The sequence below is a fragment of the Gossypium raimondii genome, chromosome 7 (genome assembly GCF_025698545.1).
Source record: "Gossypium raimondii isolate GPD5lz chromosome 7, ASM2569854v1, whole genome shotgun sequence".
Taxonomy (NCBI): Eukaryota; Viridiplantae; Streptophyta; class Magnoliopsida; order Malvales; family Malvaceae; genus Gossypium; species Gossypium raimondii.
The window spans coordinates 34,161,190-34,449,547 of record NC_068571.1 but is presented as its reverse complement, the minus strand read 5'-3'; the positions used below and the strand labels follow the sequence as shown (position 1 = coordinate 34,449,547).

Below are 288,358 nucleotides of genomic sequence, written 5' to 3'. Positions count from 1 at the left end.
TAAGGCAAGCTTAGTACTTGAAATAATGATATAATTTATGCATGTTATAAAATGTGATTTATATGTACATGTGATTATTCATATCCGACCAAGTGATATTATGTTGCTAATGTTTATATGATGATATATTTGCTTATAACTTACTAAGCTTTCTAAGCTTACTTTGTGTGTTCATTTGGTGTTTTATAGATTTTGGAAGCTAGTTACAAGCTCGGGGATCGTCAAGGAAATTCGCCACACTATCGAACGTTATTTTGGTATTTTAAAAGCTTGAATTATGAACTTATGCCATGTATAGTCTAGCATTTGTTTTGGTTGGTTTTGAAGTGTATATATGTACAAGCTAGTCTTAATATGTTTGAGTTGGAATTTGTGTGTATATCAATAGCCATGCGAAAATGGCTTGATTATAATATTATGGCTTGTGTGTATTCGATCATGGTCTAAGATTATTTTAGAAGTGTGTTTTATGCTATAAACTATGTGGTGGATGGATATTTGTTTCGGCAATGTGAAGTATTATGTATGATTTTATAATGTGGATTGACTTGAGCTGATATGATGAGTATGTATTGAATGTGAGTTGGCTATATAGGTTTGGTTGTTAAATGACATTCGAGGAAGTGTTTCAAGTTAATTTTGCTAGCCGAATTGATAAGAAGCAAGTGGGTCTTGTGTGATATTTTGGTACAATTCATAATATGTGTAATAAACATGATTTGATTCGGCATTAATACTTATGAATTAGGACGAATTGGTTTGATTTCATGATTATATTATAAATATGTTGTATTGATTATTTGATTAGTTAATAAATTAATTAAATGCATGTTTGTATTCGGCTAGTAATAGGTATAATTAATAATTTATGCGTATGAAGTCATTGGTTGTGAAATGATCAACTTTGTTATGATTAGGAAAATGGCATATTTTAACTTATGATTGAATAGCATAATTTGTACTATCTATGTAGTTAACCTTGATAGTGAATAAGCAATGAATGAATTTGCTAGGTGTGTATAAATTTTGACATAATGATTAGCCTATAATGTTAGTTAAGGTTTTATATAAGTTAATAATTATATAACCATGTGATACGGATTGGTATGGTTATTTATGTGCTTATGTATTCGGCTAGTGATGACTTAAATAAATACTTGTGCTTATGACATGGTTGTTTGTGGTTTGGTATTTAATTATTAAGTTGATGGTTTCATGCTTGGTACGAAATGTGTTGTATATATATATGGTCGTATATTCGACTATGATATTTAATTCAATATGATTTTGGTTATGTATTTATAAAGTATATGTATTGTATGACTAAGAGGTATGTTAATTGGTTTGAAAATTTGACTATATACGATATAAAATAGGTTGATATTCAGCTAATGGAATAGTTGTTTTGTTATATGTTCTGTGTATGATATGTTTTGATATATGTCAAAATATGTTTTAATTATGCAATGTTAAGATTGTTATGATTTTAAGTCTCGATATTTGATTAAGTTATGACCAATTGATGTGATTGAAATTTTGAGTTGTGAAAGGAAATAACTATCTGTATGAATAGTAATATGACCGGTAATGCCTCGTAACCCTCATCCGATAACGGATACGGGTTAGGGGTGTTACAAAATCGGTTCTTAACAAGATTACCTATCAATCTCACTTGCCTAGATTTTCCCTTAGAGGTGTCAATCCTAAGTTTTTAGGTGTATTCAATTTAGCCCAATTTATTGCAACTTAGTCCCTCATCCAAAAATCATCTTACCCACATCTCCATCAACCAACCCCTTTTAAAGTTTAGTTACCTATATTAAAAACTAAGCTAAGAAACATAAAATAAGAAACCATTGCAGCCATTAACATAAAACTTGAGAAAAAGATTAAATGTTGGATTTTTAATCTAGAAAACTAAAAGGAAAGTAACGATGAGCATTCAACAGTCAAATGAAGAACAAGAAACACAAAAGTGAGAGTCTGTAACCAATTAAACTAAAAGAAACTGAAATAACATTAAGCTAAAGATTAAACTGTGATTACAAGAAAAGAAAATAGACTAAAAGTGCAAATAAACCCTAGATACTGTGTTAACTAACTTAACTAACTTGAAGATTAACAAGAACAAGAAGAAAATTGTAGAAAGATTAAATATACATCTAAGGAAAAGGCTAAAAATATGAAACCCTAGAAAAGATGAAGATAAAACTAAAGAGAAAATTTAAAGAAAACTATCTAAACTAAGCCTAAGTGTTATGTCCTCCTCTCCTCAGCCAAAATTAGTTGTTTTTAGAAACGAAATCTGACCCATTTGTTGACCAAAATGCCATTGAACGGGCCTTACCTGATTGGTGCCTCAGTTGGACAAACACTACCACTAACGTCATTTTTTGTCCCATTTACGACGTTGATATTGAGATACCTGGAAACACGAAAGTATACACACTTTTTCATGCCCTTTTCAACTCAAATTCATGCAATTTCGATAAAATTCCTGTCGAAAAATATATAATTATTATAAAATAATTATTTTGTACTTAAATTATTAACATGTTGAATTTTACTTAATTTTATAATTAATTTTTATTAATTTTGATTATTTTCAACCGATTTGCACAAAGGGCAAAAACCGGCCCGACAGACACTACTAGAAGCACAAAACTGAGTAGCAATTTTGAAGCATCAAGGCAAAATAATTTTTCAACATAAGACAGTCCAAAATATGTGTATTAATTCATAATATAATTAATTTTAATTTTAATCCAATTTAATTTGGGTTAAATAAATTATTAATTAATTATGAAAAGGGGTCCAGTTGAGCTGAACTGAAAAAATCAAACCAACCGAGCAATGGGCAGCCCAAAACCGTCCCACATGCTAACCCAATAAGCTTGCTTGGCTGCTTATTTGGCCCTTGAAGACTTCTTCAAATTTCATTCAAACCCCTCCACTATTTATGCCTTTCTAGATTTGCCCCTACCTTAATATAGCAAGTTTGAATTCTTCAAACTTGCCACATGTGTGGCCAGCCATGGGGGGACTCTATGGTTTCTGATTTTTGCTAATTTTAGCAGTCACCTTAACCTATAAATACCCTCCTTGGCTGCTCACTTCAAACACATCTCAAATCTTATCATCTATTCACTTCTCTCTCATTTTTCTCTCTTTATTTCTCTTCCATTATTCTTCATTCCCTTGCCGACTTCACCTCTTGAAAAAGAGTCATTCATCCACCATTTAGAGGAGCATTCAAGTGTTCGTAGAAGCCTCAGTTCGACAAGAGCAAGCGGAGAAGGAGGAGTGGAGCAAACTAGTCAAGCCATGGAGAGAACACCAGATTTGATTCTTGTTCCCTATCCTTTTTAATTCTATTGTTGTATGATGAACATGTCTATGAATATTTATGATGTTGAAATGTTTAATTTAATTCATATGGCTTAAATTTAATTAGTGTTAGGTTGATTGTATTTCGTGTACTTAATTTATTAAAATTGTGCTTGTGTTGTTATAGGCCTCGGTAAGATGTTTGATTAAGTAAAATCATGACTAAGTTATTATTGCATTACAATTGTAAGGTGACTAATGAATTAATTATTTAAAAGGATTGAAATTGTAATTCATTGACATAGTACTTAATCCATGCATGTTTAATCATCTAAGGTAGCTGTGGATTAAATTAGCAACGATATCTAACGATACATTAGAGTTGCATAACTTGCAAAATTATTGTGATTAAACTGTTTCAAGGAAGAAATACATTGTTACCTCACGTAATCTTTTATGTGCTTATGAGATTGAATTAATTGTTTGAATTGGCATAGAGATATGTACAAGAGATTATTTTAATTTCATAAGTATGTGTGTGCATTAACACATTTGCTTATTAAAATTGCTTAATCTATTGAATTGATATAGAGATATAGTCAATAGATAAATGGATTTTTGTAGGTAAGTATGTCATAAGTTAGCAAATTACCGAGTTGCCTTGAATTTTTTGTAACAACATAAACATGAGTTTAATAATTCTAAGTCAAGAAATGTAATGAATCTAACACAATTATGTCATCTTGATTAAAATCATCTTTTGAGATCATGCATTGGAACTTTTATTTTATCTTTATTTATTTTACTTAGTTAAAAATCATAATTTTTAATCACCTCCTCAAATCAAAATATTTTTCTTCACCAAAGTGTTTTAAATTGTATTCATAAATAATTCTTTTCACAGTCCCTATGGGTACGATAACTCGACTTTTACTTTTCACTTTATTACTTGTTGCAATTGTGTACACTTGCACATTTCTGTTGTTCCAAGTTTTTGGCGCCTTTTCCGGGGACTGTTTTAAAAAGTCATTATTTGTGAATTTGTTAGTTTTGCATTTTTTTATTTTTCTGTTCAATTTTAACTTAATTAATTTTTCTGTGATTATTTTAGGTGTTTATGAGTATTGACCGAATTATCGATTTACTCCCTGTAGACCCTGAGATTGAATGAACTTTTCAATAGCGAAGAAGACAAGCAAGTCAAAGAATGACTGATGAGATAAACCTCAAAATTTTGAAACAAGGAAATGGAGCAAACCATTCTCAAAATCCTATCCGTATTTTTGATGATAAGGATAGAGCTCTAAGATTCATGATCTTAATCCGGGTATTAGGAGACCCGAAATTGAGGCACAATAGTTCGAGTTGATGTCAGACATGTTCTAGATGCTTTATACAGTGGGCCAATTCAGTGGAATGCCTATCGAAGATCCTCATCTTCACTTAAGACTATTTATGGAGGTGAGTGATTCTTTCAAGTTAGTCGGAGTACCCGAAGATGCATTACAATTGAAGTTGTTCCCATATTCGCTAAGGGACAGAGCTCTAGCCTGGTTGAACTCATTGCCACCAAATTCAATTACCACATGACAAGAGTTAGTAGAAAGATTCCTCATGAAGTATTTCCCACCTAGCAAGAATGCTAAGTTGAGGAGCGAGATAACTTCTTTCTAACAAATGGATGATGAGTCCTTGTATGAGGCATGGGAAAGGTACAAAGAATTATTACGGAAGTGCCCTCATCACGGAATCCCACATTGCATCCAACTTGAGACGTTTTATAATGGTCTCAATGCACACACGAGGATGGTAGTGGATGCTTCTGCTAAAGGTGCTCTCCTTTCTAAGTCTTATAATGAGGCTTATAAAATCATTAAGAGTACTGCCAGCAATAATTATCAATGCTTAAAAGTTTACCACTAATGGGTTTAATAGTTTTGCAGCACAGCTACTAAATCAATTTGAAAGTAACATGTGTCTACTGTGGGGAAGGACATTTGTTTGAAGAATGTCCATTAGACCCAAAATTCGTGTATTACATGGGTAACCAAAACCAAAATCGAGGAAGGTAAGGACTGCAATCCAATTTCTATAACCCATCGTGGCGAAACCACCCGAATTTTTCCTGGAATAACCAAGGGGCTGGAACCAGTAACACTTACGCCCAACCTAGACTGACCCGACCACCTGGTTTCCCCCAACAAGTTCAAAAACCAACCCAATCTGAAAGTATCCAATAGCTTAGAGAACCTATTGAAGGCATACATGGCAAAAAATGACGCCACTCTAAGGAATTTGGAGAATCAAATGGGCCATCTTGCAACTAAACTCAGAAACCGGCCACAAGGTGCTTTACTTAGTGATACGAAAAATTTGAGGAATCTTGGGAAAGAGCATTGTAAAGCGTTGACATTGAGGAGCGGAAAGACATTAGAGCCCAACACCGTTGAAGTTGAAAAGGAGCCAGCCGATGCTCAAGACTCAGATGAAGTTCAATCGAGTGTTAAAATTCTAGTTTCACCGGAACCAGAATCTACAAAATCTGACAAGGTAACTTCAGAACCAGCTAATTCTGATCAACTAACAACTTCATTAGATGCAGAATTGCCACAGAAGACAAATCAACCAGTTCTAGTAAAAAAGCCTCCACCACCCTACCCTCAAAGACTTCAGAAGCAAAAGTAGGAAATTCGATTCAAGAAGCTCCTAGACGTACTCAAGCAACTTCATATCAACATTTCGTTGGTTGAAGCACTTTAACAAATGCTGAACTATGTCAAATTCATGAAGGATATCCTGTAAAAAAATGAAGGAATGCAGTGCGTATCTTCAAGACAAACTACCCTCAAAGTTGAAGGATCTTGGATGTTTTACCATACCTTGCAATATTGGAGCAACATATAATGGTAAGGCACTATGTGATTTGGGTGCGAGTATCAACTTGATGCCCAAGTCAATATTTAGGAAGTTGGGGATAGGTGAAGTTAAACTTACTACGGTTACACTTTAATTAGTAGATCAATCCTTAGCCATCCAGAATGAAAAAATCAATGACATATTGGTACGTATAAACAAATTTATTTTCCCTACTGACTTTGTGGTTCTAGATTTTGAAGCAGACAAAAAAGTGTCAATCATCTTAGGAAGGCCTTTTCTAGCAACTGGAAGGACTTTTATTAATATGCAAAAGGGCAAGCTTACAATGCCTGTTCAGGATGATCAGGTAACATTTAATGTTTTTAAGTCTATGCGATTTCCTGGCACAATTGATGATTGTTCTATAGTGTTCGATTTAGAGGAATTAATCATGGAAAAGGAACTCAACTATGTTGAGCACCAATTGGAACAAATTTTGACATGAGACCCTCCAAATGATAAAGAGGATGATGAATACTTAGCTTTGCTAAAAGCTAATCAAAGGGGATTTAATCCGCAATCCCATTTTGAATCTTTGCAGTTAAAGAATAGAGATTATGTCCAACCAAAAGCGTCAATCGAAAAGCCAACTAAATTAGAACTGAAGGTACTTCCCTCACATTTAAAATATATTTATTTAGGTAACGCTTCTACTTTGCCTGTGATTGTTTCAGCAAAATTAACCATTGAGTAAGAAGAAAAACTCATCCTAGTATTGAAGCAATTCAAGAAGGCTTTCGGATGGACCATAGCCGATATTTGCGGCATTAGTCCGTCTATATGCATGCATAAGATCATCCTGGAAGATGGTGAGAAAGGGACGATTGATGGACAACGAAGACTAAACCCCATCATGAAGCACGTAGTCAAGAAAGAAATCATCAAGTAGTTAGATGCGGGTATAATTTATCTCATCTCAAACAGTTCATAGGTAAGTCCGGTCCAATGTATGCCAAAGAAAGGAGGTTTTATGGTCATCGAAAATGAGAATAACGAGTTGATACCGACTAGAATAGTTACAGGATGGAGAATTTGCATCGATTATCAGAAGCTGAACAAGGAGACTAGGAAAGATCATTTTCCTTTGCTGTTCTTGAACCAGATGCTGGATAAACTCGCGGGGTGAGACTATTACTGTTTTCTCAATGGATACTCGGGGTATAATTAGATTACAGTAGCACCGGAAGATCAACACAAGACAACATTCACCTGCTCATACAGTACATTCACATTTAGACGCATGCCATTTGGTTTATGTAATGCACCTGCTACATTTCCAAGATGTATGATGTCTATTTTTATTGATATGGTTGAGAAATGCTTGGAAGCCTTTATGGATGATTTTTCAGTATTTTGAGATACATATGATGATTGCCTAGCCAATCTAGCCAAGGTACTAAGGTAATGCGAAGAAACAAACCTTGTACTCAATTGGGAAAAGTGACATTTAATGGTACAATGAGGTATTGTTCTAAGGCATCGGATAACGAGACATGGAATCGAGGTAGATAAAGCAAAGGTAGATGTTATTGAGAAACTTCCACCTCTAACATCTGTAAAGAGTGTTAGGAGCTCTTTGGGCCACGCCAGTTTCTATTGAAGATTTATTAAGGACTTCTCCAAAATTGCTAAACTCTTATACAAACTATTGGAAAATGACACGGCGCTAAAATTTGATGAAGAGTGATTAAGAGCTTTCAAATATTTGAAAAGTGGATTAGTTTTGGCACCCATAACCATCACACCAGACTGGGATTTGCCATTTGAATTGATGTGTGACGCAGTGACTTCGTGATAGGAGATGTCATGGGCCAGCGAAGGAACAAAGTTGTTCATCCTATCTATTATGCAAGTCAGACTCTGGCAGGAGTTCAACTGAATTACACGGTAACAAAGAAAGAGTTACTTGCTATTGTGTTTGCTTTTGACAAGTTTCGATCCGATCTTGTAGGTACTAAAGTGACTATCTATATGGACCATTCGGCAATTAAGTATTTACTTGCCGAGAAAGACGCTAAGTCGAGACTGATTGGATGGGTACTTCTACTTCAAGAGTTCGATCTAGAAATTCAAGATCGAAAGGGAGTAGAAAACCAAGTAGCAGACCACTTGTCCATATTGAAGCAGCAAGAAGGGAATTACACACTTATACCAATTTAGGAGACATTTCCAGATGAACACATACTGAAGGTAAATCATGTCCATAATACCCATTAGTTTACTGATATTGCTAATTATTTATCTTGTGGTTTGATGCCGATTAATAAGACGTATCAACAAAAGAAAAGGTGTCTTCACAATGTGAAGTACTATTTCTGGGAAGAGCCATACTTGTTTAAAATGTGTGCAGATAAAATGATCAGGAGATGTGTGGTAGAAGATGAAGTACATAAGATTCTATATCATTGCCACTCAGCTCCAAGTGGGGGACACTTCGAAGGTATACGTACTGCGGCCAAGTATTGCAAGCTGAATTCTTTTAGCCAGTACTATTTAAAGAGACAAATGCTTCGTAAGGAGCTATGATCGATGTCAAAGGGTTGGAAACGTCACCAACAGAAATGAGATGCCCCGAAAAAAAACATTAAGGTAAAATTATTCAATGTTTAGGGTATTGACTTTCTCGATCCTTTTCCTCTGTCTTTTGGTCGCAAGTACATATTGGTAGCAATAGATATGTGTCTAAGTGGGTTGAGGCTGAGGCATATCCGACAAACGATGCTAAGGTTGTGATGAAGTTTTTGAAGAAGCATGTGTTCACAATGTTTGGAACCCCAAGAGCCATCATCAGTAATGAAGGGTCCTATTTTGTGAACAAGTGGTTGAAATAGTTACTCGACAAACATAGAGTGAAGCACAAGCTTGCCACAGCTTACCATCCGCAGACGAATAGGCAAACTGAACTGGCGAACAAAGAGATCAAAGGCATACTCGAGAAGGTAGTTTGTCCGAACCGAAGAGATTGGTCCAAAAGACTAGATGATGCTTTATGGGCCTACAGGACAGCATACAAGACACCTTTAGGGATGTCACCCTATAAGTTGGTCTTTGGGAAAGCCTATCATCTGCCCTTAGAGTTAGAGCACAAAGCTTACTGGGCTCTCTAACAACTCAAATTGGATTTTAAGCTTGGTAAAGTGAAATGGATGCTCCAACTCAACGAGTTAGAAGAATTTCAAATGGTCTCATACGAGAATGTCAAATTACTTAAGGAAAGTCTTAAGAGATGGCATGACAAGCACATTCGGGTTCGAGAATTTGAAGCAGGTCAGGAAGTCTTGTTTTTCAATTCCAGATTAAGGTTCTTTCCAGGTAAGTTAAAATCACGTTGGTCCAGTCCATTTACGATTCACTGAGTTTATCCATACGGAGTTGTCGAATTTCAAAGTAAGGGAGGTAATTTTCGAGTCAATGCTCAGTGCTTAAAACATTACTGGGGGGATAAAATTGAACGGGATCAAATCTCGCTCATTTTATCAGATATTTAATTTTTCTTGTTTTTATTTTTAAATAAATGATTTAGGGTATATTTTCGGGATTAGTATGTTTAAATAAATTCTGTTTAGAAGATTGAAACTTAAGTGGGATCGTTTGTGACCCATCCAATCTTTCCTGGGAATTGATTTTAACATAATCTTTCGAGAAATTATTCCCTAAATGGCAAAATAAATTTTTAGTTTTCAAATAAAAAGGTCAATTTTGATCCAAGTTTTAAATTGCAACTCAATTTCAAATTTTCTTTAAGACTAGGTACTTAATTGAATTATTTTCAAAATTTGGGTGCTCTTTTGTAAATATTAAAATTAGATGCCTCTTTTGTAAATATTTTCAAAAGCCATCTAGAATAAATGTTTTAATTTAATAAATAAGATGATAATCAGTAATATATAATTATATCCATTATAATATATATTAATTATTATCAACTTTTCATAAATTAGGATTAGTTTAAATTTGATCATATTTTAATTAATAAGTTTTTATTTCAATGACTTAATAGAATGATAATTTAATATACATTATATTAATTATTAACTATTTTTAACTTTATGTAGAATTAGAACTTAGAATATTTTAATTATTAATTTATTCTAAGAATTCTAATTAAACTCCTACTCCTTCCACTATATATTTCACCACCTTTTTTCACTTTTTTCACTCATCCCTCAATTAAATCCTAGCATCCACAACCCACCAAGCACCAAATCACCTAGTGCCAAACTCTCTAGCCGCAACACCGCTCAGCACTACTCGGCACCTTCACCCATTCGCCAAGACCACGACGCACCTAATAAATTTCACGCGTGGCGCGCGCCAACTACTACTCAGTGTCATTTGCACTCGCCAATTCCTAGCTCTAGCAGCTCACTAGGCCTACTCGACGCACCTACTTGCTGACCATTTCCTTGCATCCACGCGGCACACGCATGCTCTGCTGCTCCTTAACGTGTTGCTATCACCTTGCTACTCACACCACACCATCAAGACGCCTTACAACCGTCCCTAAACCAACATCTTTTGCTTTAGATTTATTTTCTTTGAGTTCTTAACTTTTTTAAAAAGGTGGTAAGACAAATTTTTCTCCTAAAATTTCATTTTTATTTAATTATTAATTTTTCAAATTATTTAATTATTAATATTTTATACTAATTAAATTTTTGAGAAAATATTTGTTCTATCTTATGATCAGGTTAATCATGCCTCACAAAAGAACTTGTGTCTCTACCCAAATTGATGAATCACAAAGAAAATTCCACTGTGAAGAAGCCAAAGCAAGATACGAAAGTATTTTCAAGAATCAACAGTTGCATCCAGAGAAAGGCTTTACACTGAAAGAAAGAAATTATATTTATTTCATGGCGCGCATTCGTCAGGTTGTTGAAGCTCTCAATTGGGAGTTGTTTTGCGAGAAAATACTTAATGTGGATGAAAAGTTAGCTCGTGAATTTTATGCAAATTTAATCTCAAGCGAGTTGACGAAAGTTTCTGTTCGCGGAATCAAGGTACCAATAACCTCAAACGCTATTAATGAATTCTTTGAATTACCTGATTTCAAAAATGACAAATATTATACCTATTTCATTCGATTCAGCCTTATACCTATTTCACATGGGACTACAATTTCATTAGAGCGAATGGTCTTATTAAACTCGATTTTAACTGGAAAGACCATTGATATGGGAAAAATTATCCTGAGAGAAATGCGGAATTGTACTGCTAGATGTTCTGGCCCAGCTTACTTTCCTTTTATGATAACAATTTTGTGCTTAAAAGCTAAAATTCTTGCAAACGTAAAAAAGACAGGTTATAGCTAGAGACTCTGTTCTACAACAACGAGTTGAAGAAAGCAAGGATCCTAAAGAAGAAGAAGATCCCACAGAGATCGAACCATACAATCAGCTGAAATCTCTAATAAGGCAGAACCAATGGAACCAAAAACCGAACCTGATGTCGCAAATTAAATGTTCAGAACTCAATCGCCTCGCCCAGATCTTCAAAAATATACATAATGCAGCATATGTAGTGGCGGTAACAAGCTTACTGAAGATATTCAAAAACATAGGATGACTCAATGAGAAATGCTCTTACGAAAATATTCAATAACCCGTTTATTTTTCTGCCTAAGTTTCTAGATTTCATATTTGAACCATGGAGTTCACTATCAAATAAGGGGCAAAGTGATTCATGCAAAAACAAAGATGATGGAGTAAAAGATGAGTCGAATTCGAAAGGATCTGCAAATAAATAAAAATGGAGGATCTTGACTTTATTTTAATTTCATTCTTAGGTTATTTAATATTTTAGGATTAGGATTTATTAGAAATTTTTATTTTCGCACAATAAAGCAAGAGGTGGAAATCATAAATAAAAAAGAACAAGTTGCAAAGTACAAAGTGTGGCAATAGGTATATACATGTCTAGGATTGAATCTACAAAAAGCTTGGTACTTAAGCAGTCAAATTGACTCACCTCCTCTTTTCTAGAATCCTACCTAGTGTATAGTATCTATTCACTTTTAACAATGAGGACATTGTTCATCTTAAGTAGGGGGACAAAGAATTGAAATTATTTCCACTCGTAATAAAATTTTCTTTTAATTATGATTAGGTTATATTTTAAAATTTTTAAATTTTGTTAAGTATGCTAAACTTCAATATAAATAAAGTTCGACTATTTCAATAATTTTTATGTTAGTTGAATTATGACATAAATGTATTTTTAATAAAGCATGCAAATTATAGTATAAAATTTTTAGTTCCTTAGGAATGTTAGGCATGCATGAAGGTTTAAGTTTCTAGAATTGACTTAGTAGTTTCTTGAGGCAAAATCCTAGGAAGTATGGAATATTGAAAATGATTTAGGCAACTTTTGCTCAGACCATTTGAGCCTTTCAAGCCAACCTTGATGAAATTTTATCCTTTGAAACCCAACTTTGAGATTATATGGCCTAATTTTTGAACCCTTGCAATATTTAGCCATCACTTTTCTCTTAATTATCTTTAAATTGTCCCAAACACTAGACTCAGTACTATTTAGAATGTTCTTTGAAAATAAGTTTGGGGGGAGTTGAAAAGAAATATCAAATGCTCAAAAATTTTGTAGTACATAAGAAAAATGCTCGTGAAAACAAAAAGAGCATATGTACTCGAAAGAAATAGATGTACAAAAGAGCATGTGAAAGCAAAATAAGTTGGTATATTGAAGGTAATTATTTCGAAGGTCCGATTCAAGCTGAGTCTAGGGTTCTTAGCCTAAATTTATCTATCTTTTACATACCCCTAACCTAACCACGTTACAACCTTGTTAAAGACCTATTGATTCAAGTTTCTATGCTACCTAAATTAGTGGAGAGAAATTACTATGTTCAACATATGAAGGCATAAGTTAAACTTAATGATTGCAGCTTAATCTTGAATAAGGGAATAAAATCAAATTGGTAGGGATTTAACATGTCTTTATTAGGAAGCATTTAGTCTATTTTTGCTATCATAAGAATGATTGAGATTAATTTGAATGATATGTATACATAAGTAGTATAAATATCAATTTTCTCATTTTTGAGCATAAGTATACTAAAATCATAATTTTGGAAGAATGTTGTTCTGAAAGAATTTTTCAAAGGTGTTTCTAAGAAATTCTTTTCAAATTTGTGCATTACTCAGGACGAGCATTGAATTAAGTTTAGGGGTGTGGAAACACGAAAATATATACACTTTTTTATGCCCTTATAACTCAAATTCATGCAGTTTCGGTAAAATTCTTGTCGAAAAATATATAATTATTAAAAAATAATTATTTTGTACTTAAATTATTCACATGTTGAATTTTAATTAATTTTTATTATTCTCGACAGGTTTACACAAAGGGCGAGACACTACTAGAAGCACAAAATCAAGTAGCAATTTTGAAGCATCAAGGAGAAATAATTTTTCAGCATAAGACAGTCCAAATTATGTGTATTAATTCATAATATAATTAATTTAAATTTTAGTCCAATTTAGTTTGGGTTAAATAAATTATTATTAATTAATTATGAAAAAAGGTCTAGTTGAGCTGAACCAAGAAAACCAAACCAACTGAGCACTGGGTAGCCCAAAGCCGTCCCACATGCTGACCCAATCAGCTTGCTTGCTGATTATTTGGCTTGCAAAATGGCCCTTGAAGACTTCTTCAAATTGCATTCAAACCCCTCCACTATTTGTGCCATTCTAGATTTGCCCCTACCTTAATATAGCAAGTTTGAATTCTTCAAACTTGCCACATGTGTGACCGGCCATGGGGGGACTCTATGGCTACTGAGTTTTGCTAATTTTAACAGTCATCTCAACCTATAAATACCCCCGTTGTCTGATCACTTCAAACACATCTCAACCCTTTTCATCTATTCACTTCTCTCTTATTTTTCTCTCTTTATTTCCCTTCCATTATTCTTCATTCCGTTGCCGATTTCACCTCTTTAAAAATAGTCATTCATCCATCATTTGGAGCAACATTCAAATGTTCGTAGAAGCCTCAGTTCGAAAAGAGCAAGCAGAGAAGGAGGAGTGCAGCAAACTAGTCAAGCCACGGAGAGAACACCGGATTTGATTCTTGTTCTCTATCCTTTTAATTTTGTTGTTATGATGAACATGTATTTATGATGTGGAAATATTTAATTTAATTAATATGGCTTAAATTTAGATAGTGTTAGGTTGATTGCATTTCGTCTACTTAATTTATTAAAATTATGCTTATGTTGTTATAGGCCTTGGTAAGATGTTTGATTAAGTAAAACCATGACTAAGTTATTCTTGCATTACAATTGTAAGGTAACTAATAAATTAATTATTTAAATGGATTAAAATTGTAATTAATTGACACAAGATTTAATCAAGACATGTTTAATCATTTAAGGTAGTTGAGGATTAAATTAGCAACGGTATCTAACGATACATTAGCCTTGCATAACTTACAAGATTATTGTGATTAAACTGTTTCAAGGTAGAAATACATTGTTACCTCATGTAATCTTTTATGTGCTTAGGAGATTGAATTATTTGTTTGAATTGGCATAGAGATTTGTACAAGAGATTATTTCAATTTTATAAGTATGTATGTGCGTTAACACATTTGCTTATTAAATTTCATTTAATCTGTGGAATTGACATAGAGATACAGATCAAGAGATAAATGGATTTTGTAGGTAAGTATGTCATAAGTTAGCAAATTCTCGAGTTGTTGTGAATTTGTTCGTAACAAAATAAACATGAGTTTAATAATTCTAGGTCAAGAAATTTAATTAATCTAACACAATTATGTTATCTTGATTAAAATCATCTTTTGAAATCGTGCATTGAAACTTTTATTTTATCTTTATTTATTTTACTTAGTTAAAAATCCTAGTTTTTAATCACCTCCTCAAATCAAAATATTTTTCTTCACCAAAGTGTTTTAAATTGCATTCATAAATAATTCTTTTCACAGTCCTTGTGGGTATGATAACTTGACATTTACTTGTCACTTTATTACTTGTTGCGATTGTGTACACTTGCACATTTCCGTCGTTCCAATACCTAGGGTAGGATATCGCGACATCGAAATCAATCTTGAAATGAGGTGCCCCTTAAAAGGTGGATATCACGATATCCAAAGTGGTTATCGTGATACCACTGGAGGTGGTCTTTATCTTAAGCTTGTGGGAGGTGTCGCTATATTTATGCCTCAATGTCGTGATACCCCTTTTTTCAGTGATGTTTCCACATAATTTTGAGCCACCGTCAAGTACCTACATCACTCAATCAGACGTTAAGGTCCACAATGGAACAATTGGCCAATTTGGGTCTTAAAATGAGTAAAAAAAGGCATTTACACTTATTTAATCGAAAATCTAAAAACTATGCTAAAATACAAAAAAGAAGCTAATTTTCTTGAAAACAAGCTCTTTAAGTATAACGGGAAAGCCTAAATTGACATATCAAATTACGAAGATCATTATGATATGTGATATTGAACATATACGGATTGATTCATTGATTACCCTTGGAGTCAGATATAGTTGGCATGTCATAGGATTGTTTGTGTATGGGTTATACTTCGGTTATCTATCGACAAGTGCTAGGTGCAAATTACTTCAGATGTTCCGATGAGTGCCAGACGCACATTTTACTTCAGTTATATCAATGATCGTTGGGCAATAATTATACTTTGAAGGATCTGATGAGTCGCTGAGTGCTAGATTGGTGCTATGGTCGGATGATTCGTGTATCAGCTCTGAGTCCGTGTTTGGTTAATAGAGATTATAAAACACGAACTTGATAAATAATATTTGAATTGAAATGATGATATGAAATGGTACTACATGTGCATATATGTGAAAGGTGACCAAAGACAAAATTTAAAAGACCATGCGAACCGATTTATACAAGCCTGGAGGGTTGATATGGAAATAAAACAAATCAATAGATTTGATATGGAAATGGGATAATGATATAATTAAATGGTATGAGTTGAAATGGAGATGAATGTATTATTGTTAGTAGAAAGTAAAACATGATATGTTATATTGATTTGCCAATTATGATAGTGTGTAAATTGCTATATATAACATGAATAGTTGAAATTGAAATGGTAAATAACTGGTCATGTAAAGTGCTCCATTCCTATGGGTGGGCATCGAACCCCCACCACATGATTAAGAAATGAGGTGAGAAACTACCACACCACATCTTATGATTTTTAAAAAAAAATCAAACCAACTTACTAGGATTAAAACTAATATCCAATATTATAAAGAGTAGCTCAAATGCAATTGCAGTTACGGTTCTCTTCTCCTTCCTATTCCTAAAAAAAAATCTACCCAAAAATTCTAGCAACCTAAAGAATTGAAGCATGGATTAAGCTTAAGTCTAATATTTTATGTATATTCAATTTTCTTTGATATGGAAAGAGGCGGAAGCGGATCGAATTCATGTTGTTTGACTCAAGGAGGAAAGATTTGGATTTGATCTGAAAAGTAGAAATAAATTAATTTAGTAATAAAGAAGTCGAAAACAGTAAAAGAAGAAATTTGACAACAAATAAAAAATAAAAATATATAAATAAATAAATAAATAGACGAAATTTAAAAGTGGAGGATGGATTGAATAAATCAATGGTTATGATGGATAAAAGATAAATGTCCAATTAAACCCTTTGAGATATAAATCCTAACAAACTCAATTAATGGCTCTAATAAACCCTCCAAGAAATAATCCTTGGCAAATTGAAGGGTGAAGAATGAATTCCCACGACTTCTTGAAGAAAATCGAGAAGAAAACTAAGAAAATCGAGAAGAAAACTACTTCTAAAAATCACAAGAAAGAAATCTTACACAAGAAATAAACTCCCAGAGTTGAAAACTTCATTAATGAAAACAATTGTCTCCTTAATGAACATTGAAGAAACATTTATATAGGCTAGCTAATTAAATCTAAATAAAACTCTTAAGTATACTAGGACTTTAATTAACCTAAACAAGAAGTAGTTTTAAACTAAACTTTCTTGTTTACATAAAACTCCTAAATAACTTAAAATACTTAATAATAATAATTATAATTATAATTATAATAATTTGGAATAATAAAATAATAAGAGCTGATAAATACAATATTGGGCTCATATATAATAAAAATTAAGCCTAAAACCCAAACCCAATATGATTTAAACTCGAATTAAAAGCCCGAAATTCATTATTCTTGTCATAATCCCGTCTAGATATTCTACTCGCGTAGTCTTCACCAAAACTATCATAACTTGAGCTCCCAAACTTAAAATCGAGTGATTCAAAGAACATTTTGAAGCTAAGAGATAAATCTTTAAACGCCATGAAGACATCTTAACTAATAAATACTTGGATCTCATCCAAAAAGTTGTCGCAAGTCTGATGATTTCCCAAATTTGAAAATTGGCAGCTTCGTTGAATGAAATTTAATAAATTTCACCCCATTTGTGCATGTATCATTCTTATTTTTCATTCTACTATTTTTTTTATGTTCAATATTTGATGCTTATAGCTGGAGGAAGGATATTGTTTATTGTCAAGATATATACTCTAAAGGTCTATGAATAATATTGAAAGGGATTACCCTATTCTTGTCATGGTATCAAGAGCTTAGGTTCCCCTTTTATTTATTTTTTTCTTCTTCAAGTCGTTTGCTTATTATCTTTTGTTTTGCTCGGCGGCGCAGCAGTGTCAACCTTTAGGTTGGCTATCGCTTGCCTTTTTGTCCCTCCCACCAACCTTTTCTTTCTTTATTCTTCTCATTCACTGTTTTCTGATGTCCTCTTCTCGATTTAATAATTCCTTTTGAGGGCCTTGTCTAAGCTTGCTGTTTTAACATACATTTTTTTTCATCGTTCTCAATGGTTGGCGACGATTCTTCTTTTCCACCACCACTACGAGTCAGTCAAGGGACATGGTGATGGCTTTAGAAGAACGAATGGTCAATCTCGAGGGGTCCATGGGGGACGTGAGAGAGATGCTCAAAGAGGTCAAGGGACGCACCGATGAGTTTGATTCAATGAGGGATCAACTCAGGGACTTTGTGTTGGAGTCTCACAAGACCAATGTGGAAAGAATGGAAGGGGCACTCAATTCCACTAGGAATAAGCTGACAGAGAGGAACGATGCTCTCGAGGCCATAGTCAATTTGCGTTGCATATTGCAATTGAAGTGGATTGTCACTTTGTTAGGGATGCAATCTAGGATGGGTTGATTGCACCTTTTTATGTTCCAACCTCCGTTCAGTTGGCTAACATTTTTATAAAGGCGCTTAGCAAGCCAAAATTTGAATACCTTCTGAGCAAGTTGGGCATTTATGATCTGTATGCTACAACTTGAGGGGTCTAAGGATATTATTATGAGATATTATCTTTTAGGAATATCTAAATATATTACATATCTTTTAGGCATATATTTAGGAATTATTATATATGTTTTCATATATTTAGGAACATATTATATATTTTTCCTATTCTGCATGACTACTGCAGATAAATATTATGTATACTCTTGAGGTCTATGAATAAGATTGAAAAGGATTACCCTATTCTTGTCATTTATTTATTATTTAGAATTTTTATGCTTCTTTTGATTATTTTAAATTTTTATGTAGTTTTAATATTTTATAATCTTGAAAATTTTGTTTTTTAATGATTTTATGTTGTTTTTATTTTTAAATTTATTATGTATTTTTTAGAATAAATACCAAATGAGTTAATTCACCAAACGTCTCTAAATTATGACATTGATTCTAAATTGGTCCTTAAACTTGTAAGCGTTTTAATTATATCCACAAACTATCAAGATTACATCAATTAGGTCTCATGGTTACTAAAAGCATTAATTTGACTTAAGTAACATGTTAGATCTTATATGGATAATTTAAAATAAAAATTTTAAAGAAAAATAAAACATTAAAATAAAAAGTAAGTGAAAACAATTTAAAAGAAAATTGAAATGTTGTAGCATAACTTTTAAAGTAAAACTAGTATTGTTAAAAACAATAAAAACTATAAGCAAAGTTATGCAACAACGTTTTAGTTTTTTATTTTCATTTTAACTTCTCTTTTTCATTTTAACATTTTAGTTTTCTTTATATTTTCATTTTAAATTAAGAAATATAAAATCTAATGTGTCATTTAATGTTAAAATAGCGGTTTTAGTAATAGAAAGACTTGATTGATATAACCTTAATAGTTTGGGAATATATTTAGAATATTTTAAAGTTTGAAGACTAATTTATAATTAGGTTCGTATTGGAACATTTGGAGCAAATAACTCATATCAAATTGACAATATATGTAAATATTTAAGACTAAACTTTTAGAATTTAAATTAAATTAAAAATGTCTAAACAATAAGAATTAAATTTACCATTATATTAATTTTAAAAAGATGTATTATCTTTTGGTTAACTATATAACTGAAGCATAATTGAGATACTTAATATTATTCACGAGGAACATGTGATCTATTAATTATATTAATTTACAATTAAATTTACCATTATATTAATTCACAATGTTAATAAAAAATTAAAAAATTTATAATTGAGAAACCAAAATAGAAACGATATAGTTTAGTTTCCATATATGCAAACTATTATTTGATAAAAATAAGAAATTTGATTTAATTTTAAATTTAAAATACATGCTTTACAATATTAAGATACTTAACATTATTCACGAGGGAACATGTGATCTCCTTCAATAATTACTAAGTATTGTCAAAGCACAAATAGTGATGGTTTGACAAAGATTCTATAACAAACCAACACACATTTACGCCACCGTTTAATGTTTGGCTGCCTCTTTATGTTTACAGCTAGCTCTCTCTCTCTCTCTCTTTAATGATTTGGCACGTGTGATTTGGAGTGAAGAAAAGAAAGCCCAAAAAGAAAATGTATAATACCATATTTAGTCCCTATATTTTATTATAACTTTTGATATGGTATATCTACTTTGAAAATGTCTATTTGGGTACTTTAAAGTTTAAATATTACTTTGTTTATAAATGTGGTAGCCAATTGTAGGATGTCATATGTCAATTTCTTTATTAGAAATTTTAATTTCAAATAATAGAAGGAACCTCAAATTAAATAACTTGAAAATTATTTTAACCAAAAATAAAACAAATAGAGGATGAGAAGAAAATAGATTCGCAAAGTTGAAGGGATCTGTAAAAGAAATAGTGCCAAATTGTGTTTAACTCCATGATTTTTTTTTAAGTTCATTACTTTTTAACTTATACTATATATTTTCTCTTCAATATTTAATTTTAATTTACAAAAGAAATTCCGTCCTACAAATTTTACTGATTCTTCATTAGAAAATTTAACCCCAGTCAAACACCAAAAGTTCAACACCAATTACAACGATAATATCTCAGTCTTGGAATGGATTCATCTCCAATTAGGGATATTATTTGGTATAATATTGGTAAAAAGAAAAAATGTTTAATTAAAGTATACAATACTTAAAATTAGGTATAGTCTCTTAATCCATAAATAAGAAAATAATGCAATCTAGCGCACTCGAATCAATATCCTAATAATGTTTAAGTATTTATATCTAAACAAAAAAATATTTATTTTAAATAATGCATTTAAAATTACTGTTGTAGTTAAATTAATTTAAACGTTGGCAATTAAGCCTTCAAAAACGCATGGATGGCATAGAATTATGGTACCAAAACTCAAAAACTAGAGAAAGCGAAAAAAGGCATAATTCTTATTGTAATCCCTTCAAATTTTTAGATTTAATTTTTATACTTTAATGGAATTATTTCTACAACATAATATACTCTTACCATTGGATTAAGAGGTTGTTGGTAGGAAAATCAATCTTAAACAATTGTTAATTATTAAATGAATATGTTTAAATTCTAACTAAATTTTCTAGCTGCCTTAAGTGTGTACCAATAACCATAAAAGAACAATTAATAACGTCATCAAGTTGGATCTACCAGTAGAGAACAAGATTAAATTTCAAATTCAACATAGTAAAGGACTAAAACCATAATTAGACCCAAAAAATCCAGACTTTTAAGCGAAGGCAGTTGAAATAAATGGAAGGATTTCACTTAAGATCACGGAGATTCTCCTTTACTTTGCTTTGTGATTCTCTTTCACTGTAAAACTAGAAATGCCGATTCTGTCTCTGTGTCTGACTCAGTCGACAAACCAAACCCCCTTGGAAAATGACTTATTACCCGTGATAAGTCTCTGACTCTTCCCCCTATAAAATATCTTTGTTTTTCAATGATTTTTTATCCAATTTTAAAGCATTAAAAAAGATAAAAACATTTCTTACCTTTCACGAGATGTCTTTCTAACCTTGTTTGAATGCTTGGGGTTCTCTGCTCTGTTTCGTTTTTTTTGTATAAATGAAGAGAATCGGGAGTCACATGTTGCGCTATGCTTTAAACTATTCCTACTACAATTCTTTTCTTCGATCCTTCTTAGCTTGAAGTTGGGGTCTTAGCTGCTTCTTTTTAGGTTTCTGGGTAATTTGTTAATAAAGTTGCAACCTATATAATATTATTATTATTCTAATGGGGTCTTAATGATTTTTACTGTGTTGGGAATATTCAATTCAATACATTTTTTTGGTTGTCCTTTCTGGGTTTTGGATAATGTTCATTGGTATTCTTGGAGAACGTCTTTGATCCTTGTCTCAGTTTCGCTACCATCTTTAATTTAATTCTACAGAAATATTTGGTTTTTTTTTTTTTTTTTGAAGTTTTCATTGAAAGAAAAATGAAGGGTTCTACTCTGTTTCAAGTATTAGCTATTTTATCCGTAATTGGGAGTGTTTTGAGCAAGGAGTGTACCAACACTCCAACTCAACTTTCATCGCATACTTTTCGTTACCAACTGTTGAAATCACAAAACGAGACATGGAAACAAGAGATGTTTGCTCATTACCACTTGATCCCAACTGATGACTCCGCTTGGTCTGATTTATTACCAAGGAAAATCTTAAGACAAGAGGCTGATGAACTGAGTTGGTCAATGATGTATAAGAAAATGAAGAATCCTGGTAGTTTCAAGGTGGGTGGAGATTTCTTGAAGGAGATATCACTGCATGACGTTAGATTGGATTCAGATTCGATTCAAGGAAGAGCACAAGAGACCAACTTGAAGTATTTATTGATGCTGGATGTGGATAATTTGGTTTGGAGTTTTAGGAAAACTGCAAATTTGCCAACGCCTGGGAAGCCATATGGAGGGTGGGAAGCCCCGGATGTTGAGCTCCGTGGTCATTTTGTAGGTAATCATTGCTTTGCTTCCATTTCCATGCTGTCAAAAAAGCTATTAATTTACTGCCTTTTTGCATGCCACTGTAATTTATTATTAAATTATGTTATTCTGATGCGGAAACATTTAATTCAACTACTTTTTGCTCATTTAGAAGGGGATTCTCTATAACCTTTAAAAAGTAAATGAATGAATGGGAAATGGAACAGTAATCATGCCATTCTTCTTTTTTGTTTTTGAAGTCTACTCTTCTGCTAGTTTCCATGCAGCAACTTTTGCAGTTAGGTTTTGATAGTAAACTTGGGAGATTGGCGGTTTGAATTAGGGACATCCTTTTTGGAATAAAGTTTTGGCTTGTTAGGGTTCTCTTTTGTTTTATTTCTCTTCTCTCTTGTCTAAAGGAGCTCCTTAATCTTGACTGGTATAGTCGAATGCGAATGTTTGATACGGCTATAAGTCCAACACGGGTATGGTCAGACATTTTTGAGTTTTTTCATGTATGAATTCTCGGAGATCACATCACCATTCCCATGTGTTGGACACGAGTACTTAAACAAAAATGAAGTCGGAGCAACATAGCATCTAATCCATATACATCACTTGCTCCTTTTCTAGCCTTTGAGCATACTTAGTAAAAGCATTAATTCTACTCTATTCATACCTTTAGGTATCCATTGCAGCCAAAGAAATTCATGATACTACAATCCAATATGTTAGTTTCAAATTTCACTTGGCAGTCTGATAATCTCTCCATTGATCCATTTATTTATATAGTTCACTAGTCTACCACCCCTGCTAAATCGCAAGTACAAACTTTGTTGGGACCTTAAAAGTTAATTCAGGTTATATAACCATTTATAAGCCGTTCAAGATCAAACATTAATTGACATGATCTATGAAGCGTTGCTTTATTGGTCAAGTAAAGACTTCTTTTCTTTTTAATATATCTGCTATGGCATTTTGAGAGGACTTTGAAATATTTTAATTCTCAGTTCTATCTGAAGTTAGATTTCTTCCATTTTGTAGCTATTGTGGATAGATTCTATTCAAGTTCCCTGCCATGTTAGTTGCAAAAATGTTTAGATTCTCCTGCTACCTTGCTTTTGTTTTATACATGGGTGTCGATGAAACTTTATTGTGCTTGATGCAAGTTACACCTCTCAACTTTTATTTTTGCTTTCTGATCATTGATTGTAAATTTATAATGTAAAATTACCTTTCGTATCTTGAAGGGCATTACTTGAGTGCAACAGCTCAGATGTGGGCTAGCACTCACAATGACACTCTCAAAGAGAAGATGTCAGCCGTTGTGTCTGCGCTATCTTCCTGTCAGAAGAAAATGGGCACAGGATATCTTTCTGCATTTCCATCGGAACTTTTTGATCGCTTCGAAGCAATAAAACCTGTCTGGGCTCCATACTACACAATTCACAAGGTAGATTCGAGTTCTGCAGTTTGATGTTAAGGATATGTATGATAACTTCTAACTTGGTCATTTTCACAGATCTTGGCAGGTCTCTTAGATCAATATACATTTGCTAATGATGCCCAAGCTTTAGATATGACAACATGGATGGTCGAATACTTCTATAATCGTGTTCAGAATGTGATAAGAACGCACACTGTGGAGAGACATTGGTTGTCACTTAATGAAGAAACTGGTGGTATGAATGATGTCCTCTACAGGTTGTTTGCCATAACGGTGGGTAAACCATTTTGTTTAAGTTCGTCAGCTTTTATCTGAATTCTTTACTTCAACAATGTGGCTTAAATTGTCAGTCTTGGCTTGCTTGTTTTGAGTGCTCACTGGCATATGTAAGAAATTTGAAATTTCCATTTAGCACAGTATTCAGAACATATGTGTTTAATCGTGCATGGCATTTCACGTATTTTAGTGATGTTTGACAAATTACTCACTATCTCAGATAGTTAAAAAATATTGGAAAGGTTACTGGGCTTTCAATGCTTGATGAGAAGCAAGCCTTTGAATGTTCTTAGTATGACATAAGCATTCATTTTGTCAGCTATATGTGTGTCCAACAAACTAATCTAAGCTTATGACTAGATAATCAATTATGAATAAAATATGACTTTGAAAGAAGCAGCACCATGATGGCCTGATATTTTCCTAATATGATGAGGGTGTGCTTTGTGCAAACTGTGATTCTAAAGGCCTTAAAATTTATTCACAAGGAGAAAAAAAAGGTCCGAGGTCTTGAATTTTCTAAGCTGTAAAACTTGTTATCTAGCATTTTGACTTGATAAAGCTGGCATAATTCTTATCACTGTCTCTCTGAGTGTAGTTGCAGAGTTCTTAGATTAACTTTATGAATTTTATTTGATTGAGTTTTTCATTTTACTTTGTGCAGGGGAATCCAAAGCATTTGTTGTTGGCTCACCTTTTCGACAAACCCTGTTTTCTAGGATTGCTTGCAGTTCAGGTAACTTTCGAGATTTCTTTTGTTTAAAAAAACCGTTGATTCATATATCAATCTACTGTTTCGTATGTATCCTACTGATAAAAATTAGCCCAAAAAAAATCGAAAGTGTTATGCTATTTGTATCTAAACCATTGACAAATCAAATCTTATGGAGCTTCAGGTTCTGAAGTGTTGGGGCCAGAAAATGAGAATGTTCAGAAATTTGAGATGAAAAGTTTCACAAGAAAAATTGCTCTGAAGTTGAGTACTGAAGTTCCTTCTAGATGGAACATATTAAGTTCTAATGTTGCAGAAGCAATATGTTCAAGATGACCCAAGACTTTGAATAATGAATTTATGCGAGATTTAGTTTCGTTTAGGGGTTTCTGGTTGATCAAAGTACACTCTTATAGTATGCAGGAGGCAGAAATACGACAATGAAGCAAATAGTTATTTTAATACCATGTACTATTATTAACTCCTCGTTTTATAGGCTGATGATATATCGGGGTTCCATGCCAATACACACATTCCTATTGTTATTGGATCTCAAATGCGGTATGAAGTGACCGGTGATCCACTTTACAAGGTAAATAGCTTGATATGCTTTTATTCCTAAACTGGGATTGATTGAAAACAAACGTGATTTCAATACTGTGTTCAGACATCCAATGTAGAATAAATTCCTTAAACATGGTAATGGGGATATAACACCATTTTTGCCCATTGCGCTACTGATTTCTGGATGCTGCTGCTGCTGCATATGTAATTTTCTTGTTGTGCTATGAGAGGCTTGCATAATTATTCTTGGCATTTCTTTTTATTTGGTTTAGGGGTTCTCAATTTAATGCCGTCACTACCTTGTCTTTTCTCTAATGATTTAAATTGTACTGAAGGTGGTTTTGAATACTTCTTTAAACATTCTAATTGCTTCTTTTTTTTTCTTATTTTGTGATGCCAGACAATATCAACATTCTTTATGGACATTGTTAATTCTTCTCATAGCTATGCAACAGGAGGAACATCAGTCAGCGAGTTCTGGTACTAACTTGTCATTTTCAAGATCGCATTTTCTGTTTTTCTATCAAATAATCTTGTCCTTTTACTTGGTGCCAATTTGCTCTCCTAATTTTTAGTTTAGAACAATAGTTGAAGCTTTATCTAATTACTTTTGTTCCTTCCATTGCTGGCCTATTCTGTTGTGATTCTGTATTTCCCTATGAGAAGGTCAGATCCAAAACGACTGGCAAGCACATTACAGACTGAGAATGAAGAATCATGCACAACTTATAACATGCTCAAGGTTTGTCCATTGCTCTTTCAATCTATGAATTTCATGCTGGATCTTAGTTATTTTGGATCCTGAAAGATTTTGATCAATCGCAATATCAAAACAATTTTATGCGGGGATATAGAAATGAAAACTTTTTTTTGGCGGTTTCAGGTCTCTCGCCACCTATTTAGATGGACAAAAGAAGTGGCATATGCAGATTACTATGAACGGGCCCTCACAAATGGTGTACTAGGCATCCAAAGGGGCACAGAGCCTGGAGTGATGATTTACATGCTACCACAAGGTCGTGGAGTCTCAAAGGCTGTAAGCTACCACAAGTGGGGAACACCATTTAATTCATTTTGGTGCTGCTATGGTACAGGTTAGGGTTCATTGCCCATATTTAACTATACCTTCCATGATAAATGAACTGCAGTGAACTTTTCTCCGACCATTATGGCCATAGATGCATATTCTGCAGTTCTTCCCATCATGTAATAGTTTTCCTTCTTGGTCCCTCGGCAGGAATTGAATCGTTTTCCAAGTTAGGAGATTCTATATATTTCGAAGAGGAAGGGAGCATCCCTAGTCTTTACATTATCCAATATGTATCAAGTACTTTAGATTGGAAATCCGGAAAAATTGTGCTCAACCAGAAAGTTATTCCTGTTGTTTCTTCAGATCCATACCTTCGTGTGACGTTGACTGCCTCTTCAAAAGAGGTACTTTAAACAACAAATTCATTTCATGGTCCAAGCATGTCTTCATTGCATGTATGTTCCCTTTTAAATTATTTTATATGGATACAAGAAACTTGCGAAATGCAATGATCAAACATGGCTCCTGTCTTCTGGTTGGACTTAATGTTTATATTATTAGCTTCTGTACATATTTTATTAAGGCTTCACATCATAGAGAAAAAGCTAGACTTTTCAGTTTCATCAAGTGTGTGACTAATTGCGACACTTAACTCCTTATGTGGAATGGAAACACGGAAAGATCATTCAGAACCTGATTTGTGCAGGGATCGGAGCAATTATCTACTTTGAATTTGAGGATACCAATCTGGACCTCGTCAAAAGGTGCCAAGGCAACACTAAATGCTCAGAATCTCGACCTACCAGCTCCTGGTGCGGAATATAATCATAATTTGCTGCTCTCTTTTTTTATAAGAAGATCTTCAGTTTGTCTAATATGTTAATTCTTTCTTATGTGCATTGCATTTCAATTCAGGTAGCTTCTTACAGGTGAAATGGAGTGGTGGGGATAAACTGACACTTAATTTGCCAATTAGTATAAGAACTGAGCAAATTAAAGGTATATTCATTAGATGATGAATTCCTAGTTCCCTGTATATGCAAAATGATGTGTTTCGCTTATGTTTGTATAATCTGCAAAATAACCATCAATAACATGAAGGTTGAACTCTTTTCTTTACATAAAATTTCAGATGACCGACCTGAGTATGCATCTGTGCGGGCAATACTTTATGGCCCATACCTGCTCAGCGGTTATAGCAATGGTGACTGGAACATAAAAACCGGCTCAACAGGTTCAGATGCGGACTGGATTTCTCCAGTTCCTGCTGCTTATAACAATCATCTTGTTACTTTTTCCCAAGAGTCTGGTGAATCAACTTTTGTCTTAACAAACATGAACCAAACTATCCGAATGGAGAAGTTCCCTAAAGCTGGAACTGATGCTGCTATTCGTGCCACATTCAGGCTCATCTTTGATGACACCTTGGAAAAAATTTCAAGCATTGAAGAAGCCATTGGTAAAACGGTCATGCTTGAGTCGTTTGACTATCCAGGAATGGTTTTAGTGCAGCAAGGAACGGAAAATAATCTTGTGGTAACTGATCCTCCCAAGGATACTGCAACTTCTAGTTTTGGCATAGTTCATGGATTGGATGGAAAGGACAATAGTGTGTCATTGGAGTCGGTAACCCAAAAGGGATGCTACATTTATAGCGGTGTAAACTATAGTTCTAGTGTTGGCATGAAGCTCAGCTGCAATTCATCCTCATCATCATCTGAGGCCGGATTCAGTCAGGCAACCAGCTTTACAATGAACAACGGATTAAGTGCATACCATCCAATCAGCTTTGTTGCAAAAGGGGGAAGTAGGAATTACCTTATGGTACCATTGCAGAGCGTCAGAGATGAATCTTACAGCGTATATTACAATATGCAACCATAGGTGTAATCAGGTTCAGGTGCAGATGCGGTAATGTTGATTTTGATTAGAGGCTTTGAACCTGGTACTGGTCTTACCAGTCAGTGTATGCTGTTGGTTGGGATTGTATTTGTATTGATTTAGATTACTTGGGAGTTACGAGGTGATTGTCTTACAAATAAATTCAAACATAAAAAATATTATTTGTTTGCATGGAATGAAGATATTCTAAATCTTTGAAACAAAATAGAAACACTGATACAGGTACTCGAAAAGAGTCCACAAGTAACAAGCCTCCTCTTTTTGTCTTTATCATTAAATAAATATTCCAGTTCCAATTATCAAAATCATTTTATAATATGGAGAATATGCAAGTTTTATTGCCAGGACGTTCGAGATTAAAATTAATCATATCTAAATTAACTCTTCTTCTATTTATTAGGTTTATACTTGTTAAAAATAATTAGAATATTACCAACCTCTGATTAAAAATAATTAAAGATAATTCAAATACCCATTTTTATTTCAAGTAATATTTTAAAATTTCTATTATTATAAAGATATAATATAATTTTATTTATGCAATATTTTTACACGTGTCATCAAAGCTAAATTAGAGAATACATATGGTTTTTCATTGAAATTCTTTGAATCATTCTTTAGGGATACATAACATACCTATAATCTTTTTAAGGGACAGTGGTATAGATGACTTCTATACTTTGAAATTTATTCTAATCCTATACTTTATTTCCATTAATCATTACACTTTTTAATGCGTGGCATGTTGACCAATCAAGAAATACCGTGTATCTATTTATCAACCTTTGACCAGCTAATTCAAGCCCTTATAAGTAATTATTCCTTTTTTTTTCTGCAATGGAAAATCAAACCTCTATTTACGTTATATAATTGTACTTATATTTTAAACACCATCGCTATCATTCCACCTTTGCCACATGAACTCCCTTTTTGGGGGGGTTTTTTTATTTATTTTAAATTTGGCTTGTTTTAATTCTCAACCTGTATAATTCATCAAAAAGCCTGAATAAAATCCCTAGGTAACCTCACAACCATTAGTACCATATAGAGACATCAGAAAACCAATAAAAAAAATTGGCATTCGAAACAAAAAAAAAAAAAACATTGCAGGAGGGAGAACCAGATATACAAATTATTCACCCACCAAACCTTGAACATGTGGACTCTATCCATACCCACATTAGATATCAGCTCATCAATCCAAATTAAAACTCCTTCATGCTAGGAAGTTAATGCCCAAATTCAAAGCTTTCGTGTAACGAGGATAGCGGGGCCAACATAGAAAATTATTTTTTTTAGGGTCGAAATTAAATTATATATTTTTACAATAATAAAAATGTAATTTTACTGTTTTAGTTCATCAAATTTCATCATTTTTATAAAATTAAATTATATATTTTTACGATAATAAAAATATAAATTCTTTTAATATCTATATTTTAGGATTAAATTAATTTTTATCATTTTTAGGGGGTCAAAGTGTAATTTTATATTTACTAATTTAAATTTTTATAAATTTTAAAGAGGCTTAAATGGAAAATTTTCCATTTTAGGAGGCCCGGGGCCCTTGCCAGCCCCCTGGCTACGCCCCTGGAGGATAGTGCAACGACATCTGAAACCTCGAACCCGGATGCACTTTCGCTCTTGTAACAACCCAAAAGTCAATGGAGTCGGAAACGGTGGTTTGGAATGTTGTTTTCTGATTATAGAATTTGTGAATATTATTTATTAATATTTACGAGAGGATTACAGTTTTATATTGAGGTTTGGTCTAATAATTTTAATTATTTAGAAAGTTAGACAAGGTACAAGTGTATCGGTTCTAAAGTTGGTGGTTTTTAAAAATTGAGGTATCGAGACCTCGTTTCCATAAAATAGACTCGTAAATATTTTTATTAAATATTTATGGAGTTATATTAGAGGCAAATTGAATTTCGGTTCAGTAATTTCATCGAATTAGTGTTTAATTTAAGTACACAGACTAAATCGTATAAGCGGTAAAAGTGTGATTTCCCAAGGGATTATAATTTAAAGTTAATTAAGGGGATTAAAGTAACAATTGTTCCATAAAATAAAAACATGTGGCCGGTTAACAGTATATATTATATTTTATAAGTTAAATTAAAATTTAAGTTATAAAAATGGATTATTTTAATAAAAACAAAATACTAGTAGTGGATTGAAAGAGAAAGTGATAATTCTCTTTTCAATTGCTTCATTTTCGAAACAAGAAAGACTAGGGAAAAGAAGAGAAACGAGGGTTTGCTAGGGTTTAAGCTTAATTTGGTTAGTGCAATTTTTATCTGTTCCCTATAATTTTTATATTTTTAGAATTTTGGTGCCTCGAATTAGCTTCCATATTCTATTTTTCAGTACTATTTAAGATTGAAGATGTTACCATTGTTGGTTAGTTAAAGTTTTAGGGACTAATTTGATAGTTTTTTAGGTTAGAAGTGAAAATGACTAAATTATGAAAATTTTAAAATTTAGAGGTAGAAATGAAAAATAGGAAGTTAAATTTAGCTTAGAGTGAAATTGGTATAAAAATTCGGGATTAAATGTGAAAGTTATGTTAGTCCCGGTTTTAGGGACTAAATTGATTAAAATGTAAAAGTTGCATTAATTAGTAATTGTATGTGAAATTGTATGTATATTGATGAAATATGTTGTTTATTTTTATTCCGTAGCTAACGTCGACCCAGATTCCTTGAAAAAGAAGAGAAAAGACAAGTTCGTTGACGAATAGCTCAGAGTTTACGGTTTGTATTTCTATAACCCGAATAACTTCAATTGCTGCATTTATGAACTGTATTGCATGGGAAGATCATAAGGTAAGCTATAAATGATAAAAAAAAAAGAGTTGAATTGATCTGATTCAAATTTATCATTTGCAATGAGGATTAAAGTGAATAGTTTTGGAAATATTGTATAATAATATAAATATGAAATTGAATCTATTTTGAGATGTGATAGATATAAATATAATTGCATAATGTAAATAACTATGATTGGACGAAATAACGATATGGATTTGGGACATTGATTATAAATGAAATTGAATAGAGGATACTTGGAGTTAAGTCGGAATGTGTATATAATATTAATGTGAAAAATTATTTGATATTTATAGGAGAAATGTATATGTGTTACAATTATGTTAGATTGAATTATTATAAGTAAATCAATTGTAATATTAAATTATGCATTATGAGATGTAGCTTTCCAATAATAATTTGTATTTGATGTTGATGTTAAGTCATGCATTACATAATTTATATTATAATTTAATATTAGATATAGAAATACCATTGAGTTATACTTGGTGTATGTTATCGTTGTTCATGCACAGGTTAGGTATTATTCAGTTCGTACGTCGACTCAGCATCCAACGATAATCTCGAATTCAAGTGTTGGTGATATTCTTATTTTGGTTTTGACATGTACCTAGGAAGTCTTTTGAGTTATAAAGTTAATTTTGTATTTTAATGGTCATTTTGTACCTTGTTGGTATTTGGGTTTCTATGTTATTAGTATTACATATGTGTATGTGTGTGGTTGGTAGGATTGGTCATATTGAATATGTCTTGTTAACGTAGTTTTATTATATGCATATTGATTAAATGGTTGAAAAGTTAATATGCTAGGTGAGTTTTTGGTTAATGCATAGTTATGAGAATGATGGGTGATTGATGATTTGAACTTGCAATGGATGATAATGCCTTGGTGTAGGTTTACAAACGAAATTGGAAGCTTAGTTATTCATGTTGAAGTACTTTAATGGTTGATTGTTTAGGTGTGTTGAACTTAAGTAAATGTATTTGGCTTAGATATTGATGTATTGAATTGAGTTGTACATGAATGGAATGCTTGGATGTTGATTTACATGTCTTTATTATGCTCAGGTAAATTTTGAGCATAAGTGGAACTTCTAAATATAAGTTTTTACCATTTTTGAACCGAAGTATCGATATTTTTGCATCTGGTATTGATACTTAACCAAATGAACAGTTTTAAAATAAATAGAATGCAGAAATGATATCGATATTTTATGAGATGAAATAAATATTGATACCATGAAATAAATATCCATGCCCTTATTTTGCAAAGAAAACATAATTGAATTTTGGTATCGATTTTCAATAAGGTATCGATTCGGTATCAATATTAACTGTGAATTTTCAATATTGATTTTAAACCTTAAAATTTTACAATTTAATCCTACCATATGCCTGAATTTCACAAGTAGGTCCATATAGATTACAAATTTTCAATATGCTTGACTATATGTGATTTGATGTTAAGTATTTGAAATTTTGTTTAGTAAAGTATATGTTGATTGTTGAATTTTATCGTAGCATCTTATTATTCGGATCTGACAACTGAGCCGGATAAAGGATGATACAACTTTTACAGATTTCGACTCACCATTGAAGGACACATTTGAGCTCTAAGTCACTCCTCCACTTTGTTCAGAATTCAACTTTATCTCAAGCAAAAATTAATTCACCCATATATATATATATATAAAAGACAAAACGTCATGCATCAATCAAGAAAAACGAAGTATCCCATACGATATATATTTCAAATTAAAAAATTATGACATTTTGAAGTATTGAGGTCAATTTACAATAAAGATTATAGTTTGGGGATATCTAGTGTAATTAACTCATAATAATAAACTGCACGTTTTGACAATTAAACCCCTCTAATTCTATTCTATTAAAATCTGAAATTGTAAATAATATATTTTATTCAAATCTATTATAATCAATCGTAGTCTTTGTTTATTTCAATTACTCTATTCTCCCATTCTTTCTCCACAGCCCCCCTCAAATTAACCTCTCTCTTTCAAGAATTTTCTCTACTTTTTCTCTGAAAAAGAAATAGAAGAGAAAACTCCACAAGTTTTTTCAGTTTGAACCAGGAAACGGAAATGCCCATGGACCGAACCCTACAATCAGAGAGCATGAGATCGCCGACTGTACTATCAATAGAATGTATAAAAGGGAGCTCCAAAGCTGACGAATGGACCGCAGACATGCTCCAGACGGGGGATATTGTGGAGGAGATTCGAATTGGATCCGGCTCTGCTCTCTCCTATAAGGCACCTTTTAAAGGCGGCAAGAGCGGAGTCCAGAAGATCCTTCACACCTCCTATAGGAACAAGGAGACCTCGATCCTCGTCCGGATCAGGCGAGCCAGCGACGAGTTCGCTCAGTTACAGGCATGTATCGTGCCTAACGAGACTGGCGGGAAAAAGCAATATATGTTAAGGTCTATAGCGGATCCCAATTACACTGTCGGGTTCTCGGATCGCTCCGAGTCCGAGTGCTTCGAGTTGCAAGGTGAGTTTCTTTTATCAGATTTGGTCTTTCTTTCAGAGATTGAATGCATGCATTTCGTAATAACTAGTCCTCTGCTCACACTTAATTTGTTAGAAATATTATTAAATAAATATCTATATAATTATAAATAAAGTAAAATAAATATAACAGAGTAAGCCAATCAGAAAAAGTACACCAATAGAATATATAGTTTTTAAAAAATATATATCTAATTAATAAATATTACAAAAGTATATTATTTATTTTGGCTCATCTATACTTTATATATATACTTATACTATATATTTAATTTTTATTGAGTTCCGATTCTCAATTTAGTTATAAAATTATCAAAATTAATTTTTTATAAAACAATAAATATAATTCTAAATTTTTTTATATTTTTATATTTTCATAAAATTAAAAAATATATAAATACACGATTACAAGAATTTTTAAGGACATAAATTATATCATTTGAAACCAAAACATTTAACATTTATTATTTCAAATTTACCAATTTTACATAAATTTGATATGTGATTCATAAATGTCATGTGCCATAATTTAATACATTTTATTAGATTAATGTGATTTAACTCGTGGCATTAAATTTAGTAAAAATTTAATATAAAGATTTATATAAATTTAGTTTCACATAATCGTTAAATAAATCTTAATGTAAATTTTCTTTAGATATTCATAAATTATGAAAATACAATTAAATATAATGTAAGGTCTATATAATTGAATTACGACATAATAATTAATTATAGCATAATATATATTTAAAAATTTATTCATTATAATTTAAATAAAGAAGTTAATTACACTTAAATAAAAATGATTCCTAATTATTACTAAATAATATCAATTAGATATAACTCACTGTTTTAGCTTCAAAATAAATTTGCATTTTTCTTTAAATTTTCATTTATCGCTTCCCTCTTCAATATTTTCTATTAATTTTTATAAATATATATTTTTAAAAATTATTTGATACATATTAACTTAGGATTATCAAATTCTGTTTGGTTTGCTCTTGAATGGAATAAATAGGATTTTTAATGTTTTTGAATTCCAGTTATTTAACACTATTAACATTTAATCTAAAACTTTCTCACTCTCTTTTTAAAATATCTGAATTGAATATAACTTTCTTCTAGATAAATACATTGAATAATCAAATAAATATGATAAAAGAAATGTAATTGTTTGTACATTCTTAAATGAATATTCAATTTGATTGTTATAACAATATACATTATCAACTTATATTTATAGATTTCTATAGTAAAAAATTGAAATTTTAAATAAAGATTAGAGGTTACATTTTTAGATGCCATAATTAAGCAATAATGTGATTAAAGCAATATATTTAGGTTACAATAAAAAATTCATCATCCAAAATGATAAGGAAAATATCAATACTTAAAATATAATTTCCAAACATTAATGATCTCAAATAACAACAACAAAAAAGATTAACACAGCTTAAGGTCAAATAACTAACAGATAAAAATTACTAAAAAAAACATGAAAAAACGTAAAATGTAAATAATATTTGTGAAAAAATTAAAAATTAAATATTTTGGAACATGAAAATAATGAAAAAAAAGTTTATGACCATATATACATATTTATTCAAATAAAAGATAAAACTATTTATACATCACATAATAGTAACTAAAAGGAGTCCATAAATATTAAGAAAATAAAACTGAAATTTCTAATAAATCAAAGGAATGTTATAAATCATTTAAGGAGGAAGCCAAACTATAATAGTAACGAATATAAATAAATCATCAGTTTCTCGAGATATTTTCAGCTTTCTCCTTTTCTCTATCAAATGTATTTTATACATAAATTAGACTTTTGAATATTAATGTACTAGTTATAAATAATTAATATTTCAATAGATGTATTAGCACTATTACATCCATCTTTTAATTGTATTTGTCGTATTAAAACTATCAATATGTTAGAATCTCTTTAATAAATTAATACACTTTTCAATAAAATAAATAATATGCTTGCATGTTTGATAAATTATTTGCATGTAAATTTCTTAAGGATATAATTTTCACCCAAAACATTTTCTTTATAGAGTTTATGAAATTAATTTCATGCTTGTAAACTAATTTATATATTAAAGATGATGAGTTTGAATTACTATTTTAACCTTATTAACTCTCATGGACCAAAGAGGAGTTAAAATATATTTTAAATATAGACGTTTCAAAATTACTGATTTGATCATAAAAGACTTAACAACTTAAAATAAAAATAAGTCAATGACTATATTACCCTATTAACTCCTAATGACCCTCAAAAGAGTTGATTTTATATAATATATAGATTATCTAAGCCCATTAAGACTTAACCGAATTATTAACTTATATCACTATTTAAAAATATTTATGTTTATATTAATGTATTTTATAATTATATTTAAATAAAATAGTTATTTTATTATTAAAATTTTAATTTAATTCCTAAATAATAGGCGAATAATTTAACCCTTAACAAGTTTTATTTTTATTTTGTCTTTCCATCAAAGTTAACTATCTACATTTAGTAGAAATTATAAGAAATATTATACACTGATAATATATAAATATGTGTATTATTAGTACTTCAAAATATATATTAAAAAAAGGTTTGGTTTAAACATGGCAGCATTGTTGATATTTTATTTATGTATCTATCTTTGTTAATTCAAGTTTTAAGTCAATAATAAAAATATATATTAAATTATAAAAGGCATAAAATATCTGATATTTTAAAATTTTTAATTCAGTCCATCCATAAAAGATTTTATCGCAACTTGCGTTCTAGTTTAGCCGTCGAATTTGGCCGTGGAGTTTGTCCTAATTTCTGCTTTTGGCCAATGGAAAAAACAGAATGGGAATATTTTTGGTTTGACCTAAAGGCTTTTAGATGTTGTGCAGGTTGATTCCCATCTGTCGGAACTTTTTACATGATTTTTGGGGTGATTACGCTTTCCCGCTTGGAATTGCCAAGCAATTTCTCTAATAATCATAACTTCACGATTTTTATTAAAAAGCGTTTTGTCCCCACGTATGTTGAAATTCCAAGCCAACAAACTTCAAACTTTTGTTCTAAACCATCAATAAATACCAAAACTATATTTATCAACTTTGATTTAACATGTAATACTATAAATGAGTTCTGATTTTGTATAATTTTATATATCAAATTTTTATTTGATTTAATTTTAATAAATTATTAATAATATTATTGAATTAGTACTATTTTATATTGAAATATTATATATACAAACAATTATATTAACTCAATATATATAAAAAAAGAAAAAGAAATGCATGTATTTACTGTATAAAATTGAATCAAAACCAAAATTTAAATGAAAGTTTATATATTAATTTAATAATTTATTTTATTTAAACTTATATTTTCTAATAATAATGATGTAGATTGAATTAAGATTCCATGAAAAATTCTTTTTTTTAAATGTTGATTAATCCTGTTCCCAAGTTTCGGTTTAACGTTTTTTGTTTTTTTTTTTAAAAGTATTTCTTTTATCAAAAGCTTTTGTATCGAGGCGGAACTTTCCAAGGTTGTATTCAAACTACTAATTGCTTAAACTCTATAAAGTCTAAACAATTTCATATTACTATCTTTATAAAATTCAAAAACAATATCTATGACTAATTCCAATCTTTTTAAGTATTATATTATTCCGTTTTATTGACTCCAACAAAATGTAAATTTCACTAACAAATACCTTACCCCGCGGTTGTTTGAGAATCATAAAACAAAATTGTTATCATAAATAGAATATTCACTCTTCATAAAATTCTAAAATAAATACTGTAAATAAAAACTTATTTTTATATAAGGCATTCGAAAAGAAAATTCCCAGTTTTTATGGAAACTTGACCTTTTGTGGGGGCTTATGATGGTCAACTTAGTTTCGCTTTTTGTATATATGAAGAAATGATGTTTCTTAATTTGTAGTGTTAATCGACCTGACAAGATGCTTTTGCATTGAGTACAGCCATGATAGTTTAACTACCTTGGATAGCAGCTCTTCTTTTCACACCTGATCCCCTTAAGAGTAGAGAGTTCAGACTAGAAAAGCTGAGTTAGATCTTTGCTGGCTTCCACTATAACATCAATATTCAAAACCCAACATTATCTATTTCTTTTCTTGGCTTAGACTATTTCATAACTTGAAATGATGAATATAAATTGTTTGTAATTAGTCCATACAGAAAATGAATGATGTTGCTTCTCTGGCTATTTGAATATCCTATAATTGTATCTTCCTTATCGTTATATATTAATATGGATGTAACCTACAAAAGCTTGGATAAGTTTTATAAGCATGCGTGCATAAATGCTACTAAAAGGTCACTGTTCTCAATTTATATAGTAATATGGTTTTCTTGATTTATACTGTGGAGTAGAATAATTGAATATGTAGAGGAATAGGGTTTTGATAATCATTTCACTTTTTACCCTTTTTTTAAATTCTGGCTAACAGGTCAGGTAGTCTTTTGCATAGAAATTCTATAGCTGCTAATAAATGTTTTGCATCAACCCATAACATGTGGAAAATACTATGGAAAGTTGCTGGATTTGATTTCAGGTTTTTTTATTAAAATATTATGAAAAATAAAATTAATTTAGAAAATGATATAAGTTAGAAACCACTTACCAAAGTTGTATGAAAGCTACAGTAATTTTGGGTATACATTTTAAAAAAAATGGTGTTGCATAAACAAGAACCACACCTAATTCACGTGGGTAGGGAGGGTTTAGGCTATATTACATTTTGGGATATTTTTATTTAGGTCCCTCAATTTTAGATTTTGATTTAATTCCAATCTTAATTTGCAGTTTTAACATTTTTAATTTAATTTACATCTTATATGGTTTTGTTAATTATTAATGCATATCGTAAAGATTCAATTTATCGTATAATAAATTTATTTGAGGCTATTTACATGTCTCTTTTAATATATATATTAATTGTACAATAATTTTAGTTTCAGTTTAATTTCCAATTTATATGTTAATATGACTTTTAATTATAGAAGATGGAGTTTTAGAAAATTAATTTGAAATTATTGTACAATTAATCGAAATGATAAGACAAGAAAGCACCAAATGCGTCTAAAAAGCTTGAATCATGTTATTCACTTTGATAATTTGTGATGCAACGTTAAACAATGAAATTGCAGTTTCAAGGAACACAAGGATTGTGAGTGAACTATCGAGGACAAGGCTCCAGGATGGATATGTATGGTATCCGTGGCAGAGGAGGATGCAAGAGGTGCTATCAGTTCCAAATTCATGCTGTTTTCTTTCTATTTTGCTCCTTCCAAAAGCTTCAGATCGAGTGGCCTCCCGATACAATGACTTGGAGGATACCCTTGCTCGTGCTGATGCTTGGCTCCTTGCATCTCAGGCCTCCGGGGTTCCCATTCTTTTCATCAATATTCAGACTGAATCCCTGCTTACTAAGGTACAATGCTTTACAATCCCACTTGCAACAATGTTTTAAGAATTGTTTCTGTTACTTGAATGTTCTTATTGAATTTAAGCATCCATACCCACTCTTCTCTTTGTTTTACCTTCCATCACATGACGTTTAGGATTGATCTTTAATATTTGGAGCAGATCTCTGGAGAGACAGCCTCGGCCACTGTAAATGCGGGGTCCTTATCTGATTTAGCAAACCTAGGCAATGCAACCCTATACGGTTTTGAGGACTACCATGGGGTGGACATTGGAGTTGTTCGAGCAGTTCGCCTATGGTACACCCCGCTTGCAAGAGAAATCGCAGTTGAGATCAAACTAAAAGAAGATGACACGAAACTTGGATTCGCCATTAGCCGCACTGAAGAGGTGCACCATTTCATTCTCCATCAGTTTGACCTTACTCATCTAATCATATGATGGAATAGAGAAACAACACAGAGTATTTGCTTATAGTTTTGTGTGTGATAACAGGGATTCATCTATATATCATCTGTGATTGATGATGAAGATTTGCCTTCAACGAGATCAGGACTCAGCACTCTGTACAAAGAATCAATGTGTGCATCTAGGCTGCTGGTTGTCTCAAGATTATCAAATCAAAAGGTTCTTCCATGGATGGTTTCATCGACTGGAGCGGTTCGATGCTTTGATACAGTTTCCCTAAGTCAGAAACTGTCACTACACCGGCATGCCAAGGTGCCAATTCTTATGCATGTCTTCTCCTGGGATCCATCATTAGTTTCCCGTGGCTTTGGTAGTGCCAGGCTTCGTGTTCCTTCTACCTCAGTGCTGCCATTGACAAGTGAAGTTAGATTAGCCCACCATCCTAATAGTAATCAAATACTGCCTCTACCTCCTGATGAACCGAGTGAAAGCGTAGTCACAAGAGAGCAGCAGCAGCAACCTGATCGCAGGCTACAGCGAGACACTGCTGGGGAGACCTCCTTTAGATTTCATGATTTTTCCCTTCCAAACAACTGGGTATGATTTTTGCACCTCCTATCACAATTCTCTGCTTCATTGTGGATAAGATTTTGGATGTGCTCATAAATTGGAGTTTGCAATAACCACCTATTGTGCTGCTTTCTTAACATTGTATACCTATTTAATTTCTTTATTAAAAAAATTCATCTTCTTTAAGCTTGGTTATTAACTTCCAAAAGAAACACAAAAACACATACAGAGTGGGCAACCTCAAAAACAGGGTTAGCGTTTTAATTTGTCTATTTATATCGTAACAGTAGATTAACAAAAACTTGGACGGAATCCCAAATCTTAAAATCCAAGCCAACATATGATGGCTTAAGCTCTTCCTCCTCTAATCCTTCTAGCAAGCTGAATACCTTTGGGCATAATTGCAACTCTTTCCGCATGCATAGCACAGAGATTAATACCCTCGAAGAACCCCACTAGATACGCCTCGGCCACTTCCTGAAGAGCAGCCACGGCACTGCTTTGGAACCTCAAATCCTGAGCGATTTCCCTCACCAACCTCTAAAATGGAAGCTTTCAAATCAGCAGCTCCATGCTCTTCTGATACATTCTGATTTCTATCAAGGCCATGGTTCCTGGCCTGAAACGATGAGGCTTCTTCAAATTCCGAAGTTAGCATAATGAAGGACTAAAATCATAATTAGATTGATTTATTCATATATTAAGGATTAATTTCAAATGACATCCACAAACTATTACCTAAATTCAAATTGGTCTCTAAACTTCAAAATATTCTAAGTCACTCCGCATACTATTTGCATCCCTCCAATTAAATCCTTTCATCAGCTATTCTGTTAGCTTTTCCGTTGGATATTAGTTGATGACATGTCGCCAACTAATTGCACAGAGTTTAGTGTTTCTTTGATTTTGTTTTCCTTTTTCTTTTATACTTTTTTCTCTGTATTCTTTTCTTTCAATTATTCTTCTATTCATTTTTTATAAATAAATACAATTAATAATTTATGTTATAATCAAAGTATTTCTATTTTTTTTATAAAAATGCTTTATTAATTTTCCTTTTCTTTATATAAATATACACTACACCAAAACAGGCTTTTAGCGGCGCTTTTTTTAGGCCTTTAGCGTCATTTTTTAGCGCCGCAAAAACGCCGCTAATGACAGCGTCGCTAAACACCGCTAAATACCAAGACCTTTAGCGGCGCTTTTCTCACAAACGCCGCTAAAGACCATAACCTTTAGCGGCGCTTTTACCGCTAACGCCACTAAAGACCATGACCTTTAGCGGCGCTTTTCACACAAACGCCGCTATAGAATTGACCTTTAGCGGCGCTTTTCACACAAACTCCGCTAAAAATATATCTTTTAAAAAAATATTTTTTTTCAAATAATATTTATTTCATGTTTTAAGGATAAATAAAAAATATTATTTAAATTAAATTTTCTACTAAAATTTTAACTTTAAAACTAAATATAAATATAAAAATTAATGAATTTAAATTTAGAATTTAAAATAATAAATTAAATACACAATTAAAATCCAAAAGTTAGAACACTTAAGTAAAAATACAAATTTAGAATCAAAACTAAAATAAATAATACATATGCAAGGTAATAAAATATACAATGCATTTTCTTAATCAAGTAAATCTTGGTAATAAAAGATATAATACATTTACTTAATCAAGGAAATCTTGTAATGAACTCAAAGCAATGAGCCTTAGAGAAAAACTTTTGACCATGGCTTCGAATTTGAACCGCAAATTTGGCTCCTACATGCTCTGCATGAAAATAAGAGTAACTTAATCTGTTCAAACCATAGTGAACATGGCAAAGATAAGTAAATCGGTTCAACTTTTAAGATTGTTTTATAATGTTATAGTAAATTATTAAAAATACATCTAAAAAAATAATATCTCAACTTTTAAGATTGTTTGTGGAATAAAAAATGTACACTCTTGATATATCTACTCACTTAAGTCAATATAGGTGGAAAGTATTCATCAATATAAATTTAAAATATTAGAACATATCATGCTTAAATTCCAATTAAACCCTTAAGCCTATATTCTTAAATTCCAATTACCATCAACAATTGCGAAATCTCCTAATTAGCTTCTTTGTAGAATATTTGAACATGATATTCCATAGTCGAATACATACATCAACACTTAAATCAAAGTATTAGAACATATCATGCTTAAAGAAATAATTAGATTTATCTAAAATCAAGCCCGATTTAACTAGTACTAAGTAAACCTATTTCAAGTTCTTTTTTTCTGGGCAGCCCAATTTTTGGAAAAATTTAGAACAAACCTGAGATAAGCATAAGTGAACGTTATGGGATCCTTTACGCCATGCGAAAACATAAAACATTAGTTCGGAGAAGATATATACAATTAAAAATACAATAAATAATAAAATGAAGAGTAATTTTACTATTAGTTCGGAGAAGTTATGTATTATGTAAGATATGTAAGTTGTATTTTTTGTAAGTTCAGTATTATGTATGTTATGTAAGTTGTGTAGAATGTAAGCTATGTAAGTTATATAAGTTATGTAAGTTATTATGTAAGTTATGCAAGCTTATATATATATATATATATATATATATATATATATATATATATAAGTTATGTATTATGTTATTATGTTATTATGTATTATGTAATTTATTATGTTATTATGTAAGTTATGCAAGTTTATATATAAGTCTATATAAGTTATGTAAGTTATTATGTAAGTTTATAATTTTATAGAGGTTTAAAATTTAATATATGAATATTTGTTGAAACCTAACCAAATCATGATGGAGAATTCACATTTTCTTCTAATTTAAACCTAAAAAGAAGTATGTTAACTGTCTGTTTGTTTCAGTAATGGACCCATCAAGAATATATAATATTGCAATTGAATACAAGAAATACTCCATTTCCCCTAAACTGGATGCTCGAATAACTCCAGCGGCAAGGAAATTAAAGAAATCATGATTAAACCAAAACCAAAACCATAATTTTAATAATGATTTCTCAAAAGAAATCATGATTAACTATATTTAATATTGAATTTTGTATTTAAACGCAGCACATATAAATTTGAATTGTACGATTCAATCAATTGAAGTGAAGAAATCAGAAGTTGTTCCAAGGTTAATGTCTCAACTCTCGAGTAACTAACAAACACATAAAATTGACAATTTCCTATTAACACTGCAAGTAATATTTTTTCTGCAAAAAAAAATTTCTTCAAAAATATTAACACTGCAAGTAACTAACAAACAAATATATATTCAATTTAACTTCAAAAATAATTTCTTCGACTACTTCAATCAACTATTTGTTCTGCAAGTAATAGCTATAATAAAATATATTTATTAAGAAGTTTTTCGAAGATCACCATTCTAAAAACTTATAACTGATTTCAACTATTTGACTCAAGTCAGTCGCTAATCGTTTAATCGGATTGGATTGGGGTTTAAGGAAGGAAATGAAACTGCAGCAACAAGGTATCAAGGCAACACAGAAACAAACCCTAAAAATTTATTTCGGTTTTATCTAATGCTTTAGTACATTGTTGAAGTAGTTTAATCGAAATCCTAAACCCCAAATAGCTAGGATTGAAACAAAACCCTAAAAATTCCACGATAAATAACAGAAACGACTTACCTAATTAATCGACAAATCTCGCAGCTTTGCCCACCTTGTTTGAAGATCGACTCCAACCTATGTTTTTCCTTCGTATTTTTCTTTGAAATTTTCTTCCCTTCCGACACTTTTTTCTCTGCTAACCTCTCTTCAATTTCCCTCTTTCTGAATTTGGAGGACGACACCAGAGTATTAAGTTAAATGTCCTCTTAAGAAACGGTAATTTTAAGTCAGATTTGTGGCGTTTTTCAAACTAACGCCGCTACTGCATCGACATTTGCGGCGTTTTAATTAAAAATGCCACTAAAATTTATTCCCTAAGCCGAAACGACGCCGTATCTGTAAATGCAATAAATATTTGTGGCGATTTTTATCAAAACGTCGGTAATGTCACTAAAATTTCAAGTACAGAGAGAAACAGTGTCGTTTTATAAAAATATAAGGCATCATTCTGGCGTTTTCCCAAAAATGCCACAACTAATATATTATCGAACCGGCGACGTTTTCAGAAAATTTTATACATCCTTGCGGCATTTTTAACAAAATGCCACTAAAATATTCCATCCTTCAACTGAAACGGCACCGTTTTGGCAAAGTTTAAATATTATTTACGGCGCTTTTCGAAAAAACGCCACAACTAAAACTTATTCCCTAAGCTGAAACGACGCCGTATCGGTAAATGCAATAAATTTTTGTGGCGTTTTTTCTAAAAACGCCGCTAAATCGTACATATTTTATTTATTTATTTATTTTTGTATCTTTCATTTAAATAATTAATTACCTGTCTATTTAAATAATTAATTACCTAAAAATTAATTTAAATAATTAATTACCTATTTATTTATTTGTTTATTTATGTTTTTCTTATATTTTGGTCCTATATATACAAATTAAATAATTAATTAACTATATATATATTATATGATCCATATCAAAATATCAAATGGTACTTAGGGTTAAATGTTTTAAATATACAAGTATTAATTAATTGTATCATTTAACAAGTCTCAAATTATAAACCTTAAACCCTAAATTAACCAATCAATCTACATGCATAAAGTGATCATCTATCTATTATATATCTCTTAAATAATATAAACTATACTCATAATTTCAATATATTAAATTTATTATTATCTATTTTACAAATATATAGGAACATATTTACCATAAAAATTAATCAAACCAATTAATCTAAACTTAAACCCTAACATGACCGTTGAAACCTAAACCCCAAATCCCTAACCCCTAAATCCCCCTAACCCTTAACCCTAATCATAACCCCTAAATCCCCCTATAACCCGTAAAGCATAACCCTTAACCCCTAAACCTTAAATCCCAAATTAACCTTAAATCCATACCCCGTACTCCTTAAAATACCATCCAAAAAATTCCCTAAATCTTTAATAATCATAAAATATAGTTAAAATCGGTTAAACAATAATTAATAGTTAAAAATATTTTGTATAAATTGGTGTTTTATATTACTTTCTTTGATTTATTTAGTTGAACTATCAAAATTTATTATTCTTATAAAAATTTATTCTATTTTTAATTTATTCTTTACAACACAACAATTTAAGTTTTATTATATTTTATTTTACTCATAATTTAATATATTTTTCTAGTAAAGTAGTTTAAATAAACTGTGATTGAAAAATAGTAATAAATAGTTACGAGTTAGGACTTCTCTTTAATAAAAACATTTTGTATTAAACATATTATTTGTTATCATTTAAATGTAAATTTGACCACTATATAATAAATACAACAAAATATTAATTTTTCAACTTATAAGAAAAAAATATAATTGAAATATTAGTTGAGAATATATCAAAGAATGAGATAATTGAAATGGTTATTTGTAGATAATGTGTCTCGTTAAAACCTTACTAAGATAAGACCCTATGAGAAAAAAATTTTCTAGTGAAGGAAAAAGAGTACACATATCTATAATATGCATATATAATATGTTGCCTCATTAAAAACCTTACCAAGAAAACCCAATGGGACAAAACCTCGGTTAAGGAAAAAAGAGTACAGCGTGTATTTACTCTCTCTGATGCAAACATCACATAATATCTCATATTCTGCGTATTCAATCTTGAATGCTAGCTTTTCAAATGACTATTTGAATGTATTACTAAGCATTTATATCTCCATTCTTTTGAAAGTCATGAGTGAGGGAAATTTTGGGGGAAATATATTTTGATCTATTCAGGAGTTTCTACAATAATCATAGCAAGCTTTAATCATGATTCTTCTTTAAAAACACAAATAGGTATTTTGGATCATTTTATAATCCTCCTTTAACTACTATTCACTAAGTGAAATTTACCACATATGTTCAAATTATTTAAGTTCATATAAATGAACAATTTCCTAAGAATTTTAATATAAACTTTACTATATAGTGATTCATAAAAGGTTGCAACAACAATCATTAGACGCAAGTTAAATCTTTTATGAACTGCCAGTTTAATAATATATCTAAAGGTTATTTCATTAACCACAAAAGAATATTATATCTTTTCATAATCAATGCCAAGACTTAGCGAAAAACTTCATATTTTTATTCCACTTTTGCAAAATTAATTCATTTGTACCCTCACTGGCTTTATACCTTTAGATATTTGGAGTACTGGTCCAGAAACTCCACAAATTTAATTGTACTTGAGTTGTGTCTTTCTATTTTGAACAATCTATATTTCTTAATAAATTTGTTCAAGATTCTCCTTTTATTTCATTATTTCAACAATAATATTGCATGCAAAACCATTATCGACCAACTTTATTATTGGTTCCACAATTTTCTCAAATTGACATAACTTATCGAGATCTCTTATTTTCATTATTTTAATCTTTAGTTTCAGGTACCTAAATCTCATCTGGAATTTTAGTTATTAGTTATGTCTTGAGTCTCTTCTGAAGCACATGCCTCTACTATATGACCATCTAGAAGAATTTTCATCTTTGGAACCGATCAATCTATTTTTTATTCTAACTAATTGTCCTACTGGGACTTTGATTCAAAATATTAGATAGTATATAACTCTTAGTTATTCTCATTAAGTTTGTAAAAACATCTGACAGTTAACTTGTAATAAAGTGAGTTATCCTTTTTGAACTTCTGGTTCAAATTACTCTGTATAAGGATCTTGATAATGATAACTCATTACAAGCAATGATTTCATCCAGCTATTATTTCTCTTCCCCTAATATAGGGAAAACTATCAAATCAAAATAGTAATCACAAATCATGCCATAATTGAATCTCCAAAACATCTAATAATACAAGGAGACTTGTAATTAATATATATTCTCAACTTTCTTTGAGGATTCACTCATTTTTGTGCGCTGTGATGGAGCAATTGGAACATATACGCACATACAAAAATTCAAAAATGAGAAATATTTAGCTATTGACTAAAAATCAATTGTAATGGGGAGTATTTATAACTTATTGGCTTGATGCGCACAACACGTAAATCAACATAATCTCATGTTGAAATAGGAAGTTTAGTTCTCATAAGCAATGATTTAGATATTAATCAGATGCGTTCAATCAATAATTTCTCTAAACCATTATGCGAATAAGTAACAAGCTTTTACGAAAGTTTTTCAAACTCAATTAATAAAAGACTGAGATATAAACTCATCAGCTTTAGCAATATGAATTGTCTTAATTGCATAATATGAAATTAATTATTTAAACAAGCAATCTTACAAACGACATGTTGCAATTTGATAACACATATGTGATCATTTTGTAGATGCATCTACCAGGAATCATATAATATCAAAATCATCCACATGGTGGATGAGTGGGCCTATGTTCATTTCAGAAATGCAAGACATTAAATCTCAACTTTAGCTAATGAGTTTCTAATAAGCAATTTTCATTGAGAACAAGCAACAAATGAGAATTCTTTAAATTAAAAAAATCTTCTGGTTCTTTAATGAATGTCCATATGAATTCTCAATTAATTTTCGTATCATATATGATTCAAAATGGTCTAACTGGTCACGCCAAGTAGTAAATGCATTTGTATTAGTAAACTTTTGGTTTACTTTAATATGCATTTCAATTGAACTAATAATGTCAATAAAAATTGTGACAAATAGATAATTTTACTGTCATTCCTTCTACTTTGTATCCACATATAAGTACTATTGTGACATTTATTACTGGAAATGTCTAAATCACTATTTTCTAGGTGTACAACAGTACATAACCAATGACTTTTCATACATAAGTTTTCTCTCTTATAAGTTATCATCAATAATATTTTGCCACATAATTTTAATTGAGAACTTATTCGAATATTGTAGAGTTATACTCACAATTTTAAAAAACTTACAACTTCAGTGCATCCAACCATAACGAGCTTTAGATAGAATTACAATATTGTATTGCACATAAGTAGATCTTTTACAATCAAATATGTTGCTTTCAATCCCTTAATGGAGATGGCGACAAAAGAAGAAAAAAAGATAGTAACAATCAATTCAATTTATAATAAGAGTAATAAATATAAATCAATAACTCAACCCTCTTTTGGATTCATATGAAATATAATCTTTTCCTCATTTACAATCTCAATATGAGATCCATTAAAATATTTTAAAATAAAAATTCAAAAGAAAACATAAAGTATAGGAGGATTGTCATGCAAGTCATCATATTTAAAAACTTAACGTTTTAATCGTAATTTCCATTCAAAAGTAATTTAACTAATCTTTTGAACTGTTGATTAAATTCGACTCTTGTTTAAAAGGTTGAGTGTTAAATTTAGCTTAAAAAAGGGCCAAATTGACAAAAGATGTAAATATTAATGACAAAATTTATAATTATATATCTAAAATAAGGAACATGAGCATTTTAAAATTTTGAGCTCTAAATTAGTTATTTGAGTTATAAAATACTTCCCTAATTATTACCTTATATTTTTATCCTTAATTAATAATCAATAATTTATCCTATTTTTATCCCTAATACAAAATAAGAAACACGAGTATTTTAGGAACCTTTGAGTTTTAGGTTAATTCTTTTAAGTTCCAAAATATTTCCTTACTTATTAACATATAATTTTTATCCTTAATTAGTAATCAATAATCTATCCTAATTTTTATCATTAACTAGTAATTTAATATATTTTAATGATATATATATACCATAAGTAATATTTTCATCCTTAATTTTTACACTTCTTTAATATTCCTTAATTAATAAATATATCTAATTTTTATCCTAAATTAATAACTTAATATATACTTTAATGATATATGTATAATTTAATATATCTCATATATAATATAAAACAAGTTATTGGGACAGATTAAGTAAGTTTGAGTTATATATAATATATACATTTACATGATGAATTTATATGTATTCAATTAAGTTAATCTCTTTTAATCTAAATATATTTAATATATATAACTTATTTTTATAATGCTCCTATGACATGAAGAGAGTTGCACGCGTAAAGTCAGTAAATTTTAATTACTCACTAATTATTATTCATAAAATCTTGAAATTATTTAATTTTATAAATATAAATTATAATCATGAGTTTAAACTAACTTTTCAAAATAATAGATTTTTCAACAAAACTTCAATCAAAATGCCACGTCATGAAATTATTAAAAAAACAAAATATCCTAATAAATAAATATTTTTTAAAATAATAATTTAAAAAATATCATCTAAGTTGAACTTTGTAGTGCCCCAAACCCGACCGGGACAGTTCCACCCGAATTCGGAACATCATATTAGTCACTTACGTGACCACACCTCAAACCACCATTCACATCATAGCATAATTGAGCATAATTATCAATTAACAATTAAGTATAACATACAAATCCTATTCTCATGCTTATCTAGCAAAAATCATCAAAATAACAATCAAGGATAAAATCGTCATTTAACATGCAACATGTGAATCATTCATAATTCAAAAATTAATCATACATTTAGCTTTTAGAGTAACATATAAAACAATATTTGGAAGAATGAACCAAATCTGATAAGTAAAACTCATTTAATTTTTAAAATAAAGGTTTAGGGACTAAATCATAAATTTAGAAAAATACCCAAAAAATATTTTTGCAAAATTAAAAGTAAATTTATGAAATTAAACATATACCACTTAATCATGCAAAATTTCAAGGTATTTCATAGCATTTAAGGACTTCAATTGCATTGCATAAAAATCAGGACTAGAATGTAAGGCTAGTAAAACTTCCCAAAAACCAACAATTTTTCACGTTGTGACCACGCGAAACCCTCATCACGATGTGATCTGAAGACATGTAAAAGGGTGTCTTGACGTTGATCCCTTATCATGACATCATACAAACGTCGTCGCGACATCACTTCCAATTTCTGTAGAAACAACACAAAACCTGCAATTGACACTTTGACTCAATTCTAGACATACCATTTCGTGCATTTAGGCCAATTTCTCAATTTAAACAAGTCATATAGAATTTATAGATCTTATAATACATGCTCAATTACACTAAGACATACATTATCCAAATTTGACACTCTAACCAATTAGCTATGCTAGCAAGCATTTTAAAATTCACCATTCAAAATACTCAACATACCAATTTTACGTCTCATGCATTTGTAAGTGCATTATAGGTCCATTTCATACCATTTGGTCATTTTTAAACTTACCTCACTGTCCAACATGCCATTCCACCTACATACCACATGTTAACCAAAAGACTTGCATGCAAATTATCACAAAATTCAACAATTACCATGCATGCTCAAATTGACCATCACTAGCATCTTTCCAAAAGCAAATCCAAAGTTCCAAAAACCTTTTAAACTGTCCATAATGTCCATTTACAACCTAGGAACATATCAAAGGTTAAATCCCTCTAGAATAGTCCTACATTGCCTTGCTTTTTATAATTGAAAACACGATACATACTCAAATAGGATGCTTTGGATGGATCACTTGCTTGCTCACTTCTCCCACCTTTATTAACTATTTCTCTACAAAAATAATAATTTAAGAGTGTAAGCTTAATCAAGCTCAGTGAGTGCTCAAAGAGTGCTCAAAGAGTGCTACAAAGAATCCACAACATCAAGGTTAATAGAAAGCATTATATAACATCTATTCATGTCATTGCATCAAGCATATCTCATAGCATTTCATGTTAATATATTGGCATATTGTGACAATGAAACATGTATAAAACATATGCATTGGATAAGCGGATCTCCAAACACTCCAAATGACTCAAAGAGTCTATATCAGTCTCATATAAGTGTAGCATGAAGCTAACACTCTCCAAACACACCAATCAGTCCCATTGAATGGATCTAAGCTCAACATTCCCTTATCTCTCCAAACCAATCCCGGGGCCTAAACACCCAACCATAAGCAAATAATAGTGAGTACTCACAATCCTATGGCATGCCAATGATATTCAATGATTCCAAGAGATCACAATGCCGACATATCCACTCATACACACAATTACTTATTGTTTTATGCACACTTTCACTTATTAAAAACACTTATACACATCACTTTTAATGTACTCACAAGTGCTATCTCAATTGCTAAAAGAGCCACACTCACTTAAAATCACATGAGTGTGCATAAATCCAGCAAGTCGCTTATCATTCATTGTCATATACACATAGCATATATCATGATAACACATCCTATACATCAATCACAACATTGAGCATTTATTAAAAAAATATCATAAGCTTGAACAGGATCACTTACAGTTGGAACTTAAGATAGGTGATTAGGCATAAATGCATAAATGCAACACACTAGATCACTCACCTAGTCGGTTCCACTCACACACCGAAAGCTCAAACAAACTTGTTTTCCCTTTCACCTTGCTTGTAAAGGCTTCCGATGATTCTGACACTTTTCATACATATTAAACACAATGTAAACACATTATGAAAAGCTACAAATGTATTCAAATCACATTAAAAACGTAGATCTAAACTCTTCTTTCTCAATACCAAAATCTAGTTAGTTTTATCGAAATAAGAGATTTCCTTGCTCAATTTTTGTTCCTAATCCCCAAACATGTTTTTAAACATCCTAAATATCATATTATTATAGATCTAATCCATCAATTTCATCTAATTTCTCATTTAACTTTTTCAAAAAATTGATCACTCATGAACATTAAAAGAGGAAAACTCTCAATTCATAAAAATTTGTTAACGATATGTTAAATTAAACTTTATTTGAAAATGTATTTTGATATAACAAATTGAAGGGTTTTTTTGAATAAAAGTTAAAATTAAACAAAATTGACTAAATGATTTCACAAATGAAGTTTATGAGATAAAATTTTTCATCCTTAGATTTTTTTTAATCTCAAAATCAAGTTAAAATGATTTTAATTAAGGACTTTTTCAACTAGTCAAACTAATTTTTAAACAAGTCAGAATTGCTCCAGGCCAAAAGGTATTGTAAAACCCATAACCCTTATCTGTCGTCGGAACAGGATTATGAAGCATTATCGAACTTTACAGAATAAATACGAACATTTTATAACACTTAATAAACATATCTGAAATCAATCATAAAAATACTCATATTGTCCTTTGAATGAGCCATTGAGGCCCAATATACACCTTAAAAGTGAATTGGGACTAAACTGGGTACTCAGGAAAATTTTCCCAAAATCTCAAAAATTTTCTTAAGAGTAGGGGATAGACGCCCGTGTGGCCGACCGTGTGGGCATTTGATGTGAGACACTCGACCGTGTCCCAGCCCGTGTCCGTACTCGTGTAACTGTTTGACTTGGGTCAAACGACCAACCACACGCCCGTGTGCTAGACTGTGTGAAAGGTGCAGGTGTCACACGGCCAAGCCACACGCTTGTGTGCAAACACCTGGGCATTCTGTTTCAAAATTTTAAGATACATTGGACACACGGCCAAACCACATGCCCAGGTGCTAGGCCGTGGGTCACATACGGCTGAGACACACACTTGTGTCTCTGCCCGTGTGGATGAAAATAGGTCATTTTATGGCCTCTTTTCTCACCCACTCTTGACTTCAACATACACACCTCAAATTTCATACATATAGGCCATAACAAGATCTCTAAAGCAACCAATTCCTAACTTTAATATGATCATATTATCACATATATTCTATCATTCTAATTAGAACATAAAACAATTCACACATGCAACTACTTATATCAACATGTTTTACCAATTTATTCATCACTAAGCCTAGGAACTAACCATTCATTAACCACACTAATACTATGCCAAACATGATAAAACCATACATATATAAGTTAACTTGAAACATAAACAAAATGTAATTCTTGATGTTTACTCAACCATTTCAATGCTTATACAAGCCAAATAAACCATAAAATGTATTTCAAAATCTACCGGAACAAGTTGGATAGTGTGGCTTGACGTGTTGATCCGACCTCCCGACTTCTCGAAAATCTACAAAGAACATTAAACAACACAAGTAAGCTTAATGAAGCTTACTAAGTACGTTGGCTTTTAAACATAAATCTTATCGAATATACTATAACAATTCATTTAAGTATATCATTCAATATATTATTCCTACCAAACACAACTTCAATCAATGAATTCACTTATTTCGGATCAATATCAACAATAACTATAAATCTTCAGACATTAATTCCCTATGTCACTTACCAACCCTTGTCAAATCGGAGAACGTTTTACAAATATGAGTACATCATATACAGAAGCCCGAAAGCTGCACAAAAGTACATAAGTGCTAAACAGAAACCCATAATGATTGAACGGAAGCTCATAAGAGCTGAACGAAAAACCCATAAGGGTTAAACTGAAGCTCAAAAGAGCTAAACGGAAACTAATTAGGGTTAAACAGAAACTCATATGAGTTAACTGAAGCTCATGAGAACTAAACGGAAAGTAAACACAAAAGTTAGAAACAAATACTGAACCTCGGTTTACTTGGGTAATTTTTCGTCAATTCCACCTTTGCACTGAACGACTGTACTTAATCTCGCGTTCCGTTTGTTTCGAACATTTAATTCAATTTCATAACTTTAACAATAATTTTATTTTCAACAAATGGTATGAATAAATACTTAATACCATTTATCAAATTAACATTTAACATTAAATTTTAACCATACAAACTTACCTGGGTTAAATTGTGAAATTTGTAGTAGTTCAGGGACTATTCTGCTAATTTCCCTTTTCCATGATTATCTACGAGCTCTTGATCTAAAATATAAAATTATTCATTCATTAGCATATATTTAAATTCTAATTCACTTCACAATTAATTCCTTCATTTTAAAATTACACAATTACCCCAACTTTTACAGCTTTTTACAATTTAGTCCTCACCAATTAGCCTATCAAATGAGCTAATTTTTCTTAATTGACAATTTATCTAAATATTCTAAACTATCATACAATCTTTGATCAACATAATTTTAGTATCAAACCCTAATATTTAATCTTTTCACAATTTGGTCCTAAAATCAATTTCTATTCAAAGCACTTGATAAAATCATCATATAACAAAATTAAAACTCTAAATCCATGTTAATTCATCACAAACATCTAGCACTCATCAATGGTAACTTTAAAAATTACCCATAAAATCAAAAACTAATGAAATAGATAATTGGACCTAATCGTAAAAGTCTCAAAAACATAAAAATTTCAAGAAAAAGGCAAGAATTGAACTCACATGAAGTAAAAATATAAAAAACCAGCTGTTTTTGGCTGAGGATTAATGAATAAATGTCCAAAAATTCAATTTGGTCTTTCTTTTAATTTTCACTTTAATTTCCCAAATAACCATTTTTCCCCTAAATCACCTAATTTCAAGATTTTTCTCTGCTTATGCCGCCCAAGCCTTCTTATAGGTTTCTAATTGCCTTATTGGTCCTCCCTTATTTAACACTTAAGGTATTTAATCACTATTTCTTGAATTAGTAAGTTTTGTACATTTTTTTAATTTAGTCCTTTTTACTTAATTAACTATCAAAACGTTAAAATTTTCTAACGAAACTTTATACTAAATTAATGACACTTCATGAATATTTATAAAAATATTTACGGCTCGGTTTATGAAATTAAGGTCTCGATACCTCGTTTTCGAAACCACTTAACTTAATACTTTCTTCTAAAACACAAATCACTATTTCAAAAGTCTTCTTAAATCACATTTAACTCGTAAATACTAAACAATAAAATTTTTGAATTCACTCGTCGGAATTAGTGGTCTCAAACCATTGGTTCTGACACCATTGAAAATTGGGTTGTTACAACTCTCCCATCTTTAGGAAATTTCGTCCTCAAAATTTGTTACCTGAAAATAGATTCGAATATTGTGATCTCATCAATTCCTCTGTTTCCCAAGTAGCCTTCTCCGAACCATGACGATGCCACAATACTTTTACTAATGGTACTCGTTTATTTCGCAATTCCTTAACCTCTCGAGCCAAAATCTTCACTGGTTCTTTCGAGTACGTCATATCCAGTTGTAACTCCATTCATGATGAGAAATTACATGCAAAGGATGAGATCTGTACCGTCTCAACATTGATACATGGAACACATTATAAATCTTCTCAAGTTTAGGAGGCAAAGCTAATCTATAAGCTACCAGGTCGATTCTTTCCATAATTTCATACGGTCCAATAAATCTTGGGCTTAACTTTCCTTTCCTACCAAACTGTGACACATTCTTCCATGGAGAGGCTTTTAAGAACACTCGATCACCAACCGCAATTTCTATATCTCTTCTTTTCAAATATGCATATGATTTCTGACGGTCAGAAGCAGCTTTCAAACTGTCCCGAATGATTCAAACTTTATCTTCAGTTTCTCGAATCAAGTCGACTCCCACTAGCTTGGATTCACTCAATTCAGACCAATACAATGGATTTTTACATTTCCTTCCGTAAATAGCTTCAAATGGTGTCATTTTTATACTAGATTGATAATTTTTGTTATATGCAAATTCAGCTAAAGATAAATACTTTTCCCAGCTGCCGCCAAACTCGAGTATACAGCATCTCAACATATCTTCCAGAATCTGAATTACTCGTTCTGATTGCCCGTCAATCTGAGGATGAAACGCTATATTGATATTTAGCTTTGTACGTAGAGCCTCTTACAATTTACTCCAAAATCTCGACGTGAATCTCAGATCTCGATCAGAAATAATGGATATTGGAACCCCATGTAACCTCACAATCTCTGCTATATACAATTCCGCTAACTTCTCAAGTAAAAAGTCTGTTCTGACTGGGATAAAATGTTCCGACTTAGTCAATCTATCAACAATCATCCAAATCGAATCTTTCTTTCTCGGAGTCACAGGTAGTCCGGATACAAAATCCATCATGACATGCTCCCATTTCCACTCAAGAATCATGACAGGTTGTAACAAACCCATTGGTACCTCTGATGTTCTGCTTTAACTTGTTGACAAATCAGACATTTTGCTACAAACTCACAAATTTCTCTTTTCATACTTAGCCACCAATACCTCCGTTTCAAATCACAATACATCTTCGTACTTCCTGGATGAATGGAATACATGCTACTATGAGCTTCAGAAAGAATATCATTTTTCAAATCCGGATTATGCAGAACACAAGTTTTACTGCGATAATGCAACGTACCATTATCATCAATGCTATACTCCGAATTTAGATTATCCTAAACCATCTGTCTTTTCGACACCAATTTTGGATCCTCATCTTGCAATTCCAGAATCCCTTGAAAGAACAAAGGTTTTGTTCTCAATTCTGCTAACACAGAACCATCTTCATTAATAGACAAATGAGCATTCATCGCTCGAAGTGCAAACAAGGACGACTTTTGACTAAGTGCATCCACAACCACATTAGCCTTCCCCGGATGATAGTCAATAACCAAATCATAATCTTTAAGTAACTCTAGCCACCATCTTTATCTCAAATTCAGCCCTTTCTGAGTCATCAAATATTTCAAACTCTTGTGATCCGTAAACACATAACATTTCTCGCCATATAAGTAATGTCTCCAGATCTTCAAAGTGAATACAATTGCAGCCAATTCAAGATCATGTGTAGGATAATTCTTTTCATGCGGCTTTAACTGTCGAGAAGCATAGGACACTACTTTTCCTGACTGTATCAATACACAACCCAATCTATTTAGAGACACATCACTATATACAACATACGGTACACCCGATTTTGGCTAGGTTAAACCGGAGCTTCTGTCAACAATTTCTTCAACTGATCAAAACTCTGCTGACACTCCTCAGACCAAACAAATTCAACATTTTTCTATAGTAATCTGGTCATCAGCGAAGAAATCATCGAAAAGTTCTTGACAAAACGGCGGTAATATCCGCCTATACCGAGAAAACTTCGTACTTCAGAAACATTCCTTAGAGTTTTCAAATTTATCACTGCTGATATTTTACTCGGGTCTACTCGAATCCCTTCTGCTGATATAATATGACCCATAAATCCAACTTCATGAAGCCAAAATTCACATTTGCGAAACTTTACATACATCTGTTTTTCTCTCAAAGTCCGTAGCACAATTCTCAAGTGTTGCGCATGGTCGGATTCTGTCTTTGAATAGATCAGTATATCATCGATAAACACAACCACAAATCTATCCAAGTAAGGTTGAAAAATCTGATTCATTAAATCCATGAAAGCAACAGGGGCATTGGTCAAACCAAATGGCATTACCAAAAATTTGTAGTGACCGTATCGAGTTCTGAAAGCAGTCTTTGGCACATCACACTCTTTGACCTTCAACTGATAATACCTTGATATAAGGTCTATCTTCAAAAACACTGCAACATCTTTCAATTGATCAAACAAGTCGTCAATACGAGACAAAGGATATTTATTTTTAATTGTGACCTTATTCAACTGTCTGTAATTTATACACAGTCTCAAGGAACCATATTTCTTTTTCACAAATAAGATAGGTGCACCCAAGAAGACATACTCGGCCTGATGAACCCTTTGTCTAATAACTCTTGCAACTGTGCCTTTAACTCCTTTAACTCAACTGGTTCTATACAGTATGGTATTACTGATATTAAAGATGTTCCCAGAACCACATCAATTACAAACTCAACTTCACGATCAGATGGTAAACTCAGCAATTCCTCAAGAAACACATCAGCAAACTCATTAACAACTGATAACTGTTCTATCTTTGATTCAGAATCCCGAGTATCAAGAATGTAGGCTAAAAATGCTTCATTACCTTTACGCAACAATCTTTGAGCAGAAAAAGTTCAAATAATTCTAATAGTACCATTTGGATTCTCTGACTCAACCGAAATTACCTCCCCTATCTGATCTTTCAGATCAATATGTTTCTCTCGACAATTTATTACAACATCATGCTTCGTTAACCAATCCATTCCCAGAATAACATCAAATCCCCGAAAGGGTAGCAACATTAAATCAATAGGGAATTCACAGCCTTTTACTTTTAGTGCACAATTTCAACATACTAAATTAACTATCACACTTTGGCCTAATGGATTAGTGACTTGAATATCATAATCAGTAGACTCAACAGAAAATTTCTTTTTTGTTACTAATGCAGTGCAAACATAAGAATGCGTGGACTCAGGGTCAATCAATGCATATCCAATAACATCAAAAAGATAGAATGTACCAGCAATCACGTTTGGAGCTATAGCTTTTTCTCTTACTCGGATGACATAAGTACGTGCAGGTGCTCTAGCCTCTGACCGGGCAGCAGAATCTTTCATACCCGAATGAGCTGTTCCAGTAGCACTGTTTTGGCCTAAACGTCTACTTTGTTGAGAAGTTGCCAACTGTTTCTCTTTTTGCTCTTGCTCATCTCTTTATAATTGAGGACAGTTTCGAATAAAATGGTTTGTCGCTTTGCACTTGTAACAAGCACCCGTTTTGCCTCTACATTCACCAGGATGATATTTTCTATAATATTTACATTTGGGCCTAGGATTCTGTACACTGCCCACACTAGCAGTAGGTCTAATAGATACCTCGAAATCAGGTTGAGTCGCCTTATTCTTATTTGATCATTCCGGCGTTAAGGTGGCCCGACTGAAATCATTTTTAGACTTTTTCTCTGAAAATGACTTGGAGGAACGTCTTTTGTAGGATTATTTATTCCTTCTATCCTGTTGCATTTTTCTATTGTACACCTCTTTCATTTTCTGAGCACGACCTGCACAAAACGACAAATTCTTGTAATTCTGTGCCTCCAATCCTCATTCTGATTTCATCATTTAACCCTTCTTCAAACCGAATACACATTTCTTCTTCGGTTGGTACAATTTTCTGAGCATATTTTTTGATGCATACAAATTCCCTCTCGTATTCAACTACTGACTGATTTCCTTGTCGCAAATCAAGAAATTCCCTCTTCTTTTTATCCAAGTATCTCTTACCGACATATTTATTTTTAAATTCACTCTGAAATAATTCCCAAGTGATTTTCTCTTTTGGGACTACAGCCACAATAGTAGACCACTAATTATAAGCTTCTTCTTTCAGTAATGACACAACACATCTCAGATAATCTTCGAGAGAACAAGTTATTTCCTTAAAAACTCTTATTGTGTTCTGAAGCAAATATTCAGCTTTCACAATATCATCATTTGATCTGCCCTGAAACTCTTCGGCCCTACACTTTCTAAGTTTTTTATCGAAGTACGTTTACTGGATTCAGTCATCAGAGGAGGTGGAGGTGCAACCGGAGGCTCTACAAGTGGTACAGTAGAGGGAAAAGGTTGTTGAGCCTGATGTCTCTCTTATATAAATTTGTTAAACCATTGATTCATAAACCCAAAGAACATGTTTTTAAATTCTTGTTCTTGAGCAAGAGGAATTGGGACATTACTACTTGTCCCATGTCCAGATTTCTGTACTCTACTATTGACCTCACCATGATCAACATGTTTAGATCTATCTAACATCCTTACAATCTATAAGAAAAACAAGGGTTAGATCAGATCATACACATCACACTATCACATATTTATATGGCATGTATTTCTATACACTTTACACACTATATTCGTTCCAAGAATCGGCTAAACCGAAGCTCTGATACCAATAAATACAACACCTATAACCTTTATTTGTCGTCGAAAAAATGTTATAAAATATTACCAAACTTTACAGAATAAATACGAACATTTTATAACATTTAATAAACATATTAGAAACTGATCATAAAATATTCATATTGTCCTTTGAATGACCCCACGAGGCCCAATATACACCTTAGAAGTATCAGGACTAAACCGAGTACCTAGGAAATTTTTCCCAAAATCTCAAAAATTTTCTTAGGAGTAGGGGACACACAGCCATGTGGCTCACACGGCCAGGAGACACGCCCATGTCTTAGGCCGTGTGGGCATTCGATGTGAGGCACACGGTCGTGTCCCAGCCCATGTCTATACCCGTGTAACTCTTTGACTTGGGTCAAACGGCCAACCACACGCCCGTATGCTAGGCCATGAGAAAGGTACAAGGGTCACACGGCCAAGCCACACGCCTGTGTACTAAGCCGTGTGCAAAAACCTGGGCATTCTGTTTCGCAATTTGAAGATACATTGAACACACGACCAGACCACATGCCCATGTGCTAGGTTATGTGTGACATACGACTAAGACACACACTTGTGTCTCTGCCTGTGTGGACGAAAATAGGTCATTTTATGGCCTCTTTTCTCACCCATTCTTGACTTCAACATACACACATCAAATTTAATACATATAAGCCATAACAAGATCTCTAAAGCAACCAATTCCTAACTTTAATATGATCATATTATCACATATATTCTAACATTCTAATTAGAACATAAAATAATTCACACATGCAACTACTTATATCAACATGTTTTACCAATTTATTCATCACTAAGCCTAGGAACTAACCATTCATTAACCACACTAATACTATACCAAACATGATAAAACCATACATATATAAGTTAACTTGAAACATAAACAAAATGTAATTCTTGACGTTTACTCAACCATTTCAATCCCTATACATGCCATATAAACCATAAAATGTATTGCAAAATCTACCGGAACAAGTTAGATAGTGTGGCTCGATGTGTTGATCCGGCCTCTCGACTTCTCGAAAATCTACAAGAACATTAAACAACACAAGTAAGCTTAATGAAGCTTAATAAGTTCGTTGGCTTTTAAACATAAATCTTATCGAATATACTATAACAATTCATTTAAGTAAATCATTCAATATATTATTCCTGCCAAACACAACTTCAATTGATGAATTCACTTATTTCGTATCAATATCAATAATAACTATAAATCTTCAGACATTAATTCCCTATGTGACTTACCAACCCTTGTCAAATCAGAGACCGTCTTACGGATATAAGTAAATCATATACAGAAGCCTGAAGGCTACACAGAAGCACATAAGTGCTAAACAAAAACCCATAAGGGTTGAACGAAAGCTCATAAGAGCTAAATGGAAACCCATAAGGGTTAAATTAAAGCTTAAAAGAACTAAACGGAAACCCATTAGGGTTAAAGGGAAACTCATATGAGTTAACTGAAGCTCATGAGAGTTAAACAGAAAGTAAACACGAAAGTTCACAACAACTGCTGAACCTTGGTTTACTTGGGTATTTTGCCGCTAATTCCTCCTTTGCACTGAATGACTGTACTCAATCCCACGTTCCGTTTGTTTCGAATAGTTAATTCAATTTCATAAATTTAAGAATAATTTTATTTTCAACAAATGATATGAATAAATACTTAATACCATTTATCAAATTAACATATAACATTAAAATTTAACCATCCGAACTTATTTGGGTTAAATTATGGAATTTGTAGTAGTTCAGGGACTATTTTGCTAATTTCCCTTTTTCTCGATTATCTATGGGCTCTTGATTTAAAATATAAAATTATTCATTCATTAGCATATATTTAAATTCTAATTCACTTCACAATTAATTCCTTAATTTTTAAATTACACAATTACCCCAACTTTTACTATTTTTGCAACTTAGTCCCTCACCAATTAGCCTATCAAATGAGCTAATTTTTCTTAACTAAAATTTATCTAAATATTCTAAACTATCATACAATCTTTGATTAATAGAATTTTAGTATCAAACCCTAATATTTAATCTTTTCATAATTTGGTCCTAAAATCAATTTCTATTCAAATCACTTGATAAAATCATCATATAACAAAATTAAAGCTCTAAATCCATGTTAATTCATCAAAAAATCCATCACTCATCAGTGGTAACTTTCAAAATTACCCATAAAATCAAAAACTAATGAAATAGATAACTGGACCTAATCGTAAAAGTCTCAAAAACATAAAAATTTCAAGAAAAAGGAAACAATTGAACTCACATGAAGTAAAATTATGAAAAACCAGCCTTAGGAGCTGTCCTATGGCTGTTTGCTGAAGATTGATGAAGAAATGTCTAGAAATTCAATTTGGTCTTTGTTTTAATTTTCACCTTAATTTCCCAAATGACCTTTGCCCCTAAATCACCTTTCAAGATTTTTCTCTGCTTATGCCGCCCAAGCCTCTAATAGGTGTCTAATTGCCTTTATGGTCCTCCCTTATTTACCATTTAAGCTATTTAATCACTAGTTCTTGAATTAACAAGTTTTGCACCTTTTTCAATTTAGTTTTTTTTACTTAATTAACTATTAAAACGTTAAAATTTTCTAACAAAACTTTAATACTAACTTAATGACACTTCATCAATATTTATAAAAAATATGTATAGCTCGGTTTATGAAATCGAGGTCTCGAACCTCGTTTTCAAAACCACTTAACTTAATACTTTCTTCTAAAACACAAATCACTATTTCAAAAGTCTTCCTAAAATCACATTTAACTCGTAAATACTAAATAATAAAATTTTCAAATTCACTCATCGGATTTAGTAGTCTTGAACTACTGTTTTCGACACCACTGAAAATTGGGTTGTTACAGGTATCAATACCTTTTTAGCCAAGTATCGATATTTTCAAAATACCGATACCACTTGAAAAATAGTACCTATGTTTTTCACAAAACTAGCTAAGTATCGGTCCGGTATAAATACCTTTTACATGGTACCAATATTTTCTGTAAGGTATCGATATTTTAGCTCCAACGATCACTGAATTTAGCATTTATTGCAAAAATGATCGATACTTTTTTATCTGGTATTGATACTCATTGTTGCAGGTGAATTAAATGTTCTGGTTTTCACATCCTCAACGGGTCTATTCATCTCTCCAAGAACCACAATGGTTGGAATTCAATTTAGGGGTATAAATACCAGCTTCCAAATATCCTACAACAACAAGAAGTATACCCAAGCAAAAATCATCAATCAAACAACATTTGTGTCCAATACTTCTAAAATTTTCTTTTACACACTTGTGAGCTTTTATTGTAATTCTTTAGCTCAAGTGTATTCTTATCTATTTGTGCTTAATTGACAAACATTCTGATCCTGTAAGGATTACTCCTTTGTATGCTTCTTTGTAATTCCTTGAGAGGGTTTATGTCTTAAGATTTGGGTAGAAATCTTAAGGGAGTTGTAAGGCTAAACCTTCTCCTCAAAGGTTGAAACAAATTAGTGAATTTGGAAAAATCCTTAGTTGTTGAAAACCAAGATAGTGGAGTAGGCATTTGGGGTCGAACCACTCTAAATCATTATGTTCATTGTTCTATCTTTTTTTTTCTAGCTTTCCTAAATTTAAAAAAAATCCAATTCACCCCCTCTTAGCGATTTTGGTTTGATCAATCTAGCTAACACGATCTATCAAATCAAATTCAAAAACCTTCTATTTAGTTTAAAATAAGTTGAAAATCAATTTAAAATAGCAAGTTAACTTTATATTTTGGATTTCACCATTTTCAAACCAAAAATTAGTTTAAAAGCTTTAAATATTTTAAAATCTCGTAATAGTTTATCAAATCTCAAATTATAAAAACAACAAGCTTAGAATTATCAATAGGAATTTGTAACACCCTATATCCGACCTGACCATCGAGTTCGGATACCGAGTGCCATAATCACCCAAATTTCTTAATAAGTTCCTAGCCGAATATTTACACCCCTAGCCAAATTATATACCTTTACCCGTTACTCAATTTCATAAGAAATAATGCTTTCTCATTTTAATCGTTGAAATAATTATTATTCCATACATGTACTAAGCTCGTGTTGCCATTCCATCTTGAGAAACTCGAATGTTATTATAGCTTAATAAGACTTATGACTTTGCTACTATTATATCCAATAATTTCCTTAAGGCATGACCTCGAAGGGTGCCTCTCTATATGTAAGAAACAACTACCATATTTCACATGGACGTGGCTATCTCTGGCTTGAACCTCTATCACGTCCTTGAGTCAACCCTTGACCCTGCAACCATATATTTCTAACATAAGTTCAAATGAACTTAGTAAGATCCCATTCAATGGTGTCATATAGATTCTCTAGTTCAGAAGACATTAAATGAAACGCTAAATCTAAAACTCCCTGTGTATCGTTGAGAGCACCACATATTTCTTGGCTTAGCCAGCGCTTAGCATTCCTCGTTCTATAGTAGTGGATTATTGGGTGATCCATCCCAATTGGCAGATCCTTACCGCATTACCCTTATTATGTCCTCGCAATTTGACACGGGTTAGAACCTTCTTTGGAATAACACCCCCTTTTCAGTCATTCTCATCGGCCATCTTTCTGGGGGGATTAAGCGTATATACAAACTTCCTTTTTATTGCAATTTCGTACTTGCATAGTGACCCTATAAGATTTTACCCACTTTTGGTTATCCTTCCATGTCATCCTCGATGTGTCAGACAGTATCTGACGACTAACTCTTCCTCAAGTTTTTCCTTCGCGAACTTATTTGACATGCTCATGGCACTATTCCATCTCACCTTTGGTGGGTTCCCTTATTGTCTCGGAGGTCTATGCCTTTCGGGCACCCATTGCTTGTCTATACTTTGTGATTTATCGCGCCAGTCACGTTGCCCTTATGGTTTCAGTTCTTGGCGTACCTACTGGATGACAAGCTCCCCCTATGGGATTCCCATGACTTACATCTTGGCGGACTTCTCCACTTTTACCGTCTATGTAGACTACCCAACCTAACCCCATGTTTAATGTCCTAGCGGACTACCTATTCTTATGTCTCGGTGGACTCCTTTGGTTGCCTTAGCCAAGTTAAGGTCTTACACCCTTCTTATCACGTATTCCCTTGGTCATGGTGAATCACCCCGTGTTTATATCCCGACGGACTATCTATTCTGTGTTTACTGTCCCAGCAGACTATCTATTTTGTGTTTACTATCCCAATGAACTATTTTTGTAGATGTCATGGAGTCTTTTATCCATGGTCTTACTCATTATACGTGGCTACCATAGCATCTTTCATCTATGGTCTTACAGTGTATACCTTATACCTTGTACCATACTATCATGTCATCTTTCATCCATGGTCTTATGCTATGTACCTCATACTAGACTGTCATAGCGTCTTTCATCTATGATCTTACACTATATACCATCATCCCGGTGTCACCTCAAAAGACCAATCGATATCGTCATCACGGTAAATACCTTTCCATAATACAGATTTCTGAAATCCTCATCCCATTACCTTCTTTACACCACCTAACCTTGATGATCGAACACCATAATGTTCCCTCCACAAAGCCCGGAGCTTTGCTTTAGGCAATAACTAACAGGATCACTCCCATTTTTCCCTTCCTAACTTCGTCTATCCCCTCAACAGTTTTCTCCACAGTTATCATGCAGTATATGCAAAATATTGACATACAACATAATAGCATGGAGTACATTGAATCCCCTAAATCATACCATGATCATTTTATGCATACTGACATGCATTGACGAATACTCATGTTACCATGCATACATGTCATACTAACCCAATATAGAGATCATACCAGCCGTGTTGGAGTATAGAATCTCACCTTGTTTCCTTATCCTTAGTAGCTCAGCTCGTCAAATTTACTAGATCCTCCCTTGTCCTGGTAGTAGTTCCTTTTTCTCTACTATTAGACCTGGCTTCTTATGATGGTAACAACATGCAAAGCCTTCTACAACTATATCCCCCTCTTCTTCAGATTGTTTGAAGATGATACTTGGTTTAGAGAAGGAGAATATGGGTGAACAGAATTATGGAGAATTTTGTTTCCAACTCGTCCTATTTATACTCCCTTAGCACGATCTCCACAGGCCATTGCTATCACTCAGCCCTAATTATTGTGTCTTCCACTATAGAATCAGCCTGTTCTAATCTAACCAAACTAGTTTTGAGATTTAACTTTCCCTAACTAGCTACTTAAGTTTCTAAGTGCCTTATTAGTGCCCATGAATTTCTATTCCTATTCAATTAGATCCCGACTCTTCTTTGAGTTCTGGTATTTGGGATAATTGGGTGTGACAGAATCAAAATGTTACCTCAATTTCAAAAGAACGACGGGTTTTAGATCTAATTCGGTGAAAAATGTTTGAAGAACAATAACGAAATTGATGAAGAATACAGGAATTTTCTTTAAAATTAAAGGAAGAATTGGTGTTTGGAATATTAGAAAATCGGTAGGGATGAGTTAATTTGAGAGAAAACTCAGTTTTTTTTTATTTTAGAAAAAATTTCAAATGGAAAGATAAATGGAGGGAAAGAGACATAGGTGGTTTAAATAGGCAAACCAATTTTTAGAAATTGGGAATTACTCTTTTGTCCCCTTTCAGTCTCCACCCTTTTTCAAATTAGTCCTTTAATTCAAATTAAAACTCATTTATTTAATTATTTTCAAATATGGTTTCTTTTTTAAAATTCATTTTAAGAAAATTAATAATCGAACACTAAATTTTAAATTTTCTAACCTAAATTTTAGTCTTAATTATTATTTTATGATTTTTTATTTAGTTAATCACTAATCCTTATTCCGAAATCCGGATCGGATATCCGGTTCACTAACCAGGATTCACTAACCCGGTTCTACTAACATGATTTTTGGGATGTGACAAACTTGGACAAGTGTTATCCAAATTCATTTGAACTTGGACAACCATTTGTCCGAGTTCATCTTAGATGTGATTTTAAATAAATATTTGAAAAATTACGAAAAGTTAAATAATTATTCAAAACTTTTAAAATTATAAGAAATTATAAAATTTATTTAAAAGTAAAAATATTTAAAAATTATTAAAAAAAATTCTTGGAATGAACCTAGACAAGTGATTGTCTTGGTGCATTTGGACATGGACAACCATTTAATATTTTTAAATATCTTTTATTTTTACTAAAATTAATAATTTTTTATAATTCCTAATAATTTTATATTATTTTATTATTTTAAATAATTATTTAAAATTCACATTTTTCTAAGTTCATGCTAAAGGTGATTTTTAAAAAATTATTTATTTTAGGGTTTTTATTTTTAAAATATGTGCATATGGATGCCATGTGTCATCGTCTAATTGGTTTGTCAACCATGATAGTAAAATTTAACAATCAAACTTGGTCAACATTAACAGTGAGACTTCATTGATTAACTTTTTATATTTAAGGGCTCAGGTGCATAATTTTTATGAAGACTTAATTGATTTTTTGCTGAGGACTTTTTTGCTTTTAAGACTTTTATATTTAATACATTGTCAAATTTACCATTAAAAGAATCTATTACTTAACTTTTTTTTTCAAATTTTAAATATATATTTACAAAATAATTTTGGAATTTAAATTTATAAAAAAAGCGAAAAAAATTCAACAATGTTTTCACAATTTTATATATTTGAGCTAAGTATGTGCAAAATTTACAATTTATTTATTTAAAGATTATAAAAATATTCATTCTTTTAATTATCACTAAACCAGAACAGGTTTTTAGCGGCGTTTTTTTAGGCCTTTAGCGGCGCAAAAAATGCCACTAACGACAACGTTGCTAACTTTTGCAGCGTTTACTTAAAAAAAAGACGCCGCTAAAGATAATGTTCTTCAGCGGCGCTTAAATAAAAACGCCGCTAAAGATCATGTTCTTTAGCGACGCTTGGTAAAAAAACGCCGCTATAGATCATGTTCTTTAGCGGCGCTTTCATCACGAACGCCGCGAAAAGTAATGTTCTTTAGCTGCGCTTTTATAAAAAACGCCACTAATTTTGAGATTTTTGTAAAATAAAATTTTCCATTTTAGCAGCCCTCCTGTAACAACAAATCAAAAGCAACCAGATCTAAACCAGCCAAAAACAATAAAATTATATAATATTTCAAATTAAACGAATAAAATAATATTATTATCAATAAATAAAAGTGAATTCATACTTTTCTTTACAAAAATGTTAAAAGTTAAAATGATAAAATATTTATGCAATGCACTATGACGACGGAAGTTGCGAATCTTTGAAACATCTTCATCATAATGAAGTCTGCTTGAAGTTCGTCGATTTTTTGCTCGCTTCTCGCTTCTCTCGATGCCGCATATGCTTTAAGTTGTAGCTGGAGTTCTTCATATTTCTTTTGAACCTCTCGCTTCTCTTGCTTCTCATGCTATGACCTCTCGCTTCTCTCATTGCAGCCTCTGCTTCTCAGCAGACCTCTGCTTCCCTCGTTGCCGCCTCTACTTTAAGTTGTAGCTGGAGTTCTTCATATTTCCTTTGAACCTCAAATGTGGTCGCTTGCATCTGAGCCATCTGGTCTTTTAACCTCTGAACTTCAGCTTGAGCCTGACTCCCCGAAGCCATGTATTGCTGCGAGCTGAATCCAAAATGTTGGGTTGGACTAACAAAAGATCCTTGAAATCGAACCCGACCATACCTTTCAGGACCCAAAACTTCAATAATAATCCGGTTATCAATGTCTTCTAGATGAACAGAACTATCACTAGAAGCAATCGCTTCGTACTCCGCCTTTTTATCCTTTAGTTTTTCCTAATAAATAAATCACATAGTTAGGAACGCAATATATATTAAAAAAACAAATGCAACATAACAATAGTCGCATTACAAGTAATGAATTAAACCATTAGAAAATAAACACTATAAATAACTAAAACAAGTCAAATCGTATTAAGTAAACGTACCATAATTTCACCAGCTTCAGGAGTCATAGTAGATCCATCTTTCTTCCTATGTGTAATTTCAAAAAGTTGAAGGCGTCCAACTTTTTGACCGGACGACTATTCCTACAATATAGTAGTAAAAATATTATTAATCGAAAGTTATACATATTTGTCAATATTAAAAAATTAAAAATACCTCCGCCTCAGCTACACATGCAAAACTTCTCGACCCGGCTGTGTGAGTCAATTTATTTCTACGTGTCATTATTTCAAATTAATCCATTTTTAACAAATATTCATTTAAAATTAAATTGAATTTTAATTAATGAAAATAAACAAATTAAATAGTAATTAATTCAATATTTTAAAATTAATACTATCTCTTTTACGATTATATAAGAAATTATTTAATATATAAACTAAAAAAATCAGTAATGTATCCAAAAAACTTTAAATTATTTTAAATAATAGTATTTTAATTTATCCATTTTTAACAAATATTTAAATTATTTTAAATCCCTGAGTATTAGCGGCGCTTACTTAAAAACGCCACTAAATCCCCGAAAGCTCAGAAAACGGTGTCGTTGGGATTAAGTATTTTTGTGGCGCTTTCCCAAAAACGGCGCTAAAGCCCTGAGCTTTAGCGGCGCTTACTTAAAAACGCCACTAAATCCCCGAAAGCTCAGAAAACGGCGTCGTTGGGCTTAGGTATTTTTGCGGCGCTTTACCAAAAACGTCGCTAAAACCCTAAGCATTAGCGGCGCTTACATAAAAACGCCACTAAATCCCCGAAAGCTCAGAAAACGGCGTCGTTGGGCTTAGGTATTTTTGCGGCGCTTTCCCAAAAACGCCGCTATAGCCCTAAGCATTAGCGGCGCTTACTTAAAAACGCCACTAAATCCCCGAAAGCTCAGAAAACGGCATCGTTGGGCTTAGGTTTTTTTTGCAACGCTTTCCTAAAAACGCCGCTAAAGCCCTGAGCATTAGCGGTGTTTACTTAAAAACGCCACTAAATCCCCGAAAGCTCAGAAAATGGCGTCGTTGGGCTTAGGTTTTTTTGTGGCGCTTCTCTCAAAAACGCCGCTAAAGCCCTGAGCATTAGCGGTGCTTTCTTAAAAACGCCGCTAAATCCCCAAAAGCTCGAAAAACGGCGTCGTTGGGCTTAGGTATTTTGCGGCGCTTTCTGGAAAACGCCGCTAATGCTTATTTTCAGCAGCGTTTTCCATGAAGCGCCGCTAATGATCGATCTTTAGCGGCGTTTTTTATCCAACCGCTGCTAAAAACGCCGCTAAAAGTCTGTTTTGGTGTAGTGTATACCGTGAATCTTTTGAATATGGCAGTTTATTATAGGGATTTGTATAAAGCAATATTATATGGCAAAAAGAATAGCTGTTTTTAATTACTTAAATAAATTGTAATCAACAAAATTTTAGGGATTAGTATAAATAAGTTTACAATTTAAATATTTAATCTTTTAAAATTGATTTATTTAAATATGATAGTAAATGATTGTTGTAATATAAAATATTTAAGGTTTAAAAATGGTTTTAGTAAAATTTGCCTAACAAAATAAAATATTTTACCTAGATCTATTCAAATACTCAAAATGTTAGTTTTTTTTCATAAAATCAATCCTTTTTTGAAAGTATTTTAGTAAACAAATAAAACTTTATTCTTTTTCCTTTTAATTATTTTTATTCCTTTTCATAAGTAAATACAAATACAAACAAATAATAATTTATGCTATAATTAGAATAATTTTAGATTTATAATTAATTATAATATTATTTAATTGTAGTATAAAAATATTTTGATTTTTAATTTCCTTTTCTTGTTTATATAAATAAAAATAATTTTATTAAAATTATTTTAAAATTAACAAACTACTTTTTAAAAAGTAATAAGATAGTTTATAATTTAATAATGCTTATTTTCTTTCTTCCTATTATTCTTTTTCGAAATAATATTCTACTTCAAACTAGAACAAAACTAAATAAATTTATTGGCTTATAAAACTTTAAAATATGTATATTTAAAATTTTTATTATACTTTTTATCTTATTATTTGTTTATAATAAATGCAAATAAAAGTAGGTAAATTTTTTTTTTTTGGTATTCTCCAGATTTGTTTTATGAAAGTTCATATTTGAGGTTTGTGGTTGTCCCTTCTAATAATGTCATCTCCAAGGTTCGATCCTACATTTCTTTTTTAGAATGCAATGTGTCTTATCACTGCAAACAACACTTGTTGTAGGTAAACTATATATTAGGTTGTATAAAATTCATTTTAACTAATTTAATTATAAAAATAAATATTAATAAAATGAAAATAATAAGTTTATAAGTAATGTAAATAAAAGTTCATACTCCATAAATATTTTTTACATAATAATTTATTCAAAAAGAAAAAAAAGTTGACAAGAAAAATAAATATTTGTTATGAATATTTTATTAAGTGGATGTTCATCAAGATCTAGATAGGTTTTGATATACTTTAAATTCTAATAGTCATTAGAAGTAGAGTTCTATTTCATTTATATTTCGTATGTCTATAAATATAGACTTTGGAGAAGCATTGTAAATATTCTCATTGATCAATAAAATACGCTCTCTCTTTTGCTCTCCTATTTTATTTGTTCTTTACTTTCTGTCTTTTTATTTTATATTATCAGTACGATTCTCTTTTATTTTATAATACGGTCACTCCAAATCTGTTGCTCAAGTTGTTATCGATTGTCTTCTAGAGCTATTGCAATTTCAGTCTTCAAATTGAGGCCTGCGCACTATGGGTAATCATTATCCAAAGAAATTTATATAATCCTTATGTGGGTGATGACAATGATGTTAAAGATCTTTAGGTATATTTTACTATGATTTATTTATTATATCATGTTTATTATAATTGGAGACTAATCATGACAGCGTGAATAAATAGATTCTGATTTGAAATCTACGAATATTTACGATGGTGATTATGAAATAAAGAATCTATTGGGACGTTTATAAGTTCGTCCTAATAAATCTATTGCATTCCCTGAAGTGAACGAAATCATAAAAGAAAATAAAAACCATTATTCCAATATTTGGTAGTACAAAATTAGTTGAAAGCTCTAGAAGTGCTAATATATTAATATCTTGTGATGGTTAATCCATTGGTTTTAAAAAATATTCACAAATTTTTTTGTGCAATGATAATTTGAACCTGATTATTCATAGGGTAGATGAATTTTTGAATTATTTGTTGATATAACATATAAGATAAATAGTGTCATGTATATTAGCATGAAGTATGAAGTGCATGTGGATTACCACGCGGATTGCCACACCAGTATTGTTAAAAAATTAATGTTTTAGTCAACGTATCGTTAGAAAAATGATTTGATTCTTTTTAAAAAATTAATGGCTAAATTTAGCTAAACAAACAGATAAAGACCAAGTTGACAAAAGATGTAAATCTTGAGGGGTAGATTTATTATTATGCCTATTATATATTATATATTATATATTATTTGTTAAGGATAAAAGTTATGATAAATTATTTATTATTAATTAAGGATAAAAATTATAGAGTAATAATTAAAAAATATTTTGAATAACTTAAAATTCAAAGTTTCCTCAAATGCTTAAGATCCATACTTTAGAATAATATATATGATTTAAAGGACTAGTTAATTTAATTCAATATTATATATACTCATGTAAATATGGGCTCCTTAAATGATCCGCCGTCGTCGACAACCATTTAAGAGGTTAGCAAGCGGTTTGTCTCTTCGCCCCTGTCAGTATCCAAGCTATTTCCTCTGGTTTCTACTCCCTTTCATTTCCATCATCAAAAACTAGCTAGCTGCATCAAACATGCACAACCCTAGAGTAAGCTTTAGGGCATTTCTCCTTCTTTTTCCCATTTCAGCGTTCGTCTTAGTCTTACTTTCGTCCGCAGTAATTCTAAAAAAGAGCCCCAAAACCACACAAATCGGGCATTTTCACGTCCACAATCATCTCCAAAGAGCTTCCTCAGCTTGCGATGGCACTTTGTATCCCGAACTTTGCGTCTCCACCATTTCCGTTCTTCCAGATCTCGCCTCCAAATCCCTCCCGGAACTCATCTCTGCAACCTTGAACCAAACAATGCACGAGGTCAGACTCTCCTCTGCCAACATTACCAACATTGAGAAGAAGCTCAAAAGTTACAACACATTGGAAGAGGCGGCCATAAATGATTGCCTTGAGCTTTTTGATAATACAATGGCGGAGCTGAAAGTGGTCCGCTCCGGTCTCGGCCCGAAGGGATCATCAGTCTCCGAAAACTACCACGACCTGCAGACATTTTTAAGCGCGGCGATGACGAACCAGCAGACGTGTCTCGATGGGTTCGCTCGTAGCAGCGGAAATGTTAGGAGCATTATAAAAAAGGGCCTGCACAATATCTCTCATCATGTGAGCAACTCTCTTGTGATGCTCAACAAAGTCCCTGGAGTCAACAAATCGAAACCCGAGGTTTTCCCTGGATATGGACGCGTGAAAAATGGGTTCCCAACATGGCTATCTCGGAGAGATCGAAAACTTCTACAGGCTTCATTAAATGAAACCAAGTTCGATCTGATAGTTGCCAAGGACGGCACTGGAAACTTCACCAACATCACCGACGCTGTTTCCGCTGCTCCAAACAACAGTGACACAAGGTTAATTTTATGCTGCGTTTGATATGGTTTGAAATTGGGAAAATGAATTAATTAATGAAGTGGCTAATGAGCTGGTTTGTTGAATTAGCTAGGTTTGTGATATATATAAAAGCCGGCGCTTACTTCGAAAATGTAGAGGTCGATAGGAAGAAGACAATGCTGATGTTTGTGGGAGATGGGATCGGGAAGACAGTGGTGAAGGCTAGCAGAAATGTTGTTGATGGCTTTACCACTTTCCGCTCTGCGACAGTCGGTAAGTTTCATATAATTTTCATTTTTCATTTTTTCCTTCACTATAATGCTTCCCTCACGAGTGGGAGAATCCTTACGGATTTGGATCTACTCACTTATTGGACACTCGATCCTGTCCAATCAGAAGTGGACTGCCATTCTGACGTGTCACTCTATTTTTTTTTTCACCTCACATTTTTAAATAGAATTTTAAAAACGTAAATTATACGCTATCAATTATTTACCATAAAAATATACCATAACTTTTTACAGAATCGAGATAAAATTTTTTTAGTTGAATACGATTTTGTTAAAAGCCGGTTTAAATTATGTAAAAAAATAAAAGGGTTTAAACTAAAATCTTAATTTTTTGGAGGGGTCGGCAATATAAATTTTTCACTAATTAGTGGGTTAAAAACTTAAATTAAGTAACTAATTATTCTAAAAGCCTAAATTTACAGTTATCTCATTTTACCAACGTCATTACCTGCCCTTAACTTCTATAGTAATTTTTTTGTCATTTTAAAAAATTTTGAGTTAATATTATAAATATTTTAATTAATTAATTAAAATTTACAAAATATATTAGAAGTTATTCACATATTTTTTAAGAATAATGATAAATTTAACACTTAACATTTACATCTTTTATCAAATTAAGTCCTTATTTAAGGTTTTTAAAATCAAACCGGTGGTCGAATCGGTTAAGCCACCAGTTTGTCAATCCAACCAATCCGTTTGGTTTAATTAAATAAATCTTTAAAAATTCATAAAAAATGATTAAAAGCCCAGTTCAATCGATTTTTGCCTATTCAACTTATCTATACTGGTTCTCGAGTAAAATAGTTCAATGCCCTTCTGCGAATTAGTACCCCAATCGGCTCCCGATCCAACTAGTCCAATTAGTCGATCCAATCCGGTTCAAACAACCTTGCACTTATTTTTTAGTTAAATTTAGTCATCAACCTTTTAAAAGGTGTAGAATTTGACTATGAACCTTTTAAAAAAATTAAATTATTTTTTTAATTGTAATGCAGACTTAAACATTATCATTTTAAACATGGCAACCAACATTGCAAATCATGTGTACTTCATGCTATTTTTTAAATTTTAATAAAATTTAAATTATTTATTGACATGATATATAAGACAAATAATACTATATCAATATGAAATACACATGAACTACCACACGGGTTGTCATGTCAATATTGTTTAAAAACAATGCTTTAGTCAACATTTCCATTTAAAACAAAATGATCTCGTTCTAATTAAAATATTGATAATCAAATTTAACATAAAAAAGTAAAATTCAAATTAACAAAAAAAATCTAACAATTAAATTTGATATTATTTCAAAATTTTTAAATATATATTGTCTCTATCTCAAAAACTCGTTAGATTTTGACTTTCTAGTGGCCAAATTTTTAACTTTGATTTTTTATTTTAAATATATTGTCTATAAAAATTTAAAAAATTGAATGTAGTAATTTTGAATATATTTCTTATAAAATTTAATAAATTAGCATATTTAAAATAATAAAAGTTAAAGTTAAAAAATCAATTCTGACGGCTGAAATAAATTTTTATTTTTTACCAATAATAAGAAATAAAATTTTAAAATTTGCACAGAGGATGGTTTATAAAAAAATTTGGCTATTATTTAGTCTCTTAATGATACCTATTTTTACCTTAGTTCCCATTTTATTCTTGTACTATTATTTTGGTCTCAGTTTATTCAAAAAGAATTAGCAATAACAATATAATAATATTTTTATTAGATGTGGGTAATTTTAAGATAAAATGAAGTAAAAATTATAGTTCAAACAGTAAAATAAAAAGAAAATTAAGTAATAAATGGAGGAATATATATAATTGAAAGGGTAAATCAGTGAATTAAGCCGATCTTTTTCTTAATTTTTTTTATAAATATGTCGGTGGCGTAGGATTAGAACACGCATCTCCTGATGCCCGTGCGTTCCAGACAAAACCAAGTGCGTTAACTATTGATGTCGTCGGGGATCTTTAAAACTTTAACGAAACAGTTTCTCACGTGCTAAGTGGGCCTGTTCATTGCCTTTTTTTAATTTGCTTTAATCATTGAGCAGCCTCCCTATTAAAAGTCAACTTTCTTTTTCCGTCTTTGTTTTTTTTTTTTTGTTTGAATCTGCCTCAGCTGTGGTGGGAAACGGATTCATAGCCAAAGGGATAACCATTGAGAACTCAGCAGGTCCAAGCAAACACCAAGCGGTGGCTTTAAGGAGTGGCTCTGACCTTTCTGCCTTTTACAAGTGCAGCTTCGTTGCCTACCAAGACACACTCTACGTCCATTCCCTTAGGCAATTCTATCGCGAATGTGACATATACGGCACCGTTGACTTCATCTTTGGAAACGCAGCTGCGGTTTTCCAAGCCTGCAATTTATATGCTCGGAAACCTAATCCCAACCAAAAGAACATTTTCACAGCGCAAGGAAGAGAAGACCCTAACCAGAACACTGGGATTTCGATTCTGAACAGTAAGATTGCTGCTGCTGCGGATTTAATACCACTAAAATCATCGTTCAAGACGTATTTGGGGCGACCCTGGAAAGAGTTTTCCAGGACTGTTATTATGCGTTCCTACATTGATGATTCGGTGGATCCTGCTGGATGGTTAGAATGGAATGGGACATTTGCCTTGAGTACCCTTTATTATGGGGAGTATTTGAATAGGGGGGCCGGGTCAAATACGAGTGCAAGGGTAACTTGGCCTGGTTATAGGGTCATCAATAGTTCCACTGAGGCAGATCAGTTCACTGCTGGGGCGTTTATACAGGGAAATGATTGGTTAAATTCAACTGATATTCCATTTTCTCTCGGTTTGATACTTTAGAGCTAAACGTCACTTTCCTTCTTTTCAAGTTATTTGTATGTCAATCTACTAGAATTAATTTTTTATTTTCAAATAAATGATTTTGCTTTGTTTATACAACTCCTTGGCAATTCATCTGAGACTTGCCCTTCCAGTACTAGTAGTGATTCCCGCCTTGCATTCAATCTATTAAACATATTGTAATGTCTATATTTTTCAACAATCTCCCACTTGGACCACATATATATATTAATTACTTTATAATTATATATCATTATATAACCTTATGAGCTCAAAATTTTACTAGTATATCCAAAAAGTATTCCAAACAATCTCGTCCATTAATTATGTTAACATAGAACCAATGCGCTTTTGTTACATATATCATAACTAAATCCATCCCTGATCACGTATATTAACACAACCAAATGACATAGATCAAGTATGGATGTATAGCATGGAAATTACATGCAATACAATCTAAACATGTCTATTTCCAATTGGTCCTCCTTAAACCTTAGTGAGATCAAACCTTACCAAAACCAGAGTGTGAATAAACCAAATAAATTTTATTTCTGCAGAAATAAACTTAATATCCGTAAACTGAAATAACTAAAAATGTGTCTATAACATAAAAGAATTTAAAAGTACAAACTCTCACTAAAATCAAATATCCTTAAATGATATATTACACCCATATGAGTAATGTGCTCATGAAAAACCTTGGGTGTAGTCCCTTAGTAAGCGGATCCGCAATCATGGATTTTACCCTAATATGCTTTATAGGCACTTAACCACTCTAAACTTTTACTTTAACAACTAGGAACTTAAAGTCTATGTGTTTTGACTTTCATGTGCTCTTGTTGCTATTGGAATAAATGACTACAAATTATTGTCACAATTTGCACCCTAGTGACAAAATTTTGCATCAATATTCCATCAAAATTAAGTCTATATACTTGATGATCTCTAACTTATCAGACCTCCGATATGTGAGCATGTAATCTTTTGTTCTCTGAAGATACCTCATAACCCTCTTGCTTGCTAACCAATGGTTCATACCAAGGTTGCTTAAATATCTGCCTAACATCCCAAAAATGTACGCAATGCCCGTACGCATACATACTTGAGCATACATTAGACTCTACTCTTGAGACGTAGGGAATTTTATGCATTTCTTTAATCTCAAAATCATTCTTGTATTGGTCGAGACTTAACTTATTATTGACAAGCAGTATGTCATTAACATATAAAATCAAATATAGAACCTTACTCCCACTGAACTTGTGGTATATACAATTATCGACCAAACTCATCTCTAAACTGAATGAGATAATCATTTGGTAAAACTTGTAATACTATTGATGAGAAGTCTGCTTAAGCCCATAGATGAAGTTCTTTAATTTGCAAATCATTAACTTTGCATCATTAGACACAAAGTTTTCTAGTTGTACCATATAAATGTATGATCAATGTTACCATTGAGAAACCATTAACTTAATATTCATTTGATGCAGCTTAAGGTCAAAATATTCCACTAAATCCATTATAATCCTTTCTCTAATGGACATTTTTTAATGACATTCGTTCTTGAGTTTGTTTTTCTAGAGCAATTACCTTATCTTGAATAGGGAGTTGTTCAACATTGTCTTATTGAGGTTCTGGATTCACTTCCTGATCAATAATAGGTATGAGAACTAGAACATCGTCAAAAGTGATAGCATGAACTGAGTTAGAATTCAATTCCTCCTCAAAAACAATATCTCTAACTTTATTTCTCCTTCCAAACTCAACATCCTCAAAAAATATTCCTTATTGTGAGATCATAAAACTCATAGCTCCTAGATCGCTCAAAATAACCAACAAAGTAGCTTTTTACTGTTTTGGAGTCCAATTTTTTTTAATGTGACTTATATGGCATTGCCTCAAGTGGACATCCCCAAATGTGAAAATACTTTAGACTAGGTTTTTGACTTGTCCAAAGCTCATAAGGTGTTTTTGCAACTGCTTTAATGGGTATTCTATTCAAAATGTAAGTTGTTTTCTTTAGAGGCACTGGCCAAATGAGCACTTTCACACTTATCATGTTTTAATTTGTAAAGCTTAATTGATAATTTTTTCCATTATGGACTAAACTGAATAAAATGTAAAATTGACTGTAAAAATAAGAAACAAGAGGTCCCTAATGTATAGTAGTGAAATCAGAATTCAATTTGAAGCTTTAAAACGAAAGTTATGTTAGTCCTGATTTTAGGGACTAAATTGAATAAATTACAAAATTTGTATAAATTGATAATTGAATGTGAATTTGTTGATTATTGATAGTGCTATATGTTTTATGTTAATCTGTAACTAACGCCAACTGAAAAATGTCCGAAGACATTTTGATAAACAGAGCATTATCAGTTTGAAAAATGTCTTACCGAAAAAAAATTGGTAAGGCATTTTACGGGGATAAAAGAATAATTTTATATTGACTGAAAAACCTTTTTTGTTAATCATCCTATATTTACATTAAACAAATATCGAATAAAACTGAAAATAAAAACTTTTACCTCAAAGGAGGAATGGAGTCTAAAAAAAACATTGGAAAAGCAAATTTTTGGAAGCAAGTAATCTTTGTTTCTCACGTTCGACCATATTTGTATCCTTTTACAAGGTTGGTGGCGAATTTATTAACGTTCAAAAATACTTCAGTTAAATGAAATCTACAAACTTGGTTTATTTAATTAATTAATTAAATTTTCTGGCACCTGTCCATCAGTGCGGATGATTCTATTCTTATTTCATGGGAAAAACAAAAGAAACACTGTTAGAGACATAATTGGATTGGAGTAAGGAATTGACAAGCAAAGCTAGCAGCAGTACCACCAAACCTAACCAAAACCAAATCTGTCTCTTTGCTGCTGAATGTTGTTTTCGAACATCCATCACGACAAGCTCCTCAGTTGCTATCTTCTTCTTTTCGTCAAACTTGGTTTTAGCCAAATAATGATATGTTTCTATCTTGGCTGTTTTGGGTTCCTCCTTGGATTTCATTTGGTATTCTAGATAGCTAACATTCATCTCATTCTCTTTGGATTCAGGTGACAGGACCCCCATCATCTCTGCTGGCCAAATTACCTCCGTGTTAGGTTCTGGGGAAGAGCTCCATGCTCCTTCTGAGCTTTCTTCTTCCATCCCTGCAACATTTTCACCATTCTCATCTTCTGTTGAAAGTGGTGATTGCAACAATGAGTCTTTTTCTTCTTCTGTTGAAAATGATGATTCCTTTGTTGAATACTCTCCATCGTCATCATCATCTTCTTCTTCTTCTTCTTCTTCATCAATTCGGTTATCTTCCACCGAAAATGACGATCTTAGTGGTGAATATTCTTCTTCATCTTCGTTTTCTTCTGCTGGATGTAATGATTCCATCAATGGATATTCTTCGTTTTCTTCTGCTGGATATAATGATTCCATCAAAGGATATTCTTCATAATCTTCTTCCCCTGCTGAAATTGATGATTTATCGTCTTCTTTTGATGACAAAGACGATTGCAGTGTTGAACTTTCTTCAGCCATTGGCTGCTTTGCATCTACATGATCCACTGCTTCATCCTCTATCGTTATTTCAATGGTTTCCATCTCCAAAGAGGCATTGCTCTCATTCTCCACCCCATTCATTGGATTATTCTCAGTGTCACCTACTGAAAGTGAAAGCTCTTCAATATCGCCGTAGCCACCGGTCATTGCATTGCTTTCTTGCTCTGCATCATGGATGAGAGTCTCTTCCTGACCACTTACAGACTCCTTTCTTTCGCACTCAATCGTATTCTCTTCCTGAATAAAACATGTAAAGGTGATAAAGAACCTAGAATGTTAATGTTACACTGTTTCATAGCTGTGCTTTGGGGCAGATATTATAAGAAATAAAGAAAAACATATTACGAATTAACATAGAAAAATAAATTCCAAAGGCAGCAAAGGCGATATGGGCTTTTCTTTACCAGTGTGATCAAACTTTGGGTGAAGACCAATTTGGAAGTTTCAATTTCAGCAACACCGATCTTTGATGTTCCATGATTTGCACAACTGCAAAAAAAAAATTAATAATAATAATAATAATAATAACAATGATCGAATTGATATTCCCATGAACAGATTACCATCAATTCCATTTTATAAGATCGAATATTATGATTTGAAATACTAACCATGAATTATGATGTAGAGTTGAAGAGGAATCCTGAAGGATAAAACGTAGCCCTTCACCTGCATCTTCTTCTTTGCAAGAGTCGGTAGCTTCCACATTCGCCGTCTCCTCCTTATTGGTGCTAATATCTTTCTTACTACAACTACTTTTCTTGATCGAAAATGCAGCAATGAGGCTTGCAACAGCCAAGGCTCCACCCAAGGCAACCACCCTTTCGATACCCCCACCACCGCTACTCATGCTTATTAACCAAGCTTTCTTTCTACCCTGCCGACAACTCCCATTCTGCTTCTCCTCCATAAGATTTTTTTTATTTTTAAAATTTTTTATCTTGCTATGGCGTTGTGATTAGAAGGCAAAGTGGGAAAGGGATTCTATTCTTGAAGAGAGGAATAGAGATAGAGAGAGAAGGGATTGACCTAGGAAAGAGTGAAGTATCAAAATCGGAGCTTGAAGCGGACATTACCTCCTGATTTGGCAATTCAGCATCTTAATTTTGCTTCACACCCGTTCCACTCTTTGAGATTCCCTTGGTTTTACGCTTACCCTCTCAAAACAACACGTAAACCGTTGAGGTCAAACTGCCCATTCATTATCTCTAGGAAAATAAAATAATAAGGCAGGCAGGGCACCAATTGCTCCAACTGTAGTTGGTATGAGAACAAATAACTTTACCTAACATTTTCAACAATTCAATACGATCACCCTCCAAAAAAAAAAAAAAAACTAACCGTCGGTGCAGCACACAATTTTCATGTGAGGCATGCTCAAGAGTATGACTGCTTGGAAAAGTCGGGGAGGTACTCGAATGGATGTATATTAATTTGTTCTTTCTTGAAGTTACGAATATTTTATTAATAGAAATTGAATTAGCTGATGTTTATTGAGTAAAGTGAAAAGAAAAATTTCGACTTGGAACTTTGTGTTAGATTTGGATGTCACGTTTATAACAAGAAAAATTATAAGTTATTATTTATTTATTATTAAAAGTTAGCTTAAATTAAAAATGATATAATACGGTTAAAGTTATTTACTTTTGAATTATCAAATAAAATATGAGTGAAATATGTGTAAATATTCTAGTAACTATATTTTAATTATGATAAGCTAGTTAGACAAGAAGCTAAATATTTAAAATTACATAATAATATTATGGTACTTAAATTATATATAACGTAAATTTTTGACATCTCCTACGTAGGAAAGAGTCTTTTATGCAAAAAGGAAAAAAAACTTATTTGCTAATTTTGAGATCAAAATCACACGTTTTAAGGATTTCAACATGCCAATAGATTTAAATATGCTTTCACATCAATTTATTTTTCTTGATGATCTAATATGACATACCTCCTCGCACACTAATGTTTTATGAGGCCTCGTATATCTACATACACAAGTTTTAGTAGTTGATTTACCTTTATACTTTGGCATTAAAAGATCTCATGGTCAATTTATATTCCAAGCAAGACTTGCATTGTGAAAGATTCATCTCTTAAAGTGAACTTAAAGTTTCATATTTCACAAGTCTAGTGATTCTTTCTTAGTTAACGTGTCAATGTATTAAATTCCACAATCTATTGTCCTTGATATTGTTCAGACAATAACTTTAGATCAAGACAATCTCATTGAACTTCCGTTCAAGTATAAGAAATCATTTTAGAAGAATATTGTAATAGCCCGATTTTTAATGGTGTCGGAAACGACAATTTCGGAACCTCATTTTCATAAACTGGCTCTATAAATTTCAATATTTAATATTTAATAAATACAAGGTTAATATAGAAATATATTAAAGTTTGACCTAGTAAATTTGTTGAATTGATAGTTAATTAAGGTACAGGAGCTAAATTGTAAAAGTCTCATCATTATAAATTTTTAAATTGCAAAGAGATCAAAATGGTAATTAAATCATTTTGTTTTATTCAATAGTGGAAATGGACGTTGCCATCCACTAACTTTGCCTAATTAAGATTAAAAATAATTAATTAAATATTAATTAAGTTAAATGTGATTAATTAAAAGTTAAACAAAGTATATAAAGAAAATGATGATTGCCATCTTTTATTTCTTCCTGCTCCATCGAATGAAAACAAAAGAAAACCTAGAAGCCATTGTTAAAGCTTCAAAGCTTTCGGTCTTTAAATTCTAAAGTAATTCAAGTCATTTTTATGTTTTTGATGTAACGTTCTAAATAATTTATTTCTATTTTTGTAAGTATTTAACAAAAATGTATATTTGTTTTAGTGGCTAAGTATTTTAGGTGTGTATATGAGGTTTTGGGTTCAAGTCTCCTCATGCCAAAACACTACACCAAAACAGAGCGCCGCTAAAAGTATTTGCGGCTTTTTTAAAAGCGCCGCTGTTGCAATTGCCACAAACGTTTGCGGCGCCGCTATAGATCAGGACATTTAGCGGCGATTTTTCCACAAATGCCGCTATAGATCAATACCTTTAGCAACGCTTTTCACACAAACGCCGCTATAGATCAATACCTTTAGCGGCGCTTTCGACACAAACGCCGCTATAGCTCAAGACCTTTAGCGGCGCTTTCTCCACAAACGCCGCTATAGATCAAGAGCTTTAGCGGCGCTTTTCACACAAACGCCGCTAAAAACATATCTTTAAAAAAAATATTTTTTTTAAATAATATTTATTTCTATGATAAATATTATATTATGTTTTAAGGATAAATAAAAATATTATTTAAATGAAATTTTCTACGAAAATTTTAACTTTAAAACTAAATATTAATGAATTTAAATTTAGAATTTAAAATAATAAATTAATAACACAATTAAAATCCAAAAGTTAGAACTCTTAAGTAAAAATAAAATTTAGAATCAAAACTAAAATAAATAATACATATGCAAGATAATAAAACATACAATTCATTTTCTTAATCAAGTAAATCTTGGTAATAAAAGATATAATACATTTACTTAATCAAGAAAATCTTGTACATCATTGAAGTCACACCATCAAATCTGTACCCATAAAACTTATACTCCTCCAGCCACCATCTTGCATTTGAAAGAAGATACATCAGTACCTAAAGCAACAATTAAGAAATAATATTTACAACTGGAAGGGAGGAAGCCAAAATCTTTAAACAAGCTATTCATTAAGAAATAGCTTAGTGTGACAATAACACCTAATGCTATAGAGAGAAAGCAGAACGAAAGGTAGAGAGATTGTACAAATGTGCCAATGGCATTAGGGAAGCATTTCCAATTCAAAACTGGTTAGATACTGCAAATTATAGAATTTAGAGACAAGAAGGTTGTATATTTCCCAGGCAGCTAGCTTACGCTTGATCAACATTAACCGTTTGCGCAGATTATTACATGGAAATATAAACATTTATAGACCCCCCTTTTTTTTTCTTTTCGGGCAAAGATGCATATAGTACATAGAAATGTATCTTATTGCATTCAAGATGCTGTAAAGAAAAACATAAAAAAAACAAGCCAAAATATATGCCTAAACACAATCCTATGTCTAACTCCAAATAATAAGTGAAAACAGAAAAATAAAGCCAGCAAATGGATTCGTAAACATAAGCACTAGAAAAAGTAGAAACACATACCACATAAATCGTTTACTTTCTTTGCCATCTCCTTGATCTCCTTTTCAACTTTTTTTATGCTGGTTGAATAAGGTCCTAATCCCTGCCAGGAAAAAAAAAAGAGGAGTTTCTATTATAGCTGCCCAAAAATCAATATAATAAAAACTAAAAAATAAAAAAAAGGAAAGATAAAAAATGATGCAGGGCTCAAATGGTGAATGACAAATAGGTTTACTTTTTTAACTAATGTAAATCCTTGCCGTCGATTTCAAAGATGATAATTGCCAGAACAATCAACTTCACAATGTTGTTTAAGTAAAAATCAAGAAAGCTATCTGATCTAACTAGTCATCCGAGCAGGTAACCTCTTCGCACACTGTTGAAAGAAGAGTAAATAAGGCAACTAGATCTATAGCTCAAAATAACCAGCCTCAATTCCATTCAGAGCCATGCTATCCTAATGATCAGTCTTAAGATACAAACATTAAACACAACGCAGCAGTCATCACTTGCAAAGAACAGAATAGAGGCGAACATTTGAGAACAAACAAATTTTGCAATGTTTCGTATCTTTTTCAATCCATCATCAAGAAAACTCGAAAAAATTGCAGGAGAACTAACTAGTAGCTAAAACAAAGCTTCAAGGTTAATTCTTGAAAATGTCACCGAAGCTAAAACCTAAACTTTAGAAATATTCTCTGCTTATTAAGAAATGCCATCACCACCAAAACTAGTATAAAGAAAGATCTAGTGTGATTATCACAAAATTAAATATCAACTACTCATAGTTAGGAAATTAAAATGCACAACAATCACCTTATACATATCATAAATGAATCTTCATCCTGTAAACAGAACAATTCATATAGTGAAGAGAAAGAAACAGGATGCTCAACTTTGACGAATAGAAGACTGCACATGTAAAGAAACCTTCTCCTGTAAAATGTATTTTATTAAAAAACTACTACTTTACTTTCAGTCCTAATGCCTAGGAGGAAGATTTATTCTAACAAGTCTAGAAAGAAATAGAATATAAAATAAGATCCCACATATTATAGCATTGAATGAAGATTTTATAGAACTTATTATGATCCTCCTTCACAATTAGAAAAACCATATGCAACTGAACTTGTGGAAGAGTTGACTAACAATTTGCTACATGCCAAGGAAAAGGGAGATGCATACTGGGCTACTCATTCCAACATGTGACTCATAAATTCTAAGTGATTTTAGTCTTTTTGGCCGGGTGTGTTTGAATACGTACTTTTCCTGTCACAAGAGCAACATCATTAGTAACAAAAAGATAAAAGACACATATAGCAGACTGAACTAAGTTGATCTTGCCGTGCAGCAATTAAACTGGAAGAGAAAGAATGTAATTTAGAAACTGACTTATATATGAAAGTGAACCAACTGAAATTGTTTTCTTAAAAACACTCCATTGACATTAAAACAAAACACAGAATTTATGCTTATTTTTATTAACTATTTACTATGTGAAACACTCCATTAACATTAAAATCACTATTTTTTTCTTTTGAGAACCAAAATTCAAATACTTAAATTGCTTTTTGGTTAAATTATTTGGTTAAATTACCTGCGAGGTCTCTGTATTACTAATACAACCAAAGCAAATCCACTTAGAAAATGGTTCATCTAATCCCGTTAATGCAATTATAAACTGGTTTCACATATATGCGCCTAAAAGAACTACTATTTAAGCAAATATAATTAAGAAAATACCGCCAGAATCCCCATTCCCGTTGACAAACGACGCACCTACAAATTGATAGAAAAAGATCAATATTACAACCAAAAGATTTAAACTTTAAGCTCTATTTCCTCATATACCTGAGCTAGAAGTGCATCTGAATCATTAGCTTGCTCCCCCGATTTTTCGAGTCCCTTCACCAGTGACTGCCAAATCAGGAAAAAAGGAGTTAAAAGCTAAAATTAATAGACGAAAAAGAATGAAAAGTAGAAACCTAGTCAATCAACACAAAATCCAAAGGAAAAATATTTGAATCATACGGCAGGGAGAAACTAGCAAATCAAAACAAACAAAACGATCAAAACTAACCTGCAATTCGCCTAATATGTCCAATAATTTACCGTTTTTCAGGAGGACAGTACCCGTATAACCTGAAAACGAAATTAACAAGTTGAAGTCAAAATTAAAACAGTAAGAAAAATAAAAAAGAAGAATTGAAGTAAGAAATTCAGTTGGAACGGTACCGGCGCCGGCTAAGATCAAGATCTTCGACAAACCTACTCCGGTTTGCATAGCCATGACAGTGTTTTCGAAAAAATTAATCATATAAAAAACATAATATGTTGCATTAGTAAGGAACAAGAAAAAGACGTTTCGGAGGGGGGAAAGTTGGGATTAGGAATTTTAGGGGGAAAGTTGGGGATTTCGGAGGGGGAATTTTTATAAAATGGTGCTAATTTTTTTAAAGAAATGTTTTTTGTAGCGTTTTTTATAAAAATGTCGTTATTTCACTTTAAACAAAATGATGCCGTTTTGTTATACTTAAAATTTTTTATTTTATTTTTTTAATAAATTAATTTATTTTTTGCGGCATTTTTTTATAAAACGCCGCTATTGCTCACTATTAGCGGCGTTTTTTTACCGCAAAAAATTTTTCATTTCAAAACAAAATGACGCCGTTTTGCTATGCTAAAAATTTTTTATTTTAATTTTTTATAAATTGATTTACTTTTTGTGGCCCTTTTATAAAAGTGCCGCTATTGCTTACCTTTAGTGGCGTTTTTCTCGAAAACGCCTCAAAATTTTTTTCATTTTGAACAAAATGACGCCATTTTGCTATTCTAAATTTTTTTATTTTGTTTTTTTATAAATTGATTTATTTTTGCGGCGTTTTTTTTTAAAACGCCGCTATTTCACTTTAAACAAAATGATGCCGTTTTGTTATGCTTAAAATTTTTTATTTTATTTTTTAAATAAATTGATTTATTTTTTGCTCACCGTTTTCCAAAAAACGCCGCAAAATTTTTTTTCATTTGGAACAAAATGACGCCGTTTTGCTATGCTAAAAATTTTTTATTTTAATTTTTTATAAATTGATTTATTTATAAAAGCGCCGCTATTGCTATTTTTTATTTTAATTTTTTTCATTTTGAACAAAATGACGCTATTTTTTTTTATATATTGATTTATTTTTTGCGTTTTTAGCTATTTCATTTTGAACAAAATGACGCTTGTTTTGCTATTTTGATTTTTATTAATTGATTTATTTTGAACAAAATAATTTTTATAAAAAACAAGTACTCTCAAAATAAACATTTTAATAAGAAAACAAATGATAAAATGGTTGTAATTAATTATTAACTTAGAATTATCTAAATTAAATAATTACCTATATATCCATATCATTTTATTCATTTTATTTTTGTATTTTTTCTTATAATTTGGTCCTCTCCAAAATAAATAATTATGCATAAATATCCATATCAATCTATTACTTTTTTAACTTATTTATTAATTCTATTTAAACTAATATTTAAATATATCAAATGATTTAGATTAAATTTTTTAAATATAAAAGCATTAATTAATTGAATAAAATTTTATCATTTAACAAATCTCAAGTAAACCTTAACCTTAAACCCTCTAAATTAACCATTCAATACATATAAAGTCTATCTATTATATATCTCTTAAATAATTTAAACAATACTCATAATTTCAATATATTTGATTTATTATTATCTATTTTACAATTATATAAGAACATATTTAAAATATAAATTAAAAAAATAATTAATCTAAACTCAAAACCTTAACTCGACCCCTGAATCCCTAAACCTTAAATCCCTAAACCCCTAACCCTTAGCATCTAACCCCTAAACCCCTAACCCCTAAACATTAAATCCCAACCCTTAAACCATAATCCCTAATTCATAATCCCTAAATCCATACACCCTAATTCTTAAAATATTAGTTATTAAACTGGCCTTAAATCTTAAATTAATCATATACCCTGAACTAAAAACCCTAAACAAATTTATTATTATCTCTTTTACAATTATATAAGAACATATTTAAAATATAAATTAAAAAATAATTAATCTAAACCCAAAACCCTAACTCGACCCCTGAATCCCTAACTTTTAACCCCTAGCACGTCTAACCCCTAAACCCCTAACCCTCTAACCCCTAAACCTTAAATACCAACCCCTAATCCATAATCCCTAAACCCATACTCCCTAAACCTTAAAATATGAACTCCTAAACCGGCCTTAAATCTTAAATAAATCATATACCCTAAACCAAAAACCGTAAACAAATTTATAATTATCTCTCTTACAATTATTTTAAATAATAGCATTTTAATTTTTCCGTGTGTTTTATTTCAAATTATTTCTACGTGTCATTACTTTTTTCTGAAGATTTTAAATATTCAATTAGAAATAAATTGAATTTTATTTAATATGAATAAACCAATTAAGATAAAATATTTTTAGCAGCGCTTTCCGAAAAACGCCGCTAAAGACCTGCGCATTAGCGGCACTTTCATAAAAACGCCGCTAAATCCCTGAAAGCTCATAAAACGGCGTCATTGGACTGAGGTGATTTTGCGGCGCTTTCCCAAAAATGCCGCTAAAGCCCTAAGCATTAGCGGCGCTTTCATAAAAACGCCGCTAAATCCCCGAAAGCTCATAAAACGGCGTCGTTGGACTGAGGTGATTTTGCGGCGCTTTCCCGAAAACGCCGCTAAAGCCCTGAGCATTAGCGGCGCTTTCATAAAAACACCGCTAAATTTTCAAAAGCTCAGAAAACGGCGTCGTTGGACTGAGGTGATTTTGCGGCGCTTTCCCAAAAACGCCGCTAAAGCTCTGAACATTAGCGGCGCTTTCTTAAAAACGCCGCTAAATCCTCGAAAGCTCAGGAAATGGCGTCGTTGGGCTTAGGTTTTTTTGCGGCGCTTCCCCAAAAATGCCGCTAAAGGCCTGAACATTAGCGGCGCTCCGAAAGCTCACAAAACGACGTCGTTGGGCTTAGATTTTTTTGCGGCACTTCCTCCAAAACGCCGCTAAAGCCCTGAGCATTAGCGGCGCTTTCTTAAAAACGCCGCTAAATCAAGAAAAGCTCACAAAACGGCGTCGTTGGGCTTAGTTTTTTTTGCGGCGCTTTTGACTTATTTTCAGCGGTGATTTCCTTAAAGCGCCGCTAATGATCGATCTTTAGCTGCGTTTTTTATCCAAACGCCGCTAAAAGTCTGTTTTGGTGTAGTGAAACTTTGTTATTTTTTACTCAAGCCTTGTTCTTGGTGGGTTGGGTTATATTTTGTCTTTAGTAAATTCATATCAAAATGAGCCTATTGGTTTAAGTGGTAAGGAATTACTGTGTTGGAGGTTTTGTGTTTGAATCCCTATGTGAGCAAGGGTGATAATTTTTGTGTCGGGTGTTTGAGGTTTGGAGAAAGTGAAATTCTAGGGGGTTAAGGTGGTCAGTGGATGGAGTGAGGGGGTTGTTAATTTTGATTTTAATTTATTTGTTTTTATTTATTTTGTTTTTTCAAAATTTCCTCTGTCTGACTTTTTTCTTCTTCTTCTTCTCTTCTCCTTTATTTTTTTCTCTCCTGAGTAAATTTCTTTTCTCTCCATCCTTCAATCCTTGATTTTTATTAAACCGTGTGTTTTGTTGGTTGATCGGCATTGTGGTGCACTTGTCACTTTATTCTGTCCCAATTCTCGATTACGATTTGATTCGGTAAGTCTGAGTAGGTGTAGTTATTACTTTTGGTTGGTGATTCTTCTTGATGGTTCTCGTTAATGCCATTTAGGGGAAGATCAAGAGGCTCGAAATCATCTGGCGGTGACTTAGTTGTGTGGAGCTACCGTTGTTCGATAGAAGGTAAGGGTTTGGTTGTTAATGGAATGAGTGGAGCGACTTGGTTTCGGTTTTAGTATCGATCTAAGTGAATAATTTAGTGATTTATCGGTCAATTTTAGGTGCTGAGTGGCTCGGGAGAGTTTTCGCATCAAAACCGTACCAGGTGTGTTCCCAAAATGTAAAAAATCGAGTTTCAACGAAAGCTAAAAAATCTTTCTGTCAACGCCATATGGGTGTGTGCCTGGCCGTGTGGTTGGCCGTGTGCGAGGCACGGCTGTGTGTCTGACGAAGGTGCGGCTGTGCGCAAGACATGGCCGTGTGATAGTGTGAGTGTGGCCGTGTGGGCCACACGGGCTAAGCCATATTGGGCGTGTGGGCCACACGAGCATGTGGGTTTTGGGCCAAGCCGCGTGGGCCAAACGAATAAGGCCAATCTGGGTGTGTGGGCCACACGAGCATGTGGGCCCATAACTCTAAAATTTTCCCTAGGGTCACACGGGTCGTTTCAATCGACTATGGACCTATCGTAGGGTCAGTAAGAGCTAACCAAACCCTATTTTGTATGCTAGGATATTCTGATAAACTGATCTGAGTAGGATACTATATGTATGTCTGATCATACTGTTTAAGTATGCATGTTGTCTGTATATAAGTATGTTAAATCCGTTAATTCCGTATCTGTATTTTGTATCTGTGCTTGGGGTGGGTTTTGGTATATGTGGAGGAAGTGATCTGTACGGCGACACTTCGCCTATATAACTAGCAGCTTGACTACATATTATCTGTAATGTATCACATCAACACTATATGTTGTGTAGGGATGGGTGGATGTTTTTAACCCCACATGGTATGATGGGATGGTCAGAGATGGTGTGTAAAGGATGGGGCTAGGACCCACTGTATCTGTTCTATTTATTTGATTTTGATAACTGCATCTATTATGACTTAGTTCCAAATCTATATTTGACTGATTATAAAATCTGTGTATGTTGCATGTCTATTTCTATTGGGTTACTCACTGAGTTTACGAAAACCTACACCTGTTTGTCTGTTCTGTTCAGGTAATCCACAGACTTAGGCGGATTGGTGCGACGGAGTCTCACGGTGACCACAAGTTTGTGAATTGACTTTAAATATGGTTTTTAGTTATTTAAGGATTATTTTTTGTAGTTTTTGTAATTATTGGACTCTCCAAACTGTTTGGTTTTTATTTTGGTTTTCTATTTCGTTTTGACTCTTTATTTATGATGGTTGATTGGAAACATGGTTTTTACGAATTCAAAGGTTTTTCTGAAAATACGAACTGGATTTCTAAAATATAACGGTTTCTAAGACCTCCGCTATAAATTATGTTTTGGCAAATGAATTAATTAAATAACACTTTCAGTAATAGTCATAAACGAATATGGGTTATAAAACTTGGATAATTTATCAAAATGACTCTATTTTCAAAATCCTTCTATGTAACATCTCCAGATTCGGCCATAACATCTAGGTCAGGTTGGGGTGTTACATTTGATGTCATGGAAGCTTGATTTAGCTAGCTCATGTACCAATTTGCAAAACTGTTAAAGTTTTTGAAAGTTTACATTAATGATTTCCTGAAGAAATTGGTATTAAATTGTTAGATTTTAAGCTTAGATGTGAAAAAAAGACCAGATTGTAATGTTTAATTACTAGTTTTGCCAAAAAGGGCTAAAGTGTATAAATTGAATATTTGATGTGAAATTTCTGTAATTATAGATAGTAGAGAGTCCTAAAAGGATGTAATTGAAATTAGTTTCAAAATCAAAGCTCAAAATTGAAAAGTATAACAATTTTGGTTTTAGGGACTAAATTGAATAAAATGAAAAACTTTAGGGGCATTCAGAAAATGAGATTGAATTGGTTCATGCATATAATGGGATGTTATAAAATGTTTAGAATTGATAAATTGAACTGAATTATTGTATAGATCGAGAATTGAACCAAACCAAAGATATCGAGGAAAAGTCAAAATTGTTGATTAGTCCTTAAAGACTTGTTTGTTTGTTGTTTTGCTAGGTAAGTTCATATGGAACTTAGTATTTTATATCATGTTATGATTTAATTGTGTTTACTTTTCTTATTAGTTTATTTAAATGTGAATTTGGTGATTTTTTGCATCAATTGGACTAAATTGTGAAGTGAGAAATATATAGTATTTATGAACATGTATAAGGTACCAAAATGGAAATAGAATGTTTATAAGATCAATAAGACATGTATATACTGTTACAGGGTTTGAAATGATACGATTACAGTAATAATACCCGTGTGAACTTAGTAAATGATTAGGATACGTATGGCAGCCATTAGGGTCAAATATGAAAATGATCAGAGATTTACATGGTTACACGAGATCCAACATTTGTTGTGGATTCTTGATTTATATGTATCGTTGGTTTAGCTTGGACTGATAATCTCGATACGTTGTTAGCTTATGTGAGCAAATTCATAAACATCAGTTTGTGTGAGCAACTTTGATCACTGTCAGCTTGTGTGAGCACTATAATCCCATGCATCTAAGTTCAATTTACTAAGGTTCTTTCGGGCGAAATTGATAACCTAATGAAAATGAAATTGTTGAAATGATTTGAATATGAATTGAATTACATATGCTTTCAAATTGAATATTAATTGGTTGGTACATGTTATTAATTGAATTGTTGTGCATATATGACTTGTGTTATAAGTTTTGATATGTAAGTGGACTAACCTATCAGTTGTATTTGTTGATATGCATATGATACTATAAAGTATGCCAAGGGATGCCATATTGAATGCCAAAGTGTTTAAATGTTTAGTTTGTTGTGATGTCAAGGTAAGTTAAGTAAATTTCATATGAGCTTACTAAGCATTCAATATGCTTACCCTGCTATTTTCCCTTTCCTTGTAGAAGGTCAACTTGCAGAACATGTCATGCGAATCAACGAGAAGCTCACACTATCCTGTTATTGATTCAGTAGCTTTTCAATCATTTTAAAGTTCGATTTTGTGGCATGTGCATAGGTGTTTGTATATGTTAACTTGGAATAATAGTTTTAGTTTGAAACTTTACTAATGTTTGATTTTGGTAAGGTTAATGCCTAATTGTATATGTATTTTTTGATAATATGTTGAGATATGTGGTGGCAAATTGAAATGGCATAAATGGGATAATTTAGTATGTTTTAAGAAGTTTGAGATAGGTAAATGTTTGGAAATTATCAAATGGTTTGGTTTGAATACCATGGTATTGGAATGATATGTTTAATGGTTGAATAGGTGGTACAATTAATTCACTTGTGACGTTTATGGTGTTATTTACCTAAATCCTAAGTTAGTCACCGGCAATGCATATATAACTTATGTGCTTTGATATAAGTGGATGCTTATGCTCTAAAGATGATCGAGCCTGTAGCCAATATGTTGGGTACATGACTTGTGTATGACATGGCTTTACTAGAAACAATAGAATTCATAGCTCGATTAAAGAGTTAACGACATCTTCTCATTGGCATTGAGTGGATTGATAAATATGGAATGTGGTCACGGGTTGTTTGTCCTCAAACAAGCAATTTATCACAATCATTAATTGATAGTGATCATATTAATCATTAAGAAGACACAATAGTGACAATGAGATAAAATAGGATTGTATTGAGTGATTCAATTCAACTCAAAAAACCAAGGATATCATTTGAGGGTAACACACACATGACGAGGTCATTAGACAAAGCAGTTGGATGAATTGCGTTCATAAAGAGTATACAGTAAGGAGTTTTCAATTAGGACACTTCTTGTGAACTGTCTCGATGATTAAGTAAATTGCAAAATAATGGAACAATGCTTCTGGACATAATTGCAATTACTCGAGCCTAATTGTATATGCCCGATTAATCCCTCCACTAGCTCAACAAAAGCTCGATCAAATTGCATTTGAATTAGAAGAAAATTCTATGACTTTGGATATAATTTAATTGAGTCGATTTATTCGATGTGGAATTAATTTAGACAGTCGTGAGAATTGTTCAACTAGAGAATTTGATTAAAGAATTTTCTTGAAAAATTAATTTGGAAAATCTTAGTGATTTTTGGGAAAATTAATTTTGATCAAGTAAAATTAAATTAATCAAATTAATTAAAATTAATATAATATTTTTGGCAATTAATTTTTAAGTCAGAAAATTGACCTAATGGGTAATTGAACTTTAAAATTGGACCTAAGATTGAAAATTGGGCCCGAGAATCCAAAACCAAGGCCAAAACCCAAAAACTAGGTGACCCGGGCCTGGTATGTGAGACCGGATTGACGGTCTAACCGATGGCTGAACTAGATCGGTTGGGCCATCACTGACCCGAACCGAATCGACTCGGGGTGCTGTAGGGTGTCACACCTGCACCACCGGGAAAAATGGTACCGGCGGCTGTGATGGCGACATTTCGATGGCCAGTGGGTGGTCATTCGGTCAGGGGCGAAGCCAGAAATTTTTTTTAGGGGGGCTGAAATGAAATTTCAATTCTTAATAGTCTATTTCTTTATAATTTTTAAAGGATTAAATTAAATTTTCATAATTTTAGGGGGGCAAAATGCAATTTTACATTTACTAATTTAAATTTTTAAAATTTTCTAAAGGGCCAAAACAACAATTTTCCATTTTAGGGGGGGCTGTGGCCCCTGCCAACCCCCCTGGATTCGCCTATGCATTCAACAATTGAGCAGTGGAGGAATCACACTCCTACTGAGATAATTTAATTTCAAATTAACTATTCCAAAAATAATATTATTTTAATAGATTTAATATTAAGTTAAATTTAATATTTATCCCACTATAGAAAAATATTATATTATTTTAATATTAAAGTAATTAAGTTTAATTATAGTTGAACTCTTTAAACTCTCTCTATAGAAAAAGAGTCATGAGTCATTATTTTTCATACACTTGAATTCAAGAGAAAGTTACAGAAAGAAAATTTTCTTGAAGAAATTATTTCAAAAAATTTCTAGAGATATTTTTCTTATTTACAACTTGGCTCAAAACTTTAGAGAAAATACGAAATTATCCCACTGGTAATTTTGTGGAAAATTTTCTAATTCGAAGCGAGCCTACACTCAACAAACGTGAGCTTGAAGATAGCGGAGAAGACTACTCAACCGAAACATTCATCCTAGACGAATCGAAAATGTTTATTACTTTAGATATCACAACCAATTTCTAGTTTTGGAAAAAAAATTAAAACTCTATTTTTCCCTTAAACTTATTTTTCGTTGCAGTTTCTAAACCCGTTTTTCCAACATGTCGATCGACAATGAGTCACGTTGCAACGTTAAGTGGCCTCAGCTCACGACGTGACAAACTATTTGGCGACGTCACGACGTGGAAGAAATGATGTCTGACATCAGCCTTGAAATTTTAAAACTTTATAGTTTGGTAATATTTCATGCTCGGGTTAACAAAAGAGCTTTTGTAAGCTCGATCAAGGCTCGAATTTAATTGTGTATCATAATGTGAATGTTTTTAGGACACGATTATATGTTTTAATGATTTTTTTACTGTGTATTTGATGGTAGTTGCTCTGGCAACGAATGTGGCATCCTATAGCTTGGACTTGATGATTGGGTTGGGAAAATGGTGTTACAAATATGGTTTACAATCTCCAGAACCAATACCACTAAGAAGATCAACTTGAGGAAGGAGAAGTGCAATACTAGATGATTATATCGTGTTTCTCAAACATAAAGTTGTCATTGGAGTAATGAAATATGATCCAATCAACTTCCATCAGTCTATTTAAAGTTTTAATTCTCAAAAGGGGATTAAGTCCATGAAAGACAATGATATATGTGACATTGTTCCATTGCTAGAAGCTATGAAATCCATTAATTGCAAATGGATATTTAAAATTAAAAGAGATTCAAAAGGTAATGTGGAGAGATGCAATGCATGTTTTCTTCCAAAGGCTTTTAAACAAAAGAAAGCATTGGTTATAAAGAGGCTTTTTTCCCTAATTGCATCAAAAAAATCCTTCAAAATTATAACAACTTTAGTAACATATTTTAACCTTCAACTATATTAGATGGATGTCAAGATTGTGTTTTCTCAATAATGATATTGTTAAGTCAATTTATATGGTGAAACCAAAAAACTTTGTATCCGATAATGCAAAGTCCAATTTTCAAATATTATTAAAGCAATCCTTTTATGGGCTTAGATCTCTCATCAATGGTATTACAAATTTTACCAAGTGATTGTCTCATTCGATTTTGAGATGAATTTGGTTGATGATTGTATATATTGCAAGTTTAGTAGGAGTAAGCATATTTTTTGGCCTCATATGTCAATGGCATATTATTCTCCAATAACAATATAAGCATCTTACATGAAATGAAGAGATTTCTAGTAAGAAATTTTGAGATGAAGGTTATTGGTGACACAAATTTTATACTAGGGATCAAATACGTTGAGATTGCTTTCAAGGTATTCATGGATTATCATAGAGGGCATATATAAAAAATATATTAAAGAGTTCTGACATGCAAAATTATAAACTAAGTAATATCCCCATTGCTAAACGAGGCAAGTTCAATATTGATCAAGGCCCCAAGAATAATCGTTGATGTTAAAAAAGATGCAAAATAAAAAAATCTTATGCTTCAACTGTAGGGAATCTAATGGATGCTCAAGTTTATACACATTTAAATATTGCATACATTGTAGAGGTGTTGGAAGAATATTTAAGAAATTTGGGTATGAATTATTAAAAACTAGCTAAACAAGTCATCTGGTATCAACAAGAAACTAAATACATGCTTACATATGGGAGGTTTGATAAGTTTGAGATCATCAAGTATATAGACTCTGATTTTGTTGGAATATGGATATGAAAATTTTCACTACACTGTGAATTATGGTTGAAAAATTCCAATAAAAATAAGAGCTTATCAAAGTTGAAGCACATAGACATTAATTTTTTTTGTTGTTGAAGAAATAGTTCAATGTGGTCAAATGTCTATAGAACATATTAGGATAAGCCTCATGATCATTGCGGATTCACTTACTAAAGAACTACCACCCACGATCTTTAATCAGTACATTGCTCATATACGTGTAATGTCATTTGAGAATATTCAATTTTAATTGAAAGTTGTAATTTTAAATGTGTTTATATTATAGGTAAATTTTATGTTGTTTTAGTTTACATATATTTTAAGGAGATTTTTTTATATAAATAATGTTTATTTTGGTTTATTCACACCCTAGCTTTGGCATGTTTTGATCTCATTGAGGTTTAAAGAATATCAATTGGAAACAGACATACTTAGATCACATTGAAAGTAATTTTTATGCTACACACCCATACTTGATCTATGTTATTTACTTATGTTAACATACATATTAGAGATGAATTTATTTACGATATATGTAGCAAAAGTAGCTTTGGTTCTATGTCAACACAATTGATGGACAAAGTTGTTTGGAATACATTTTGGTTATGATAGTAAAATTTTGAAGTCATACAGTTACAAAGCGACATGTAATGGTAAGGTGACGAGTGTCTAAATATATGATCAAAATGATAGATTGTTGGATTTGGATGTCACATATATATAATAAGAATAATTACGTATCATTTACTTATTATGATAAAAGGTTAACACAAATTAAAAACAATCTAACACGGTTAAAGTTATTTGGGCTTGAGTTATCAAATAAAATATTGACTTAATATGTGTAGATACTCTAGTAAATAGTTTCTAATTGATGATGGACTAATTAGCAATTAAGGTAAATGTATAAAGTTACATAGTAGGGTTATAGTCCTAAATTACATACATAACTTTTTCGCCATAGAATCTTTTTTTCGAAATACTTATTTGGTAATTTAAAATATCAAAATCACATGTTTAAGAATTTCAACATAGATATGTCAACATCAATTTATTTTCCTTAACGATCGACATAACAAATTTAATTAACTCAACTTAATTTAATTCTAAATTTAGTTAAGATTCAATGTGATTATCAAATACTAAAAATTCATACAAAAATTTAATAAAACCCTAAAAAATAGGATAAGTTTGTAATATATTATATTATATATGTAATTAATAATAAAAAATTAAATCTATAGTAATATATAATGAAAAAGTATTTGATAGATTACTGGTAGAATTTAACATAAATATACAAGTTGAAGAGATGACAAGTGTATATAGGATATATATAAAAATTAAACGAAATAACTCTATTTGTGGGATTAAAAAGTGCACTATCAATGTATCAAATACTCACTCATATGATGTAAACAATAAAAAAAAGGTTAGGATGATTATATGTAATAGTTTAATAAATGAAAAAACATAAAATTATTAAATATTAAATATTAAATTAAAAATAATATAAATATTTTTTAAAAATAGGTTAAAATTTTCCATAAGTCCTTTTATTCTTGAAAATTTGAAATTGAATCCTTGTACTTTTATTTCTAGCAATTTAGTCCTCTACTTTTCGATTTCTAAATTCAAGTTCATTAAAACTGTTAACAATGTTAAGATTATTTTGTTAAACCTAGGTTCATTAGAACATTTTTTTTGTTACATAGCTATCAAGTGAATTTTTTTCAAAATGTCACACCAAGTTTAACAAACAAAAAATTAACTATGTCAACAGTTGGACCTAAATTTTAAAATATGAAAAATAGAAGGATTAAATTTATGAAAATAAAAGTATAGAGACTAAGATCCAAATTTGTGAAGAATACGTGGACTTAAATGGAGCAACAATTAAAAGTCTTGTCAAACACCCATTTGATATGAGTTCAAGCCGTGTTACCCAATCCAAGAACTAATATTGTATAAAAAAAATAGTCTTTGGGGTGTAAATATTACAGGTAATTATATATAGTTTTTCCAATTAACCTGAGGTACATCTGAAATGTCGTTCTAATGGATAGAATTTTACTTTAGCGAATGAATGAGGTGCTAGCCTGCTAGGGTGGGGAATTACCCTCAAGCATTGTTGATTTGATATTTACTTGGAAAAGCCTTGGCTGCACGATGGAGCACAACACCAAAATAGGCTTTTAGCGGCGTTTGGATAAAAAAACACCGCTAAAAATCAAGCATTAGCGACGCTTTTAAAAAAACACCGCTAAAGATCGAGCATTAGTGGCGCTTTTTGAAAAACGCCGCTAAAAATGAGCATTAGCGGCTTTTCTTAGAAAAGCGCCGCAAAAAACCTAATTCCAACAACATCGTTTTTTGACCTTTCGGGGCTTTAGCCGCGTTTTTGAAAAAACGTCGCTAATGCTCAAAGCTTTAGCGGCGTTTTTGGAAAAGCGCTGCTAATGCTCAGAGCTTTAGCGGCGTTTTTTGGAAAAGCGTCGCTAATGCTCAAGATTTAGCGGCGTTTTTAAAAAAGCGCCGCAAAAACATTTTATCTGTCTATTTACTATTTAATTTGTTTATTTATATTAATTAAAATTCAATTTATTTTTAATTGAATATTTGTTAAAAATGGATAAATTTGAAATAATGACACGTAGAAATAATTTGTTTATTTATAAAAAACATAGAAAAATATTTGTTAAAATTGGAAAAATTAAAATACTATTATTTAAAATAATTTTAAAATTTTTTTGGGTACATGACTGATTGATTTTTAATTTATATATTAAATAATTTCATATATAATTGTAAAAGATACGATAGTATTAATTTTAAAATATTTAATTAATTATCATTATAGTTTAGGGTTTAATATATATGGTTTAGGGTATATGGTTAATTTAGGATTTAAGGCCGGTTTAGGAGTTACAATTTTAAGGTTTATAGATTATGGAATTAAGGATTATGGATTAGGGATTCTGGTTTAAGGGTTGTGATTTAGGGGGTAGGGGTTAGGGGTTAGAGATTAAGAGTTAAGGATTAATTTAGGGTTTGTAGATTTGATGTTAGGTTAGGGTTTAAGGTTTAGATTAATTAGTGTTTTTTAATTTATATTAAATAATGTTTAGGGGTTAGGGGTTGGGGGTTAGTAGTTAGGGGTTAGGGGTTGGGGGTTAGTAGTTAGGGGTTAGGGGTTTGGGGTTAGGGGTTAGAGGTTAAGAGTTAGTAATTTAGGGTTTAAAGATTTAGGGTCGGGTTAAGGTTTAAGGTTTAGATTAATTAGTATTTTTTAATTTATATATCAATTAAGTTCTTATATAATTGTAAAAGAGGGGTTAGGGGTTAGAGGTTAGGGGTTAAGGGTTAGTGGTTAGGGGTTTAGGGTTTATGTTTTATAATTTAGGGTTTAGGAGATATGGGTTAGGGGTTAGATTAATTGGTGTTTTTTAATTTATATATTTAAATATTAGATTTAAAAAAAGCATTGATAAATAAATAAATAAAAGCAACATATTGATATGGATAGGTAACTCTTTATTGATAAATAAATAAATAAAAGCAAAATAATAGTAATTATATTTTAGTTAGAAAAGATATCTCCAATAAAATGGAGATTAATCGGAAAAGAATAATTTAAAATCATGATTAACGTCTCAATCTTTAATAGAAATTTGATATGTGAGAGATTGATTACTTACATTGGATAATTCTAACTTAATAATTAATTACAGTCATTTTATCATTTGTTTTCTTATTAAAATATAAAATATTTATTTTGAGAGTACTTAGTTTTTTAATTTTATAAAAATAAATTTATAAAAATAGTAATAATAAATGTTTTATAAAATTACTTAACTAATAATTTTAGCGACACAAAAAAATTTTTAGCATAGCAAAACAGTGTCGTTTTATTCCAAATGAAATAATTTTTTGTGGCGTTTTTCATAAAAACACCGCAAAAGGTAAGCAATAGCGGCGTTTTATAAAAAACGCCACAAAAAATAATTTTACTATAAAAAATAGCACCATTTTATATAGCAAAATAGTATCGTTTTATTCCAAATGAAATAATTTTTGCGTAAGCAATAGCGGCGTTTAAAAACGCCACAAAAAATAATTTTACTTTAAAAAAATAGCGCCATTTTACATAGCAAAACAGTGTCGTTTTATTCCAAATGAAATATTTTTTTGCGGCGTTTTTCAAAATTCGTTTTACTTAAAAAAATTGGTGCTGATTTTCCCCAAATTTCCCCCCTAAAACCCAAAAACGAAAAAATCCCAAATTTCCCCCTAAAATGGAGGCACCAAAGACGATTCATCTTCTTTGACGAGAGTAGCAGTGTGAGGAATGGGAATTCATCTTCTCATTTGTTGAAACCTGAATCCGGAGAGATATTGAATTTTGGTGAGAGTAAGAGAAGTGGGAATGGGAATTTGTTCACAGGAAACTCTCCAGTTCTTCGTGGAGAAGAAGAAGAGGTCGCCTAATTCAAGAGGGAGCAACGAAGAAGCTATGCTTTCGTTTACTTCAAGTGTAATTTTACCTTCATCTGGTGTGGTGAAATCAAGTGGGAAGTGTAGGAAAAAAGTAGTTGAAAGTTTTGGGTTTTGCTTTGTTGATTTTCTTTTTGTTTCACATTTTCCTACTGACCAAACAAAGGGTAAAGATAGAATGTTATTTTCCTCATTTTTCTTTTTGTTTTCTTTTTGTTTTGTTCTACAATTTTCAAGTTATTCTTGGGTCTCATAGTTTTCTACTTTTACTCTTTTACTAAGATTAAATGCCATCAGGATTATTGTTTCCTCTAATAGATCTAGCATATCAATTTGATTAATGCTTCTTTGTTTCAGTACTTGAGAAGCTGTTAAAAGATCATGCTGGAAAATATGCCATTGGAGATGAATTTTCCATGGTTTCATTCTCTCCTGTTTATACATGCCTTTGAATTAATGTGGTTTGATTTTATTTTTATTTTTATTTTTTTAGGGGGTGCTTCCTGCAGCAATATGTGATTAAGAAAATGTAAATCAGGCATCATCTAGATGCCATTCTGCCCCTGAACTATATATGCCTTTGGATTTCAGATGAAATGAGTTAGCCATAGATCTAAGTTCTGTTTGACTTGGTTAATATCATCTTCTGTTGCTTGTTATGAAACCCTTTTAGAAGTTCACTCCTAATGTACTGTAGAATAAGAAATATCTGAAACTATTTATTTTGAAATGTTCTGAATAATACATAAATATGGCCTGTTGACTTTGTTTGCAAGCAGATCTGTTTCTAGCACCACAGATTCTGGCTGGGATTGAACGATTCAATGTTGACATGGTAATCTGCTTATTCCATTAACTACTAGTTTCTGCATCCAATTGATATTTGTTCACTTTTAACTCATTTATGTCTACTGGCATGAAAAATGGGAATTTTCCTCGTCTTAAATAGAAGGAAACAAGAAGAGCCTGGTTGATGCTATTGAGAAAGGGATTGATCTACGCAAACAAATACTAGAACTGTATAATGATTATTACCATGGCGGACTGATGAAGTTAGTGGTAATTGGTGGTGGTAAGTTACTTTGTTGTGATTCTCTAGATTTTTGGCCATTGTTTACTCTCTCTTTCTAGTCTCTGAGGGCAACAGTGCTTTTAACTTGGATGGCATTTATTTTCACTGCCTTTTTTTTCCTCCATTTCTGTCCAAAATTTTGTTTTATTTTTCATATCCATTTTACCTTGTTTAGACAGCTGATTTTTTAACTATTATTTTTTAAGTTTATAACTTTTCCATGAAAAGCTTAAACATACTTAAGCATTTTATTCTAACTTTTTGAAGGAATTTCAGTGCTTATTGTACATATGTCAGTTGGAAGAAAATTAAGGTGTAATTGTTATCTAAATTATTTGTTTACATCTTTAATAGCATAATCATGATAATACTTCTTGATGGTGCAGAGTCTTTGGATATACTTCAGCACTGGGTTGTTGAATTATTTTCTGAAATCAGACAAGGTTCTCAAGGAAAGCCAGAGTTTAAGGTGGAAGGTCCTGTCTGGAAAGCTGGTAAACTTTACAGGTTAGAGGCAGTTAAGGATGTCCATATCCTTGAATTAAGGTGGGCACTGCCTTGTCTTTTGCAAGCGTATCTGAAGAAACCAGAAGATTATCTGGCTCATCTTCTTGGCCATGGTATGTAATTCTGTGTTATCCTAATGCTTAAGTAGTAGGTTGCTCATGGAAATAATAATAACAAAGAAAAGGATGCATGTGCAAATATGAAGAAAATGTGAACTGTCCAGTTTTGATGCCTTATAAGTAATAAGTTATTCTTGATTTGCCTGTAAATGTGGATGCTATTTTTCATTTGCTTCAATTTCTATGCTTGCTTTAATTTCCCTGCCTTACAATAACTAATATGGTTGCTACTATTCCCTTCATGTTTAGAGCCATAGAAAAGATAAACAATGCTTCGATCTTAGTTTCATGTTTATTCCTTGAAGTTCTTTAGAAATCCATGATTAACTGAGGACTTTATATTGGGTCCTGAGTTCAGTTGTTTAAAATCTATATATTTTTTTGTTCCTAAATCACCATATGCTGATTATGAGAAGATTTATTGTTCCTATTCTCTTGGCTCCAATTTTTTTGGTTCAAAACTTGATGTCTAAGTGTATGCTTGAGTATTTGGCAATCAATCCTGTGAAATAGTTTCTAGTTAAGGTGGCATAGAAGCATATAGTCCAGGCATAATCTGTTCTTAGAATTTATGATTTTTTTGGTTTCTCCTCACCACAAATTGTCTAATGTATTTGGCAGAATGAGATACATGCATTTCTCTATGTGGATGGGTAACCTATATCTTTGATTTGAGGCATAGTTTGATGACAGCAGAACTTATTGCTGAAGTTATACAGCCACGTTGTTTGCATGCTGATGACCAGTTTTGGCGTTTAAGATTTCAGAATTGAGATGGATTTCCAGCTTGGAGGATGTATAGAGCCTGGAGAAGGTTATGATAAATAATGTGCTTGTTGTTGCACTTATATTAAATATTGTACCCTTTTTTGCTAAATTGTTGTCTTTTGAAATATTTTAAGATTAAAGAACTATACTAAATGCGGTCACAAAACTTATGTAATTCTAATATAGAATGTAAACAATTTTCTTATGTAATTCTAATATAGAATGCATCTTGTTTTAATTTTCTTAATTTAAATTCATTAATTTTTATATTTAGCTTTAAGTTAAAATTTTAATAGAAATTTTAATTTAATATTTTTTATCCTTAAAAGTATATAGTTTAAAGTTTAAATTTCAAAAATAAAACATAATATATTATTTATGATAGAAATAAATATTATTTAATTAATTTTTTTTAAAAAGTCATGTTTTTAGCGGCGTTTGTGAAAAAGCATCGCTAAAGGTCATTCTTTATAGTGGCGTTTGTGGTAGAAGCATCGCAAAAAGTCATGATCTTTAGCGGCGTTTGTGGGAAAAGCGCCGCAAATGTTAGCGACGTTGTCAACAACGGCGCTAAAAACCTGTTTTGGTATAGTGGAGAGAGCGCATCGTTACTGGACTGGTGGGTGGCACCAGATATTCAACCATGCTTGCATCAAAACCAGGCGCTCAAATTATCCAAATGCGAAATAGATTAACTGAACTATCATAGTCGTTGAAGCTTACTACATTCCTCTTACAACAAATCCAAAGTATACAATAAAATCACCCCAAAACCAATAGCATAATCAACCACGGTCCATATATAGTTGGCTAATTAATGTTTGGAAGAGAAATAAAACATGTTTAGGTGTTATAGTAGAAGGATAAAATTCAATGTTAATAGCCATCTGATTCTATGTGTAGAAGAAAGGGCCGACCCAGTACAGCCTCATTTTCCTTTGGTCTAGTACACGGTGAGAATTAAGGATGGCACCCCGAATCCCTTTGTTCACATCTGTTGGAACTTTACAAGCCTCTAATGGAGAGTTTTCCAGGAACGCTTTGCATTCTCTAAGCTGCATCTTATCATTGATCTCAGGAGGAGTCAAGGTTGCAAAGAAATACCCATTTTCATCAGTTGCATCGCTCGAGAAAGAGAAAGGTGCTGTCTCATAACCAAACTCATCAACAGCTACACATGTTATCCTTGCAACAGCTCCTAAAACACAAATAAATAAATAAATAAATAAATTACGAAGAAAAATCAGTATCAGCTACAACTTTAGAATTGTAATATACAAGTGGTTTTCAGATTGTAGATATTACCTTGAATCGGTACCGCTGATGAAGTGCCCGATTTACATAGAATGTGTCCTTCAACTCCAATGGGAAGTGGCTTCTCTTTTGCCTTTGGCATTGATTTGCCAACAGACTCTGACCCTTGACTGTAATCAATGGCAGCCACAATGACAAGTGATGAAAAAAGCAGCAGAGTGGCTGCAAAGAAGAAAGGGGTGGGAACCATGTTAATTTCAATACTATGAAATTGAAAACTGGGAAATATGTAACTAGCCTCACTTTATATAGAGAAAAAGATACCGATCACTCCATTACATGGTATAAAGAACAGGATCGAAATGGAGATGGACTTGGTTGCTTGCACGACAAGAAGCATAGGAAATGTAGGCCATCTGATGGCAAAAACTGAACGTGAATGGTTCTTCCAAAGAGTTGTTATCCACATACCCATAACGTGGTATAAAATCCATTGTCAACAGGGAGAAGAGGCGTAGATTTCTTGGTATAGATTCTCTTCGTTGGAAAGATGCTTTACCAGTATTAATTTATTATGTGAACAATTATTTGACAGCTTCACACATCTATCCAATTACATTCATATATCGTTGTAAAACTTCTAGTAATAAGTTAATAAATAAAAACTTTTAAAACTATTAAAAGATAAATATTATTAATATTTTATAATAATAATAAAAACTTCAAATAAAACAACTTAAACAAAAACTTAAAATTAACATTAGTTTCTTTAGTATATATTATTTATTTAATACATTCTTAAAACACTATAATTGGTTAGAGCAATGGCTCTGCAAATCCTCATATGGTCTGGTCCCTGGTGAACTAAGGTTAAACCAAAATCCTAATTAAGCTCTAAATTATGTTCTGCAACTAAGTTCAACCAGGTGACATTTGAGTTTGTGCTATTATTCTGCAGAATTGCAGTTAATTATTAGAAGTAATTAAAATAATTTTAAGGAAGACGTGTTATCTATACTATTATTTAAACATTCTATTCAATTTGTATCGCAAATCAAGCATACATCGACTCGATTAAAATGAATAAAACTCATTATTTTTATTATAAAATAAGTCATATTATTATGATGGTGTTTTTATTTTTTAAGATATTTTATATAAAATTGGTAAATTTTCATACATGATAAGATTTTAACTAGTTTTAAACATTGAATTTTACTGCTTTAACTAAAATCATCCAACAGGTCATAATCTAGTCTTTATTACTATTATTATTATCATCAACATCATCATCATCATCATCATCATCATCATCATCATCATCATCGCAACTATTATAACATCATTAAGGAAATTCCATAATAAGGAAAGGAAACAATAAGACCATCGCAAGGTCAAACCAAACTCGAAAATAAGTAATCGAGTGAACAATAGCCAGATCCGACAAAGTAAAAAAAAGACACTAACGGCCTTTCAGCAAAGGTCACAACCAACCTTAAACAAAAGGCCAACAAATAACAAAATAAATTAGAAGAAACAGGAGTAGACCAGACAACTCTTCAACTGTGGCACCCTACACTTGATCCGCTTGTCAGATCTGAGTGCGCGACATCACATTACATTATCGAAGCAACTAAACTATTTCAAGTAATTTTTTCAAACAATTTGATATCAATTCATAAAAAGCTCATACAATCACAATTATCAACATAAACATGATGATTCAATGTTATATAATTCTATAAATAGGATTACAAGATTACATTTGATAGAGTTAAGATTCGAATCAAAACTCTATTCATAAAAGTTTAGCATGATGTCTCGATATAGGGGTCTTCATGTCTCGAGACAGACTGTAATTTATGTTTAGAAATTTTGCTTCGATGATGTCACTCTTGAGACAAGCCTCCCCTGTTTCGCCATTTTAGCTTCAATGTTTGGATGTCTTGAGACCTAGAATAGGGCAAAACTTATTTAGGTTCAATGTTTACTCGTCTTGAGACCATTGAGTACTTATCTCGAGGTCTACAATTCATTGTCTTGAGACCTGTTGAACATGGCTCGAGACATTTACCTAGAAATGCATAAATTGGTCATTTTTGCTCATAGTGTCTCGAGACATGATCTATATGTATCGAGACCAATGTACCAAATGGTTTAAAAATGCAATATTTCAAGCATAAAAATGGTACCTAATTGTCACCTAAAACATGCTAATATCATACCAACCTAAAGTATATTTACTTAGCTTATAAAAATTCCAATAACTTAAATTCATGCATTGTAAACACCAACTTATATCAAATATGGCTAAATAGTAAAGTAAACTAAAACATAGTTTAAACTAACCAAACTAAGCAATTTAAGTTCACCATATTACCAACACAAACACCATTAAAATATTTACAACTCAAAACATTATAAGGACTTCAAAATACTCCAAAAGACCTAGGTACATGCCACATATATATTTCATAACAAAACAAGATCATTACAAGGATTTGATGAGCTGAGAGTTGAAGACTTGAATGTTGGCAAATTCTAACCCATTCTAGAAACCTAAATAGATCTTGGGCACAGAAGTAAACCAATTTGTGTGTTGAGTATCACATACTCAGTGAAACTAACATAATTTGAATTCAAATATAAACTATTAAACTAGTAACATACAACGAATACATTAAATCAAATATTAATAATCTCAATATATCACTTCTTTGCAACAATTCCAATATCAAAATTATCTTACAATCATTTCAACATGATTATCTTCGTATATTAAACTTTGAATGATCTTTTATCAACGAATCTAGATATAATATCATTTCCATAATCAGAATGGCATATTAAACATTTCTTTTTAGCCTCTATTAACTGGATGTAGACACAAGTATGGGTATGCAAATTAATCCCCTAACACTCCACAATAAGCATCGAAGTGTTGATTAGGCATAAATGCAATGATCCCCCTAACACTCCACAGAATGTAATGCACCAATGTGCCAAAATGAATTGCACCGTAGATCCAAAATGAATTGCATCGTAGTGCTAGAATGCTCCCACTAATACATATACAAATCATGTGGCATGCCAACTATACTCTGGCTATGTCTAGCATTGTTTAATAGGGAAAACTCATACTTTTTCAATATTAATACATGTATTTCCACATACTTCTCAATTTGACAACCAAGTAGGTAATTATTTTAGCATTATAACGAATTTCATATACATATACGTACCTGTCAAACTTACCCGTTAGACGTTACAATCGGATTATGGAGATTACATCGTACAAGCATAAGAAACAAATGTTTAATTTTGTTGAAAACCAATTTTAGCGAAAAGAAAAGTAATTAAAATAACTTTTTGAAAACATAGAAATTTTTTGAAACCACAGCTTATATCATGTTACTAAAACCAAAACCAATTTATTAGTACATTTGCAAGATAAATCACTTTAAGAAATTTCAATTAAACTTGCAGCGAAAAAACTTACAGCATTTCGTTTTTAAAAACACGATTCCCTTTTTTTTAGTTTTCTTAAGTTAAGTGTCATTAAAAAGGAAAAGGCTTTTGTGTAATAAAAACCAGAAAGGTCCTAATGATCTAAACAAATCATAAAATGTCTAAAAATAAACAAAACTCAAGAAAAGTCCAGAATGTCCATATTAACAAGAAAAATAAGTGAAATCCATAGTACTAAAACCACAAACGTGAAACTCGAGCTCCAGAATCGTTGTCCTATCCTAAGTCAGAGGATCACCTAAAGTAAAGCAACAAAGGTGAGAGCTTAAAGGCCAGTGTGTGTTTTGGCCTACAATTCGAATATAAGTAGTTATAATTATCAATTCATCTCATAACATATTAGAATTCAAACCAAATCATATCATAACAAAACATATTATAATGTATCATATCATATCGTAACGTAACATAGCATATCATATCATAACATATTATAATGTATCATATCATATCATGTCATACCGTAACATAACATATCATATCATGTCCTACCCCCATCTGCAACACACCATCTCTGTCCACCCAATCACACCATATAGGATTATTAGAGTCCATCCATCCAATCACGCCAGTATGTGGTGATGTGCCATCATATAATTGCAGTTGAGCTGCCATATATAAATTTGCAGTCTAGCAACCATATTTGCCGTGTAAACTGACATATAGCACTTCCTCCATCATATCATATCCCACCCCTAAACATAAAAAAATCATAATCATATATCATGCATACATATTTTTAAGGATGAGTTTTAGTGTTGTTTTCGTGTTATACACTGTTAAGTTTTCGATTGGTTGTTCTTATTAGGTGAAGAGGTTACGAATCAAGATCCTTCCACGGGGTGATCGTTGCGTTTGTTTGCTATTTTGTGTGAAGTATACAATTATGAATTTGGGATTGTTTCTTTAAGGAAAAAAGGGTAGTTTCGAGTAAGATTTTGGAATTTATTTGAGTTGCAATCAGTTCGTTTGACATTATATGTAGGATTTGGAGTGTGTTTGTTGCGGGTTTCATCAAACCGGTAATCATGTATGTGAAAATGCCCCAAGAACTTTTTCAAAATTTGATAAAATTGCGAAAACATGGGCAGTTTCAAAATTGCCCAGTGACTTACCCTTTAGGTTTAGTGTTCGAATCTTGTGCTGCGCAAACGTGGAATATTTTTGTTACTTGCTATATGTTGGATGTTGAGTTTAAATCAAATTCTATAAAATCTGGTGGGTCTGTTTCAGGTGATCCTCCGACTTAGGATAGGACGGCGACTCTGGAGCTAAGGTTTTACGGTTTTGGTTTTAGTACTATGGATTTCACTTATTTTTCTTGTTAATATGGACATTCTGGACTTTTCTTGGGGGTTTTTTTTTATTTTTGGACATTTTATGATTTGTTTAGATCATTAAGACCTTTTTGGTTTTTATTACACAAAAGCCTTTTTCCTTTTTAATGACGTTAAATTTAAGATAATTAAAAGAAAAAGAATCATGATTTTACAAACGGTATGCTGTAAGGTTTTTCGCTGCTAGTTTAATTGAAATTTCTTAAAGTGATTTATCTCGCAAATGTACCAATAAATTGGTTTTGGTTTTAGTAATATGATATAAGCTGTGGTTTTAGACAATTACTATGTTTTCAAAAATTTATTTTAATTACTTTTCTTTCCATTAAAATTGGTTTTCAAGAAAATTAAACATTTGTCTCTTATGCTTGTAAGACGTAACCTCCATAATCTGTGTGTAATGTCTAGGCCGTATATGGGGTATTACATTTGGTGGTAAAACAAATTATGATAGTACAAACCAAAATAGCTAGTTTTCGATGATTTTCACCTTCCCTTTATTTCTCGACAGATTAAAACATTAATACAAAGTTAAAACCACACATTAAACTAATCACACATTCAATTTAAACCTGATATGCATTTATTTAATTTAGTCCCTATAAACTCTATTATTCAAAATGCTTGTATATTTCGATATTCATTATCGATTTGAAATCTGACTTTGAATTTAGTCACTAGGGACCTCATACTTCCATTCTATAGAAAAAATTTTAACAACTTTCAGTTTATGCAATTTGATCCTTAATGACATAAAATTAACTAAATAAATTTAAGCTTAACTTAAGCTTAAATTGACATTTTCTACTATAATATTAACTTATTCTACCATAAACTTAATTCATGTTAGCTTGCATGAATCTAAATCTATAAACCCAAACATAACCAAACTTTCTATCAAATTTTATCTAAGTAAAACTAAACAACTTCTAAATTCATGGCTTGAGTTGTAATTATCTACTAGTGTCACAGGGATAGACTTTTCATCTTGCAAACAGCGTGGCCTTAGGCGATTCTTTCACTTTAAATGTGCCTAAGTCAGCCTAACTCTCGTAATGTGAGGATTCTCGTAGAATTCCTCTAAGGCACTGAAGGAAAACATAAGTAAACTTTGAAAAGGAAGAAGCTACGAACAAAAAAAGCCACAAAAAGAGAGTGCAGACCACTAAATGCTCTTAATATATTAACTCAGAAAGAATAAAGTGATTACAAATGAAGGGGGATGCCTCTATTTATAGTTGAGCTCTCCGAAATCCAACGGTACAGATCGATTTACATCAACAAATAAGATTAGTTCCCATCTACAATTAAGATTCCTAAGGGATTTAAACTCTATATAATTTTATCTCTTTAGGATTTACACTATTTACCCTAGTAACTGTAACACCTTATACCTTACCTGATCACCGGGTCCGGGTACTGGATGGTACACTAACCCGAAGGACTTAACGAAATTTTGATTTCCAATTTAATTTCATACTTAAACAACTCAACTTTTAAAATTCTAGTTGTTAATACAAATTGTACAAAACTGGTAATAAATTCTTAAGACTTGGATTCCAACAAATATTTATAATTTCTGGATTGAGGCTCGATAACGTGTATAATCAACTTAGACCATGAGGTGAGACCTCCACGGGTGTCTTTCTATATACATGAACAACTACTGCACACCACTTAACTTTGGCTGGGTTTGGCTTTGTCCTTTTTGATTTGTCCGGGTCACTATCTAACCTGCATTCAAGCTTTAATTTTATAAGTTCGAGAGAACTTAGTGAGATCCATACATGTATACGTATAAGATCCTATAATTTTTTAAGAAATTAAGTATTCTGGTTCAAAATTAAACTCCCTAGCTTTCATAGGAGATTTCGCGAACCTAGTTGGCAAGGCCCATGCCCTAGGCATTTTGAACCATTTATTGGTGGACTTAGATCCCTTATTTGGCTATAATCATGATTTCTTAGTGGGGTCTGACCCTATTTATCACTGACCCACCTCTCTGATTCTTGTATTCAATTCTCCTGGCTGGCGACACTCAGCGATACCCAAATCATTGTTGTAAACACAGGTCCATACCCGAATACATTCTCTTTTCCTTGAGGAAATGATGCTTACAATGTGACCCCTATTGCACCCACCCTTTTCGTCCATTCCTTAAAATGCTTCATCATGCATACATATGGCTTTGTAACAACTTGATAGTCGAGGGTGTCGAAAAGTATATTTCTAGGACTCCATTCCCGTAAATCAGATTTGTAAATATTTATTATAAATATTTACGAATCTAGTTGTGTAGTTAATTAGGTTTTGGTTAAGAGAATTTGCATGAATTAAGAATAATTAGGTATAAGAACAATTAAAAGGACTAAAGAAGCAATTATGTCATTGTTCTTTAATGAAGCAGCATTAGGTAAGATATTTATAAATTTAATATATATTATAATATAAAATCTTAAGTATTAAGTATTTATATATATTATATCATTATAATAAAACAAAAGTAATAAAAGAATGAATGAATAAAAGAAAAAAAGAAAAAAGCCAAACGAAGCAGAAAGAAAAAAGGGAAAGAAAGAAGAAACGTAAGGCTTAGGGGTTTCAAAGTTTCCAAATTCAATTGGTTAGTCAATTTAGTCCCTTTTTCATGTAATTTTTATGTTTTTGGAATCCCGGTGTTAAGTGCTACCCGAATCATGTCGAAATTTTAGCAATTATTGAGTTTTTAAATGTTGTTAATGTTGAATAATTTTAGTATTAGGGGTTAAATTGATAGGTTTAAAAGTTAGAAATGAAAAAGGATTGAATTGTAGAATAAATTGTAAATTTTGAGTAATAGGGACTAAATTGTGGAAATTTTGAAATTTAGGGATTAAGTGAAAATAGGAGTTAATTTGGTTTAAAGTGAAATTTGCATGAAAATAAAGAATTAAATTTGAAGAATAAAAATTAGTCTCGGTTTAGGGACTAAATTAGAATTTAAACAAATATTGAGTAAAAATTGAAATATTCAATATGAAATTGAATTGTGTTGTATTGATGAATTTTAATTGTTTTAATTTCATAGCTAACGTCGTATCGGAATCCTCAACTAAAAAGGGGAAAGATAAAGTTGACGTGGAATAGCTCGGAATTCCTGGTTTGTATTTCTATAATCTGAACTTAGTTGTTAATTGTTGTAATTCAATTTAATGCATATGGTAAGTGTTGATGTGAGTAATTGACATTTGATAATCGATTGAAATGGATTGTATTGGTAGATACATATTGAATGTATTGATTACTGAACTGAAATGAATATATGTGTTAATGTGAAATTTGGATATTGGATATTGGATATTGGATATTTGTTGTATTTGGAAAGTAAATTGGAACCCTATTAACTGTATCGGGCTGAGTCGGATTTAGATGGCATACCATAAGATTGGAAGAGTTCAGGGATTTTTTCGACTTTGAGTCGAAGAGGCACTGGGTGCCAATTTACTTCGGTTTAACCGATGAGACACTGGGTGTCAATTTATATAGCGCTAGACACAATTATTACTTCAGATTTATCCGATGAGGCACTGGGTGGCAAACTGGTATGTTGGTTGGATCCGTGTATCCGTCCGAGTCTAAGTCGTGTTAATAGGGGTGATTAAATAAAACGGTACTATGATTGATATTGGATGATGTTGTATGTGAATTGAAAATGGGATAGTGAATTGAAACATGAAAATGAGACACATGAATTATGTATTCAAGAATTGGATATTGTTATTGTTTCAAATGATATGAGGTTCAAATTGTGAAGAACTATTATATAACAAGTGATGAGAATAGAGTATGGTATAAAATGATGTATTTATGAGTTGAGTATGGAATGGTTAATGCTATTATATAAATAAATGTGGGTTTTAAATATATAATTGTGCTTAATATTTAATTGTGCCTATTATATTATTTTGTCTTTAAATATTCAGATTATAGAAATACCACTGAGTTTTACTCAGCATACAGTTTTGTTTTCCATGTGCAGGTTAGGTACTTAACTTTTGATCACTGATTCAGCATCCAACAACGATCCCGAACTCAAATGTGGTGATGTTTATCCTTGTGTCAGCATGTACCTAGAGTGTCTAAATAATAGTTATTTTGTGGTTTGATTGTAAATGAGGTTATAAGTTTAATATTGGTTTGGTATATACATATGAATATGTGTTTGTGTTTGTGTTTGAAGTTATATACTGGCATGGTAAATTGAACCAAAACTAAATAGGTGCATGTGAATTTAATTTTATGTTTAAGTTCTCATAAACTAGGCAAAATGGATTGAATTAGGTATGTTTATAATTTGAAGTTGAATGATGTTTTGATAATATAATTTGATGATATAATTGTGGTACCAATAAGGGTATATTGGTTAGGCACCTAGGATGATTGTTTTGATATGTTTTGGATGTGTTTGATCGTGTTTTGAACAGGTTAGACGAATGATTTTTGAATTACTTAATGTCCAAGCTTGCAGGGAATGGTAAACCTGTTGTATAAGGTATATTTTGAGTTCACACGGCCAGACACATGGGCGTGTGACTTGGCCATGTGAGACACACGGCTAGCACATGGGCGTGCGAGGTCATTTCGAAAGGGCACACGGTCTGGCACACAGGCATGTGGCTTGGCTGTGTGACCCAAGTCAGAAAGTTACACGGTCTAAGACACGGGCGTGTCTCTTGGCCGTGTGAGTCACACGGCCTAACCCCACGGCCGTGTGAACCCTGCAGCTTTGAATTTTTTTTATTGTAATCCAAAAATTTTCTTGAGTTTCTGAATTAGTTCCGATTTGTTTCTAACATGTATTTTGGGTCTCGATGGCTTGAATAAGGGAAAATATGTATAAGTTGATTGGTTTCTGACCGAAATATTATATGATATGAAATATTTGAAATTTTTCCTGTTTGATCTGTAAACTCTGGTAATGCTCTGTAACCTTATTTTAGCGACCGATATGGGTTAGGGGAGTTACAGGCTCCTACCTTAGGTAGAGCAAGAATATCTCTACTATTTTCCCATGGTTCGGACGAACCTCCGTTATCCATTATTCTTCATCGAACTTTACTGACCATTCAACCTTGAGCAGTCGTTTCCTCCCACGAAGACTCTTATCAGCCTACCCAACCTTTTGGCTGACTCTTTGTTGACTTACAATTTATGATTGTATTATGGTACAGCCTATTCTGTGTCAGCTTAAACCATATGGGACCCATAGCTCCCCCGACGGACTAGTTTTGATGTACATTATGTATACCTCCTTATCTAAGGAGTCTCTTCCTCTTTTCATCCTAACTAGGGTTGAGACGTTCTCTTGGCCCCATTCACCATCTTTGGCTAATTCTCTCATTATCTCAATAGTCTATGTTCCTCAAACATGCCAAGCTCATTCATTCTTGTGACTTATCGTACCAGTCACATCGCAAACTCTACCTTCACCCTTAGCGTTCCTCCTAGACAGTAAACTTTCCAATTGAGCTACCCATTTTTAATGTCATGGAGGACTTTCCCATGTTTACTATCCCAACGGATTACCCCGTGTTTACTGTCTTGGTGGACTACCCTGTATTTACTGTCCCGGTGAACTACCCCATGTTTACTGTTCCGATGGACTACCATATGTTTACTGTACCGACAGACTACCCTGTGTTTACTGTCCCGGTGAACTACCCCATGTTTACTGTTCCGGTGGACTACCATGTGTTTACTGTACCGATAGACTACCCTGTGTTTATTGTCTCGGTAGACTACTCTATGTTTACACATTAGACCTCTTTCGAAAAGTAGCCCACTAGGATCTTACTACCATTGCGATGTTGCTGTATAGAGCTTGCTGACCACCATTTTGGTGTTACTCTATGGAACCTAATAACTGTCGTCACGGTGTCATCCTAAAGGACCTATTTCCCATTTCACCTTGATGCTCAAACTCTGAAGTGTCCCCCTCCCCGCAAGGTCTGGAGCTTCGCATATCATGGTTTGCATTCAGCAATACCGTATGGCGGTATCTTAACGGAATTTCATTTTCCCTATTCCTCTGCCCATTCCTCCATTTTGTCATTCCTAACCTTAATGCTTGAATACCATAGTGTCTCTTCCGCAAGCCCTGGAGGTTTCCACATCACAGTTTGCACTCGACAACACCGTATGACGATATCTAACAGAAATTCTCATTCGTGCATCTTTTTAAACTTGAAAGCCTAAATATTTCATGCACTTGAAATACATTGGTAGATACCCATATATCAAGCAATTTTATGCAGACTTATCATTCACAATCAACAAATTTCATTAATCATCATAGAACTTAATACAAAATCAAGTCAACTACTAAACATTCCATTAAATGAAGTACAAAAACTCACTTGGATTCTTTTATCCTCATCAGCTTAGCTTGTCCAAACGCCAGAGCCTTCTTCGTCCTGGTAGCTAAGCATGACAATCATTCATTGGTTAAACTAAAGGTATCCAACCCTTAAAAACCCAGAATCCAAAATTACGTAGGAGCTTTTAAAAGTTACTACTTCACTTTTTTCTTCAAACTATAAGTACAAAGAGGCAAGGAAGCTTATCAATTCCTAAATTTTTCTATTATTAGGCTTCAATTTTCACAAATATTGCAACATGTAGAGCTTCCTTCAGCTATATCTTCTACTTCTTTAGAGTGTCTAAAGAAAATGATGTTATGGAAACAATAAGAATCATAAACAAAATTAAGAAAATTCTTTCTTCACACCACCTATAAATACTCCCTAGGCACGGTCTTCACTAGCCATCACAACCCTCAATCCTTAATCATTTTGTCTTCTACTTTGGAACCAGCCAGTTCCATCCTAAGGGAACTAGAATTGAGATCCAAATAATCTCAATTTTGTCTTCTACTTTGGAACCAGCCAGTTCCATCCTTAATCATTTTGTCTTCTACTTTGGAACCAGCCAGTTCCATCCTAAGAGAACTAGAATTGAGATCCAAATAATCTCAATTTGGCCACTAAAACTTTTTAATTTCCCGGTAGAGCCTGACCATTTGTTAATCCTTTCAATTTAGCCCTATTTGTCTTAAAATTTTGGGCCAATGAAGATAATTGGGTGTTACAATAACTCTAGTTTTACTGGAGTATTTCATTAGGCCACAAAGGTTTTAAGTAGATGGGTTTTTCTATGGTTTTCACAAATCGGGTCAATTCATATGGGTCAAATGAGCCTTATTTAATAAGTTGACCTCTATGGGGCATTTTGTATACAGTGGTCTCGGGCTACAATCTGCAGCCCATGACATTCTCCCCCACCCATTCTAGCGATGCCCTTGCCACGTCCTCATAATGACACTGATTTGACTCGTCTTGGAATGGTCACAATGCCTTGGATGATTCTCAGCTAGTCTATCTATTGGGTAGTCCTGCTCCTCGAAGAATTTGTCTCAACTTATGTCTTCGTTGTCGCCTAATTCAAATTGTTCTCTTCTGTACATCTTGATTGTAAGAGGCCATCGCTCTTACCTACCCCCATTGTGACTTACATTGATTGGGATCCTTTTGATCTACACAAATAAGCTTAGGTATGCCCCATATTAAACACCGAGTTCACATTAAGTCTTCCTACTAACTTTAGTTTGTAAGCCCCTCGACTTATCCGCTTCAGATTTTTGAAAGGACTCATGTATTTTTACCAAGTCAATGGTAAGTCAAAATAAAAAAATACCAGTTTGCATCACTATTTTACCCCTAAAGTTTGATGCACAACCCACCTCTCTCTTAGATGGTAGCCTCTTTAATGACTCAATAGACTTCATATAGGTTTACTGCCCCTTTAGCATTTCCAAGAGGGTCTGCATAGCACTCACATCTATCAAGTCAATATTCCTACCATACAGAATATCCTTGGCTAGCTGGATTGCCGACAATACCTTCATTTCACCCTTCATGTCTCGATCACGGCACAACACATTATTTTTTTCGAGTATCTAGGATGCAAATATAGTTGGCAAAAGAAACCACAAGAACATTAATCTTATTACAGAAATTCAAGTAAAGAACAAATGTGTAATCACCCAAGTGGATTACCTCGAAGTCTTCATTGCCTTTCCATTGTCCAATCTATAGCTCAACTTCTTGTGTTACCCCCACAGTCAGGATCTCTTTAGAATTAACAGTCTTGATCTTCTTAGTTGACTCACTCATTGAGAAACCAAGTTTTCCCATGGTTTTTTTTCGATATGAACAGGTCTAATGCCCCTATATCAATAAGAGCACTCTTCATCTAACCTGAAATGCTAATGTCTACATACATCAACCCTTTCTGCTTCTGATCCGTCTTTATTTTAACAAATTTGAGAATCATTAATCCAAGCTCTAATACCTTATCATTGATAGGCTTCGCTTCAACTTTTTTAGTGACTACAGACAGCTTAGATCGCTCTGGACAGTCCCGCACCCTATGTGGACCACAACATAAGAAGCATTTCATTGACTTCTTCTCATTTTCTTGACTCTCTTTGCTTTAATAAACCGTACAATTGAACCTAGTCTCATCGATGCTTTATCTGGCTCATCATCCAACTCGATGGTAGAGAATGCAGACTTTTTTAGACAATCTCTACTCAATGCAGACCATCACACAGGAAGTACTTTACTCGCCCCTTCATTTTGTTATTGGGATTCCACTTCTCATTACGTGGTTTCCCATTACCATCATTCTTACTATTGTCATTGTTGCCTTCTTCATCTTCTTCTCCCTTATGGTCTCCCCCACCATTGCCCGTCTCTTTGGGCTTGGAAGAATCAAACTTGTCTTTCCTCAAACCAAGCTTAACAAAGGACTTTGCCTTGACCATGGCTATAATAAGCTTAGTGATACAATGTTGATGCAACTCTTACTTCGCCCAAGGCTTCAACCCATCTTCAAACCAATAGAAAGCTTCATTCTCACTCAAGTCAAAGATTTGAAGCATCAACTCACTAAACTCTCGTACATACTCTCAGACGGTCCTCATTGCGTAAGCCAGCGTAGCTTAACCCAAGCCTCATTCTCGGCATACTACAAGTAAAACTACTTTTTAGCTCCTTTTGGAACTCCTCCCAAGTTCTGATTTTGGTTCCACCTCATCTTTCATCTGTGGACCTATAACACCACCATAATAAAGTGACATCAGTAAAGTAAATAGCAGTAGTGTTTACCTTAGTGGCATTATCCTCAATGCTTATGGCACAAAAGTATAATTCCATCTTTCAAAGAAAATTGTCCATGTCTTTTCCAGACCTTGCCCCTTGAACTCCTTCGGTTTGGGAACATCTATACTGCACTACCTAGGAGCCAAAACCAACATCCCACTACCCAAAGTAGCTTTACAAATAGTAAGCTCCCCCTTGAGCTCCACAACATATTCTTTCAAAGTTGTTATCATGGCTTCAAGAGCTTCATTCTTCTAGGCCTGGTCACTCTTGACGATATTGATGACTTCTTTCATCACATTTCAATTGTCGTTAAGAGCCTCATTCACATACTCATTGTGTTGTTCTTTCATCTTGTCTAACTAATCGGTGCACCTTTCGACTAGCTCAAGGGTCTCCCTCATATACCTTGTGGAGCCTTTCAGTCTGACAGATTTGCCTTCCAAAGCTAAAAGCATATCCCTCGAGCTATTAGCTTTCTTGCCCTTCCCACGGGTCTCTATAGGCTCATTCTGCTCGGTAACTTTTTTTAACATTTTAATCGACGCCTTCGAACACTAGCTCTGATACCAACTATCATGGGGCTAGACTTTTTATCTCGTAAACCGCATAGCCTTAGACGATTTCTTTGTTTCAAATGTGCCTATGTCACCCTAACTCTCACAATGTGAGGATTCTCGCAAAATTCCTTTAAGGCACCGAAGTAAAGCGAAAGCAAATTCTGAAAAAGAACAAGCTATGAACAAAGAAAGCCACAAAAAGAGAGTGCATAACAACTGTTTGACTAAATGCTCTCAATATATTAATTTGGAAAGAATGAAATGATTACAAATGAAGTGGGAAGCCCTTATTTATACTTGAGCTCCCCAAATCCAACGGTATAGACCAATTTACATCAATGGTTAAGATTAGTTCCCACCTACAATTAAGAGTCCTAAATGATTTAAACTATATACAATCTTATCCTTTTAGGATTTACACTATTTACTCTGGTAACTCTTATTTTACTAGAGTGCTTCATTAGGCCACCAAGACTTCAAGTAGATGGGTTCTTTCCACGGGTTCCAAGAATCGGGCCAATTCATGTGGGTTAAAAGAGTCTCATTTAATAAGTTGACCTTATGGGGTATTCTATGCATAATGGTCATAGACTTTGATCCGCGGCCCGTGACACTAGCATATACTAATAATCTACTAAAAATTTACAAGAAAAATACTCACCAATAAACTTTGGAAGCTCACCGCAATGGACGAAAATACCTAAACTTTTTTCTTTCTTTTCTTTGTTAGGGACAGTGAAAAAGAACAAATAATCAAGCAAATTTTATTCTCTCTCCCTTTAACATATACATAATTATACTTTTTTAAAAAAATTAAACTACAAATTGGGCTTTATTAATAAATTCAAAAGTACATAACTAATTTCCTAGAAAAGAAAGGGTCCGGTTATAAGTCTTGGCCCAGCAACAGAATAAACAAAGAAATAATAAAACTATGGACATCAAAATAAATCCTAATTCAGCCTAAAAAACAACAGAATAAAATAGAGGCAGAAGTTTCTGGATCCGTTTAATGTTGTTTTTGTTTTTGCCCAATCAACAAGATGACTCTTCACCACCTTGTCACTTCATCTGCCATTTCTTCTTCAAGACACATACACACTCCCGAGGGAACATTAATTTCAACCTTTCCTTACCAGCCCTCATTTAGATTCACCCCATTTTATATTCTCCCTTTCTGATCAATTCGGCTCTCTCACTCTATCCCTTTCCTCTTGATCTTCTGCATATTCAAGGACACCCCCAACCAGGTACACTGTTATTTTATTCTTTATCGTTTTTTTTGCTAACGTATGTGCAAGACTGTTAACTGCTCTTGGGATACATTCAAATCTGCACTCCTTGTAATTTGATAGTAGCTTATGAATATCGTGAATGTAGGCATATACCTATGATTTATCTGGGATACTTGACTTGCACTTTTTTATTCTTGATAATGAGTCTCCTTCAATAATGATTTTTTCCTATTTCATGTCTATGCCGATTTGGGTCGCTCTCCGGCACGTGAGCGCCTCAGCCGCAAAGGCTAATGTCACCTGTTTATAGATCTTCGAGCATGATAAAAGAACCTTGCCTTCACTGTCTCTAGCCACAACCCCTACAGTCGCTTGATTATACTTTCTATCGTAGGCTGCGTCAAAATTGATCTTCACGATCTGGTCAAGTGGCTTCCTCCACTTTTTAATAGTTATAAAAGATTGTGATTTGTTTTTGTCGATATCATTCAATTCTGATATATAACTATTAACAAATCTCCCTAATGCTTTTACAGATTCACTCACTTTTTTTGTGCACTCTATCATTCCTATCTCCCTAAATTGCCCATAATGCACAACAGAATATCCTACACTGTGATGCTGAGTTCTTCGCAAATACCCAGGTTAGCCACTGTACAAACTCCAACTGACTTTCTTGCAAAAAACTTGGCATGGTAATTCCCTCCATATTGAAGTTGAAATAGGACATTCACGGAAAAGATGGTCCATGTTCTCTGATCCTACTCCACAATATGGGCATACTGTTGTGTTTGTTAGCTTTTTTTGAAGCATATTAACTCGTGTAGCTAGGAAATTCCATGATATCTTCCAGATTGTAATTTTAATTTTTGAAGGAAGGTTCAGAAGCCATAATTTTTTGTAAAATTCCTTATAGCCGTCTTGTAAAGCGTAAGCTCTAGGATCATCTTCAATACTTTGTAATAGTTTATAGGCGCTTCGTACTGTGAATTCGCCCGACGCCTCTGCACTCCAGACCCAAAAATCGTCATGAGGTTCTTCTGCCAACGGGATGCCAATAATCTTATCGGCTACATCCTTCGGAAAGGTAGAAGCTATCAACTCTTTCTTCCATGTTCTGTTACTTTGATTAATTAATTAGGCAACTTTAAAATAATTCAAATCCGTAATTAAAGCTGATAACCTGCTCTTTTTCACATTTGGGATCCAAAAATCATTACTAATTGAAATATGCGTACCCCTTCCCATTTTCCAACACAAACCTTCGCCTAAAGTACCCTTTGTAGGCCAAATGCTTTTCCATGTATACAAAGCATTCTTCCCCAATCGTGAATCTAAGAAATTAACATTCCAAAAATATTTTGCTTTTAAAACTTGAGCTAGTAAGGAATCTGGATTGTTCAAGATTCTCCACCCCTGTTTGGCTAGTAATGAGACATTAAATTGAGTCATATCTCTAAAACCCAAACCACCTTCTTCTTTTGACCGACACAAATATTCCATTGACACCAATGAATTCCTCTTCTCCCGTGGGCTTTTTGCCACCAGAATTTAGCAAAAAGGCTTTCTATATCTCTACAAAGCAACTTTGGTAATAAGAAACAAGACATAGCATAGGTTGGAATAGCCTGAAGTACCGACTTTAGAAATACTTCCTTGCCTCCTTGCGATAACATTTTGGCACTCCATCCTTCAATTCTGGTGTGTATTTTCTCTTTGAGATGCTAAAAAGATTCTTTTTTCCGTCTACCAACCACATTCGGGAGACCTAAATATCTTTCCATATTTGTTGAGGTCATTACCCCCAAAGTTGCCGAGACTTCTTCCTTTTTTACTTCTGTAGTGTTCGTGCTAAAAAAATTGTAAATTTATTGAAATTACACATTGGCCAGAACACTTTCCATACATCTTCAAGATTTCTTTTAGCACCCTTGCCCCCTGTCTGATGCTTCCCCAAACAGAATACAGTCATCTATAAAAAGTAAATGTGAAATTTTTGGGCCTCTTCTACTTGCCTTTGCACCTCTTAACGATCCTTCCTTCAATGCCAATCTCATCAAAGATGATAATCCCTCGCTACACATTAAAAATAAAAAAAGACTTAGGGGATCTCCCTGTCGCAATCTTCTTGTCGACTTAAAGCTTTGTCCACTACCTCCATTTGTATTGACTACATAGGACGTTGTGGATATACATTTCATAACCAACTCCACTCAGTCCTTTGCAAAACCCATTCTTAACATGACTTCTATTATATAGCCCCATTCAACCCTATCATAAGCTTTACTCATGTCAAGCTTTACTGCCATGTATCCTTTTTTTCCCATGTGTTTTTTTCGAAAAGTATGCAAAATCTCATAAGCTAGAAGCACATTGTCTGAAATTAGCCTTCCCGGACGAACGCACTTTGAGCCACCTCAATACATCTCTCAATACCTACTTGTAGTCGATTTGCAATTATTTTTGCCACCATTTTATAAATAACTGAGCACAAACTAATGGGTCTGAAGTTAGCTACGCTAGTGGGATTAGGGATTTTTGGAATCAACACGATCTCTGTTTGGTTTAAAGGACCAAAATTTTCACCATTATTTAGTATTCCCAAACAAAAGTTAGCAATTTCCTTACCTACAATGTGACAATATTTCTGAAAGAAGATTGCTGGAAAACCATCATGTCCTGGTGCTTTAGTGGGTCCCATTCATTTCAAAGCCTCATAGACTTCTTCTGCTGTATATTTTAACAGTAAATCTCTGTTGATATCTATCGGAATATTACTTTCAATGCCCGTTAGAAGATAAGAAGGATCTCCTACTCCATTTGACATGAATAACTTCTGAAAGTACATAGTAGCAGCTTCATTAATCTCATTTACTTCATTAGCCTCTCCTCTTCCATCAAGTTCTAACTTTGATAAGTGGCAAACCTATGGAAAAAAGCTGAATTCCTATCCCCTGCTTTAAGCCAATTTGCCTTTGTCCTTTGTTCCCAATAAGCTTCATCTTTATCAATTTCCATATTCAGGTGAATTTTGGTATCAATAACTTTTGCCATTGTTTCGTCAGTCCTTTCTTGTGCCATTAACGTATCAAGTTGCTTCGTAAGCTTTTTCTTTAATCCCTCTCGCCACTCTTTTATTGATCTTGCCCATATCTTTAAGTCTGCTTGTAACCTTTCGAGTTTTTCAGCAACTGTGCCTATTCCTGATTCCCAAGATTCTTTAACTACTTTTTCAATCGTTTCCTCCATGAGCCACCACGCCTCAAATTTAAATTTTGAATTGCCCTTATGAGAATTTTCACATTTTGTGTTTATAAGAAGTGGGCAATGATCAGACATTGAGTGTGTTAGATGTTTGATGTTACCTGTTGGAAATATCTGCCTCCATTTATCATTTGCCACTCTCCTATCAAGTCTTTCTCTAATATTTGTCTTTGGAAAATTTCCCCTTTCCCAAGTAAACCAAATCCCCGAATATCCCAAGTATTCTAATAGGCATTCTTCTAAAACCTCTCGGAAGGCCTCCATTCTACTCTCTTCCCTAGGTACACCCCCACATTTTTCATAAGAATACATGATCTCATTAAAATCACCACTTACCAACCATGGATGACTTCTATCTTGCCCCAATTTCTTTAGCAGATTCCACGTAGCACTCCTATTATTAACATAGGGTGAACCATAGAACCTTGTGAGTCTCCATTCTTCTTCATCCTTGCCTTCTTTAACCATAACATCAATGTGGTTCCTAGAATAACTTTGTAAGATTATTCTAGTGTTTCCTTTCCATGCTAAGCATAATCCTCCTCGCGAACCTTCTGCTTCAATATCAATTCCATTAGTAAAACTGCATCTCCTTTTGAATTTTTCCATGCGTTGCTTATCTAGCTTTGTCTCCAATAAGAAGACCATATGGGGATTGTGCTGTTTTCAGAAAAAACACAGCCTCCTTACTGCCCGTGGACTTCCCAATCCATGAACATTCCAACTTATGATTTTCATTGCGTCCGGTAGGCTTACCTCTTGGCAGCCGCCGATCTCAAGAAATTTTTTATATCAAATTGCTCAGAACTGTCTAACATCACCTCTGAGAAAGCTCTTTTGCAGCCCTCAAAATCATCTTGTTTCAATCTTTTAGTTCCATCCACCTCAATATCTTCCTTATCACTCCTTGCAAGACCTCCTTCTGAGGACTTCCTCTTCCTCGTACTATTCTTAGCCTTTGTTTGTATCGCTGTGGCCATTGGTTTTATTCTTTTCCAGCTCGTTTTCTTTTTAGGATTTACGTTTTTACACTCTTGTACCTTGCTGCCATTTGACTTCTCGGCCTCCTCTATCCCATATATACATCCCTGTTCCTTTATCATCTACTTCCCTCCCATCAATTCCACATACTCCTATTCAACCTGAATCTCGTTATTCTCTTTTTCTATTGTTTTAGAACTTTCTCTCAACACTACTTTGCCTCCTGTGTAAGAACTTTGAACCCCCACCTTCTTCATCATAGCATTAAATTTCATACTTTCTTTTCCAGCTAATTTTGATTCTGCTTTTAAAGCCAACGTATAAGGTGGATCAACACTAATTTTGCTTTTCCTTGCAGGTATTATTTGAGTGCGATCTTTTATCCCGTGCCCCATTCTTCCACTTCCAAAACAAAATATCGGTAGATTCTCGTACTTGAAAGGAACCCACATTTTATTAACATGATTACTAGAGACAAAAATACCTCGGCGTAGTGATTTCCAAACATCCAAATTGATTCTGAGCCGACAGCAAGCTTCGTTAATTTCGGATCTGAGAACCCCCCAAACGTAACACCAATTGCATGCAGGAGATCCTTCTTATCGAATTCTGGTAAATACGAATCAATTTTTATCCAAAACGGTGATGAATTGAGTCTAATCTGATCTCTTTCCACCGCCTGAATTAACCTATTAAATAAAATAATACTTTTACGAAAAAGCCAAGGTTCCCCTCCATAATCGACTCCAGATCTTCTTCCAAATCAAACACTATCAAAAATAAATTTTGTCCCACCATTTGGATCTCAAACTTTTTCCTTGTCTTCCATATACTTTTCATTTGCGCCCTAAAACTTTCTGGGTTGTATAGCTTTTCTGTCCAAACTGTGCATATCAGCGTTGGTTTAGAATTTTGTCCCTCCCCTCTCTATCCTCGCCACCGCTTTCCTCCATCCCAAGCCGCAGCAGTTACTGCTTTCTCTAGGACTCTACGTAAAGCACTCTTGGGAGCAGAGAGTCTAGATATCTAATGGATGATTATTATATATAATTATACTTAATTTTATTATTTAACTAAAAATTTACAAATCTAATGCTCATTAACATCTCACGTCAAAATTAGTGGCAATTAATGGTTAAGATCATTCCAGACCACTAAGCCTATTTTGATTATGGAATATTTATTTTTAAGGACATGACAATTCGCTAATCAAGGACATGACAAAGTTTCAATTAAACTTTTTCATTGTACTTGCTCTACATTTAAGTCCCCTAATTATTATAAGACAATTTAATTTATTTACTTCGGTTCTATTTATTAATCCCACATCCAACTTACTAATTTCTCGATTTTCAAATTTTAAATTACTCGATTTAAGAAATCCAATCTTGAACTGGTTTTCCGATATCAACAACAATCGAGTCGTTACGTGAACTTTATCCACGCACCAAAAAACATCAACAGTCCTAAACTCTTAATCATCATCTTCGCTACCAACGTCCAGTTTGGAGAGGCAAAGCGGTTGTCTGAGACTATTTGGCGACATAGGAGATCGGAGATAGTACAACCATAAATACCTTCAGGCGGAAATATAACTCATAGAACTGCTGTGCGAGCTCGAAGCACTAGGGGTGGTGGAAATATAGAGTACTTTTAACTCCTTTATAAAGCCTAAAAACTAAACCGAATAACTTCTATTGCATAGATAAATAGATAGATATTTATTTCTTATTGATTGAGCAAATTTGATTACAAGATCCAAATCAATGACAGAATCTGCTACCGGAGCAAGCCCATAAAATCATCAAATCAAACAACAAAATTCAGTTAAAAAAGAGGGGGAAATAACACGGAAAGAATCAACTCTAGTTGCCATCTGAAACTTCAAAACAGAATATCAAAATGGGGGAGGAAATTTGATTGTGTAGTCAAGAAGAAAGGATTCAACTTTAGTAACCATATTGAGGGGATGCCGCTAGTTTAGATTGGGAGGTGTAGAAGAAAGGTCCCACAGAATACAATTTTGCCTTCTTCTCCTTTAGAACACGGAAAGCAGAAAGAAGAGCACCCTCAATGGCTTTGTTGACATTAGTGGGAACATTGCAGGACTCCAATGGAGAGCTTTTAAGGTACGCCTTGCACTCTTTAAGCTTCAACTTGTCGCGACCTTGGTCGGACAATGTAGCAAAGAAGTAACCTTTTGCATCAGTTGCTTTGCTGCAAATGGAGACAGTTCTCTCGGCCCCTACCTCATCAACAGCTTTACATGTTATCGTTGCAGAAGCCCCTGCTCATGCCAATAAATGAGAGAAATTAAGAAGCCAATTACACTCAATCAATACAAAATACATAAAGGGAGTATTAGGACTGTCTGAGTACATTACCTTGAATTGGGTAATACTTGGAACCTGTTTTACATAAAACAAGCCCTTGAACAGCAATGGAGAGACGATTATTCATTTCTTCTGGTTTCGTGCCATCGTAAGACTTTTCTTCACCTTTTGGCTCTGGTTTAACGACGTATGGTTTTCTTTCATATTCGGGTTTTTCACTTGGCTTTGTTTGCTTGTAGTTGTCTGGTTTACTGCCATAATAATGATTTTCTTCTTCTGGTTTTGGTTTAACAACGTGCGAGTTTCTGTTGTAACCCGAATTTTCTTTTTCTTCAGGTTTAGGCTTGTAATGAGGCTTCTCTTCTCCTTCTGGCTTTGGTTTAACAACGTATGGTTTTGCGTAGTAACCTGCAGGCTTTTCATTTTCCTCAGACTTGTCATTGTATACAGGTTGGGGCTTGTAGTAGTCTGGTTTGGTGCCATAATGAGGCTTTTCTGCCTCATCTGGCTTTGCCTGAGGGCTGTCTGCCGGTATTCCGTCGAAACCATATTTAGCTGAAGCATCAGCATGATCGCCAGCCGAAGCAATAACGAGCAATGACAGTACAAGGAGAACGCCAAGGAGAGACGTGAGAGAGCCATTGCAATGCAGTAATTATTATAAGAACCAAGAAAGAAATATGAGTGGATGAAGAAAGGGGCTCACAACGTTGCCTATTTATATGGAAATTGGTCAAGCATAAGCATACCTTACCGATGATTATCTTTGAGTAATTAAGATTATAGGCAGGAAATTAATAATAAACAGTGTAGAAAAGTTGGGTGCACGATCCCGTTGTCATTTGCAGACTTGGCTACCATTACCCAAATAGTCTAAATTTAAATTTAAGATGAAGTTGTGTTATTAGACTTTATGCTTTCCCTAAATAGTGAATTTAGTACTTGTATTTTAGTTTAGTCACTATTAGTCCTTGTATTTTTAGAATTTAAAAATTTTAGTCCTAATCAAATGATAATTATTAAATTCATTAAGTTTTATTATTTTTTAAATTTGATGTGTCAAACATATTCTCACATGTGTAATGATATGTTTATTTGTTATTTTCACATATTACTCACAAAAAATCAGTTAATAGATTTAATTATTGACGTTTGCACTAAGACTAAAATTTTGAAATTAAAAAATATAGTCACTAAGAATTATCCAATTGGTGAACTGGCTAAATCTATAACTTTAGGCATAATACAAGATTAATGACATAATTTAACCAAGAGATTTAATTGTTACTATTAAGTCAAGACTAAAATTTCAAAATTTAAAAGTATAGAAAATAAAATTAATCAAATTAAAGTATAGATACTAAAACTACAAGAATTTCACCTAAATTTAATGTACGTGTAGTCATGGACACCTTTCCATGCCACCCTAATAGACATGGTCAAATGTTATGAAAAGAAATTGCTCAAAACTTCTGAATATTATTATTAAGACATTAACAGAATGTCTTATAAAATGTCTCACACGTTTTCTTATTGTTATATGTTATATATGCTTTTCCTTCATATATTTTGGATCAATTTAGTTCAATATGGTTAATTTAATCAATAATAAAATTACGGAAAATCAATTAAAATGTGAAAAAGTACAATGTTGATATCGATGATGTTTAAGAAAACTATTAATTAAAATGTATGTTTCAGATGTAATTGATTTTATAATAATAGTAATTTTGTCACAAGAAAATATTTTACATTAAAAATATTTTTTAATTTATTTAATAATGAATATAAATAAAATAATAATAAACTTGTATTTTAATACGATCAAACACGTGTTCTTCTCCATTATTGAAATCTTGTATCATAGTTCAAGTTCAAGTACAACAGATGACTTTAATGGAATTATGATTAATTTCTTCAAATATGATTTAATTGATTGCAATCAAATAATTAAAGTTCAAAGTGGGAACTAAATTAATAAGTTATCATAGTTTTATTGAATGGGGCAATTAAATATATTTCCTCATAGATTCTAATACAGTAAAGTTGTCATAATTTTAGTAGAATTAGAATTGGGTTGAAAAATATTTTAATTGAGTGAATTAATGCAATTAATTAATTAATATTTAGGGAAATAAAAAAAGTAGTTATTAGATTGGTAAAGTTCAGATAGCACATATAATCATACCATGATACAAGACGGACCCTAGAGCTCATCCCAATATATGAGGGGCAGCAACCTCTAGTCCTAGTAAGGGTTACCACCGTGTAACAACCCGCCCGACGAAGTCTCCATACTTGGTTATTTTTTGGCGTATATATGGTAAATTAAGGATAGATTTGAGTAAGTAAAGTACTTGTTTGGACTAAGTATAGAATTTTGTGTACTACGTCATTTGGCAAAATCCTAGTTTGGCGAGCTTTAAGGTTTGGTGGACTATTTTGTTAAGTATCTGCCCAACCCAGATGCTTTGGGCGAACTTGTTAAGTTCACAGTTATTTAGATTTGTTTATTATTTTTGTATGGTGATTTAGTTAGTCAAGTTGAAGTCTAGTTAGAACAGAACTAGACTACTGTAGATAATAAGACCTAAATTTTGTTAAGTGCACTTAATCGCATGAATCAAGAGAGTTAGTGGAATTATCTTATTTTTCCACTAATCCTTGTATCCGTGCTTAAGTATATAAAGATAGCGGTGGTCTTTCTTAACACCTTTTACGTCTTCTTCTTCTTCTTAACACCTTTTATCTAGCTAACATATACGTTAGTACCAGCTCACTGCTCAAGGAGCTAACGGGGGTCCAAGTGATAAAGGCAAAGGACCTACTTTGTAGATTGTGCTAGAATTTTAGATGAGTTCCTTCTTACTTTCCTGTACTGTAAATTTCTTGTTTAAATAATTTGTGTAAAGTAAATTATCCTCCTCTGTAATGGATGAAAGGTGTATATGTGGATAAAGGATATCCAAAGTCATCAGTCTAAGTTCAGTCAGTCTATGATATAAAGTAAGCATCATTCTTCATGCTTAAGCCACTACCATCTGCTTCTGACATGTATGGTATGATCTAATATGTGGTGATGGAGAATAGGAGATATGATTGTGTATCCTCCAGTAAGGTAGCTATTTTGCGAACCAGTTTGGCAGATCACGAAAACACATGTTATTCTACATGAAAATGATATAAGATGTTAAGTGAGTGAATGTATGAAAATGAGAATGTATGATATGCTTCTAATTCTAAATTCTAGGTACGTGGTTGGCATGAAGATAGGTTGTCTAAGTTATGTTAAGTTGGTGTACAGTATATGCCCATGTGTTAAGTAAGTTGGCGTACTCAATCTATCTATGTTCTGTATACGCCACTGGGCGTACTATGTTCATCGTGTGTAAGTGTCTCTAAAAGGTTCGATTGTGTTGTAAGAAATATTATGTATGATTTCTTCTTGGAACTCACTAAGTTCATACGAACTTACTCTATTACCTTTTTTTTCTCAAGCTTGCTAACTGAAGGAAGACTTTGTTAGAAGGACTACGCTAGAGTGCTGCTACTATTGCGAGCTGATTGTTTTGTTCTATATCATGCATGACTCTTAGGGTGGCGTATATATGTATTTTGGAAATGAATTGTATAAAGAACTTCTATTTTGACAAAACTCTGTTTTTACAATATTTCTATTAAGTATCAATGTCTGGATTTGAATTATTGCATTTTTTTAATGAAGTTATTATATTTGAAATTATATGCCAAATGGATTGAACGTTATTTCAAACTGTTAACGATTTCATTCAAATTTCAGTAAAACCACAATTATCATATGTTTATATGTATAAATTTTTAATAATTTTATAAAGCTTCTGCCAAATTGTTTTGCTATAAGTTAGTTTGATTTTGAGTAGTGACACATCAAGCTCAGATCCTATCATATGGTCGGATTTGACTTGTTATACCACCACCGCTAAGGTTTCCTAACAAGGAAATGTGTTTTTTGTATTAAAATATTATTATTTAATTTCTCCTTGTTCAAGTAAAATTGTTGTACATTTTTCCCATAAATAGGAATTATGGAATGACCTAATTGACGCACCAATTGAACGTCATTACTCTGTCAAAAAATAGTATCAATTTATTTATAGAATAAATTTTGTTTTCTACAAAGCTAAAAAGTTTTTGATTTTTCATAGAGAAATTAACTTCCCTACTGAAAGTTGATCAAATTTTTCATTCTATGCATTCGGTTTGTATAGTTTAAGCTCACACTGAAAGCAAGTTAGGGTTTAAGGATAATAGAGATCATTTGGCAAAAAGCTAAGAAACAACCTAGATTGTCTCACTCAAAGCATAGGTAATGTTCTGGTCTAAGGTTTATTGCTATAAATATCACAAAGTTTAATTTTAAGAAAAATTTTAAACTTTCGTTGTGCTACAAACACTGTTTTTCTAAATCAATTTTTTCAGCATCACCTTCTTGAGGGTATAGCTCTTAAAGGTTCAGGTCTCACACCCTCTTAAACTTATTGCTCCTAAAGGTAATATCTTCATTACCCTTTTTCAATTAATTATTAACGTTAATCAGTCCTCACATACTTAGCATAATCCTGAACGACGTTTTCGAACGGCCTCACCGAATGGTGACTTGCCTTATTACATTAACATAATCTCGAACGGTTGCTCCACCTCCAAGGCAAGCTTAATTTCAAATGGTTATTTTACCTATAGTGGTAGCGTAATTTTAAATGCTTATGAACAGTTGCAATGCCTATGATGTCGGCATAATTCCAAATACCCATGAATTATCATAATTTTTGCAAGAAGAAATACAAACGAATTTTCCTAAATCAAATTGACCTCACACATGACATAGAGACCTTGTCGTTGCTTTTCATTTCTGGCAATGTCGCTTTATAACCTTCCCTTGGACTGGGAGGACAATTGTTATACATGAATATCTTAGCCAAGTCCCACCAAGGACCCCTTTATATACACCCATTGGGATTATGGAAAAGAAGAGGTTTTTGGGGGTTCTTCCTCTCTTCCACCCTTCAACCACCATACACATTTCTTAGCTCATTCTTCTACCATGGGAGATTTCTATTACTTTTCCCATTTATCTCAATCATTGAAGGCACTCCACTCTACACACGTTAACCGTTCCAAACCCCCAACCACCTTCTCCTCCTCCTTGTTTACCTCCCTTATTGAGCTCTTGTATCTATATGTGTTTTTATTGTTTAATTTCAATATGTTTTTTTTATTCTGATTATAATAATAATATTTTCCTTTATTGTATTATTCTTCCATCTCTATCCCAAAGTTTTTGTTTTCATAATAATAATTTCAATACGTTCTAACTTTCTCACATATTTACATTATTTTAATATATTAATTATCACTTTTTTGTATTATATTTTAATTTTTAGGTAAGTCATTAAGATTTTTATTCATAGTAGTATGGTTTTTATTGCGCTTGCGTTGGGTTAATTATTTTTAGACTAAATTATAAAGAAAATATTTGAAAATTAAAATATACTTCAAGTCTCTATACTTTTTGTACATTTGAAATTTAGTCTTCGTACTTTTTATGTTTAAGAATTTAAGAACTCTATATTTCAAATTTAAAGATTCAAATCCAATTGTTGATATCATTAAATTATTTTGTTAAATTTGTTGGTGTAACATTTTGAAATTAAAAAAAACCTTAGTAGCCATGTAAAAAAATGGCATTGCAAGGGACATGGGTTTGACAAATATTTTTAATAGTGTTTACAACTCTTAAAAGTTACAACTATATTTTAATCAAAATAAACTATTTAAACTAATCAATGACATTATAAAAGTTAAGGTAACTTATAGAAAGATTAGGGATTGAGAGGGCAAAGCAAGCCTTGTGCTCCTGGTCTCTACATGCTTGATAATCTTGTTAAAAATTAATTGACCAAAATCAAAAGGAATGAATAATATTCCCTTGTAGAATAAGGCACCCATGCATTTCGTCACCACATTCCTTTAAATGTTGGGAAACTAGTTTCTGGTTACTATTGCCTGAAGAGTTGCGCAAATAGGTTCAAGCTCTGATGCTTTGAAGTATTGTCCCTCAGGTCATATTGTTCGAACATTACTGGTCAACTTAGAAGCAAGAAAATCATTCTTAATTATAAAATTCATATCATATCTACCTTGATAATGGAGAAAGTCACTTATTGCACTTGGATTGAAACGAAAATAATGACCTCTTACATAGGCTTGCATATAATACAGGTGGTTTGAATTGTTGATGGACTTTCGTAGATTCACATTAAACTCCAAGACCACACTTTTGACCAATGGCTTCACAGATGCCACTTAAGTGAGAAGTTAGTTCTACTCCAAGAAAATTTCAAGCTCGTTCTTGTATAACCCGCTCGCCTCAATGTTTCTTTCAAGAAGGAGTCCCTTCTGAGCAACAACCTTCATTCTTTTTGCACAGGCAAGGTTGATGAACATTTCCTTAGGTTGTGTTCTGGTTGAGCTTCTTTCAGAACGTCTGATACCCCTACCTCCTCCATCTTTATATTTCTTTCCTTTGTAGAGGATAGTGCACAAGGTCTTTTGGACCTTAGGTTCCTTCCTGCATGAACTTCCAATTCTACTATTGGAACATATATTCAAGGTTAGAGTCAAATGGAACACATTATGGAATTTTCTGTCTTTTAGCTCCGTTCTTCATAGGAACGTTTGGAATAAAAGGTTCCTTTCCATTGCCGACAGCTTTCTTGGCAGCATATTCAGACTCAATCTTTTGAGTAGGGCTAGTTACAACCAAGGTAATCACTACCTCTGGTTTTGCATCATTATTGTCACCTTCATCAAACTTTCCGTGATCATTCATAGCTACAACCTCCTCAACATCTTGTTGGGCTTCTAAGTTAGCCTTAGTAGGAACTTGTTGAGAAATGGCCTTAATAAGTTGGTCAAGCTGAGGGTCTTGATTGGGTGTGGCGATTCAGACAACAAGCAATCTATCTCTTCGACCGCCTTCGCTGACTCTTTTGAAGACATAACATCTTCCCCGTTTTCAATGTTCTATTTGTTCTCAACATTCTTAGTCTGGACAATTTTCTCAAAAGCAAAATAGAAAGTAAATCAACTATATCATCTACAGGGGCTTCTGATCAAGTAGTAGGAATACCTTCTATTTCAGCGCTTGGCCTAGATGCAATTAGAGGAATATTTAGGACTTATTCTTGCACCTATTGAGGATAAATCTCAGGAACTACTGTTAATATACCCTCTCCAATGATTCTTGGTTGTCTTTGTTGAAAAAAAATCTGTTTAAAAAACGATTCTTTTAAAATTTTTAAAATTTTCTAAAACCGAACCTTTTGTGTTATTTATAATAATAAATTTTACTGAAATTATATATGTGCTTTATACAAGGCGGACTAAAATCGATCTTGACTTTCTATCGAATAGCCTTATCAGTTATTCTCAAATTACGAACTGCTTTGAGTGTGTGCTCAAAATTTATCAAACCAATTGTATAGAATGAAAAACTTTATTTACTTTCAGTAGGAAGGCTAATTCTCTCTATAAACGAAAACTATGCGTCGATCTTGACTTTCTATCGAACAACCTTATCAGTTATTCTCAAACCACGAACTGCTTTGAGTGTGTACTCAAAATTTATCAAACCAATTGTATAGAATGAAAAACTTTATTAACTTTCAGAAGGAAGGTTAATTCTCTCTATGAACGGAAACTATGCGTCTTTGAAATTAATTTTCACTACTTTTTGGCAGAATAACGTCGTCTGAAAAATGTTGTAAATTGCTAAACCCATAATTCCTATTTATAGAGAATCAGTACAAAATTTATGTTCGAATAAGGCTTGATTAAATAATAATATTTAATAGAAAATACAACTTCTACTCCAATTAGGAGTATAGGGGCGGCATGCCCTAATAAATACTAGGGTTTGTTGCCCCTTATACTAATCGTGTCTATTTTGGGCCTCTCGTGTATTGGGTCAATTATATGTGTTATTCGGACTTTTATCAACACTTATAATTTATCCAACCCAATATTTATTTCTATTACCCAAACTATTATTTATTTAATCAATTAATTAAATTAATTTCTCAATTAAATAATTTTTCAATCCAATTTTAATTCCGTTAAAATTATAGCAACTTTAGCGGAATAAAATCTATGAGGAAAATATATTTAATTTCATTATTCAACAAATTTATAATGACTTAATTAATTTAATTCATTCTTTGAGTTTTAATTATTTAATTATAATTAATTAATTAATAATTTGAAGAACTTTAAATTAATTCCTAAATCATCTTTGTTTTTAGTAAGAAAATGCATTCATTGCAGATAGTGATTCATGTAATTTGTTTCTCTTACTTCATCATTTCATGTAACACCCCTAACCCGTGTCCTTCGCCGGATTGGGGTTACAAGGCATTATTGAACATATCACAGTTCATACAGATATTCATTACATTTCACAACTCAAAATTTTACCACATCAAATCTCGAAACTTAATCAAATATCAAATTTATAAAAATAATCATAACATTCAAAAACATTGCATAGTTAAAACATAATCCGGTATCTATCTAAACATACCATATAACGAACGTATGCAAAATTACTATTCCTTTAGTCATATATCAAATTTATTTTATAAATATATATAAACTCTTGCACATATACAAATTTAAACTTCAAACAAAACAAACTTTACTATTAAAATTTTCATTTATTCATCTATACGGCATTGGAAATATAAAACATAACCAATCAACATACTTTATTTACTATAATATCATACGATATTTACTAATGTCTAAACCATAACTACATATAATTACCGAATCAATATTAACTTATTCCATTAATTAACCACATGGCATACTAGTCATGTATACACATATAATCATTTAAACAAGTATCATTTCAATGACCAAATATATTTCTTTTCTTGACACAAATTCATGCTAAATAACCATTTTGATTTGAACCGTTTGAGCACAAATTATACTAAAAAAATTCACTAAATTCGCATTCTTTAAATCCATACACATAACCATTCACTAACTATATATTCGATCTTATAAGATGGTTTTAATACATAACATAAACCATATCACATACCTATTTATAAAAGTTTAATACTTTAGTCGAATATTCTTGTACACATATTCCTCATTTCTAAACCATTTCACCAATGCAAACATACCATTTCAATTTGACTCAAAGTAACCATATCACATTTGGACTTATAATCATCTAACCCATACACATTCGGACATATAATTAACTTCTAACCTTTAAATACATAGCTCATTTTAAAAGACCTAACCAAGCTCACTTAAATACTAAACCCATACATATCACACTTTATATATATATCAAAACATTTACCACAATATTATCTAACATAACAACCATATACCGCATAATTAAGCCATGGTCAAATGATAAAACCAAACACATTAAACATTTAAACAAGAACTCATATAGCCGAACCTAAGCAAAGTCATCAAGTCATTTTCGCATGGCTTTATATATATACATGCCCAAAAATCAAACATTTCAACTATGCTATACATGCCTTATGCTCAAAATCAACTTAGTAAAATACCAAAAGAAACAATCGATAGTGTGATAGACTTTGCTGACGATCCCCGAGCTCGTAACGACTCCAAAATCTATAAAAAAGAGGTAAACAAGTACAAACACACAGTAAGCTATTAAAGCTTAGTAAATCATAAGCATAAACATAACTATTAAAAATGGCATATTAACATTTAGCTAGTAAGGCCGAATTCACTTAATTTACAATACAAAGATATCATTTACTACCAAGGTCATACTTTGATCTTACATACATATTATATGGTCGAATATAACTATCATAATTACATACATAAATTTCACTTTTAATTTCATAATGACCTCAATAGGCCGAATCATATACATATGTTCAAATATACTAATCCAAAATTCATATTCACGTACCTTATATCATTTCAAGTAATCAACTTACCTTGTTTCCATATAAACATTTACTATCACATACCTGAACCCGTAATTCGATTTTTCATTCGGTCTTTACCTCACATTGCCGGTTGAACCGTTCGGAATTAAAAAGGATACGCGGATAATCGAAAAGCTCGTACAATGCCAACGTCTCATACATGGTCTTACATGTAATCACATATCGATGCCACTGTCCCAAATAGGGTCTTACACGTAAACACAAATCGATGCCAACATCCCAGACGTGGTCTTACACAAAAAACACATATCAAAGGTCCTATGTCATGACATATGTATCATATCTATTCCTAGGGTTCGTACAGGACTTTCAGACATTTTATCTCGATCGAAACGAGCTCGAAACATAGTTCCCTTATCTCAAATCACATTCGGCCAAATACATATATAATCGAATAATTCAATTCATCACATAACATTTAATATATTCTCAAGTTTAACAACATTTAAATGCCTATAGACTTACCTCAGACGTTGTCGAACGGTTAAATCGACTATTCTTCTACTTTCGATTTCCCCCGATCTAATTCTGTTTTCTTCCGTTCTTGATCTAAATAAATTAAAATTTAACTAATTTAACCACATATTCATTCAATTAAATCCAAAAACACATAAATGGGAAAATTACCATTTTGCCCTGACATTTTACACTTTTTACAATTTAGTCCCTATAACATAAAACACAAAAGACACAAAATTTCACTTCTCCATAGCTAGGCCGAATATTCACAAGCTCCAAACACGTCCATATTTTTCATTTATTTCACATTTTAGTCCCTCAAAAATTTATTTTCACAATTTAGTTCAAATTACTCAAATTCATCAAAAATCCCCAGACAAAACATGTTAATCTTTCACATATCTTTAATATTTCATCAACAAACAACAAAAATCACAAGCTATCATCAATGTAAAAACACAAAATCATCATCAAATTCAAAAATTAAAACATGGGCTTTGAAGATAGCTTAGCAACGATCTCAAAAACGTAAAAATTATCAAAAACTGAAACCGAAACATACCCCAAATTACTTGAACAAGGGTCGAATACCTAGCTTTCTTATTTCTTTTTCTTTTCTTTTTTGTTTCAGTTTGAAGAAAGATGAAAACATGGCTTTTAAGTTATGTTTATTTTAATATAACATTATATTATATTTTTTAATATATAAAAACCATATGTATTATTAATATTTCGTCCACTACCATTAATATTGGCTAAATTACAACATAAAGCCTCCAAATTATAAAGACAACAACAATTAGGCACTTTCTTTTTTAAATCATCAAATTTTCATTCAACGCGATTAAGCCCTTTTCTCAAATTAAGCACACAAACAATAAAATAAATTCACAAAACTTTCACACCTGTAAATTCACACATAATTAACACAGAAAATAATATTAAAATATTTTTCAGACTCGAATTTGTGGTCTCGAAACCACTGTTTCGATTAGGTTCAAAATCGGGTTGTTACATTTCAATTCATTTATTATTATTGGATCTACATGTAATTCGTTTCTAGTTATCTCAAGTTTCGACGTGAATGACACACTACATGCATAGTGTTCGCTATCGTTGCATTTCATCTAATTTCTTTCATGACATCCTCGCAAAAAACGTGATTGCCTGCTATCTGCCCAACATATGTCGTTACTCGCTTTGGAAATAAGATAGCCAGGTGAAAGTATGTTTCTTTGACAACCGAGGTTATCGACAAATGACGCGTCCCTTTCAGTACGAAATTGATGCATTCGACTAAGTTCATTGTCATGTGCTCGTACTGTAGATCCCTGTCATACGATTGCGCCCACTGTTTAAAGGGTATGTTGGCGAGGTAGTCCACATCGGCGTTGTTGATGGTGCACAAGTTACCCAACATCTCATGGAAACGATGTTGGACGAGCTCATACCTTGTCGAGAAAAGTATACTGATGAATACAAATAATATACGATGGTATATGGTTTATCATAATTGTGGATAAAGTGGAAACTACATGCCAATGTCAATGCATTGATCTCGCTCACTTTTCGAAGGCCATTTTGAGTGGCAGTTGGAGCCGACATGCCTTATAAAGTACCTATGGTGGGTGCGATCCCAAAGGCTACCATGCCGCTCAATAGTGGCCAAGATTCTGGTTCCCCTATAGGATATGACACATATGTAGGGTTACAGGCAAACGTGACGGTGCAATCGGCTAAAGAAGAAATCTTATTCATCTATGTTTTCGGAGAGAGTTATTGAGACAACGACTATCAACAACGATGTTAATACCTTTCATACAGTCAGGTGCCATCAATTTGCACCAAAGGCTTGCAATTCCAGAAAGCTTCCCTGCATTGATTAAATGTCCAAAAGAATCGGTGGAACGTTCTTTTCCCAGGGGCCAGACGATCTTCGAAGTACGCTAGGTGCATTTCTGGATCAGTTACAGAATCTGTTACATATCGATCCAGTACCTGAAACTATTGTCATAAATCATTGTACGACATGTCCCAGTTGTGATGCAGCTTATCTATAGCTTTTTGTTTTGCGACCCATGCCTTGTAGTACGATGGCGTGTAATCGTACAAGTTATAGATGTTGGCAATCAACACCGAGATGGGAATCCTGGGACTCACTTTCACCATAAGTAGAATAATATCAGATATCATGTCGGAGTCTAGCCTCGGATGATCCTGACTTACACATGTAAATTACGAGTTAAAGTCACATTATTGGAAAAAATAAAGACCCCGATCAAGTCATATTATGTCAGAAAATTGGGTGATCGCATTGTGCACCTGCTACAACACAAATATGTAGACCAGAATACTTTCTTTATTGTCCACAAGTTTGGCTTCTTTCGAAAAGATGTCATGATTTTCCATTTGTACCTCCCATCACGCATTGCGCAGTTTCCCTCGAATTTCTCTAAACAAGATTTTGTGACGTGATAGTTCACACCATTTTTGAAGTTGTATTACTTTAGTGAAGCAAGAAAAGCATCTTTGATGGGGTATTCCATGCCAACTTCTAATACTCGGACATCTGACGATGAGCTTGTATGGCTAAAAGTTCTGTGCAGTAGCTGCCGAAACTTTAAACCACCCTCAATGGAGAGGTTGATGTTAGTCATATAAGGCGGAGGTCCATATGCCCTGAATCACGAATCTGGATCTGAAGCATTGTCTGAACTGTTATCGTCAAAACCACAAGGTTCTAGCTCAATTAGAACCTACTCTAGTTCAGAAAAAAGTGCTACTTCTGAATTATCTGGACCAAACTATCGAATTGGACCGAGGTCTGACTCTGATCCGTTAACTGCATCCGCTGCCTCTTCTTCCTTGACTGCATCTTCTTCCTCAGCCGCGCCTTCATTTTCATCTTCAACTAAAGGGTTCAATGTGCCCTCGTCGGACCCGATCGTAGAAAGTAAGTCATCAGTTCTTCTATACCCCATGTGCTCGGTAAAATTTGCACCGGATTACAAACCAGTGTAGGTTGATGGCCCCCCAATATAAGTGCTTCCACCCTAAGACATCGAACCACTGAAGTTGAAATCAAACACACTAACTAAATGTCGTGCCCGAGTGTCAAGGTTCGGGTTACGCTAATACCTTGACCGATAATGGCCACTGAAGTTTAAATCAGTGTCAAAAATTAAAGAATGTCTACCCATTGATACTACGGGGACATCATAATAGGAGCTTTGTAACAAACTAGTGAACCCACCACACAACCGTGTAGTAGGACTTTCTACTTTAGCTTCGGTTCCCACATTAGCCGCACCAGTGGTTGAAGATGGACCAGCTCCATTAGCCTGGGCAAACTTGATAGATAACTCCATTACAGCATTTTCGCTTGAGCAGTGCGATGATATAACCGCCTCCAGCTCGAGCTCGCCTTTCACATCAAATAACTCATACTTAAAGAGGTCAATCGATGTCGGATATCTACATTGCAAGCTCGAAATTATTTCCCGACTCGAACCCCTAACTTTCCTCCTGATTCTAGTCCGTAGCTCACGCAATTGAATGTTACGGTTGAAAGTCAATTCCAAGGACTGGGCTCCTGCAAATACGACCTCAACTTTTGTATTACATATTTGACAGTCGTAGTAAATGACGAATTTCACTCGTCAACTCATTTCAATTTAAAACAAATTAGATATTTAGAACACAAAAAAATTCAGATGGTTATCGAAAGAAATGCAGACAATACTCATAATGCAACTCTTCAATGTTTGATATGAAATTGTCACATGTGTAAGTTCTAAATATTTCAGTACTTTAATAACAAAATAGAATAAGGAGAGAAGGAATGTGTGCTTCAAAATGCATTTCAAAAGACACACTTTCATCTGATAATAATAATAAAACGCTCTTCGGTGCTCGAAAATGTGTTTCACAAATCAAATAATTTTATCAAACACGTTCTTCAAAGGGTATTCAGTGCTTCAAAACGTTCAGTTGGACGAGCTTTCTTAGCATTTCTAGTAAAGTCTACCAAAAAAGTAGGTAAGATTTGAAGCACGTTTTGAAGATATTTGATGAAAAAGCCGGTCCTACAACGCGTTTTCGACGACGAAGATTTTTTTCCTTTGCAATCTCACCCTCTCCCACGCTTATAAAAGGGGGCTACCCCTCCATACTTCATCATCCCTAAACCCATCATCCCTCCCGGCCTATATCCCTTCACTTTACAATATTTCTCTCTCTCGATTTTCTTCCCCACTTCAATGTTACAAATTTCCATCTCTAATAAATTTTTTTATTTGAGGTATTCTTGAGTTGTCGATGATGTGATATCACTCTGAGACACACACATTTCATATATCTTATCGAGATAGGACTATTACCTCAAAAACCTATCGTGTGAAAGTCAGGTTCTGAGGTGATTTTGCTTTATACGATTATAGGTGGAAGTCTGTGTAGAGGTCTTGATTATCGATCGTTATGAGGTCATGGATCGGAGTATAACGGGGGAACCAGTTGACGGTCGTTATGCGGGCACGAGTTCAAACTTTTCGGATACCCGAAGATGCTGCCTTGTAAATACCATACAAAATTTTGAAGGCATAATCATAAGGAAAAACTATGGGGATTCCCATTATAATCGGTGTAACTTTTTTCTCCATTTCCACACAGCTGATACCTTTAACCTTCCTTCCTATCCAAAGGCCAGCACTGCCGTGGACGTAAGAGAACTCTCAGGTGGACAGCAACTGTTGCGGCGCAATAAAGGTGATGCTTCTTTCCGAGAGACAACAGTTGTCATTATTAAACAACCCATTAATAATTACAACCACTATTACGTCGACTCGAGTTTGACCTCTACTATGTCGGAACATCCGCTCTCCACCTAAGAGCCCTCTTGTGTCCACCTCGGTGTCAGCCTTCATAGAAGAATGAAATGTTAAAAATGTCGGGTGCATGGAAGTAAAGAAAAAAACTATGTTAATTACACCGAAAATCCCTCTGTTTAATTACACCGAAAATCCCTCCGTTTTTTCCTATAATTATGGCATCAATCTTATGTATGGTATATGTAATGCATCATTTGCAGGTATCCAAAAAGCTTGAACTCATAACCGCATAACGACCGTCAACTGGCCCCCGGTTATACTCGAACCCATGATCGCCTCACGGCTGCTGACTGAGACCTCCACTTAGACTTTGACCCATGATCGTATCAACCACTGTCACCCCAAAACCTGACTTCCATAAGATGAGTTTCTGAGATAATAGTCCTATCCCAGCATGACATATGAAATGTATGTGTTCTGAGACAATTATCGCATCCTCGACCCCTCAAATCTACCTATAAACTTGCATGGTTGTACTTCTAAAACCTTAAACCCTAATTCCTAAAAAAACCCTAACCCTAACAAAATTTAAAAAAAAAAGCCGAGGAGAGCTCCAAAATGGACCTATTTTCTTAATTTTTTAAAAAAAAGCCTAAAAGGCCAATTAAAAAAAAAACTAGCACATATGGCTAATTTATTCTAACATTTTGATGAAAACTAATCTTCTAAAAATAAAATTTGAAAAAAAAATAACCCACAATTAAAACATTTTCCACTGATTTATTTGAGAAATCTAAAAATTCTATTATGCCGAGGAGGCCTTCGTTCAATTGATAAGAGTGGAGGTCTAGGGTCGTGATTCGAGATTTGTCATGCACAATTTTATGTGTAGGTTTTCGAGTCGTCTCATTTGTGGTTGCCATGAATAGATTTTAGTCCAGTTAGTTTAGTCCGTTTATTAACTTTAGTCTAGATTGGTTTGCGATGTAATGGTTTGATTCTGTATTGTGGTTACTCAAACTATCCATTTGTCATAATTTGATGCTTGTGATTACTTAGAACTTTATTAAAAAAAAATCTTACTCTCCTTACATAATTTATTAAAAACAAATGATATTCAAAATATTATAGATAGACCAATGTTCATTACAAGTTCCGGAAAGAGGCTACTACTGGAGCAAGCCAATCATCAAATCAAACAAGGTTCACTTAAAAAAAAGATGGAAATTAACACAGGAAAGAATCAACTCAAGTTGCCATCTCAAACTTCAAAACAGAATATCAAAATGGGGGAGGAAATTAGATTGTATAGTCAAGAGGAAAGGATTCAACTTTAGTAACCATATTTAGGGGCTGCCGTTGGTTTAGCTTGGGTGGTGTAGAAGAAAGGCCCCACAGAATACAATTTCGTCTTCTTCTCCTTTAGAACACGGAAAGCAGAAAGACGAGCACCCTCAATGGCTTTGTTGACATTAGTGGGAACATTGCAGGCCTCCAATGGAGAGCTTTTAAGGTACGCCTTGCACTCTTTAAGCTTCAACTTGTCACGACCTTGATCAGACAATGTAGCAAAGAAGTAACCTTTTGTATCAGTTGCTTTGCTGCAAATGGAGACAGTTCTCTCGGCCCCTACCTCATCAACAGCTTTACATGTTATCGTTGCAGAAGCCCCTGCTCATGCCAATAAATGAGAGAAATTAAGAAGCCAACTACACTCAATCAACACAAAATACATAAAGGGAGTATTAGGACTGTCTGAGTACATTACCTTGAATTGGGTAATACTTGGAACCTGTGTTACATAAAACAAGCCCTTGAACAGCAATGGAGATACGATTATTCATTTCTTCTGGTTTTGTGCCATCGTAAGACTTTTCTTCACCTTTTGGCTCTGGTTTAACGACGTATGGTTTTCTTTCATTTTCGGGTTTTTCACCTTCCTTTGTTTGCTTGTAGTTGTCTGGTTTACTACCATAATAATGTTTTTCTTCTTCAGGTTCAGGCTTGTGATTAGGCTTTTCTTCTCCTTCTGGCTTTGGTTTAATAACGTATGGTGTCGTGTAGTAACCTGCAGGCTTTTCATTTCCCTCAGACTTGTCTTTGTATGTTGGTTGGGGCTTGTAGTAGTCTGGTTTGGTGCCATAATGAGGTATTTCTGCTTCATCTGGCTTTGCCTGAGGGCTGTCAGCCGGTATTCCATCGAAACCATATTTAGATGAAGCATCGCTATAATCGCCAGCCGAAGCAATAACTAGCAATGAAAGTAGAAGTAAGGAGAATGGCAAGGAGAGACGTGGGAGAGCCATTGTGATGTAGTAACTACTATATGAACAAAGAAAGGAAGATGGTGGATGAAGAAAGCGGCTCACAACGTTGCCTATTTATAGGGAAATTTGTTACCAATGATTATTGATTATGATTAATAGTTAGGAAATAAAATAAACAATGTAGGAACATTACGTTGGGTGCACGATCCCAACGTGATTTGTAGACTGGAGTACCACTACCTAAATAATCTAAATCTAATGTACATGGACACCTTTTCCTGCAACCCTAATGAAGATCGTCAAATGCTATGAAAATAGATACTAAAATCTTGTTAAAAATTAATCGTAAAAAAATTATATGCCTGAAGTTACATGTCCATGACAGGCAAAAAAGAGCATCACCACGAAGGAAAAATGGAAATGTTGTAGGCAGCTCGAAACCTGCCAGGTTAAGGGAAGGACACGTCATAGTCTGAAACTAATGCTTTCACTTCATACTTGTACGAGATCAACTCTAAATAGTTCATTACATCAAAATTTCTTTCCTTTTACAATTACAGATCGTAATACAAGTTACAGACTCATTTTGAGATTTGCAAGAATCATAAATAAAATGAAATAAAATAGATGTATTTTTCATTCCTAACTTTCAAATAAGCAACACTACTTTTTCCTTTTATCTCTCTTCAATCTCTTGGGAAAACGTTCTTGGGGCTCTAGGAGGACTTCAGAAAGCATCTCTGACCAAAGCTTTTCAAAATGTTTGTGGAAACTTTCTTGAAACCAGTCTAGAATTACTGAATGTAATGCTCTTGAATTGTCCTCCCATATCTTTCTTAACTGACCACAACTGTCAATCCTCCAGGTCTTGAACTTATGTAAAAGATTTCCGACTCGACTTTGACCATATGATTCCGGCTTTAAAATAATATCAGGAGAAGCTGACATGAATTGCTTGACAGACTTTAAGCATGGCAATACTTGACCTTCAAGCAAAGCATATGCAAATACTGTCACTCGATGTGCATTGCTACTGATCTGCAAATTATGCATTGGAAGTTGCCATAGGTGAGGCCCGAACGTGGGAACCACCCAACAATATACTTCATCTGTTTGAGGGTCGTAGTAAGGTTTAGGATCAGTAAGAGGAGCAGAGAAAGTGCAATAAGACTTGGCATATTTAACAAGCCAATCCGATTTCACACTTGTTGCCCCATGCATGTATGGCCGCTTTGTCTGTAATAGTTCACTGTATACCAAGAACTCCGGAGCAGAACTCGAAAGAGATGAAGCGCGATGGAGAAAGACGGTTTCCGTAACCAAGCAGGCCTGATACCTAACTGTATTTACCTTCCTATCGCCTTCAGACGATCTTGAAACTCCTCTGATGCGTTTGGCAACCCTATCAGCCCAGCCAGCACAGATAGCTTGTCCTAAGAGCTCTTCCTCGTTCAGTAAAAGTGGGTACTTACTGAAGGCAACCCTCCAAGACTGCTCTACATCTTCCATGGTTCCATGAGTCCATAAGAAATCTTGTCCAACATCACAATGAACATTTTGATTAAAAACCAACTGAAGAAGCTGCTTTCTTAGCTTTGACATTTCCTCCATGGTTTTCAGATGTAATGCGTTCTCATTGCAGAAGTCCACTTGGCTTTCTGAAAGCTCAAAACACTGTAATGCATAAGCAACTGTCAGAGTATCACTACTAGGATTAGAGAATTTAGCTCGTGACATTTTGGCCAATTCTTTTAACTTTCTTTTCTGTGATTTTTCTTTCTTGTTCAAAACTTTTTCACTATCTAAGGGATTAGATCCATCATCCCGCTTTGGTTCATCAGTTTGATTATGGCTTTCTTCATATTGTATGACAAAAGGATTTGTCGAGCTCAAAACTGCAGCAGCTGCAACTGCATATCCAAGAACCAGATTAGCCCGGGCATAGCTTTTCACCCTTCTCATAATCTGGATAACAGTAAGGAGCATCCTTGAGTGGCGAGGACTCATTGGATAATGAGCCATGGCTTTCCCCAGAGATGTCAACCTTCCACTGCCATCGAGTGCTTCAAGAGCTTTCAGACAACGCTCTGCTTCAACCAACGCAGTGGGTCCTGGAGAAGTCGGGAATGGGAAATTTGCAACCTGAAAAAAGTACAGAAAACGTGACATAGATATTCATTGGTGAACAACTTCAAGTTTTATACAAGTTAATGTAGATCAGGTAGACACCATAACATCTAAACCTTTAAGGAACCTTATTAAAAGGCCCATAACAGATCAAAAGTTATATGGTAACCAAAATGGGTATTACTAACTGCAAGTGAACCTAATAACAAAAATGTTCGCTTTAAAACTTCACCTTAGATTGACTTCAGATAATTTGGCAGAACTCAACCGCAAATAATCCCTCATCATAAATGTGCATAAGCAAAAATTATAGAAAAAGTTTATAGGCTCAAATTTTGACAAAAGAAAGCAAATATTTATGTGTCTAGGGATCCCAAAGTTAACCCATAAAGTATCTGAATAGGCACCATATAGACCCTAATATGAAACAATTCTAGAGAGAAAGATGAACAACAAAATATATGCAAAGCTCACCTTATCGATGCCCATGGATTTCATAAGAAGAACAACACCATCAACAGGTATTTTAGATATCTCAGCGCAAGAGAAATCAGGCAGTATGTTACTAAAAACTGCTGAAGAATAGAGACGATAACAATGGCCAGGACCGGTTCTTCCAGCTCTTCCTGCTCGTTGAGCAGCAGATGCTTTACTTATCCATTGGATCTCATAGGTTTCCATATCATTGGTAGGATTGTAGTTCTTAACCTTTTCTCTCCCAGTGTCAACCACATACTTTATTCCAGGGATGGTTAAAGAGGTTTCAGCCACATTGGTGGCAACAACAACGAGCCGCTCTCCATCCTTCACCTCCTCAAATACACAAAGTTGTGCAGCTGCAGATAGCATGGCATAAAGTGGTAGAACTCGTAGGGCACCAGTATTGAGGCCTCTATTACCTTCACTAACTTTTTCAATGGGAGCAGAGGGTTGCTCTAAGCTGTTCTCTGGATTGATGGAGACAGCCTCTTGTCCCTCAGGATTAGAATCTAACCCATTTTTCCCAGACAAAGCTTCAAAAGCAGCTTTCAGTGAAGCAAGGTTTCCATCCCCTCCCAACACATCAACCAAGTTACCACTATTTTCCATGGATTTTTTATCCAATGTGTTGTCATCCTCATCAAAAGTTTCCAGTTCGCTATCCATCTCTGAATCATAAGAAGCATCTGAATCATCCTCATGATAATCATACTGATCTTCATCATATGAGCTGAACCTGTCAGTCTTCTGGTGGGCTGAGTCTTCATTAGTCTCAAATGCATCACTAATATCCTTCATATTAATGTCCTCAACTGAATTTAATTGAGAGTTAGGAGCAGCCTCAGTAATTTTGTCCCCTTTAGAAATGTTAGTGATCACACCCTTAGAAGCCTTGCGTAACCTTCGGCACAAGTACTCTACTTCTCTCTGTCCAGTGACAAAAACAAGTATGCCACCTGGTGGAAGCCTCTTATGTATAGACATGACCTTTTTGAAGGCTTGACCAATATAATCCACAAGCTCTGTTCTCTTTGAGAAATGTATCGTGACGGGATATTGCCTAGTAGGAACCTCGATTACAGGAGGAGGAACACAAAATAACCTTCTCCCAGAAATGAAGTCCTCCACTCGCAATGTAGCACTCATCAAAACAAGGTTTAATGGATATATCATGTTTTCAGGGCTTATACTTTGTCCTGAAAGAACCATCTGTTGTTGCTTCTCATACAAATCCTGCCACAATTACAGCAAGGATAAAGGTATATATATAAGAGAGGAAATTATGTTCATTGACCCAAGGTAGAGCATCTTTCAATTTTCACCTGCCGAAGTCGAATTACCCGAGAAAGCATTCCAATAAGTATGTCTGTGTTCAAGCTCCGCTCATGAGCCTCATCCAGAACAATGACAGAGTAGCGCTTTAATAGAACATCATTCTGAACCACAAAATGTGAAGATATATGATAAGAATATTAAACTGGAAGTACTAAAGGAAGAATGCAAGATATTTATTTTTCATACATAGTCATCACTCATCAGTATTACCACAGAGATAAAAACAGTATTAGAACTTGGAAGTAAAACCTGAACTTCTCTAAGTAAAATCCCATCAGTCATAAACTTGATAGAGCATCTGTCTCCAATCTTCTTGTCATGCCTAACTTGAAACCCAACTTCTTTACCTAGATGAAGGCCAAGCTCAAAGGCAACTCGCTTAGCAGTAGCAAGGACAGCAACACGGCGGGGTTGAGTAACACCAATGACACCACTTCTAATAGTAGACTGGTTTGAACCAAATCCGGCTTCATAAAGAAACTAAAACATTGGAGAATAGGGTAAAAAACAGAATCATCAAATGGAAAAAAAGCTTCTAGATCCCACTAAGTAGACAGAATCATGCATCATAAAACCATACCTGTGGAACTTGTGTGGTTTTACCACAACCAGTCTCTCCACAAATAATTACAGTAGAATTCTCATTTATAGCCTCCATTATTTCCTGCTCCATCATGACTATTGGAAGATCCTTCCTTTTGTTCTCAATCTCATCTGCCCTTGAAACATGCACTACAACAGTTGAGGCAGAAAGAGGTCCCTGGAAGAACAAAGTTCATTAGGAGAAGTCATGTTGAAATCAAATTTAGGTCTCTTATCTGGTGATCCTTACAATAATCCCAGTTATTATCAAATCCAAGCAGGAATAGATTTAATGACCAAAGCCCAGTATCTACTTCAACAAAAATCTTATTGCTTTAGGACTGATGGACGAAGAATATTGGCATATGATGCTGGAGCTGGATATCGCCAAGATGATAGAAGTAAAGAATCTGTTCAACTATTAAAAAAGATAGCTGACATGGAGATCGACGATTTTCCATCTCATATAATTGAAGAAATCAAAAATACATGTGAAAGTTGGAACTCACCAAGATTGTCAATTGATTCATTAAATCTAGATGAAATTGAAGAAATGAATCTAGATAATATCCAAAAAGGATAGAAGAAAAGACAGAAGAAGCTACTTAGGAAAAACCAACAAAGAAAAAGACCAAAAAAGGAAGCTATATGGAAGAAACCACAATTGCATCCAGACAAAAAAAAGAAGCAACGTGGAAGCAACCACATCTATGTCCAAACAAAAAAGGAAGCAACGTGGAAGCAACCACATCAGGACAAAAAATATCATCAAATCAAAGATGAGACATCATCCTTATCAAGAAACTGTGCGAGATTCAAATGAAATTAAACAGAGTTCAGAATTTCTCCTATAAAAGGAGATGGAGGAAGCCTAAGAAGGGCATTCAAGTGGGTGTGAAATTTTTCTCCAAGTTACTTCTCATCCACCATCCTCCCCTATTTTGTAAAACTAGTAGTAAAGGAACGGTTTTACAAAATAGGGAAGGATAGTGGATGAAAAGTAACTTGGAGAAAAAATTCAAACCCACTTGAATGCCCCTCTTAGACTAGTTTTACAAAATAGGGGAGGATGGTGGATGAGAAGTAACTTGGAGAAAAATTTCAAACCCACTTGAATGCCCCTCTTAGGCTTCCTCCATCTCCTTTTATGGGAGAAATTCTGAACTCTGTTTAATTTCATTTGAATCCCGCACAGTTTACTAATAAGGATGATGTCTCATCTTTGATTTGATGATATTTCTTGTCCTAATGTGGTTGCTTCCACGTTGCTTCCATTTTTTGTCTAGATGCAATTGTGGTTTCTTCCACGTAGCTTCCTTTTCGGTTTTTTTCTTTGTTGGTTTTTCCCAAGTAGCTTCCTTTGTCTTTTCTTCTATCCTTCTTGGATATTATCTAGATTCATTTCTTCAATTTCATCTAGATTTAATGAATCAATTGACAATCTCGGTGGAAGAATATTGGCATATGATGATGGAGTTGGATATCGCCAGGATGATAGAAGTAAAAAATCTGTTCAACTATTAAAAAAGATAGCTGACATGGAGATCGACGATTTTCCATCTCATATAATTGAAGAAATCAAAAATACATGTGAAAGTTGGAACTCACAAAGATTGTCAATTGATCCATTAAACCTAGATGAAATTGAAGAAATGAATCTAGATAATATCCAAGAAGGATAAAAGAAAAGACAGAGGAAGCTACTTAGGAAAAACCAACAAAGAAAAAGACCAAAAAAGGAAGCAACGTGGAAGCAACCACATCAGGACAAAAAATATCATCAAATCAAAGATGAGACATCATCCTTATCAGGAAACAGTGCGGGATTCAAATGAAATTAAACAGAGTTCAAAATTTCCCCTATAAAAGGAGATGGAGGAAGCCTAAGAGGGGCATTCAAGCAGGTTTGAAATTTTTCTCCAAGTTACTTCTCACTCCACCATCCTCCATGTCAAAACACCTCAATTAAGCCAAAAACAGAAAACAGCAGATGAACAAGCAAGAAAACAAAGAAATTAAGTTGGAAATTTTAATTGAAGTACCTTTTTTATGTCCAACCTATCTTGCATATGATTTCTACTTTTTCATCACATCTAATACTTTCTAGCTTGACTTACAGGAACATAGGCAGAAAGTTTGGTAAACATTAAATCTCAAGTGTATAATACCTAACCAAATATCATATCTATATAATCTCTCTTTAGTAGCATTTCTTCCTTCAAATGATTTGTTAGACTTTCAAAATCCAACTTACCATAGACATGGTGCTTTTTCTCCCATCATCTACCGGCAACTTAGGAATAGAGGTTTCCATGCCTTCTTCTAAAGGTGCATCATTGTTCTTGCAGAAAGCCTCCATAGTTGGTAAGGTATCAACATAACTGCAGCTTGCAGATAGGTCCTTACAAAAAGCCAGCTTTTGAGAAGATGCCAAAGAGTCACCCGCATGTTTTGCAACTTCTTTTTCCACTTTGATGGATTGCTCAATCTGATTTTGGCTAATATCCTTCCTCGAGTTTAATTCCTCCAACTCAATTTCAGGTTCTGATGAAGACGAAAGATCACCATCTCTCACTTTAGAAGATTTGGCACTACGTGGAACTTCTAAACCTACTTTAGAAAATTGAATAGCTGTCCTCCGTTTTTCCCGTGTTGTTTCAGCCTATTAAAGCAAGTTCATGTTAAGCATAATAACTATTTCCTATTATTAAAATTGGTAGACTCAAAGATACAAACCTGACCGATAGTTTTCGAGGACTGAAGCAAGGAATATACATCTTCTGGAATCTTGTATTTCCTGAAAATGTTAAGTGTTGTAGCACTTGTCAAACATTCAACAACGTTTCCAACAAAAGACAAAGTAGGATAAATTATTTAAAAGGGAAAGGAAAAGTACTCCAATGCCTCAATGCTCTTTGCTAGAAAAAGTTCTTTCTCTTTCTCTTCCTGCACCAACAAATAAGAAGTCATCCGCCTAACTCAACAAATGAAGCAAAGCAAGTTGGTATGAATCATCAAGGTAGGGCAAGAACCTCTATCTTCTTCAACTTTCTTATCTGAGATTTACTCAGTTTGGGGTTTTGTTTCCCTTTAACCCTTTGAAGTTCCTGTAGACACAAGCATTTAACCACGACTTCATACTTTATATGATAAAAAAAAATCAAGGGCAAGATTAAAGCAGTGCTATCATTGGCATCCAAACTACACCACTACCAAGGGTAAGATAAACCCTTTCAAGCATTGCCATCACTGCTACTATTTATACCTGATCCTTCCCTCTCCTTTTCTTGCTTCTTTTTGTAGGCAAGATTAAAGCATTGCTGTCACTAGATTCCAAACTACATATGTATGCAAACAGCATTCTGTTAATGTCTATGCCAATACTATGAAATCAAAAAACACTCGTTTTCTATAACTTGGCAGAAAATAAACAGAGCAAATTAAACAGTTCACATACCTCAATGCATCTTGTCCGTTCTTCAACTCTACATGTGGGCAAGAATTTTCCATTTTTCCACCCAAATACAAGTTCATGAAAACCTGGAAAAGAAAAGTAAGGCAGTTATCTCCAATTCATCCAATTCAAGTCCTATCTCCATTTTATAATACTACTAAGGTAGTAAAGTTGTTTAATAGAGCTGTATAAAAACAGCTATGGGAACAAGGCTGCAATTGAAATGGCCATAATTGAATTCCATTAGAAAATAACGTGGAAAAAGGGTTTAAGTTGTCAACAGGGTTTAAACAGCGGAGATAACAGTCCGCTATTTCCGCTTAACCGAATAGGAATTTATTTTTAAAAAATACTCTTCTTCTCGACAAAGCAAACAGACAGAGTATAGATGGATGGAAAAGAGTAACAAGCAGGAGGATCGAAACCTGAAAATAAAATATAGCAGAGCGACGCAGATGACGGGAATTAATTATTAAAATCTCAGGAATCGAGTAGGAATCAATCTTCAAGTTAGTTTAGGGTTTCAAAAAATTACCAGTTTTTAAGTTTCCTGGTCTGACGGGAACTTGAAGGCAAGGCAAGTCAAGGAACAGGAGGAGGAAGAAGCGAGGGAGAGGTCCGTTTAGCGGCGGGATGTAGGAAGTGAGTTGAGAGGGGGTGGAGAATTTTTTTTATTTTTTTTTTAAACTCATTTTTTTGATATATAATTGGCATAATATCATAAACGGCCCCTACAATTAATCAAATTTAGGGTGTTTTTATTTCAATATAGTGAATTTTTAATTAATTTCATAATACATTTTATGGTATAATTAATGTATGGCCAAATTTTTGGAGCTTATTAAAATTAAGGTAATGACATCCGACATTTTTTTTTGTAAAATATTTAAATTGGAATGGTTTATTTGTGAATAAAATTTAAATTTGGATGTTATAAAAAAAATTAAAGTGGAAGATGTTAGACGAATTAGCATGGAGGTTCCATCCAAAGTGTATAGTTCTTTGCTGAAAAATATCAAACCTCGGATTGATGTAAAACTAAGGGGATATCAAACCATCACTTCAACATAAACTCAAACAATATACAGGGTCATTTAATATTTTTCGTAAGAAAATAATAATAATCTCAATCCATTGCACTTAACTATGACTGATACGAGCACCTGCCACATTTTTAGTTCAAGAAGTAAACTTGAGGCCTAACTTTGGATGGGATCCGCACATCTTTAGAGTTGAGAAAGATTATCAAAATTTTGAAAATAAAAATAAATAAATCTCGCTTTAAAATGGATAGATTCAATATTTTAAGTTTCAAGAAAATTAATATTTCAATTCTTGAAAATCTTGGATCAATAATGGATTTCTTAATGTGGGATTTGCTTGGACGATCATCAAAGTTAAAAACTTGAAGAAAACAAGCTCCAACAATCCATATCAACCTCCGTAGAGTTTCGGCCCAATTTGAGCCCATTTGAACGTCATTAGGCTTAATTATGCTTTATTTTCACCTAATCTATTTTTGACCAATTTGAACAAATTTGTCTTAGTCCAATTATGTTATTTACTTGTTAAAATTTAGTCAAATGTCCTATTTGTTACATCCAAAAAATAGGTTAAAAGAAATTGAGTTAATGAACTTGAAATTTTCTTGCTCTAACTTTTAAGTTATGTTTGAGCGATTATGAAAAAATTGAGTATCTAACCTAATGGTTAAGAAGTAGTGTAAATAGACCTTGAGACTCAAATTTGATTCCCTTTGTTTATATTTTATTTATTATTTTTATTTAAGCCAATGTCGTCCATATCCTTAGTTAGCTATCAGATTTCAGTCCAATTCAAACAATAAAAAAAAATATTTTTTATCTTTTCCTTCTTTCTTTTTTTTTTTTCCTCTTTTCTATTCTTTTTGCCATCCCTCTTTCCCTCTTCCTCTCATCTCTCAATTTTTCTCTACACTTTCTCACTTGTGCCGCCCCTACAACCTAGTTTTCTCCATTGTTGTGCCGTCCATATCTCCTCCATTTTTATTGTTTTATTCTGTTTGTTTGCTGTCATTTTTACACCTTTCTTGGTTGAATCTTTTACTACCGTTACAACATTATTGTAGCCCCTTTTGTTGCTGGTTTTTCTCTTGTGCTGCTGCCCAAAAAGTCTTCATTTTGCAATTATTTATTTCTTCTATTTGCTATCGTTTTCCAGCATTTTTCCATCTTCTTTGGTTGTTTTTTTTTATCACCAAAATTGCCCCATTTTCTGTCCATTTAACATCCTTATTGTCGCACAAAACAGCCCCCTTTGCTGCCAACTTTTGTGGTGTTGCCTCCCCTTAGAAACACCAAAAGAAGCTGTTGTTTTTCTTTCCATTTGTTGCACATCCTTACTCCCATTTTTATTTCTATTCGGCTACACTACACCAAAACAGGCTTTTAGCGGCATTTTTAGCGGCGTTTGGATAAAAAACGCCGCTAAAGATCGAGCATTAGCGGCGCTTTTTAGAAAATGCCGCTAAAGATCGAGTATTAGTGGCGCTTTATGAAAAACGCTGCTAAAAACAAGCATTAGTGGCGTTTTCCAGAAAGCGCCGCAAAAAACCTAAGCCTGACGACACCGTTTTCTGAGCTTTCGGGGCTTTAGCGGCGTTTTTGGGAAAGCGCTGCTAATGCTCAGGGCTTTAGCGGCTTTTGGGAAAGCGCCGCTAATGCTCAGGGCTTTAGGTGCGTTTTTGGGTAAGCGCCGCTAATGCTCAGGGCTTTAGCGGTGTTTTTGGGGAAGCGCCGCTAATGCTCAGGGCTTTAGCGGCGTTTTTGGGAAAGCGCCGCTAATGCTCAGGGCTTTAGCGGCGTTTTTGGGAAAGCGCCACTAATGCTCAGGGCTTTTAGCGGCGTTTTTGATTAAGCGCCGCGAATGCTCTATTTTTAGCGGCGTTTTTTAAAAAGCGTCGCTAATGCTCAGGGGTTTAAAATAATTTAAAATATTTTTTAAAAATGGAAAAAATTAAAATACTATTATTTAAAATTATTTTAAAGTTTTTTGGATACAATACTAATTTTTTAATTTATATATTAAATAATTTCTTATATAATCGTAAAAGAGATAATATTAATTTTAAAATATTGAATTAATTATCACTCTAGTTTAGAGTTAAGGTTTAGGTGTTACCATTTTAAGGTTTGTGGATTATGGGTTTAGGGGTTATGGTTTATGGTTTAAAGGCTGGGGTTTAAGGTTTAGAGGTTATGTGTTAAGGGTTTATGGTTTTAGGGTTTAAGTTTATGGTTTAGGATTTAGATTAACTAGTGTTTTCTAATTTATATATTAATTAATTTCTTATATAATTGAAAAATAGATAATATTAATTTGGTTCTTCAAAATCGTGTGAAGATTTGGTTCTTCAAAATCGATATAAGCTATATCTGGCCAAGGATATCCCCATCTTATCCCATCCCGGTTCAGTATTTTTAGTGCTTGGTTCAATTTTTTTTATCTAGTTCAGTTTTTTGCGTGTTTTGCCTTGCCCCGACCGTGATCAAATAATTATATATGGATTTAGGGATTATGGTTTAAGGGTTGGGATCTAAGGTTTAAGGGTTAAGAGTTAGTGATTTAGGGTTTAGAATTTAGGGATTTAAGGGTCGAGTTAGGGTTTAGGGTTTAAATTAATTAGTTTTTTAATTTTATATTAAATATGTTCTTATATAATTGTAAAAGAGATAATAATAAATTTAATATATTAAAATTATAAGTATAGTTTATATTATTTAAAAGATATATAATAGATAGACTTTATGTATATTGAATGGCTAATTTAGGGTTTATGGTTTATTTGAGATTTGTTAAATGATACAATTTTATACAATCAATTAATACTTTTATATTTAAAATATTTAATCTAAACCATTTGATATATTTGATATGGATATATAGGTAATTATTTAATTTGGATAGGACCAAATTATAAGAAAAAATATAAAAATAAAATGAGATAAAATGATATGGATATATAGGTAATTATTTAATTTAGATAATTCTAACTTAATAATTATTTACAACCATTTTATCATTTATTTTCTTATTAAAATATATAATATTTATTTTAAGTGTACTTGATTTTTTTATTAATTTTTTAAAAAATTCACTTTTAAAAATGGCGCCGTTTTTATAAAATCCTTTCTTTTTTCCCTTAAGCAATAGCGGCATTTTTTGTAACGCCACAAAAGAATTTCGCTTTTAAAAATGGTGCATAAAATCCCTTCTTCTTTCCCCCCTTCTTTTTCCCAAAATTTCAAATGAAATCCCACCTGAAATCTTTCTTCTTTTTTCCCCATTTTATTTTTCCCAAACCATTTCTCCTTTATTTTTTGCCCCCAATTTCCCCAAATCGACAGCCCTCTGCATCTCCGTTGGTCCTGCCCATTTTTGCAGCCTCGACTTAGGTGAACAAAACGACTACCTCAAAGGCGTCGTCACCGATGTTATCCATGACCCAGGCCGCGGTGCGCCCTTAGCTCGCGTCATGTTCCGTCACCCATTCCGTTACAAGAAGCAGAATGAAGGATCTGTTCGTCGCCGCTGAGGGTATGTACACCGGACAGTTCGTGTACTGTGGTAAGAAGGCCACCCTTATGGTCGGAAACGTGTTGCCTCTTAGATCTATCCCCGAAGGAGCTGTCGTTTGCAACGTCGAACACCACGTTGGTGATCGTGGGGTTTTCGCTCGAGCTTCTGGTGATTATGCCATTGTTATTAGTCACAACCCTGATAACGACACTATCAGGTCTCTAATTTCATATTCTTGTTTTAATTTTAATTTTGATTTCGATTTATTTGCTTTAATTATATGCCTTGTTTATACCCTGATAACTCTTGTTTTAACTTTGTGCTTCCATTTTTACAACATGGACTCAACCAGTAGGGAGAACTAGAGAAGACATTATAGACAATGTTTGAGTATTTTAGCTATGCATTTAGTCCATCTTGGCAAAGCTAAAACGTCTTATAGACAATGTTTAGTTTTGAATGCTAATGGACTTAAATTGAATGCATCTTTCATGACTTTCTGATCTCATCCTACATGGAGTTCGGATTCATAGAGATGATACATTATTTTGTTTTTGCACATAGCTTATGGCATCTTCTTTTGAAACAATAACCGAGCATTTACCTTAATTATCTTATCCTTTATTTCTGTCGATAACTGCATGTTATGTCAATGGAAGCCAATATTGTTCATTGGGAATTTAAAAACAGAAATTGTCTATATTCTAATGCTTGTAAAACCATTTGCTCAGTCTATCTTTGCTAAGTTACTAGCCTTGAGTTAGCCTGCTAATGGACTCACATCAAAGTCCTCTCGGTACTCTTGTTTTGTGCTTTTTATTTACGGAGTTATAGAGTTATCGGAGAAGATACATAAAAAAATTGCCTTTGCATATTCTATAATCTCATAGACGGATAGTATTTGATATTTGACAATTGCAATTATTATTTTGCAGCTGAATTGTTTGTTAATGGGGAGATTGTTCAACGATCACCAGAAAGACAAAGGAGGGTGGAACTACAACCGCAAAGGGCCCAAGACAGACCAAGGTGCAAGTTTATGCCTTTGTATGTGTTCCAGTAAAAATTGGACAAAAATGTATAACCCGATTCATTACTGCTCACTTCTCATATTGGAGGCAATGCACTTTATTTTTGTTAGTTTGTGAATATAATGTTGGTTCTAAAATCAATAACTGACAGCATTTCACGTTACTATCAAATTCATTAATTTTTCTTTGATATACGGATTTTTGTGCATCTCGATGATCGTACAACTTATTTGTAGTAACTTATTTGTAGTAACGTGCTTTATTGATGTAAGATTGCTGACAAATCACAGGTTTACACTCAACATGCTTATATGAGACCTTTTGGAGTTGGTATGCCTATGATTTCTTTAAAATCTTATGAATATGATTTTGTTTTAATTACTTGTATTTGCAACAGTAGATTTTTTACAATTTTTCAATTAGATATATGCTAATGTATTTCTAAGTGACTTTCTCTAATATGTAATGACAAAAATGGAAGCAATATCGTTCTACTAGTAGTAGTAGTAGTAGTAGTTATTGATGTAAAATGGAGAAATATGAGGTGGTCAAAGATTTGAGAGCCGGCAATTTTGGGGTTGCTCGACTTCTCAGACACAAGGGTACCAAGGAGCTTGTTGCTATGAAATATATTGAGAGAGGTCACAAGGTTTGTTTCTTTAATGTCTATTATCTCTCTCACTTGTTCTTGCATTTTTTTTGGGTATTATTAATCCTGTTCATTACTTCATCACTTCGAATCACGTTCTTCTTTCTGTCTCTTTCTTTTGAATGCCAAACCGGTTGATTGAAAGTTTAGCTTAGCTGTGTTTGTTTGCAGATAGATGAGAATGTGGCAAGAGAGATTATCAATCACAGATCTCTTAGACACCCTAATATAATCCGGTTCAAGGAGGCAAGTATCGTCTCTTGCTTCATTTCCCTTTTAAAAAATTTAGGATGTTTCTATTTTTGATGGGATATGAATACTGTAGGTGGTTTTGATGCCTACCAATTTAGTAATTGTGATAGAGTATGCTGGTGGGTGGTGAGCTCTTTGATCGAATTTGCAGTGCTGGTAGATTCAGTGAAGATGAGGTCCTTTTTCTATTTCTATTTTTGTTCTTTTCATTCCCACTTTTTTTTTTTGGAAACAAAATTTATTTTAGTGCTTACTTGTATTTCTTCAGGCTAGATATTTTTTTCAGCAGTTGATCTCTAGTGTTAATTACTGTCACTCCATGGTGTTAAGATGAAGGCAGCTGAGGAAGCCTTGGAAGCAAAACAAAAAGTAACAAATAGCTTGTCTGCTACCTGTTCTTTTTTTTATTATCATGTTTTATAATTTTGTGACAAATTGTTCTTGGTACTCTGAAGATATTTATGCAAAATTACCCTATGATTCTATTGTATTTATACTGCATGGCTGCACCATGTATTTCTTAACTAGTTTGATAAATTTTATGTATGGGTGTTTTATTTTTCGTTATTGTCTGTGTAACTTGCATCAAAAACCTACATTTGAGCTATCTTTCCATTGTTTATTTTAGTTTTGATTCTAAATTTTTATTTTTACTTTAATATTTACGACAACTTGAGTTTTAACTTTTGGATTTTAATTGTGTTATTAATTTACAGCCCTAAATTCTAAAACTAAATTCATTAATTTTTATATTTAGTTTTAAAGTTAAAATTTTCATAGAAAATTTAATTTAAATAATATTTTATTTATCCTTAAAAAGTATATTTAAAGTTTAAATTTTAAAAATAAAACATAATATAACATTTATCATAAAAATAAATATTATTTGATTAAAATAATTTTTTTTAAAGATTATGTTTTTAGCGGCGTTTTTGCTAGAAGCGCCGCTAAAGGTTTGTTCTTTAGCGGCGTTTGTGGGAAAAAGCGCCGCTAAAGGTCATGGTTTATAGCGGCGTTTGTGATAAAAGCGCCGCTAAAGGTCATGGTCTATAGCGGCGTTTGTGGAAATAGCGCCGCTAAAGGTCTTGGTCTTTAACGGCGTTTGTGGGAGTAGCGCCGCTAAAAGTCTTTGTCTTTAGCGGCGTTTGTGGAAAAAGCGCCGCTAAAGTTAGTGACCGTTCTTTAGCGGCGCTTTTTCCGGCGCTTTGAGAAGCGCCGCTAAAAGCCTGTTTTGGTGTAGTGCTAGCAAAATTAACCTCAAAATTTATACTAATATTACCATTCACTATTAATCTAATTATACCGTTTCATAGCCTAATGCAAACATCAAAATGTCACTTTAAAATTACACATGAGATTAACAACATTTACCTGAAACATATTCATTATTTGCCATTTAGAAACCGAACCTAAATAACTAACCACTCAAGCATAAATTATATGCATACTTTGCCTTCACAAATCATACCTAATCAACCAATATACAAACCAACAATTATACCTAACTTATTTTATAAGAACTTATGCATTATATACCATGAAACATACTTCCATAATAAGCTTAAAACATGATCGAATTCTCACAAACATTAACATCATAATCAAGCCATTTTCGCATGGCTATTTATACACAAAATTTAAAAATCAAACATATCAAAACTAGCCTATACATGCCATATGTCTTAATTACAAACTTCAAAAGTACCGAATAATAGTCGATAGTGTGACGATGATCCTTGACGATCCCCGAGCTCAAAGCTAGCTTTCAAAAACCTATAAAATGTCAAATAAACACACAAAGTAAGCTTGAATAGCTTAAAAAGTCATAAGCAAATAAAACATCACGAGTACATCCATAATTCAATTCGAAATAACCGAATCTAATTAGTTCCATACACATGTACAATCACATTTCTCATGTAACTCTTATGATCACATCATATATCAACTCTTACCTTTTTCATAATCATTTAACTTCGTACGTACCTGAACCATTTAGCTCGTTTTTACGTTCGATCTTAACTCGATATTGCCTGTTGAACCCTTCGGAATTAAATAGGATACTCAGATAACTCGAAAAACTCATTCAATGCCAACGTCCCAGACGTGGTCTTACATGAAATCAAATATCGATGCCACTGTCCCCGACAGGGTTTTACACGAACTCCTATAAGATGTCGATGTCCCAGATATGGTCTTACACGTAAATCGCAAATTGATGCCAATGTCCCAGACATGGTCTTACACGTAATCACATATCGGAATCCTATGTCATGACATAAGTATCCTAACTATTCCTAAGGTTCGTATAGGGCTTTCAGACGTCGTAATTCGATCGATTCAAACTCATAAGTAATACTCCCATGCTTAATTCAATTCGGCATATACACATACATTTGTAATAATTCAATTCGGCAGTTATAAAATATATATACATTCAAATTTAACGATATATAATTACTTATGTACTTACCTCGTACTAACACGAACGGACCGGAATGACTAATCAACAACTTTCGACTTCCCCCGATCCAAATCTGATTTCTTCTTTTCTTGATCTAAATCAATTCAAATTTAACTTATTTAATTACAAATTCCTTCAATTACATCCAAAAACACATAATTGGGAATTTTTCACTTTAGCCCATAATATTTCACATTTTCACAATTTAGTCCCTATTTCAAAACAACACAAAATATTTAAATTTCATTAAACTCTAGTTAGGCCGAATTCTTCCTATGTCCCTAGCAGCCCATTAATTTCATTTATTTCACATTTTGACCCCTCAATTTGCAAATTTCACAATTTAATCATTAATAAGCATTTTTATCAAAAATCACTTAATTAAACATAATAATCTATCAACCAATATTTATTTTTCATCATCAAACAACAAAAACACCAAGATATCATCAATGGTAAATCTCCAATTCACCACCAAATCCAAAAATTAAAGCATGGGATAGCTAGTATACGAAGCAACAATCTCAAAAACATAAAAATTATCAAAAACCGAGCAAAAAACATACCTTAGTCAACAACCAAAAGTGTCGAACCCAATTTTGCTTATAAACTTTCTTTTCCTTTGTCATTTTCGGCAATAAAGATGAATGGATCACTAATTTTCATGTTTTGTTTTATTATACAAAGCTTATTAACATAATTACCATATTAACCTTAATATTTAAATTACAAAACACATAATGGTTGTCTATTTTTGACCATGCAATATTCTAATGATTAAATTACCACATAAGGACTCTATTTAATAAAAGCAATAGCAAATAGGTACCTTTACATATAGCATTCTAATTTTGCATTTAACGCGATTAAATCCTTTTAATTAAATCAAGCACACAAACGATAAAATTTTCACACGAAACTTTCACACACATAAATTAACATACTGTTGACTCCAAAATAATGTTAAAATATTTTTTTGACTCGGATTTAGTCCCGAAACCACTATTCCGAATAAGGTCTAAACCGGGCCATTACAAACCATGAAGCATAAGTGTTGTTTCGGTAGTGATCTAACATCGCTTTCCTTGTCGTTATTTTTTTTTTGTTATGGTCGAATGCCTCTAAGGCCTTAACCAATTTTTTTAGCTACTAATTTTTTATGATTTTTATGTTGAAGGATCAAATCTAAACTTCTCGGATCAACAGTGACAACGAACTTAATTCACATTTCCGTTTAGTAGCAAAATAGCGTAAGTTTATTTACCGAAGTTGGATCTAAAGTGTCGCTTATGTAGTACTAATTGGTTAAACCCCATAAATGTGTTTTAGGTTGATTCTAACATTATTTTGTCATGTTATTTGATTAGGTTTGTTCGGTTTTAAGTGGAGAGAAATTGCAAATTAGCAATTGGGCTACGAACTTGCGTAATTCAGATGTGGGACTTAGTTAAATGTGAATTGTGTATGTGAGTACTTCTTGTTTGATTTGGCCGAATGATGATGAGTCTTTGAGAGTTGTTCGATTGCCCTTCAAGGGGGAAACTGAATGCACGTATATTTCTTTTTTATACATGTCGAATGTGAAGTGCGGATCTTACCTTTGTGTGTATTGTTTGTAATTGATATTATGTGTTAATAATAAATAAATTAAGCTTGCTGGTTTGGGCATGGCCGAACAGCCTAAAGTCAAACTAGGGAAATGTTGAGCAAGGTATGTATCAAGTAATTTGGTCGAATGTTAAAGGCCCTGTTTGGGATCGCTTGAATACGAAATCGTCATATGTGATTGTCAGATGGTTTGCCTTTATTAAAGTTGATTATTTGCATGATTGTGACAAGCACTGTATTGTATATTATGAAAATTGTTATTGTTCATTGGTTGCATTTATAACATGCGACTTTTTGTGACACTGCTCGAATTGCATATTAAGTATGCATTGATTGTATTGTACTTTGTATGTTTGTTACATACCATTGATGCCATTGATTGATTGACGAAAAGTGTGCAAGTCATATAGTGAAACTGTTACCAAAAGCACGTTAAACAGGCCATTGTTCTGCACTATAACTATTTCTATCATGCATGATTGTGCTTCATTCATGGAATATCATTTGCATTGCATGAGAATTAGGATTTATGGGTAATAGAGGAGTTCCGTGGAGTTTTGGCAGTATTTAAATCAGCAATATTGTTGTCAGTGCACTGCACTAGAGTATTGTAGGAGGTACTGGATATTGGTGGCTTGACCACATCATTAGCAGCACCGTTTGCATCTTATTGGTAGCTTGCCTGAATTATTGGCGGTTTACTGTAATTTACTGGTAACTTATCTGTATTTCTAACGGCTCATCCACATTACCGACAACTTGTTTGCAAATTATTATTGGTGGTTTTTCCACACTGAGCTACGACTCCTAATTGTTTTGGTGATTAAATAGATGAGTTCTAAGAAACTCGTATTGTGTAGCGGATGGATGGGTAGGACCTTATTGCATTGTCATTCTTGAGCATGTATATGCATATATGTTGGAAGCACCATGATTCTGTGAATTCTATGTACCATTGTGATTACCGATAATCTGTTAGTTTTTGTGTTCAATTGCTAAACGAGTTTCTTGCATGATTTGTAAGTTATGCATACTCTGTTTGCCTTTAATTAAGACTCGCATTGACTTTTTAAGCTCATCCCATTAGTTTAACATTTTTTAGGTAAGTTTCAAGGTTAAGGCTCAAATTTCGCAATTTGGAGGTCTCATCCTTTTTTTTATTAAATAAAGTATTTAATTTTTTATTTATTTGGTTTGTAACAATTAATTTTACGAATTGTGGCATGAGATTAGATTTTGGGATGTATTTAGTTATTGCATGCATGAATATTAAGAATTGGATAAGTTATATAATTGTCTAAATTAATAATTTTTCATTAAAGTTAGTAATTATGGTTTTGTTAACAATTATGGTTTTATTAACAAATTGTGAACACTGGTTTTTCCATTGCAAAACTGGATTTTTTTGGAAGCTAAATATGTAATATGTTTTTAAAATTAATGAGAATCTTTTTAATTGGAATTTTAATTAAACTTTGCAAAAAAAGATGCCCACTACAGTTTTTTGAAAAATAATCGATTGCTTTGAAAATAAATTTCTGAGAGTCTGATTGATTTTTCTGGACCATTCGGTGGCCGATGTGACTTTCAAAATTTAATCATAATTCATGGGCAGGTTACATTATTTATATAGGCTAGTCGAATTTTCATTTTAATTTAGTAAGTTTATACTTAGCTTTTTTTTTTCCATTTAGTTCTTTACATGTTACTTGTAGTTTAAGTAATCTTAATTAAAGTAAGATTAGAACATTTAGTTTTTAGGTTTTTTTTTTTTTTTGTTTGAAAAGGGTTGTCCCTCTTATTATTAATGTTACTTGTTATTTAGGTAATCCTAATTAAAGTAGTATCAGAACTCTCAATTTTTAGGTCATTTTTTTGTTTGTCAAACTCTTAGAGTTGTTATTTCTGCAAGATCTCATTCTTGTGATTTGCTTTCAATTCATTTTCTTTTAAGATTTTGTGGTGATCGTGATTGATTAGATCTAATTTTGGTGTTTGTTAAAGCCAAGTTCTTCAAAGGACTCCATTTGAGCGCCTCTTCTTTTCGTTTTTCTTGTTGTTTCCTTATTGTTCTTTTTGTCATTTTTATGTTCTTGAAACAAATTAATTTGTTTGCAATCTGTTTTTCCAAGTTCAAGAACTCTTCTTTGGGTCGGAATTCTTTATTTGGGGGTTAAAAAACTTCAATCCTAATTCTTCTCAAACTTTCCCTTTCCCTCCTTTTCTTTCTTGCTTTTCCTTTCTTGTTTTCTCTTATTTGCTTTGAAACTAATTTGTTTTGTTTCTTTCTGGCCAGACCAGTTCGGTTGCACTAAGATGAATGCTTAAAGTATAAATTTCCTAACAATTGAATAACTTTGGGTGTAATTTACCTTATAATGAATAGTGAGTTAACTCATAATCACATCTGAAGTCCATTACAAAATTAATAAACAAATAACTTTGAATAGTTCAATGACTAACCTCTAAATGCGAAAACCTTACTCTTAACTTATCCTTCTTGTTTAATTAATATAAAGGAACTTATCTTTCATGTTTAATTAATTTCATATGCCAAAAGCTTTTAGAAGTTTAGATATTAATGACTTTGTTTCTTGCAGCTTGCACAAGTTTGCTTTTTGGTCGTTAATGCTGATGATTGCATTACTTTATATTAGTTAATATCTACTATAAAGTTCTCATAATGGCCTTAAAAGTAGAGGTTTTTGTAGTTTTATTTATTGGTTATTTTCCCTTTTACACCTCGGGCTGACCACTTCAGAATGGTGAAGCTCGGTTTTGCTGCTATTAATAAAATTTGGCATCTTTATACGTCAAAGATAAGCAATTTACTCATACAAGTTTATTTATATCAGAAGTGGTGAATGATTTTTGGCGTTTTGGCGTTTTGGCTCTTGCAATGTTTCACTTCTAATTTACTCCATTTTCCTATTAGCAAGGAAGGATTTAGTGGAATAGTAAACACCTTGTTTTGGATTTTGTAATTGAATTTTAAATAACAATAATAATCTCACATTCAAAAAATGATATTTTATTAATTTAGTTAGAGAATGCAAAAAATTATAAACGAGCCTAATTAAACTCGATGTAAACAAGCTTAAAAATGATTCTCGATCGAGCTTGAGCAAAATATCAAACACTGAATTTTGAATGAGCGCGACTCGACTCAATTACACCCTAATTATTTATCAACTTGATTACTTGGGGTGTTGATTGGTCAAAGAAGGATTATAAACTCATTTTGATTACTGCTAGAAACACCTTAACCATGGTGGATAACGATCAGTGGGGATGGGAAAGCTACCGGTACTATTGGACTTGTCAAACAAAACATGGTGTTATGCTCACTGGAACTTGATTGGTAGATAAATGAGCAAAGCTAGTTATAATGACTACGGTTGAAATAGTAGAAAAATTCTTCCAAAAATCGAACTTACTAGCTTCATCACTGAACGTCATCATTTTGCATCTCTCCAAATGAAAGCTTTTTTCTTTCTTCTCGTCTTTGGTGTCAAGAGAAAATATACACATTTTGCAGTACCGTTACATAAAGAACTTAAATGAAAGGCAACACCTTTAACATACATAAAAAAAGATTCAAGAGCATTAGTATGTACCAAAACTCGATGCCATCTCTTTTATTTTGCCTTCAACTTTACTTCAATCAGTCTCCTTACAAATGAGGGAGGTTTTCCCCTTATTAGTCAATCCACGACTATTCTTTTTTTCACTACATAAACTGCATAAACAATTCCAAGCAAATGGGAAACCTCAATAATATTGTTTTCCATAATCGGAATATGAAGAAAATCGTGGTCGGATTCTATTTTGTAATCCGACCGAGAAAAATGGTCTTAAAATTAATTAAAATCTAAGCAATTGCTGCTTAAGTCTCCTCTAGCAAAAAAAAAAAAAAAATTCAGTCAGATGGGCCAATCATTTTCTCAGGCACCACAAGAGTGTCAAATTCTTCGCTTGTGAGCACACCAAGGCTCAATGCTGCTTCCTGCAGAAGATAAGCGCAGAAACAAGTGTAGGTTATATTCAGTATTTCAGTCATCAAAGGAGATTAGGACAAACATTGAAACAGTTCCATATGAGAACAACTTAAGTGAGGTCGAATTTCCATATTAAGATGTCAGTAAGCACAACAAAACAAAGTCATTGCTATCCACGATTGCATCAAAGATACTCAAGAAGTGAACCATAAAGAGAAGAAACAAATCTCACCTTCAAAGTGGACCCCTCCTTGTGTGCTTTCTTGGCAACTGCTGCAGCATTGTCGTAACCAATTTTCTGGAAGCAAAGAGATCATTAGAGACGTGTTCAAAATGCAAAAGACTCATTGAGGAACAATTGATCCTAGATAGAAGCAGGGAAGAGAACTTACAGGGTTCAAAGATGTGACAAGCATTAGAGACTGCAAGACCAGTCAAAATGTCACAAGACAACATATGATCATTAGCTTGACAATCTATCATATGGTATCAAAATAAACTTAAAATATTCAGGATGTGGCATTGACCTCATGCAGTAATTTAGAAATTCTTTCCCTATTGGCTTGAATTCCCCTCACGCAGTTCTTCTCAAATGAAGCAGATGCGTCACCCAGCAATCTTAATGACTGATAGCAAAGGGCAATGATCATCAATGAATGAAAATGAACACAAGTGGAGAAATCAAGTCAGTCAAGCATATGATTGTCAAATCTCAAAATCTAAAATATCTTCATTGCAAAACTCGCATAATTCTTATCTATAATTTTTATAGTCTTAGGAAATAAAGAGATTTGGCCTTTCAAATGAGTAGTGCAGAAAATTTACAGATTCAGATTTTGAAGCGTTGAAATCAAGCATACAATTTTCCAATCGCAAAGTCTAAGAATATTTTTCATTGCAAAAACTCACCTAATTCATACTTATAATTTTAGTGAAGTCATATGAAATAAAAAGAATTGGCCTTTCAAATGATTAGTGCAGAAAATTTACACATTCAATTTTTGTAAGTGTTGAAATTAAATGAATGCAGCTTTTCAATAACTTTGGTAATAGAAAACACATACATGCAGGAGTGCATTAGCAATCATTGGCTTGAACACATTCAATTCAAAGTGGCCATTGGATCCGCCCACTGTGATAGCAACATGGTTACCCATTACCTGCAAGAAACTTTCCATCTTGTTATAGACTGATAAAAGAAAGTGAAAATTTAACCACCACAAGGTAAAATCTCCAGCTGGACAATACCATCTGAATGTGAAAAAATAACAGTAACATATATTTACCTGGGCACAGACCATAGTGATAGCCTCACACTGGGTAGGGTTTACCTTCCCCTGAAACAGAATAACTTCAGTCAAACTAACAAAATTCTATGGGAAGAACAATAGTCAAAGAGAAAATAGAATAGAAGTAAAAAAAGGACTTTGCTGATAAATGAATCCATGGAAATTGAGATGAGAATCTTACAGGCATTATACTGCTGCCTGGCTCGTTTTCAGGAAGAATGAGCTCACCAAGGCCACATCGGGGACCACTGAATAAGAAAAATGCTGAAACCATCAGAATAATGCCAAACCACACTCACACACACACACAAGAGAGGGTTATCCAAATTGCAGACAAACCTTCCCAGTAAGCGTATGTCATTTGCAACCTTCATCAGGGATGTAGCAACAGTGTTTAGGGCTCCGCTAGTTTCAACAAAGGCATCATGTGCAGCCTGATTAAAGAGAAATAAATATTCATGAATGTGTAACTATTTTGCATGACAACTTAGAAGATATAAGCTAATGATCAATTCCTTCAACCTAAAACAAAATGGAAAAATAAATAAATAAAAGCTTGACCAGAGATAGCTAAGAGATTCACCAAAGCTTCAAACTTATTTTCTGCTGTGACAAATGGCAAGTTTGTCTCATCTGCTACAGCAGCAGCAATTTTTGCATCAAACCTAGATCAATTTTAACATTGGGCACTGTCAAGTTCAGTACGAGAATCCTAAAGGAACATTGTTATGATGATAAATAATGCTCTCAAACAAATAGTTCATTCTTCATAATAATTTCAGTTTAAGTTTGCATTTAGCAAATTTGGTAACAGCGGCTTCAAGCCATGGCACAGCAGATGCAACATCTATTAATATAAAAATAAAATATAGAAAGTTTACACAGGTGCACTAGCTTTAAACAAACATTCAATGACCAAAGAGTATTTCTGAGGCTCTGACCATAAAATAAAAGAGATAAAACATGAATTATAGCTTAAAAGAGAAGTACGGATCATAAAGGGCTTGGATCTTAATAAATCAGAGAGCAATATTGAAGCAACCAGGTAAAATAAATCAACTATATAGCATCAGAATAAAACGAACAAAAGAAAACCAACTGAAATTGACAAAGGAAAATAGACATAATTACAAAATCAGAGAAGCAATGTTCAAGGCTAAGTAACATACCCTTTCTTTGTGTTCAATCCTGTCCCAACGGCAGTACCACCTTGTGCTAGCTGTCATACAGCACCCCTATATGTCAGTAGTCAGAACAGATTACATGGAATAACATACAATCAAATGAGATAGCATGCCTGATACATGCGTGGAAGGGTGCACAAAACTCGATCAATTCCATACTTGACCTATAACAAAACAAAACCACAACATAATTAAAAGTTATCCCTCATTGCCACCTGTCCACTAAACATAATTGACCCCAAAGTACATAAAAGAAACTGCTAGAATAATGAGCTTACTTGTGTAGTATAGCCACTGAACTCTTGACCAAGAGTCAAAGGTGTTGCATCTTGAGTGTGAGTGCGACCAATTTTAACAATATCTTTGAATTCAATAGACTGGTGAAAACAACACAAGCAAAACTTAACTTGAGTTTGAAGCCATCAAATTAAAAACTCGCTGGTATGGGAGCAAACATAAAACACAAAGACAGTTAGGATTATTGGACCAAGTAGCCGTTATATATATATGTGTGTGTGTGTGTGTGTGTAGAGAGAGAGAGAGTCAAAAGCAAATCACGATGGTTCACCAAGAAGAGACGATAATATTACAAAGACTATAAAAGACAACATCATTGACAAGAGTGTTGTTAACATAAGGAATCAAAGAGCCAAAGATTTAGAACTCAAATAAGAAGATATTGGCATTGACAATCAGGCATGGCCAGAAAAATCCCTTTCAGACAGTAGATGCTGATGTTGCAATGGAAGTCAATAAGGATGTGAGGGAAACAAAGGCATAAAAGGCAAAGATCTCCATCAGAAAAAAGGTAAGAGTAAGAGACATCATACATAAATAACACTATAAAGTAGAGGCAAAAGCAAAGTAAACCTTTGAATGTAAGGTAGAATGCAAAATTTTCAATTTTGGTATTAATCTTGAGTTTATTTCCATAGCAGCTGCAATGTGCATTACCTGTAGAAAGAAGAAAATGTAGCATAAGTAAAGTGGCAGCTCAAAACCGACTGTGCTAAGCTAAGGACACATAAGTTGGCCTAGTTGAATTCTTGGATTTTTGAAAGATTAAAGAAGGAAGAAACCAACAAGTTAGATGGTAATTTCAGCTTACAGTGGGGAATGTGTCATTAGAAGATTGAGATCTGTTCACATGATCATTTGGGTGCACAAACTTGTCACCACGCTGATGTCCAAGGATCTCAGCTGCTCTATTAGCAATTACCTGGAAAATTCCAGAATCGCAAATTAAGCTATAAAATTTACTGTAAAAATGATTCTCACATGACAAAAATATCTATTCAGCTAATGAATACAAAAAGTTTAAAAAGAAAAAAGTTGCAAAGACCTCATTGGCATTCATGTTACTCTGGGTGCCACTACCAGTTTGCCAAACGACAAGCGGAAAGTGATCGTTGAGTTTTCCTTCGGCTACTTCTTGGGCTGCTTGCATTATGGCTTTCCCAATGGTTGGATCAAGACCATATTCCATGTTAACCTAAATGAAGAAAACAATTAACATATGCAAACACTTAAAAATTGAGAACTATTTGGGTTCAGTGATCAGATCAGAGATGAACCTTGGCAGCACATTTCTTGAGAACACCAAAGGCCCGAATAATAGGTTCAGGCATCCGTTCACGCTCTCCCCCAATTTCAAAATTCTGTAACGATCTCTGAGTCTGCGCTCCCCACAATCTAAAAACGCAGTGACAGCACAAGCAACAAGTATAACTACTTCTCTCTTCTATTCAAAACTTCTTTTTTAATGGTGCGAATTAAAACACACACACACACAGTGATGAGGGGGAAAGACGAACTTATCGGAGGGAACGTTAATGGGGCCGAAAGTGTCTCGTTCCTCCCTAAAAGACGTGGAGAAGGATCTCCAGCAGGTGGCATAACGGAGAGAGGTGACCAGCTGGGAGGTGGTGGATCCAGCGGAGAGTCGCCGAGATACGATATACATCGCCATTTCTTACTTCAAAAAAAAAAAAGAACTTCAATCCAACGTAATAACAATAAACCAACAAAACATTCAAGATCAAGTTTTTCAAACAAAGGGAACTGTAAAAAATAAAATAAAAAATTTGTCGAAAAAGAGAAGGAATAAACCTCAGATCAAAGAAAGAGCTTAGTAACGAGGGTGCGGTAGTCGAGAAGGGCAGAGATAGGGTATGGGGTACAGTTATCGCCGGAGTTGTCGGGGAATCTCTGGCTTTTCTGGGGTTTCGGAGGGTGAGCAAAGCAGCCAATGAGGAGGTTCCAAAGCAAGCCTAATAAAAGTGAGAATGGTTTGATCATTGATGGGTGGCTTGGTCTTGGGCTGCAGTATGGGTCAAAGGTGGGCTGTCACGACTTTATTCAACGGAGATTTGTCATTTTCATTCGGTTTGGCGATAGCTATTACTATCCCTCACGCCAAAGGAGAATGGTCCTAACCTCTCCCAAATTCTAGAAGAAGAGCCGTGAATGGGCTTTGTTCCTATGACTTTATCATGGGTTCTATTATTCTAACTTCTACCTCCATATAAAAGGATTTGATTAGTCTCCTCTGCTGCAACACCTTCTGCCGTCCATGTTTGCCTGCCGCCTAGCAATCGAACCAGATGGCTCCCATGTTACTTTTTGAGTTTGATTGGTATAACATGATTGCTCCTCGTGTCTAATCATATTGAATATCAGGATATTTGCTCCTTTCTTCATTGCTTCTCTCTTTTGTTCAGTAATTAAGTTACAATTAAATGGCTAAGAATGCCTGCTTGCTCTTCTTGATTCATGTAAAAAAGATTACATGGGGAAGAGTATTTGAAATAAAAGTAATATAAAGGCCCTGTAATATAATAATATTGCATTTTGCTCTGCTTAAAAAATAAATAAATTAGTAGAGGGACTCATTTAGGATCATTTTGCATTTTGACGTAATATACAAATAAAGATTAATTTGTTCGTTTGCCAATCTGACTCCTATTACAGCCTGCGACAATTACATATTATTTTCATGTCAGCTTTTGGAATTTGTAACATAATTACATGAATACAGAGACTGATCCTTTTGTCTCGGTTTGCAGAAAGTAGCATAAGCTTAGACATAACTTGAAAACAACTCAAAAAGGACATCTTCAACCCAAACCAATTGTATGGTAATTGCAGAGCCATTGCAATAAGACTTTTAATTCTCTCAAGCACCGAAGAAAAGCAGAGTCTTTACACAAATACCCAAGGCAGGACGCATCATCTGCACAACTTGTCCTTAATAAACAAATAGGCAACTGGAATTATTGCTGCGTTTTAACTATACCATAAAAAAAATTACAATGAAAGAAAAAGGTTATCTGTATATTCAAGACATTCTCTCACTCTCTAAAAAATATAAGAGGAAAAAAGAAATAAAATAAAATAAAAAGAAGAAAAGAATCAGAAATCACTCCAACGTGGTTATAATGGTGTATAAACTTGTTATTTTCTGCTCCCAGTTCTGCGTTTCCCGTCAGCAGCTGGTGGCTGCCTCACATTTCGATGCAAAGGTTGGCCAGCTCCATTTGCTAGTTTCCTAGACGGTGATGGCCCTGACATAGGATGTAGATTTTTGCTGCAGATAATTAACCAGCTTTTTAGTAACATGTCGACAAACTTACAATAATGGCAGATAATATTCGACATGAGAATGTATGTATTGGCTTACCTCATATCTGGGTTTCTTGCTGATTTTGGAGTGGGTCTCTTGGTCTTGGACTCAATCCCATTGGTTATGCTGCTAAGTTTGGTCGAATTGAATTGCCAGAGCAAATCAGGCTCGGACGAGTCACTGGTTGCAACATCAATATCATCTATGTCATCAGCACTGGCCATATTGAATCCATTAGCCCCCAAGAACATATTATATGATTTTTCTGGATAAATCTTTGAAGAATCGTGGAGATATTTCTGGTAAAAGACATCAGACAAGTTCCCATTTTCTGCTTCCCAACATCCTAGAGGGCTTCCCACTCTGTTAATGGTATCTTGCTTGTTCACCATAACCTTATCCACCCACTCACCCGAGCCTAATTCTTTCTCATCATCCCTAAAGTTTTGGGCAGGACTGACAACGGGAGGCCAGGGAGGTGAATTTGCTAATAGCTCATCAAGATCAACGCTTTGCCTCTTTTGCCTCAATGCAGAGTTATTGCACACCTGCAAAAGCAGACGAGTCAAGCTTTCTATTCTAGGGCATCTCAAACAAACCCAACTCATTGAATTGCTAAAATTATTCATGAAATTTGGCAAGCAATTCCAGAAAATATATAAGCACTATAGATTTTCTTCCCATCAATTAGCTTTAAGGAGAGAAAAGAAATTTTGCACACTTGAATGAGTATTATGCCACTATAGCCATTTTCAGTCACTGGAATGCATATTATTACCATGAAATTCTGAATTCAATGAAGACATTCACACATTAGTATTCATATCATCTTTAAATTGAAGAGAAAGAATCAAGGATTTGTGACTGATTGTATTCAAAGTGATTAATGAAATTAAATTTCCATCCTACTATTATCATGTGGAAAGCATCATGTACCTCAATGTTGCCCACATTCGCCACAGGTTCTCTTGCCCCCAAAACATCTCCAACTTGCTGATTAGGATTGAAGGGCGATAGATCACTAGCTTTTGTTCGGTATTTTTCAGAGCTACTAGATACAGAGTGCTGGCTTTGGTCCATCTCTCCCTCTTTCCTAGCCAAAGCTGCCTTCAGGCTAGCAATCTGGAAGTTGATTCCAACAAGTTAGTAAAAGCAAGAGCATCAGATTTGACAATTATCTTAAGATAACCATATCAACTAATAGTTAGAGTTGAATACAATAACCTGTTCTTTGAGTTCTTTAACATCCGAAGTGTCTTTGTTCACTCGAGCAGCACCAAGTTCAACAGTAGCTACACGCTCTGCAAATTTGAGAGTACTTATTGTTTCACCTAAGGCATCAGATTCAGGGCTTATGTGAACAAACATTAGTGTCTTGGCCTGTCCTCCTGAAAATACAATTCCAGTCCAATATGATTAAAACTTCTGAAAAGAAAAAGTTGTGCACTATTTCAACAGCTTAAACTTACCAAGTGAATCTTGAAGAAGTTGAGTGAGCTTGCTGTTTCTGTAAGGAACATGTGGATTCTTTTGGGCAAGGGAAGCAATCACATCTCCTAGAGCTGATAAAGATTTGTTTATGTGCTGTGCCTCTTTTAGTCGATCTCCCGTTACCTCAGACTTGTCTACTCTCTCACTTCCTGCGAGATCCACAAGATGCATGCAGCCACGGAGAGTAGTTCCAGATGTTAAATCTCTTCCTTGAACATGGACGGTCAAGCAACTGCAATGTGATAAAAAAAATTAACTTCAAATTTAAGAAACATTTCAGGATCAAGAGGCGTAAATAAGTAAGAAGTTACCTATGAGAACGGCTACTACGGTCATTTAGGGCCGTTGCACCAACTGCACGATTCCTTTGTCCTAGGTTCATCAGATCAATAACATCTGATGTTGACGAAACAGGCATGAGGTTGGCATCTGGTACATTGAGACCTGTCTGAGAACTGTTGCGAATTTCTAATGTATTAATAGATTAAGGATAAGTTTGGTTAGGAAATTGACTGGCTAGACCTACCATTGAACATATATTGAAGTGAGAGATTCAATGATCAAGATCCATTTTCAAATTTAAACCAATTCAAACTTTTTGGCGTTTCATTTTTCAGAGCATCAACCACCTTATGATCAAACTCTGATTTAGAATAGGAAGAAAGCTTTTTCTAAATTACCAATCTTTCAAGACAACTTTTTATAGATTATAACTGATATGATGATCTAATTTTACAACCTAGAGGGAAGTCAAGTAAAACCAAATGATTGGAAAAGGATATCTTTTGTTACTTCCATCTGTAACAAGGAGATCCCTGACTTGCTCATTATAAATTTCAATCATCTGAACAGCAACATCGTAGCGGAAGGTATCCTTTCTTTGTTCTGCTAGAAGGAACAAATCACCTAGTGCCCTATAATTAACCCCTTGACTTTTCTCTGTCAGGTCTTTAGGTCCAGTCTGGATTTGTAAACCAAATAAACTAGTAAGTTATAAAGGAAAAAGTATATTTCATCAAACAAATTTTAATGCATGTATTATCAAACTTGTGAATAATCCAACCATGTCTTACCATAGTGTAAGTTTTCCCTGATCCTGTCTGACCATATGCAAATATGCAAACATTGTATCCATCAAGAACTGACCGAATCAGTGGCTGCATATCAGAAAAAACCTCCGCTGCAATGCAATAAAGATGCAACTGACTAAGTAAAGAATGCTAAAATTGCAGAAACATTATCAATAGCACTTAAACTCTTAGTGAAGCACCTTGAGTTGCAGACTGCCCAAAGACTTTGTTGAAGGTGAAGGATTTGCGTCCTTTACCATACTTCGATGGAGTGTTGATGATGATGTTTCCTTCTTCTATATGATCCACAGTGCTAAGATAGCTTGATCCAGACAAGAATGGTCTCACACGGCAATAAACACGGATACTTCCTGGTCAGATGAAGTAGATAACCCTTTCTAATAAATTAGGGGACTTAATACAAGGAAAGGCATGATAAGAACTTATGCAAAAGATAAGTGAATAATTTACCTTTAAGATCCTGAACTTGGTTATATAACTTGCGGTTTTCTTCTAGAACCCTGTGGTAACCAGAAGCAGCATGAGCTAGGCCATGAATATGCATACCTGTAAAAATACCCTGCTTAGCACTTTGATAAGCAAGAAAATTCAACCAAGTACTTCTATGAAAGCAAAGTCAATATACCAAGACTGTTGAATTCTTCATGAAACTTCATTTGTATGAATTGCATGCCTGCTTTTGTGGAATTAATAGCATGCTTTAGTTCCTACAAAATTTATAATACATATAAGTGCAAGTCAAGTACGTAAATAGACAAGAAAACAGAAGATATAGCACAGTAATTCCCACCTTAATATTTCTTTGTTGTTGATCAAAGATCATTTGCTGTTTTTGCAATTGACCTTTTAATTCCTCCTCATTAATGAGGTTCTTTTGGAAGCAATCTTCTTTCTTCATCACTTCGATGTTCTTTTCCTCAATCTTAATCATTACAAGAATGAAAGAAGTTTGAGAAATGTGAGCTATAGCACTAAAACATTGGAGAAAAGTCATCTAGTGACTTCTGAAGTACATGAGGATCATTATATACCTTTTTATCCCCAAGAGTTTGTTTTAATACAGGCTTTCTGAGTTTAGAAGGAGTGATGTCTTTCGAAGTCGTTTTCATCTTTCAATTTGGAGAAGAGGCCATAATAAACTAAATGTTAGTTAAGATCAATAATTAAATAGTAAATGACTTATTCTTTTGTAAAATTTGAAAGCTAAACATACCACTCCAGATTGGCTTGCAATCCGATTCTCAAACTCCTCTACAACTTTACTGAGCACAGATTCAACCAGCTATCAACAACAAAAAATGACAAAAATAAGTAGCAGAAATAGCGCAAAAAGATTAACCATCATTTATGATAAAAGTCATTCCACTATCCCCATTTATCCAAACAAGAAAATGCTAATCAAGCTTGGTGTGTTAAACAAGTGTAATGATCCAATAAAAACCTACCGTTGGAACTTCTTCAGGTTTTTTATCTGTTAGAAGGGCACGAACCAACATGCTTAACGAACCAGAACTGGCCTGCTTGTATAATAAGAAAAACTCATAGAATTCAGTCTTATTGTTGAATTAGAATATGAAAACAGTGAATACTAACAGTTTAAGCTTACCAACCATTTTATTAGGATCAATTTCATTGGAGTGACCACTTAATAGTTTCTCATTCATCGATGAGGTCCTCTGCAAGGAGTTTGTGAAAGGCTCTGAATTTTTTCTTACAAATGACTTTCCCAAAGTGGTGGTGGCCGGTTTTAAGTTTCCACCAAATTTCCACACTCCATTTCCACCCGAGAGCTTCCACTCGTTATAGGACTTAAGTGCTAGAACACAATTAACCACCCTTGCAGATTTGCCTCCCTAAAGAATTTTAACCAAACCACAGATAAGTAAATAAATTACACAATAAAACCAATTTCTTCCGAAGCCAAAGAATTGTAAAAAAAGTCAAAAAAACATACTTGTTCTAGATCGGATGCCTCAAAAGTGGGAAGCCCCAACCCTTGACCAGCTACCAAGAAATTCCTTATATTTTCAAAATACTGAAAAGCTGACAATGCAGCTCCATCAGGTATGAGGGCCGCGTCACATGGACTTTCCACCACCTAAAACCAACCACCCCCAATGAAATTAGCCATGATTAAAAGGAAAATCAATTGAAAAAAACCATAATCATAATAAAGTTAGTAAACCTTAGGCACAGCTCCAGGTTGAACTCTATTGAGAACATTGCAGAGGATTATTCCACTCCTCAAACCAAGCCTAAATTCTTCCTCCGATGGCTCTGCTGGCAAATCTTTAGCCGCCACAACTCCAACCATCTTCCTTAGCCATCCGGCGGCTTCGTACCTTCTTGATGCTGTGCCATACAAGAGATCACCACATTCAGCTTCTTTTTTTCTTTTTTTAATTTTCACAAGTAAATTATCTCATCAAATTTTATTCAAAAACACGCTGCAATTCATCAACAATTTCAAAAACTGTAACTCTGTAAGTGATCAACGATCAAAAGGTTTTCTGTTTTCTATTTCACGGAAAAAGGTTGGAGATCAGATAGGTAAATAGAAGAAAAAGGCAAAATTTTCCATGGAATTACATCATTTTTCGACTAGCTAAAACTATATAGAATTAAAAAGATAACATATGCTTTCAGCAAAAAATTCATCATCATTCAACAAAATATAGATGTTGATTAAAAAAAAAAAAGAGTTTAAAGTACCAGCTTCCTCAGCTTTTCTAGATTCCAAATCAAGATCTTTGGAGCGATTGCCATGTTGTTGCAGTACATCCTCCACAACTGAAGCAACTGAAAACGACAACATTCCTTCTGCAGCCATTTTCTCACCCCAAATTACTCCAAAAAATAAAAATAAAATCTCACAACTCAACCATCCAGGAAAAAACAAAACTCCCCAGGAAACCAAATTCAAAAATTCTCCCAAAATGAAAGAAAATGGAGCTTGAAATGAGAGATAAAAACAATTAAAAAGTATAGATTAAAACAACAACAACAACAAAAAAGCTTGGTAGATTTTATTTTTCCTGTGATATTGTTGTGGGAAACTTGGAGAGGTTTTTTTTTTCCCTCTTTACTATCTGTGTATGGAAAAGAAAGCTAACTCCGCTTTATACTCTTTAAATCTTCATAGAAACTTTATTTTGTTCTCCCATAGCTACTATTCACTCCATACCTATCTCCTAACCTGTCTCCGACCCTGGTTTCTTATGAGTTGAATCCAAAGGGAAAGATGGCCTATAGCGCGGTGTTTGAGGTGGCCCTTGGCGCGTGAAGTTCAGAGCATGATTAAGAAAAGGACATGTATGATTAAGGTTGTAACTAAAATTTTGAAACCGCGGGACTCATAAGTTGGGTTGGCTTGGCTTGGCCCTTCAAAAAAGTATACTCCGCCCTGCCCAACTCTTTATTTATTTATTTATCGTATAATACAATATTTCCTGGAACATTAATCTCGAATTTAATTAATTTTTGTCCTTAAAACAAATCATTCTCATTGCTTCAAATTTAGATTTGTTTGAAATAGTTGGCTAAAATCCTTTCATTCAATATATAAAACGCAAAGTGCAAACCAATCTTTCTACATAATCTACCCCCCATTAATTTTAAGAAAGAAAATTTAATTTCCAACCAGCCTAATCCTCCTTTTAAAAATGCACATGAAAATTGGAAAGTTAATAAAAAAAAATCCCTCCAAGTTTGGAGAATTAGGGTGAAAACTGGTAGTTGTTGTGGGTTTCAATATCATCACAAAGCTGAAATCCTTTTCTAATCTTCCAATTTGGAGCGTTATTGAGTTGACAAATGTCAGATTTAAAATGAAAATAGACACTTTACCTTCTGATTTCCTTTTTCTTTTTATCGGTTCAGTGTGATATTATTAATTTAGATTGTTCATTGCTTTTAAATACTACCAAATTTTAAGTTTTGAATTTTGCCCTTAAACTTACCCATGTCAATCACTTCGTTTAACTTAAATATTATTATAAAAATAATAATAATTGAAATATCACACTAGTTGCAGTTGTTCAATTTTCTTACTTGAATCATATTGCAAAGTTAAACAAAGCAAAAAAAACAAAAAGAGAGAAACAAAAAACAATATTATTTCTGCGAAGCCTTCCAATACAATAAAATACAAGGGGTGGAAGTCGCAATCCCCCTAAATGGTAAATTTTCAAAACAGTAAAATTGTATTTTGACCTCCTTAAAAATGATAAAAATTTGATTTAACATTTTAAAAAATATAAAGATATAAGCTATTAAAATTTAATTCGGATCCCCAATAAAAATACCTAGCTCCACCATTGTGGGAGTGGATTTCTTTCCTAGTCATTTGGATTGAATTCGAATCCAAGAGTCGTTATTGTTAGAAGGGCTTTGCCTAAATACCATTCCAACTCAGACAAGATTAATCTTAGATAGTAAAACAGGTGAAAACACCGGTAATTATACCCCAAAAAATTTATCCAAGTCCAATATACCAAATTCTTATATGAATAATTGCAACCTCAATCGTACTATCAACTTTTAATTTGAATTTGAATAAGAAATTATTAATCCATGTTCAAGTTTTCTTATTAGGCTATCATTTAGACTTTGCCAAGCAATTTAAAAAAATCACATATTTTAAAATTCTTAACTCTTCAAAATGTTTCTCACTATTCAAGAAATCTTTCAACAATTAATCTAATTTTCTTTTATATAAATTTCATTCATTTGTACAATTTAATTAATATAGTATTACAAATTAAATTAACACATATACGACTTATTAAAATTTATGTTGTAAAATTAAATTCAGGTTTAGTCAACATCGTCAAACTCATATTCAAATCATGTTGGCTGAAAAATACAAAAGATGTCTTAATTGAGAAAGTAACTATAACTAGCACATTGCTACATATGTTATCTTAATGCATACGAAGTATATGTTGAGAGAAAAAGGAAGCGAAAGAATGTGTGTTGTGCTAGTTATAAAGATTGAAAGCAAAGGCTTCAACTTTTACAATAAATCCAATAGTTTAATGTGAAAAAAAAAATGACCCTTCCCTGACTGGTAGGCAACAGGCAGCTTTCGGGTAATGGAGATAGTTGTTGAAAACCAACAATTACCAAACAAAATTTGAGTCATCTAATTAGTAAACCATTTACCAAATGGCACTACTTATGATCTTGAGCCCTAAGTAAAGGAAAAGTGGGAACTTATCTTTTCTTGGATTTCCATCTCTTTTTTCTTTTTCTTTTCTTTTTCTCGAAGCGGGTCCAATAATTAATCATTCGTATTTTATAGGTTCATTAAGGGGATAAATACTGATTACGAGTTTTAAAATTACTCCATACCTAAAACAAAGATCGAACCCTTTATCACTGGTTAAGATAGAAAAGATTTTTACCATTCACTTAATTCTCATGATTTTTTTTTTATTTTTAATGATAATAATGATAAAATTATATCATTTTACCATGTTAATCAATTTCTTGAATTACTTCATTATTATTATTATTATTATTTATTTTCTAAAATCCTTTTGTTATCATTGGAATGATAACAACCTCTTGAAGGAATGATTTAGAATGGTCATTAACCCCACTACCACATGCATTTAAACATTTAATTAATTTTAGCACAAACATGGTGTTAGTTAAAATAAAGGTTCATTGTCAATGAATTTAATGATGCCACCTTATCATAACATATAAATTTATTTTGAATAACATAATTTTATACGATTCAGTATAAATTAAGTTAATAAATCCACATAATTAAATAATATTTGAGTATTTTTTTAATACAAATATTTAGAATTATTCATAGTCCATTCTTTACCTTTAAATAGGAGGATAAATATACTTCAACACATCCAAACTCACATCTTCTTACATAGATAACAATGTCGATACCAATTGAATTAGGACTCAGTTAGAGTTGTCCATAGATCGAGTCGAGCCAAGTAAAAAATTTAGGTCCATTTTCTAGGCTTGGATCCGGCCAAAAAATGGGTCTAAAATTTTACTCAAGCCTGACCCTTCCCACCCGTATTAATTTTTTTAATATAAAACAAATTAAAAAATATAATACATCAAACATACTAAAAACATTAAATAAATGTTTCCAAACCAATGGAAAAAAATAAAAAATATATATACTTAAATAGCACTAAGACAAGTGCAACTTAGCAAGCAAATACCTCTAAAGTAGTTGCAAAATTAATAATAAAATAAAAATAATACAATATCCAAATAATAGCAACAAAATAATAGTAATATAATAGCGAAATGATAAAAAAATAATGAAAAACGGTGGTAAAACAGTAAAAAAATAGCAATAGAATTTTTTTTTTTTGTAAAAGCTTACCCGAGGCTTGAACCGTTTAAAAAACCGATTCTTATTTTTTTGTTCAAGCCTATTTTTTGGGTCCATATTTTTATCCAAATCTTTTCACTTTTCTGACAAGCTTTCTAATCGATCCGAGAGGCCCGACCTATGGACAAGTTTAAACTGGGTGAGTAATAATATTTGAGTATCAATTTCTTGGTTTGACCTATTTTCTTTTTATGTAAAAAAAAGGTGGGTATCTATTGTATAGGAGAAAGATTTGTACTAATATAGAAAATTATATTATATTGGGAACTAAAATAAAATTAAAATTGAAATGCATTTATACAATTCCTTCTAAAGCATAGTGTAATAAATGAAAGGAAAAGAAAGAGGTTTGGGGACGTCAATTTTTTATATATAAGAATAATTGCCACAAAAATTTGGAAATTAAACTATTTGATGACTACTTTTTGTTAGCAGAAGCAGAAAGCAAATAAGTATAATATAACACATATTAGTCTAAGAATTCAACGTTCAAAAAATTTAAATCCTTGGTATGGTACCAAAGCAAACAGGTTCGGATACGAGCGAGGTCCCATTAAGGAGCGGCCTTATCGGGTCCCATTTCACGGGCCTTGGCCGGCATTTACATTTTATTTATTTTCAAGGATCGGAACTCAGTCTAAAATGACGCCCGTCTTACAATTGTTTCAAAGACAGACGAATGAGACATCGCCGTATAGAGTTGGAGAGCAACGTGGCATGCTACTGATGACAGTTATTAACAAACTTATCATGTTTACTTTTGCCAAATTTCAAAGCTTCCACTCTCTCCAAGCTAAATCGAGTCGTTGACAGACCAAGTCGCACCTTTGAGCGCGTGCAATTCATTTTAATTTCCTATCGACTCGCTTGGACGGCTCGATCGTAAGTCAAAAAAATACCCAAAGTATACGTTAAGGACCCGGACGGCTTAAATTTCATGTTAACACATAACCTGCTCTTAAAACAACAAATAATCGGGAAAAATACCAATAAAAACTTTTTTTTAATTACTGAAATAGGCCCGGTAAAAAATTAATTATCGAAATGACTTAATTCTCCGAAAACGCGTCCACGTCAGCGCGTTGTCAGGTGACAAAGCAGAAAAATGCTTCCTCAAGGAAGCATTTTTCCCGTGTCGCTACAGTACCAACGGTCAAAATATATATAAAAAACCCCCTTTCATTTTTTACACTTAAATCCTTTCTCTCAAATTCTCTCATATTTCTCTCCAATATTCTCTCATATTTCTCTCAAATTCCTCTCAAATTTCTCTTAAAACTCTCTTTAATTATTTTAAAAAGCTCAAATTTTATTTTTTTGAATTTTTTATATCATAAAAATTTGATCGTGTTAGCAATGGCCAGAGAATTAATTTGTCTCGATAACAAGCACATATCCGTCGAACAAATAAAAATAGTAAGTGTTAAATTTAATTTTTAAATATTATTTAAGATTTTTTTTCATTTATGTAATTTTAAATAATTTTTATTTTATTATTTCTTATAAAAGTTTGTAGATCGGATATTGCAATGCTATATCCGTAATATGCATGGTCTTCCATCACCGTTGATCGAGAATTACCTGCAGGAAGCGGGTTTTTGGCACATGGCGACGGTAGGCCGGGGATGCAAGTTGGAGCCGAAACTCATTAGTGCATTGATAGAGAGGTGGAGACCCGAGACGCACACATTCCATCTTTCATGTGGAGAGTGTACTATCACGTTGGAAGACGTAAATTTATAATTGGGATTGCCGGTGGACAGGTACGCAGTCACCGAGTCTGTTCAATCTGGTGATTGAGGAGCGATATGCTACAAGTTTTTGGGTGCTATTCCGGATAATATTAACGGAGGTCGGATCAAGATGGGCTGGTTACGAGACATATTTTCGGAGCCGGATGATGATTCTACCGAACTAGAAAGAATCTGATATGCTCAGGCATACATTATTGAGATAATTGGAGGTTATCTAATGTCGGACTAGTCACGGAACCTTGTACATCTGAGATGACTGCTGAAACTTGTTGATTTTAGAGCAGCTGGTGAATTTAGTTGGGGGTCTACCGTGTTGGCAACATTGTACCGGGAGATGAGCGGGGCGACGCGACTGAATAAAGTGAAAATCGGAGGTTGGCTATCACTATTGCAATCATGAGCACGGTTTCGCTTTCTATTTTTACGTCCTCGAGTGGACCACCCATGTACATTCCCACTCATAACGAGGTAAATTTTATATTAGATTTTACAATTATTACGTATATTTAAAACATAATGGTATGCTAAAAATTTATTTAATTAGGTGGAACCATTCGACAAATTATGCTTGATTACCTACCTCTCTTGAAGATATACGGCTTCTATTAGACCAACAGTCGGAAGTACAAGTAAATATTAAATAAAATAGATATACATAATGAGATAACCGATTCATGCTTAGTATTTAGTATTTAGTATTTAGTATTATGTATATAACTAATATTTCCATCATGTTTATATAGTTTCAATGGACACCATACGAGGATCCGGCAATTCGGGCAGTAATTTTGGATGAATACTTCCAAAATTCGAACGTTTGGCATGTGAAAGTCCCATTGGTCAACTTTGCGATCGTGGAGATGCACCAGTCGGACAAAGAATTACGGTAATTTGGATTCCGACAACCGATTCTCGTGGCACCTGAGGTGTTGGATGATTATCACAGAATCGACTTACGGCAATTCCATACAGATTGCCGAGATTCTGGTCACACTATATCCAAATATGGGAATATTTGTATGACTATAAACCTACCCAGGAACCGGCCATCGTTTCAGAGTTAGCATGCGTGCCGGAATACATACCATGGTTTAGGATCCATGGCAAGCCGTATTTACTGTCGGAAGAGGAGAGGCAGCCGCAATTACGTGTCCAAAGGGAACAACATGGCCCTTTAAATTCAAGAAGAAAGGACGACGACGCAGGCCCATCAGCAGCGCCTACATAATTATTCGGCTCATCAACAGCGCCCATACAATCACCAGGCTCAGCAACAGCACCGACACAGTCACCCGACCCAACACTTCAACCGACGACACCTATAGCACAGCCTTTTCAGACGATGCCAGGTGCGTATCCTAGCCCTTTTATGTATCCTAACCCTTATATGTTTCCTTTTTCTAGTCCTATGGCAGGTTGGAGTCCATGGTCCGGTTTATCTCCATTTTCGATTACGCTGAGTGGACCGCCGATCTATAAGCCATTATCGCACGAGGGATCGTACGAGGGGCCGTCGTGGAGCTTTTCTTTTTACCAATCCCCATCACTTTATGGGTTTCAAACACCTTCGCTGTCGGTGATGCAAACACCTCCACAGTCACTATTCTATCAAGGTGGGTCATCCTCCCGACACCGACGACCAGATCCCCTACCAGAGGAACTAGAATCCCCGCTAGAGCAACCACAACCACCGCCAGAAGCTGGACAAAGGAGGAATCCAGCGCGTAACCTTGACGACCGCCATGTGGCACTGAATCCGGTGGGTACGGAGATTGATTTTTATTTTAATATATTTGTACAAACATTTTGAATATTTTTATATTATTTTATGTAATAAAATAGAAATTCTTTTAAATAAGACAATATTTTGAATATTTCTATATTATTTCATTTAATAAAATAAAACGTTGTTTTGAATAAAGTAATTGTAATTTGCTTTAATATTTTCAAATAAAATATAAATTCTTTTAAATAAGACAATATTTTGAATATTTCTATATTATTTCATTTAAAAAATATAAATAATACAATATAGTTTTTTACAATAACGTTCAACTATTGCGATTTAGACATGATCTACTTGTATGGCCTGGGTTCCTACACCATCCGCATAACTTTTGTTGATTAACTGTTTCTCGGATACCCATATTGTTACGTATTCTAGTGGATCAAGGTCGACCATTTGGTTTGCGACACAGTTCTCTATCCGGTAACAGCTTAAAGGGAGCAAGCGATACAGACGGCCACTTACGTTCATCTGGGACCGGTAGGAATACGTGTCTCCAGACATTGTACATGTATTCTAATTTTTACACTTCGTCGACATAGCTCATCGAATCCAGACGGAGATTCTGACAAGCTGCAATTACATGAGCGCATGGATAACGAAGTGCGTCAAACATCCCACAGTCGTAAGTCTTATTTCACAAGTGTACACGATATTGCCTGCCAATAACACCTTAGTGTGGTCTGTCAAACTCTATCACGCGAATCCATAAGTTGTCTCGATCGTGACACACTGTGTGCATAGTGTTCACCCGCGCCTTCGCCTTGTTAATTTCTTGCACTACCTTACTGTACCATACATGACCTCCCTACACTTGGCCTGCATAACTCGCTGCTCGCTTTGGAAATAGCGCCGCTAGACGAAAATATGTCTTTCGCACAACCGATGTTATTGGTAGATGACGCATTCATTTTAGAACAGAATTTATGCATTCAGCCATGTTTGAGGTCATATAACCATATCGTAGGCCACCGTCGTATGCTTGTGCCCACTGTTCGAAAGATATTTTACAGAGGTAGTCCACGCCTTTACCGTTAATTGAACGTAAAACTGCCAACATATCATGAAAACGGTCTTTACTTATTTCATACCCTACCAATATAAGTTCATATCGAATATTACATACCACACTTTCATTTAGAATAAATCCAAAATGACAAACGAAATTATATTAATAGAGGCTAAATACTCATGTTGGTTACTTTTCGTCGTTCACTTTTAGATGGATATTGCCTGTAGTAGTTGGAAGCAACGTGCCTTAGGCAATACCAATGGTGTGTACGCTGCCATAAGCTTCCCTGTCGCTCAATTACAGCTAGAATTTTGGTGTCCCGATCTGAAATAACGCAGATATCAGGTTGGTGGCACACATGCCAATATATCATGAAAATGGTCTTTACTTATTTCATACCCTGCCAATATAAGTTCATAGCGAATATTACATACCACACTTTCATTTAGAATAAATTCAAAATGACAAAGGAAATTATATTAATAGAGGCTAAATACTCATGTTGGTTACTTTTCGTCGTTCACTTTTAGATGAATATTACCTGTAGTAGTTGGAAGCAACGTGCCTTAGGCAATACCGATGGTGTGTACGCTGCCATAAGCTTTCCTGTCGCTCAATTACAGCTAGTATTTTGGTGTCCCGATTCGAAATAACGCAGATATCAGGTTGGGGGCACGCATGCCACTTTAACCTAGATAGAAAGAAAGCCCGGCCATCAGCTGACTCCCCCGGTGTTATTGCAAACGCAATTGGAAGAATTCTCCCATTGCCATCCTCTACTACTACTAGCAGTAGCCAATGGGTATATCTGCCAAACATAAAAGTACCTTCAATTTGTACCAATGGCTTGCAATATAGAAATGCGTCTTGGCATTACTTAAAGGTCCAAAACAGGCGTTTGAACACTTAGCATCCACGTAGCAATCGACCGTTGTAGTATGTATGTTTCGTTTCAAGGTCTGTTATGCAACCTGGGATGTATCTCTCTAGCACTTGACACCATTGTCATATTTCATTATATGAAGCGTCTCACCCACTATGCATCTTCTCTAACGCCTTCTGCTTAGCTATCCAAGCCTTGCGGTAAGAGGGCGTGTACCCCATTTGGCTACGAATATTGGCAATTAAGATCGACACTGAAGTCTTGGAATCTGCCTTCACCGTGGGTGTAGATTGCCAACCACTAGAAGTTGATGTCGTTCTCCAATACGTATTTCCAGCATCAAACATCGACCCACCAAGGTGCATGTCCCATCCATTGACGGAGTGTTGTGCAGGGGTTGTGTATTCCATACCGCTACCATACATGGGCAGTTCCGTATTTTGTAACCCACTAACCGAGTGTCCGGCAGGGGTCGTGTATACCTCTCAAACAGCAGTCGCAAGTGCATAATTTGGTAATGTAAATTGTACATATAACTCAATATAGGGTGCTCCACTAGCGAGATGAGTTTGCACCATTGCCTCCAAGCTACGAGCATCATTTATGTCAAACGAGTCAGATGTCACTGGATCAACAGAAGAACAAAACAGATACGTAATAGACAGAACTTTTATTAGCGTCGTTCTGAATATTTTACGCCTAATTCTTTTATGAAATTCTATCAAATCTATGTTCTGGTTAAAAACCAATCGCACTGTATTTTTCGATAAAAAAAATAACACCATTCTCGGTGTGACGAACCTCAACATCATAGTAAATAACAGCAATAATACGTTCACTCATCTTCAATTTCTATCCTTCTTAGCCTCTTTAATTTTTTTTGCAGTAACTTATGCAATCTGAGAAAAAAATTTGGCTTATTTATAGCCTCAGGCCAAATAGGAACTACTGTAGCAAAAGAGCGTCCACGTGGGAGCCTCTTTCAGTACTTTTGCAGACAAAGCATCCTGCTTAAAGTGTTTTTGACACTATTTGCTCAGAAACATCTTCTCGAAATTATTTTTTAGGAACTACTGTAGCAAAAGAGCGTCCACGTAGAAGCTTCTTTCAGTACTTTTACTAACAATGCATCCTGCTTAAAGCGTTTTTGCCACTATTTGCTTAGAAACGTCTTCTCAAAATTATTTTTTCAGGAACTACTGTAGCAAAAGAGCGTCCACATGGGAGCTTTTTTAAATTAATAAATAATTTAATTAAGTAACCCTAAATCCCAAACCCTAATTTATTTAAGTTTTTCCTTAAAAACCTTAAACACTAAACCCTAATCAAATTTTTTAAAACTTATAATTAATTTACTTAGGTAACCTTAAACCCTAATTTATTTGATTTTTCCTTAAAAACTCTTAACACTAAACCCTAATCTGATTTTTAAAATTTATAATTAATTTACTCAAGTAACCCTAAACCCTAATTTAATTAATTTTTTTCTTAAAAACTATAAACACGAAAACCTAATCTAATTTTGAATAATTTATAATTAATTTAATTAAGAAACCCTAAACCCTAATCCCTTATTTATTTAATTTTTTCTTTAAAACCCTAAACCCAAAAACCCTAGCCCTAAACCTTAAACCCTAACCCTAACGCAGGAAACACGGGGAAAACGCTTCCTCAAGGAAGCGCTTTGTCCACGTGGATACAAAGCGTTCCCTCAAGGACGCGTTTTCTGTCCACGTTGACAAAGTGCTTCCTTGAGGAAGCGTTTTCCTGCTTTGTCACCTGACAACGCGCTGACGTGGACGTGTTTTCGGGGAAATAGGCACATTCCGGTAATTAATTTTTTACCTAGCCCATTTTAGTAATTTTAAAAAAAGGCTTTTATTGGTATTTTACCTCAAATAATAAGCTACGCTCGTGTCTAGTAAAAAATGATATTACGTAAATATCTTTATTTTGAATATAGAGTTCGTAATTAGTATCTACCAGGATACGGTAAATTAATTACAAGGCTTATTTCGATAGATATCTTAAGAAATTAAAAAGAACATTATTGTAAGAGTTTTTTCTTTAGATCGTGTAGTTGTTAAGTGCAGATAAAATTGTAACAAAAATAAGTAAAATTGAATAAAATAGTAGTGATATTTAAAACCCATTTAAACATGAATAAAAGCTAATATTCATGTGATATTTATGTAATATATAAAGTAAGTTAAAATATATGATAATTTTATGCATTTATCTATAACTTGAGATTTAGTCATTATACTTTAAATGTTAAAATTAAAAAAATGAATTTAAAATTTTAGTTCAATCATTACTTATCGTGTCAAAATTTGTCGACCTAACATATTTACATTTTTATCAATTATATGTAATGTCATATAAAAGCAGTCTAATTAATATATTAAATTAACAAATTTTGAGGGAAATAACTAATAATGTTTATAAATTAGAAAAAGTAAAAAAGACTTAATTTTAATTTTTAATCTAAATACGAAAGACCAAATGCGTTTTTAACCTACGATATATCATACTACTTAAAAGCCAAAATATTTATATTTATCTTATAACTTGTTTAATCATAATACTATTTAATTATTAGTGCATCAAATATAAATAATTTCATTTTTGTTGATTGCCCAATAAATTACCATAATAATTTATTGGTAAGCAAATTATAAAAAAGAAAAAAAGAACAAAGGGCAGGCAAAAAATAATGAAGCAAGAGTGGGAATAATGTGAATAATGGAAATTAATTGAAGAATTGCACAAAACTTAAGCAATCAACTCCGTTTCTTAGTCACTACAAATGAAATAAGCTTCCACTATGAGTAACAACAAAAGGTTCCTCAAATTTCTTCCCTTCAAATCACTTATATCTAATTAAGAAAAAAGTATGGACCCCAAAAAGAAATTAAGAGAAAGGTTAGTTGGTGCTTAATGACTTGATTCGGATGAACTTTATGCAAATCTTTCATTAATAGAAACAATAGAATGGATTAAATGTTCAAAGATATGTTCTTCACACACGTTTACCACCAAATATTTTAAAGGTATATTACACTCAAAAGTGAAGTTTATTTCGAAAGTTTTTCATTTAAATTATTAGACTGTTAAAACGGTTGTTATATGACATTCTCTATTTGCACTGTCTACATCAATCCAAAGCTCTTCTTCCCCATCTCTTTTATAGTTCAATTTTTTTCCATGAAACAACTTTGGATGTCATGAATCTGCGAATCAAAATCCAAATAGTTTTCTTCTACAATCTCTGGCATTGACCATTAGGTCGACTTAGGTCTGACGTATGCTTTTCTACTCATTGATGGGTACCGATTCATTATACAAATTGTTGAACCATTGCTTGCAACTTGGTACATGGATTTATAAAAAAAATTACAGTCTAATGACTTAAATAAAATCTTTCCAATAATTTATTAACTACTTTGTAACTTTTAGAAGATGAATATGATATTGTTATCTGAAAAATGAGATGATAGCAATGGCATGGTGTTTATTGTAACATAGTAAGTGTAGGGCCCATAATTGGCTAAAAATGTGATGTTTTGCAAATCCCAAAGAGAAGCTTTAATGTCATAATGCAAAACAAATGATTAATGGTTACTAATTATACATTTAGAAATAATATGAAAAATTATTAGTTAAGAAATGAGAGGGTGAATTTATGCTATTTTTGAGGGAAGTGAATGCTTTTGGCTCACATGTTAAGTGAACCCTACAATGGGTGGCAACTAAGGGCATGATTATATTGAAGGATTAGAATTGTAGGGTGGCCATCACCTTTCTGGTGCACTGATGTGCAGCTTCATGTTGTGAAGATGGGAAGCCACATCATATAATGCATGCATCCACATGCCTCACCTTATCCTCATTTCTCTTCAATCAAGTCTTTTTTATCACTTTAACGTTAAATATCGGTTCTGATCTAATTTATTTAAAAATATTTATTAACTTATACATACCTTAGATCGAAGTTGGCATTAATACCAAACCTGAAGACTAAATTAATGAAATGATTTGATAAGTATGAAGATATGCAGATTAAGTGTTGGTGAAGTGGGAGTAATTTCAAAAGTTTTATTGGGATAAATATGAAGGGAGGTGAGGAATATAAATAGTCCCCATGTTATGTGGGAAAAGTTAAAGTAGGCGGCATGGCCATGATGAAGATGATAATTATTGTTGTTGGGTGCCCAATTTTATTAATTGGAAAAATGTTAAGATCCCAATCCCAACTGGAAAGCAACAAAGCCAACCCCAATTCTAACCGCACTGTTAAAACAAAACATTGTAGAGATATATTACTTTAATTTTAAGGAAAGGCAGTTTGTTACAAGGACAAAACTTGCCCATAGGTAGTGAAACCATTTCTAATTAAACAACATGTTTGGCTTAACAATAATCAATCAAAAGTAAATAGAAGAAAGATCATCAACTTCACAGGTTGTCTTCTTTTTTTATATAAATTGTGAGTGGGTAGGGCATACAGCAGTCTGAAAAAATCATGAAAGCATTGCACTCTTCTTATTATATCTCATTAATGGCCCAAATACTTTTGATGGAAAAGACTATGATGAGAGGTTAAAGTGCAGTTGTTTTGTCCTCATATTCCCCTTCCCTTACAACCATGCCCATGGCCTTCATCATACTGTGGATAGTGGTACTTGCTGCTACATATTTTTCTGCCGATATTTTGCAGCACTAATGTCAAAAAGGAGACAACATTATCAGCAGTTTTTATTTTATTTTTTTCCTTGTATTTTTTCGTGATTCTAAAGTGCTAATCCTACTCCACACAGGCCCCCAATAATCTGAGAAAGGAAATAATTAGAAAGAAATAAAATATCTAGAGCATTGAAGTGGAGGAAAGTGAGCTCAATGTCCTAGCAGCTTTCAGATTAGGGGATTGGGGGGAGGGGGATTCTGGGAATGTCTTTTTTATTTTTTGAACTGCAAGCCCATGTGTTAAAGTGATGTTATGAACTGTTAATGACATGTAACGTCTACAAATGAACTGTCCTGAATTTTTGGTTCTTTTTCGTAGCATAATTGTCCCGAAAAATAAGGAAAAAAATGCATGCATGCATGTTGAGAAAGGCACTAATTAGGGGCCTCGAAGTTGTCTTAGTCTTCCTATGAGAAGATGAAGCTCTAGGGATCCCCTTTTAATAAGGTTAATGAGTTGTCAAATTATGCCCACTTTCAGCTTTATTACTACACTTATAACTGGCATTGAGATGGAGATGTAAGAGGGTTGATTTGTATATTAATCAACCACATCATGGTCCTAGAGTTTTAGGGTGGGGTGCATTTTAAGAGCATAGATCCACATTCTAATCTGAATACACATTTGCTGAAAATGGGTGAGTATCTAATCAAACATCAACTAACAAGATAGATCCTACTACTTTATGAGTGATTAGACATTTTTATTTATCAAGTTTGTTTGATTTAGATATATGTAGGCTAAAGTTAGAATTTGGAGTGGCTAACATATACAAGATCCAAGCATCATGACTAATGCATTCTCTCATATTAGTGGGTCTACTTTTGCAATCAGAGGAAATTTATATTGAATGGGAGTCAACGAGCTTAGACTAGAATCTTGGCTTTGCTAAAACCAAAAACAATTTATAGTACTACTTGGTATTTAAAGCCAAGCACTATCGTTACTCTTGGAGTTGAATGGTCTCATTTCCTTTGTGATTGGGTGAAATGTTACATCTCAAAATCCCTATCCCAACTATTCTTATCCTTGCAAATTGGGATCCCCATCCAAAATTCCTTATACTTTCTGTGAAATCAAACATATGTGTTTGAATGCTGTAGTGCTTTGTGAAGGAAGTTTGGGACTTTGGGTAGCTTAGCTTAGACTTCAGAACAAAAGCCCAAAGATCCATTCAGACAAAACTGATTACAGTTTATGTTGGGAGATGGGGCCCGAACTAATAATTAACCAAGGACTAAAAGTGAACCCAAATAATCAGATCATGCAACAAGCTAAGCCCAAATTTGGACCATGTGGTGGAACAGAGCTAGAATCTGAGGAACAACGGGGCATAGCAAAGCAACCATGTGATGATGAACAGTGGCACCCACTTTGCAAGATCCTTCCCTAAAGTGCCGAGCAAGAAAATTCCAATTTCTTCGAATTAGCTAACCTTAGGCAACATCATTATGGCGAAATACTAGTGATAAAATAAATAAATAAAAGAAGTTACATCAAATCAAGCCAACCCAAGTCACTTAAATGTCAAGTAATTGTACTTAACTACCTATGTTTTTTTTTATGAATGTATTAAACTCAAAGTATGATTTTCATCATTATCACTGTCAGTATAACACGTCCACGCCTTCCTCGGAAGCTTTGATCTCAGAGGACGAGGAAATGAAGGCGGAATGAATATTCGCTAAAAGGCTACCAGAAGAATACAAACTGTGACAATGTATCACTACCAAGAGGATGCATTGCTGCCGGGTCATATGCCAGGAGACAAGTGCCTATATCCTTGGTTAAGCATGATGCACCTTTATAAAGTGTGAGGCTGTGGATCCGAAGGGAAAAGATTGACAAGAAATCGATGAACCATCTCAAAGCTGGTGAATGTGATAACAGCTGCAGGTGTGGTCCTGAGAAGATTTGTTGCACACCCACGGTAGAATCCAGCAAAGCCTTCTTGCTGAAATACTTTTCTGATGCAATCAACCACACCAGAATAGCGTTTCTCAGAGTGATGTCCCTGTTCCTGAAGCCTTGAACGTACCACCTATACCATGCAAGAATCCATAACTAAACAGACACTAGAAAACATATTTAAATTTAGCTCTCAAACTAGGCAATGCCTTTGGGCATACAAGAAAACATGGTCACAGCAATCAAAACATGCTACCCATATCCCCCACCCCCCCCCCCCAAAATCTTTTACATGGAAAGTGCAATGCAGCCTTACTCAGCAGAAATGAGCTGTGAACAATCATCCATCATACCTCATGTGGGTAAGTCAATGTGGATGCAAATATTTTGGAAACTGATGACGCAACAGCAACATCACGTGCACCAAGTTTATCCATTGGAGTGTTATCTGGTAAGGCCCCATTAAGTTAAAATATATTCAATAAGTAATAATACTTAAAAAATGTAGATTTTTAATAGTTAAAAGATGTAGATTATTAACCTTGGTTAGCTAAATAGCATTTGATCTTCTCGTATGTTGGAAACTGAATGGCAACATGACTAATACCAGCTAATGCGGGGACAAGACCACTGTTCATCATGCAAAAATCTGACATCAAGTTCCAGTAAAAAAACCTTCGCTTGGAAAACAGAAGAATTTATCAATTGCTTTTGAATGGTGCTTCAATACCTGTATAGACCCCGAATACCCTCCTCATGAGCTATTCTCCTCAAAGCAGAAAATGTACCCCTATAGGGAACCACTCCAGCTCTCATTCCTTGAGTCTACAAAAACAAAGGTGACAGACATTAATGAATAACAGCTCTAAATCTATTGTCTTTAAATAGCAGCATAATACAGTTATAGAAAAAATCAAACCACACGCATGGTACACCTAGATTATAGATACAAAATATATCACCACAAAACAATCTGTTACCCATAAAGGCAAACCACACAGCCTAAATAATACTAATCAGTCATCCATCCACTAGATGCAGGCAGTTGCTTTCTTGTGTGTGAATAAACCATCTGTGTCCTCTGACCTTTTCTCTCTCTTCTTTTGCATTATATTTCTGCTCCTTCAAAAGGGTTATTACTTGAGTCTGGTATGGACTTTCCAGTTCTTTAAACTTTTTAGGGTTGGTGAGCAGTGCGAACAGAGGTACTTATCACAAGCAACGAAAGAGAAAATACAGATGATAGTTTCTATATCCTGTAACAAACTATAGCTGCCAAGGAATAACAGGCAATATAACTTTGAAATTTAATATAAGCCACTATTGCAGCATAGAGCATGCTATGCTATCTAGAAAATTTTATTTCTTTCATCATATGTCATTACAAAGTAAAATATAAAGTATAAACTTAAGATACTCACTTGAAGTCTTGTCTTCACAACCCAAAGAGGATTTGTGAAACAGGTTGTTGCAGCTCCAGCACCAGATGCAGCTAGCATGTTAGCACCTACAGAGAGTTGGTGCTTCCCATCTTCACATGCACCCAAAGAAGAAATATGTCAGAAATTAAAAAGAAAATATGCAAGATGACAAGTATAAAAACGAAAATCTAAAAGGAAGACAGATGGTCTAATTAAGACTGAAATTATGAATCTTATGGGCTAGAAGCACTGACCATTAGAACATAGACAGTCTTTGAGCTGCTCATACATTGTAAAATATACCTGCAACATCAATTCAAGCAAACACCAAAAAGGGTTAATAAGAGAAAGAGAAGAAAAAAGACCTAAACTCAATAACCAAGGTTGTGTTACACATCTGCATTAAGGGAATACTTTATTACATAATAATAAAAGCATCCACAGAAATCTGATAAGTTAGCTAGGGTTGCTATTTGAATTACTTCAACCACAAAATCCTCAAAGAATCTAACCTTCTCCAGAACAGTGTATTAACATCTGCAATAATTATCTTGTTGACTAGTGATTCAGTATTTCGCATGGAGAAAGAAACCATGTTTTTACAGTTTTAACTCAACCTTGTGATTGGACACCTAACTCTTCAATAGCAAATAAAATTTTGCTTCTCCCGCTTGAATTTAGAACGATTACCGAATAAAACAAAACAACTGCTATAATACACTGCTTGTTTAAATAATTTACTTAAAAAGTATTCAAACAGGCACCTTAAAATCGGAAGTTACTAATGCGTCATTTGGCTACTAGTGTAATAACATGAGGAAAATGTTTATTTATTACATATGTACTACAATAGTTAGATATAAAATAAAGAATAGTTAATACAAATTTAAATTTGAAATTGAAAGATGAGTAAAAATCTTGTAAAAATTAAGACCTCTTCAAAATAAGTGAAAATTTTTCCTTCTCTTTGCTAAAAATAAGTCACAGGAATTGCTAAATATTACCAATTAAATTAGCTTACTGCTCACTCATATACTAAAACATGCTTAAAATATAGTACTCCTACCAAACGTAGCATAAAGGTAATAAAAAGCATCAAAATTTTAAATGTGTTGGATGTGAAAACTTCTGCCCCAACTTTGCATTCTTTCAATAAGGCTATTTCCATGTATTTTGTAAAATTTTAAGCAATAAATTAAACCTGAGATACATGCTATAAAAATGGGAGGTTGAAAGCAAAGAAAACAGGTGTGGAAACTATAAAAAAAAAATCCTTTCTTTTCTTAGTCTAACCCGGCCTAGAGCATAACTGCATAAATGTAGCCACATTGTGGGAAAGGGGCAGTTTGTTTCTTTGTCTATATGCAAAATGTGACTTTACCCAAGTTGTAAATGAGACTATTGAAAGTGAAAATTTTAGGACAGGAGACAGCATGGAAGTTTAAAACCTTTATCTTCAGATCAAGTTTGGGACCGGGGGCACATAAAAAGAATCAGAACAAATAAACACTCATCTTTTAATAACGCAAATATGCAAAAGGATGGTTTCTTTAATTAAATAATCAGCTGATCACGCAACAAGGCCCCAAAATCCGAATCTACTTTTCACACTCAAGAGAAAGGTACCAAGATATAAATTTTAGGATCAACAAAGAACCAACAAGTATTCCACTTCATTCTTTAGACCATTGACTTAAACAGGATTGAAACATCCTAAACTAGAAACAGGGAATACACAACTTACAGCCCAATTCGGAAGTAAAGCGAGTACAGTAGGAGCAAGTCCACGGTACATGCCACGCAAGCCTTCCTTCTGAAATATTTGTTCCAAGCTACCAACTATAAGACTACCTGATCAAATAATTAAAACGAAGCGTAAGAAAAGAAAAAAAGAACATTTCTTTATTAATATTTGTTTAAATCAAATGAAATGAAAGTAAACCAGTATTACATACGTCTAATGGTTGCGTTACCAAGCTTTGGCAACCCATGAACTTGTAATCTCGTCTTTATAACATCTAAAGGACACACGAATGTTGCAGCAATAACACCTATGCGTGAAAAAAAAAGAAATCAAAATTCAGCTATTGAGATAACAGCTTACAGGTTGGGGAGGGGAGGAGGCAGGAAATAATTGAGGTACCGGCGGCAGCGCCAGCACCGGCATTGCAAAGGAGACTCCTGGAATTAGGGGGGTGGGAATCGTTGGTCATTTCTTGAACTTAGTAAATAAATCTGAAAAGAGGGGAAGGTTTTAGGCAAACGAAAGGAGTCCTCTATCGAGAGGGATATGGCGGAGAACCAGAGTGGCATTGCCAGAGGATAAAAATCTCGGGTGGGAGCTGCGTTAGCTTGAGAAAAACCGAGTCGAAACGCCTGAGTTAGGGTTCGACCTTGGTCGTTGGAATAAGGGGATGGGATGAGATCGAGAAATTGCCCATGGGATTTGGGAAGAGAGAGAGAGAGAGAGAGAGAGTTTCGGTCTTCGAATTTTAAAAGGTCAGGCTTTTTGTCTGGCTATCATCAGCCTATCAGTTCTCAGCCGGACGATTCGCCAAACTTGGGGACCCAATCCAATCTAAAGACCTCTCACCCCCCTTGTGAGTATATGCACCTTCCTCATTATCCATTTTAATAAGGTTGTCTTTAATATTTGGATTTACGTTGTTTTTAGAATGCAATGTATCTTATTATTACATCTAACCACTTGTTAATTCTTTATAATACATTATATAAATCACTTCTTTTCTATTAAAAATATAAATGCATATGCTGTGATAGTTGTATTTTATCACTTGGAGTCCTATATAAAGACATGTTTTACCTATGGAGAATATTTTTGTTTAGATCGTTCTCTACTTTTCTTTTATTTAAAATACCAAGCTTCTAATGGTGTGGTAAAATCATTTAAGTTTCTTAAATTTAAAATATGCATGATTCGAGGATGAAGTCAAATTCTTTTAAGGAGAATCAAAATTGAGTTATAATTTTTGAGTTCCAGCATTTTAGAGAGGATTAAACATGATTTTTCATATTCTTTTGGAGTTAATGTGCAATTTTATTTTTTTAAAAGACTAAATTAAAATTTTTTATTTTTAGGGAGTTGAGACTTGAGACCCTACATCAAATTATACTTATATTTTAAAATTTCTTTAGTGTGATATATTAAAAATATAAATATATATATACATTTTAATATCTAAATAAATGCCTTTACAATGTCGAATCTCATAAAATCTTTCATATTTTGAAAGAAATTGTTTTGTCATTTGTGCATAATGATGATGTTCATTTTAGTATTATGAATTTTAGAAATATCATTTAAAAGAAAAAAAAAGAGAAGAAATCATATTTATCTTTTGACATTACTTACATGAAAAATTGAAAACTGAATACATCATTGTTATTCAAAGGAAAAATAGGAACATCACAAGTGGTAATTCTTTCAAAAGCTTGATATGAATAGATACCGATTGTAAATTTTCAAAATGCAATTGGAATTCTATAGCTGATATTTTAAAAATTCTTTATAAACCATTCCAAAATAAAAGAGAATGACTTGGACACTTCAACAAGGATTTTTCCAAATCACTTTCAAGTCTAAGATATAATCTTTTTACAATGGCTAAGATAGAACATTCTCCTTAATTTTTGTGATTAAACTAAAACCCTCTAGCTTTTGTGGCACAACTAGAAACCTTTTACAACCCTCTTAAGGTTTATATCTTAAAAACCTTAAGTTAGCTCTTTAATACAAAGAGAAATGTGTAAACAAGTAAGACCTCTCAAAGGTGTGTGTTTACAAGCGATAGCTCCCCCAAAGATTAAAAATGACAATGATAAAAGATCTAACAATAAGCACGTAAGAGTTATGTACAAGAAAAAATGAATAACAACAGAATTGGAAGCTTTTCACTTGATTTTTATTCTTAGATGTTCATCTCGAGTCTTGATGTGTCTTTGAATTTTATTGATATCAAGGATTGAGTTTGAGGATGTTTGGAGTCATTGAAAGTATTAATTTTAGGCTAAAAAAGTGTATTTGCAACTCATGTATTAATATGTCTAAGGGATGTATCGGCACATCTCATAAAAGTAGTCGTTAGTGACCATTTAGACACCTATGCACCAATACATATAACCATGTATCTTTACATCTAAGGAATGAATCATTACTTCTCAGGGATGTGTTGATACATCTCTTTCTAGTTGCATTATTTGGCTATTGACTTGCAATGTATCAATTCCTTGACCCTTACTATCGATACTAAGCTACCAAAATGCCTTCAATATATTTTAAACACTTCAAAACACTTTAATATTGACTTAAAAACATTTGGATAAATTCAAACAAATTGGAGATATGTTTTTGAGTACTATACAAGTTTTTGAAATACTTTGAAAATGATTAAAATTAAATGATTTAGTTAATAAAATGATTATCTTAAATATTGTTATATTAAAAGCTTGAGACATCAAAGCATTAGAAAACTATTCAATTTTGTATGCCTTGAATGTGCTCTTACAATAGTAGTAATATTGAGAGCATATATTTACAATAGTTTGAGCTAATGTATTATGTACATGTGGCTGAAGAAAACAATGAACTTTTATTATAAACCACCAATGCTATTTAGGCGATTAATCACCATTCCTTAAAGTGAATGTAACATTTTCTCAAGGTCATGGACAAAGCCATATTGTTAAAAAAAGGTCGAGGTACAAAAACTTGGACCTATAATAAAATATTTATTTAATTTAAAATTTGTTAAATACCTAGCGAATGCAGGTACAAATTTTAGTTTTCATTAAAAAAAGTATCTAAAAGAAAATACAAGCAATATCACTAAGAAAAACAAAAAAAGATTTTTGCACATTGTGTTTAATTATTGGAGTGACATTAAGTACATATACATACAAGTACTATCATCCTTTTTGGACCATGTTCATGAATACATGAGAGATGTCATTCAACTGAAAGAAATTGTCATTTTCCTTTGCCAACGGCGACACAAACCCTTTCTTCTTCTTTGCTGGGGATAAACCCGATTAAGCAATGAACAAGTAAAATAACAAAGAAATTGAAAAGATCGAACAAAAATATTTTACATGGAAAAACCCCTCTGAAGATGATAAAAAACCACAGGCAAAAATAATTTCACTATAATGGCAAAAACAAAGAGTAAAAAAGATGGAGATAAAACTAAATCCCAAAACCTAAAATAAGAACCCTCAAAATGTAAACACAAAATTCTCGGAAAACTTGTAAAAGCTAATACCTAAATATGTAATGAGTTATTTTTCTAGGGTTGTAAAAGGCTTATTTATAGGCTAATTTCGTAGGTCAAATAATATTAAAATAACCTACACTAATCAGATCTCGACTAGGACAAATAATTAGAATTTGACTCGAAGAATAAAACTGAGAAAATTGCATAACACGTCACCACATCATGAGGTGGAATTCATGTCGTCGAGATGACGGTCTTCTTCTTATCGTGACGTCGGGACGATGAGCTCCTCTTCATTGCAACGCCACTCTTTGATTGTGTCTTAATTTGACTGAAATGTGAGGCATACTCCACAAATCTCTACTTTGTCTCCTATTTTCACAATGCCTTCTTTGTCAAAGCCCGCCATGGACCTATCTCGAATTATGCAGGATATTAACTGAGTCGAAACTATGCTTTGAAGCTGGAAGACTTCTGGCTTTTGACTTGTGCACTACCAAATCAAAACTGACCCACGTCTGATTTTCACGAACACAATGCCCTATCTTTTCAAAACTTGCACCCAAAAGAGAACTTCTCTTTTACGAAATAGGCATGCATTTTTCCCTTCTATGACCAAGTTGCCTTCGCTTCAAACGTGTCGACTTCGAATCCTTAACGAACGAGGGACGTCTTTTTTTACCAGTTACAGTTGATACTTCTAGAACATAAAGACTGTCAATCTTTTTACCTTTAATCAAAACGAGAGCCCTACGGGATACCTTAATGGTGCTTGACTTGATGTTAATTGTACAACCCTTTGAGTCTAAATTTCCCAATGAGATTAGATTTTTCTTTAAGTCAGTCTCATGCTTGACATCTGGCAGTTTCCTAATTATCTCGTCGTGCATCTTGATCTGAATAGTACTAATACCAATTACTTTATTGGGTGAATCATTCCTCATACGCACTAGGGGTGAGCAAAACTCGATTCGACTCGAAAAAATTAAAAAAAAATCGAAATTCGAGTTAAACGAATCGAGTTATTCGAATCAACTCGAACTTTTTTTTTGAATTTTGAGTTCGAATCGAGTTGAGTTTTCATATCAAACTATAATATTTTACATTTTTATCCCAAAATCCCAAACCTTTTTACTTTTCCCTCAAAACTTTTACTCCTTCCCACTTTCCCCCCAAAACTTTTACTCCCCTCCCCTCCCAACCCCTTAATCTACCCAAAATCCATTTCCCACCAAAATTTCTCTCCCATTTATTTTTTCTCAAAATTTTACTCCCAAAAACCCTCAAAACTTTTTATTTTCCCCCAAAATTTTTACTCTCTCCCACTTTTCCCCTAAAACTTTTATTCCCTTCCTATCTCACCTCTCATCTATCCCAAACCCTCCCCCCTCCAATTTTTTTTAAATATTTTCCCTCCAAAATTTTACTCCCCTATTTACTTTCCTTAAACTTTTATTCCCAAAACTTTTTTATTTTTCCCTAAACTTTTACTTCTCACCCTTTACTCTCAAATAAAAATCAAAATTATCCAAAAAAATCACTAAACATAAATAGTAATAAATTTATTTATATCTACTATTTATATTATTAAATTAAATTTCACATTTTATATTATTTATATTATTGAATTGTTTAGCCATATTGAATAGTTATATTAAAATTGAATTATTAATTATGCCATAAAATATTCGTGTTAAAATTTTATATTGGTATCAATTTCACATTTTATTTTTAAAATAACTTTTATTAAAAAATCGTATTTTACATTTAATATATTTTTAATTCTAAAATACATAGTGACAAGAATCTGAAGATAATTGAAACAACTAAGCAAGCAAAGAAGCTAACCAATATATAAAAAATTAATAAATAAATTATGAAGTGATGAAAGTTAATAAAAAATTTGATTAAGGTGGACAAATTTTATTACGATGGGTGACAATGGTTACAAGGACCCAAAATTATTTTTTTAAAATTTAACTCGAACAAATATATTCGATTCGATTCGATTCAAATTCCATCTCACTCGACTCGATTCGAGAAAACTTCAAATAAAGTTAGGATGATAAAATGAGATTCGAAAACTCGATTAACTCGAAAATTTTCGATTCGATTCGATTCGATTCGATCGAATGCTCACCCCTAATACGCACAACTCCACCTTCAATTGAATTGTATGTGGATAACCAATCTCTATTGACATACATGTGGAAAGAACACCCCGAACCTAGGATCCACTCAGACGCAAGCTTGGAGCTTTCGATTGATGATACCAATAAGAAATTATAGCTCTCGTCATCAGCCAAATTAGCACCAGCTACATCTTCCTCGTTGCTCTCAGTAGGCCTTTTATTTCACAGTTTGTAACAATCAGCCTTAACGTGACCTAACTTCTTACAATAACGACATCTCTTATATCACTTCCTTGATGCTACCAAAATCGAGGCTTACCTATCTGACTTACTATTTGAACCGAACTCATTGTCAAGTTTGTCTTTTCTCAACAGATGACCCTTCACATCCTCGAACGATAGATTATCTTTGCCATAAATCAGGGTCTCACTGAAAGACTTGTATAAAGGGGTAAATAACACAATAATAGTATAGTACAATCTTCATCATCAATTTGAACCTCAACTGATACGAAATGATATGGATGAATGCGGAAGCAGATTATAAAGTTTGTCAAAGTCGCAGATTTGACCTAGGGCTCTAGACATTCGGAAAGAAACTTGAATTTTGACACAAACTGAAATGTAATAAAATCCAAGTCAGATAAAATAATTAAAATAAATAACTAAGATAATTAAAATAGAATAATAAATCTACGATTAGAACAATAAAGAAGAAAATAAAAAAATAGATGGAAAGATAGAATGTGGTATGTAGAAGTCCTAAGAAGCCTTAGAAACACAAAGAATCCACAACCCCTTTCAAGCGGCTCTAATATACCCTCCAAGAAAGAAAACTTGGCAAGAAAAAGTTTGAAGATTATCCCCACAATCTGAAAAGATTGTTAAAACTCTTCTAAAAGAAACTAAAGAAAAATTCTTGAAAGGAAAACTCAAAGAGAACTTATTAACTCAAAAGAGAAGTTGAATAATAATGAATTGTATGATTTATGTACAATGCAAACGCCTATATATAGGTCAGCTAAATAAATCTAAATAAAACTCTTAAGTATACTAGAATTTTAATTAATCTAAATAAAAAGTAGTTTTAAACTAAACTTTATTGTTGATATAAAACTCCTAAATAACTTAAACTACTTAATAATTATTAAAAATTTAGAATAATAAAATAATAAGAGACGATAAATACAATATTGGGTTCATATATAATAAAAATTAAGCCTAAAACCCGAACCCAATATGATTTAAACTCGAATTAAAAGCCCGAAACTCGTAATTTCTGTCATAATCATGTCCAAAAATTCTGCTCACACAGTCTTTATTAAAACGATCATAACTTGAGCTCCCAAACTCAAAATTTAGTGATTCAAAGTGTGTTTCAAATCTAAGAGATAGATCTTCAAACGCCATGAAGACATCTCAACCCAGAAATGTCTGGATCCCATCCAAAAAGTTGTTGTTGGGCCTTGAGGTAGTTTGAGCCTATCACATCCATGGGTCTGAATTTGGGCCTTGAGACTTGCATCATCAACATTCTTTAAATCATTCAAAAGAGTAATAAATTGACTGATGTGACCTCTAAGGTTCTCACTTTCGTTCATGCGGAACGTGTACAACTTTTGTTTCAACACCAATCAGTTAGCCAAAGAGTTTGTTGTGTAAAGGGTTTCTAACCTTTTTCACAGGGTGTATGTCGTTTTCTCCATCAACACCTCCTACAATACATTATTCAAGAGGCACAACTGAATTGTAGACAATGACTTCTTATCAAGCTCTTCCCATTCTGACTATTTCATATCCGCGGTCTTCTTTCCTATAACGACCTTTTTTAGACCATTTTGGACCAGTATTATTGTCACCTGAACTTGTCACAGATTGAAATTTGTGATGCCATTGAACTTCTCAATGTCGAACCTTGTTATTGCCATCTCTGAACGGGTTGTATGCAAAAATTGAACTAGCTCTAATACTAGTTTGTTGGGGATAAACCTAATTAAGCAACAAAAAAAGTAAATAAAAAAGAAATTGAAAAGATAAAACACAAATATTTTACGTGGAAAACCCCTCCAAATAGGATAAAAAAAACCACGGGCAAAGATAATTTCACTATCACGGCAAAAACGAAGAGTACAAAAGATGAAGATAAAACTAAATCCCGAAACTCGAAATAAGAACCCTCAAAACGTAAACACAAAATTCTCTGAAAGCTTATAAAATCTAATACCTAAATGTATAATGAGTTATTTTTCTAGGGTTGTAAAAGGCCTATTTATAGGCAAATTTCGTAGGTCAAATAATATTAAAATAACCTACACTAATCAGAGTTCGACTGGGACAAATAATCAGAAATTGACTTGAAAAAAAATTAAAAAATTTGCATAACATGTCGCCATGTCGTCGGGACGACGGTCTTCTTCTCGTCGTGATGTTGACAGCTCATCGAGACGAGGAGCTCCTCTTTGTTGCGTCATCACTCTATGATTGTGTCTTAATTTGATTGAAATGTGAAGCATACTTCACATTCTTGAATTGGTCTTCACAATTCACTGGTGCATCCATGGCAGCAATTATGTCTACACCAATAGTTGCATATTTTTAGCCTCAAAAGCCTCCCCAGGACCTCGTCAACAAGGCCTTGCAAGAGAGTAAAGCCAAGAGCAATTTTTCAAGCAATTGCTTTCAAAAGATTCAAGGCTTTTGTTTTCCAAAAGTTTGGATATTATGGACCCGATGCTTGTCGCATTAGCTATGGCAGCCTCAATGGAGACTTCAACCAAATCTACAACCATGGTGGCTGATTTTGCTTTGGGATTCCCTTCAAAAGTTGAAACACAAAAGTACACCTTTATAGTTTAGGGATCAAGCTTTGTAGCTTTGTCGTAAGATTCTTGAATAAGATTGGAGCTCACCAACACAAGCAAAAGGTAAAAGAAAATAAGAGAAGAAATATGAGTTTGATTGCGTTGAAACGCATTATCCTTCTATAATGTTGTTATGTTGTAGCTACCTATTATGATTCTTGGCAAGTTTAGCAACCAATTTATCTATATTTAAAGTTGGGTCCATATGATATATAAACTTACCATAATTCAATGTTTTGGTTGCCTTAGTTTGAATTTTAAAACTTTGGTTACCATAATTCAATGTTTTGGTTGCAATATGATTTTGATTTTCCCTGGCCTACTTGATTATATAATCTTGGTGCATGTAGCATGTTGATTAAATTTGACATTGTTGGAGAGTGATTTATTAAACATCTTCAATAAACTCTACTTGGTCGAGTGTATATCTTTGAAAGTTTATTTTATTATAAATTGAGGATTTTCGTTACAAATTAAAGACATTATATATTCTTCTTTTGTTGATAGTTATAGTAATATTTTAAATTTCAATATAATTTAATATGTAGATTTTATTGTATGTTTATTATTTTTATTTTTAACTTTTTAAAGATATTGTATCATTAGATTTAACTTTATAATAAATTAATATTTCGAGGATGAAATACATCTATAAAGAATGTTAATTTAGAGATGAAAATATCATTAAAGATCTACCTTTTTTATAAAAAAATTGGCTATTTGGGGACAAAATTCGTCCCTCATTATTTTGATATGTTTTAAGTCCCTCTATAATACTTCCTTTTATGGATTTAATTAGAATCTAATTTACCCAAGTAATTACTTGAATATACGCTTCAATCATAAAATGATACTTAAATTATACTTTTTTTCAAGTTAGTACTTAAATTTCTTTTGTCAAAGTGGTAGTAAACTATATTTCATTACTCAAAGTATACTTAAGCTATATTCTATTATCCAAATTACCTGAGTGGTTAAAAGAAAAACCTCTTTTACTGCATTTTCTTTGTATCTTTCTACTAAATTTGTCTTCAATATTTAGATTTTATAATTACAGTGATTTATTATGCATTAATTATTTTATGCAAAATGACTTGTTAATAAAGTTGTATTGTGAGCCACCACTTATTATCTTCAAGAAACTGCAGACTTTGATGAGGAAAAAACATATAATATTATTGAAGTGACAATAAATACATAAACATACAAGTGTTATCATCATTTCTGGACCATTTTCATGAATACAAGAGGGATAGCAGTTAGCTGAAAAAAATTCTTGTTTTCCTTTGTCAACGGCGACACCAACCCTTTCTCCTTGAACCCGTCTTCACAAGTGACTGGTGCATCCATGGCAGCAGTTATTTCTATATTAGCAGTTCCGAAATCCTTACCCTCAAAAGCCTTCCCACCTCTTCGTAAATTAGACCCTGCAAGAGAGTAAAGCTCAGAGCAATCTTCCAAGCAATTCCTAGCAAATATTCCAATGCTTTTGTTATCCAAAAGGCTAGTTATTAAGGAGCCCATGCTGGTGGCATTAGCTATGGATGTCTCAATGGAGATTTCAACTAAATCCGCAACACTGGTGGCTGATTTGGCTTTGGGATTCCCTTCAAAAGCTGACAAACAAAAGTCCAACCTTATAGTAGCAGGATCACCCCTTGCAGCTTTATCGCAAGTTTCTTGGATAACATCGGACCTCACTGACACAAGCGTAAGGTGGAAGAAAACAAGAGAAGAAATGAGAAAATTCTTCATATTTGGAGTTTAATATCGAATGAGAAAGCTAGGGCTTGAAATGAAGTATTTATAAGGAAATGGAATGGATGTGTTGTTGTTGAGATTGATAGGAATTGGAATTCATTTATGAGGAAAATCCTTAATTCTTGTCGATTCACCATAATTCCAGTTCTTTTGTGATAGTGAAACCCTTAAATGGGGCAGTAAATCATTTTGTTCCATAAAATACTTATATGGAAACCAATTTATGTGTATTTCTATCAATTATATAATATATACTCCCGGTTTGCTTTTTATTTCTCATTCATTAGATGATCAATGTGTCTGGAATTATGGATTTATTGTTTGAATTTATGTGATTTCATTCCATACTTCACCCATTTTCAACTCTCACAAATAAATATCATAAAAATATTTAAGCTATTAATTTTATTAAACATCCTTATTTTATTTTTCCTTTTAAATTTTAGGTTCGGATTTCAAGTTTCAGATTTTATTTATTTATTAATATTTAACAATTATAAATAATATTTATTTTAAACCTTAAAATATTTTTTACACAAATAACAATGCCTTATCTTATTGTTAATTAATGGTATATGAAACTATGCACAGACGCGTCGGACGGTGTATTAAATATTCTTCTTATTTATATATATTTATAAATTATTAGTAGTTTTAATTTTTAAATTAGTGCACGAATATACATCTATATAAAACATTAATTATAATCCTATATTATACAGAAATTAATTATGATAATATTAATTAACTTTTAAGAAGAATATAAATATTTTAATATAAAATAAAAAATTATTAAAAATCATATGTACCATAACTCATATATCTATTCTAATTCTAGTCTAATATACATATACACACTAAAGCAAAACAAGGATACAAATTTGGTAAATAGGCTTTGTTGGCGTTTTTAGAATGATGCCATTTGCCACCATAAAATAAGGACACGCAGAAATCTAATAAAAAAAAAGTAAACTATAAAAATGCCCAATTATGCCTTTTGTTCTATTCTGGTCACCCGACTATTAATTTTTTCGATTTAGTCACTGAACTGTTCAAAATTAAATATTTTAATTATTCTGACCTAACGTGTGCTTTTTATATTAGTCTAGTAACAAAATTAGCCCTCTAATGTTTACATATTTTATTAATTTAATCTTAAATATAAAAATTCAACAAATTTAATCATTAACGTTTACAAAATTTACCATTTTAGTTCTAATTATAAAAATCAATAAATTTGGCCCTAAATATTTGCAAAATCTATCAATTTAGTCCTAAATCTAAAAATTTTAAAATAAAAATTCATTTTAGCCATTTATAACCTATCGGCTATCCTATGTGAGATATTAAAATAAGAAAGAGAGTATCATCTTTCCTCTTTCAAGTCACTTGCAAAATAATTCTAAAAAGTTGAGATAAAACATAAAAAAAATTAAGATCCAAAAGAAAATAAAGGCATTTAAAACGTTGTCTATTTGCGTAGTAAAGCAACTAATTATTTCATATAGGTTCCAAATCAATTGGTTTAGTCCAGTGTGAAGCCTAAATTATAGTAAAATAAATTGTTGCAAGTGGCTCTGTTTTCTGAATGGAAACGTGGATTAGACCATTAACATTTTAAAGACTTTTGACTTGGCAACCAACATGGAAATCCATGTAAACTTTATAAAAAATTAAAATTTTCAAAAATGCATAAAAGTTTTAAAAATTATTCACATCAATAATAAAATACACGTAAACTAGTAAACAAAATATCACATCAGATAAATATTCAACAATTCAATCAATTTCCATCCAAAAAAATAACTACTCAACTAAATTTAAAAAGTCAAGAGTCAAATTAATAAAAAAATAAGTTAATACTAAAGAAAAAAAAACATTAGAAGTTCATTTCATAATATTTTTGAGTCTATATAAAATAATAAATTTGACATATTTAATATTAGAAGCTCATTTCATAAAACTAGATTGAAGCACAAAACTGAACAAAACTTTTGAAGGCTGTTTTTGGTGATCTGTAATGGGGATTGTTGGGAGATTTACGCTGTTTTCTAGTGTTATTTTTCAGTGTTTTGTTAATGGCATTGTAGTGTGGTAGTTCTCATTATCACTAGCAAAATGCTGATAAAATATTATTGAAGTGACAGTAAATACATAAACAAGCAAGTGTTATCATCATTGCTGGACCATTTTCATGAATGCAAGAGGGATTGCAGTTAGCTGACGGAAATTGTTGTTTTCCTTTGTCAATGGGGACACCAACCCTTTCTTCTCCTTGAACTGGTCTTCACAAGTCACTGGTGCATCCAAGGCAGCACTTATTTCTGCGTTAGCAGTTCCATAATCTACAGCCTGAAAAGCATCCAAACCTGCTTCTAAACTAGACCCTGCAAGAGAGTAAAGCTCTGAGCAATCTTTCAAGCAGTTCCTTGCAAACATTCCAACGCGTTTGTTATCCAGAAGCTTGGATATTTTGGAGCCGATGGCCGTGGCATTAGCTATGGCGGTCTCAGTGGAGACTAAAACCAAATCTGCAACTCCATAGGCTGCTTTGGCTTTGGGATTCCCTTCAAAAGCTGATACACAAAAGTCCAACTTTATATTAGCAGGATTACCCTTTGAAGCTTCATAGCAAGATTTTTGGATAAGATCAGAGGTTGCTGAGACCAGCAAAAGGTAGAAGAAAAGAAGACAAGAAATGTGGGAATTCTTCATATTTGGAAAATTGGTATGAGAAAGAGAAGGCTTGAAATGAAGAATTTATGAGGGAATGAACCATTTATCCTTGATTCTCGTCAATCCATCTTAAATGGGGGGCACTAAATCATTTTTATTTGGTAACCAATCATTTATCTTATTTTCAGAAACGTTGTTAATTTTTGAAATTTTATTATGTTAGGATTTGGTTTTTGCTCATAGTTGAAATTTTATAATTTTGTGAATAAAAATCTTTGATTGCTGTCCCATATTATATTAAGTTCCATATGATTTTGGAGTGATTTAAATTCGGGAGAAATCTATCCAATTTTTATCAATACATTTTTCAAGATCAATACGAAAATGACATTCTGTTTTTTAGAGTATTTATCAAGTATTGATACGGTATCGATACCTTTTGTTGGGGTTTGATAATTTTTTTTAAGTACCAATAGTGGTATACTTTTTATCGGTACATTTTTTAGTATCGATACGAAATTGGCATTATAACTTCCAAAGTATTTATCAAGTATCGACACGATATCGATACCTTCTATTTGGTTTCGATATTGATGACTTCAACGGTCACTAAATTAGACATTAAATGTTATTAGTACTGATACTCGTAGAAAAAATATTGATATTTGTTATTGCATGTGACATCAATCCACTTATATTTTCATCCCAACAACTCTATTCAATATTCCAACAACCACAATGGTTGGAAATCAATTAAGGTTTAGTTTAACATTGCTTCTCAAAAGTGTTTTTTAGAAAAAAATCACTTTTGGGAAAAGCTAAATTTTCCAGCTTTTGAAAAAAGTGCTTTATGACCACTTTTTGACATAGAAAAAACTATTTCTTTCTCTAAAACAATAACTTGTTTAGGAATGCTTTTGCCGTAAAAGTGATTCTTAGAATTAATTCTAAAGACACCCTAAAGAGTATAAATACCATCATCCAAAGGATCTACAACAACAAGAGAGATTATCAAAGCAAAATTTTTAATCAATCAATATCAAAGCAAAATTTTTAATCAATCAATCTTTGTACTTAAAGTTTTCATACTTTTCTTGTACACACTTGCTAGCTTTCATTGTTGTTTATTTAGCTCATGTGTTTTATTATTACATTTGTGCTAAATTGACAAACAATTCATTCTTGTAAGGATTAATTGATTGTTTGTTTATTTGTATTACTTTTTGAGCGGGTTTTATTTTCAGGTTTGGGTAGAAGCCTTAAGAGAGTTGTAAAGTTAAACATTTTCCTCAAAAGTTAGTTAAATTAGTGAATTTGGGAAAAACTGGTATAGTAGATGCTATCACACATACAATCAAACTCAATTCGATGGAATTGGTTGATCTTAAAGGGGATCTTCTATAATTTCGTTCGTGAGGGGTTATTTCTTGGTTTCGTCCAGTCATTAATAACTTGATTATTTTTAGATAATAGTAGATAGAAACAACGGTCGTAAGGAGTCCTATTGAAACCAAGAAATAGAGGCATCCTATTGAAACCAAGAAATAGAGGCCTGCCTGCCATCCACACTAGAATAAATGGAGTTTTCCGAAAAAACCTGCTAGTGGAGGAAGACCTCCTAGAGATAAGAGACATAGAGCTAAAGAGAGAGCCAAAAAAGGATCTTTTGTGTATAATCCTGCATAATCTCGAATGTTATCAGTTCCGGTACGTAGTGGAATAAGTATTGGGGTCGAACCACTTTAAATCATTGTGTTCATTTTTTTCCTCTTTTCTTTCTAGCTTCCACAAATTTTTAAAAGTCAATTCACCCCCTATTGGCGATTTCAATTTGATCAATCGAGCTAACAAATGATATTGTGCACTCATTTTAAGCATTAACTTTATAGCAAATTTTAATTTTAATCAATTTTTAATTTTATTTTTTAATGAAAAACTTCACTTTTTAAAACCATTTTATATTTTTAATTTTTAAAAGATAATTTTAATTTTCTCAATAAAACGAAAAACATGCGATTTTATCTGAATTTTGATAGAAGAACCTTCCCAAGTTGTTTTGAAAAATAAATAAAATTAATTCTAAAAAAAGGAATGAGTGATGAGAATGAATTTTCATGAAAATTGTGTACTAAAATGAATATACATATAAAATCATTTCCCACCAAATTTGTTTGGAACCCAAATCAACATTTGATAATGAATCAATTTAACTCAATTTTAATTATGGTATTTAAGAGTCCAAAATTAACTAACTTGTTAAATGCTTGGGATTAATGTTTGTTGAAAAATTTCAAAGTCATAGTTGGCATAATTTTGAGTTAACTAGACATTTAGACAATTTTTTCTTTTTATTGGATAAGTTTTAAGCCCACTAGTTTTTTTTTTTTGCTTTTATAAAGTATTTTTAACAAAGATTTAAAAAAATAAAAAGTTGAAAATTTACAATAACAGCCCCCACATTTCTCAAGGTTTACACAATTACATCCCAAATTTCACACAACTGTTGAGACAAGTGATGTCCTCCAAGTGGCCAGCTACCTGCACAAGGACACTGGCAACAACCGCCTAGAGCAGTACATTCCTCGACACCATTCCACACAAGGCCAGCACAGCCATGCCACCGCAGCTCTATGAGGAGCTCATGCTCCTTCTCTCCAAGCTCTTATATAGCAGCATCCAAAAATCGATCAAAAGGAGGTTAGCTGCATTTTTATGAATTCAGAGCAAGAAAAGCATGCTTTTTCAGCTTCCCTCAAGATTCAAAACAATCCAACTGCACCCTTAACCCATTACCTCCATCACCACCGCATATTTGAGCCACCACCAAACCTTCCTTGGCACCTCACTAACCCAACTTCATCCCCAACCAACCAAGGCTCCCACTTCAATCACTATCTTCACCACTATCAACTCCTAACTGACCCCTAAACCAAACTTAAAGCCTCTCCCTCAAACCTCCAACAACCATTCCGCCACTTCAATCTCACCATCCACAACCCATTTAATTAAATCTAAAAAAGGCAGAGAAAGAAAAAAGTCCTCTTTATTGGACGATGAATCCTTCGTTGTTTCAGGGGGGAGTTTATTGATGTTTACTAATAACGGGATACTCTTTTTCAAGTCAAGTAAATCCATGAGTTTTTATTAATAAAAGATAAATTTTCAGTATTTTCATGGACATTAAAAAATATGGTAAATCATTTCATTATGAGATTTTAATTCACCCGGAAAATAAAATTATTTTATTATATGTGAATACTTGACGAATCACAAATAAATATTAGATTTCATATTTTGAAAATTTGAAATTTTGGATAACATGTAATTAACGAGGTATCAATTTTGGGCGTTGTAGGGCTGCTATAACCTTCCCTACACTACACCAAAACAGGCTTTTAGCGGCGTTTTTTTGGCCTTTAGCGACACTTTTAGCGCTCTAAAAGTATTTATGGCGCTTTCAATAGCGCAAAAAAATGCCGCTATTGACAATGTCATAAACTTTTGCGGCGTTTTTAGAAATAAACGTCGCTAAAGAACAAGACCTTTAGCGCGCTTTCCCACAAACGCCACTATAGAACAAGATCTTTAGCGCTTTTCCCTAAACGCTAAAGAACAAGACCTTTAGCGCTTTTCCCACAAACGCCGCTAAAGAACATGACCTTTAAAAAAATATTTTAATTAAGTAATATTTATTTCTATTATAAATATTAAATTATGTTTTAATTTTGAAACTTAAACTTTAAACTATATACATTTTAAGGATAACAAATATTAATTAAATTAAATTTTCTATTAAAATTTTAACTTTAAAACTAAAAATAAAAATTAATGAATTTAAATTTAGAATTTATATATTATGTTTAAATAAATGAGCAATCTACCTCACAGCTCATCTGATCTATATTAACTCGGCCATTATAAAAAAAAGCTACAAAACACGTAATAATTAACAATCATGGTTAAAGAAGCTAGTACACAAGGTAGCTACAAAACTCTGTTTCAATAACACCAAATTCCAGTTCTAACTAAGATAAACGACCATGGAATGCAACATTAAATAACATTCCACTTGAAGAAGTGCTAAGCCTTGGCTTTTCCACTTGAAGAGATTGAATCCATCGCTACACCTTCAATATCTAAAGGATGCAAAACCAAATGATCAAATAAACCAACAAACTTGGTAAACAAGAGAGATGTTAAAATAAAAAATATATTAGATACATACATACATATATATCTATATCGTTAGACACGTTAAAGATGTTAAAAGATGTAAACATATGATAAAGACTTCTAAACTAAACCCAAACTCTTAGACAAGTTACCCAGATTTAGCATGGGTATATTAGATACATACATACATACATACATATATCTATATCTATATATAATACAAGTATATTAAAAAATTAAAACTTCTTGTCATATATTTAAAACATCATACCTCATTTCTAAATATATATAAAAAAATAGAGAGTGAAGATTTAATAAATTAGACTAGCAAACAATAACACCATTATATGTCATCGATTCGAGCATGTATACACGGTATTATGTAACATATATGATAGAACTTTCAGCTATAAGATTAAGCGTAAAAAAAATAGAAGGAAAGCTGAAGCAAATGTATACTATTTTCGGGAACCATATGCAAAGAATATCATTAATTCGATTTCAATTCCAATCCGACTAATTTCTTAACCAAGATGGGAGACGATGATTCAAGAGAATTTACAAGGAAAAGGACAAAACCAAAGCCAAAACAATAATAGGTGATCAGAGACTCGCTCACTTGAAGCTCATATATTTGTGGCCAAAATTAAAAAGAAGACATTACGGTTTGCGGCTCCAAAAGAAGGGTTCGAGCGACCTCCGTGACTCGGGAGCTGGTCGCTAGTTGGGATGCGACTACTTGTATCAATTTGTCAATTCCATATTATTTAATTCCTCAACACCTGATAAAATCAAATGAATAAAAAAGAAAATTCATAAAATACTGACAGGACATCTATCAAATCCTATAAAATAAAGCAAACAATCATGAAAATAAGTGAACAAGGATATCGAGGTTGATATCCAAATAATCATCGATATGCATGAAAAAGTGGTGGGATAAAAGGAAAAAAAAAAGTAGCTTTGTAAACCATATATACCAAAATTACCCATATATAGCTAGACGCTAACTACTTTAAATGAACTTAGTTAATAGAAATATATATGAACTATGTTGCTGCAAATATAGCAAACAACGGTACCATCCAAACCAATGAAACAAATTGAACATGATTAAGACTGGAAAAAATGGACTTCCTTCCAGATAAATAAAATAGCGATAAGCATATCGATCCCAACGCCTACAGACGTGGAACAATGCGACCATAGTACCCCTTGAACTTGACTCAGTAAAACAAGCCCTACCAAGCACATACTTACATTACACTAATTCTCAACAAAATATTAGAAACAATATCTTCTATTATTAAAAAACCAATCTAATACTCGAGTATTGACCCATCAAAAGACTCCTTCCAAAAGAATCACCCACTAAGTAACAGTATTCAAATTATAATTTCACGTTTTAATTTACCAAGATAAAATTTGTGCAGATATTCTTCGTTCTCATTTAATGCCTCTTTTAAATTTACATAGTTAAGAACATACCTCAAATTACCCACCTTTCACTTTGCTTTTGTGTTTCCTCGATCTTTGATTAATATCATTAATTAAATTTGAAAGCGTCTAATTGTATGAATCTTGAAAATTAAGGAAGAATGCACATTAGAACGAGGAAGAATGCACCAGTCAAATTAAATCTAAGACACCCGATTCTCTAGTCTTTCTAGTCGATAACCAAGTAAGAATTGGAGACTTACAGATACTATGCATTCTTTCCTTATGGAATACGATAATCGACTAACATTATTGAGTGTTTCAACAACTAGAATCCAATCTTTAGAGTCAAGTCCAGTTAAACAGTGGTCCCGGTTTCCATTTTCGAGATCCACATGATTTAGTATGAGCCTTTCGAGAGGAAACAAATGAAAGGCAAAGTGAAAGAGAAACAAAAAGGTATACAAGAAACTATTAGCAAACTGAAGAAACAGGTATCCTTATGTCATTTACCTTATTAAAACCATCAATATCAGAGGCTTCCAGTATCATTCTGTTCTTTATCATTGTTGTATTTAACCAACAGAGAAGGGAAAACAAGAAGTATCAATTAGGCAAAGCTATTTTAAGATATAAAACACAAAAACATTACAGCCCAGTAGAAATGGATTTTGAAGTCACTCGTCAATTCCTCAATACCAGTTCCTCGTGGGAGAGCAAAATCACTATTCCTTTCTAAGGTGTCCTAATCCATAAATCTTCCGGCCGCAATTGAAAAGTATTAGCGAGAGTATCTTGGTATTAACAAAATCGTATCACTTTAAGAGGTAAAATCACCATTAAATTCTTAGTTTTTGGATGCTTTGCTGTAGAGAACAAAACTCCTGAAATGAGAAAAACTCAGCTATTATTGTATCTGCAAGAAATTACTGGGTTTTCATTTGTTTCCTCTTACTGAACTGATAATCGACAAACATTCTGCTCCTGGTCCTAGGTTTCCATTTTCGGATCCACATGATTTAGTATGAGCCCTTCTGAGAGGTATGCAAAAAGAGGGAGAGAGGGGAAGATGATAATGAAATGGTGGTGGCAGAGAGAAACACTTAGGTATTTTGAGGATACCAATTTTAAGGGGGAAAATTTCAGGGTTTTAGGGGGGAATTTTGAGATAAAACTGCGCCATTTTTAAAAGTGAAATTATTTTTTGTGGCGTTTTTAAAAAAATGCCGCTATTACTTATCTTTTGATAAAAACGCATAAAAAAAATTATTTTATTTTGAACAAAATAACATTTTAATAAGAAAACAAATGATAAAATGACTGTAATTAATTATTAAGTTAGAATTATCTAAATTAAATAATTACCTATATGCCCATATCATTTTATTTTTGTATTGTTTTCTTATAATTTGGTCCTATCCAAATTAAATAATTACCTATATATCCATATCAAATATATCAAATGGTTTAGATTAAATATTTTTAAATATAAAAGTATTAATTAATTGTATAAAATTGTATCATTTAATAAATCTCAAATAAACCTTAAACCCTAAATTAGTCATTCAATATACATAAAGTCTATCTATTATATATCTCTTAAATAATATAAACTATACTCATAATTTTAATATATTAAAATTATTATTATCTCTTTTACAATTATATAAAAACATATTTAATATAAAAATAAAAAACTAATTAATCTAAACCCTAACCCGACCCTTGAATCCCTAAATCCTAACCCCTAAATCCCTAACTCTTAACCCCTAACTACTAACCACTAAACCTTAAATCCCAACCCTTAAACCATAATCCCTAAATCCATATATAATTATTTGATCACGGCGGGGGCAAGGCAAAACACGTAAAAAACTGAACTGGATAAAAAAACTGAACCGAGCACTAAAAATACTGAACCGGGATGGATAAGATGAGGATATCCTTGGATATAGCTTATATCGATTTTGAAGAACCAAATCTTCACACAATTTTGAAGAACCAAATTAATATTATCTCTTTTACAATTATATAAGAAATTAATTAATATATAAATTAGAAAACACTAGTTAATCTAAACCCTAAACCATAAACCTTAAACCCTAAAACCTTAAACCCATAAACCCTTAACACATAACCTTTAAACCTTAATACTATCTCTTTACGATTATATAAGAAATTATTTAATATATAAACTAAAAAAATCAGTAATGTATCCAAAAAACTTTAAAATTATTTTAAATAATAGTATTTTAATTTTTCCATTTTTAACAAATATTTTAAATTATTTTAAATCTCTGAGCATTAGCGGCGTTTTCTCAAAAACGCTGCTAAATCCTCGACAGCTCAGAAACGGCGTCGTTGGGCTTAGGTTTTTTTGTGGCGCTTTCTCAAAAACGCCGGTAAAGCCTTGAGCATTAGTGGTGCTTTTTTAAAAACGCCGCTAAATCCCCGAAAGCTCAGAAAACGGCGTCGTTGGGCTTAGGTTTTTTTTTTTGCGGCGCTTTCTCAAAAACATCGGTAAAGCCCTAAGCATTAATGGCGCTTTCTTAAAAACGCCGCTAAATCCCCGAAAGCTCAGAAAATGGCATCGTTGGGCTTAGGTTTTTTTTGCGGCACTATCTCAAAAACGCCGCTAAAGCCCTGAGCATTAGCGGCGCTTTCTTAAAAACGCCCATAAATCCCCGAAAGCTTAGAAAACTGCGTCGTTGGGCTTAGGTTTTTTTGCGGCGCTTTCTCAAACACGCTGCTAAAGCCCTGAGCATTAGCAGCAATTTCTCAAAAACACCGTTAAATCCCCGAAAGCTCAGAAAAAGGCGTCGTTGGGCTTAGGTTTTTTTTACGGCGCTTTCTCAAAAACGCCAGTAAAGCCCTAAGCATTAGCGGTGCTTTCTTAAAAACGCCGCTAAATCCCCGAAAGCTCAAAAAACGGCATCGTTGGGCTTAGGTTTTTTTCGCGGCGCTTTCTCAAAAATGCCCTAAAGCCCTGAGCATTAGCGGCGCTTTCTTAAAAACGCTGCTAAATCCCTGAAAGCTCAGAAAACGGCGTCGTTGGGCTTAGGTTTTTTTGCGGCGCTTTCTCAAAAACGCCGCTAAAGCCCAAGCATTAGCGGCGCTTTTTTAAAATCGCCACTAAATCCCAGAATGCTCAGAAAACGGCATTGTTGGGCTTAGGTTTTTTTGCGGCACTTTCTCAAAAACGCCGCTAAATCCCCGAAAGCTCAGAAAATGGCGTCGTTGGGCTTAGGTTTTTTTTGCGGCGCTTTCTCAAAAACGCCGATAAAGCCTTGAGCATTAGCGGCGCTTTCTTAAAAATACTGCTAAATCCCCGAAAGCTCAGAAAATGGCGTCGTTGGGCTTAGGTTTTTTTTTGCGGCGCTTTCTCAAAAACGCCGCTAAATCCCCGAAAGCTCAGAAAACGGCGTCGTTAGGCTTAGGTTTTTTTTGCGGCGCTTTCTCAAAAATGCCGCTAAAGCCCTGAGCATTAGCAGCGCTTTCTCAAAAACACCGCTAAATCCCCGAAGGCTCAGAAAATGGCATCGTTGGGCTTAGGTTTTTTTTTGCGGCACTTTCTCAAAAATGCCGGTAAAGCCCTGAGCATTAACGGTGCTTTCTTAAAAACGCCGCTAAATCCCCGAAAGCTCAGAAAACGGCGTCGTTTGGCTTAGGTTTTTTTGCGGCGCTTTCTCAAAAACGCCGCTAAAGCCCTGAGCATTAGCGACACTTTCTTAAAAACGCCGCTAAATCCCTGAAAGCTCAGAAAACGGTGTCGTTGGGCTTAGGTTTTTTTGCGGAGCTTAATGCTCAGAAAACGGCATCGTTGGGCTTAGGTTTTTTTGCTGCACTTTCTCAAAAACGCCGGTAAAGCCCTGAGCATTAGCGGTGCTTTCTTAAAAACGCCGCTAAATCCCCGACTACTCAGAAAACGAAGTCGTTGGGCTTAGGTTTTTTTGCAGCACTTTCTCAAAAACGTCTCTAAAGCCCAAGCATTAGCGGCGCTTTCTTAAAAACGCCACTAAATCCCAAGATGCGCAGAAAACGGAATCGTTGGGCTTAGGTTTTTTTTGCGGCGCTTTCTCAAAAATGCATCTAAAGCCCTGAGCATTAGCGGCGCTTTCTTAAAAACGCCCCTAAATCCACGAAGGCTTAGAAAACGGCGTCGTTGGGATTCAGTTTTTTTGCGGCGCTTTCTCAAAAACACCGCTAAAGCCTTGAGCATTAGCGGCGCTTTCTTAAAAACACCGCTAAATCCTCGAATGCTCAGAAAACGGCGTCGTTGGGCTTAGGTTTTTTTGCGGCGCTTTTTCAAAATCGCCGCTAATGCTCAGGGCTTTAGCCGCGCTTTCTTAAAAACGCCGCTAAATCTCAGAATGCTCAGAAAACGGCGTCGTTGGACTTAGGTTTTTTGCGGGGCTTTTTGGAAAACGCAGCTAATGCTTATTTTCAGCGGCATTTTCCATAAAGCGCCGCTAATGATCGATCTTTAGCGGCATTTTTTTATCCAAACGCCGCTAAAAGCCTGTTTTTGTGTAGTGCTATGCGTAACCAAATTCTTAAACTTAATATTTCTCTGGATTTCGAAGTGGACCTTAAAATTGTCATTTTGTTAAAAGGGTCTTAAAATTTCTTTATAAAATGTAATTTTGTAGGTGATCGATCACATCTAGTAAAAAAAATTAGCGGTGACTATTATTTTAATTTAAAACCCTTGTGTTCTTATAAATAGAAAATTTCTATGTTTTGAAATATCATCACGCTGGTTTTTAGAATTTCAACTAAAAACGGTTGTGACAACCCCAAATTAATAAGTGATTAAAATGAAAACTTATGAAAAGTTGGGTGATAACTAAATGGTTTACCTAATCTCTTATTACAAAAGAAAAAATAGATATTTGAAGAATTTTATTATACCCTACCCCAACTTGGGCATGTGACATCACAAGAAGCAACCTGGAAGCACCCATGGATAACCTTTTGCCTTACACCATCCAATTGGTCATTGGGTGGCTAGCCACTTTCATGCTTCATCCTCCACTAAGCCGCCTATTAAATAGTGGGCTCTCCATGAGGCCACTCGCTTTTTAGGTACACACTTATTTCTTAAAAGAGGACCACTCAAACTAACAACCTCACACTACCCAATAAAGGGAGTGTCAAAGCAGTACTGAACTTGACAACATCCAATGTGTAACAGCCTTACCACTTGGCCGACTACACGTTCACCATATCCTAAAGTTGTTGGCGACATGGAACTACCGAACAAGGGGATCCTTGTAACAGCCCGATTTTGGGTCTAATCGGAATAGTGGTTTTGGGACCACAAATCTGACGAGGAAAAATGTAATGGCCTGAGTTTTCAGAGGTGTCGGAACGGTGATTCGAGATCACTAAATTCGACAAATGGGTAGAAAATATTATTAATTTAGTGAGTATAAGTTAAATGTGAAGTTAGGAATTTTTTTTGAAATAGTGAATAGTGCACTAGAAATAAATATTAAAATAATTAGAATCGAAAATGAGGTATCGAGACCTCGGGGATTTTAAACCGAGCCATAAATATGTTTATAAATATTTATGGAGTGTTAAAAAGTTAGTATTAAAGTTTCGTTAAGAAATTTTAAAGTTCCGATAATTAATTGAACAAAAAGGACTAAATTGTAACAAATACAAAATTATGGGAAATGATTAAATAGCTTAAATGATAAAAAGGAAGAGGGCTTAAAAGGCAAATAGACCCAAGGTCTATTTGGGCTTGACGGAAAAGGTGTGAAATCAACAACAAAGTAAGGAGAATTAAGGGTAAAATTGGAATATTGCAAAATTTACTTAATAAAGTTAGGACCAAAGTGGAATTATCTAGATTTCTCTTCATTTTTCTGCATTCTCATAAGCTAAAACACCATAGAAGAGTTGCTTTAAGCTGGTTCTTCATATTTTTACTGCAAGTAAGTTCAACTCTTGATTATTTCTTGAAATTTTCGTGTTTTTGTGACTTTTACAACTAGGCCCACTTGTTGTATTCATTAGTTTTTGATTCTATGAAAGATGTTGAAAGTTACTGTGAATACATGCTGGAAGTATATGATGATTTAGCATGGAATTAGAGCTTTAAATTGTTCATATGGTGATTTTATTGAAAGAATTGAATAGAAAGTGAATGTTTGGGACCTAATAGTAAAAGAGTTTGAAGTTAGGTTATATGTGGAAATTCTGAATCTCAATAGTTGTGAAATAATTTATAATGTCTAGGTAAAGTACTAATTGAGAAAATTTAGCTTAATTTAGGGGTTAATTGAGCAAGGACTGAATTGTATGAACTGTGAAATTTGGGGCGAAATGGAAATCAACATTTTACACTAAAACAGTTTTGGACAGCAACAGTGGTTTAACTTTGAAAAATCACCAAAAATTGTGGAAATTGAATTATAGGGTGAATAAAATATGAAATTTATGCTTATTGAGTCTAGTTTCTCATAGAAGAAACGGTGTAAGTAATGGAATTGTAAATTATGAGATATAATAAATTTTGTGAGACCATGTCAGAATGATTTCGGGTTCCCCTATTCTGAGTTTGGAAAATCATCAAAATTGAAGAAAAATAATTATGAGTTATAATTTATATGATTAGAATCCTTAATGAGTATATTTTCAAAGTAAATAAACAGAAATATCATCCAAATTCTGTACAATTAGATAATTTGTTTTAGTGAAGAGTGGTCGGAACTGTCAGACACCAAAATAGGGGAAACTTTAAAGAATAAAATGTACTATTTGGATAAACAAAAAAATTCTGAAAATTTTATGGTAAGAAGATATTTGAGTCTAGTTTCAGGGAAAATTAATGGATCTTAATTTGGAGCTCTGTAGATCCAGATAAAAATAATTTAGTAACTCATACTCAGACAGATAGCTTGAATTTACATACAGTAAAAATAGTGATAGTATGGATAATGTTGTTTAAATGTGTTATACACATTAAGGATATGGAATGGAGAGGAGGAGGAGGAAAATTGGGAAATATATGAATGATTTGTGTATAATTGGTCATAAGCTTGATTATAATTGATAAACGATGCAATAGAAATGATGCTTATATTTGTGCATTATTGGTCATGGTTTAAGCTCATGTGTGAAAATAAAGTTTCATAGTATGTGTGTATGGTATATTCGGTATATGATTTGGCATGAAATAATGTCATGAATGGTTTATGAATTAACACATGTTGGTAAGCGTGATACATGAATAAATGTTGTGCTCATCTATGCTTATAATGCTTATGCTATATGTGTATTTGGCTAACATATTTGGTGTACATGCTTAGGCTTTGGCCAAGTAGTGGCTAGATTATGCCACGTTAAATTTATAAGTTATGCATTGAAATAGTAAGTTCATATGGCTGAAATTTAATGATTAAATGTTAATTTCATGAATTATATAATGTATGATGAAATATATTTATTGTTGAAATGAGAATAAAATAAAAATACGAAAACTGAATAAATGATCAAATTGAGCGGAACGTCGGATTTGAGTACTTTTGATCAGTGATAAGTGATAAGTGATAAGTGATAAGTGGTAGCTTAGCTACACTTATCTGATCAGTGACAAGTGCCAAGTGATAAGTGAAAGATTCAGCTACACTTATCTGATTAGTGACAAGTGGCAAGTGATAAGTGATAGCTTCAGCTACACTTATCTGATCAGTGACAAGTGACAAGTGATAAGTGGTAGCTTTAGCTACACTTATCTGATCAGTGACAAGTGGTAAGTGATAAGTGGTAGCTTAGCTACACTTATCTGATCAGGGACAAGTGATAAGTGATCATACGTAAGACCATAGTTATACTATGGCAAAGTGGAAGTGAAGTACTCAATTTTCCGTAACTGTTCCCTTGATTAAGGATGGTAAGTGACAAAAGGGGCCCAAAAGAATTAAAGTAAATGGATAAGTGGTAGTGTATTTATACCAGGATGATGTTGTTATTTAAGCTAAAGTGATATTTTTATTGCAAAATTGAGAATTTCATAAATGTGTTAATGAATGGTATAATCGATAAACGTTGAGCTAAATGGTAAATACGTATTAGTGTTAAACTTAATGAGATTGAATTGTATGTGAATTAAATGGAAATTGCTAGTGATATGATCTAAATTGTGAGCATGAGAAATTGCGAATTGAATGAAATGGAAATAAAGTATTGAATTCCATGAGTATGTATTGGGTCTCGTAGGCCCTATTTATTAAGATTATAATATTTTGAGGATATATTGTGAAGATTTATAAAAACATGTTAATAATTTTGAAAGTTTTAATTTAGATGAAATTTTATAACTCGGTTAAATACGTTTACAAGTGTATGTGTTCTGGTAATGCCTCGTACCCTATTTCGGTGTTGGATACGGGTAAAGGGTGTTGGATCAGAGCTACGGTTTAGTCGGTTCTCGGACCGAACGTAGCATATGTGAAGTTTGGAAATACATGCCATTATATAACCTGTGATAGTGTGATATCTCTCGACTTTGATAAGATTTGTTTTACTCATAAACAAGAATGCTTTCTCAACTGAGTTAATTTCGATAATGTTGAAAACGAAACTCAAGTATGTGAATAAAAAGAAAGAAAGAGAAAAAGAAGAACTAAAAGGTCAAATTGAGTAGAACGCAGGAAGGAGTACTTTCATTCAGTGATATGTGATGAATTGACAGAAAAGACCATGGTTTGACCACGGCAACATGTGAAAAATATTATTATTGCTTCCGTGTAAGACCATAGCTGAGCTATAGCTTCGGTGTGTGATATGTGACGATGTGTAAGACCATAGTTATATTATGGCGATACAAAAATGAAGTACTCTATTCCGTAAGACGTTCTCTAATTTGACAGATTGTGGTAAGTGTTAAGTAAATTTTATGTGATAAAACATATTGAACAGTGAAATTGAGCTCAATTATGTGATCTCACCATTCAGAGATTATGATTGATAGGTTATGTTAATAAATTATGTGTATGTGAATTTAAGTGACATAAATTAAACAGATAATAATATTGAGCTCATTTACATGAATCTGTCATTTGAAATTGTGATTGACAAGAAGAAATAGTGATTTGCATGCTTATGTATGGTTATATGTATTTATCTAAAAAACAAGAAAATGATGATTATTGATATAGCTATAAAATGAACAAATGGTGAAGTTAAAAGATCAAATGGGTGAGAAATAAAGCTTGGAAAATAGCCTGATTTTTTTTTCCATACTGGTAGACACACGGGCGTATGACCCCTATATGTAAGAAAATATATGCATGAACTAGGTGGTTATGATGGTATTACATTGATGATGAATGTTAAGTCGTATATAAATATGTATGTATTTATGAACTAGGTGGTTAATGGCATTGTAGTGTGGTAGCTCTCCTTACCACTAGCATAATGCTGATAAAATATTATTGAAGTGACAGTAAATACATAAACAAGCAAGTGTTATCATCATTGCTGGACCATTTTCATGAATGCAAGGGGGATTGCAGTTAGCTGACGGAAATTGTTGTTTTCCTTTGTCAATGGGGACACCAACCCGTTCTTCTCCTTGAACTGGTCTTCACAAGTCACTGGTGCATCCAAGGCAAGACTTATTTACGCATTAGCGTTCCATAATCTATAGCTGAAAAGCATCCAAACTGTTTCTAAACTAGACCTCGCAAGAGAGTAAAGCTCGAGCAATCTTTCAAGCAGTTCCTTGCAAACATTCCAACGCTTTTGTTATCCGAAGCTTGGATATTTTGGAGCCGATAGCCGTGGCATTAGCTATGGTCGTCTCAATGGAGACTAAAACCAAATCGCAACTCCATAGGTCGCTTTGGCTTTGGGATTCCCTTGAAAACTGATACACAAAAGTCCAACTTTACATTAGTAGGATTACCTTTTGAAGCTTCATAGCAAGATTTTGGATAAGATCGAGGTTCTTGAGACCAAGAAAAGGTAGAAGAAAAGAAGACAAGAAATGTGGGAATTCTTCATATTTGGAAAATTGGTATGAGAAAGAGAAGGCTTGAAATGAAGAATTTATAAGGGAATGAACCATTTATCCTTGATTCTCGTCAATCCATCTTAAATGGGGGCACTAAATCATTTTATTTCGTAACCAATCATTTATCTTATTTTAGAAACGTTGTTAATTTTTGAAATTTTATTATGTTAGGATTTGGTTTTTGCTCATAGTTTAAATTTTATAATTTTGTGAATAAAAATCTTTGATTGTGGTTCCATATTATATTAAGTTCCATATGATTTTGGAGTGATTTAAATTGGAGAAATCTATCCAATTTTATCAATACATTTTCAAGATCAATACTGAAAATGACATTCATTTTTGAGAGTATTTATCAAGTATTGATCTGATATCGATACCTTTTGTTGGGGATTGATAAATTTTTTAAGCACCGATAGTGGTATACTTTTTATCGGTACATTTTAAGTATCGATCTGAAATTGGCATTCTAACTTCCAAAGGATTTATTAAGTATCGACACGATATTGATACCTTCTATTTGGTATCGATATTGATGGCTCCAATGGTCACTAAATTAGACATTAAATGTTATTAGTACCGATACTCGTAGAAAAAATATTGATATTTGTTATTGCATGTGACATCAATGCACTTATATTTTCATCCCAACAACTCTATTTAATATTTCAACAACCACAACGGTTGGAAATCAATTAAGGTTTAGTTTAACATTGCTTCTCAAAAGTGTTTTTGAGAAAAAATCACTTTTGGGGAAAAGTTAAATTTTTCAGCTTTTGAAAAAAATGATTTACGACCACTTTTTGGCTTAGAAAAAGCCTTTTTTTTCTCTAAAAAAATAACTTGTTTAGGAATGCTTTTGTCTTAAAAGTGTTTTTTAGAATTAATACTAAAGACACCCTAAATAGTATAAATACCATCATCCAAATGGTCTACAACAACAAGAGAGATTATCAAAGAAAAAATTTCAATCAACAAATCTTTGTACTTAAAGTTTTCATACTTTTCTTGTACACACTTGCTAGCTTTCATTGTTGTTTATTTAGCTCAAGTGTTTTATTATTTCATTTGTGCTAAATTGACAAACAATCCATTCTTGTAAGGATTAATTCATTGTTTGTTTATTTGTATTACTTTTTGAGCGCCTTTTATCTTAAGGTTTGGGTAGAAACCTTAAGAGAGTTGTAAAGTTAAACATTATCCACAAAAGTTAGTTAAATTAGTGAATTTGGGAAAATCCTTAGTAATGGAAAGTTAAGGTAGCGGAATAAGCATTGGGGTCGAACCACTTTAAATCATTGTGTTCATTTTTTTTCCTCTTTTCTTTCTAGCTTCCATAAATTTTTAAAAGTCAATTCATCCCCTATTGGCGATTTCAATTTGATCAATCGAGCTAAAAAATGATATTGTGCACTCATTTTAAGTATTAACTTTATAGCAAATTTTAATTTTAATCAATTTTTTAATTTTTAATTTTTTTAATGAAAAAACTTCACTTTTTAAAACCATTTTATATTTTTAATTTTAAAAAATTAATTTTAATTTTCTCAAGAAAACGAAAAACATGCGATTTTATTAGAAATAATTTGAATTTTGATAGAAAAACCTTCCCAAGTTGTTTTGAAAAAAAAAGTCTAAAAAAAGGAATGAGTGATGAGAATGAATTTTCATGAAATTTGTGTACTAAAATGAATATACATATAAAATCATTGCCCACCAAATTTGGTTGGAACCCAAATCAACATTTGATAATGAATCCAATTTAACTCAATTTTAATTATGGTATTTAAGAGTCCAAAATTCACTAACTTGTTTTATGCTTGGGATTAATGTTTGTTGAAAAACGTTAAAGTCATAGTTGGCATAATTTTGAGTTAATTGGACATTTAGACCATTTTTCTTTTTATCGGATAAGTTTTAAGCCCACTAGTTATTTTTCTTTTTTCTTTTTTCTTTTATAAAGTATTTTTAACAAATATTAAAAAAATAAAAAGTTGAAAATTTACAATAACAGCCCCCACATTTCTCAAGGTTTACACAATTACATCCCAAATTTCACACAATTGTTGAGACAGGTGATGTCCTCCAAATGGCCAGTTACCTGCACAAGGACACTAGCAACAACCACCTAGAGCAGTACATTCCTCGGCGCCATTCTGCACAAGGCCAGCACAGCCATGCCACCGCAGCTCTATGAGGAGCTCATGCTCCTTCTCTCCAAGCTCTTATATAGCAACATCCAAAAATCGATCAAAAGGAGGTTAGCTGCATTTTTATGAATTCAGAGCAAGAAAACCATGCTTTTTCAGCTTCCCTCAAGATTCAAAACCATCCGACTGCACCCTTAATGTAACAGCGCGATTTTGGGTCTAGTCAGAACAGCGGTTTTGGGACCACAAATCCGACGAGGAAAATGTAATGGCCTGAATTTTTAGTGCTGTCGGAACGGTGATTCGAGATCACTAAATTTGACAAATGGGTAGAAAATATTATTAATTTAGTGAGTATAAGTTAAATGTGAAGTTAGGAAAATTTTTGAAATAATGAATAGTACAGTAGAAATAAATATTAAAATAATTAGAATAAAAAATGAGGATTCGAGACCTCGGTGATTTTAAACCGAGCCATAAATATTTATGTAGTGTTAAAAAGTTAGTATTAAAGTTTCGTTAAGAAATTTTAAAGTTCCGATAATTAATTGAACAAAAAGGACTAAATTGTAACAAATGCAAAATTATGGGAAATGATTAAATAGCTTAAATGATAAAAGGAAGAGGGCTTGAAAGGCAAATAGACCCAAGTTCTATTTGGGCTGGATGCAAAGGCATGAAATCAGCAACAAAGTAAGGAGAATTAAGGGCAAAATTGGAATATTTCAAAATTTACTTAATAAAGTTAGGACCAAAGTGGAATTATCTAGATTTCTCTTTATTTTTCTGCATTCTCATCAGCAAAAACACCATAGAAGGGTTTCCTTAAGCTGGTTCTTCCTATTTTTACTGCAGGTAAGTTCAATTCTTGATTATTTCTTGAAAATTTTATGTTTTTGTGACTTTTACAACTAGGCCCACTTGTTTGTTGAATTCATTAGTTTTTGATTCTATGAAAGAAGTTGAAAGTTGCTATGAATATGTGCTGGAAGTATATGATGATTTAGCATGGAATTAGAGCTTTAAATTGTTCATATGCTGATTTTATTTAAAGAATTGAATAGAAAGTGAATGTTTGGGGCCTAATAGTAAAAGAGTTTGAAGATAGAGTTATATGTGGAAATCCTGAATTTCAATAGTTGTGTAACAACTTATAATGTCTAGGTAAAGTATTAATTGAGAAAATTAGATTAATTGGGGGTTAATTGAGAAAGGACCGAATTGTGTAAACTGTGAAATTTGGGGCAAAATGGAAATCAACATTTTGCACTAAAGCATTTTTGGACAGCAGCAGTAGTCTAACTTTGAAAAATCACCAAAAATCACAGCAGCTCTATGAGGAGCTCATGCTCCTTCTCTCCAAGCTCTTATATAGCAGCATCCAAAAATCGATCAAAAGGAGGTTAGCTGCATTTTTATGAATTCAGAGCAAGAAAAGCATGCTTTTTCAGCTTCCCTCAAGATTCAAAACAATCCGACTGCACCCTTAACCCATTACCTCCATCACCACCGCATATCTGAGCCACCACCAAACCTTCCTTGGCACCTTACTAACCCAACTTCATCCCCAACCAACCAAGGCTCCCACCTCAATCACTATCTTCACCACTATCAACTCCCAACTGACCCCTAAACCAAACTTAAAGCCTCTCCCTCAAACCTCCAACAACCATTCCGCCACTTCAATCTCACCATCCACAACCCATTTAATTAAATCTAAAAAAGGCAGAGAAAGAAAAAAAGTCCTCTTTATTGGACGATGAATCCTTCGTTGTTTCATACTCAAAAAAAAAAAAAAGAATCCTTCGTTGTTTCAGGGGGAGTTTATTGATGTTTACTAATAACGGGATACTCTTTTTCAAGTCAAGTAAATTCATGAGTTTTTATTAATAAAAGATAAATTTTCAGTATTTTCATGGATACTAAAAAATATGGTAAATCATTTCATTATGAGATTTTAATTCACCCGGAAAATAAAATTATTTTATTATATGTGAATACTTTGACGAATCACAAATAAATATTAGATTTCATATTTTGAAAATTTGAAATTTTGGATAACATGTAATTAACGAGGTATCAATTTTGGGCGTTGTAGGGCTGCTATAACCTTCCCTACACTACACCAAAACAGGCTTTTAGCGGCGTTTTTTTGGCCTTTAGCGACACTTTTTAGCGCCTCTAAAAGTATTTGCGGCGCTTTCAATAGCGCCGCAAAAAATGCCGCTATTGACAATGCCGCAAACTTTTGCGGCGTTTTTAGAAATAAACGTCGCTAAAGAACAAGACCTTTAGCGGCGCTTTTCCCACAAACGCCGCTATAGAACAAGACCTTTAGCGACGCTTTTCCCACAAACGCCACTAAAGAACAAGACCTTTAGCGGCGCTTTTCCCACAAACGCCGCTAAAGAACATGACCTTTAAAAGAATATTTTAATTAAATAATATTTATTTCTATTATAAATATTAAATTATGTTTTAATTTTGAAACTTAAACTTTAAACTATATACATTTTAAGGATAAAAAATATTAATTAAATTAAATTTTCTATTAAAATTTTAACTTTAAAACTAAAAATAAAAATTAATGAATTTAAATTTAGAATTTATATATTATGTTTAAATAAATGAGCAATCTATCTCGCAGCTCATCTGATCTATATTAACTCGGCCAATTATAAACAAAAGCAACAAAACATGTAATAATTAACAATCATGGTTAAAGAAGCTAGTACACAAGGTAGCTACAAAACTCTGTTTCAATAACACCAAATTCCAGTTCTAACTAAGATAAATGACCATGGAATGCAACATTAAATAACATTCCACTTGAAGAAGTGCTAAGCCTTGGCTTTTCCAGCTTGAAGAGATTGAATCCACTGCTACACCTTCAATATCTAAAGGATGCAAAACCAAATGATCAAATAAACCAACAAACTTGGTAAACAAGAGAGATGTTAAAAATAAAAAAATATATATTAGATACATACATACATACATATATATCTATATCGTTAGACACGTTAAAGATGTTAAAAAGATGTAAACATATGATAAAGACTTCTAAACTAAACCCAAACTCTTAAACAAGTTACCCAGATTTAGCATGGGTATATTAGATACATACATACATACATACATACATATATCTATATCTATATATAATACAAGTATATTAAAAAATTAAAACTTCTTGTCATATATTTAAAACATCATACCTCATTTCTAAATATATATAAAAAAATAGAGAGTGAAGATTTAATAAATTAGACTAGCAAACAATAACACCATTATATGTCATCAGTTCAGAGCATGTATACACGGTATTATGTAACATATATGATAGAACTTTCAGCTATAAGATTAAGCGCAAAAAAAAATAGAAGGAAAGCTGAAGCAAATGTATACTATTTTCGGGAACCATATGCAAAGAATATCATTAATTCGATTTCAATTCCAATCCGACTAATTTCTTAACCAAGATGGGAGACGATGATTCAAGAGAATTTACAAGGAAAAAGGACAAAACCAAAGCCAAAACAATAATAGGTGACTGTAGACTCTGCTCACTGAAGCCCATATATTTGTGGCCAAAATTAAAAAGAAGACATTACAGTTTGCAGCTCCAAAAGAAGGGTTCGAGCAGCCTCCCGTGACTCTGGGAGCTGGTCGCTTAGTTGGGATGCAGCTACTTGTATCAATTTGTCAATTCCATATTATTTAATTCCCTCAACACCCTGATAAAATCAAATGAATAAAAAAAGAAAATTCATAAAATACGACAGGACATCTATCAAATCCTATAAAATAAAGCAAACAATCATGAAAATAAGTGAACAAGGATATCAGAGGTTGATATCCAAATAATCATCAGTATGCATGAAAAAGTGGTGGGATAAAAGGAAAAAAAAACAGTAGCTTTGTAAACCATATATACCAAAATTACCCATATATAGCTAGACGCTAACTACTTTAAATGAACTTAGTTAATAGAAATATATATGAACTATGTTGCTGCAAATATAGCAAACAACGGTACCATCCAAACCAATGAAACAAATTGAACATGATTAAGACTGGAAAAAAAATGGACTTCCTTCCAGATAAATAAAATAGCAGTAAGCATATCAGATCCCAACTGCCTACCAGACGTGGAACAGTACGACCATAGTACCCCTTGAACTTGACTCTGTAAAACAAGCCCTACCAAGCACATACTTACAGTACACTAATTCTCAACAAAATATTAGAAACAATATCTTCTATTATTAAAAAAACCAATCTAATACTCGAGTATTGACCCATCAAAAGACTCCTTCCAAAAGAATCACCCACTAAGTAACAGTATTCAAATTATAATTTCACGTTTTTAATTTACCAAGATAAAAATTTGTGCAGTATATTCTTCGTTCTCATTTAATGCCTCTTTTAAATTTACATAGTTAAGAACATACCCTGAAATTACCCACCTTTCACTGCTTTTGTGTTTCCTCGATCTTTGATTAATATCATTAATTAAATTTGAAAGCGTACGAATTGTATGAATCTTGAAAATTAAGGAACAGAATGCACATTAGAACGAGGAACAGAATGCACCAGTCAAATTAAATCTAAGACACCCGATTCTCTAGTCTTTCTAGTCAGATAACCAAGTAAGAATTGGAGACTTACAGCATACTATGCATTCTTTCCTTATGGAATACTGATAATCGACTAACATTATTGAGTGTTTCAACAACTAGAATCCAATCTTTAGAGTCAAGTCCAGGTTAAACAGTGGTCCTGGGTTTCCATTTTCAGATCCACATGATTTAGTATGAGCCTTTCTGAGAGGAAACAAATGAAAGGCAAAGTGAAAGAGAAACAAAAAGGTATACAAGAAACTATTAGCAAACTGAAGAAACAGGTATCCTTATGTCATTTACCTTATTAAAACCATCAATATCAGAGGCTTCCAGTATCATTCTGTTCTTTATCATTGTTGTATTTAACCAACAGAGAAGGGAAAACAAGAAGTATCAATTAGGCAAAGCTATTTTAAGATATAAAACACAAAAACATTACAGCCCAGTAGAAATGGATTTTGAAGTCACTCGTCAATTCCTCAATACCAGTTCCTCGTGGGAGAGCAAAAATCACTATTCCTTTCTAAGGTGTCCTAATCCATAAATCTTCTGGCTGCAATTGAAAAGTATTAGCAGAGAGTACTGGTATTAACAAAATCGTATCACTTTAAGAGATAAAATCACCATTAAATTCTTAGTTTTTGGATGCTTTGCTGTAGAGAACAAAACTCCTGAGATGAGAAAAACTCAGCCATTATTGTATCTGCAAGAAATTACTGGGTTTTCATTTGTTTCCTCTTACTGAACTGATAATCGACGAACATTCTGCTCCTGGTCCTAGGTTTCCATTTTCGGATCCACATGATTTAGTATGAGCCCTTCTGAGAGGTATGCAAAAAGAGGGAGAGAGGGGAAGATGATAATGAAATGGTGGTGGCAGAGAGAAACACTTAGGTATTTTGAGGATACCAATTTTAAGGGGGAAAATTTCAGGGTTTTAGGGGGGAATTTTGAGATAAAACTGCGCCATTTTTAAAAGTGAAATTATTTTTTGTGGCGTTTTTAAAAAAATGCCGCTATTACTTATCTTTTGATAAAAACGCCGCAAAAAAATTATTTTATTTTGAACAAAATAACATTTTAATAAGAAAACAAATGATAAAATGATTGTAATTAATTATTAAGTTAGAATTATCTAAATTAAATAATTACCTATATGCCCATATCATTTTTATTTTTGTATTGTTTTCTTATAATTTGGTCCTATCCAAATTAAATAATTACCTATATATCCATATCAAATATATCAAATGGTTTAGATTAAATATTTTTAAATATAAAAGTATTAATTAATTGTATAAAATTGTATCATTTAATAAATCTCAAATAAACCTTAAACCCTAAATTAGTCATTCAATATACATAAAGTCTATCTATTATATATCTCTTAAATAATATAAACTATACTCATAATTTTAATATATTAAAATTATTATTATCTCTTTTACAATTATATAAAAACATATTTAATATAAAAATAAAAAAACTAATTAATCTAAACCCTAACCCGACCCTTGAATCCCTAAATCCTAACCCCTAAATCCCTAACTCTTAACCCCTAACTACTAACCCCTAAACCTTAAATCCCAACCCTTAAACCATAATCCCTAAATCCATATATAATTATTTGATCACGGCGGGGGCAAGGCAAAACACGTAAAAAACTGAACTGGAAAACTGAACCGAGCACTAAAAATACTGAACCGGGATGGATAAGATAGGGATATCCTTGGATATAGCTTATATCGATTTTGAAGAACCAAATCTTCACACAATTTTGAAGAACCAAATTAATATTATCTCTTTTACAATTATATAAGAAATTAATTAATATATAAATTAGAAAACACTAGTTAATCTAAACCCTAAACCATAAACTTAAACCCTAAAACCTTAAACCCATAAACCCTTAACACATAACCTTTAAACCTTAATACTATCTCTTTACGATTATATAAGAAATTGTTTAATATATAAACTAAAAAAATCAGTAATGTATCCAAAAAACTTTAAAATTATTTTAAATAATAGTATTTTAATTTTTCCATTTTTAACAAATATTTTAAATTATTTTAAATCTCTGAGCATTAGCGGCGCTTTCTCAAAAACGCTGCTAAATCCTCGACAGCTCAGAAACGGCGTCGTTGGGCTTAGGTTTTTTTGCGGCGCTTTCTCAAAAACGCCGGTAAAGCCTTGAGTATTAGTGGTGCTTTTTTAAAAACGCCGCTAAATCCCCGAAAGCTCAGAAAACGACGTCGTTGGGCTTAGGTTTTTTTTTTGCGGCACTTTCTCAAAAACGTCGGTAAAGCCCTAAGCATTAGTGGCGCTTTCTTAAAAACGCCGCTAAATCCCCGAAAGCTCAGAAAATGGCATCGTTGGGCTTAGGTTTTTTTTGCGGCACTTTCTCAAAAACGCCGCTAAAGCCCTGAGCATTAGCAGCACTTTCTTAAAAACGCCCGTAAATCCCCGAAAGCTTAGAAAACTGCGTCGTTGGGCTTAGGTTTTTTTTGCGGCGCTTTCTCAAACACGCTGCTAAAGCCCTGGGCATTAGCAGCAATTTCTCAAAAACACCGCTAAATCCCCGAAAGCTCAGAAAAAGGCGTCGTTGGGCTTAGGTTTTTTTTACGGCGCTTTCTCAAAAACGCCAGTAAAGCCCTAAGCATTAGCGGCGCTTTCTTAAAAACGCCGCTAAATCCCCGAAAGCTCAGAAAACGGCATCGTTGGGCTTAGGTTTTTTTCGCGGCGCTTTCTCAAAAATGCCCTAAAGCCCTGAGCATTAGCGGCGCTTTCTTAAAAACGCTGCTAAATCCCTGAAAGCTCAGAAAACGGCATCGTTGGGCTTAGGTTTTTTTGCTGCGCTTTCTCAAAAACGCCGGTAAAGCCCCGAGCATTAGCGGCGCTTTCTTAAAAACACCGCTAAATCCCCGACTACTCAGAAAACGACGTCGTTGGGCTTAGGTTTTTTTGCGGCACTTTCTAAAAAACGTCGCTAAAGCCCAAGCATTAGCGGCGCTTTCTTAAAAACGCCGCTAAATCCCAAGATGCACAGAAAACGGAATCGTTGGGCTTAGGTTTTTTTTGCGTCGCTTTCTCAAAAACGCCGCTAAAGCCCTGAGCATTAGCGGCGCTTTCTTAAAAACGCCCCTAAATCCACGAAGGCTCAGAAAACGGCGTCGTTGGGATTCGGTTTTTTTACGGCGCTTTCTCAAAAACACCGCTAAAGCCTTGAGCATTAGCGGCACTTTTAGAAAGCGCCGCTAAATCCTCGAATGCTCAGAAAACGGCGTCGTTGGGCTTAGGTTTTTTTGCGGCGCTTTTTCAAAATCGCCGCTAATGCTCAGGGCTTTAGCGGCGCTTTCTTAAAAACGCCGCTAAATCCCAGAATGCTCAGAAAACGGCGTCGTTGGACTTAGGTTTTTTGCGGGGCTTTTTGAAAAACGTAGCTAATGCTTATTTTCAGCGGCGTTTTCCATAAAGCGCCGCTAATGATCGATCTTTAGCGGCGTTTTTTATCCAAACACCGCTAAAAGCCTGTTTTGGTGTAGTGCTATGCGTAACCAACTTCTTAAACTTAATATTTCTCTGGATTTTGAAGTGGACTTTAAAATTGTCATTTTGTTAAAAGGGTCTTAAAATTTCTTTATAAAATGTAATTTTGTAGGTGATCGATCACATCTAGTAAAAAAAAATTAGTGGTGACTATTATTTTAATTTAAAACCCTTGTGTTCTTATAAATAGAAAATTTCTATGTTTTGAAATATCATCACGCTGGTTTTTAGAATTTCAACTAAAACGGTTGCGACAACCCCAAATTAACAAGTGATTAAAATGAAAACTTATGAAAAGTTGGGTGATAACTAAATGGTTTACCTAATCTCTTATTACAAAAGAAAAAATAGTTATTTGAAGAATTTTATTATACCCTACCCCAACTTGGGCATGTGACATCACAAGAAGCAACCTGGAAGCACCCATGGATAACCTTTTGCCTTACACCATCCAATTGGTCATTGGGTGGCTAGCCACTTTCATGCTTCATCCTCCACTAAGCCGCCTATTAAATAGTGGGCTCTCCATGAGTTATAATTTATATGCTTAGAATCCTTAATGAGTATATTTTCAATGTAAATAAATAGAAATATCATCCAAATTCGTACAATTAGATAATTTGTTTTAGTGAAGAGTGGTCGAACTGCGGACACCAAAATAGGGAAACTTTAAAGAATAAAATGTACTATTTGGATAAACAAAAAATTCTGAAAATTTTATGGTAAGAAGATATTTGAGTCTAGTTTCAGGGAAAATTAATGGATCTTAATTTGGAGCTCAGTAGATCCGTATAAAAATAATTTAGTAACTCATACTCGACATGCATGACTTGAATTTACATATAGTAAAAATAGTGATAGTATGGATAATGTTGTTTAAATGTGTTATACACATTAAGGATATGGAATGGAGAGGAGGAGGAGGAAATTGGGAAATATATGAATGATTTGTGTATAATTGGTCATAAGCTTGATTATAATTAATAAACGATGCAATAGAAATGATGCTTATATTTGTGCATTATTGGTCATGGTTTAAGCTCATGTGTGAAAATAAAGTTTCATAGTATGTGTGTATGGTATATTCGGTATATGATTTGGCATGAAATAATGTCATGAATGGTTTATGAATTAACACATGTTGGTAAGCGTGATACATGAATAAATGTTGTGGTCATCTATGCTTATAATGCTTATGCTATATGTGTATTTGGCTAACATATTTGGTGTACATGCTTAGGCTTTGGCCAAGTAGTGGCTAGATTATGCCACGTTAAATTTATAAGTTATGCATTGAAATAGTAAGTTCATATGGCTGAAATTTAATGATTAAATGTTAATTTCATGAATTATATAATGTATGATGAAATATATTTATTGTTGAAATGAGAATAAAATAAAAATACGAAAACTGAATAAATGATCAAATTGAGCGGAACGTCGGATTTGAGTACTTTCGATCAGTGATAAGTGATAAGTGATAAGTGATAAGTGGTAGCTTAGCTACACTTATCTGATCAGTGACAAGTGCCAAGTGATAAGTGATAGCTTCAGCTACACTTATCTGATCAGTGACAAGTGACAAGTGATAAGTGGTAGCTTTAGCTACATTTATCTGATCAGTGACAAGTGGTAAGTGATAAGTGGTAGCTTAGCTACACTTATCTGATCAGGGACAAGTGATAAGTGATCATACGTAAGACCATAGTTATACTATGGCAAAGTGGAAGTGAAGTACTCAATTTTCCGTAACTGTTCCCTTGATTAAGGATGGTAAGTGACAAAAGGGGCCCAAAAGAATTAAAGTAAATGGATAAGTGGTAGTGTATTTATACCAGGATGATGTTGTTATTTAAGCTAAAGTGATATTTTTATTGCAAAATTGAGAATTTCATAAATGTGTTAATGAATGGTATAATCGATAAACGTTGAGCTAAATGGTAAATACGTATTAGTGTTAAACTTAATGAGATTGAATTGTATGTGAATTAAATGGAAATTGCTAGTGATATGATCTAAGTTGTGAGCATGAGAAATTGCGAATTGAATGAAATAGAAATGAAGTATTGAATTCGATGAGTATGTATTGGGTCTCGTAGGCCCTATTTATTAAGATTATAATATTTTGAGAATATATTGTGAAGAGTTATAAAAACATGTTAATAATTTTGAAAGTTTTAATTTAGATGAAATTTTATAACTCGGTTAAATACGTTTACAAGTGTATGTGTTCTGGTAATGCCTCGTACCCTATTTTGGTGTTGGATATGGGTAAAGGGTATTGCATTTAGTAGTATCAGAGCTACGGTTTAGTCGGTTCTCGAACCGAACGTAGCATATGTGAAGTTTGGAAATACATGCCATTATATAACCTGTGATAGTGTGATATCTCTCGACTCTGATAAGATTTGTTTTACTCATAAACAAGAATGCTTTCTCAACTGAGCTAATTTCGATAATGTTGAAAACGAAACTCAAGTATATGAATAAAAAAAAGAAAGAGAAAAAGAAGAACTAAAAGGTCAAATTGAGTAGAACGCAGGAATGAGTACTTTCATTCAGTGATAATTGACAGAAAAGACCATGGTTTGACCACGGCAACATGTGAAAATATTATTATTGCTTCCGTGTAAGACCATAGCTGAGCTATAGCTTCGGTGTGTGATATGTGACGATGTGTAAGACCATAGTTATATTATGGCGATACAAAAATGAAGTACTCGATTCCGTAAGACGTTCTCTAATTTGACAGATTGTGGTAAGTGTTAAGTAAATTTTATGTGATAAAACATATTGAACAGTGAAATTGAGCTCAATTATGTGATCTCACCATTCAGAGATTATGATTGATAGGTTATGTTAATAAATTATGTGTATGTGAATTTAAGTGACAAAAATTAAACAGATAATAATATTGAGCTCATTTACATGAATATGTCATTTGAAATTGTGATTGACAAGAAGAAATAGTGATTTGCATGCTTATGTATGGTTATATGTATTTATCTGAAATACAAGAAAATGATGATTATTGATATAGCTATAAAATGAACAAATGGTGAAGTTAAAAGATCAAATGGGTGAGAAATAAAGCTTGGAAAATAGCCTGATTTTTTTTTCCATACGGGTAGACACACGGGCATGTGACCCCTATATGTAAGAAAATATATGCATGAACTAGGTGGTTATGATGGTATTACATTGATGATGAATGTTAAGTCGTATATAAATATGTATGTATTTATGAACTAGGTGGTTAATGGGATTGTAGTGTGGTAGCTCTCCTTACCACTAGCATAATGGTGATAAAATATTATTGAAGTGACAGTAAACACATAAACAAGCAAGTGTTATCATCATTGCTGGACCATTTTCATGAATGCAAGGGGGATTGCAGTTAGCTGACGGAAATTGTTGTTTTCCTTTGTCAATGGGGACACCAACCCGTTCTTCTCCTTGAACTGGTCTTCACAAGTCACTGGTGCATCCAAGGCAGCACTTATTTCTGCATTAGCAGTTCCATAATCTACACTGAAAAGCATCCAAACCTGTTTCTAAACTAGACCCTGCAAGAGAGTAAAGCTCTGAGCAATCTTTCAAGCAGTTCCTTGCAAACATTCCAACGCTTTTGTTATCCAGAAGCTTGGATATTTTGGAGCCGATAGCCGTGGCATTAGCTATGGCTGTCTCAATGGAGACTAAAACCAAATCTGCAACTCCATAGGCTGCTTTGGCTTTGGGATTCCCTTGAAAACCTGATACACAAAAGTCCAACTTTACATTAGCAGGATTACCTTTTGAAGCTTCATAGCAAGATTTTTGGATAAGATCGAGGTTGCTGAGACCAGCAAAAGGTAGAAGAAAAGAAGACAAGAAATGTGGGAATTCTTCATATTTGGAAAATTGGTATGAGAAAGAGAAGGCTTGAAATGAAGAATTTATAAGGGAATGAACCATTTATCCTTGATTCTCGTCAATCCATCTTAAATGGGGGGCACTAAATCATTTTTATTTGTTAACCAATCATTTATCTTATTTTTAGAAACGTTGTTAATTTTTGAAATTTTATTATGTTAGGATTTGGTTTTGCTCATAGTTGAAATTTTATAATTTTGTGAATAAAAATCTTTGATTGTGGTTCCATATTATATTAAGTTCCATATGATTTTGGAGTGATTTAAATTCAGGAGAAATCTATCCAATTTTTGTCAATACATTTTTCAAGATCAATATGAAAATGACATTCCGTTTTTCAGAGTATTTATCAAGTATTGATACGGTATCGATACCTTTTGTTGGGGATTGATAAATTTTTTTAAGTACCGATAGTGGTATACTTTTTATCGGTACATTTTTAAGTATCGATACGAAATTGGCATTCTAACTTCCAAAGGATTTATTAAGTATCGACACGATATTGATACCTTCTATTTGGTATCGATATTGATGGCTCCAATGGTCACTAAATTAGACATTAAATGTTATTAGTACCGATACTCGTAGAAAAAATATTGATATTTGTTATTGCATGTGACATCAATGCACTTATATTTTCATCCCAACAACTCTATTTAATATTTCAACAACCACAACGGTTGGAAATCAATTAAGGTTTAGTTTAACATTGCTTCTCAAAAGTGTTTTTGAGAAAAAATCACTTTTGGGGAAAAGTTAAATTTTTCAGCTTTTGAAAAAAATGATTTGCGACCACTTTTTGGCTTAGAAAAAGCCTTTTTTTTCTCTAAAAAAATAACTTGTTTAGGAATGCTTTTGTCTTAAAAGTGTTTTTTAGAATTAATACTAAAGACACCCTAAATAGTATAAATACCATCATCCAAAGGGTCTACAACAACAAGAGAGATTATCAAAGAAAAAATTTCAATCAACAAATCTTTGTACTTAAAGTTTTCATACTTTTCTTGTACACACTTGCTAGCTTTCATTGTTGTTTATTTAGCTCAAGTGTTTTATTATTTCATTTGTGCTAAATTGACAAACAATCCATTCTTGTAAGGATTAATTCATTGTTTGTTTATTTGTATTACTTTTTGAGCGGCTTTTATCTTAAGGTTTGGGTAGAAACCTTAAGAGAGTTGTAAAGTTAAACATTATCCACAAAAGTTAGTTAAATTAGTGAATTTGGGAAAATCCTTAGTAGTGGAAAGTTAAGGTAGCGGAATAAGCATTGGGGTCGAACCACTTTAAATCATTGTGTTCATTTTTTTTCCTCTTTTCTTTCTAGCTTCCATAAATTTTTAAAAGTCAATTCATCCCCTATTGGCGATTTCAATTTGATCAATCGAGCTAAAAAATGATATTGTGCACTCATTTTAAGTATTAACTTTATAGCAAATTTTAATTTTAATCAATTTTTAATTTTTAATTTTTTAATGAAAAACTTCACTTTTTAAAACCATTTTATATTTTTAATTTTAAAAAATTAATTTTAATTTTTCTCAAGAAACGAAAAACATGCGATTTTATTAGAAATAATCTGAATTTTGATAGAAAAACCTTCCCAAGTTGTTTTGAAAAAAAAAATTCGAAAAAAAGGAATGAGTGATGAGAATGAATTTTCATGAAATTTGTGTACTAAAATGAATATACATATAAAATCATTGCCCACCAAATTTGGTTGGAACCCAAATCAACATTTGATAATGAATCCAATTTAACTCAATTTTAATTATGGTATTTAAGAGTCCAAAATTCACTAACTTGTTTTATGCTTGGGATTAATGTTTGTTGAAAAACGTTAAAGTCATAGTTGGCATAATTTTGAGTTAATTGGACATTTAGACCATTTTTCTTTTTATCGGATAAGTTTTAAGCCCACTAGTTATTTTTCTTTTTTGTTTTTGCTTTTATAAAGTATTTTTAACAAATATTAAAAAAATAAAAAGTTGAAAATTTACAATAACAGCCCCCACATTTCTCAAGGTTTACATAATTACATCCCAAATTTCACACAATTGTTGAGACAGGTGATGTCCTCCAAATGGCCAGTTACCTGCACAAGGACACTGGCAACAACCGCCTAGAGCAGTACATTCCTCGGCGCCATTCTGCACAAGGCCAGCACAGCCATGCCACCGCAGCTCTATGAGGAGCTCATGCTCCTTCTCTCCAAGCTCTTATATAGCAACATCCAAAAATCGATCAAAAGGAGGTTAGCTGCATTTTTATGAATTCAGAGCAAGAAAAGCATGCTTTTTCAGCTTCCCTCAAGATTCAAAACCATCCGACTGCACCATTAATGTAACAGCGTGATTTTGGGTCTAGTCAGAACAGCAGTTTTGGGACCACAAATCCGACGAGGAAAAATGTAATGGCCTGAATTTTTAGTGCTGTCGGAACGGTGATTCGAGATCACTAAATTTGACAAATGGGTAGAAAATATTATTAATTTAGTGAGTATAAGTTAAATGTGAAGTTAGGAAAATTTTTGAAATAATGAATAGTACAGTAGAAATAAATATTAAAATAATTAGAATAAAAAATGAGGTATCGAGACCTCGGGGATTTTAAACCGAGCCATAAATATTTATGTAGTGTTAAAAAGTTAGTATTAAAGTTTCGTTAAGAAATTTTAAAGTTCCGATAATTAATTGAACAAAAAGGACTAAATTGTAACAAATGCAAAATTATGGGAAATGATTAAATAGCTTTAATGATAAAAGGAAGAGGGCTTGAAAGGCAAATAGACCCAAGGTCTATTTGGGCTGGACGGCAAAGACATGAAATCAGCAACAAAGTAATGAGAATTAAGGGCAAAATTGGAATATTGCAAAATTTACTTAATAAAGTTAGGACCAAAGTGGAATTATCTAGATTTCTCTTTATTTTCTGCATTCTCATCAGCAAAACACCATAGAAGGGTTTCCTTAAGCTGGTTCTTCCTATTTTTACTGCAGGTAAGTTCAATTCTTGATTATTTCTTGAAAATTTTATGTTTTTGTGACTTTTACAACTAGGCCCACTTGTTTGTTGAATTCATTAGTTTTTGATTCTATGAAAGAAGTTGAAAGTTGCTATGAATATGTGCTGGAAGTATATGATGATTTAGCATGGAATTAGAGCTTTAAATTGTTCATATGCTGATTTTATTTAAAGAATTGAATAGAAAGTGAATGTTTGGGGCCTAATAGTAAAAGAGTTTGAAGATAGAGTTATATGTGGAAATTCTGAATTTCAATAGTTGTGTAACAACTTATAATGTCTAGGTAAAGTATTAATTGAGAAAATTAGATTAATTGGGGGTTAATTGAGAAAGGACCGAATTGTATAAACTGTGAAATTTGGGGCAAAATGGGAATCAACATTTTGCACTAAAGCATTTTTGGACAGCAGCAGTAGTCTAACTTTGAAAAATCACCAAAAATTGTGAGAATTTAATTAGAGGATGAATAAAATATGAAATTAAATCTTGTTGAGTCTAATTTCTAATAAAAGAAACGGTGTAAGTAATGAAATTGTAAATTTTGAGATATTTGAAGTTTAGTTAGACCGAGTCAGAATGAGTTCGAAATCCCCTGTTCTGAATTTGGAAAATTGTTAAAAATTGTATAAAAATAATTATGAGTTATAGTTTATATTCTTAGAATCCTTAATGAGTCTATTTTCAAAATAAATAAACGGAAACATCATTCGAATTATTTACAATGAGATAATTAATTTTTAGTGAAGAGAGGTTAGAACTGTCAGACAGCGAAACAGGGGAAACCTTAAAGAATAAACTATACTATTTGGCTAAACCAAAAATTCTGAAATTTTTATGGTAAGAAGATATGTGAATCTAGTTTTGGAGAAAATTTATGGATCTTAATTTTAAGTTCTGTAGCTCCGGGGAATAATAATTTAGTGACTCTAACTCAGACAGACAGTTTGAATTTTACATACAAGAAAATAGTGAAAGTACGAATAATGTTGTTTAAATGTGTTATACACATTAAGGATGAGGAATGGAGAGGAGGTGGAGGAAAATTGGGAAATATAAGAATTATTTGTGTATAATTGGTCATATGTTTGATTATAACTGATAAACGATGAAATATGAATGATGCTTATATTTGTATATTATTGGTCATGGTTTAAGCTCATGTGTGAAAATAAAATTTTATAGTATGTGTGTATGGTATATTCGGTATATGATTTGGCATGAAATAATGTCATGAATGGTTTATCATGTGGTTAGTTCCAAAAGGAGTTATGTTTAAATACACTAGCTTGCAACTATGGTTGAATGATATGTTTATATCTTGTGTGATGTGCATAGGAACAAGTGTGGAAAGATAATCAAATAGTAAGTTCATATGGCCGAAATTTAATGATTAAATGTTAATTTCATGAATTATATAATGTATGATGAAATATATATTTATTGTTGAAATGAGAATAGAATAAAAATGCGAAAACTGAATAAATAATCAAATTGAGCGGAACGCCGGATTTGAGTACTTCTGATCAAGTGACAAAGTGATAAGTGGTAGCTTTAGCTACACTTATCTGATCAAGTGACAAAGTGATGAGTGGTAGCTTAGCTTCACTTATCTGATCAAGTGACAAAGTGATAAGTGGTAGCTTTAGCTACACTTATCTGATCAAGTGACAAAGTGATAAGTGGTAGCCTCTTATCTGATCAAGTGACAAAGTGATAAGTGGTAGCTTTAGCTACACTTATCTGATCAAGTGACAAAGTGATAAGTGGTAGCCTAGCTACACTTATCTGATCAGGGACAAGTGATAAGTGATCATACGTAATACCATAGTTATACTATGGCCAAGAGGAAGTGAAGTACTCAATTTTCTGTAACCGTTTCCTAATTTGATTAAGGATGGTAAGTGACAAGTGGGCCCAAAAGAATTAAAGCAAATGGATAAGTGGCTGTGTATTTATAACAGGATGATGTTGTTATTTAAGCTAAAGTGATATTTTCATTGCAAAATTGAGAATTTCATAAATGTGTTATTGAATGGTATAATCGATAAACATTGAGATAAATGGTAAATACGTATTAGTGTTGAACTTAATGTCATTGAATTGTACGTGAATTAAATGAAAATTGCTAGTGATATGATTTAAATTGTGAGCATGAGAAATTGCGAATTGAATGAAACGGAAATGAAGCATTGAATTGCATGAGTATGTATCGGGTCTCGTAGGCCCTAATTATTATGATTATAATATTTTGAGGATATATTGTGAAAAGTTATAGAAGCATGTTAATTATTTTGAAAGTTTTAATTTAGATGAAATTTTATAACTCGGTTTAATACGTTTACAAGTGTATGTGTTTTGGTAATGCCTCGTATCTTATTCCGGTGTTGGATACGGGTAATGGGTGTTACACTTAACCCATTACCTCCATCACCACCGCATATCTGAGCCACCACCAAACCTTCCTTGGCACCTAACTAACCCAACTTCATCCTCAAACAACCAAGGCTCCCACCTCAATCACTATCTTCACCACTATTAACTCCCAACTGACCCCTAAACCAAACTTAAAGCCTCTCCCTCAAACCTCCAACAACCATTCGGCCACTTCAATCTCACCATCCACAACACGTTTAATTAAATCGAAAAAAGGCAGAGAAAGAAAAAAGTCCTCTTTATTGGACGAGGAATCCTTCGCTGTTTCAGGGGGAGTTTATTAATGTTTACTAATAACGGGATACTCTTTTTCAAGTCGAGTAAATTCATGAGTTTTTATTAATAAAAGATAAATTTTCAGTATTTTCATGGACACTTAAAAATATGGTAAATCATTTCATTATGAGATTTTAATTCACCCGAAAATAAAATTATTTTATTATATGTGAATACTTCGATGAATCACAAATAAATATTAGATTTCATATTTTGAAATTTTGGATAACATGTAATTAACGAGGTATCAATTTTGGGTGTTGTAGGGGTGCTATAACCTTCCCTATGCGTAACCAAATTCTTAAACTTAATATTTCTCTGGATTTCGATGTGAACCTTAAAATTGTCATTTTTTTAAAAGGGTCTTAAAATTTCTTTATAAAATGTAATTTTGTAAGTGATCGATCACATCTAGTAAAAAAAAATTAGTAGCGACTATTATTTTAATTTAAAACCCTTGTGTTCTCATAAATAGAAAATTTCTATGTTTTGAAATATCATCAAGCTGGTTTTAGAATTTCAACTAAAAATGGTTGCGACAACCCCAAATTAACAAGTGATTAAAATGAAAACTTATGAAAAGTTGGGTGATAACTAAATGGTTTACCTAATCTGTTATTACCAAAAAAAAAATAGATATTTGAAGAATTTTATTATACCCCTACCCCAACTTGGGCATGTGACATCACAAGAAGCAACCTAGAAGCACCCATGGATAACCTTTTGCCTTGCACCATCCAATTGGTCATTGGGTGGCTAGCCACTTGCATGCTTCATCCTCCACTAAGCCGCCTATTAAATAGTGGGCTCTCCATGAGGCCACTCGCTTTTTAGGTACACACTTATTTCTTAAAAGAGGACCACTCAAACTAATAACCTCACATTACCCAGTAAAGGGAGTGTCAAAGCATTTCTACACTTGACAACATCCAATGTGTAATAGCCTTACCACTTGGCCGACTACAAGTTCACCATATCCTAAAGTTGTTGGCGACATGAAACTACCAAACAAGGGGATCCTCCCTTATATATACCCCAAAACATGATGATAAAAGGATCTTCTCTCCCTTTTAACAACCTCAAGCATTCTACCCAGCATATGGTTTTCCTTTCCTACCCTTAGCTCTCTTCTCATTACTACTCTTACTTTGACTCTTTGCCTAGTAAGGTGAACCGACCTTCTTGTCATCACCACCCTTGCCTCCTATCTCCTTCCTTGTTAAATACTTGTATCAACAAATTTTAATATCAAGCAGATATTGTTATTTAAATCAACTTAATAAAAATATTCGAATGATAATCAAAGTTGAATATCATCATAATTAATTAAATTTGTATTAAAATATTTCATAACTAACATATATCTAGTTGCCAACAACCTCTTGGCCTAATGGCAAGAGCACTATATTGTAGGCATGAGAGCTTGATTTTGATCCCAATTAGCTCCATTCTCCATCCCTAATTATAAAGAAAAAGCTTACATATCTAGTTTGTTGTCGTTGTTGTAGGCATCTAATTATAAAATGGCATAATGATAGATTTAGTCCTCAATGTTTACATTTTCTGTTAATTTAGCCATTATTCTTTTTTTAAGCTAATTTTAGTCGTTAACCTTTCAAAAAAAGTCAAATTACTTTTCTATAATGGAAATGCTAACTAAAATATTTTTTTTAACATTGTTGGCGTGACAACTTGCATGGTAGTCTGCATGCACTTCAAGCTAATATGACATTATTTGTTTTATATGCCACATCAACAAATAATTTAAAAATTATAAAAATAGAAAATAATATAAAAAGTATAAGAATTCAAAAAAGTAGCATAAAGTACACATGGATTGTCATGTAGTCTACCACATTAAAATTTAATATTTTAGTTGGTATTTCCATCAAAAACACATCATTTTGTCTATTTTTCAAAAGGTATATGATCAAATTTGACTCTTTTAAAAGGTTGAGATCCGATTTAATTCAACAAAAAGAAGAAGAAGACCAAATTGACAAAAGATATATACATTAAAGGCTAACTTTGACATTATACCTTCTAAAATTTATCATATAAGCTATTTTATATCATTATTACTTATTAGAAAAGTTATCATGTAAGCTATTTTATATCATTATTGCTTATTAGGCATATTCATGGACCGAGTATTTCTCTTATTTAAATCCAATTGACTTGGCAATTTATTTTACAATTTTAATTTTTTAAAAATAGTTATTATATTAAAATATGTATATAATTAAACTTAAATAAAAATTATTTATAAAAGAATGGCTAAATGTTGAAATTAGGATTCAACTTTTCATGCACTTTAGTCTAGTTTGAGAAAAAAATTAGATTAATTCTAACGTATTTAGAATTAAATACACGACAGTTGAATCAAATATTGCTTAAAAATAAAAGAAAATAATAAAATCATAATTTTAGACCTGATTTACGGTATTTGAGAAGCTCTTATTTGAACACTTTTAAAAAGGTGTGGCTCTTACTAGAACACTTTCAAAAACTGTTGGCTCGTATTTGAGCACTTTGAAAGTTTTGGCTTTCATGTAAGTACTTTAATAAAGGTTTAGCATATATAAACATTTTGAAAGATTTGACCCTTATGTGAACAACCTTTAAAAAGTTGGGCCAATTTGAGCATTTAGTTAAAAATAAATAATAGTTGGTAAAAGTATTATAGAAGCCCCTACACTAAGAGTCAAATTATATTTTTCTCGGCTGCAATTGGGGAGTCATTAGAGATGCTGATGGAAATTGGTTACGTGGCTATTCGATGGTATTAAGGAAGGACGAAGTATTTAGGATTGAAGTAATGTCAATGTCAGAAGGGCTACATTTATTATGGGATAATAGATATCGTCAGGTTGAACTTGAATGCGATAATGCCCTTTTGGTGAAAATAATTTTGGCTGGATAAGCTATTGATAGTTATTTTATAGAACTACGAGCTATCCATAAGTTGATACAAAGAAATTGGAGTATCTGTATCCGTTATATTCCTAGAGCTCCTAACACAGTTACGAATTTTATAGCCAGACATGCTACTACAAGTTTCATAGGTATCCAGAACCCCACATTTTATGCGGGAGCTAATTTAGAAGGATAATAAGAATTTGTTATTTTCTAATTACTAAAAGAATACAATTTGCTCCATTTACATTAGAAATTACCCTTGATTTCAAACCAAAGAAAGGTTGAGATTAAAATGGATGAGACGGTGATAAAAATTTGTAATGTATAGGATAGGGGTTATATAATTGTCGACATTATCCAAACTTCACAGCTGATATATTACACGTATAATACAGATGTCGTGAGTTGCATGTTATTGGGGCATCTCCAACCCAAAATCCTAAAATCATTTTTAAAACCATGCATTTGTGATTAAATTGATGAAAAGTTGTAAATAATTTAAGAAAATAATAATAAATGAAAGAGTGAAGGCAGGGCATGTATTAGGAAAAACAATCGTCGGCGTTGGCCGATAACACCTCTACACTCTAGATTCCATCTACCCCCCCCCCCCCCCTGTTTAACGAACCAAATCAAACAAACCCTAGACAGTCGCTCCTCTTATTTTACTCATCTCTAGTTCAAGAAAAAATCAAACAATATATCCAACAACTTTCCGCAGAAAAAACCCCTAGTCACTCGCTAATCATCTTTATCATCTCACTTCTAGGAATCAGTAAACAAAAAACCCAACTACCTCATATCAAATGGAGACTATTTAAATACCCTTTTCAAATGACGTATGTTGTGGGAATAAAAGTTATTGCTACTACTTACACTGTCTGCTTCTTTAATGCAATGGATGGTGGCTTTGATGGTGACTTTCCGGCTGGTTTGAAGGTTCTCGTTGTTGATGAAAACAGGACTTGTCTCCTTGTTTTGGAAACAATGCTTCGAAAGCTTTCTTATGAAGGTATTTTTAAGCATGTATCTTGTTCATTGTGACTTCAATAATGCGTTTTTGTTTAGGGTTTCTTGTTTCATAGTTTTGGTTTCTGAATTCAAAAATGTTTGGTTGAAATTTGATTACTGTCAAGATATGTTTCTAATTTTAATGGGTGAATTCAGTTACCACATGTCAGCTGGCAAGACACGCCCTTGCTTTGCTTCGAGAAGACAAGAACAGATTTGATATTGTGCTATGTGATTTACATATGCCTGAAATGGATGGACTGAAGCTTCTTGAGATCATTGGATTAGAGATGGACTTGCCAGTTGTTAGTAAGTAAAATAAATAAACATGTTAACAGTTTCCTTCTTATCATCAACCTATATTAATTCATGTTTATGTTGCACAGTGATGTCTTCGGATGATGGAAAAGGAGTTATTATGAAAGGTATAATCCATGGAGCTTGTGATTATTTGGTGAAACCAGTTCAAATGGAAGCGGTTCGACTCATTTGGCAGCATGTTGTTCGCAAGAGACAACGTGCCTTGGGAGATTTTCAGCAGCTGCGTGGGAACATTCATGCTACCGGCAGGACATTGCTATTAAAACAAGCTAAGAATGCTGTTGATCAAATGCCTGCCAGAGAGAGAAGAATCTTGAAGCGAGCAAGAGAAAATGATGATGAAGATGAAGATGATGAAGATGACGAGGGGGAATTATCCGAGGAAGTCACCACTGCAAAGAAGCCAAGGGTGATTTGGACACAAGAGCTCCATGACATATTTGTTATTGCTGTAAATCAACTACGTCAACGTATGAACAATTCTCTATTGCTATATCTTTACCATTCATTAATGGAAATTAATATGCTTATCACTTGTCTTCCAGAGGCTGTTCCTAAGAAAATTTTGGAGCGTATGCAAGCTATGAATGTTACTGGTCTTTCAAGAGCAAATATTGCCAGTCATCTTCAGGTAAACATATCCTATATATATACAGTATTCAAGAATCATAGCATCATTTGATCAATAAATGAAGTTACCTACAAATTGCAGAAATATCGTTTGCATCTTCGAAAGGGAGGTGGTCAACCCTTGGCTGATAACAGAGATGTAAATCTAAATCCCTCCATTGGCCAAGCTTCTTCATTTAACCAGTTCAACCTCCAATTTCAACAACCCACAGCCACAGGCAGTTCCTGCAATCAACTTCCGATGCAAAATCTCATGATCACCCCACAACCATGTACCATCAATGACTCAGTCGTTCCAGATTCAACTCAATGTTTCCCAACTGAGTTGTCTACCAATGATCTCTCTCAACCAAACTTGTTATTCCAAAATGATGTTCCCACCTCAAATGTAGAACATTTGTACAGAAACGTAGGGGTTAATGTTTCTGAGCTTTCAAACCCGATTTCATCTGTGGATGATTCATCTGTCAATCAATTGATTTATGAGCCATCGGTTTTGGTTAGACAATATGATCAAGGGGACTTCTTTCATGGAGGATTTCCAAGGTCAGATTCTTACGTTTCAGTACATTCTAACTTAATTTTTTTTATGATTATGAAGAACACAAACAAATAGTTAATATACCGATTATTGTTATATTGTTTTTATGAAACAACAGGTTAGAGACATTGAGTATCTAATCTCTGAGGAGGCATCCATGAAAAGGATTTCATTCTTCCTACGACAAATGTTGGTCCTTTATGATCTCTGCAGTTCTCTCTTGTTTCAGGCGGACAGAATAGATTCCCAGTTTTCTTAACATTTGATTTTTCCTTTTAACTTTAGAAGATGCTACTAGCTTTCATTAATCAAAAACCAAATAAGCTCTTTTCTAAAGAGTTGTAGGTTAACAACGTTTTATCAAAATTTGAAAGCTCTTATGTTCATTTAATAATAGTGTTTATGATTTTGATGCCTGATGTGCATTGATACCATTATTGATTTGAACTGGAGTATATAATAAAAGTGCTATGTATGAAAGTGAATGGTTAGAATTAGTAAAATTATATAAATATTTATATAATTCATTAAAATGGTTTCATTACGTTGATGTGCCATTGATGAATGATAACATTTAAAATAATAACAATAAATATATAGTAGCGAAATAAATTTATTTAAACATAATCATATAATCATAACAGTTATAAATAAATATTAATAATTCTCGAATTTAGAGTTTTGGGTTTGAGGTCTAGAATCTTGAATTTAGGGTTTTAGCATTTATTTATAATTGTTATGTTATTTAATTATATTTAAATAAAGTTATTAATATTTATTTATAAGTCATCTACTATTTTATTTTATTTAATGATGACTTGTTATGTTATTATTCACTCATGGTGTATGGGACTTGTGCAATCGAGAGTGTATCAAATATTTTCCCACCAAATTATATGGATAGAATTTAGGTCGTTCTATTTTGGTCACACAATTATTTTTTTTTTTCATTTTAGCCACTCACTTTTTCAAAATTAAATATTTTAGTCACTCTCCATTAATTCCCTAATAGAAGTCTATCACGATTTTTCTAATGTTTACACATTCTATCAATTTGATTTTAAATTTTAAAAATAACAAATTTAGCCCTCAATATTTACAAGATTTTTCATTTTAGTCCTAATTATAAAATTATAAAAAATATTTAAAAATATTAAAATTTTAAAATGTAAATATAAAGATGCTTTTAAATTTTTGTAACCAAAATGACTTTCAATAGTATCTTCCACTCTATTCTTTCTTTCATTCAATTGACAAAATTGGAAATATTAAAGACATGAGAACTCTAGAGTCTGAAACTAGTACTATCTTTGTAGTAAAGAGTAAGGTTATCAAAGTTTGTGTTGTGAACCCAGACATTATTCTAGATTTATAATTTTGTTAAATTTAAGCTTATTTATGGGTTTCAATTAGGCATTTGAGATGAACAATGTAGCAAACAAAAAGAGGAGACTAAATCAAAAGAGATTGAATTAAAACCGCTTTATTTTATGGGTTTTTCACATTTTGGTTGATGAGAAAAGTAAATATAAATTATAAAAATTAGAACTAAAATGACAAATTTTATAAATATTGACGGCTAAATTTGTTGAACTTTTTAGATTTAGAATCAAATTAATAGAATGTGCAAATATTTGAGTATTAAATTTGTTATTAGGCCAATAAAACAAAGCTCATGTTAGACTTCCGCTTAGCTAAATAGAAAGTGATTAAAATATTTAATTTCAAAAAGTATGTGACTAAATCAAAAAATTAATAGTTAAAGGACCAAAATAGAACTAATTAAATAATTGAGTCATAATTCTCACAACACCTGTAAAATATCCAAATTTTTAATTTGTTGTTTTGATATTATTGAGTAAAGAGGTTTATAGTTTGGGTGACTTTTATATATAGTATTAATATCATACATAATTTTTAAGGTCACCACGCTTAAAATATAAGCCTCAAATTTTACTAAGCTCATCCAAAATATGACCTACCTTTATTTTTTTTTCAGAATATAATTATTTATATTGTTTATTTCATGAAATTTTAAATATAAAAATTGAACATATCTTTTAATATTTAGGGTCTGCTTTGTTTGGCAAGAAAATGTTTTCCGTAAAATGATTTCGAAAATGTTTTACTTTTCTAGAATGATTTATTGGAAAATATTTTCTCTGTTTGTGATTTCTTGAAAATATTTTCCGAAAAGTTGTTTTACATATATTTTACATATATTAATATATATTTATTAATATATATTAATAAATTATTTTGACATATGTTGTAATGATTTAATTATAATAATACTCAATTATTAAGCTACAATATTAATCGTTATAAATTGAAAAAATTAATATCAAATAAATTATTTGTAATTGTGTTAAAAACAAGTATTGAATAATTATAAATTGCTTCAAACCGAATGAGTACTAGAAATAATAATATTATCCAAATACATAATTAATGGTACACCACATAGTAATAACATTGTCCAAGTGAATAATATTACATCATATATATCCAAATACATAATTAATGGTACACCACATAGTAAGAACATTGTCCAAGTGCATAATATTACACCACATAAATGTATCAATATCTTCAACCCTGAGAAAATTTTTGAAGCCAAATTTTTTTATGCTTCTTATTTTTAACTAAAAAAAGTTTGGCCTCTGATTCATGATTCCCTAGATAATCAAGCACAGAACACAAGAAGTCTTCATCAAATCCTTCTTCCTCCATCGACATCACTTGTTCGTAAAGCTGTGATGTATTATCGGTAGTAAATTTTTCCAAAGCATTAGCAATTTTGCCAAGTTGTTCACCCACAAAGTTAATTTGTTCATCAACGAGACTTTCTTGACCACTTTTTCTTTTACGTTTGGATGTGCCAGATGAAGATACATTTGTTCTTACCTCTTCAGCCTCTTCATTGTTGCAGTCTACAGGCATTGAATCTTCATTACCGTCATCCAAATCTATGTCAGCAAATGTTCTGGCAAAACTCCCTGTTGCCATATCTTTGCCAACAACCACGACCATTTCATCATAATGATCAATGCTTTTATTCAAAATGGTTCATACTTCTTGTGTGCTGTTGGATATTATACACAATCGAATAACAAGTAAAAACAATTGAAATATACTTAACATATATATACATATATTACCATCATCTTGCATCATATGTCGCTCTATCACATGTGATCATTTTCATGTTATCATCCCATCCAAAACCACTTTCACTTCAATTTTGCATATAATCGCCACCGGTTTTTATCGTCCTCAAATGATTTTCCACATGCTTCAGATCGCATTGGACTTGGAATCTTTCGAAATGGCGTCAACAACTCGATTAATAGAAACCGCTCTGAAAGTATTAGAAGGTTTATTTCCTTTTCGAGCTCGCTTCTGCTAGAATTTCAAGGAAAACATGTTCCATCGGTTTAGTCCACGAATTGCTTGGAGGTCCCTTCTTTGTTGCCCTTACCCATTCTACAAAATAAATTCAACCATTTCAATATCCAACAAGCTTAAAACATAATAATAAATTCAATATCCAACAAGCTTAAAACATAATCAATATCTAACAAATTCAAGACATATATCAAAATCCAACAAACTAAAATTTCAATATCATTATCCAACCAACATTTACAAAACAACATTCAAAAATTTTAAATACTAAAACATACATAACATAGAAACAACAACCCTAAGCCCTAAACCTAAATATTTCTAGCCATATAATCAGTCCATATAGTTTGTGCAATTTCATCTCTCTTAGCAGACCATTCTCTTGCTTCTTGTCTTTCTTCTCGCTCCATGAGAGTTGGTATTATCAAATCAGACTCAAACGCCTCGTATAATCCTTGATTAAGTAAATCACTAGGATCAACTCCCATTATATGATTATGAATGATACAACAAGCCAACACTATATCTACTTGAGTTTGAAAATTCCAAAATGGTTCAAGATCTAATACACGAAACCGCTTTCTTCAAAATCCCAAAAACACGCTCAACAATGATTCGTAATGATGAATGACGAAGATTAAATAGTTCCTTTGCTTTTTCAGCCCTTCAAAGACCAAACTCTTTTAAATGATATCGGACACCACGATATGGGGTAATACATCCATTTCGGATGGCATATCCAAAGATCAAGAAGATAATATTTACCTACAATTTTACAATACATAATTAATACTAATAAATTATGAGCTTATTAGAACTATTTCCTATTTTATGATAAATATTACCTTCCGGAATTCTTAATCCTCCTGGACGTGAAAGTGAATCACTTAAAATACGAGAATCATGTGCACTACCTTCCCAACCAGCTAGAACATAGGAAAATTTCAAATCAAATGTAATGGCAGCCAATACATTTTGTGTCGTCCCCCCTTTACGGCTACGAAATCTTCCTTGCATGCTAAGTGGAACGGATGCACGAATATGAGTTCCATCTAATGCTCCAATGCAATCTTTAAAATAAGGATAAAACCTTGGATTGTTTCTAATTTCACTAGGAGTTGACTCATCAGGTAATCTAATAACTAGTCTATACAATTTCAAAATAGCTCTCAATACAACCCTAAAGTAACGGTGAACTGTCTCAGTTGATCTATAATATCTAGATCCAATCACTCGAAACCTTACATTATGACCAATTATATGTAAAAATATAACTACTTGCTCCCTAATGTTGACAGCTTTAGATGGTTGTAACAAATTATTCACACTCAGAATATCACATAAATTAAAAAAGGCGATCGGTCTCATCCTTATCACATCAATACAATGCTGGTCACCACTATATAAAATACTATTAATATAATTTTCTCTTTCATTATCTCGATTCACACGAGGGCTAGAAGCAATTTCCTTCCTAGTTTTTAATTTTTTAATCCAAAGAGCCCCAAAAGCTAAGACTGAAGCCACGACCCCGACAATTGCATTCCTTTCTTTATTACAATCCATCTACACAAAATAAAAGTTACCAAAATTTTCATAAGATCACATATTAAAAGTTACCATGACTAAAGTGCATACATACATATCAAGCTAATTATAATTGCATTAATAATTTATTGAGAAATTAAACTACTTTCTTTGTACCAATACTTCAATAAATATTAATATATTTATAATTGGAAGAAAAAGAATCACATTATAAGTTATAATTGGAAGAAAAAGAATAATCGGATATTAATGTTCTAAAAAACTAAAGGAATCACATTATAAGTTATAATTTTAATATCAAAATTTATAGAGACCAATTTAAAATCTAGATTATAGAGACCAATTTGATATCTAGATTCTAGTTTGAGGATGTACTAATCGATTTTTGTAAAAGATTTTGATATCGATTACTTGTAAATAAAGAAAACGAATAAATTCACAAAAAAAGATAAAGAAAAACGAATAATCCATATTTCATTATGTTGTATCTTAATTAAATTATTATCCATAAAAAGATAAAAGAAAACCGAATAATCCATAAAATGAAAGCTTAATAAAAAGATAAACACGTAATTATGTTCCAAAAGATTTAGAATTTTTCTTTCTTGAGTTTATTTGTTATTTAAATTTGTTACTTATTAATTTTTTAAAGTTGCTCGTTAACCTTACTTAAAATTAAATTTTAATATTTAAATTTTAAATTTGGTTAATAAAAAATTTTAAAGTTGGTAAAAAAAATTTTAGTATTGTTCGTGCATTAGTCGGGTGAAATGTTTTAGTCAATGTACACTATACTAATCAAAATTAAAATCGTGTAAGAAAAATCTTAGTTATTCTAATTTATTATTCAAACGGCATCCACCAAGAAATGCAACCAAAACCAATGTACAACCTACTACATTAAAATGTAAATTGTGCCATTTGCTTAACCCACAATATTTCCACAACCATATCATGAAGTAGTTTTACACTCAAAGTGTGTGCACAACTATTTGAAACCATCCACATGCTATGAATTTGTTCTTGTTAGCTCTACCCCATTCTCTTTTAGCATCATTGGAATAATATCTCATAATTGGGATAATATCAACAATGCAAAGACCGCCATATATGAAACTGAAACCTTCATAAATGAAATGAAATATTGAACTGAAATTGCATTATGCTCAATTATGACTATTTTCTATATAACAACAGTTTAAAAGCTATGCCTCCGAATGAGGCTCTACGGCACAAATGCAAGTTTCATTTACCACTTTTCTTTCACTTCTCACAACTAGTCAAAGATCCTCACCTTGGCCTCTTTGGGAGGAAGGCTTGATAGAGAAAAATGACTGCAGAAGGTAAGATGATACTTAAAACAGATACTTAAAACATGAACCACAAATTCCTATATATGTAATCGTGAAACAAATATTCAACTGCTCGGAGAACAAAGGTAATAGATACTTAAAAACATGAACCACAAACCACGCTACGTAATGCTAGACTTAAAGCATAATAAGAAGTTTCTACTTTAGTCTTTTGGGTACTAAAATGGAGAAAAAATACTAAACATTCCAAAAAAAGAAAAGGAAACTATGATAAGCTAAATCGCTAATGCATAAAATATAATCACTTAAACCAAAAATAGAAAGAAAACGAAGAAGCTAATTTCTTGTTCTTCAACATCAAATGTTGTAATTCTTTGAACATATTACTATCGATGCATATACATATATACAAATCGAAAGTACGACTAACATAACATGGATACGATGAAGCATTGCACGAAATAGAACGTGCAAAACAGAATAATAAAACAAAATCAAGTAGAAATCATTTTCTCAATGAGTTAGTAAACGAGATAGTGACAAACAAACAGAAAAACAGAATTCGATCAAAACCGAAAATCAAAAGAAAATAAAAACAACACATTGATCAAAAAGCAATAAACAAGCTTCGATCACTAAAAATACACTTAAAATCAAACAAAAAAAGCACGCATGATCGGTGAGAGCAGAGGTGATATTTAAGCATAAGCGAATGTGATATTAGGAACTAGTAATCATAAAAGACCAAATTCAGCTATGTATGTTCCTCTTTGGGCACACTAATATCTACCAAAACTTCGCTTAACTCTTATTTGAATTAAAGGTCAAATTCTTTCAAGCAGAGGCTAAATCCATCGACAAAGGCAAAAATCTACTTATTGTCATTTTTCAAATGCAAAACATGACCAAATTACCTTCAATGTATTTTCCTCGCCAACACAAACATATAACTACACATGCACTCCCTAGTATTATCTACATATTATATTTGATGCTTTTCAAGCACCAATCCTTCAAAGGAAAGAAGTAAACTAGATATCCATGGTATGTCCATTTATATATATGTATAAGAATGAGAATCCAAAATAAGCTTTGCTCGCTTAACGTTCTACTCAATGTTGCAAGTCGTATTGTATTTAAGCATGTAAAATTTAGTCCTTAACAGAGATTCATATTCTATGACCTCCATAAATCTGTAAGAGCTAAAAGAAGCAAAGTAACCAATTCGAGCCTAATAAATAGCACTTTAAATAAATATAGGCTTATATTTACTATTAGTCCAATTTCAAAGCTAGTTTTTCAAATGCAACTAATACTGATAAGAGTCAGAATGGAGAATGTAACATTTTAAAGTAATCGTAAAGAGAACGTTCCCAATATATCATCAAATTTGTATAATTAAAATTGGATGAGATAAATTATGGATCTAAGAAAGATCGAAGGCGAAATTGATATTTTAGGGTTTCAAATTGAGAGAAAATGACTTACAAGTTAGGTGCAGATCGATAAGATAATGAATCAGAAGACGAGATTGTTCACAAAGAGAACACCAACGACAACACCGCCACGCCAAGAGAAATCCACCAAAGAAATTTAGAGATAGAGCGAGCGAAGAGAACCCAAGCAAGTCTGTGAAGAAAGTCCGCCCAAGATAAGCCAAACACCACGCCCAAACTAGCGTAAAACCCAAGCAAGGTCTTAGACAAAAACAAGCGAAAATCCCCAAATCAATTCATAAAAAGAAGAAGAAATCAAGGGGGAAAAGGAGCCCGAAACCAAATCAAGGGAGAACGAAAGGGAGAACAAAAGGGAGAAGGGAGAACGAACCTGAGAACAAAACCAGATCGGTGTAGAGAGGAGAAGGGAGAACGAGAGTGAAGAGAAGGGAGAACGAACGCTGGAAAAATCAGAAAATATCTTACTGATTCCAAATCGGTAAGACGTTTTACATAAATTAGGGCCTTTTTTACCCGTGTTTGTAAAACATTTTCCCTTAGGAATTCATTTTACACCAACCAAACACTGGAAAAGGTGGAAAATATTTTCCGGAAAATATTTTCCACCAAACAAACGGACCCTTAGTATATTTGATTTTCATATGGTACTAAATATGTTGGACCAGCTTAAACTTTTGGAGCTGAAATTCAGCCGATATTTTAAATGGGTCTATTTTGAGCCCGATATTTTTGCCCTAAGATTTTTTAAATTTCGGATGAGGATGATGATTGAGTAATTAAGTTTCAGAAACATCAGCAGAGAGATGAGAGTCCATTCAGTTGCTTTTGCGACCGTACTGTATTCGTCAATTCCATCTTACAGTTTGAAATCATTGGGTGAGGAGACTGTAGTAGGGTTTTGCGGAATTATAGTTGGCAAAAACGCATGTTTGGGTTTAGGTTTGGGTTTGGGACCATCCAATGTGTCGGTTTACATTGAATGTAATTTGGTTTTAGATTTGTTCATTCTAAAACCATAACTACACCCTGCTTTTCAAAATTAATGGTTCAACATAGTTTTCAGACAGCCTGCTGGGTAAACCAAAGTAGTCAGGTCATCTCTGTTGTAACATGGCAAGGAATGAGCTCACTTAATTAGCAAATCATAATACTTACCTCTGCTGTCTATATTTATTACACGAAAATGTTGATCAATGTCTAGATTCTTTATAATAAGTCCAAAGGAATTAAGTTTTGAGAAAGAATACGACATTGTAACAGCTAGATAAGCTAAACAATGGTTGCTTTAGGGAGAAAAAGGAACATTTTGAACCTACTACTACTACTGACACGCAGATGCAGGCAAACCCATGCTTCTAAAAGCTAAAACCAAAATAGAAAAGCCAATGTGTTTTGTCGGTGCCGCTATTAGAAGTCATCTCTGGGGAATACGTGGATGAAATTGCCATCAAAACTGCAGCAAGTTGGCGAGACCCCGTTCTTGGGGGTCGGTTTGTTGTTTCGTGGTTATGGACCCAAACAAGGACATTTTCACCTTGGGTTTGGGGTGCTGTTGGATTCCGAAACGAAACCAAGTTACGATTTCTGGTAAAATGGATTCCAATTCTTAATGTGGTTGTTACATAAGAAAGAAATGGGCAAATTCCCAATTGCCCCCACCAGCTCCATCCACATGAATAACCTACTCCCAAGAACAATGGCAGAAAAGGCAAAGTTGGTCCCAATTCACGTTTTTTAAACACGCATCAAATCAGATACTTGCATTAGCTTTTCTACCTATAAACATTAATTTAATCGATGCGTATAGAAATTGTTAGCTTGATCCTATCGTCCAGGGTTTTCTACTTCTACTCCCCACCAATGATTTATAAACAAGTGATAAGAATAATTGAGATCCAAACCTTTCACTGTCACATCCTTCTTTTTTTATGATTTCACCACCAAAAGCCATCTACACCCTGCAGCAGTTGTTGCTCTGTCCAGGTCAAGTTTTATACCAATTTCAAAAAAAAAAAAATTGGACTAATCACTACTAACATTTGGATTAAGATTAAATTTGATTTAACTTAAAAAAAATACAAAGTTTAAATCCTAGATAGTGTACAAAAAAATGAATAAATTTGTTTTGGGTTGTTGAGACCAGATAGGAAGGAAAGCGGCGGCATGGCATGGAGGTTGATGTCACATAGCCAGATAGACAGACAGACAGACAGACGCAAAATTAAGATGGAAATCAACATGATGAACCCAAAAGGAGCAAATCATACACTGCTGACTAACCGTATGATGAAGCCTTCATTCTACAAATAACTCAAAACAACTGGCCACATGTAGTGGCAGCGCTAAAGGTATCCATCCCCCATTCCTACTTTGGACATTTCCCACGCTACCATCGCATCTGGGTCCCCTCTTTCTCTGCCACCGTTTTCGTTCGATGCCTTCACTATCTCGAGCTTTCATTTACAAAACCCAGCCCCCATTATTAATCATTACAAATAATTTAAACAACCAAGTATGTTTGTATGTATAAATAACGCATGTACATATATTACTTTATTTGGAATATTAAAAAAGAAAAATAAACAAAAAAAAATTCCACTTTAGCTACACAAAGAAACAGTGTGTGGGAAGTCGCTGAGCTAAACAAGTATTGCACCGATGAAACCAAAAAGAAATTTTACACCCCCATGAAAGATACTTCCAATGCCTAAAATTAGTTGTGGAGATGTCACCGCAAAACACACACCCCTCCCCCCTCTCTATTCGGTCACTTTTGGCATTTGGGTACCAATCAAACCAAGTAGCAATTTAGAACAATCACATGGCCTTACTTATCCCCCCCATCTCCAATGCATTCCACCAGTCCCACCTACAAACAATGTAAAAAAATCTGCTGATTTCATTTCTCAGTTTGGTTCTTTATCCTCTTTTATAAAGCCAACACAGCAAGAGTGATATACTGCAATGACCCCCCCCCCCCTTTTAAAGTGCCATACCTAAAACAGTTCACCACATATTTTAACCAAAATGGCCTACCACTGTCTTAACACCACCTTGATTCTTTGATCCTTTCCATTGTACCTAAGGACAAGGGTATTTTAGGGAAATACAAATGACAGATCAAAGTCCATGTTAGAGATGATTCTTAGGAAGAAGAAGAAACCCAACAAGTAGGCCGACAACAGCCAGGATGCCATTCATCTTAAATATTAATTTATGTACAATTTGGTCCTTTTTCTAATTTTTGTACTTTTCGACATCGATGCCACTATTATTACCACGTGGATTGCCTCCTCCACAGAAAGCAATAGACATTTTTGTTTCGCTTCTGTTTGGACCTAGATAAACCCGAACTGTTAACTCTGAAACAAGCTCTAATTATGAACCCTATCCATCTCCTTCACCAAAAAAAAAAACCCTGAATATTTAGTTCCTCTATAATCTACTCCTTGTACTACTTTACACCAAAAACTGAACATATTAATAAAACGAGTTAATATCGCTGACCTAAAGTTCACATGTTTACCAATACAAGGACCAAATTTTAACGAATTAAAACAGAGGGAGGGATGAAATTTATGATTAAACCCTAAAACTACAGTTAGCCACAACTCCAGTGTCCATGAAACAGTCCGAAAAATTAGTTAATTATGCATAAATATGTAACAAATTCAATATCTCCTCTTTCATTTTCTTTTCTGTTCTTTTTATTTTATTATCAGGAAGCAGGTAGCCAGAAACAATAGAATACAAATGGACTGGGAAATGAGTTAATAAAATAAAAAGTACAGAAAAAAAAAATCACTGTAAATAAGCTGCAAAAGAATAAATGGCAAAAATAGAAGATAACAAAAAAAAAATTAACAGTCCTGGTAGGAATTTACCGGCGACAATCCCTGGCTATGGTTTCAATGTGAGTGTCGGTACAAGTCGTAAGGTGCCCATAATGCGTCGAGTGGGCATGGCCGTCTGGAATCAAGCCTATCCCATGGCTTGCCACTACCGGACCAATGCAAGAGGCTGACGGGACCCGGATGCAAGCCTCGGCAACTTCCCCTCACGTTGTCCCCACCCAACCCATGCTGGTTCCATCTATGCTCGATGGGTGCCACGCGTCCCGCAAAAACCAACAGGAACGGCGGCAACGAACCCAGCTCGTAGATCCGATCGGTTTTTTGGATTTCCATCCACCTTTCGATCCGCTTCGTGTATCCCACCCTCCTCCATTTCACCAGATCTATCACCATCACCCCCGTATTGAAATAGCACGGCTTCCTCCCTTTGAATGTCCCTGAAAACCGTTCGGCCGACCAGAAACCGCTCGTGAAATATTTTGTGAAGTTGGCGTGGCAATATTCCGGTGCGCCGATTGTCCGTGAACCTAGGTTGGTACTCCATAGTTTAGCGATATCGTCAACAACAACTAGATCAGAGTCCAAATAAATCACCCTCCGCACGCACGGCTCTAGCAGATCCGCTAAGTAATTTCTAGCATAATTTAACGGCTGTTCAAGCGCTTGCCTAACGGAAGACGATATCAAGTTCCGTACAATCGCGGGGTCGAAATAGTAAGCCTTGAACTTCAATTGAGGGAACGTGGACCGAACCAGGGTTTCTAAATCAGTATCAGAGACGAGGAAATGGAAGAAAACGTTCTCCGGACACAACGAATGCTGGAGAATGGAGTGAACGGCGGCGATTGAGCCACGGAGGTACTCAACGTCAAGAGTGATGGCCACGTGGACCAAAGAAGGATCGCAAACGCCGGTGATTTTATGGTCGGTGGAGCGACATTTGTCGGCATTGCCAAATTCCGAGGCTTTTCGAAAAGAGAACCGGTCAAGCGGTGAGTACGTTGACGAGGACACCTGATATGAGGGTAACCGGAGGTAGGCGTGGAGATGAGAGGACCTAATGGCTTCAGCTGGTGGAAATGACTGAAATGAAGGAGATAGAACAATCATCAACATTGCCGCTGAAAAGAACCCAGAGAATTGCATAACCCAAAGCATCTTAATACCGTTAATCCCCCTGGAGCCTCTCCTCTTCTTCTTAGATTTGAAATAAAAACGATCCGCTAAGATTACAGAGAGAGAGGACAGGAAGAACGATAAGGCTTCTTTTAGGTCCGCCAGAGTTGGGACAAAAGGAACAATTAGAGAGTAAAGAAGCCAAGTTCAGAATACAACTCCGTATCAAAAATGAATTTGCCGTGGAAAGGAAGCGACCTTTGAAAGAAACATCCGAAAGGAATCTCTGGAAAACGAAGCAACGGTGGCCGCCGGCGAAAAACGCTCTCACTCCCTTCACTTCTCCCCCCCTCTCCGTCCACTCCTCTTTCTCCGAAAGAAGGCGACAAATAGCAGAATAGATATATGAGAGGCAGAGACTAGAGGTAGAAGAGATAGATGGAGGTGAGGTGAGGTGAGGTGAGGTGAGGTGAGAGAGATGAAAAGGTTTTATTTTTCTCTCTTTTTTATTTTATTTTTTTTATTTTTTGTTCTTACTTTGGCGTTTTCCACCATAGAAAACCACGGGAAAACATAATTATAGTTTTCAAGGGTTAAAGGGTAGGTATATTAATATAGTAACTAGAATCAACCCCCTTCCTTTGGGTTTTTATTTTAATTAACCAAATAATATTATATTTTATTAAAATTAAATTTATAAATTTACAGTATTCATGTCCATCTTTACAAATATATTTAAAACCTAATGTATTATTTTTATTATTTTGACACAATATCTAAAATTGTTAATCCTCCCTAACTCATAAATAGAAGGATAATGTATTTTAGTGCACTTAAACCCACATCTTCCTAAATTGACAATGATGTCCATGTCAATCGAACTAAGACTTAATCAACTACTTTGTATTACTTTTTTTTAAAATTTAAACTAAAAATGTTACTAAATTTACATAAAATATTATAAATTCTATAAAAATAAATCAAACTTTTAAAAAATTGGAAAATTTTGGGTGAAACACAAATTTATTTTATTTGTAAACATTAATCATAAGATCAAAATAAAAGATTTAAATTTTCCAAAAGGATTGAAATGCAAATTTACAAAGGCAAACCCCTTAAATTTTGTCCCTATTTAGAGGAGATAAAATAAATAAATTTAAAATATTCTCATATAACTAGTATTATATTTGTTTTGGCTATTATACTAAAAACCCTTAAATTATTACACTTTGTTTAAATAAGTCTTTAAATTATTCTGTAATTAAATAAGCCCCTATTCTATGTCTTTTACCCATAAAGCTTTTGCTTTTAATATTAAAGTAAAATTATTTTAAATTTTAGCCTCTTATCTCAATTTATTGTTGATGTCATAGAAATTCTATACACTTTTTTAATATCAACATAAGATTTAAAAGAATAATAAGAATTTTCAAAAGAGTGATTATGTGTTATGTATATAAGAAATTTCAAGATTTTTAAAATATTATTTTGTCTTATTTTCAAAACCATTATTTTGTTTTTACGTAATCTCATCAACTTCACGTAAGTGCAAAATGTAAATTAATTTAAAAGTTCAAAATATTTTTTCATGGATAAAATTGATAGATTAAGAGTTTACTTAAGTACAAAAATAACAAGATATAATAGTTTAATGCCTTTTGCCTCCACGCATTGTCAATCAAATTGTTGGTTTAATGCCTCTATCGCTTGATGACGGTCCTGATGGACATCGAGGGGTCGTTTCTCTACTGCTGAAACCTATGGCTGCTTGTTTGACACTAGTACAAATTCTCGCAGTTTATGTCTCAAAACCTAGAAGGTTCACGCTCCACAGCGTGTTTGAGTCTTCTTACGTTTACCACACTAATAATGAAGAGCAAAGGCGTAGAGGTATGACGAATAAAAGCTTTTGCACACGTTGTGGCGAGTCCTCAGGAACGGCATTGCATGCGGTGCGAGATTGTCACTTTGCTACGCGGATTTGGAGGGACATCGTGCCGGATGCTACTCAGATTTCTTTCTTTGCAACATCGATTGACAATTGGCTCCTTTGGAGTTTGACGAGGGGGGACATTGTGCTGGTTGAAGGAGAATGGCCAACCCTGGTCCCTATAACCTGTTGACTTTATTTTCAAGCATACGAGCGGCAGTAGATCAGGAGTTGATCTCAACTAGTGTGGCTTGGACGAGAAGCTGCTCTAGTGCTAGGATAAAGGATTGTTTTAAGAGTAGTTAGGTTGCTACGAAGCAATGGCAGTCACCGACGGAAGGGTGGGTTAAGTTGAATATTGATAGCTGACTCATATGTCTCTTACCTCGGACAGGTTGACTGGTTTCTCAATGGAAGTAGGTGAGTCGGATGTTTTTCAAGTTGAGGCGAGGGCCATTGATGAGGGTCTTATGTTTGCTTGGAGCAGAGGTTTTCGCCAGGTCAAGGTTGAAACTGATAATGTTGTCTTCTTAGTGGATTAGACTTTCCTTTGTCTTTGTTTCTTTCTACAAAAAAAAATTGCAATAGGTTGGATGAATATTGGATTTGGATAATGTAGTTAACTTTGTTAATTAAATTTGTAAGGTTTATGATTTTTTTTTATTTAAATGTGTTTTTAAATATTTTTCTTGATTTTTAAAGTTTAATTTTTAAAAAAAATTTAATTTATAAATTCATCCACTCAATTTAATTTTGAAAATCTTGATATAAGATATAGGTAGATAATAACATAGTGATTAAATTTGGAAATAGTAAAATCGGTAGTATTTAAATGATGGTGGCAATGCTTGGAAGAAGGAAATCACTATCAGGCAACCAGCTGTCCTCGTGTTTAAGCTGGGAGCCTGGCTCTGGCGCAGCCATTATTGTGGCTGTTTTCTCTTAAAATAAGCGCTTACTTACGCTTACACTTCTCGTGACCCAACTTGCTTTTACACTAAATACATTTATCTTTTTCCAAATTTACAAACAATCAATCACCATATTATAATTATATTTTTGTTAATCATACACTTCAATTCAACTTTAGAATATAATTTTATTTAATGTATTTTATTTTATTTTTTAATTCGGATTCTATAATAATGTATATTAAATTAAATTTTATCTAAATTAATGCACTTCAATTTGATTTTTAATCTAAACGATAATGGTTTAATATATTAGGTCAAATTTTGTTATTAATCGTATTCAGGGACAATACTAAAGGTGCAAGAAGGGTCTTGCCTCGCCTTCAATAGTGAATTTTCTTTGTAGCCCCTTTAAAAATTATGAAATAATATATTAATGCAATAATAAAATTATATTAAATTGTAAATTTAGATCATGTTTTTCAAATTGGCCAATTTCAACATATACTTTTAAAATTTTGAAATTTTAATTCGATTCAAACAATAATTATTAAATCTATTAATTAAAATAATATGATTTTTCATAGAATATTGTGTAATAATACAAAGTTAAAATGATATTTCATACATGTCGAATAAAATTTTGAAATTAATATAATTTAACTTAAATTCATTTAATGAATATGTTTGGATTAAAATTAAAATTTGAAAATTAAATCTATAAATTACTCATAATACGAAGTGATATTTTTTTTGTTTGGTCTAACACCCTAGCCATATATGCTTCCGAAGGCAGCTGTCCCATTGAGGCACTGACAATGAGGGAGCATTGTCGTAACCATAAAAACAAGGAGCTATTTTAAGCCTAGAATATATCAAAAATAATAATAATTTGCTGATTGTACGGGATTTATAAGTACCATAAAATAGTAAAATTTTAATTTAAATCTTTTATAATTTTAAATTTTTAAATTTTAAATTAATAATAATAAAATTGTATTTTGGTCTCTTAAAATAATAAAAAATTACTTTAATCTTTTAAAAAAATATAGGCTATTAAAATGGTGAGATTATATTTTAACAATTGTAAAAATATACAATTTAATTTCGATACCCAACAATTATATTTTGGCTCCACCAGTTATTGGGAAAGATTTGCCTTTTAATTACAATAGCCGATTATTAGTTATAATAAGTGGTGGAGCCAAAAAAATTTTAGGTGGGATTAAATTGTATATTTTATAATAGTAAAATATAATTTTATTATTTTAATAGTTTATATCTTTATAATTTTTAAAAAATTACAATTTTAAAGAATCAAAATATAAAATTGTCATTTTAATATAAAATTTTATAAATTATAAAAAATCTAACTTCAAATTTTACCATGGATGTTGGTTACAATCAAAGTAAACGTACGGCACTTCATAGGTATTTGTTTATAACCACATTATTTTAATTATTGAATTATATTTTATGGAATTTAAATTTTTTTTATTTGACTAATAATTGCTGCAAGCTACAGCACGCCTTGTCCCCACACTTCGCTCTTTATTTTCTCCCTCGTTTAACATATGAATTTAGAACTATAAAATTGCAAATCAGAGCACACACCCATTAACACCAATGGTTAGAAGCCACGTGGGTATAGGCAATGAAGTGGCAGGAAATGTACCTGGTACGGCGCTGCCAACCCTGGCAATGCTCCTCGGTGACGGTGAGCTTTATTGGCGCCATCCTCAACAGTCTTTGCTTTCTCCGGTACGGTTCAGCTTTTTCTTTTGTAAAAATTTGCTATTAGTCTCTGTATTATGTTTATTTTGTGGATTTACTCCATATACTTTAATTTTGTTAAAATTTAGTCTCTGACCTAAACAACACGGTTAAATTCATTATGTTAAATTATGTCATTACTCTCATTCTATGCGTGAATTGTGGATTTAATCTCTATTCTCTCTAGTCTTTATACTTGTCAAAATTTAAAATTTCAATCCTAATTCAAACAGTAAATGGTGTGGCTTTTCTACGAGTTTCATGTGAAAATTATAAACTAGCATGATGTTACACATTTTATAATATATTATTCATATAAGATTTAAGAAAAAAACAAAATTTAAACTTAATGGATTTGATAATTACATTTTGATTAGGATTGGAATTTTAATATTAAAAAAATAGAGAGGCTAAAATCTACCAAATTAAAATATAAAGATTAAATTTATCAGCACCACCTTAGCACTTCACCCCAAGTCAGAGGCAATTCTAGGAGAGGCAATTCTAGGAGGGCTGGCATGGGCCCTAGCCCCCCTAAAATGAAAATATGCCATTTAGGCCATTTAAATTTTTAAATAATTTTAAATTAATAAAAGTAAAATTATACTTTGGCCCCCTAAAATTATAAAAATTTGATTTAATCCTTTAAAAATTATAAAGATATAGACTATAAAAAATTTAAATTTCATTCGGCCCCTAAAAAATTGTCCTGGCTTCACCCCTGCCCCGAGTCCCTCACCACCTTGCTAAGTGCCTACACCACCTAAGTACTTCGCCCCGAGTCAAGTCCTTCACCACCTCACTAAGTGCCAACACCACTTGGGCACTTCGCCCTTAGCCCCTCACCTCCTTACGAAGTGCCATGCCTCACCACTTCGCGGGATCATTTCGCTCGACCATGAATTCACCTTGCGACGATCATTTTGCCACTTCATAGAATACGCCTCACCATCTTGCCACCTCGCGAGAGGTGATTACCTAGCCTTATCACCTCACAATGTCACAAACTGCCTGTCGTTAACACCATGCAAGGCATGACCTTCTCACCACCTCGCCTGGGGAGATAGGTTTCGAGGTACGTGTCCAGCCTAAGAAGGTGAACGTGTCTTGTAAATGACACTTAATAGTCTCCTAATACGTTAAATCGAGAAACCATGCCTTATAAATAGAACAAGGATGCTCATAAACAGGAAAAGACAAAAGACAACCTCAACCATTATGTATTAACACAATTTTTTAAAAGTATTTTATGAACACCAACAATGTAAAAATAGGATAATTTTGATAAGTTATTTTACTTTAAATCTTGTAACAACTAGTATTTGTATATAAAATAAAGAATTATCATTTCCTAATTCTTTTATTTTTTTCTAATAGGAAATAACTTTGACTTGGTAAAATAGTATTATTGAATCAAATCACTTTAATTTTTGTAAACGTTAGTTTATGAGAACTCGCCAGCGATGCTTTAAAGGGGAAAAATAGTACCATAATAATAGCTGCCGCATCAATGTCTCTTTCGATTCAGTCCATCTCGCGCTACTAACATTTATACGGATGCATTTTTCCCCCTACGGTTCATTATTTAGAATCCTTTTTAGGGTATTCAATTAAAAGGTTAATAAATGGTCATTAATTCATTTGAAAGTTTTCTTTTTTATAATTTGTTTTTCTTTATAAAATAACTTTGAACGTTAAAAATATACGAATCAAAATTTAAACAAATTTTTTTATTAATTTTCAGCATTGATCATTAGATTAACTTAGATCTAATGTATGTTCTTCTACTTATTAATGGTTATTGGTTCACCATATCGATCATCAAACCATTGCTTAGAGCTTGCCAGCTGGACATTTAAAAATAATAATATCTAATGACTTAAATAAAATCGGATCTCCTCATAATTTACCTTTTTATTTTAGAGACCATTTTAGATTTCAGACTCAAATACAACCTCCATTAACAATAATAAAATAACATGTTGCAATAAGAATAATAATAATAATAATAATAAAGGTCAACTATTTTAATTGCTAAACTGAGTTAGAAAATGCATGGAAGATGATAGGGAGAAGGCAAGATGCAAGACACGAGAAGAGGAAACGGAGGCATTAATGCTCAACTTTTAAACTTCAATAAATAGAGAGTCGAGCTTCGAGCCTGACTGCGACAGACTCAGCAAAAGCATTTAACATTGTAGTAGAATGATGTTAACGGGGTTAGGCGTTGAAACTCATTTTAGCCAGCCTTGTGTTGACTCACACACACCTTCTTTCCTTTTTTTTTTAGTATTTTATTTTGTAGCCGTTGGGTCACAGAAAAAAGGAAAAAAGAATCATGGGGTTAAAAGGTCATGATCATCAACTTAATCATACATTTTGCATAAATGAATCTAGTTTTGGAGGGTCAGAAATAGAGTGCTGGGAATCCAACAAATGTAATCATATAAATAATAATCAAGTCTTAATAATCTTATTATTGTTAACTTGTCAATGTTGAATGGACTTATTATAATGAAAAAGAAAACTGTGTTGCTTAGTTAGCAATACAGCATATGTATGTAAATTTTGAAAAAGTCAACAGGAAAGAAAGAAAACCATGTGAAACTGAGATTCTGTAAGCAAGCAAGCATTCTGTAGAATTTTCAGTGCTTAGAGCGCAAGAAGCTTTTAATGGAAAGCACGAATCATACGCTTCTTCCACTATAAGGCAATTGAATGTTGAATTTCATTAATTAATTCCCAATCATTCTCCCGTTCTCTCTATATAACTTAAAAAACCATCCTACATTTACATCATCCCAATATCTTTTGGGTCAATAGCAAGGATGAAGCTGACTTACATATGTTGTAGTAAAATAAAAATAAATATTAAGCAATGCTACTAGTTTATAAGTTAGTGATTTTAGTCCCTATTTTTTAATTTGGGTTTTTAGTCTCCACACTTTTTAAATTTTGGAATTTCAGTGTTCACTAAACTGTAATGTCATCACTTACTATTTCAATCTCGATCAACTATTTATAACAACATTTCATTATAATAACCAAGTTTGTTGTACAATCGATTTTTATAACAACTTTTCATCTATAACCTTAGTTGCCATAAAGTATGAAGTGTACTCTTTATTAAATGAGTTCTCTATTACTAACCCATTTTCTTAAATTTTAGCAAAATTAATTATATTCTTAAGTGAAATAAAAAAATAATTTTTAATTAAGATATTATTTCAATAAAATATTTAAATTTTATATAAAATTATGTTAATAATGTTTTATTAAATGAAAATAATCTTTAGTCAATGAAATTACATATGTAAATTTTATTAAAGATGCAATCCAAATATCACTAATTAATATTATTAATATATTATAATTTGAAAATTAGAAAATTTTAAAAATTTAAACATGATGTAAATATCAAATATCGTTATAGGTGTCTCTAATGTTGTTATAGGTGTATAACAACCTCCTCTTTATAACCTCTAAGATTTTGGAAAACAAATGGGGATGTTATAGAGAGGGTTTGAGTATTACTTAAAAAATTCAATTAATGGATTTAATGGTTGTCGTTTTGTGTCAAGGCTAAAATTTCAAATTTCAAAAAGTATAGGGTCTAAAAATGATCCAATTGGAGAACATGAACTAAATCTACAACTTTACACAAGACTAATAGCAAAACTTGACAATAACATAATTGGTTAAGACTAAATCTTTATACAAAAAAAAAAGAAAAGTTAATGCATTTTTAAGTCAATAAAATTAAGGCATAATGACTTATTTAACTCTCTAACTTTATAAAAAAAAATCATTTTAGTCCAATTAATTTTTCACCTAAAATGGCGTTGTTTGTTAAATCACCCAAAAATAGATGGAAAAGTTAACATTTGCTAATTTTGCTGATGTGGCATAAACGTGGCAATCCACATGTATGTTTCATCAGCAATTAATTATTTTTTTAAAAAAATTATAAAAAATTAAAATTATTTAAAAAATATAAAAAAATTTTTAATTAAAAAAATTAATTAATTGCTAATGTAGTATACACATGGACTGCCATGTAAATGTTGCGTCAGCAAAGTTAACATATGTTAACTTTTCCATCATTTTTGAGGTGATTTGACAAAAAATACAAGTTTAAAGGTTAAAAGAGACGAAAAATTAAATGGATGGGTAAATAATTTTTTTTTTGTAAAGTTGGAGAACTAAATAAATCATTATACTTAAAATTAATATATTAGAATATTGAGAGTTATAGACACTCAACCTAAAATTAATATGCTCCTGAAGGGAGTGGGAGGACAGCTTTGTTGATTGGTAACAAATTTTTTTTATCAAAATTTATTAATTCAAGTGGTGTCATACTTAACCATAAATAATTTATATGCTATAGGTCATAGATTCAAATCTCGCATGAGCAAACTCTCCCGTTTCCATGGTGAACGAAGCACAAACTCTTCAAATATTTCTATGTAACAGCGTCGAGACCGATTGTGGCTGTTGACACTACTGTTCAACTGTGTGAATGACCTTCCACCAATTGACAAAGAGGTCCATAAACCCTCTTCAAGGATGAGAGATAATGTTTTTTTTTTTTTTTTGGAGGGTGGGAGGGGAGACAACTCACACACCACTATTAAGAGCAAATCATTGCCTTATACCCACAGTAGTTAATTCCTGTGACTTAATCCTAACGTGGGTATTTAATCAATTGGTCAAACACTGAAAATCTGAAAACTAAACCCAAAAATACAATGCCAAAGATATTGAAAATCTATAACCCTTAACATAGATAAACTTAAAAAATAATCTTTAAAATTATGTTGTTCCTTAATGTTTGGTTGAGAAATAAAATAAAGTGAGTGGGTTTTGCACTTTGCACTTTTCTGGACATGGAAGATTGTTTTTACAGGTAAAGAATCCCCCTTTTTGTTTCAATTTTTTATTACATTATCTTGAAACTTTGGGCTTCTTATCGTACTTGTTAAGTAAAACTACTACAACTAGTGGAAGTGACTCATCGTTTTTCCAAGAATTTGACCTCATGTTTACGAGGTCAAATTAAAAATAGTCATTCAACATGGGATGGGCATAGACTCATACTTACTATCCATTCAATAATAATAAAAAGTTCCAATTTTGGGTTTTATAGTCATCGGGCTGCCACATAAAAATTATTAATTTTTTTGACATAAAATTTTGTTACAAGTAAGAAAAGAAAATTTTAAATTTTAATATATGATGCTTTAATTACATTAATGTCATGGACAGGTGACATTTTCTTTTTTATTATAAATTTAATAATGTTAAACACCAACATCAAAGAATAAAAACGATGTTAAACAACACATGATTATATAATACTGTTATACGTTGATAACTTGAGACCCGAGTTCAACAAAAGATCCGACCTGCGACCTAACCATGAGAAGATAACAGGGCGAGCCAACTCGCAAGGCAAAGCTACAGATCCAACTCGCAGGACCAGTCTGTGGACCCAACTCGCAGGAACTTAAGGAAGATCGTAGCCTCACTTCGCATACGCTCAAGGAATTCACCAGAAGTCATCCAGACATGTGTCCAGTAGGTACGGAGCCCGCCTAGAATGCCAGTCTCAAAAGCAGAAAGGACCGCGTGCTCCATAGGCACGTGTTCAGCACACCTGGAGTTCGTAGTGATTGTCAGTAATAGGGATGGAGAATGTTAATATCGGAGGCCATAGAATCAAGGCAAAGTAGTGCGGCCCTGCTATGAGCTGTAATAGTACTAATAACCACATGTATAAATACCCCAACATTTCTATCAATAAGACACAAGAGAAATATTACTCAACAAATATAAATGTGATATAAAAATAATTAAAAATAAGATATCAAACATATATAACTAAATAAGTAAGTTAATTGTGTTATAGACCAAATTTCAATGTTTATTGGTTAAGTGTTCATCTATATCATGGATAGTTTCAATTTGTATCATTGTCGTACTAAAAAAAACATTCAATTGGTTAAAAGCATAGTTGTTGTGTTAAATTTTTGGTTTTGCCTTCGAGTGTCTTTATCTCAATTGCATACCGAATCAAGAACAAAAACAAAAGAACTCTACATTTTTCAATGTTGATGATAGAAAGATGGAAAAGGTTGGAGAAATAATTCACCCAATGGGTCGAGAGCCATAAGAGATGTTGTAAAGATGGCGGAGCTTAGTGTTATTGGAGTCTGTATGTCTATTAGCAAAGGAGGTCTTAGATTAAAAAGGGTGGAGCTTCAGAATCAGTCTTTTCTTATGAAAGTAGACTTTAACTTCGTAAAAGAAGGGACAATTATGGGCACAGGTACTTGGATCAAAGTACAAGTGGGAAGGACATCTCCCTATTATCCTTCAAAGCTCAAATTGCTCTCGGCTTTGGAAAGGAGTTGCTCGAGTGTGGAGTGACGTTCGAGATGGTATCATTTGGAACCTATAGGCAATGGGAGATTGGTGGATTGAAGGATATAATAGCTTGGTCTATGTGTGTTTTAACATTGGGCAGGTATCGCGTTTGGACTGTCTAATTTCTTCCATGGTGACTACATCGGGTGAGTGGGAATGGAGCCGGTTTGATCAACTTGTCCCAATATCGGTGATTAATTGTACCTCTACTACTACTCGCCATCCAATAGCGATGTCGAAGACTTCCCTGGTTGGAAGTGGGATAAAAAACGGAAATTCACTATCAAATTAGCTTATCAAGCTATTGCTAGCCATGTTTCACTCGTGGACGAGAGTGTTAGAAAACATATGGCTTTGGACTCAAGTTGCGGATTTTGTGGAAACAGTATTAAAGATGCTAATCATGTTCTTCGTGGCTGCATTGAGGCGATTCCTATATGGATGAGGCTGATTAAACAAGATAGACCGGTGGAGTTTTAAGCGTGGAATTGCAGGATTGGATATTTCGAAAGTTGTCGGACCCAAGCTACTTTGTTAAGGATGCAAACATATAGGGTAGTCAGTTTTGAGTAATCTGTTGGTGTTTGTGGTGTCGCACCAACAAAAGAATATTTTTATGAGAATTTTAACGAAAACGAGAGCAGGTGGGATGTTTGCTTGCGATATTGGCAAGAGATAGATCGGGAGAATGCTGTAGATCGAACTAATGATGGCAGAGCCTGGTATTTGGTTAATTAGGAAGCTCCTCCACCAGGTTGGTGAGAAATCAACACTGATATGGAGCTTATGAACAGGTTTTAGGATGGGCCAATGTTGGTGGGGTAATCCACAAAGAAATGGGATCGTGATTGAAAGGGTTTTGTCTGAAATATTGGCAATTGCCCAGTGCTGAAGGCGAAGCTTTGGGCTGCTACAAGCGTAGTCTTTAGGGTTTCGCCAAGTTATTTTGAAAGTTGATAGCAAAGTTGTGGAGCAAGTTGTTTGTAACAAGGATAAAGAAGTAGAGGAGAATGCGTTAGTTTGGAATGAGGCAACTGGATTGAGAACTGAAAATCGTCGACACATCAAGAAGGCAATCGGGTTGCTGATACTTTGGCAAGGCTAGCAGCAAATGCTTCGAAAGGTCTTCATGTTCTAAGCAGTCCACCAAGGGAATTCCGGCAGATACTCGAGGAAGAGGTTGACAGAAGAGCTATTCCAAGATTGGTTCCTATGTAGCCTTTCTTTTCCAAAAGAGGAAGACTAAATTAGTGGTCTAACACAATCTTTTATATCTAGATGAATATCAAGTACAAACACAAATAATAGTACATACCACAGCACTAATTACATTCTCCTATAATTAAAAGAAAATTAATTCCTTAAAAAAACCTGGTTAATAGACTCTAATTACATCTTAATTTGTTATATGATACTTGATAGTAGAATTTTTAATTATAAAATTGAAAAATTCTCTAAAAAAGTAACCAATGTAATATGTTAGTCCAAAAAGTATTTAACAATACAATTATTAATAAAGTTAACAATAAAAATAAGTATCCTAATTACTCTAGCATTTCATATTTTTGGGCTATTCTTTCTCTATACTCCTCACCATCATTCATTCGTCATTGGCCTAATATAAATAATTAATAATAAATACTATGTAATTTAATAAAATTATCTCTCGTTAATAAAAATTTTAAATTATTTAAACAAGACTAGTAAAATAACATATAATTATATTTAAAATATATATATCTTAAAATTATTATTGTAAAAAAAACTTTTTAATATAGTAAAATAAATAAAATAATGCTTGAAATGAATATGTATATAAACATTAAAATTTTTATAAGAAAAATAAAAATATATATATTATGCATGTTCATTTTACAATTCACGTAGTTCGCGGTTATCCTTCCCAACAATGTTGTCTTCAAGGTTTGAAATGTGGCTTACTATTACACCCAACCAAAAGCATATTCTGAACTAAATGATGAGCTCAAATGTTGAAATTTAAAAGCAAGATGGTTATAAAATTAAAAATATTTATAGTTAATGAAATTCAATCCATTTCTCCGGCTTAAAAAATTGGTATTTTGATCATTAAACTATAATATCAAGCATTTATTTATATGGGTAATTTTTTATTGTGTTAATAAGGTCGATGTTTTGAGATTTTGATGACCCATTTGAATTTTATTATGCACAAGTATTATATGTGAGTTTTATTTAGATTATTTTTGTTTAAATCTGACCATGATTTTAATTTATTATGGTCTATTATATTTTATTCATATTTATTCGTAGTTACATATGATAATGAATGAATGTTTGATAAATTGTGTTATTCATTTCCTTCAAAATAATTGTATAATATTGATTTGATTAAGCTCGTAACATAGAGTAATCGATATTAATACTCATTAATTATATAATTTATTTATTTACCTTCAAAATTACATTAATTGAAATTAATATATTTTAATTTGATATTTTATGTAAATATTTCATCAATCTATTAACCCCTGGGAATAGAAATTAATACATTTGCATTTGTGCAAGACAATAAACTAAAATAATTGAATTTGAGTGGCTCTATATTCAATCAATAGATGTCTTTTTAGGTTTAATATACCAATTGGCGCTTGTTTTATTTTTTAGTTCAGCGTGGTATTTGTATTTGATAAAAAGTGATACATTTTAGTATTTAAAGATAATGATGTTAACTATTTAGGGTCTACTTCAAGTTTAAGGGTTAAATTGATGAAAGTTAATTGCTAATATAATTATGTTAAAATTTTTATGATTTTGTTAATAAAATAAATTCAGTGTTATTGTGAATTTGCTTACTTTTGCATTTAATTTGTCAGCTATTTAATTTGGGTTTTAAGGTCAATTTGATAGAAGTTAATTGTTAATACTATTAGCTAGTTATAAATTCTCATCAAGTCAACAATAAAACTCGAATTAAACACTAAAAAGTTGATATGGTTAGCTCCAAGTATCAAAATGTATAATTTTTGCACCACATTAGACTAAAAAAATAACATTTAGGAAAGAGTAATAAACTTAGATACATTATTAAGGCTTCTTTTTATGATATTTTACCAACAAAAGAGAGAGAGAGGGTGCTCTAATGCATTAAGAATAGAAAGAGAGCAGAAGATTTAATGATGTTGGTGGGGGGTACCACAAGTAAAGACCCAAATGAAAAGATAAAAGGGTACCACAATTGACAACACCCCCTCCCTAGTTTTCTGGTTTATATGGATTAATGAACACCAAGACAAAAGGATTCATTCCTATATACAACTTGTTTACTTGATGGTAGATGAAGCCCTCTTTCTTTTTCCCTGCTTTAAAGTTCATAAGATGCCCAAATCATCCATTTTTACAGCTGTGTGGTGAAAAGGATGAATTGTTCTTGTTGCAATTTGAAGAGGAAATTAGAAAACGAGTATGTTCCAAAATTTATTACAAACACGAGCAACAATTTTCTCGACTGCATAACTACGCTACCAAACGGTCCTATTCTTTCATATGGTTACAAATTAATAAGACATGAGTGAAGAGTCTCAACTCGGTCCGGCATGTCAAGTCAGTGAGTCAAAATAAAATCCTTGGTGTTAAGCTGTTGATCTCTTGAATTCATATCCTCAGTTTCTCTTTCTCCCCAAGTCTGGAACAAACATCAGCTAGGAAAGCAAAGCATACACCGATGAAACGTACAAGGCATAGTAATATCAACAGTGCCCGGTGATGGAATCTTTTCTTTGGGAGCTGTCCTCTATCTGAGATAAGCAGTGCCCTGTACACAACTTCAGTTAAGGCATAGGCTGACACTGGATCACATTCTTCTTCGAGAAATCCGTATTCTGTAAGGCATACTATGTCATAAACGCCATTGGTCTCCGATATATCCAGACATTCGCATATCTTCAGCCTGCCATCGATCCTCTCTTCGGTGGATAACAAGTCACCGTGTGTCAAGATCACGAGAGGGTTTTCATCTGAGGAAGATTTAGAATGTAAGATATGACTAAGAATGGTCATGATAGTACTAACAACACATAATAAGGGAAACCTTGACTTGGAATTGTGAAACGTATGGTTCAAGGATCTGGAACAGAAAGGACATTGAATGAGCACAAAAAAAGACCATTCGGTTCATCATGCCTTTGAGCTAATTGGGAAAGCGTCATTATCATTATACATGGTATGTGCCATTTGTTATTAATTTATGATTGCGGCAATTAAAGACAAAACTTACTGCTGTTTCGCAAAGCAGCACAGCAGAAGAGCTGTCTGATGGCCTCTAATGGCTTCAAATCGCCTGCTTTTAAAGCTTGGTAAATCTCTGCCATGTTAGCTACCACTATCACGCAATTCACTCTTCTCAGCACGAACTTCGAAGACGATCCCATGTCATCATTTTCCATATCGTCTGTCATCATTTTGCTGTCGCGATATCTCAAGCAAAGCTGGTTATGATGAACCCCTTCACTCATCCAACTCGATAATTCCTCCAATGCCTCCCTTGTTCTACCATAATCGAACCCTCTTGAATCGTAAACGCAGAAACCGCTTCGCATTGATCTCAGGACATTGTGTTCTTCCATGTACATGGTTGTGTAATTGGAACAACTTCCTGCATGTAAATGAGAAAACTTAAAAATCTTCTTTTTGCTGCAATTTCCTAAGCCTTTTTCACAACACAAGGCAATTACTGATTTTAGATAATAAAAATAAAAGTATAAATTATGCAACTTCAAACTCACCTGATGATGTTTGAGCAAAGGGTATTAAGCCAGACCGACCAAGAATACTGTACATAAGATTTATAAGGGAGCTCTTGCCGGAACCAGAGAATCCCACCAAGAGAATAGTGTTCACGGGAGGAATATCCATATCTTCCTTGTTGATGCCTCCAATGGGTACCCAGAAGTCACCTGAACGATACCCAAGAAGCTTGTGGCGAAGCTCGTTTAGTCCATCAGGTGCAATGAGAGCCAATCTCTCCAGTTCTCTAAGCAGTCTCAGCCTAGGCGTTAGAATGGAAACGTCAGGAAAATCCAGCTTCAGCTTAGCACATTCATCGAATTTAGTAGCTGTTCGCCACCAACAGTATGCCAATCTACATGACTCACAGTCGTCCTCATCAGTGAAAGCTACTTGGCTTTTCATCTCTCTGTTGTATGAAGCTCATCAATTAAGAGCAGACAATGATGGCCAGCATAAGTTGAATTTATGAGTGAACAGGTTTAGTTTACCACAGTTGTGAATAAGGATTATGTTCGAAAATAGTGGTTCAAATAAAAATAGCCCATTCAAGCATGTACAATCTGGTTCTGTTCCTCACGTGAAGTAGTATGTCTAGAAACGAAGCCAACTTTCAGGTTGCTTCCTGTTACCAATGGTGGGTCTTTTTTGGGGTTGTTCCTAGAGTCCATGATTTTACAGAATTACCCTCGTTACTACTAATAATTGCTATGATACAGGCAAGTTTGTCATACTCCCAGCTTTTCTAAGGCAATCATCACCGAGTATTCCATCGAATCTAAGTAAAAGAGTTTTGAGCTAACGATTTTTATTTTATGATAGGAAAGAGTGGATAAGTTCTATTTTATTCTAACTCAATTTTAAAATTTTTTTCGAGTCGAGTGAAATGAAATTTGAGTCATATTGAATCAAATCGAGTGAAATTATTTGAATTAAATTAAAAAATTAATATATCAAATTAAAATCTTATTATAGTATAACTAATTTTATATTATAGCACATAATTTTAAAAATATATATTTCAAAATATTTTCAAAAGAAAAATAATAAAAATAAGATACTTTAGGATAAACTTGAATTATTAATTAACTTATTTAAGTTTTAAAATTATTATTTTAGAAAAAATTTAAAATTTTAACTTTCTTTTTATATTTTTAGAATCAATTTTGGAATTTTATAAATATTTTATAATTTATAATTTTTTTGCAATTTTGGTTGATAGACTAATTTGTTCATTTTCAAAATTAATATGGACTAAATATGTATTCAAATTAATCTATTATTCGAATTATAAAATTGAACTCAACTCGAACTCAAAACTCAAATTACTTATTCAAGATTTGATTAACTCGAAATTCAAATTTTATTTCAATTTTATTGAATCAAATCAAATTTTGCTTGCCTTTCCCCTAATCATAAGTCTGATGCAGACTTGAGCTATCACCTAATATCCCGTCCACAGCACCAAATGTACTTTGCGAATAGAGTTAAAACGAAGCACCCGGTCAGGGCCCGCCTGCACTTTCCGGAAATTGGCCTAACACGCCGTTCAAGTAAAAACAAAAGACTCTTTTCTTTTGTACTTTGCAGATCTCCAGAGATGGGCATAGTTGGGGCACACAATGAAATCAGGAGTCCGCAAGAATGCATGAAACATATAATATTTGGGAATCAAATTCTATTTAGAGCCACCGGACTCATTCAACATTCGGTACATAAAACTCCGGCGCATCTTTCAGGTTTTTGACTTGTACATTACCGGAAATGAAAAAATTTCCCTTTCACAACCTACATTGGTGCGCCTTTCTGATAAAAGCCATATCTAAAACTAACCATTTATAATGGAAGCTAATACATCCTTGCCGCATATGCAGGAGCATAAATTGGTATGGATATAAAAGGGAGGATTGGTGCTGCATGCCTCTTTCCTGCATCTAATAATATTAAGATGCAGAAAAGAATTAACTACCACATGTGAAATGTTACAAAAGAAGAAGAAGAAGGTTTTGTATGGCTTCTAGACCTTCAACTGTGGTATCATACACCCTGTCTTTATTTTCTGGCTTCTTGAAAACATACTTTGGCGTCACTTCAACTATCTGTGAATTCTGAATGACACTCCATCTGAGCTTCATTCTACTCCAATCAGGTCTCCTGCAAATCCAAAAACGTCTTTAGGGCATCCAATCAAATCAAGACATAAAAATACAAGTTCAGAAGTTTGTAGGCAACTAGAACTGGCATAAACACACACCATCTCTTTACAAATTATTTGACCACTAGAATTGCTACAAAGAAAGCTCATTATAACTCATTACGAGACTCAAATCAGCAAAATGGTGTTTTGTTATAAAATATAAAAGCATGGGGCAAACTGTATAATCTATTTCACTACTTAATTATGGTGACATTTATTACATCCTAGTTTCCAGTACAGAGTTTTAGCAACTCAGATACATGTGAAATTGCAGAACCAAAGAGCAACCATATTGCAATTTAACATATCAATTTTCCTAAAAGATCATGTTAACTTCCTCAGAGAAGGTTAGCAGACAAATTCAAATGCATACCTTCAACTGAAACTGAATCCACCAGATGGAACAGGAAGTTGGTTGCCTCCAAAATGGAAATCAGATTGCGAAGCATCACCAGGGGGTAGTGGCTCATCCTCATCTTCCCCCCAATATGTTTCAAGAATCTTCACTGCCTTCTCATAGATTTCATTGTTGTCATGACTTTGGAGGTTTTCAATCTTTTCCAACCCCCCAGCATCATTAAGTAAGTCAGCATAGACATTGAATTCTCCGGTGTGACCCAATTTTTTCTGAGCTTCACCAACCTTCAAAATGTTTTCAAGCCCCTCTAAACAAACAGTGATAATTCTTGGGTCAGGACAGGTTAGAAGATCACACAATGTAATGCAACCTTCGCTCACCAGGAACCTGGCAAATAAAACAGAAACTAATTATTTACGGAAAATTGTATTATGAAGAACCCAGATAGTGATTATGGCAAAAAAACTATACTTTATTTGTTTGTGGCTGCCGCCAGATGTAGCATTTGAAATTGCCCAAGCAGCTTCTTTCTTGATCTCAAACTCAGAGTGTTGAAGTAGATGGACTAGAGGAGCAATAATGCCAGCGTCAATTACAGCCTAAAAAAACATTTTCAATTCACACACCAACTGAATTATTCAAACTGGATGAAAAGGCCACAATTGAAAACTATAACATCAACGATAGATTTGTCGTACTAAATTTCCCAACCTGTATCTGGTTTGCATTTCCAGCAGTGATGTTTGAAATGGTCCAGCAAGCTTCCTTCTTGATACTCTTTTTGTAGTTATTTGTCAGCAGGTTCAAAAGGCATGGAAGAGCTTGGTGGTTTATAATACACTGAAAGTGGAAATAACATGTAGCATCACAGTACGGAGCAAGAGGCAACTAAGTAGTGATATGAATACAAACATTGTTGTCCAAAGAAACATGACATTGTCAACTCAATCCTAAAAATTAAAGACCGTTTAATCCAAATATAAATTAAGGGCATAACCTATGATTCATCTCACCATATGCCAATTAACCATGAAGAAGATGCATCAATCATATTTGCCTAAAAGTAACAAAACACGCCGGAATCATGTGTCATGTACAATTATTTCAGTCTACAATCTTGTCATAAATCAAAATCCTCTAATTTTCTGGATTTTTCTTAAGAGGGAACACATCTAGAGTTTATGTTTTCCAACAAATTTTTCTATAAGCATGTCAACTGAAACCATATATAGCTATCCAGTTTTCATAATAAACCCCAACAGTTAAACTTCATTAGAAACGATACCCAGCTTTAAAATCTTCTAACATTTATTGACATCATCAAATGTGAAGCACATTTTAAAGAAACCACAGTCAAATTAGAGTTGTGAAGAATACTAGCACATTAATGCAAGGCATAATTTGTTGTTTGCCTGAAAAACAAAATTGAATTATCAAGCTAACCAAATATAGTATTGCACCAATGGCTTCTGCAATGACATATCAGAGACAGTCAAAATAATTGTAATAGAAAGGACAGCACTGCCCCAACATGGTTTAAGCAACAAAGAACCAATAGATGAGTCAGAGAGAATACATTATATTAAGTTGTCTAACGTGTATAAATGCAATTAACCAGCCAAAACCAGAACAAGGATAAGTCAGCTAACAACATCTCAAAGGAAAGAAATCAGAATAGCAGTAGAGAAAGAAATGAATATGTCATTAAATATTCCATACCTGAGTCTGCATATCATCCCCAGTAACAATATTTCCAACTGTGCGAAGCGCGGGAATGAGGACTGTTGGGGATGGATGACTAACAAGGAAAAATAAGTGAGGATATTCAAAACATCCAGAATTCACAAGCAACTGCTAGAAACAGACAAAGAATAAATTTCTTCAAAAGAAAAAGGGACAAACAACAACATAAACATATACATCAAATCAAAAATCAATTTGAAAAGCAAAATGATCCAGTACTTACAGCAAGAGCTGAACGAGTCGGGGGCAGACACCTGCTTCAATAACAGCTTGGATTTTGTCATTAGTACCATCTGAGAGATATGACAGGGCCCAGCATGCATCTGTAAGGACTTCCTCATCGTTCAAATGGATAAGACGCTCAAGAGTGGGCAAAGCTGGCTTTGTCTGCTTATTGAATTTCAAAAGCATACGTGTTAGCAAAAGACATCAGCAAAAAAAGTCATAATTCCAAACAATTCATATTACAAGAGTCGAGAAAGACCAACCTGCTCAAATGATGCCCGTGGCTTGCCCCTGCAAAAGTTTGACAAAGTCCATGTAGCATTTCGCAACATAGAAAGCTTGGCATGCTCATTGAATTGTGCCAACAGTGGCATCAAGGCACCATGACCAAGGACCAGGTCGCGACATTTAGGTGAGTCTCCGGAAACATTTCCTAAGGCCCAAACAACCTATAATTCCAAAAAGAAAATGATAACCCGTATTGGAATGCAACTAAACTGTATTAATGAAAATAAGGTTACTTGCGGACTGCAATATCTACCTGCTCGCGTACATCATCGGCTGGAGATGCAAGAAGTTTAACAAATACAGGGACAGCTCCATGATCAATTACAACTTTGGTATTGTCTGACATCCCTGCGGCAATATTCGTGAGAGCCCAAGCTGCCTCAAACTACAACCCACAAGATTGCATATAAACAGTTAAACCATAAAACAGCCAAAACATTACCAAAGAGATTGAGCAAAATCCTAATAACTTCAGTATCAAAATATCAAACCTGAAGCTGTGGGAAGTCATCCCTAGCAAGAAACTCAACAAAGCGAGGAACAACACCTGATTGTACAACTTCATTGATTGGAGGACCATGATCTGAAGATAAATTAAGAGCAAGTAATAACTTCTAAATGCAAAATTAAAAGTGAGTTGCAACAAGAAAAAATAGAAAAACAAAATATCGACCTATTGATAGTAGCTTCTGGAACTGAGTGGTCGCCTCAAGCTGGGCATTCCTGTCATCTGACCAAAGGCCAGCAACCATAGCCGGAAGACTTTCTAACTGCAATTAGATTACAATTAGATTATAAACACGTCAAAATCATGTTTGATTCAATAGTAAAAGAGCAAATAGTCCTATCCATTCTTTATAGGCTTACTAAAACGAATAAGTTCAACATGCATTTCAGTTCATGTCAGTAACACAAATTGACCTACTCCTAATCAGCAACTTTATAACACCAGTAACACTAATAACATTTTTTTTATCTAATTACAGAAATTGAAGTAAGACAATAAGTTGAACCTAGTTATCAATCATGACCCGATGGATCAAATCAATTGATCAGTTGAATGTACTACATTTTTCTCGGAATCGGCAGTTGAAGAGAGCAACTGTTGTTGCTGCGGTTGTTGTTGAGCGAGAAGTCCTTCGCGGCGTTTCTTAAGAAGGTTCTCTTCTCTCTTGTTCTTTCGAATCTCAACCATGTTGTCTTCTCTCCTCCGGCGACCTTCCTCCGCATCAACCGTCACCTTGTACCTGTTCCTTCGAACCTCGGCCCTCGCGCTCGGTCTTAGAGACATCTCCTCTTATTCTTTGTTTTTTCTCTTTCAAATCGGATCGAACCGCCGATTAAATTGCAGGTAGAATACGTTGTACTACTTGGGATAGATTGTTTGAGAAAATGAGAAGACAGAGAGAGTGGCGCCAGTTTTGGAAGCGAGTGAAAGAGAGGGAAAGGAGACTGTATTGATGGGCCTTGAGTCAGGATACTGATAATTGGGCTTTGAGTTTGAGGGAGTGATAATTGGGGATAAGTAATATTTAGTCCTTCAATTTGACAATATTTTTCAATTTGATCATTATAAATCTTTTTATCCAAACGAATTTAGATCCCCTCACACAATTGGTTTTAAAATAGAGGACGAATGGAAGTGAATATATTTGGTCAAAATTAATTTAATTTGAAAATATTAATTTTAATTTAAGAAAGAAGGAAAAGAAATATACGAGTTTGGTTGGTTGTAATCACCAATCAAGTCACGCATAATATTATAAATTCTTTATATTATTAAAATAATAAAATAAATCAAAGGGTAATATTTTCTATATAAAAATATCTTCAAAATTATTTTTTCAAATTCTGTAATCCAAGCAGCAGGGTAATGGCATTCGTCCTTGAAATGGTAAAATAATGTTTTAATCCTTTTAAAATTTTAAATTTATAAGTTAATATACGATAAAATTGTACCATGATGAAATTTTAAATTAATCTCTTAAAAATTTAAAATAATAATTATATACAATGATAAATTATATTTTGATCTTGTTAAAAATTTATTATTTAATATTGACCTCTAAAATAATTTTTTGACTCCAGCTTTATAGATATGGAAAATATTTAAAAACTAAAGATAAATTTAAAATGATACATCGAGATACACCGATTGCATACATGCTATGGAATGGGGCTTTGAGCTCTGCCACTGCATAAAGGTAAGATTTAAGTGCATAAGAAATCTTTGTTTCTATTGTTGTTCAATGGTTTTCTGCGAGTAAATAGAATAGGCGGAAAACTGCAAGCTTGAAGAAACCTACTGCTGAACAACTGTATCATAACTAATACATTTTCGGATATTGATGGACATTCAATTTGTTATATTTTAGTTTGGATATTCTGATTATTATGTGCGAAGTAGATGTCTTTTGATATGTTAAATGTGTTTGTGTATCAGTGTATGTTGCATCACTTGTAAACACTTCAATATCGATATGTTTTTGTATTGGCATGGATGGATGCTTTCCCCCTAACTACATGGGATTCGTTGGAGTTGGAAAAAGAAAAAGATTGCCTATGAGGCTTAAGAAAAGTGGGTTGAGATGGAGACAAGACCATTTTTTTTTATCAATAATTGGGACATCCTCATTTCTCCTAAATAGGGAAAAGGGCACTATCAAACAAGAAAGCTTTATGCTTGTGGACTGCGGCTTCCCCCTATTCATA

At 33.0% G+C, this 288,358-nt stretch overlaps 20 protein-coding genes, 1 non-coding gene and 1 pseudogene across 46 annotated transcripts; 6 read left to right on the top strand and 16 right to left on the bottom strand.

Annotated features, from left to right (window-relative positions):
- Positions 1-4,971: 4,971 nt before the first annotated feature.
- On the bottom strand, positions 4,972-5,078 carry LOC128042796 (small nucleolar RNA R71). Its single transcript, XR_008198307.1, has one exon. It is a non-coding gene; the product is annotated as a small nucleolar RNA R71 (small nucleolar RNA).
- A 16,452-nt stretch (positions 5,079-21,530) lies between these two features.
- On the top strand, positions 21,531-28,609 carry LOC105794441 (uncharacterized). The gene is made up of 12 exons (XM_012623619.2): positions 21,531-22,533; positions 23,753-23,955; positions 24,025-24,222; positions 24,890-24,961; positions 25,434-25,529; positions 25,902-25,981; positions 26,168-26,243; positions 26,385-26,595; positions 26,739-26,935; positions 27,238-27,343; positions 27,447-27,530; positions 27,664-28,609. The coding sequence occupies exons 1-12, from the start codon at positions 22,020-22,022 to the stop codon at positions 28,413-28,415; spliced, it is 2,589 nt and encodes an 862-aa protein (XP_012479073.1). The 5' UTR covers positions 21,531-22,019; the 3' UTR covers positions 28,416-28,609.
- A 4,615-nt stretch (positions 28,610-33,224) lies between these two features.
- Positions 33,225-40,432, top strand: LOC105794447 (uncharacterized). Its single transcript, XM_012623626.2, has 4 exons — positions 33,225-33,781; positions 38,992-39,275; positions 39,431-39,658; positions 39,764-40,432. Exons 1-4 carry the CDS (start codon positions 33,370-33,372, stop codon positions 40,277-40,279), a joined length of 1,440 nt encoding a protein of 479 aa, XP_012479080.1. The 5' UTR covers positions 33,225-33,369; the 3' UTR covers positions 40,280-40,432.
- A 32,220-nt stretch (positions 40,433-72,652) lies between these two features.
- Positions 72,653-76,890, top strand: LOC105794455 (pectinesterase). The gene is made up of 3 exons (XM_012623634.2): positions 72,653-73,686; positions 73,779-73,939; positions 76,094-76,890. The coding sequence occupies exons 1-3, from the start codon at positions 72,860-72,862 to the stop codon at positions 76,789-76,791; spliced, it is 1,686 nt and encodes a 561-aa protein (XP_012479088.1). The 5' UTR covers positions 72,653-72,859; the 3' UTR covers positions 76,792-76,890.
- A 2,577-nt stretch (positions 76,891-79,467) lies between these two features.
- On the bottom strand, positions 79,468-81,575 carry LOC105794460 (uncharacterized). Its single transcript, XM_012623643.2, has 3 exons — positions 80,967-81,575; positions 80,760-80,844; positions 79,468-80,592 (listed from the first exon to the last, which is right to left on the bottom strand). The coding sequence occupies exons 1-3, from the start codon at positions 81,263-81,265 to the stop codon at positions 79,552-79,554; spliced, it is 1,425 nt and encodes a 474-aa protein (XP_012479097.1). The 5' UTR covers positions 81,266-81,575; the 3' UTR covers positions 79,468-79,551.
- Positions 81,576-83,759: 2,184 nt separating this feature from the next.
- LOC105794479 (uncharacterized) lies at positions 83,760-86,970 on the bottom strand. 11 transcript variants are annotated; one of them, XR_008197550.1, is made up of 9 exons: positions 86,766-86,970; positions 86,611-86,672; positions 86,382-86,447; positions 86,274-86,309; positions 85,716-85,799; positions 85,347-85,375; positions 84,766-84,906; positions 84,552-84,633; positions 83,877-84,014 (listed from the first exon to the last, which is right to left on the bottom strand). XR_008197550.1 is itself a non-coding variant. In XM_052633134.1 (8 exons), the coding sequence occupies exons 1-7, from the start codon at positions 86,845-86,847 to the stop codon at positions 84,596-84,598; spliced, it is 408 nt and encodes a 135-aa protein (XP_052489094.1). In that variant the 5' UTR covers positions 86,848-86,970; the 3' UTR covers positions 83,760-84,014; positions 84,552-84,595. The 11 variants fall into 11 exon arrangements, 6 of the variants coding, with proteins under 6 accessions (XP_052489094.1, XP_052489095.1, XP_052489092.1 ...); XR_008197551.1 differs by having other exon boundaries at positions 83,877-83,985; XM_052633134.1 differs by lacking the exons at positions 84,766-84,906; positions 85,347-85,375 and adding an exon at positions 85,427-85,466 and having other exon boundaries at positions 83,760-84,014.
- Positions 86,971-101,516: 14,546 nt separating this feature from the next.
- LOC105794473 (nardilysin-like) lies at positions 101,517-104,477 on the top strand. Of its 7 annotated transcripts, XM_052633080.1 has the most exons (6): positions 101,517-101,940; positions 102,131-102,192; positions 102,553-102,608; positions 102,723-102,845; positions 103,232-103,465; positions 104,232-104,477. In XM_052633080.1, the coding sequence occupies exons 4-6, from the start codon at positions 102,821-102,823 to the stop codon at positions 104,297-104,299; spliced, it is 327 nt and encodes a 108-aa protein (XP_052489040.1). In that variant the 5' UTR covers positions 101,517-101,940; positions 102,131-102,192; positions 102,553-102,608; positions 102,723-102,820; the 3' UTR covers positions 104,300-104,477. The 7 variants fall into 7 exon arrangements, 4 of the variants coding, with proteins under 4 accessions (XP_052489040.1, XP_052489042.1, XP_052489041.1 ...); XR_008197492.1 differs by having other exon boundaries at positions 102,131-102,608; positions 104,093-104,477; XM_052633082.1 differs by lacking the exon at positions 102,131-102,192 and having other exon boundaries at positions 101,517-101,813.
- Positions 104,478-104,834: 357 nt separating this feature from the next.
- Positions 104,835-105,968, bottom strand: LOC105794466 (protein SEED AND ROOT HAIR PROTECTIVE PROTEIN). Its single transcript, XM_052633915.1, has 3 exons — positions 105,833-105,968; positions 105,545-105,715; positions 104,835-105,437 (listed from the first exon to the last, which is right to left on the bottom strand). Exons 1-3 carry the CDS (start codon positions 105,966-105,968, stop codon positions 105,133-105,135), a joined length of 612 nt encoding a protein of 203 aa, XP_052489875.1. The 3' UTR covers positions 104,835-105,132.
- A 21,332-nt stretch (positions 105,969-127,300) lies between these two features.
- On the bottom strand, positions 127,301-128,573 carry LOC105794483 (proline-rich protein 3-like; annotated as a pseudogene).
- A 15,791-nt stretch (positions 128,574-144,364) lies between these two features.
- Positions 144,365-145,630, bottom strand: LOC105794505 (proline-rich protein 3). The gene is made up of 2 exons (XM_012623695.2): positions 145,037-145,630; positions 144,365-144,939 (listed from the first exon to the last, which is right to left on the bottom strand). The coding sequence occupies exons 1-2, from the start codon at positions 145,572-145,574 to the stop codon at positions 144,602-144,604; spliced, it is 876 nt and encodes a 291-aa protein (XP_012479149.1). The 5' UTR covers positions 145,575-145,630; the 3' UTR covers positions 144,365-144,601.
- Positions 145,631-146,008: 378 nt separating this feature from the next.
- Positions 146,009-154,204, bottom strand: LOC105794496 (ATP-dependent RNA helicase DEAH13). 2 transcript variants are annotated; one of them, XM_012623686.2, is made up of 12 exons: positions 154,049-154,204; positions 153,517-153,599; positions 153,325-153,397; positions 153,092-153,166; positions 152,956-153,005; positions 152,796-152,856; positions 152,314-152,721; positions 150,058-150,237; positions 149,727-149,957; positions 149,465-149,578; positions 148,137-149,375; positions 146,009-147,677 (listed from the first exon to the last, which is right to left on the bottom strand). In XM_012623686.2, exons 2-12 carry the CDS (start codon positions 153,591-153,593, stop codon positions 146,199-146,201), a joined length of 3,987 nt encoding a protein of 1,328 aa, XP_012479140.1. In that variant the 5' UTR covers positions 153,594-153,599; positions 154,049-154,204; the 3' UTR covers positions 146,009-146,198. The 2 variants fall into 2 exon arrangements, with proteins under 2 accessions (XP_012479140.1, XP_052489035.1); XM_052633075.1 differs by lacking the exons at positions 152,314-152,721; positions 152,796-152,856; positions 152,956-153,005; ... (2 more) ...; positions 153,517-153,599; positions 154,049-154,204 and adding an exon at positions 150,569-151,088.
- A 3,501-nt stretch (positions 154,205-157,705) lies between these two features.
- Positions 157,706-160,526, top strand: LOC105794513 (serine/threonine-protein kinase SRK2G). The gene is given in 7 exon segments (XM_052633200.1): positions 157,706-158,287; positions 159,006-159,099; positions 159,392-159,750; positions 159,922-159,996; positions 160,076-160,120; positions 160,122-160,178; positions 160,271-160,526. Coding segments are annotated over 5 exon segments (363 nt in total). The 5' UTR covers positions 157,706-158,287; positions 159,006-159,099; positions 159,392-159,630; the 3' UTR covers positions 160,337-160,526.
- Positions 160,527-167,686: 7,160 nt separating this feature from the next.
- Positions 167,687-172,964, bottom strand: LOC105794532 (fumarate hydratase 1, mitochondrial). 2 transcript variants are annotated; one of them, XM_012623756.2, is made up of 18 exons: positions 172,655-172,964; positions 172,360-172,516; positions 172,120-172,237; positions 171,888-172,037; positions 171,654-171,764; positions 171,416-171,499; positions 170,824-170,922; positions 170,659-170,709; positions 170,531-170,580; positions 169,945-170,026; positions 169,701-169,795; positions 169,543-169,609; positions 169,359-169,409; positions 169,137-169,232; positions 168,600-168,698; positions 168,465-168,494; positions 168,305-168,370; positions 167,687-168,080 (listed from the first exon to the last, which is right to left on the bottom strand). In XM_012623756.2, exons 2-18 carry the CDS (start codon positions 172,512-172,514, stop codon positions 167,994-167,996), a joined length of 1,491 nt encoding a protein of 496 aa, XP_012479210.1. In that variant the 5' UTR covers positions 172,515-172,516; positions 172,655-172,964; the 3' UTR covers positions 167,687-167,993. The 2 variants fall into 2 exon arrangements, with proteins under 2 accessions (XP_012479210.1, XP_012479202.1); XM_012623748.2 differs by having other exon boundaries at positions 172,360-172,520; positions 172,655-172,963.
- A 711-nt stretch (positions 172,965-173,675) lies between these two features.
- LOC105794524 (kinesin-like protein KIN-14I) lies at positions 173,676-179,835 on the bottom strand. 2 transcript variants are annotated; one of them, XM_012623724.2, is made up of 19 exons: positions 179,462-179,835; positions 178,935-179,101; positions 178,704-178,847; positions 178,360-178,602; positions 178,195-178,269; positions 177,963-178,031; positions 177,781-177,858; positions 177,540-177,671; positions 177,375-177,456; positions 177,200-177,295; positions 176,929-177,099; positions 176,732-176,838; positions 176,441-176,619; positions 175,970-176,131; positions 175,637-175,890; positions 175,392-175,555; positions 175,104-175,289; positions 174,225-174,715; positions 173,676-174,131 (listed from the first exon to the last, which is right to left on the bottom strand). In XM_012623724.2, exons 1-19 carry the CDS (start codon positions 179,577-179,579, stop codon positions 173,999-174,001), a joined length of 3,051 nt encoding a protein of 1,016 aa, XP_012479178.1. In that variant the 5' UTR covers positions 179,580-179,835; the 3' UTR covers positions 173,676-173,998. The 2 variants fall into 2 exon arrangements, with proteins under 2 accessions (XP_012479178.1, XP_012479188.1); XM_012623734.2 differs by having other exon boundaries at positions 178,195-178,266.
- Positions 179,836-194,756: 14,921 nt separating this feature from the next.
- On the bottom strand, positions 194,757-199,192 carry LOC105794546 (nicotinamide adenine dinucleotide transporter 1, chloroplastic). 2 transcript variants are annotated; one of them, XM_012623778.2, is made up of 9 exons: positions 198,780-199,189; positions 198,592-198,687; positions 198,381-198,487; positions 196,891-196,939; positions 196,637-196,746; positions 195,946-196,040; positions 195,757-195,845; positions 195,569-195,663; positions 194,757-195,348 (listed from the first exon to the last, which is right to left on the bottom strand). In XM_012623778.2, exons 1-9 carry the CDS (start codon positions 198,847-198,849, stop codon positions 195,112-195,114), a joined length of 948 nt encoding a protein of 315 aa, XP_012479232.1. In that variant the 5' UTR covers positions 198,850-199,189; the 3' UTR covers positions 194,757-195,111. The 2 variants fall into 2 exon arrangements, with proteins under 2 accessions (XP_012479232.1, XP_012479240.1); XM_012623786.2 differs by lacking the exon at positions 198,592-198,687 and having other exon boundaries at positions 198,741-199,192.
- An 8,886-nt stretch (positions 199,193-208,078) lies between these two features.
- LOC105794572 (putative invertase inhibitor) lies at positions 208,079-208,774 on the bottom strand. The gene has a single exon (XM_012623818.2). It carries the CDS (start codon positions 208,613-208,615, stop codon positions 208,079-208,081), a length of 537 nt encoding a protein of 178 aa, XP_012479272.1. The 5' UTR covers positions 208,616-208,774.
- Positions 208,775-210,725: 1,951 nt separating this feature from the next.
- Positions 210,726-211,364, bottom strand: LOC105794556 (putative invertase inhibitor). The gene has a single exon (XM_012623796.2). The coding sequence runs from the start codon at positions 211,334-211,336 to the stop codon at positions 210,797-210,799; it is 540 nt and encodes a 179-aa protein (XP_012479250.1). The 5' UTR covers positions 211,337-211,364; the 3' UTR covers positions 210,726-210,796.
- Positions 211,365-240,319: 28,955 nt separating this feature from the next.
- LOC105794618 (putative invertase inhibitor) lies at positions 240,320-241,154 on the bottom strand. Its single transcript, XM_012623885.2, is given in 3 exon segments — positions 240,320-240,795; positions 240,797-241,094; positions 241,097-241,154. Coding segments are annotated over 3 exon segments (534 nt in total). The 3' UTR covers positions 240,320-240,617.
- Positions 241,155-250,436: 9,282 nt separating this feature from the next.
- LOC105794585 (two-component response regulator ARR2) lies at positions 250,437-252,744 on the top strand. The gene is made up of 6 exons (XM_012623835.2): positions 250,437-250,841; positions 250,997-251,149; positions 251,227-251,631; positions 251,707-251,792; positions 251,874-252,337; positions 252,451-252,744. Exons 1-6 carry the CDS (start codon positions 250,664-250,666, stop codon positions 252,470-252,472), a joined length of 1,308 nt encoding a protein of 435 aa, XP_012479289.1. The 5' UTR covers positions 250,437-250,663; the 3' UTR covers positions 252,473-252,744.
- Positions 252,745-262,096: 9,352 nt separating this feature from the next.
- Positions 262,097-265,585, bottom strand: LOC105794593 (probable galacturonosyltransferase-like 7). 4 transcript variants are annotated; one of them, XR_008197830.1, is made up of 3 exons: positions 263,943-265,584; positions 263,055-263,139; positions 262,555-262,927 (listed from the first exon to the last, which is right to left on the bottom strand). XR_008197830.1 is itself a non-coding variant. In XM_012623845.2 (2 exons), exon 1 carries the CDS (start codon positions 265,068-265,070, stop codon positions 263,967-263,969), a length of 1,104 nt encoding a protein of 367 aa, XP_012479299.1. In that variant the 5' UTR covers positions 265,071-265,584; the 3' UTR covers positions 262,097-262,511; positions 263,943-263,966. The 4 variants fall into 4 exon arrangements, 3 of the variants coding, with proteins under 3 accessions (XP_012479299.1, XP_012479315.1, XP_012479326.1); XM_012623845.2 differs by lacking the exons at positions 262,555-262,927; positions 263,055-263,139 and adding an exon at positions 262,097-262,511; XM_012623861.2 differs by lacking the exon at positions 263,055-263,139.
- A 13,873-nt stretch (positions 265,586-279,458) lies between these two features.
- LOC105794636 (uncharacterized) lies at positions 279,459-281,349 on the bottom strand. The gene is made up of 3 exons (XM_012623908.2): positions 280,835-281,349; positions 280,327-280,704; positions 279,459-280,066 (listed from the first exon to the last, which is right to left on the bottom strand). The coding sequence occupies exons 1-3, from the start codon at positions 281,238-281,240 to the stop codon at positions 279,705-279,707; spliced, it is 1,146 nt and encodes a 381-aa protein (XP_012479362.1). The 5' UTR covers positions 281,241-281,349; the 3' UTR covers positions 279,459-279,704.
- A 1,131-nt stretch (positions 281,350-282,480) lies between these two features.
- On the bottom strand, positions 282,481-287,097 carry LOC105794644 (importin subunit alpha). Of its 3 annotated transcripts, XR_008197495.1 has the most exons (12): positions 286,716-287,097; positions 286,320-286,416; positions 286,138-286,229; positions 285,900-286,031; positions 285,622-285,807; positions 285,357-285,520; positions 285,110-285,188; positions 284,102-284,230; positions 283,862-283,989; positions 283,406-283,777; positions 282,859-282,989; positions 282,481-282,769 (listed from the first exon to the last, which is right to left on the bottom strand). XR_008197495.1 is itself a non-coding variant. In XM_012623931.2 (11 exons), exons 1-10 carry the CDS (start codon positions 286,935-286,937, stop codon positions 283,408-283,410), a joined length of 1,599 nt encoding a protein of 532 aa, XP_012479385.1. In that variant the 5' UTR covers positions 286,938-287,097; the 3' UTR covers positions 282,481-282,989; positions 283,406-283,407. The 3 variants fall into 3 exon arrangements, 2 of the variants coding, with proteins under 2 accessions (XP_012479385.1, XP_052489044.1); XM_012623931.2 differs by having other exon boundaries at positions 282,481-282,989; XM_052633084.1 differs by having other exon boundaries at positions 282,481-282,989; positions 286,660-286,796.
- Positions 287,098-288,358: the final 1,261 nt, after the last annotated feature.

Bases quoted from the DNA above. Each gene is read 5' to 3' on its own strand.
- LOC105794546 (XM_012623778.2), bottom strand. From the start codon at position 198,849: ATGACCAACGATTCCCACCCCCCTAATTCCAGGAGTCTCCTTTGCAAT. The intron at 198,488-198,591 runs GTATGTAATACT...TTATTTGATCAG, and splicing joins TGGTAACGCAACCATTAGAC to GTAGTCTTATAGTTGGTAGC. The intron at 196,747-196,890 runs GTCAGTGCTTCT...GTGCATGTGAAG, and splicing joins AGACTGTCTATGTTCTAATG to ATGGGAAGCACCAACTCTCT.
- LOC105794441 (XM_012623619.2), top strand. From the start codon at position 22,020: ATGAAGGGTTCTACTCTGTTTCAAGTATTAGCTATTTTATCCGTAATT. The intron at 23,956-24,024 runs GTAGATTCGAGT...TCATTTTCACAG, and splicing joins CATACTACACAATTCACAAG to ATCTTGGCAGGTCTCTTAGA. The intron at 24,962-25,433 runs GTAACTTTCGAG...CTCGTTTTATAG, and splicing joins TAGGATTGCTTGCAGTTCAG to GCTGATGATATATCGGGGTT.
- LOC105794524 (XM_012623724.2), bottom strand. From the start codon at position 179,579: ATGGCTGCAGAAGGAATGTTGTCGTTTTCAGTTGCTTCAGTTGTGGAG. The intron at 177,100-177,199 runs GTAAATTATTCA...TCATCTGACCAG, and splicing joins CCAAGTTCAGGATCTTAAAG to GAAGTATCCGTGTTTATTGC. The intron at 175,290-175,391 runs GTTATTGTATTC...ATCAACTTCCAG, and splicing joins TTAAAGAACTCAAAGAACAG to ATTGCTAGCCTGAAGGCAGC.
- LOC105794479 (XM_052633132.1), bottom strand. From the start codon at position 86,847: ATGATTAATTTTTTCGAAAACACTGTCATGGCTATGCAAACCGGAGTA. The intron at 86,673-86,765 runs GTACCGTTCCAA...TTTCGTTTTCAG, and splicing joins CTTGATCTTAGCCGGCGCCG to GTTATACGGGTACTGTCCTC. The intron at 85,800-86,273 runs GTATTTTCTTAA...CTCTTGTGACAG, and splicing joins CGGGAATGGGGATTCTGGCG to GAAAAGTACGTATTCAAACA.
- LOC105794532 (XM_012623756.2), bottom strand. From the start codon at position 172,514: ATGGCGATGTATATCGTATCTCGGCGACTCTCCGCTGGATCCACCACC. The intron at 170,581-170,658 runs GCATGCTATCTC...GCTGTATGACAG, and splicing joins CCCTTCCACGCATGTATCAG to CTAGCACAAGGTGGTACTGC. The intron at 170,027-170,530 runs GTATGTTACTTA...AAATTGATCTAG, and splicing joins GGATTGAACACAAAGAAAGG to GTTTGATGCAAAAATTGCTG.
- LOC105794496 (XM_012623686.2), bottom strand. From the start codon at position 153,593: ATGAACTTGTATTTGGGTGGAAAAATGGAAAATTCTTGCCCACATGTA. The intron at 153,006-153,091 runs GTTCTTGCCCTA...TTGTTGGTGCAG, and splicing joins GAAAGTTGAAGAAGATAGAG to GAAGAGAAAGAGAAAGAACT. The intron at 149,376-149,464 runs GTGAAAATTGAA...TAATTGTGGCAG, and splicing joins GGGTAATTCGACTTCGGCAG to GATTTGTATGAGAAGCAACA.
- LOC105794644 (XM_012623931.2), bottom strand. From the start codon at position 286,937: ATGTCTCTAAGACCGAGCGCGAGGGCCGAGGTTCGAAGGAACAGGTAC. The intron at 286,417-286,715 runs GTAGTACATTCA...ATCTAATTGCAG, and splicing joins CTGCCGATTCCGAGAAAAAT to TTAGAAAGTCTTCCGGCTAT. The intron at 284,231-285,109 runs GTATGGAATATT...TTCCACTTTCAG, and splicing joins GGGATGATATGCAGACTCAG to TGTATTATAAACCACCAAGC.
- LOC105794556 (XM_012623796.2), bottom strand. From the start codon at position 211,336: ATGAAGAATTCCCACATTTCTTGTCTTCTTTTCTTCTACCTTTTGCTG.
- LOC105794455 (XM_012623634.2), top strand. From the start codon at position 72,860: ATGCACAACCCTAGAGTAAGCTTTAGGGCATTTCTCCTTCTTTTTCCC. The intron at 73,687-73,778 runs GTTAATTTTATG...TGAATTAGCTAG, and splicing joins CCAAACAACAGTGACACAAG to GTTTGTGATATATATAAAAG. The intron at 73,940-76,093 runs GTAAGTTTCATA...AATCTGCCTCAG, and splicing joins TTTCCGCTCTGCGACAGTCG to CTGTGGTGGGAAACGGATTC.
- LOC105794572 (XM_012623818.2), bottom strand. From the start codon at position 208,615: ATGAAGAATTTTCTCATTTCTTCTCTTGTTTTCTTCCACCTTACGCTT.
- LOC105794473 (XM_052633082.1), top strand. From the start codon at position 102,821: ATGAAGTTAGTGGTAATTGGTGGTG. The intron at 102,846-103,231 runs GTAAGTTACTTT...TTGATGGTGCAG, and splicing joins GTTAGTGGTAATTGGTGGTG to AGTCTTTGGATATACTTCAG. The intron at 103,466-104,231 runs GTATGTAATTCT...TTGGCGTTTAAG, and splicing joins GGCTCATCTTCTTGGCCATG to ATTTCAGAATTGAGATGGAT.
- LOC105794585 (XM_012623835.2), top strand. From the start codon at position 250,664: ATGACGTATGTTGTGGGAATAAAAGTTATTGCTACTACTTACACTGTC. The intron at 250,842-250,996 runs GTATTTTTAAGC...GGGTGAATTCAG, and splicing joins TCGAAAGCTTTCTTATGAAG to TTACCACATGTCAGCTGGCA. The intron at 251,632-251,706 runs GTATGAACAATT...CTTGTCTTCCAG, and splicing joins TGTAAATCAACTACGTCAAC to AGGCTGTTCCTAAGAAAATT.
- LOC105794505 (XM_012623695.2), bottom strand. From the start codon at position 145,574: ATGGCTCTCCCACGTCTCTCCTTGCCATTCTCCTTACTTCTACTTTCA. The intron at 144,940-145,036 runs GTAATGTACTCA...TGGCATGAGCAG, and splicing joins CAAGTATTACCCAATTCAAG to GGGCTTCTGCAACGATAACA.
- LOC105794593 (XM_012623845.2), bottom strand. From the start codon at position 265,070: ATGCTTTGGGTTATGCAATTCTCTGGGTTCTTTTCAGCGGCAATGTTG.
- LOC105794460 (XM_012623643.2), bottom strand. From the start codon at position 81,265: ATGGAGGAGAAGCAGAATGGGAGTTGTCGGCAGGGTAGAAAGAAAGCT. The intron at 80,845-80,966 runs GTTAGTATTTCA...TTTTTTTTGCAG, and splicing joins ACTCTACATCATAATTCATG to TTGTGCAAATCATGGAACAT. The intron at 80,593-80,759 runs GTAAAGAAAAGC...TGTTTTATTCAG, and splicing joins CCCAAAGTTTGATCACACTG to GAAGAGAATACGATTGAGTG.
- LOC105794466 (XM_052633915.1), bottom strand. From the start codon at position 105,968: ATGGGTATGTGGATAACAACTCTTTGGAAGAACCATTCACGTTCAGTT. The intron at 105,716-105,832 runs GTAATGGAGTGA...TCTTCTTTGCAG, and splicing joins GATCCTGTTCTTTATACCAT to CCACTCTGCTGCTTTTTTCA. The intron at 105,438-105,544 runs GTAATATCTACA...TTTGTGTTTTAG, and splicing joins ATCAGCGGTACCGATTCAAG to GAGCTGTTGCAAGGATAACA.
- LOC105794636 (XM_012623908.2), bottom strand. From the start codon at position 281,240: ATGAAAAGCCAAGTAGCTTTCACTGATGAGGACGACTGTGAGTCATGT. The intron at 280,705-280,834 runs GTGAGTTTGAAG...ATTTACATGCAG, and splicing joins CTTTGCTCAAACATCATCAG to GAAGTTGTTCCAATTACACA. The intron at 280,067-280,326 runs GTAAGTTTTGTC...AATCTTCCTCAG, and splicing joins TGCTGCTTTGCGAAACAGCA to ATGAAAACCCTCTCGTGATC.
- LOC105794447 (XM_012623626.2), top strand. From the start codon at position 33,370: ATGCCCATGGACCGAACCCTACAATCAGAGAGCATGAGATCGCCGACT. The intron at 33,782-38,991 runs GTGAGTTTCTTT...ATGAAATTGCAG, and splicing joins CGAGTGCTTCGAGTTGCAAG to TTTCAAGGAACACAAGGATT. The intron at 39,659-39,763 runs GTGCACCATTTC...GTGTGATAACAG, and splicing joins CCATTAGCCGCACTGAAGAG to GGATTCATCTATATATCATC.